At 46.8% G+C, this 288,358-nt stretch overlaps 1 protein-coding gene and 1 long non-coding RNA gene across 2 annotated transcripts; both read right to left on the bottom strand.

The window, feature by feature from the left end:
• Window positions 1-121,068: 121,068 nt before the first annotated feature.
• Window positions 121,069-133,380, bottom strand: LOC149447901 (uncharacterized). The gene is made up of 2 exons (XR_016305812.1): window positions 132,171-133,380; window positions 121,069-121,281 (listed from the first exon to the last, which is right to left on the bottom strand). It is a non-coding gene; the product is annotated as an uncharacterized LOC149447901 (long non-coding RNA).
• Window positions 133,381-140,741: 7,361 nt separating this feature from the next.
• Window positions 140,742-249,582, bottom strand: RIMKLB (ribosomal modification protein rimK like family member B). Its single transcript, XM_089651887.1, has 7 exons — window positions 249,416-249,582; window positions 208,631-208,707; window positions 167,021-167,237; window positions 149,660-149,890; window positions 149,347-149,433; window positions 144,771-144,974; window positions 140,742-141,241 (listed from the first exon to the last, which is right to left on the bottom strand). Exons 3-7 carry the CDS (start codon window positions 167,187-167,189, stop codon window positions 140,742-140,744), a joined length of 1,191 nt encoding a protein of 396 aa, XP_089508013.1. The 5' UTR covers window positions 167,190-167,237; window positions 208,631-208,707; window positions 249,416-249,582.
• Window positions 249,583-288,358: the final 38,776 nt, after the last annotated feature.

Below are 288,358 nucleotides of genomic sequence, written 5' to 3'. Positions count from 1 at the left end.
AAAGTGTTAGGAAAATTACTGTGATTATCATGATGGCTGCTCAAATGATTACAGCGGAGCTCCACCCAAAAGGGGAAGTTCCGCTTTAAAGATTGGTCCCCTGCTCCCCATTAAGGATTGGCACCTTTGGGGAGCGGGTACCCGAAATTGACAGGTACCCGCTCCCACTTTCGCTGCGATCGCCTAGGCGATCTAAAGCAGAAGTTGTCCTCCCCCCCTCCCTCCCCGAAGTCTTATGGGACACGTGACAGGTCCCAGAAGACTACGGGGCCATTCAGGAAGTGCAGCGCTACTCGCGCATGCGCAGTGGGCACCCTGCTGTGTAGCCGCAAGCTGTCACAGCCGGGTGCCCACACTGAAGATGCCGGCACCTGGAACACAGGACGGCCGGTGAAATGTGCTGCGCGGGAGGACACCGCTGGATCTTGGGACAGGTAAGTGGCTGTTTTTTAAAAGTCAGCAGTTACAGTTTTTGTAGCTGCTGACTTTCATTGTTTTTTACAGTGTAAGTGGAACTCCGCTTTAAGACATTTACATTTTTTTGTTTGTATATATGTTTGTATATATTTGTAAATATGTTAAATATTGCTCTTTACACCCATTTAGGAAGCTGTTAGCGTTGTACATTTATTTTATTTATATTTAAATTTTATATTAATATTTTATTTATATTTAGGTTTTATATTAATATTGTATTGTTATTATTATATTATTTTATTTATATTTTTATATTAATATTTTATTATTATTATTATTATATTATTTTAGTGTTTCATTTAGATTTAGATTTTATTTTATGTATATTTAGATTTTATAATAATACAGTATTTTATTTATATTATGTAATGTTAGTCTTATTTTATTTATATTGATAGTTTATATTCATATTTTTTTTTATATTATTTTAACTTATGGTTTAATTTTATTTCTATGTATAGTTTTCATTTATTATTATACATGATTTGTATATATTTTATTATTATTTTTTTTATATTTTTTATTAAATTTTCTTTTAGGATTTGTATATATTTATATTTTATTTATATTGTTTTATTTTATTATATAGAATTTATTCGCTGGAATGGCCTTGTGATCAATGTGCCAATATATAATGTTAGATTGTGGTCTGTGCAGTACGATGCGTGTTGGAACACACTTGTGTTGTAATTTAAGTCACATTAAAAAACCGCCATTACCAAGACTCCACCAGAGCCACCTGCCCGGCCAGATAACAACTGCTTTCTACACGGTATCTCAAAGGTAATCTATTATCGGAGGAGATAAGTGACAGTTTGTTGCACAAACATTTTGGTATCTGCCTGCCACGGATGATGGCAGAAATGACATTATAACTGACTAGTTCTCTGTTTTGAAGGGAATGTATAATAAATGTATTTCTTTCCATTAAAGCGGTATTAAACCCAAAACCAAACAATGGATTACGTTGAAGCTTACCAATCATTAGATGTGGTGGCTGCATTAGTTTTCTCTTTTGTTTTCACTCTGTTTTCACCTGGTGATCTGGCCAGCAACACGCCTCCTGTATTAGTGTGCCTCCACTCTGCTTGAATGAGCACAGGAGGCACAGCAGACAGTAGCATTGTCAGTCTGGGGGGGGGGGGGGGCGGGCGTTAGCAGATTTCAATACACTAAAAGAACTGAAGCAAAATTCTTTTTGGGATGAAAGGATAAGTTCACCTTTGGGAACATGTTACATGTTCCACCCGATTTTAGGGTGGAACATGTAACATGTTCCCATAGCTGCAGCCAGATCACAGACAGGGGAGGACTGACAACTCATGGGGCCCCCGGGCAATAGGGGGATCATGGGCAGGGGCGGACTGACCATTTGGAAACTCGGGCACTGCCCGAGGGCCCGGGGTCAGTAGGGGGCCCCATGAGATGCCCCTGGTACCTTTTTCATAGGCTTTTTTGAGTTTGGGCAAGGACACAGGGGCCCCATGATCCCCTATTGTCCGGGGGCCCCATGAGTTGTCAGTCCGCCACTGATCATGGGGCCCCTTTGTCCTCGCCCACACTCAAACCACATCCAAAAAAGCCTAAGAAAAGGTACCAGGGGCATCTCATGGGGCCCCTTACTGACCCCGGGCCCTCGGGCACTGGCCGAGTTTACAAATGGTCAGTCCGCCCCTGATCACAGATCATGCCACTGCATGGCCCCAAGGGTGTGCATGAGCAGCTAGAGTGGGAGGACATACTGTGTGTATAAAGTGATCTTTTACTATTCAGGTCTATCCACAGCAAAGGCTATTCACCCTATAGCAGTAAAATACCTGAAAATCTGCATCTTTTCTGTAAGTGATTGATGAGCGATTTTCATTTTACTGCTCTCATCGGTTAGACTCACCTGGCGCACACTTTAACTGGAAAATTTGAATCTGAAATATATATTTTGGAAGGAGCTTCTATCGTAACATCAAAACGGGGAAGAACTGAAAGAAAGACAAAGTTATTAGAGGCAAGGCAGTACTCAGAAATTGCCTATTCAGCTACTGGGGTTCAACTTGGTAAACGTTTTAAAGGCTAGAACCTGCACTCCTTGACCAGTAATGTTTCTAATATGTGTATTTCCTATGATCTTCGGCTCCATCTAGTGGCCATAATGTCCAATAATCCTGATTGAGGTATTTCCAGGAAATACTTCATTTTTCCACTAGATGGAGCTGACACTCATAGAAAATATATATATTAGACACATTACAGGGATGATTTGTGATGTGTGAACAGCGAGTGTGCCCTTTAAATCTCTAAGATCGGGCAGTTATCTGAGCGGTTCTTGGCTAATGGCCAACAGTACTGCTGTTGAAGAGCCACCCCTTCCTTCTCTGCCACCAATCCTCTTCCTTCTTCCTGCCCAGGGGCGGATGGACCATTTGGAAACTTGGGCACTGCCCGAGGGCCCGGGGTCAGTAGGGGGCCCCATGAGATGCCCCTGGTACCTTTTTCATAGGCTTTTTTGAGTTTGGGCAAGGACACAGGGGCCCCATGATCCCCTATTGCCCCATGAGTTGTCAGTCCGCCCCTGATCCTGCCCCAGCAATCCTGTTGTGAGTACACTGGTGAACTTTTCTGCAGTAGTCACTCCAGTCAAATAAACGGGCAAGGACACAGGGGCCCCATGACCCCCTATGTCTGCATTACTACAGCACCACAGGGTGAACCTAGCCTGGAACTAAAAAATTTGGAGGGCATTTTGGGGCCTCAAGAAATGCAATACCTCCTGGCTTCCATCAATTGGATTTGCACCCAGGTGGAAACCTCACTGCATATCACAGCTCCAGTCACCTCACCACATGTATTTGCATGGTAAAATAGAAAAGGAAGCCAGGCAAACTCCAACACCAGCGCTTACATAGGGTAGACCTCTACAGCAGTGGGGTGGCAGGCGAAGGGATGTAAATCGGTCAGTACAGTGGGGGGGGGGGGGGGCGGCTAATGGGAGACAATTATACTATTCTTTGAATAGGCAAGGCGTCCATATGTCTAAAATCACTCAGTGGAAAGGTTGTTACCCCTCCGTGTCTACTCAAGAGACATGCTATGTCCCCCCATATCCACTCAATGGAAAAGCCATGCAGAACAGAACGGCTATGCCCCAGTATTTACTCATCGGAAAGACTATACCACCCATATCCACTCAATGGAAAAGATATGCTATGCACCTATTAGTGAGGCTATAGCCACTGATCCACTCAACGGAAAGGCTGTACCTCAGTAATTATTCAATGGAAAGGCTATGCCATCCATATCCACTCAATGGAAAAGCTATACTATGCACCTATTAGAAAGGCTATACCCACGTATCCACTCAATGGAAAGGCTATGGCCCCATGTTTACGCAACAGGAAGGCTACACCACCCATATACACTCAATGGAAAGACTTTACCTCCTGTGTGCACCTATTAGAAAGGCTATACCCACGTATCCACTCAATGGAAAGGCTATGCCACAGTATTTACTCAGTAGAAAGGCTGTGTCACCAATATCCACTCAATGTAAAGGCTTTGCCCCCTTTATGCACCTATTATAAAGGCTATACCCACATATCCAATCAATGGAAAGGCTATGCCACAGTATTTACTCAACAGAAAGGCTGTGCCACCAATATCCACTCAATGGAAAGGATTTGCCCCCTGTATGCACTTATTAGAAAGGCTATACTCACGTATCCACTCAACGGAAAGGCTATGGCCCCATGTTTACGCAACAGAAAGTCTACACTACCCATATACACTCAATGGAAGGGCTATGCCCCTTTATCCGCCTCATTGCAAAAACTATGCCCCCGTATTTTCTCAAGGGAAGGACTATGCCATCTATTTCCACTCAATGGAAAGGCTATACTTACTATATCCACCTAACAGAAAGGCTATACCCACATATCTGATCAATGGAAAGATTATGCCCCTGTATTTACTAAATGGAAAGGCTATACCACCCATGTCCACTCAATGGAAAGGATATGCCACCCATGTCCACTCAATGGAAAGGATATGCCACCCATATCCACTCAATGGAAAGGCTATGCCCCTATGTTCACCTAATGGAAAGACTATGTCTCGTATTTAGTCAATGAAAAAGCTATGCCACCTATATCCTCTATACCTCTTGTATTCACTCATTGGAGAGTCTATGTTCCTCAGAGCTTCACATTTCACTTTTGATTGGAATGTACTTTGAGTTCCTGCATAGTCACTAACTACACAGAAGTAATGAATTTGCATGCAGGCAGTTTGAAGCACAGACACTTACCCTTCTCTTCAACAGTGAAGGTCCATTTTGGGGAATTCTCCACACTGATGGTGTAGCTTCCCAGAATGGGGTCAGATGTTAGGTTGAAGCTCAGGTCTGCGATGCAATTTTTGGTTTGGACTTGGAACCACTGAGCGATTCGGTTATTTTTGGGATCCTGAACAATAAAAGGTAAGAAAACCAAAGAACAGCCAATGACATCGCCGTGCTTGACAAGTAGAACTTTTGTGGAACAAAGTGACAAAATTAACTTTAAGTGTCATTAACAGGTAACTATAACTGAAAATATAGAAAGATCTCCATGGCCAATGGCCTCTTCATCTCCAATCATTCTCCACATAATCTCTAAATCCTCACTCTATAGTCTAGATCAGGGGTCTCCACACTTTCTAAACAAAATGATCAGTTTACTGTCCTTTAGACTTTAGGTGGCCAGACTGTGCCCAGTGGGAGTGAACAATGTCCCATCTTTTGTATTAGGGGGAGGAATAGTTCCCCATCATTGGTGTAATTTGGAGAAATAGTGCCTCCTCATTGGTGTCAGTAGGAGGAAAATTGCCTGATTGTTGGTGTCAGTGAAAGGAATTATGTCCCATTGTTGGTGTCAATAGGAATAATAGTGTCCTATGGATGATGTTAGTGGCAGGAATTATGCCCCATTGTTGATGTCAGTAGCAGGAAACCATGTCTCAAGGGCCAGATAAAGGCAAGTAACGGGCCACATCTGAGATTCCCAAAGCAACTTTTAGTAACTGTGAAGTTGAAAAAGTCACACTGCATTGACAGTCTTTACACTGTAGAATTGGACGGTTCAGCTCAGCACACAATATTGTATTACACTGTAAGGTTACCTGAAGATGGCTTCTGCTGGAACCAGTCTGAAATATCCTACTGAAGGGGATCCTTGGAAAGTTCTACAGCACCAGACATTGTCCCTCATGCTGTTTCTACTCACCAGGAACCTTTCCCTACCCTATATACCTTTCCATAATCTGCCACTCGCTCAAATACACACCCAAATGATGTGAGTTTCCCTATTAAAAGGTTCCCTAGTCAAGATGGCTTCAGAAATCTCCCAGGAATTGAATATCCAAACAAATACATGCCTTCCCAGAGAGGACTAACAAAGTCTACAAGGGGACACTTCCTTTATCCCTCTCCTCTTCCCCTGTCACACAGGGCCATCAACAGATGGGAAGAATATCTGCACCTGCCTACACACAGATATTTGCTGAGGCTCCAGTAGTGGTTGCAAATCAAACCATTCACAACTGTGATAGGGGCCTGTAAAAGAGTGCAAGTTCAAATTTGCCCAGAGATGCGTCTGGAGGACACCTGAGCCCATCTCTACCAAGGAAAGGCTTTCTTCTGAATGCAGTAGACATACGACATCATCTCAGCCTAGGCAAAGTCACAACCAATCACTGCCTGTGAACACAGTTTTCCATACCATCCAAAAAGGTAAAGCTCTCACGTGCAAAGAAAAAGCCATATCTGAACATGATTCACAAACGCCGCCATCTTCTCCGAGTCAAAATTCTTTTAAAATGGTCTGTTGCAAAGTGGAAAACTGTTCTGGTATTCTTTTTGGCAACCAAGGGTGCAGTGTCCACTGGACTAAATAGAAGAGGAACCTTCCAGCATGTTTTCAGCACTCGTATTGTATGGGGGGTGCATTAGTGTGCATGAATAGGCAGTTGGCACATCTAGAACGGCATGATCAATGCTGAAAGCTATATCCAGTTTTTAGAGCAGCATATGCTCCCATCCAGACCATGCTTTTTTCAGGGAAAGCCTTGCATATTTCAGCAGGTCAATGCTAAACCAAAAACTGCATCTATGACAACAGCATGGTTTCATAAAAGAAGATTCTAGGGGCCTACCTGGCCTGTCCAGACCAATTTTGGTGCATCTTCAAATGAAAAATACAACAAAGAAGACTCAGGATTGTTGAGCAGTTAGAATCCTATATCAGGAAAAAAATAGGCAACATTCCTCTCCCAAAACTCAGCAGCTAGTCTCTTCAGTTCCCAGACATTTCCAGTGTTGATAAAAGAAGAGGGGATGCTACACTGTGCTAAACATGGCCCTGTCCCAACCTTTTGGAATTGGGGTTGTACTTTGGCCTGTCCCAACTTTTTGGAATTTTGGGTTGTACTTTGCCCTGTCCCAACTTTTTGGAATTGGGGCTGTACTTTGCCCTGTCCCAACTTTTTGGAATTGGGGCTGTACTTTGCCCTGTCCCAACTTTTTGGAATTGGGGTTTTACTTTGCCCTGTCCCAACTTTTTGGAATTGGGGTTGTTCTTTGCCCTGTCCCAACTTTTTGGAATCGGGGTTGTACTTTGCCCTGTCCCAACTTTTTGAATCGGGGTTGTACTTTGCCCTGTCCCAACTTTTTGGAATCGGGGTTGTACTTTGCCCTGTCCCAACTTTTTGGAATCGGGCTTGTACTTTGCCCTGTCCCAACTTTTTAGAATTGGGGTTGTACTTTGCCCTGTCCCAACTTTTTAGAATTGGGGTTGGACTTTGACCTGTCCCAACTTTTTGGAATTGGGGCAGTACTTTGCCCTGTCCCAACTTTTTGGAATTGGGGTTGTACTTTGCCCTGCCCCAATATTTTGGAATTGGGGTTGTACTTTGCCCTGTCCCAACTTTTTGGAATTGGGGTTGTACTTTGCCCTGTCCCAACTTTTGGAATTGGGATTGTACTTTTCCCTGTCCCAACTTTTTGGAATTGGGGTTGTACTTTGCCCTGTCCCAACTTTTTGGAATTGGGGTTGTAGTTTGCCCTGTCCCAACTTTTGGAATTGGGATTGTACTTTGCCTTGTCCCAACTTTTGGAATTGGGGTTGTACTTTGCCCTGTCCCAACTTTTTGGAATTGGGGTTCTACTTTGCCCTGCCCCAATATTTTGGAATTGGGGTTGTACTTTGCCCTGCCCCAATATTTTGGAATTGGGGTTGTACTTTGCCCTGCCCCAATATTTTGGAATTGGGGTTGTACTTTGCCGTCCCAACTTTTTTGAGACATGTTGCTGCCATCAATTTAAAATGTACCTTATTTTCTTCTTAAAATGGTAAATTTTCTCACTTTAAACATTTGATGTGTTTTCTATTTTCTATTGTGAATAAAATATGGGTTAATGAGATTTGCAAATCATAGCATTCTGTTTTTATGTAGATTCTTCCAATATTTTTGGAATCTGGGGGGGGGGTGTAAATGGTGACATGCCAACTTGGAGTGATACAGAAACATCTACTTTAAATATAAAATTCTGATCTAATTCCATCGTGTCTAACGTCTCTGTTAGTTCACCGCTCAAACGTTACCAGAGCCCGACTGCCAGCACTCACCATCAGTTCCACTACGGAATACTGCAAGGAAAGAGAACATTCAATTAGAGGAAACAAATGGTGTAATTACATATCTCATCTCTTATGTATAGAACGCAGAGTACAGTGCGGGAACACCGCTGTGCAGTCTCCTGTATATAATGAATCACAATTATATCTAGGAGAACAAAAAATGTGTAGGTCTCTCACATGGAGATTTCCTATTGGCTCATTTGTTTTCTCTATCAAAGAGACCAGCGTGCCCACGCTCCAGGGGGTGGAGGAGAACATTCGTTCCATAAGTCAATGAAGAAGGTTTTTGAAGGAACAAATTTCCAAATCACATAAAATCTATTCTCAGGCATCATATCTGTTCTCGGGCATCACATCTGTTCTCGGGCATCACATCTGTTCTCGGGCATCAGATCTGTTCTCGGGCATCAGATCTGTTCTCGGGCATCAGATCTGTTCTCAGGCATCAGATCTGTTCTCGGGCATCATATCTGTTCTCAGGTTTGGAACAGGCAGGTTTGTCCATTGGAACAGGTGAGACAGAGCTACAACTGCAGCTCCAAACTGATAGCTCAGAAAACCTGGTGTTCAGGCTAGAAGGTCTCTGAAAACCTGCTGCAATGTCCAGTCCACAGAAAAAGTCATCACAACAGTGAAGTCAGCGCCATTGTGCAAACTGTTGGCGCTGTATAAATCCTGTATAAAAAAAATATGAATAATGTGGCTAAATGGTTAGCACTTCCGCCTGGCAGTACTGGGGCCGTTGGTTCGAATCCCAGCCATAGCACCACCTGCCTGGAGTTTGCATGTTCTCCCTGTGCCTGTGTGGGATTTCTCCAGTTTCCTCCTAAACGCCAAAGACATGCTGGTTGTTAATTGGCTGGCTCCTGCCTAAATTGTCCCTAGTATGTGTATGTATGAATGTGAGTTAGGGACCTTAGATTGTACACCCCTTGAGGGTTAGGGACTGATGTGAATGTACAATATATATGTAAAGTGCTGCGTAAATTGACGGCACTTTATAAGTACCTGAAATAAATAAAAAACAGTTATCTTTTATTAAACATCGTGAGATACAGCCAAAACCTTATCCAACGTGTTTCTGCCGATGAATGTTCCTGAAGGGCCGAAACGCGTTGGATTTTTATTTAGTTGTATCTTACATTTGATAAAAGATAACCATTTATGATGACTTCATTGCTGTTCCGGCCTTTTCCTTGGATTGAGGATTGTCCATTGCCCAGGTGTCCATAAATCGGCCTTGTCTGGAATGAATCAAGGTTTAGGCCAATTTCCTCATCTCTAATTAGGATGTACATGCTTTCCTTCCTAGGGAACATAGTACCTTGACCCAGTGCATTTAACACAAATTTACTTCACGTCCAGGAAAGTTTTGTAAGTTTTACACACGTTAAAATCAGCATTTTTTTTGTTAGAAAATGACTTAGAACCCCCCAACATTATATGTGTTCTGGAAGCAGAGGCCGTGCAGAATAAAATGGTGGCAGCTGCAGTTTGTTAATATTGTAACTGTTTATCAAACACAAATTTTCAGGGGAAAAAAAAAAAAACACTAAAATTTATTTTAGTACACACATACACAATATACCGTAATACCCAATTTATGCAAAAATATAAAAGATATAGATATAAAAATGACAAGACTCAAAATTGCATGCGCCCCTAAAACGGTGAAATACTATGGATACTTTAAAACTTATAGGAGCTATCAGATTGGAGTTAACCATGAATTCTGGTCCTAAAATGATTTCTCTCACTCCGATGTGTACGGCGATACTTCATATGTGTGGTGCAATAGTTGTTTCCATGTGTGGGACCTATGCAGGCATTTGCATTCGCTTGTATGCGCATGAATTGGAGTTGATCTGAAGTCTGTACTTATAAGTTGGGGATGATCTGAAGTCTGTAGTTATGAATTGGAGTTGATCTGAAGTCTGTAGTTATGAATTGGAGTTGATCTGAAGTCTGTAGTTATGAATTGGAGTTGATCTGAAGTCTGTAGTTATGAATTGGAGTTGATCTGAAGTCTGTAGTTATGAATTGTAGTTGATATGAAGTCTGTAGTTGTGAATTGGAGTTGATCTGAAGTCTGTAGTTGTGAATTGGAGTTGATCTGAAGTCTGTAGTTGTGAATTGGAGTTGATCTGAAGTCTGTAGTTATGAATTGGAGTTGATCTGAAGTCTGTAGTTGTGAATTGGAGTTGATCTGAAGTCTGTACTTATAAATTGGGGATGATCTGAAGTCTGTACTTATACATTGGGGATGATCTGAAGTCTGTAGTTATGAATTGGAGTTGATCTGAAGTCTGTACTTATAAATTGGGGATGATCTGAAGTCTGTACTTATACATTGGGGATGATCTGAAGTCTGTAGTTATGAATTGGAGTTGATCTGAAGTCTGTAGTTATGAATTGGAGTTGATCTGAAGTCTGTAGTTATGTATTAGGGATGATCTGAAGTCTGTAGTTATACATTGGGGATGATCTGAAGTCTGTAGTTATACATTGGGGATGATCTGAAGTCTGTAGTTATGAATTGTAGTTGATATGAAGTCTGTAGTTATGAATTGTAGTTGATTTGAAGTCTGTAGTTGTGCATTGGGGATGATCTGAAGTCTGTAGTTGTGTATTTGGGATGATCTGAAGTCTGTAGTTATGCATTGGGGATGATCTGAAGTCTGTAGTTATGCATTGGAGTTGATCTGAAGCCTGTAGCTGTGCATTGGGGATGATCTGAAGTCTGTAGTTATGAATTGCAGTTGATCTGAAGTCTGTAGTTATGAATTGGAGTTGATCTGAAGTCTGTAGTTATGAATTGGAGTTGATCTGAAGTCTGTAGTTATGAATTGGAGTTGATCTGAAGTCTGTAGTTATGAATTGGAGTTGATCTGAAGTCTGTAGTTATGAATTGGGGATGATCTGAAGTCTGTAATTATGAATAGATGTTGATCTGAAGTCTGTAGTTGTGAATTGGAGTTGATCTGAAGTCTGTAGTTATGAATTGGAGTTGATCTGAAGTCTGTAGTTATACATTGGAGTTGATCTGAAGTCTGTAGTTATGAACTGGAGTTGATCTGAAGTCTGAGGTTTGTGTATTGGAGGTTTGAAGTGCATGCATCGGGGCACATCAGAGGTCTAAAGTGCATGCACTACGTCTGAACACATTTTGTGTGTGTACCGGTTAATCAATTTTTGCACTTATAATTGTACTGATAATGGCAAGTTGAACGGATTTGTTAATATAAAATAATGAATGAATTTAACTTACCATAGCATGACAACTATGAGTGCAAAAATTGAAGAAAAAACTAAAACTACAACATGCTGTTACCCATTTTCTAATACTCGTGACCATGACACTTAGGGGGCTATTTATAAAACATTCATTGCATGAGTGTCAGAGGCATTGATGAAAGCTGAACGATATGTCCCGTATTTTTTCTAAGAGAATAATGCCTGTTTAATAGGCTCCATCTAGTGGCCACAATGTGAAATAGTTTTCTGAAATACCTCAATGAAAAGACTCTACTGCATTTTGGACACTAGATGGAGCTGGCGATACAGGCATTAATCTCTTCATCACTCCTGTGATGTTCCTGCAATGAATGACTTTTTAACAGGTCCCTTAGTGTGGAAAAGGTTGCTAATCCCTGTTCGAACACTTCTTCTCTTCTAAATGTGTTTTTGTTCTTTGTATGTGTCCCCATTGTCTGTGTCCCCTGTTCCAACAGGAAGTGAGGGATAGTTGCCCCAGTGAGGACAATCTAGCATAGGTTCTAGCCCTTCCCTGCTATATTCAAGCAAAAAGAATGCCTTTTGACTGAAGTTGGGCTATCAAAATAAGAAGTGGAATGGGCTGGTACCCTAAAGCAAAGTCTAGATAAGGAGCTAAAGTACTGAGTAACTAGGTTATGCTCACTCTGTGAATTTCAGGGCTTAAAGTGATCCTAAACCCAGGACCCTGCATTCACTATATCCGCTCTCCCCAGACCCCACATTCACTATATCCGCTCTCCCCGGACCCTGCATTCACTATATCCGCTCTCCCTGGACCCTGCATTCATTATATCCGCTCTCCCCGGACCCTGCATTCATTATATCCGCTCTCCCCGGACCCTGCATTCACTATATCCGCTCTCCCCAGACCCCGCATTCACTATATCCGCTCTCCCCGGACCCTGCATTCATTATATCCGCTCTCCCCGGACCCTGCATTCACTATATCCGTTCTCCCCGGACCCTGCATTCACTATATCTGGTCTCCCCGAACCCTGCATTCACTATATCCGGTCTCCCTGGACCCTGCATTCACTATATCCGGTCTCCCCGGACCCTGCATACACTATATCCGGTCTCCCCGGACCCTGCATTCACTATATCTGGTCTCCATGGACCCTGCATTCACTATATCCGGTCTCCCCGGACCCTGCATTCACTATATCCTGTGTCCCAGGACCCTGCATTCACTATATCTGGTCTCCCAGGACCCCGCATTCACTATATCCGGTCTCCCCGGACCCTGTGTTCACTATATCCAGTCTTCCCGGACCCTGCATTCACTATATCCAGTCTCCCCGGACCCTGCATTCACTATATCTGGTCTCCCCGGATCCTGCATTCACTATATCCGGTCTCCCCGGACCCTGCATTCACTATATCTGGTCTCCCCGGACCCTGAATTCACCATATCTGGCCTCCCATGACCCTGCATTCACTATATCTGGTCTCCCCGGACCCTGCATTCACTATATCTGGTCTCCCCAGACCCTGAATTCATCATATCTGGTCTCCCATGACCCTGCATTCACTATATCTGGTCTTCCATGACCCTGCATTCACTATATGCACTCTCCCCGGACCCTGCATTCACTATATCTGGTCTCCCCAGACCCTGCATTCACTATATCCTGTGTCCCAGGACCCTGCATTCACTATATCTGGTCTCCCTAGACCCAGAATTCATCATATCTGGTCTCCCATGACCCTGCATTCACTATATCCGGTCTCCCCGGACCCTGCATTCACTATATCCGGTCTTCCCGGACCCTGCATTCACTATATCCGGTCTCTCCGGACCCTGCATTCACTATATCCGGTCTCCCCGGACCCTGCATTCACTATATCTGGTCTCCCCGGACCCTGAATTCACCATATCTGGCCTCCCATGACCCTGCATTCACTATATCTGGTCTCCCCGGACCCTGCATTCACTATATCCTATGTCACAGGACCCTGCATTCACTATATCTGGTCTCCCCAGACCCTGAATTCATCATATCTGGTCTCCCATGACCCTGCATTCACTATATCTGATGACCCTGCATTCACTATATCCGGTCTCCCCGGACCCTGCATTCACTATATCCGGTCTCCCTGGACCCTGCATTCACTATATCCGGTCTCCCCGGACCCTGCATTCACTATATCTGGTCTCCCCAGACCCTGCATTCACTATATCTGGTCTCCCCTGACCCTGCATTCACTATATCTGGTCTCCCCAGACCCTGTATTCACTATATCCTGTGTCCCAGGACCCTGCATTCACTATATCTGGTCTCCCTAGACCCAGAATTCATCATATCTGGTCTCCCATGACCCCACATTCACTATATCTGCTCTCCCCGGACCCTGCATTCACTATATCCGGTCTCCCCGGACCCTGCATTCACTATATCCGGTCTCCCCGGACCCTGCATTCACTATATCCAGTCTCCCCGGACCCTGCATTCACTATATCCGGTCTCCCCAGACCCTGCATTCACTATATCTGGTCTCCCCGGACCCTGAATTCACCATATCTGGTCTCCCATGACCCTGCATTCACTATATCTGGTCTCCCCGGACCCTGCATTCACTATATCCTGTGTCACAGGACCCTGCATTCACTATATCTGGTCTCCCCAGACCCTGAATTCATCATATCTGGTCTCCCATGACCCTGCATTCACTATATCTGGTCTTCCATGACCCTGCATTCACTATATGTACTCTCCCCGGACCATGCATTCACTATATCTGATCTCCCCGGACCCTGCATTCACTATAGCGGGTCTCCCCGGACCCTGCATTCACTATATGTACTCTCCCTGGACCCTGCATTCACTATATCTGATCTCCCCGGACCATGCATTCACTATATCTGGTCTCCCCGGACCCTGCATTCACTATATCTGGTCTCCCACAGTACACACAACATGGAAATGCAATTATTTTAGTAATTATTTTAGTAAATATAAACTGCTAAATACCTTTTTCTAACTAGCAGTATATAGCAGTCATCTGACCTTTATCAGTGTCCGGCCGAGCACTGGTTAAAGCTTGTAGGGGGAGTTTTCATTCTCTTCTGACTCTCCTATGAGGCTGCATGACCCCTAACCCTCTGTCTGGACAGTGCTGATTGCCCCTATGCTGACCACATTCACTCTCTCACTCTCCCCCCCCCCCCAAAAAAAAAAAACTCTCTAGCAATACACACCAAACTGAGCATGTGCAGAGTGACTCCTAGAGCTCTTTACTATCAGCAGATGGATTGGGGACAGTAGAAGAAGGGGAGGAGCAGAGAAGACAGGATCAAACAGCCTTTTTTTACACAGTGCAGAGGATTAACCCCTTAGGTTCCACAGTGAGTATAACAAGCATGTTTTGCTGCATCTACAGACTGATTGTGCTGTTGTGGGTTTAGTAACACTTTAAATTTAAGTTCTGACTACAGTGTGCCTTTCAATGTTAATGTATTACCAATTTCTTCCCGCACAGAAAGTTCTCATTTAAGGTCACAATGCGAATGCCAACTGCAAAGAAAGACAAAAAGATAAGACTGCATGCCTGTGTACAGTATATTTGTTCTAATATTTTATGACTTATCTTGGTAATAAAGGGTAAAAAGCAGTGATGTTCCTGGACCCAAAGCAATCGAAAACTCATCAGCATTTATGTATAGCTAAAGCCAAAACAGCTTTTTTATGCCACCTGGGACAGGAAGTGAATGAGAATATCCCAGAGAGGACACTGGAGAGATTTCCCTTTACTTCCTGTCCAGGGAACAATGACGTGAAAGGAAATCTCTCGAAAATGAAGGCAATCCCCTGATAAACAAGCTTTCATTGGAACAAGTGTCTCCATAACTGTTCTGGTTACAACACAAAAAGTTGGATTTTCGCGCACTTGTTGAGTCAAAGGTCACCAGAATAACCAAGGACTGAAGGTGAGGTGGAATCTGTCTAATGGGGTTATATGAGGTGGAATCTGTCTAATGGGGTTATATGAGGTGGAATCTGTCTAATGGGGTTATAGAAATTCAAAAACGTGACAGAAGTAATGGTTCTTCCCAAATCTAAAAACTAAGTTTTAGTTTCTTGGACACCCTATTCCAAAACTATGGGTTCTATATGGTCTATAACTCCCACCTCAAGCTTCAACTTATCTAGAAAGGCTTCCCACAAGAAGGTTCTTGGAGGGTGTCTATAGGAATCTACAACCATTCTGTCCCCCAAAAAAACAGTTGTGAGGTCACAATCAGCATTTCAAATCATCCCTAAAGTGTTCAGTAGGGTTGAAGTTAGGGCTCTGTGCAGACCACTCAGGTTTTTCCACGCCAAATTGGTTGAACCATGTCTTTGTGGAGCTGGCTTCATGTGCATTGTCATGTTCAGTAGGGTTGAGGTCAGGGTGTGGATGGGGCCAACTCGCCCTACACGTGGGGGTACCTTTTCTCATGTACGTGCTTATTAATGCCCAAGACGTTCATGTGAGAGTCAACATTAAGGCAGAACCTTGGATTAGAGATAAGCCGTACACTGCAGCTGTTTGACCTACAGAGTCTCTCTCCGTGAACCGTGCCATCTGGTGTCATTACTCACCTTTACTCCGTGAATGTTGTATTTAGGAGGGACACCACCAAGTCTATGCCCTCTCCACCAGTCCAACGTATCTCTGTCACATCACTCCCAGTGACACAATGGGGTACCGCCGTACCGCATGGACCTCATATGTCACATTATTAACTCCTTCTCTCTCCCATACCATATGGTAAGTTTGCTGGGGTCTCCGTACCATGGGTTTGGTCCCGGTTACTGCTCAGGTTAAATAACCACTAGGGAGGGAGTCAGAACACTGACCTTCTCACTATCGGAGGACCTGCCACCTACACCAGGTACTGCTGCTTACCAGCTGCTTTACACATTCCCACCAGTTCATGGTTACCTGTGGCAGCTACTCTCCTCTATCCTTCCTGCCAAGTTAAACATTTGTAGTGGCCTCCCTCTTTGACTCCATGTGTATAACATTCTTTTTTGGTGGAACCTCACTCCTTTCCAAAGCATTCCCCAGCCTGGCCTTCCCCCTTTTATGTGTACCATGGGGTGGAGGGATGGACCCAGAGCAAAAACCCAGGAAAACACTTGATACAGCATTAACCCCATACCTGCCTAGGCAGCCCAGAACTGCTAACTAACAACTCCCATTTGTAGGCACCTGCCTACAAGGGCTCTCTGAAGGCCACTCCAGTTCCCTCACACCATACTCATTAAACCATGTCTTTATTGAACTGGCTTTGTGTACATAGTCGTGTTCACTGTGAGTGAGGTTCTTTGTGAAGGCCACCAGAGTTTTTCCACACCAATCTACTCAAACCATCTTTAGGAGCTGGCTTTATGTATATTATCATGTTGGATGGGAAGACCTGGTCTATAATTGGCCTTTCAGTTCATCCCAAAGATGTTCTATAGGGTTGAAGTCAGGGCTCTGTGCAGGCCACTTGAGCTCCTCCACATCAAACTCATCAAACCATGTCTTTTTGGAGCTGGCTTTCTGTACATTATCATGTTCAGCCTGCGTGAGGTGCAGATCTCTGTGAAGGCCACTTGAGTTTTTTCACACCAAACTGATCAAACCATATCTTTATGGAGCTGGCTTTGTGTACATTATCATAATGTATGAGAATACCTGGCTTATAAATGGCCTTTCAGTTCATCCCAAAGGTGTACCATTGGGTTGAAGTCAGAGCTCTGTGAAAGCCATTTGAGTTCCTCCCAGGGGCGGACTGACCATTCAAGCACTTGGCACTGCCCGAGGGCCTGGGGTCAGTAGGGGGCCCCATGAGATGCCCCTGGTACCTTTCATTGGCTTTTTCATAGGCTTTTTTGAGTGTGGGCGAGGACACAGGGGCCTCATGATCCCCTATTGCCCGGGGACCCCATGAGTTGTCAGTCCGCCCCTGGTTCCTCCACATCAAACTCATCAAACCATGTCTTTATAGAGCTGGCTTTGTGAAGATGGGCAGTCATGATGGAACAAATAGGATTGATGGTCAACTGTCCACAAACATTTAGCCACTTAGTGTAGTTAAATGAAAACACATGTGATTGGGAATTATGGAAGTGTATATGATCTATACCCTGTGGGAAAGTAGTGCGTGTGATCCGGGCGGGACTCTTGAAGAATTCCAAGATACTTAAGTGCAACAACTCTAAAGAGACTGAAGATTTTTGAAAGCAATAGATAAGGACAGCAGAGGACTCATCTGAGAGTAGTGGTTATATACAACCATTATACTCAGATGTGTCCTCTGCTGTCCTTATCTAAAATGGAACACAGGAGACACTTTCAATTTTAACCAAAAGACAAAAATAAAACAATAAAATAAAAAACCCTTTGCATCCTTGCAACCCTAAAGCTATTTAATTTGGCTTTTTTGAAAACGAAGACAACGAAGCCATCTGGGAAAAAACTAAGCTCTCCGACACTTTCTATCTTGTCCACTTCCCACAGTCCCATTCCAAGCCTCACCCATGTCTCTAGGCTTGTATTGAGGTTTGTCTGTCTGGACCACGACTCCATTTGCTATCCCCTGGATGAGGACTTGTTTAGTTTCTGTAAAAGAGATGTCTCCCCTCGCCTCGACTTTGATTGTTGCCACTTCGGGGTTGTCTTGGCTGGGAGGTGGAACCTGGGTAGGGTGGAAAGAAAGACCTTAAAAAAAGTTCTAATCACTGCCCATCAAATGCGTTGCATATACTGTATGTTGTAAAATTTGTTACATGTACACTAGACCCATTTAGAGATATGCAAGACTAGACATTTGCTTTGTTACAAATCAAAATTCGGCACAATTTTTGTTATTTGGAGATTTTGATGTATCTGAATTTTCGAATCACAATAGTAATGAATTTCAACGAATCCCTCTGGTGCTATAGAGTCATCTGTGTTCAAAGGGGACATTGTGTTTGGTGTCCGGAAGAACTCAGTCCATCAATTTCTGGTGAGAGGACTCTGCTTAGATCCTTAAAGAATACAATTTAGTGTCCCCAAATTGCTACTAAGAGGTGCTGGTGCAGGGGCGGACTGACAACTCATGGGACCCCCGGCAATAGGGGATCATGGGGCCCCTGTGTCCTTGCCCAAACTCAAAAAAGCCTATGAAAAAGGTACCAGGGGCATCTCATGTGGCCCACGGGCAGTGCCCGAATTTCCAAATGGTCAGTCTGCCCCTGTGCTGGTGTACCCCACAGTCACCCTGCTCCTATCCAAGTTTAGCTTCTTTTGTGGCATTTGGTCAGATGACATCTGAGAGCCACAAAAAAGCGAAAAATGTCCCCTTTGCCGTAAGCACAGGTCTGAACAGGGAGCAGGTAGCTGACCACGCAGGGGCGGACTGACAACTCATGGGGCCCCGGGGCAATAGGGGATCATGGGCCCCGTGTCCTTGCCCACACTCAAAGCACACCCAAAAAAGCCTATAAAAAAGGTACCAGGGGCATTTCATGGGGCCCCCTACTGACCACGGGCCCTCGGGCAGTGCCCGAGAGCTCGAATGGTCAGTCCGCCCGTGACCAAGTTCAGTGTGTGAATAGCATAGCATCTTTATTCAGGATCACCAGTCCAACGTGTCTTACTACTACTGGTCCAAGGGGCAAATGCTCCTCAGCTCCATCTAATTGCCATAATCCAATATGCTCCATCTACATTTGCAAGAAAAAGTATGTGAACCCCTTGGGATTACATGGAGTTTTGCATGAATTGGGCATAAAATGTGCTCTGAACGTCATCTAAGTCACAACAATAGAAGAACACAGTCTGCTGAACATAATACTACACAAACATTAGATGCTGCCATGGTTTGATTGCACATAACATGTAAACATTCACAGTGCAGGGAGGAAAAAGTATATGAACCTTTGGACTTAATAACTGGTTGACCCTCCTTTGGCAGCAATAACCTCAACCAAACATTTCCTGTAGTTGCAGATCAGACCTGCACAACAATCTGGAGTCATTTTGGACCACTCCTCTTCACAAAACTGTTTCAGTGTAGCAATATTCTTGGGATGTCTGGTGTGAATCGCTCTCTTAAGGTCATGCCACAGCATTTCAATGGGGTTGAGGTCAGGACTCTGACTGGGCCACTCCAGAAGACGTATTCTGTGCTGTTGCAGCCATTGTTTTGTTGAATTACTTGTATGCTTTGGGTCATTGTCCTGTTGCATCACCCATCCTCTGCGGAGCTTCAGTTGGCGGACAGATGGTCGTACGTTTTCCTGCAAAATGTCTGGATAAACTCTGGAATTCATTTTCCCATCAATGACAACAATCCGTCCAGGCCCTGAGGCAACAAAGCAGCCCCAAACCATGATGCTCCCTCCGCCATGTTTCACAGTGGGGATGAGGTTTTGATGTTGGTGTGCTGTGGCTTTTTTTCTCCACACATAATGTTGTGTGTTCTTCCCAAACAACTCAATCTTGGTTTCATCTGTCCACAGTATATTTTGCCAGTAGTGCTGTGGAACATCCAGGTGCTCTTTTGCAAACTTCAAACGTGCTGCAATATTCTTTTTGGACAGCAATGGCTTCCTCCGTGGTGTCCTCCCATGTACTCCATTCTTGTTTAATGTTTTCCTTATTGTAGATGTGTCAACAAAAATGTTAGCATGTGCCAGAGATTTCTGTAGGTCTTTAGCTGACACTCTGGGATTCTTCTTTACCTCATGCAGCATTCTGCACTGTGTTCTTGCAGTCATTTTCACAGGATGACCACGCCTAGGGAGAGTAACAACAGTGCTAAACTTTCTCCATTTGTAGACAGTCTGTCTTACCGTGGACACATGAACATCAAGGCTTTTGGAGATACTTTTGTAACCCTTTCCAGTTTCATGCAAGTCAACAATTCTTGATCGTAGGTCTTCTGAGAGCTCTTTTCTGCGAGGCATGGTTCACATCAGACAGTGCTTCTTGAAACCAGTAAACCCAAAACAGGTGTGTGTTTAAGGGCAGGACAGCTGTCAGCAACACATCCAATATCATCACACTGATTGGAGTCAAGGTTGGCTCATTCCTGGCTCCAATTAGCTCTGGGAGAAGTCATTAAGCTAGGGCCTCACATACTTTTTCCTCCCTGCACTGTGAATGTTTACATGTTATGTGCAATTAAACCATGGCAGCATCTAATGTTTGTGTAGTATTATGTTCAGCAGACTGTGTTCTCTATTGTTGTGACTTAGATGACGTTCAGAGCACATTTTATGACCTATTCATGCAAAACTCCACGTAATCCCAAGGGGTTCACATACTTTTTCTTGCAACTGTAATGGCCATAATCCAATAGTTTCCCCATTCACATTGTTTTTTTTAAATGAATAATATTCAGTCTGCAGAGAATTTAGCCTGAGAACCTTCGATCTTGCCCAGTTAGCAGAGAAAAAAAATGTACATGCAAACAGCTATGCAAAATCTTTTACATTTTTACAGTTTTTATGTGTGAGAAGGGCTCTTTATCTTGATAGATCTGTGCACTGTGCATCTGATTGGACAATATACTTTGGTCTGACATAGAAGGGTGGTTTTCGGATTTTATTGCTTACATTGAGATCAGGCCAGGTCTAGGACCTGCAAGAGGCTCCTATGTTCAGAGGATGTTGAATTGGTTCCCTTGTGACAGCACTGATCTCTTTATTTCATATGCTTTATTAATAGTATCCTTTAAAGCAGAGGTCTCCGATCTATTCAGTATGAGGGCCACATTGCATGCTTTACAAATATTTGCAGGCCAACAAAATCCATACAAAATACATCAGGGTCCCCATCAGAGTCATCCCTTACATAAGGGTCTCCATCAGAGTCACCCCTTACATCAAGGCCCCCATCAGAGTCCCCAATATATCAGGGTCCCCATCAGAGCCCCCCCTTACATCAGGGTCCCCTTCAAAGTCACCCTCTACATTAGGCTTCTCATCAGAATCCTCTTTAAATCAGGGTCCCCATCAGAGTCATCCCTTACATAAGGGTACCCATCAGAGTCACCCCTTACATCAGGGTCCCCATCAGAGTCATCCCTTACATAAGGGTCTCCATCAGAGTCACCCCTTACATAAAGGCCCCCATCAGAGTCCCCCTTACATCAGGGTCCCCATTAGAGTCCCCCCTTACATAAGGATCCCCATCAGAGTCACCCCTTACATCAGGATCCCCTTCAAAGTCACCCCTTACATCAGGATCCTCATCAGAGTCACCCCTTAAATCAAGCTTCCCATCAGAGTCACCCCTAAATCAGGGTCCCCTTCAGAGTCACCCCTTACATCAGGCTTCTCACCAGAATCCCCCCCTTAAATTGGGGTCCCCATCAGAGTCACCTTTTACATCAGAGTTCCCATCAGTCACCTCTTACATCAGGGTCCGCATTAGAGTCCCCCCTTACATAAGGGTCCTCTTCAGAGCCCCCATTACATCAGGCTTTCCATCAGAATCCCCCCTTACCTCAAGGTCCCCATCAGAATCCCCTTACATCAGGGTCCCCATCAGAAATGGAGACCATAGAGAGCCTCTGCTGATCTTAAAGTAATTCTAAAGGCTTGAATTAAAAACAAACAAACAAAAAAAACCCCAAACATGTCATACTTACCTGCTGTGTACATGGGGTTTTGCACAGAGTAGCCTGGATCCTCCTCTTCTTGGGTCCCCCGCCAGCTCCTGGTCCCTCCCTCCTGTTGGGTGCCCCCACAGCAAGAAGCCTGCTGTGGGGGCACCCAAACGTGCACTCCCCAGCCGCTTCTCTATGTGTCCATTCACACATGGAGTCGTAGCTCTGCCCTACCCCCTATTTCTTCTCATTGGCTGTGATTGACAGCAGGGGGAGCCAATGACTTCTGCTGCTGTCTCAGCCAATGAGGAGAGGGAGTCTTGGGCCAGCCGAGATTCCAGTGCACATCGCTGGATTGAGAGGGGGGCTTAGGTGAGTATTAGGGGGGGCTGCACAGAGAAGGTTTTTTACCTTCCTGCATAGAATACATGAAGGTAAAAAAAACCTTGAACCTTTACAACCACTTTATTGCTCAATCAGTATACTTTGAGGATATGCCACTGACCCTAGCTGGGGGCCAGATGTGGCCCAGGGGCCATAGTTCGCAAACCCCTGCTTTAAAGGTAAAAAGTTACAAAATGTATTCCATCATCTTAGTTGGTCCACGTTGAAACAACGCCCTCACCATGAATGTGCAGCAAGCAATGGGCAGCTTTGAACACCCGAATTTAGGATACAAGTCAAGGGATCCTCTGGAAGACACCAAGGTCACAGTTATAGTGTACGTGGGATTGCCGACAGCACCATCCAGCACAAGGCAAACCGTTTCATTGGAAGGGTAGTGCAACTGGGCCGGGACAAGGACCATGTGGTTACTGAAAGACAGGAATGTACAAAAAAAGAGGAAAAAATGTAAATCGATCAAATATTCCGAAGTCAGTGGTTTCCTTATCAATTTTCAACTCTGATTTTAAAGCAGAACTCCGGGCTGAATCATACTCTCAGCTATGTATATCCCCCATATACATCACACTTTAGTGAATTGCAAAAGCAAGGTGCACAGGGACAGGGAAGTTTATAAAGTATGGTATACTGAACTCTACTTTCAAGAAAAAAAATGATATGATATACTTTACAAGTCATATTGTAATTTCATGCTATTAAATGTTACCTTTCCTTTTCAAGCTGCAGTACTTTTCTGTAAAATTCAATGCAATATGGCAACCTGGAGCTGTGCCGAACATCTCCAGAAATGTCATTTCCCTCGTGTGATTGGCTCACTAATGTTCCCAGAAGTCTGCACTAAGATATAAGTCAGATTTTAGGCATCCCCTGCAATAGGAATTTCAGTTTTGGTGAGACCCTCCACAAAGGTTAAATGCATCCAAAGGGATGCAGACACTGCAGCTTTCCATAGAACACCGAACATCTCCAGAAATGTCATTTCCTTCTTGTGTGATTGGCTCACTAATGTTCCCAGAAGTCTGCACTAAGATACATGTCAGATTTTAGGCATCCCCTGCAATAGGAATCTCAGTTTTGGTGAGACCCTCCACAAAGGTTAAATGCTTCCAAAGGGATGCAGACACTGTAGCTTTCCATAGAACATGGAACATCTCCAGAAAAGTAATTTCCCTCTTGTGTGATTGGCTCACTAATGTTCCCAGAAGTCTGCACTAAGATATAAGTCAGATTTTAGGCATCCCCTGCAATAGGAATTTCAGTTTTGGTGAGACCCTCCACAAAGGTTAAATGCTTCCAAAGGGATGCACATTCCAGTTTTCCATAGAACACCAGGTAATAACGAAAAAGACCCTGCAATGTACATAGATCACCCAGAAGGAAATGTTTTTTTCTTCTCAACAAACAGGGAGTTACTCTTTAAAAATGAATACCAGATATGGTTTGTTTTGCATAGTTACATTGGCCCAGCTTGGAGCAATGCAAGTATACATATACCATCCTTGTTGTCACGTACCTTGGTTGGAGGCCGAGTTGACGAGAGGGCTTCCCTTGTGGCTCTGGTCCGAGCACCCCCTGAATGTGGTGACAGAGGTACAAGGCTCAAAGAAGCACGGGTGCCGGTAGCTTGATAGCAGGTGACTGCCACGGTCAGGGACGTAGTCAAGGTGAGCCAGGGTCATACACTGTGAGACAACGGCGTGGTCAGGAGGCAGGCTGGGGTCGGTACTAGAGACGCAGGCAGAGCGAAGTCCAATAGCAAGCCAAAGTCTGCACCAGGCAATTTGGCAAAGAATAGTCTAAGGCAGTGGTTCTTAACCTGGGTTCGATCGAACCCCAGGGGTTCAGTGAGTCAGTCTCGCGGGTTCGGCAGAGGTGAAGACCCACACCCGACTCATATGATTCGTGCAGTAAATATTCATTATTATGTTTTTGTTTTTGTGTGAAAATCATGTTTTAATGGTTTTGTTCTTTGTTCTTAATGGTTTTGTTCATTTTGTGCACCTATGTATAAATATATACCTAAATATATACCTATGTTTTGAATTTGAAAAATCACATTTTATTTTTCCAATTAAGAAGGGTTCGGTGAATGCGCATATGAAACTGGTGGGGGTCAGTACCTCCAACAAGGTTAAGAACCACTGGTCTAAGGCAAGCCGAGGTCAGAATCCACAGAGCAAGGTCAAGAACATGCCGGGTCAGCATCAGAAGATCAGCCGGTACAAACACGGATCACAGGAAGCTGAAGAAAATCCAGCAATGAGTGCACAGTAGAGTCTCCTTTAAATAGGCAGCTTGGCGCCAATGCGTGAGGACGTGCACGCCGATGCGCATATGGAGGTAGCTCATATGGAGGTAGCTAATAGGTGGTGAGGCGACAAGGGCACCCCAGAGGCATAAGGAGCTTTTAGTTGGCAGCTCAGACATGAGGACCCTACTCTGTCCCTCCTCCACCGAAACCTTTCCCGATGCTAGATACAATGTCCCCCACCAGCGGGTTCCTGTCCCTGACCTAGCCACTTTGCAAATGCACACCAACTACAGTGGGACAGTGCTATTTTATTAGCATTGCCCTCACTAAAGATGGCCACAGAGGTCAGCTCAGCACAGTCCAATTGGGTGGCTGCTTCCCTGATGACGTCTACGGAGGCCTCGGAGGAACAAGTGTTCCTCTTATCCTGTCTGCATGGCATATGCCATAACAGCGCCACCTGTGCAGGGAGACTGAACTACACCTGCCGACAAGCCTTTGGTTTTGAAGGTGGTGGAGCACTGGGTTTTTCTCCTGGGAGAAAGCACATAGTTGGTTTTATTTGGACTGTATTTCAGAAACCTTTCCCTATGCTAGATACACTGCCCCCCACCAGCGGGTTCCTGTCCCTAACTTAGACACTTGTCAAATGCACACCAACTGCAGTGGGACAGTACTATTTTATTAGCATTGCCCTCACTAAAGATGGCCACAGAGGTCAGCTCAGTAGAGTCCAATTGGGTGGCTGCTTCCCTGATGACGCCTACAGAGGCCTCAGAGGAACAAGTGCTCCTCTTATCCTGTCTGCATTGCATATGCCATAACAGCGCCACCTGTGCAGGGAGGCTGAACTACACCTGCCTACAAGCCTTTGGTTTTGAAGGTGGTGGAGCACTGGGTTTTTCTTCTGGGAGAAAGCATATAGTTGGTTTTATTTGGACTGTATTTCAGAAACCTTTCCCTATGCTAGATACACTGTCCCCCACCTGCGGGTTCCTGTCCCTGACCTAGCCACTTAGCAAATGCACACCAACTGCAGTGGGACAATGCTATTTTATTAGCATTGCCCTCACTAAAGATGGCCACAGAGGTCAGCTCAGTAGAGTCCAATTGGGTGGCTGCTTCCCTGATGACGCCTACGGAGGCCTCAGAGGAACAAGTGTTCCTCTTATCCTCTCTGCATGGCATATGCCATAACAGCGCCACCTGTGCAGGGAGGCTGAACTACACCTGCCTACAAGCCTTTGGTTTTGAAGGTGGTGGAGCACTGGGTTTTTCTCCTGGGAGAAAGCACCTAGTTGGTTTTATTTGTACTGTATTTCAGAAACATCACATTAGAGCAGGAATGTTAGCTGAAGGATCCGTTCGCCCCAGTTTCGTTCACTACTAAGTTATTACAAGAACTAGACCTGAAGAAAAAGAAATTGTTGTTGAACGTTATCTATTAGGGGTCATGTTGAAATGGTTATCTACTGACAACATAAACGAAGCACAGCAGTTTATACAAGTGTTATCTGTACGTTCACCGCGGGTTGTGCAATGTTTGTAAACATTTCGTTCCTCATAATTATAACTGTATGCTGAGCCATTTCATCAATGTCCGTGTTCCTCCACCTTGAAGATCGCTCCTCACAGCTGGGCTTAGGCAGGAATCCAGATCATTCATCTTACATTTTTGTAAATAGGCTGATATGAAAAGCACAGCAAAGCAAATTTGGCTTGTGATACATAAAAAAACAATTCCTTATAGTCCAACTGAACTTTAAAAAAGCTAAATGTATTTCAGTTGCAACCAAAAAAAAAGGTTTTAAAAGTCTTCCATGTAGCCCTCCTTAGAATGCAAACTCCTCAATGCCGGAGAGGTGACATTTCTATGCTCCAGCTTGGAGCAGCGCCAGCACGCCATGCACACTAATCCTTAGAATGCAGCCACATCAGAGGAGTCTCTCCCCTTACAGCAAGCTGCAGAGAAAGACCCTTGCTCCATGTATGGAAGCAGTGGTCTCTCTGCAGAGATCCAACATGAAAAATCAAAGCTTAAGTTCCTCAATCTGTTGAGAGCCTGAGCTTTGTTCTCTAATACAGGCTTTCCTCCACTTCCTGTCTCAGACATACAACCAGAAGTGAGAGGAAACTTCTCTAAAGGCACCACTGGAAGATTTCCCTTCATCTCCTGTTGTGGTGAGTGTGACGGCAGCAGTCTCAGATCCCACCGCTGCCACCAGAAGGTGCAAGCTGCAGAGAAGGACCCTTGCTCCATGTATGGAAGCAGTGGTCTCTCTGCAGAGGTCCAACATGAAAAATCAAAGCTTAAGTTCTCCAATCTGTTGAGAGCCTGAGCTTTGTTCTCTTTCCGCTCTAATACAGGTTTTCCTCCACTTCATGTCTCAGACATACAACCAGAAGTGACAGGAAACCTCTCTAAAGGCCCCACTGGAAGATTTCCCTTCATCTCCTGTTGTAGTGAGTGTGACGGCAGCAGTCTCAGCTCCCACCACTGCCACCAGAAGGTGCAAGCTGCAGAAAAGGACCCTTGCTCCATGTATGGAAGCAGTGGTCTCTCTGCAGAGATCCAACATGAAAAATCAAAGCTTAAGTTCCTCAATCTGTTGAGAGCCTGAGCTTTGTTCTCTCTTCGCTCTAATAGAGAGGCTTTCCTTCAATTCCTGTCTCAGACGTACAACCAGAAGTGAGAGGAAACTTCTCTAAAGACCCCACTGGAAGATTTCCCTTCATCTCCTGTTGTGGTGAGTGTGACAGCAGCAGTCTCAGATCCCACCACTGCCACCAGAAGGCGCAAGCTGCAGAAAAGGACCCTTGCTCCATGTATGGAAGCAGTGGTCTCTCTGCAGAGATCCAACATGAAAAGTCAAAGCTTAAGTTCCTCAATCTGTTGAGAGCCTGAGCTTTGTTCTCTCTCCGCTCTAATAGAGAGGCTGTCCTTCAACTCCTGTCTCAGACGTACAACCAGAAGTGAGAGGAAACTTCTCTAAAGACCCCACTGGAAGATTTCCCTTCATCTCCTGTTGTGGTGAGTGTGATGGCAGCAGTCTCAGATCCCACCGCTGCCACCAGAAGGTGCAAGCTGCAGAAAAGGGCCCTTGCTCCATGTTTGGAAGCAGTGGTCCCTCTGCAGAGGTCCAACATGAAAAATCAAAGCTTAAGTTCTCCAATTTATTGAGAGCCTGAGCTTTGTTCTCTCTCCGCTCTAATACAGGTTTTCCTCCACTTCCTGTCTCAGACGTACAACCAGAAGTGAGAGGAAACTTCTCTAAAGGACCCACTGGAAGATTTCCCTTCATCTCCTGTTGTGGTGAGTGTGACGGCAGCAGTCCCAGATCCCACCGCTGCCACCAGAAGGTGCAAGCTGCAGAGAAGGACCCTTGCTCCATGTATGGAAGCAGTGGTCTCTCTGCAGAGGTCCAACTTGAAAAATCAAAGCTTAAGTTCTCCAATTTATTGAGAACCTGAGCTTTGTTCTCTGTCCGCTCTAATACAGGTTTTCCTCCACTTCCTGTCTCGGACGTACAACCAGAAGTGAGAGGAAACTTCTCTAAAGACCCCACTGGAAGATTTCCCTTCATCTCCTGTTGTGGTGAATGTGACGGCAGCAGTCTCAGATCCCACCGTTGCCATCAGAAGGTGCTGATTGCAATCCAAGCCTCGCACTTCACAGATATTTTTCAGCTCACAGACAACAATCTCCTAGATTGTAAGCTCCAAGGATCAGGGCCCTCCTAACCCTCTTGTATTGAACTGTATTGTTGCTGCATTGTCTCCCGTTATATTGTAAAGTGCTGAGCAAACTGTTGGCGATATATAAATCCTGTATAATAATAATAAAAAAAACGGAGACTGCGAGTGATCGATGCTGGGATCCGTTAACTTTGTCACTGTCCTTTATACAGTGGCTGCCACTGTATACCTTAAAGAAGAATTCCAGGAAATGTATTTCCTATACAGTGGAGCTGTGCCTGCACTTCATGGGTCAACTGTTCGTTTTTGTCTAGGGGTGAAGAGAGTGGAGATTTACTTACCTAATCTGCCAATCCTCCGAGTGAAAACCAGTCCCTGCCGCTTCTTCCCCCCCCCTGCATACTAGTGGTCTTGTGAATGGACTGTTCCTGACGTCATCACGCCCATAAACTGACTCTAGACGTGAGGTCAACTGGAACAGTCCATCACTGGTTGTGGCGGTTTTCCGGAGGATCAAAGGATCGGGTAAGTATAGACTTATGGTGCACCCCTGGACAAAACACGCACTTTTCATGGCATCTCCTGTAGTAATTCTGTGCTATAACAAAGGTCTGTGACACTCACTGCCACACCTAGACTGGATTGTACAGAGATTGCTATGGTTGGTTTCTTAAAAGAGGGAAGGATTTTTTTTTTTTATCGGAACTCTTAGAGACTCAGCTTCAGTGACAAAATGTTTATTGTTATTGTCACAGTCCAGGATTAGGCTTGGAGATCAGTAGCTATAGCAGTAGAGAGGCTCCAACCGACCAGCTGGATAAGTACAGAAGCAGGTCACCCTGGCAGATGACAGGTGCGGGGTCTAAGTACTAACCCATATTCACCAGAGCTCCTGATGGTGGAGATGGGTTTTGCTGCATGTTAGTACCAGGTCATGTTTCTCAGGATCGCCCCACCAGGAGTTGAGCAAGCCAGGGTCCAGTAGCAGATAAAGAAGGTAGGGATCAAGCAGAAGCATTGTCAGTAGACAAGCCAAAGGTCAGTAATAGGTGGTTGCAGGTTGGGATCCAGCAGAAGCGTAGTTGAGGAACAAGCCAAAGGTCATAACGAGTGGTAGTGAAGACATGGACAGCAGCGGGAGTGACAAGAGCTAGATATTAGCTGGGGAGAGAGCACAATAATCTGGCAAAAATGAAGTGCAAAAGCGTGGCTAAAATCGGAAGTTTGTGGGAGGAGCAAAGAGTTCAAGGTTCAGGAGAAACAAGTTTCAAAGAAAGATTTTTCAAAGAATTGTCCAGCATCCCAGGTGCCTCAGCAAGACAAGACACAGCAGAGGTTGTAGGTTCAGTCCCGGGTCCTGCAAGTTCTTTTCTTATACAATTGGGCAATCACTTGTTATTAATGTCATTGTAGATTATCAGGATTTATGGATTATGAATAAATCTTTTGTTTTGGCAGTTAATAAAAACACAAGGCCAGGATGTGTTTAGAACCCTCAATAATTATTAAGATACAGTTGCAAGAAAAAGTATGTGAACCCCTTGGGATTACGTGGAGTTTTGCATGAATTGGGCATAAAATGTGCTCTGAACGTCATCTAAGTCACAACAATAGAAGAACACAGTCTGCTGAACATAATACTACACAAACATTTGATGTTGCCATGGTTTAATTGCACATAACATGTAAACATTCACAGTGCAGGGAGGAAAAAGTATGTGAACCTTTGGACTTAATAACTGGTTGAATCTCCTTTGGCAGCAATAACCTCAACCAAACATTTCCAGTAGTTGCAGATCAGACCTGCACAACGATCTGGAGTAATTTTGGACCACTCCTCTTCACAAAACTGTTTCAGTGTAGCAATATTCTTGGGATGTCTGGTGTGAATCGCTCTCTTAAGGTCATGCCACAACATTTCAATCGGGTTGAGGTCAGGACTCTGACTGGGACACTCCAGAAGGCGTATTCTGTGCTGTTGCAGCCATTGTTTTGTTGAATTACTTGTATGCTTTGGGTCATTGTCCTGTTGCATCACCCATCCTCTGCGGAGCTTCAGTTGGCGGACAGATGGTCGTACGTTTTCCTGCAAAATGTCTTGATAAACTCTGGAATTCATTTTCCCATCAATGACAACAATCCGTCCAGGCCCTGAGGCAGCAAAGCAGCCCCAAACCATGATGCTCTCTCTGCCATGTTTTACAGTGGGGATGAGGTTTTGATGTTGGTGTGCTGTGCCTTTTTTTCTCCACACATAGTGTTGTGTGTTCTTCCCAAACAACTCAATCTTGGTTTCATCTGTCCACAGTATATTTTGCCAGTAGTGCTGTGGAACATCCAGGTGCTCTTTTGCAAACTTCAAACGTGCTGCAATATTCTTTTTGGACAGCAATGGCTTCCTCCGTGGTGTCCTCCCATGTACTCCATTCTTGTTTAATGTTTTCCTTATTGTAGATGTGTCAACAAAAATGTTAGCATGTGCCAGAGATTTCTGTAGGTCTTTAGCTGACACTCTGGGATTCTTCTTTACCTCATGCAGCATTCTGCGCTGTGCTCTTGCAGTCATTTTTACAGGACGACCACGCCTAGGGAGAGTAGCAACAGTGCTAAACTTTCTCCATTTGTAGACAGTCTGTCTTACCGTGGACACATGAACATCAAGGCTTTTGGAGATACTTTTGTAACCCTTTCCAGCTTCATGCAAGTCAACATTTCTTGATCGTAGGCCTTCTGAGAGCTCTTTTCTGCGAGGCATGGTTCACATCAGACAGTGCTTCTTGAACCAGTAAACCCAAAACAGGTGTGTGTTTTTTAAGGGCAGAACAGCTGTCAGCAACACATCCAATATCATCACACTGATTGGAGTCAAGGTTGGTTCACTCCTGGCTCCAATTAGCTCTGGGAGAAGTCATTAAGCTAGGGCCTCACATACTTTTTCCTCCCTGCACTGTGAATGTTTACATGTTATGTGCAATTAAACCATGGCAACATCTAATGTTTGTGTAGTATTATGTTCAGCAGACTGTGTTCTTCTATTGTTGTGACTTAGATGACGTTCAGAGCACATTTTATGCCCAATTCATGCAAAACTCCATGTAATCCCAAGGGGTTCACATACTTTTTCTTGCAACTGTAGATTACAGCTTGTTTAGAACTCTGCTAGAAGTCTTATAACATGTCAACTTTCAATATGAAATACACTAAAAGTGGAATCAGGTCGGTATTCACTTACATTGTTGGTATTGTGGATGACACACCAGGGAATATAGACAGGTAGAACAGGCACAAAGGGTACCAAGTGGGTAGGTAGTGCTCCACCTTCACCTTCATTGACTTTCCCATCATTCTCCACCGAGTCCTTCTCTCTCCTTCCATCGATCTTCCTGGCCGGATTTTCTGACGCCACTCTGCCCGCGGTCCAATTTATGTCCTTCTGCCCCTGCTCTCCTCACCATCCGTCCGTTCCATTATAATTTGGGAACCAATAATATTTCGCACACTTCGCTTCTATTGTTACCGGAAGAACAATTGGCTGTCATCTGTTGGGCAGATGATCAAAACACACCACTGACTGCATGATTTAAACCCTAAATGAAAGATTTATTTGGCTAAAGCACCGTGTGTCATAATCAAATGGCACTTTTTTACTTGAAAAAAATATAGTTTCACCGTTTTTTCTATCTGTTGTTATTATTTCAGGTACTTATATAGAGCTGTCAATGTACGCAGCGCTTTACATATATATTGTACATTAACATCAGTCCCTAACCCTCAAGGGGTGTTCAATCTAAGGTCCCTAACCCTCAAGGGGCGTACAATCTAAGGTCCCTAACTCACATTCATACACATACTAGGGACAATTTAGACAGGAGCTAATTAACCTACCAGCATGTCTTTGGAGTGTGTTGTAGGAAACTGGAGCACCCGGAGGAAACCCACACAGGCACAGGGAGAACATGCAAACTCCAGGCAGGTGATGCAATTGTCCAATTACTACTTGTGGTCCCTTGAAAAAGGGGGGTGGCTACTCTTAAGAGCTGTAATTCCTAAACCCTTCCTCCAATTTGGATGTACATACCCTCAAATTAAACCTGAGAGTGTGCACTTTCAGCCCATATCCATTATAGAACTATAGCTTGAATATGTTTTGGTCAATACCTGAAAAAACACAAATTGTGCCTGTGTCCAAATATATACAGTATGGACCTAAATGTATATATATTATATATTCACATCAGTCCCTAACCCTCAAGGGGCGTACAATCTGAAGTCTCTACTCATATTTATATATACACATACTAGGGACAATTTAGACAGGATCCAATTAACTACCAGCATGTCTTTGGAGGAAACTGGAGTACCCGGAGGAAACCCACCCATACTCCAGGCAGTTGGTGCCGTGGTTGTGATTCGAACCAACGACCCTAGTGCTGCCAGGGGGAAGTGCTAACCATTTAGCCACTGTGCTGCCCTTTGTTATATTGTAATGCTGCTGATCTCCTGTAGCCTCTTTGTAGCCACTTACAAGTACAAGTGATAGCTGCGTGGCATTTTTTGTTAGGGCTGTGCCTGCTTAATGTTTGTTGAAAGAGCAATTTGTAGTTTCCATTGACCAGGTGACCACACGGGAGCATGTTTGAAAGATAGGGACAGGACGTTGTCACCTTATAACAGGAAGGGCCTCAACAAGGATCCTAATGGCAGGATCTCCAGGTAATATTTTAATCAAAAGCTGCAGATTTCAAACTATTGAAAATAATTTTGAAATCGCATTAATATGTTAAAGATGATCTATTGTAGTGACTGGATTTACATCTACGTTAACCCCTTCCTGCACTGTTTTGTGCCAGGAGCACGCACAGTCGTGCGCCCCTAGAACTGTGCTCTTGCTGTCACTGACAGCTCCCAGTCATTCAGCAATGGTTTGGAACTGGTAGGATGGGCTCCTGATCATGTGATCACTGTGACCGCCTCTCCCATGAAAGTTCTTAAAGGGCCAGCAGGAAAAGGGTAGAATTATTTAGATGATGTAGATTAGGGTTGCCACCTCATCCCTTTAAATCCGAACACATATTCATTACACAGGTTCTGGGGCTGAGTAAGGTGGTACCGTATCTGCAATTAATCAGAACCTGTGCAATTAATATGCGTTCAGATTTAAAGGGATGAGGTGGCAACCCTAATGTAGATTTAATCTCATAACGAAAATCTTATATAAGCTTTGCTGTGTTACTCTAAAATCAAAAGTCATTTTAAATATTTTTAAACCTGCAGCTTTCATTTGAAACCATGCCTGGTGATCCTTCTATAAAAGGTCTTGTTTAGGAATTTCCTGTTATAAAGGTGACAACGCTCTTTCCTTGCCCCTCAGTTGCTCTCCTGCGTTGTCACCCTGTTACCTGAAATTCCAAAAACAACCTCCTGCGCTTAAATGGAATCCTATCCTTCAAAAGCTGCCGACACCAAACTTATACCCAAGTAAGTGGATGATCAATTAAAAATAAAAAGCGTAGCGCTAATAATACTAACAATTACGTGTTAAAATGCACAAACTCTATATACATCCCCTACATATATATATCCAAGGTGATAAATCAATACATAAATAATAAAATAGTTGTGTTATACGTGAATTCCCTCACGGGGAATATTTAGTGAAAAAAGTGACAAACACACTCCTATTTGCACATTGTGAAACAATATGTATACTGGTGCACAAAATTAGTGAACAAATAATCAATTCAAAAAGTCCAAAATGATATAATAATAGTAATACGATAATTTGTGGTGATCCTCACACTTCACTCTTCATGCAAGAATATATAATGTGCCGTATACCTGGTACACACGTGCCAATCCTTTACCAGCCAAAATACCCCCTCACCTCCTTCATTAGACCCCACAGGGTCAACACTCAACAGGGTGAGGTGGGCATGGCGCAACGCATCGGTAAGTGGGGAGGAGCTTCCGGTGACGTCATTTCCGGCGTGGGGGCCATATTGGATCTCCCTGTTGAGTACACCCATGCAGTACACCCATAGCATGTGGTAAAAAGCTGGAAAACTCGTGGGCAAATGTGAGTGTAATACTGATTGTCGTTTTAAATTTGATGCGATAAAAACCGGTTGCACTATGGAGGGTCTCTGCTTGTGTCTTATCATGATCCTGTGAGGAGCTGGCTGTTAGTCTGTTGGAGGCTGGAGACATGAGGGGAAGGCCTGAGAGGGACCCATTCTGATAGGATCACTTGATCCTCAAAGCGTGTTGACCCTGTGGGGTCTAATGAAGGAGGTGAGGGGGTATTTTGGCTGGTAAAGGATTGGCACGTGTGTACCACGTATACGGCACATTATATATTCTTGCATGAAGAGTGAAGTGTGAGGATCACCACAAATTATCGTATTACTATTATTATATCATTTTGGAGTTTTTGAATTGATTATTTGTTCACTAATTTTGTGCACCAGTATACATATTTTTTCACAATGTGCAAATAGGAGTGTGTTTGTCACTTTTTTCGCTAAATATTCCCCGTGAGGGAATTCACGTATAACACAACTATTTTATTATTTATGTATTGATTTATCACCTTGGATATATATATGTAGGGGATGTATATAGAGTTTGTGCATTTTAACACGTAATTGTTAGTATTATTAGCGCTACACTGTGACTTGAGCTGTCAAGGGAGAATGTAAGTGGCTGTTTCAACAAACTTTACGCAGTCATGGTCCAATGTTGTCACCATCAGGAAATCTGCGCTGAAAAATGCCAGGCAGACATTGGTGTAGAGCAGCGGTCTTCAAACTGCGGCCTGTGGGCCAGATGCACCCCTTTGCTTGCCTTTATGAGGAACCATTCTTCCCACTGACACCTATGATGGGGCACAATTCTGCGCAAACTGTTGGCGCTATATAAATCCTGTATAATAATAATAATAATTCCTCCCACTGACATCAACGATGGGGCACTATCCCTCCCACTGACACCAACGATGGGGCACTATTCCTCCCACTGATACCAACGATGGGGCACTATTCCCCCCACTGACACCAATGATGGGACACTATTCCTCCCACTGATACCAATGATGGGGCACTATTCCTCCCACTGACACCAATGAGGGGGCACTATTCCTCCCACTGACACCAATGATGGGGCACTATTCCTCCCACTGACACCAATGATGGGGCACTATTCCTCCCACTGATACCAATGATGGGGCACTATTCCTCCCACTGATACCAATGATGGGGCACTATTCCTCTCACTGATACCAATGATGGGGCACTATTCCTCCCACTGATACCAATGATGGGGCACTATTCCCCCCGCTGATACCAATGATGGGGCACTATTCCTCCCGCTGACACCAATGATGGGACACTATTCCTCCCGCTGACACCAATGATGGGGCACTATTCCTCCCACTGACACCAATGATGGGGCACTATTCCTCCCACTGACACCAATGATGGGGCACTATTCCTCCCACTGACACCAATGATGGGGCACTATTCCTCCCACTGATACCAATGATGAGGCACTATTCCTCCCACTGATACCAATGATGGGGCACTATTCCTCTCACTGATACCAATGATGGGGCACTATTCCTCCCACTGATACCAATGATGGGGCACTAATCCTCCCACTGACACCAATGATGGGGCACTATTCCTCCCACTGACACCAATGATGGGGCACTATTCCTCCCACTGATACCAATGATGGGGCACTATTCCTCCCACTAATACCAATGATGGGGCACTATTCCTCCCACTGATACCAATGATGGGGCACTATTCCTCCCACTGATACCAATGATGGGGCACTATTCCCCCCACTAATACCAATGATGGGGCACTATTCCTCCCACTGACACCAATGATGGGGCACTATTCCTCCCACTGACACCAATGATGGGGCACTATTCCTCCCACTGACACCAATGATGGGGCACTATTCCTCCCACTGACACCAATGATGAGGCACTATTCCTCCCACTGGTACCAATGATGGGGCACTATTCTGACCCTTTTCTTAGAAAGTTTGAAAACCCTAGCTGTAGAGCATTTAAACATAAAGTAGCTGCAAAGAGGCTGCAGGAGATCAGCAGCACTGATTATTAAAAAAAAAAAAAAAAAAGTGATACAAATGGAAAACAGTATTTTCTAAAGGAAAAAAAGGCAGTTGTCAATGATATGCAATGCTTTAGCAAACTAAATGTAATGGAATTTGGATTTACACCTAAAGAGAAGTTCCAGTTAGAACATTTCCTTCAATCTTTTCTGCAGTAGCTGGACGTGTCATTGACATTAATACCGTCATTATTATCTAATTTATTACAAGGACTAGTTAAATTGTTAAACAATGGCTCCCATTATTACTCAATGTCATGGTGTCCCCGGGTCACACTGAGCGCCTGCAGCCTGCATCAAATCAACTGAGCAAATAGCACAGCTAAGTATTGCCAGCACCATAGGGACCGGGTAACAGGACAGTCAGCACCCCACATAGGTATGGGGGGATCCACACACAACAGATGAAAGTCTGAGGAAGCAAAATACACAGCCCAAAAAAATGAAAAGAACACTTTGAAAACCCATCAGATCTCAATGGGGAGGAATCTCCTGCTGGATCTCTATACTGACATGGACGGGGTAACATGTTAGGAATGTAAGGATGCCCCATCGTTTGATGGAAATGAAAATGATCGACCTACAGAGGACTGAATTCAAAGACACCCCGAAAATCAAAGTGAAAAAATGATGCAGCAGGCGCGTCCATTTTGCTGAAATGTCATTGCAGCAACTCAGAATGGTCCTCAGTAGTTTGTGTGGCCCCCACGTGCTTGTATGCATGCCTGACAACGTCGGGGGAGGCTCCTAATGAGACCACGGATGGTGTCCTGGGGGATTTCCTCTCAGATCTGGACCAGGGCGTCACTGAGCTCCTGGACAGTCTGAGGTGCAACCTGGCGGCGTCGGATGGACCGAAACATGATATCCCAGAGGTGTTCTATTGGATTTAGGTCAGGTGAGCGTGGGGGCCATTCAATGGTATCAATTCCTTCATCCTCCAGGAACTGCCTGCATACTCTCGCCACATGAGGCCGGGCATTATCGTGCACCAGGAGGAACCCAGGACCCACTACACCAGTGTAGGGTCTGACAATGGGTCCAAGGATATAATCCCGATACCTAATGGCAGTCAGGGTGCCATTGTCTAGCCTGTAGAGGTCTGTGCGTCCCTCCATGGATATGCCTCCCCAACCATCACTGACCCACCACCAAAACGGTCATGCTGAACCATGTTACAGGCAGGATAACATTCTCCACGGCTTCTCCAGACCCTTTCATGTCTGTCACATGTGCTCAGGGTGAACCTGTTCTCATCTGTGAAAAGCACAGGGCACCAGTGGTGGACCTGCCAATTCTGGTGTTCAATGGCAAATGCCAATCCAGCTCTATGGTGCTGGGCACAGGGCCCACTAGAGGACGTCGGGCCCTCAGGCTACCCTCATGAAGTCTGTTTCTGATTGGTCAGAGACATTCACACCAGTGGCCTGCTGGAGGTCATTTTGTAGGGCTCTGGCAGGGCTCATCCTGTTCCTCCTTGCACAAAGGAGCAGATACCGGTCCTGCTGATGGGTTAAAGACCTTCTATGGCCCTGTCCAGCTCTCCTAGAGGAACTGCCTGTCTTCTGGAATCTCCTCCATGCTCTTGAGACTGTGCTGGGAGACACAGCAAACCTTCTGGCAATGACACGTATTGATGTGCCATCCTGGAGGAGTTGGTCTGCCTCTGCAACCACTGTAGGGTCCAGGTATCTCCTCATGCTACCAGTAATGACACTGACCCTAGCCAAATGCAAAACTAGTGAAAAACAGTCAGAAAAGATGAGTAGGGAAAAAAATGTCAGTGACCTCCACCTGTAAAACCATTCCTGTTTTGGGGGTCATGTCATTGTTGCCCATCTAGTGCACCTATTGTTAATTTCATTAACTCCAAAGTAACTGAAGCTGATTAACAACCCCCTCTGCTACTTACCTGACCAGATCAATATCCCAGGAGTTTCATTGAATTCATCATTAGGTGTTCCTTTCATTTTTTTGAGCTGTGTATTTAAAGCAGTATTAAACCCAAAAGCAAACGTTTATTATATTGCAGCTCAACAATCCTTAGATGTGATGTTGCTTTTCAGCAGAACAAGCTCTGAAGAATATATTTTTAAAAAATATATTTTTTTAAATATATTTTTTTAAATATATTCTACAGATTTTTTTAACATATAAAAAAGTAATTTTAACATATATTTTTACATATACCGTATTTGTAAATTCATTCCAAAAATGTAGATTTGTACTTTTACAGACATACAGTATATTTGAAATGTATTTTTAAAAATATTTTTCATATATTTTGTAATAAAAATACATTTCAACATGCAGTATATATATATATATATATATATATTGAAATATATTGATTATGGCCAAAATTGTAGTATTTCAAATATATGGCAATATATTTGGGAAGAATATTTTTCAAATACATTTCAAATATATTTTTCTCCCATGTGGAATAATACACACATTACACATTAATTAGGCACACATTTACCCCTTAATTACCTGAGATGTTAACCCCTTCCTAGCCAGTGTCATTAGTACAGTGACAGTGTATTATCACTGTATTAGTGTCACTGGTGATATCAGTTATTCAGTTCTCCCCAGTGTCAGTTAGTGTCAGATTGCCATCCGTACTAGCACAGTCCCACTAAAAGTCACTGATCACCGCCATTAGTAGTATGAAAAAAATCCCAGTACATATACCATCGTTTTATAGATTTCACACAAACCTATCAATATACATATAAAGCTTTCTTCACACCTATGCTTTTGGATTTTGATCCGTTTTATTATGTTTTTTTGCATTGTGCTTTGCATTTTTACAAGTGCGTTTCTGCGCTTTTCGCTTTTTTTTTTGTAAAGTGGACTTTTTTTGTTGCTGGGCAGAAAAAAAAATGCAGCAAAAACACACTAAAAAAAACACATTGCGTTTCTGCGCTTTTTGCTTTTTTTTTGTAAAGTGGACTTTTTTTGTTGCTGGGCAGAAAAAAAAATGCAGCAAAAACACACTACATACATTTCTGTAGCTTCTCCATTGAACTCTATTGTAGCAAAAACGCTGGTTTATTTTTTTTGCATTTAAAAAAGTCCCTGACCCTTACTAAAAACACAGCAGCTCAAAAAAGCATAGATACAGGGGCAAACTGACCATTTGGAAACTCGGGCACTGCCCGAGGGCCCGGGGTCAGTAGGGGGCCCCATGAGATGCCCCTGGTACCTTTTTCATAGGCTTTTTTGAGTTTGGGCAAGGACACAGGGGCCCCATGATCCCCTATTGCCCCGGGGCCCCATGAGTTGTCAGTCCGCCCCTGCATAGATGTGAACATGTCCCACAGGGAAACCATGTTAAATGGACTGTAGTGCATTTCTGCAAAAAGCACTAAAAAACGCATTGGTGTGAACCAGGGGTAACACTCTCCTCCCCCACAAGGCTGACTTTGCCTACACAAAGTGTATCAATATACACTTATTGGGATTTTTTTGTTTAAACAAAGACATGTCACAGAATACATTTTGGCCTAAATTTATGTTTGATTTTTTTTATTGCATATGTTTTATAGCAGAAAGTAAAAAAAAAATATATTTTTTTAAGTGTTCGATCTTTTTCCATTTGTTAAGCAAAAAGCTAAAAAAACCCAGTGGTGGTCAAATACCACCAAAAGAAAGTTCTATTTGTGAGAAACAATTGAAGCAAATTTTGTTTGGGTACAGCGTCACATGACCGCAATCGCCAGTTAAAGTAGCGCAGTGCTAAAGAGCAAAAAATGGCCTGGTCGTGTAGGGGGTATAACCTGGTGCTGAGATTATTGTCCAGTGAGCTGACATATACTTTGAGGACTTCGAGAAGCTGCAGAAATCTGCTTTGTAAATGCTCTGCTGAATGGGATCCTCCTCGGTCCGCCACTTGCAGTTGAGACTGGATGCTGACTTTATTTATTTAGTATTTAATGTGTTGGTAAATATTTGTCCTCTGCAGGAAACGTTATGAAATCCATCTGCTCTCAATAGAACACACGGTCATTCCTCACCCTTCTATAGTGTATCCTTCATAGGGGACGGCACTTCAGACCGAGGAAAAGATGGAGCTTACCTGTACATAACCGCAGTCCTGTGACCAAACCCCTTCAACGGGAACCCTGCAGGCCTTCTGTATTGTGCAAGGATACAACATACAGGTACACATTATACAACTAAATGGTTAGCACTTCCACCTGGCAGTACTCGGGTCATTGGTTCAAATCCCAACCGGCACCACCTGCCTGGAGTTTGCATGTTCTCCCTGTGCCTGCGTGGGTTCCCTCCTGGTGCTCCGGTTTCCTTCCACACACCAAAGACATGCTGGAAGGTTTATTGGATCCTGTATAAATTGTCCCTAGTATGTGTATGTATGAATGTGAGTTAGGGACCTTAGATTGTACACCCCTTGAGGGTTAGGGACTGATGTGAATATATAATATATATTTGGACACAGGCACAATTTTAGTTTTTTTCAGGTATTTACCAAAACATATTCCAGCTATAGTTATATAATGGATATGTGCTGAAAGTGCGCACTCTCAGGTGTAATTTGAGGGTATGTACATCCAAATTGGAGGAAGGGTTTAGGAATTACAGCTCTTAAGAGTAGCCACCCCCCTTTTTCAAGGGACCACAAGTAGTAATTGGACAATAGAATCAAAAGCTGTTTCATGGCCAGGTGTGGGCTACTTCTTCGTTATTTCTTCACCAATTAAGCAGGTAAAAGGTCTGGAGTTGGTTCTAAGTGTGGGATTTGTATTTGGAATCTATTGCTGTGAACTTATATCATGCATTCAAAGGAGCGGTCCATGCAACAGGACATTGTAAGGCTTCAAAAACAAAACAAATCCATCAGAGAGATAGCAGGAGCATTAGGAGTGGCCAGATCAGCAGTTTGGTACATTCTGAGGAAAGAAGAACGCACTGGTGAGCTCAGCAACATAAAAAGGCATGGACGTCCATGGAAGACAACAGTGGTGGACAATCGCAGGATCCTCTCTATGGTAAAGAACAGGGGCGGACTGACAACTCATGGGGCCCCCGGGCAATAGGGAATCATGGGGCTCATGTGTCCTTGCCCAAACTCAAAAAAGCCTATGAAAAAGGTACCAGAGGCATCTCATGGGGCCCCCTACTGACCCGAGTTTCCAAATGGACAGTCTGCCCCTTTTAAAGAATAACCCATTCACAACATCCAGACAAGTGAAGGACACTCTCCAAGAGGTGGGCGTATCATTGTCAAAGTCTACAATCAAGAGAAGACTTCACGAGAGCAAATACAGAGGGTTCACCACAAGGTGCAAACCATTCATAAGCCTGAAGAGTAGAGAAGCCAGATTAGACTATGCCAAAAAACATCTAAAAAAGCCAGACAAGTTCTGGAAAAGCATTCTTTGGCGGATGAAACGAAGATTAATCTGTACCAGAATGATGGGAAGAAAAAAGTGTGGAGAAGGCTTGAAACAGCTCATGATCCAAAGCACACAACATCATCTGTAAAACATGGTGGAGGCAGTGTGATGGCATGGGCATGCATGGCTTCCAGTGGCATTGGGTCATTGGTGTTTATTGATGATGTGACAGAAGACAGAAGCAGCCGGATGAATTCTGTCGTGTTTACAGATATACTGTCAGCCCAGAATCAGCCAAATGCAGCAACGTTGATTGGCCGGCGCTTCGCAGTACAGATGGACAATGATCCAAAACACACTGCAAAAGCAACCCAGGAGCTTTTGAAGGAAAAGAAGTGGAATATTCTGCAATGGCCGAGTCAGTCACCTGATCTCAACCCAATTGGACATTTCACTTGCTGAAGGCAAAACTAAAGGCAGAAAGACCCACAAACAAAGAACAACTGAAGACAGCTGCAGATAGAGCCTGGCAAAGCATCAGGAAGGAGGAAACCCAGTCTTTGGTCATGTCCATGAGTTCCAGACTTCAGGCAAAGCATCAGAAAGGAGGAAACCCAGCCTTTGGTCATGTCCATGGGTTCCAGACTTCAGGCAAAGCATCAGGAAGGAGCAGGTGCGGATTGACAACTCATGGGGCCCAGGGCAATAGGGGATCATGGGGCCCCAGTGTTCTTGCTCAAACTCAAAAAAGCCTATGAAAAAGGTACCAGGGGCATCTCATGGAGCCCCCTACTGACCCTGGGCCCTCGGGAAGTGCCCGAGTTTCCAAATGGTCAGTCCGCCCCTGGGAAGGAGGAAACCCAGTCTTTGGTCATGTCCATGGGTTCCACACTTCAGGCAAAAGCATCAGAAAGGAGGAAACCCAACCTTTGGTCATGTCCATGGGTTCCAGACTTCAGGCAAAGCATCAGGAAGGAGGAAACCCAGTCTTTGGTCATGTCCATGGGTTCCAGACTTCAGGCAGTCATTGCCAGTAAAGGATTCTCAACAAAATATTAAAAATGAACATTTTATTTGTGATTATATTTAGAGATGAGCGAATCGAAGTATCCGAAGTGGAATTCGAGTCGAATATCGGAAAAATTTCGATTCGTGCCGAATCCGAAAAACAGCCTAATTCGGACGCGCGAATCGAAATTTTTCCGAAAATGGCGGCTGACATGTGCGGCGACGGAGCGGGGATGTCGGGGAAGGCGCGCAGACAAGGCGCGCTGCCCCATAATGCATTCCTCAACGACATGTGATCGCATCAGCCAATCAGCAGCCAGCCAGCCAGCACTGTGTAATGGTCGAGGTATATATAGCGGCCATTTTGGAAATCTTCATTTGCCTGCAGTCATTGAACAGAGGCAGACCGCTCTGTACTAGGGACAGGGACAGAGTTAGGGCCACAGAAACGAGAATTGGGGACAGAGAGAAGTTACTTAGGGACAGAGAACCATTACTCAGGGACACAGACTTGTTAATGAGGGCCACAGAATCGTTATTTAGGGACAAAGAAACGCTAGTTAGGGCCACAGAATTCATACTCAGGGACAGACAGAATTGTTACTCAGTGCCAGAGAATTGTTACTTAGGGCCACAGAAACGTTATTAGGGCCACAGAATTTTTACTCAGGGACAGACAGAATTGTTACTGAGTGCCAGAGAATTGTTACTCAGGGACAGACAGAATTGTTACTGAGTGCCAGAGAATTCTTAGGGCCACAGAATTCATTCTCAGGGACAGACAGAATTGTTACTCAGGGACAGACAGAATTGTTACTGAGTGCCAGAGAATTGTTACTCAGGGACAGACAGAATTGTTACTGAGTGCCAGAGAATTGTTACTCAGGGACAGACAGAATTGTTACTGAGTGCCAGAGAATTGTTACTCAGGGACAGACAGAATTGTTACTGAGTGCCAGAGAATTGTTACTCAGGGACAGACAGAATTGTTACTGAGTGCCAGAGAATTGTTACTCAGGGACAGACAGAATTGTTACTGAGTGCCAGAGAATTGTTACTCAGGGACAGACAGAATTGTTACTGAGTGCCAGAGAATTGTTACTCGCACAGACACAAAATTGTTACTTGCACAGACACAGAATTGTTACTCGCACAGACACAGAATTGTTACTCAGGGCCACAGAATTCATACTCAGGGACAGACAGAATTGTTACTGAGTGCCAGAGAATTGTTACTCAGGGACAGACAGAATTGTTACTGAGTGCCAGAGAATTGTTACTCAGGGACAGACAGAATTGTTACTGAGTGCCAGAGAATTGTTACTCGCACAGACACAAAATTGTTACTTGCACAGACACAGAATTGTTACTCGCACAGACACAGAATTGTTACTCAGGGCCACAGAATTCATACTCAGGGACAGACAGAATTGTTACTGAGTGCCAGAGAATTGTTACTCAGGGACAGACAGAATTGTTACTGAGTGCCAGAGAATTGTTACTCAGGGACAGACAGAATTGTTACTGAGTGCCAGAGAATTGTTACTCGCACAGACACAAAATTGTTACTTGCACAGACACAGAATTGTTACTCGCACAGACACAGAATTGTTACTCAGGGCCACAGAATTCATACTCAGGGATAGACAGAATTGTTACTGAGTGCCAGAGAATTGTTACTCAGGGACAGACAGAATTGTTACTGAGTGCCAGAGAATTGTTACTCAGGGACAGACAGAATTGTTACTGAGTGCCAGAGAATTGTTACTCGCACAGACACAAAATTGTTACTTGCACAGACACAGAATTGTTACTCGCACAGACACAGAATTGTTACTCAGGGCCACAGAATTCATACTCAGGGACAGACAGAATTGTTACTGAGTGCCAGAGAATTGTTACTCAGGGACAGACAGAATTGTTACTGAGTGCCAGAGAATTGTTACTCAGGGACAGACAGAATTGTTACTGAGTGCCAGAGATTTGTTACTCGCACAGACACAAAATTGTTACTTGCACAGACACAGAATTGTTACTCGCACAGACACAGAATTGTTACTCAGGGCCACAGAATTCATACTCAGGGACAGACAGAATTGTTACTGAGTGCCAGAGAATTGTTACTCAGGGACAGACAGAATTGTTACTGAGTGCCAGAGAATTGTTACTCAGGGACAGACAGAATTGTTACTGAGTGCCAGAGAATTGTTACTCAGGGACAGACAGAATTGTTACTGAGTGCCAGAGAATTGTTACTCAGGGACAGACAGAATTGTTACTGAGTGCCAGAGAATTGTTACTCGCACAGACACAAAATTGTTACTTGCACAGACACAGAATTGTTACTCGCACAGACACAGAATTGTTACTCAGGGCCACAGAATTCATACTCAGGGATAGACAGAATTGTTACTGAGTGCCAGAGAATTGTTACTCAGGGACAGACAGAATTGTTACTGAGTGCCAGAGAATTGTTACTCAGGGACAGACAGAATTGTTACTGAGTGCCAGAGAATTGTTACTCGCACAGACACAAAATTGTTACTTGCACAGACACAGAATTGTTACTCGCACAGACACAGAATTGTTACTCAGGGCCACAGAATTCATACTCAGGGATAGACAGAATTGTTACTGAGTGCCAGAGAATTGTTACTCAGGGACAGACAGAATTGTTACTGAGTGCCAGAGAATTGTTACTCAGGGACAGACAGAATTGTTACTGAGTGCCAGAGAATTGTTACTCGCACAGACACAAAATTGTTACTTGCACAGACACAGAATTGTTACTCGCACAGACACAGAATTGTTACTCAGGGCCACAGAATTCATACTCAGGGACAGACAGAATTGTTACTGAGTGCCAGAGAATTGTTACTCAGGGACAGACAGAATTGTTACTGAGTGCCAGAGAATTGTTACTCAGGGACAGACAGAATTGTTACTGAGTGCCAGAGAATTGTTACTCGCACAGACACAAAATTGTTACTTGCACAGACACAGAATTGTTACTCGCACAGACACAGAATTGTTACTCAGGGCCACAGAATTCATACTCAGGGACAGACAGAATTGTTACTGAGTGCCAGAGAATTGTTACTCAGGGACAGACAGAATTGTTACTGAGTGCCAGAGAATTGTTACTCGCACAGACACAAAATTGTTACTTGCACAGACACAGAATTGTTACTCGCACAGACACAGAATTGTTACTCAGGGCCACAGAATTCATACTCAGGGACAGACAGAATTGTTACTGAGTGCCAGAGAATTGTTACTCAGGGACAGACAGAATTGTTACTGAGTGCCAGAGAATTGTTACTCGCACAGACACAAAATTGTTACTTGCACAGACACAGAATTGTTACTCGCACAGACACAGAATTGTTACTCGCACAGACACATAATTGTTACTCAGGGCCACAGAATTCATACTCAGGGACAGACAGAATTGTTACTGAGTGCCAGAGAATTGTTACTCAGGGACACCTAATCGTTGAATTAAATAGTATGTCAGACAACATGCAGAGGAGTGGCAGAGGAGGCAATGTTTTAGGAGCGAGCAGACGTGGCAGCAGAGGAAGGGGTCGAGGCAGCAGTATTCGCAGCCAGAGGCCAGTGCTCCCGGTGTCATCCAGCGGTCGTGTCTCCACCGACAACCCTGCCGTCATTGATTGGTTGGCTCGGTCGTCTTCCTCTTCCCAGGTCACCTCTGACACCTACAGCCAACGGTCGGTGGGTACGTCAGACACAACCGTTAGTTGGCATGGCCCGGGACCAAGCCCACTGAAATCACGTGTCCTCTACCTGCCCCTGTCCTTTGCTGTTCCCTCACCAAGCGAAGTATCGCATGCTGTGGGCTCAGCCCCACTGTACAGTGAGGAAGAGCTAACAGAGGGCGGTCAGGAACGGGGGGAGACATCGGCCTTTTCAGCAGCCAAGCGAACAAGTACTGGCGAGGAGAGTGGCTCGGTAGCCGGTCTAGAGACAGGTCTGTCTCCTGACCCAGACGCAGCCGAGGGGGCTAGTAGTGAGGCGGAGACCCTACTTGATGATGAGGAGGTTGATCGCACTTGGCAGCCTCGTCGTCATCAGGCAATTTCTTCCGCATCATCAGGAGAAGAGGGTGGCAGCTTGGCAGCGAGCAAAACAGTCGGTGGGTTGCCCAGGAGACAGCAGCAGGGTCGCATCAGTGTCAGTGGAGCCAAACGTCCACGGAGTAGAGCACCAGCTCCACTGCAGCCTACCACCACGGCCAGTAGTGGTGCCGTTGCGCACGGAGGAAGTAGCAGTCAGCCAGTGAAGAGTAGCGGGGGCAAAGTTTCCTACTCGGTGGTGTGGCAATTTTTCCTCAAGCCGCCCGAGGAAGTAAACGTAGCCGTATGTCGACTATGTGGCCAGAAATGCAAGCGTGGCCAGGGGGCCCATGTTGGGACTACAGCGTTGCGTCAGCATATGCAGCGTCACCATTCGGTGGCCTGGGAAAACCGTGATAAACATACGGCGGTTCTGCCTGCCCCAGCCCCCGCTCCATCACCCGCTCCGTTACTTGCTCCGTCACCCGACGTCGTCAATCGCCCTCTATCAGCCAGTCAAGGCTCCAACACCTCTGCTGAGGGGAGTTGTCGCTCATTGGCATCTTCCGCTCGTTCAGATGCTCCTTCTCCTGCTACTCCTCTTCTCGGATTCCGTCAACAGTCTTTCTTGGAATCCGTATCCAAGAGACAACAGTTTGCGAGCACGCACCCGACGGTGCAAAAGCTGAACGTCCTCCTGTCCAAGTTGCTGGTGCTGCAGTCCCTCCCTTTCCAACTGGTGGACTCAGCACCTTTCCGAGAAATGATGGCTTGTGCCGCGCCGCGGTGGAGAGTGCCAAGCCGTCATTTCTTTGCCCAAAAGGCAGTGCCAGCCCTGCATTCACATGTAGAAGAGATGGTGGGCCAGTCTTTGAGCATGTCGGTCTCTGCCAAAGTGCACGGCAGCGCCGACGTGTGGAGCTGTAACTACGGTCAGGGACAGTACATGTCATTTACGGCCCACTGGGTGAACGTGGTGCCGGCACAGCCGCACCAGCAACTTGGACAGGTCACGACGCTTTTGCCTCCACGTTTGCACGTCCTTGGTCCAGCAAGCATGTCCGCCTCTACCACCTCTTTTTCCGCCGTGTCCTCAGCCGCCACCCCCGTGCCAAGTCCCATTACCCGACCGGCATATCACATGTGCAGGGCGCAACGGTGTCACGCTGTGCTGCACCTGGTATGCCTTGGCGAACGTAGTCACACAGGGGAGGAACTGCTGAGTGTAATGAACAGAGAAATCGACAGATGGCTGTCTCCGCGCAAACTAAAAATCGGAACCATGTTGACTGACAACGGAAAGAACATGGTGTCTGCTCTGCGTCAAGGAAGGTTGTGCCATGCGCCATGCATGGCTCACGTGTTCAATCTGGTTGTCAAGCGGTTCCTAAAATCCACCATCCCACTGCAAGACATCCTTAAAATGTCACGTAAACTGTGCATGCATTTCAGCCATTCCTACACCGCAAAGAACACCCTCATTGAGCTGCAGCGGCAGAACGGAATTCCACAGCATCGCCTGATCTGCGACGTTGCAACAAGGTGGAATTCAACACTACACATGTTAGACCGCCTTTACGAACAGCGAAAGGCCATCACCGATTTCCTGATGTTACAAGCGGATAAAGGTACTCCCCTGTGTAACTTAGATGTCAGCCATTGGCAGCTCATGCGTGACACCTGCCGCTTGCTCAGGCCCTTTGAGGAGGCCACGCTATTCGTGAGTCGGCAGGACTATGGGATGAACGACGTCATTCCTCTGTTGCACGTCCTGGAACAAATGCTGTTAACAATGGCTGGTCAGGGTGCGGTAGACGTGGCGCACAGATCTCAACGCCACATGACCCCTGTGGGGGCAGGACAGGAAGAAGAGGAGGAGGTAGAGGAGGACATTTGTGCTCAGGAATTATTGAGTGAAATGGGTGGTTTTTCCACTCAGCGGACAGGAGTGGAGGAGCAGGAGCATCTGGTAGAGGAGGAGGAGGAGGAGACAGAGGACCCAGACGCACCGTGGCAGTATGCTGTGGAGATGGAGGCAGGGAGTCCCTCGCATTCCTTGGCACAAATGGCCCATAGCATGCTCGGTTGCTTGCGTAGCGACAGCCGAATAATAACCATCAGACAGAGGGATGACTTTTGGCTGTCCACCTTGTTGGACCCTCGCTACCGGTCCAAAATGGTGGCCTTTTTCACACCTGCTGAGAGGGAGGCCAAAATTACGTACTATAAAAACCACCTATGTAGTCAGTTGGTCTCTGCCTTTGTGCGCCAACGTCCATCCTCAGACACTGTGGGCCCTGTGCGCTCGCGTTCCGCTGGCATGGCAGCAGGGGAGGGGTGGGGTGGTAGGAGCAGTGGCAGCTCCACCAGCAGTGGCTGCCTCAGTCTGCAGTCGATGATGAGTAGCTTTCTTCACCAGCGCAGTGAGGAAACTACTAACCAGCCGCAGCAGCAGCAGCAGCATCAGGTGGACCTGGAGCAGGAGCTCAAACAACAGGCTTGGGCCTACTTGGACAGCACCCTGCCAACCGAGGTAGACAATCCCCTTGACTACTGGGCAACGAAACTTGACCTTTGGCCCCAACTAGCTGAATTTGCCCTTGAAAGGCTGTCATGCCCGGCCAGTAGCGTGGCATCGGAGCGCGTGTTTAGTGCGGCAGGAGGTATTGTAACTCCGCGGAGGACACGACTGTCCACCCAAAGTGTGGAGAGACTCACGTTTGTGAAAATGAATCAGGCGTGGATTAGTCTGGATTTCAAACCACCAGTTCCTGACACAACTGACTAAATCCGCCATGAATCATGCCTCAAACATGTGCCACTTTCAGGTCTCCTCACACTGCTGGTGTGTTTAATTTTTTGACATAGGGTGCTGGCAGATTACGGGCCTCCTATAGCTGCTGCCAGGCCCCTAATCTGCCATGGGCCCCTATATACCGCCTCCTCATGCTGCTGCCAAGTCCAGAGTCTGTCATGGGTCCCTGTATGGCCTCCCATTGCTGCTGTCTCCATCGCCACACTCTGCTGCCATGTGCCACTTTCAGGTCTCTTCACACTGCTGGTGTGTTAAATTTTTTGACATAGGGTGCAGGCAGATTACGGGCCTCACATAGCTGCTGCCAGGCCCCTAATCTGCCATGGGCCCCTATATACCGCCTCCTCATGCTGCTGCCAAGTCTAGAGTCTGTCATGGGTCCCTGTACGGCCTCCCATTGCTGCTGTCTCCATCGCCACACTCTGCTGCCATGTGCCACTTTCAGGTCTCCTCACACTGCTGGTGTGTAGAATTTTTTGACATAGGGTGCTGGCAGATTATGGGCCTCCTATAGCTGCTGCCAGGCCCCTAATCTGCCATAGGCCCCTATATACCGCCTCCTCATGCTGCTGCCAGGTCCAGAGTCTCTCATGGGTCCCTGTACGGCCTCCCATTGCTGCTGTCTCCATCGCCACACTCTGCCATGTGCCACTTTCAGGTCTCCTCACACACTGCTGGTGTGTAGAATTTTTTGACATAGGGTGCTGGCAGATTATGGGCCTCCTATAGCTGCTGCCAGGCCCCTAATCTGCCATAGGCCCCTATATACCGCTTCCTCATGCTGCTGCCAGGTCCAGAGTCTCTCATGGGTCCCTGTACGGCCTCCCATTGCTGCTGTCTCCATCGCCACACTCTGCTGCCATGTGCCACTTTCAGGTCTCTTCACACTGCTGGTGTGTTAAATTTTTTGACATAGGGTGCAGGCAGATTACGGGCCTCACATAGCTGCTGCCAGGCCCCTAATCTGCCATGGGCCCCTATATACCGCCTCCTCATGCTGCTGCCAAGTCCAGAGTCTGTCATGGGTCCCTGTATGGCCTCCCATTGCTGCTGTCTCCATCGCCACACTCTGCTGCCATGTGCCACTTTCAGGTCTCTTCACACTGCTGGTGTGTTAAATTTTTTGACATAGGGTGCAGGCAGATTACGGGCCTCACATAGCTGCTGCCAGGCCCCTAATCTGCCATGGGCCCCTATATACCCGCCTCCTCATGCTGCTGCCAAGTCTAGAGTCTGTCATGGGTCCCTGTACGGCCTCCCATTGCTGCTGTCTCCATCGCCACACTCTGCTGCCATGTGCCACTTTCAGGTCTCCTCACACTGCTGGTGTGTAGAATTTTTTGACATAGGGTGCTGGCAGATTATGGGCCTCCTATAGCTGCTGCCAGGCCCCTAATCTGCCATGGGCCCCTATATACCGCCTCCTCATGCTGCTGCCAAGTCTAGAGTCTCTCATGGGTCCCTGTACGGCCTCCCATTGCTGCTGTCTCCATCGCCACACTCTGCTGCCATGTGCCACTTTCAGGTCTCTTCACACTGCTGGTGTGTTAAATTTTTTGACATAGGGTGCAGGCAGATTACGGGCCTCACATAGCTGCTGCCAGGCCCCTAATCTGCCATGGGCCCCTATATACCGCCTCCTCATGCTGCTGCCAAGTCTAGAGTCTCTCATGGGTCCCTGTACGGCCTCCCATTGCTGCTGTCTCCATCGCCACACTCTGCTGCCATGTGCCACTTTCAGGTCTCTTCACACTGCTGGTGTGTTAAATTTTTTGACATAGGGTGCAGGCAGATTACGGGCCTCACATAGCTGCTGCCAGGCCCCTAATCTGCCATGGGCCCCTATATACCGCCTCCTCATGCTGCTGCCAAGTCCAGAGTCTGTCATGGGTCCCTGTATGGCCTCCCATTGCTGCTGTCTCCATCGCCACACTCTGCTGCCATGTGCCACTTTCAGGTCTCTTCACACTGCTGGTGTGTTAAATTTTTTGACATAGGGTGCAGGCAGATTACGGGCCTCACATAGCTGCTGCCAGGCCCCTAATCTGCCATGGGCCCCTATATACCGCCTCCTCATGCTGCTGCCAAGTCTAGAGTCTGTCATGGGTCCCTGTACGGCCTCCCATTGCTGCTGTCTCCATCGCCACACTCTGCTGCCATGTGCCACTTTCAGGTCTCCTCACACTGCTGGTGTGTAGAATTTTTTGACATAGGGTGCTGGCAGATTATGGGCCTCCTATAGCTGCTGCCAGGCCCCTAATCTGCCATGGGCCCCTATATACCGCCTCCTCATGCTGCTGCCAAGTCTAGAGTCTCTCATGGGTCCCTGTACGGCCTCCCATTGCTGCTGTCTCCATCGCCACACTCTGCTGCCATGTGCCACTTTCAGGTCTCTTCACACTGCTGGTGTGTTAAATTTTTTGACATAGGGTGCAGGCAGATTACGGGCCTCACATAGCTGCTGCCAGGCCCCTAATCTGCCATGGGCCCCTATATACCGCCTCCTCATGCTGCTGCCAAGTCTAGAGTCTGTCATGGGTCCCTGTACGGCCTCCCATTGCTGCTGTCTCCATCGCCACACTCTGCTGCCATGTGCCACTTTCAGGTCTCTTCACACTGCTGGTGTGTTAAATTTTTTGACATAGGGTGCAGGCAGATTACGGGCCTCACATAGCTGCTGCCAGGCCCCTAATCTGCCATGGGCCCCTATATACCGCCTCCTCATGCTGCTGCCAAGTCCAGAGTCTGTCATGGGTCCCTGTATGGCCTCCCATTGCTGCTGTCTCCATCGCCACACTCTGCTGCCATGTGCCACTTTCAGGTCTCTTCACACTGCTGGTGTGTTAAATTTTTTGACATAGGGTGCAGGCAGATTACGGGCCTCACATAGCTGCTGCCAGGCCCCTAATCTGCCATGGGCCCCTATATACCGCCTCCTCATGCTGCTGCCAAGTCTAGAGTCTGTCATGGGTCCCTGTACGGCCTCCCATTGCTGCTGTCTCCATCGCCACACTCTGCTGCCATGTGCCACTTTCAGGTCTCCTCACACTGCTGGTGTGTAGAATTTTTTGACATAGGGTGCTGGCAGATTATGGGCCTCCTATAGCTGCTGCCAGGCCCCTAATCTGCCATAGGCCCCTATATACCGCCTCCTCATGCTGCTGCCAGGTCCAGAGTCTCTCATGGGTCCCTGTACGGCCTCCCATTGCTGCTGTCTCCATCGCCACACTCTGCCATGTGCCACTTTCAGGTCTCCTCACACACTGCTGGTGTGTTAAATTTTTTGACATAGGGTGCAGGCAGATTACGGGCCTCACATAGCTGCTGCCAGGCCCCTAATCTGCCATGGGCCCCTATATACCGCCTCCTCATGCTGCTGCCAAGTCTAGAGTCTCTCATGGGTCCCTGTACGGCCTCCCATTGCTGCTGTCTCCATCGCCACACTCTGCTGCCATGTGCCACTTTCAGGTCTCTTCACACTGCTGGTGTGTTAAATTTTTTGACATAGGGTGCAGGCAGATTACGGGCCTCACATAGCTGCTGCCAGGCCCCTAATCTGCCATGGGCCCCTATATACCGCCTCCTCATGCTGCTGCCAAGTCCAGAGTCTGTCATGGGTCCCTGTATGGCCTCCCATTGCTGCTGTCTCCATCGCCACACTCTGCTGCCATGTGCCACTTTCAGGTCTCTTCACACTGCTGGTGTGTTAAATTTTTTGACATAGGGTGCAGGCAGATTACGGGCCTCACATAGCTGCTGCCAGGCCCCTAATCTGCCATGGGCCCCTATATACCCGCCTCCTCATGCTGCTGCCAAGTCTAGAGTCTCTCATGGGTCCCTGTACGGCCTCCCATTGCTGCTGTCTCCATCGCCACACTCTGCTGCCATGTGCCACTTTCAGGTCTCTTCACACTGCTGGTGTGTTAAATTTTTTGACATAGGGTGCAGGCAGATTACGGGCCTCACATAGCTGCTGCCAGGCCCCTAATCTGCCATGGGCCCCTATATACCGCCTCCTCATGCTGCTGCCAAGTCTAGAGTCTCTCATGGGTCCCTGTACGGCCTCCCATTGCTGCTGTCTCCATCGCCACACTCTGCTGCCATGTGCCACTTTCAGGTCTCTTCACACTGCTGGTGTGTTAAATTTTTTGACATAGGGTGCAGGCAGATTACGGGCCTCACATAGCTGCTGCCAGGCCCCTAATCTGCCATGGGCCCCTATATACCGCCTCCTCATGCTGCTGCCAAGTCCAGAGTCTGTCATGGGTCCCTGTATGGCCTCCCATTGCTGCTGTCTCCATCGCCACACTCTGCTGCCATGTGCCACTTTCAGGTCTCTTCACACTGCTGGTGTGTTAAATTTTTTGACATAGGGTGCAGGCAGATTACGGGCCTCACATAGCTGCTGCCAGGCCCCTAATCTGCCATGGGCCCCTATATACCGCCTCCTCATGCTGCTGCCAAGTCTAGAGTCTGTCATGGGTCCCTGTACGGCCTCCCATTGCTGCTGTCTCCATCGCCACACTCTGCTGCCATGTGCCACTTTCAGGTCTCCTCACACTGCTGGTGTGTAGAATTTTTGACATAGGGTGCTGGCAGATTATGGGCCTCCTATAGCTGCTGCCAGGCCCCTAATCTGCCATAGGCCCCTATATACCGCCTCCTCATGCTGCTGCCAGGTCCAGAGTCTCTCATGGGTCCCTGTACGGCCTCCCATTGCTGCTGTCTCCATCGCCACACTCTGCCATGTGCCACTTTCAGGTCTCCTCACACACTGCTGGTGTGTAGAATTTTTTGACATAGGGTGCTGGCAGATTATGGGCCTCCTATAGCTGCTGCCAGGCCCCTAATCTGCCATAGGCCCCTATATACCGCTTCCTCATGCTGCTGCCAGGTCCAGAGTCTCTCATGGGTCCCTGTACGGCCTCCCATTGCTGCTGTCTCCATCGCCACACTCTGCCATGTGCCACTTTCAGGTCTCCTCACACACTGCTGGTGTGTTAAATTTTTTGACATAGGGTGCAGGCAGATTACGGGCCTCACATAGCTGCTGCCAGGCCCCTAATCTGCCATGGGCCCCTATATACCGCCTCCTCATGCTGCTGCCAAGTCTAGAGTCTCTCATGGGTCCCTGTACGGCCTCCCATTGCTGCTGTCTCCATCGCCACACTCTGCTGCCATGTGCCACTTTCAGGTCTCTTCACACTGCTGGTGTGTTAAATTTTTTGACATAGGGTGCAGGCAGATTACGGGCCTCACATAGCTGCTGCCAGGCCCCTAATCTGCCATGGGCCCCTATATACCGCCTCCTCATGCTGCTGCCAAGTCCAGAGTCTGTCATGGGTCCCCTGTATGGCCTCCCATTGCTGCTGTCTCCATCGCCACACTCTGCTGCCATGTGCCACTTTCAGGTCTCTTCACACTGCTGGTGTGTTAAATTTTTTGACATAGGGTGCAGGCAGATTACGGGCCTCACATAGCTGCTGCCAGGCCCCTAATCTGCCATGGGCCCCTATATACCGCCTCCTCATGCTGCTGCCAAGTCTAGAGTCTCTCATGGGTCCCTGTACGGCCTCCCATTGCTGCTGTCTCCATCGCCACACTCTGCTGCCATGTGCCACTTTCAGGTCTCTTCACACTGCTGGTGTGTTAAATTTTTTGACATAGGGTGCAGGCAGATTACGGGCCTCACATAGCTGCTGCCAGACATGTAATCTGCCATGGGCCCCCGTACCGACTCCTCATGCTGTGACGTTGCAACAAGGTGGAATTCAACCCTACATATGTTAGACCGCCTTTACGAACAGCTAAAGGCCATCACAGATTTCCTGATGTTAAAAGCGGATAAAGGTACTCCCTGTGTAACTTAGATGTCAGCCATTGGCAGCTCATGTGTGACACCTGCGCTTGCTCAGGCCCTTTGAGGAGGCCACGCTATTCGTGAGTCGGCAGGACTATGGGATGAATGAGGTCAAATCGGCCATGGGCCCCCGTACCGCCTGTTCACGCTGATGCTGGTCCCACAGTGTGACCTGGGTCCCTGTACGGCCTTCCATTGCTTCCACTCTGCCATGTGCCACTTTGAAATCTCCTCACACTCCTGCGGTTGTCCATTTTGTCATAGGTTGCTGGCAGATTACAGGCCTTCCATAGGTGCCACCAAGCCCCATATCGGCCATGGGCCCCCGTACCGCCTGGTCACGCTGCTGCTGGGCCCATAGTGTGACCTGGGTCCCTGTACCGCCTCCCATTGCTCCCACTCTGCCATGTGCCACTTTCAGGTCTCCTCACGCTCCTGCTGGTTTCCATTTTGTCATAGGTTGCTGTATGGCCTCCCATTGCTGCTGCCTCCACCGCCACACTGTGGCTCCAAACACTGGTTTTGGCCCCGTGACTGGCCAAAGGAGTGAAGTGTGCAGTGATTCTAAGATCGACGGCACTCATCTGCATGTCATACTGACAGACAGTATTATTTCTCTTCCCCAGCAGACTCCAAGGGCATTTAAATTAAAGGTACAGTGTTCTGCACTAATATTAAGTCTCTCTGAAGCCTAGAAACACCCTTTTTTAAGTTAAATTCACAGCGAATTTATTCGACTCGAATCGAATATTGTCCACGAATTCGCCGAATCAGTCGAATCGAATTTTTCATTTCTTCGCTCATCTCTAATTATATTCATTTGTCCAATTACATTTGAGCCCCTGAAGATGGAGGGACTGTGTATAAAAATGGTTGCAGCTCCTAAAATTTGTACTTGATATTTATGTTCAACCCCTTGAATTAAAGCTGAATGTCTGCACTTCAAATTCATTTGGATTGCTTCGTTTGAATTTATTCTGGTGGCATACAGAGCCAAACGTATGATAATTGTGCCTGTGTCCAAATATATATGGACCTAACTGTATATATATATATATATATATGTATAAATATATATATATATATATATATATATATATATATATATATATACAGTCAGGTCCATAAATATTGGGACATCGACACAATTCTAACATTTTTGGCTCTATACACCACCACAATGGATTTGAAATGAAACAAACAAGATGTGCTTTAACTGCAGACTGGCAGCTTTAATTTGAGGGTATTTACATCCAAATCAGGTGAACGGTGTAGGAATTACAACAGTTTGCATATGTGCCTCCCACTTATTAAGGAGCCAAAAGTAATGGGACAGAATAATAATCATAAATCAAACTTTCACTTTTTAATACTTGGTTACAAATCCTTTGCAGTCAATTACAGCCTGAAGTGTGGAACGCATAGACATCACCAGACGCTGGGTGTCATCCCTGGTGATGCTCTGCCAGGCCTCCACTGCAACTGTCTTCAGTTCCTGCTTGTTCTTGGGGCATTTTCCCTTCAGTTTTGTCTTCAGAAAGTGAGATGCATGCTCCATCGGATTCAGGTCAGGTGATGGACTTGGCCATTGCAGAACATTCCACTTTTTTCCCTTAAAAACCTCTTTGTTTGCTTTTGCAGTCTGCTTTGGGTCATTGTCCATCTGCACTGTGAAGCGTCCAATGAGTTGTGAAGCATTTGGCTGAATATGAGCAGATAATATTGCCCGAAACACTTCACAATTCATCCGGCTGCTGTTGTCAGCAGTCACATCATCAATAAATACAAGAGAAGCAGTTCCATTGGCAGCCATACATGCCCACGCCATGACACTACCACCACCATGCTTCACTGATGAGGTGGTATGCTTAGGATCATGAGCAGTTCCTTTTCCTTCTCCATACTCTTCTCTTCCCATCACTCGGGTACAAGTTGATCTCGGTCTCATCTGTCCATAGGATGTTGTTCCAGAACTGTGAAGGCTTTTTTACATGTCGTTTGGCAAACTCTAATCTGGCCTTCCTGTTTTTGAGGCTCACCAATGGTTTACATCTTGTGGTGAACCCTCTGTATTCACTCTGGTGAAGTCTTCTCTTGATTGTTGACTTTGACACACATACACCTACCTCCTGGAGAGTGTTCTTGATCTGGCCAACTGTTGTGAAGGGTGTTTTCTTCACCAGGGAAAGAATTCTACGGTCATCCACCACAGTTGTTTTCCGTGGTCTTCCGGGTCTTTTGGTGTTGCTGAGCTCACCGGTGCGTTCCTTCTTTTTAAGAATGTTCCAAACAGTTGTTTTGGCCACGCCTAATGTTTTTGCTATCTCTCTGATGGGTTTGTTTTGTTTTTTCAGCCTAATGATGGCTTGCTTCACTGATAGTGACAGCTCTTTGGATCTCATCTTGAGAGTTGACAGCAACAGATTCCAAATGCAAATAGGACACTTGAAATGAACTCTGGACCTTTAATCTGCTCATTGTAATTGGGATAATGAGGAAATAACACACACCTGGCCATGAAACGGCTGAGAAGCCAATTGTCCCATTACTTTTGGTCCCTTAATAAGTGGGAGGCACATATGCAAACTGTTGTAATTCCTACACCGTTCACCTGATTTGGATGTAAATACCCTCAACTTAAAGCTGACAGTCTGCAGTTAAAGCACATCTTGTTTGTTTCATTTCAAATCCATTGTGGTGGTGTATAGAGCCAAAAATGTTAGAATTGTGTCGATGTCCCAATATTTATGGACCTGACTGTATATATATATACACACACATATATACACTCACCAGCAACTTTATTAGGTACACCTTGCTAGTGTCAGGAAAATCTCCCCCACACCATGACACCACCAGCAGCCTGAACCGTTGATACAAGGCAGGATGGATCCATGCTTTCATGTTGTTTGCACCAAATTCTGACCCTGCCATCTGAATGTCACAGTAACCAGTCTGCCCATTCTCCTCTGACTTCAGCAAGGCATTTTCCCCCACACACCTTCCGCTCACTGGATATTTTCTCTTTTTCGGACCATTCTCTGTAAACCCTAGAGATGGTTGTGTGTGAAAATCCCAGTAGATCAGTAATTTTTGAAATACTCAGAGCAGCCCGTCTGGCACCAACAACCATGCTATGTTCAAAGTCACTTAAATCCCCTTTCTTCCCCATTCTGATGCTCGGTTTGTACTTCAGCAAGTCGTCTTCACCACATCTAGATGCCTAAATGCATTGAGTTGCTGCCATGTGATTGGCTGATAATCAATGTTATCAAGGAATTGAACAGGTGTAACTAATAAAGTTAATAAATAAATTGTAATAAACAAAGTAAATGTACAAAAATACAACGTTTTTATATATTCATAAATGTACTTAAAGTGGTTCTTAGCACTAAAGCAGAACTATACTCACGTCAGCTCTAGCGATATGGAGTCCCCAAACTCCTTGCCCAGCTACTGACATCTTCTGGCTTTACACCACGGCATCTGATGCTTTGCATTGCACTTGGTGATGTAAGGCTTGGATGCAGCTGCTCGGCCATGGAAACCCATTCAATGAAGCTCTCTACTCACTGTTGTTGGGCTCATCTGAAGGCCACACCAAGTTTGGAGGTCTTTAGCTATTGACACTGCAGACAGTTGGTGACTTCTGCGCACTGTGCGCTTCAGCATGCGCTGACCCCGCCCTGTCATGTGACGTGGCCTACCACTTGGTGGCTGTTGTTCCCAGTTGCTTCCACTTTGTTATAATCCCACTAACAGTTGAACGTGGAATATTTAGTAGCCAGGAAATGTCACGGATGGACTTATTGCACAGGTGACCACCTATCACAGGACCAAGCTTGGAGTCACTGAGCTCCTGAGAGCGACCCATTCTTTCACCAATGTTTGTAGAAGCAGTCTGCATGCCTAGGGGCTGGATTGTATACACCTGTGTCAATGGAGGGGATTGGAGCACCTGAATCACATGATTTGGAGGGCGGGGCCAATACTTTTGACAATATAGTGTAGATAGATAGACAGACAGAATAAAAGGGTTATTGGATAGATAAAACTGAATAATTAGATAGATTATTGAATAGATTATAAACATTGTTTGATAGATCAAACAAAAGAATCAAATCCAATAGAATAGAATTTATAGAAAGATGTAAAAAATTATTGGATAGATAAAATTGGATGGATAGATAGATAGATAGATAGATAATAGATAGATAGATGATAAATAGATAGATAGATAGATAGATAGATAGATAGATAGATAGATAGATAGATAGAGAGAGAGATGATAAACAGATAGATAGATAGATAGATAATAGATAGATAGATAGATAATAGATAGATAGATAGATGATAGATAGATAGATAGATAGATAGATAGATAGATAGATAGATAGATAGATGATAGATAGATAGATAGATAGATAGATAGATAGATAGATAGATAGATGATAAACAGATAGATAGATAGATAGATAGATAGATAGATAGATGATAAACAGATAGATAGATAGATAGATAGATAGATAGATAGATAGATAGTTAGATAGATAGATAGATAATAGATAGATGATAAATAGATAGATAGATAGATAGATAGATAGATAGATAGATAGATAGATGATAGATAGATAGATAGATAGATAGATAGATAGATAGATAGATAGATAGATAGATAGATAGATAGATAGATAGATAGATAGATAGATTTTTTCAATATTGATTAGTTGATTTTTGTTCATGTTCCACCGAACTAAAGCAAAAGATGAAGAGCCCAGCAGGGGGAGCAGCAGCACCAGACTCATGCAGTAGGAGTCAAATGACATTTAATTCCATTTTTGCTTCTGGCAAGTTGCCTTCCTGCAGCTCTAATGGGATGATTGGAGGGGGGGCGCTCTGATGAGTGACTACAGATGGGGCCTATACTTTGCGAATATTCACCCGGTCAGTGAGCCATTGTCAGCAAACTCCACTCAGCTCAGCCCTGTTCACACCAATGTGTTCTTGGATAGGCTTCTTTCCATGCACATTTATGTTTCCGGCTTCAAAATGCTGAAAGATGCATTTAGGATGAGCATCATTTTGTGCAAAAAATGGTTGCATTATTAAAGAATAACGAAAGGATTTCTTTTTTTTTTTTTTTAGATAGATTGGAGATGGATTAGACCCCCTGTCAGGTTTTTATTGCTGTCTGTTTCCCTGTTAGGAATATTCATCCTGTCTTATTTGTTCTCTTTGCTGTTATCACTGAGAGTGAATGTGAGATATAATCCAAAATGTTGGGTTCTCACCAGGGGCAGACTGACAACTCATGGGGCCCCCGGGCAATAGGGGATCATGGGGCCCCTGTGTCCTTGCCCAAACTCAAAAAAGCCTATGAAAAAGGTACCAGGGGCATCTCATGGGGCCCCCTACTGACCCCGGGCCCTCGGGCAGTGCCCGAGTTTCCAAATGGTCAGTCCGCCCCTGGTTGTCACAGGAACATAAATCTTTCAATGGGGACACTAGTTCTGGTGACCCCAATGACAACTAGGGATTTCCTCTCACTTCCTCTTCTGACTATGGGACAGGAAGTGAAGGAAAATCTCCCCAATGGGGACACAGAGGTCTTTTAGTTGCTGTCAGAACTTTTAGTGAGATAGGTCCTATGAGATTAAAGTGGGACCCCCCCCCCCACCACCACCACCATTACCACCTCCACCACCTTTCCTTCAGTTATTAACTGCCCATGGTAAATAAATATTTTTAGGGAATGTTTTTGCTTTTTTAAAAAAATAACATCAGCAGTGCCAAGCTTTTTCTTTCCCGTTCAGACATCAAGCCAGATCTGGCAGATGTGTCATACAAGATCTGGGGTGGTTGGTTACTAAACAATAAAAAGCCATTCCAGATCATGTACCTGCGCATGCGTCATACTTTATCTTGCGCATGCGCCACACGAGATCTAAAGCAGGCTTGATATTGAACAACAGCGCATGCGTGGGATCAGACTACAAGGCTCTGATGAAATAGCCTTCCCAGGGTGCACCTGTGAGCCCAGTGCATACATCACCAGTGCCTATTAAACACAGGAGGTGCCTGTGACTATTATCAAACAGGAAGTGGGAGGGGTTTACGTCACCAGCTTTTGACAAACTTACAAGGTAGGCGCTTCTGCCCTCTTGCTGTTGTCACACTGGAAGTAGGAGGAGATATCATTTGGGGGTTTATTTTTTAAAAATGTGCTGGGTGAATCCCTTAGCATTCTCGCTGCCATCACAAATAATTCATGTAATGTGTCTATATGTGTATTTCCCTTGATTGTCAGCTCCATCTAGTGGCCATAATGTGGTATTTTCCTGATTGCAGTATTTCAGCAAAATATTGCATTATGGCCACTAGATGGAGCTGACGATCACAGATTACAGGGATTATTTGTGATGACTGTGTTAGTTGGGTCTCTGCCACTCCCACAAGCAGGGGCGGACTGACAATTCATGGGGCCCCCGGGCAATAGGGGATCATGGGGCCCCTGTGCCCTTGCCCACACTCAAAGCACACCCAAAAAAGCCTATAAAAAGGTACCAGGGGCATCTCATGGGGCCCCCTACTGATCATGGGCCCTCGGGCAGTGCCCAAGTGCTTGAATGATCAGTCCGCCCCTGCCCACAAGGCCATAATGAAGTCACCTGGCTTTTTTCCGCTCAATTATTTACTCATTTTGCCTTTTCAATAATCCATTACGGGAGGGTGACACCATCATTTGTTTTGCAATACATTTAACATTTGGAAAAAAAAATTTGCAGTAAGTTTACCCTACCGATCCCATCTGGAATATTAGATTGGATAGAGTTGGCCTTTAAATGCCTCCTTCTTCATGGAGGGAATTGAGTGGCTTTGCCTCATTCAGAGCAGATTCTTTATAGCCGCATTTCCTGAAATCTCCGGCTGAAAATAGCAATGATAAAAGGATTGCATTAGTCTCCTCGATAAAACAGGAACCTTTTAAAATGTGAAGATCGACCTGTGCACATTAGCCGTATCATCTTCTGCAGAGGCTTCTGGCGTCACTGGGCTCTGCGCTGTCAGGACGGGAGAGGAAAACTCGATTTCTTTCCAATATTTACATGTAACTCTGTGTTGTAAAGGATGTGGAAACATTGACATGGATTGGATCGTTCATGATACTAGAGGTTCCCCCCGTCAGAAATTACTCTGAATTAAACCAGTCAAGGTTCAGAATTAAACACTGAGATGCATACATGGAGCTCAGCTCACTGGTTTAGTTTGGTTTTCCATCCAGATAATGTTGCATATCAGCCTCTCCCTCCCAAACACCCCCACCCCTCCCTTTTGTCTTTAATCTGGAGATCCTGGAACACAACCGCTGGGGATGTGACAACACCTGCTGGGGATGCTGAAAACGCACTTGCTAAAAATGCTGAAATACGCCTGCTGGGGATGAAGGAACACTCCTGCTTTGAATGCTGAATTACACCAGCTGGTGGTGCAGGAACACACTTTCTGAGAATGCTGGAACACACCTACCGGAGATGCTGGAACACACCTACCGGAGATGCTGGAACACACCTACTGAAGATGCTGGAGCACACCTACCAAAGATGCTGGAACACACCTACCGAAGATGCTGGAGCACACCTACCGAAGATGCTGGAACACACCTATTGGAGATGCTGGAACACACCTATTGGAGATGCTGGAACACACCTGCTGAGGAAGTAACTGCATATTAGAACACACCTGCTGGGGATTAAGGAACACTCCTGCTGTGAATGCTGAATCACACAAGCTGGTGGTGCAGGAACACACTTTCTGAGAATGCTGGAACACACCTACTGCAGATGGTGGAACACACCTACTGAAGATGCTGGAACACACCTACTGAAGATGCTGGAACACACCTACTGAAGATGCTGGCATACACCTACTGAAGATGCTGGCACACACCTACTGAAGATGCTGGAGCACACCTACTGGAGATGCTGGCACACACCTACTGAAGATGCTGGCACACACCTACTGAAGATGCTGGAACACACCTGCTGGGGATGAAGGAACACACCCACTAAGGATGCTGGAACACACCTGCTGGGGATGAAGGAACACACCTGCTGTGAATGCTGGTGGTGCAGGAACACACTTTCTGAGAATGCTAGAATACACCTACTGCAGATGTTGGAACACACCTACTGGAGATGTTACCTACTGGAGATGCTGGAACACACCTACTGGAGATGCTGGAACACACCTATTGGAGATGCTGGAACACACCTACTGGAGATGCTGGAACACACCTACTGGAGATGCTTTAACACACCTATTGGAGATGCTGGAACACACCTGCTGAGGAAGTAACTGCATATTAGAACACACCTGTGGGGATTAAGGAACACTCCTGCTATGAATGCTGAATCACACAAGCTGGTGGTGCAGGAACACACTTTCTGAGAATGCTAGAATACACCTACTGGAGATGCTGGAACACACCTATTGGAGATGCTGGAACACACCTACTGGAGATGCTGGAACACACCTACTGGAGATGCTTTAACACACCTATTGGAGATGCTGGAACACACCTGCTGAGGAAGTAACTGCATATTAGAACACACCTGTGGGGATTAAGGAACACTCCTGCTATGAATGCTGAATCACACAAGCTGGTGGTGCAGGAACACACTTTCTGAGAATGCTAGAATACACCTACTGCAGATGCTGTAACACACCTACTGGAGATGTTACCTACTGGAGATGCTGGAATACACCTATTGGAGATGCTGGAATACACCTACCTGAGATGCTGGAACACACCTACCGGAGATGCTGGAGCATACCTACCGAAGATGCTGGAACACACCTATTGGAGATGCTGGAACACACCTGCTGAGGAAGTAACTGCATATTAAAACACACCTGCTGGGGATTAAGGAACACTCCTGCTATGAATGCTGAATCACACCTACTGGAGATGCTGTAACACACCTACTGGAGATGCTGGAACACACCTACTGATAATTCCGGAACACACCTACTGATGATGCTTGAACACACCTATTGGAGATGCTGGAACACTCCTGCTATGAATGCTGAATCACACTAGCTGGTGGTGCAGGAATACACTTTCTGAAAATGCTGGAACACACCAGCTGATAATGTTGGAACACACCTACTGGAGATGCTGGAACACACCAGCTGAGGAAGTAACTGCTGAAGAAACTGCATGTTACTGGATATACTGAAACACACCTTCTGGAGATGAAGAAACTTTCCTGCTGGTAATGCTGAATTACACCAGCTGGTTATGCAGTGTAGCGCACCTCTAGATAGCCAAGGGGAGCTAGTTACTAATTTTTATATAGAGGCTGAGTATCAGCTTGGGGACATAGTTATCAGGGTCAAATTCTGGTCAGGGCTGAGATGCTCTGCAGGTCAGTTCCTTGATACCTCCTGCTGCTCTAGAATCTTGGAGAAGATTCTAGAAGCAGTGGGTGGGGGGTGAGGAGGAGCTAGCCTGCACACTTTGGCCAATAACCAAGCAGGAGGCTTGGCATGGGGCCAGGGCAGCCTTTAAGTGTGACCGAGCCTGCTCAGCAGCAGGAGAGTTCGGGTGGAAGATGTGAGAGCAGAAGCTGGAGTGTGGAGCCTGGGAGGAGGCTCAGGGAAGGTGCCTGTCCTCCAGGAAAGATCGAGACAGGAGGAAAGCTGGACCTCACCGGCCCCCTGAGAGAGGACCACCTGAGGAGCTAGGGAAGGAGCCAGCCCAGCAGAAGGCCTGAAGGCGGCTACCAACCTGCAGCTTGTACCTCTGCACCCTATGGACTGGAGTAGGGGAGATGGCATTTGGGTGGGAAACCTCACTAGCCCCAGCTAGACTGTGCTTTTAAAGTATTAGACTCTAGATCCCCTTGTCCAGGGACTCCTACACAAGGCGAGGCTCCAAGAAGAGAAGAGAACCCTTCTGAGCACTTGTAAATAGCTTCAGGAAGTTTTCCTCAGTTAAACAGTTCCTCGAGCACCCTATGTATCCCTCATCCGCATCCAAGTTCAAATCCTCTAATAAAATCCCACCCCCAAAAACAAGTTCAATGACTGTTTACTGTCTCTGGAGCACAAGTCTGGAAGGAAATGCGTGGTTCCTGGCTGTGCAGAACTATAGGGGACCCAAATCTCTAGCGAATTCTAAGGGGGTAGTGCTACAGCAAAAACACGCTTGCCGAGAATGCTGGAACACACCAGCTGAAGATGCTGGAATACACCTGCTGGGGATTAAGTGGCTTTTTAGGAATGGAAGAACACACCTCCTGGGGAAGCTGGAAGACACCTGCTGGGGAAGCTGGAAGACACCTGCTGGGGAAGCTGCAACACACCTGCTGGGGAAGCTGGAAGACACCTGCTGGGGAAGCTGGAAGACACCTGCTGGGGAAGCTGCAACACACCTGCTGGGGAAGCTGGAACACACCTGCTGGGGAAGCTGGAACACACCTGCTGAGGATGCTTGAACACACCTGCGTGGGATGCAGAAATACATTTGCTGGTGATGCTGGAACACAGCTGCTGTAGATGCTGGAACAGTTCCAATGGGAATGCTTGAACACACCTGCTGAGGATGAAGTAACCTATTATTGATGATAGAACACACCTACTAGCCAAGCTGGAACACGCCTCCTAGGAATTATGAAACACACCTGCTGGGGATGCAGAAATACCCTTGTTGGTGATGCTGAAACACACCTGCTGTAGATGCTGGAATACACCTGCTGAAAATGCTGAAACACATATTCTGGGGATCCGCTGGAAATGCTGAAACACATCTTGCTGGAACACATCTTCTGGGGATATGCTGGTGATGCTGGAACACATCTGCTGTGAATGCTGAAATATCCTGACTGGTGAAGCAGAGACATACCTGATGAAGTACTGGAACACACCGGTGGGGGATAGAGAAACACACCTGCTGTGGCTGCTGGAACACACCTTCTGAAAATGCTGGAATACACCTGCTGAGGATGAAGTAACCTGCTAGGGATGTGTAACACACCTGCTGGTGATGCAGGAACACTGGTGATGCAGGAACACACTTGCTGAGAATGCAGGGACACACCCACTGGAGATGTTGGAACACACCTGCTTAGGATGAAGTAAACTTCTAAGGATATTAGAACATACCTGCTGGGGATGCTGGGACACACCTGCTGGGGATGCTGGGACACACCTGCTGATGATACAGAAATGCACTTGGTGATGCAGGAACACGCCTGCTGTAGATAATGGAACACATCCGATGAGAATGCTGGAACACACCTGTAAAAAATACTAGAACTCGACTTCTAGGGAAAAGGCAAAACACCTCCTAAAAATGCTGAAAAACACATCTTCTGGGGATCCTGGTGTACATCCATAGATAAAGGAAACCGCCAGCTGAGGATGCTGGAACACACCCACTGGGGATAAAGGAACATACTGTGCCTGCTGTGGATGCTGGGACACGCCCACTGAGGATGAAGTAGACTTCTAGGGATGCTGGGACACGCCCACTGAGGAGGAAGTAGACTTCTAGGGATGCTGGAACTTGCCCACTGAGGAGGAAGTAGACTTCTAGGGATGCTGGAACACATCTGCTGAGGATGAAATAGACTTCTAGGGATGCTGGAACACATCTGCTGAGGATGAAATAGACTTCTAGGGATGCTGGAACACATCTGCTGAGGATGAAATAGACTTCTAGGGATGCTGGAACACGCCTGCTGAGGATGAAGTAGACTTCTAGGGATGCTGGAACACGCCTGCTGAGGATGAAGTAGACTTCTAGGGATGCCGGAACACGCCTGCTGAGGATGAAGTAGACTTCTAAGGATGCTGGAACACACCTGCTGAGGATGAAGTAGACTTCTAAGGATGCCCGGAACACGCCTGCTGAGGATGAAGTAGACTGCTAGGGATGCTGGAACACGCCCGCTGAAGATGAAGTAGACTTCTAAGGATGCTGGAACACTCCCGCCTAGGCTGAAGTAGACTTCTAAGGATGCTGGAACACGCCTGCTGAGGATGAAGTAGACTTCTAAGGATGCTGGAACACGCCTGCTGAGGATGAAGTAGACTTCTAGGGATGCCGGAACACGCCTGCTGAGGATGAAGTAGACTTCTAAGGATGCTGGAACACACCTGCTGAGGATGAAGTAGACTTCTAAGGATGCCCGGAACACGCCTGCTGAGGATGAAGTAGACTGCTAGGGATGCTGGAACACGCCCGCTGAAGATGAAGTAGACTTCTAAGGATGCCGGAACACTCCCGCCTAGGCTGAAGTAGACTTCTAAGGATGCTGGAACACGCCTGCTGAGGATGAAGTAGACTTCTAAGGATGCTGGAACACGCCTGCTGAGGATGAAGTAGACTTCTAAGGATGCTGGAACACGCCTGCTGAGGATGAAGTAGACTTCTAGGGATGCTGGAACACGCCTGCTGAGGATGAAGTAGACTTCTAAGGAAGCTGGAACACGCCTGCTGAGGATGAAGTAGACTTCTGGGGATGCTGGAACACGCCTGCTGAGGATGAAGTAGACTTCTAAGGATGCTGGAACACGCCTGCAGAGGATGAAGTAGACTTCTAAGGATGCTGGAACACGCCTGCAGAGGATGAAGTAGACTTCTAGGGATGCTGGAACACACCTGCAGAGGATGAAGTAGACTTCTAAGGATGCTGGAACACGCCTGCAGAGGATGAAGTACACTTCTAGGGATGCTGGAACACACCTGCAGAGGATGAAGTACACTTCTAGGGATGCTGGAACACACCTGCAGAGGATGAAGTAGACTTCTAAGGATGCCGGAACACGCCTGCTGAGGATGAAGTAGACCAATGGCCCGTCATTCGTAAGCGACTTTAAAATAGATAATACATACATTAAAATAAAAAAATAAATCAAATAAATAATGAATAAAACATGTAAATAATAAAATAGGTAAATAATAAATTAACCAAATAAATAATACATCAAATAAATGAAAGACAAGTAAGCTCCCAATAAAAATAATTAAAAAAATAGCAGCAGGTGTAAATGAGATCGTACAATCGGATTGTATAGTGTAGGGCCAAATTTCAAATCTCACACCCTTAGGAATCACCTTGAACTTGTGGTAGCGGGGAATCCGAACCTCATGTGTTTTACGTGGATCTACTTCCCGGACTGAGATGGCAGCTAAGAGATGACGCAGACAAGGTCCTGGTGCCTGTGCAGCTCTTGGCTGTGTTCACAAACGTCTGACACAGATCAGCCCCTGCTGCAGCCTCTCCCACTGTGCAACAAATTTACAATGTTGCAGTCTGGAAGAGGGGAGACTGAGGAAATGCTTCCTCTTGCCTGCAGCAGACCGATGACATCATCTCAGCCTAGATAGACTGAAGATCCATGATGGCTTTACAATGATAAAAGGGTGGAGTGTTCCAGAATAATCCTAATGTCGATTTATATTGTTACATCAGGAATTTGTTTAAAGCTATCGAAAAGTTCGCTTTAAATGTGAACGTGTTGTCAGCTGTTAGGATGGAAGTGGAAATGGCCGTTTTCAGCTGTCAGGGGTGAGGTGGCATTTTTGAGGGGGAGGTAGAAGTCTGAAATTCCTGTAGGAAAATTTGCTGCACAGCATAGGCGGCAGGACCACTCATGTCCAGTAGGTGGCGCCGAGTCAGCTCCATTCTTTTGTCTGCATCTGGTTAGGGAGGTATTTGGGCACATTGTACTATGAGTGTGCACATTGGACAAACATCCACCCCCCACAGACAATCCTCTATGTGTGCTTCACACAGGGCGGTGTGCAGAGATGACTGCCGGATGCAAAAAATGCACAACTGCCAAATCTACAGCACAGTCCCAGCAGATTGTAGAATTCCTGAGCGGCAGCTTCTGTCTGAGGTCTCTCACACAGGCTTTCTGTATATTTCTGACAAATTTCCTTTCCTCCGGCAGTCGTTCGCTATAATCCGAAATATCAGATTTCTGGAAGAACACTTTAAATCAAGAAGAGGCGACAGGCCATTTTTTTTAATTGATCGTCTGTAGTGTGATCAATGGGGGGGGGGGGGGATTTGTAGCCACGCATGTTTATTACATGTCATATATTGGCACAATATCACCGGGATTGTATTGTTTTACTTGTTAGAATACCGTCCAATCAAAAGTCCTCTGACCCAGAACTGTCGTTGATGCATCGCTCCTGCCACTGCGGCTCTGCATGGGGTGCCTGCAGGAGGTTTCCTATGTGAACGCAGGCTATGGGGGGGGGATCACACAGGAGTGAGGGGGGAACCGCATGTGATTTGGACCGTAATCGCATTCCTGTTCAAATCACATGCTAATCTTTGCGGTGCAATTTGTGCCTATTAACGCAAATCACACCAAAAAGTATTGGTTAAGGTATCAGGAGTATTTTCTGGAGTACCAGTACTAATAAAAAATATTATTATACAGGATTTATATTATACAGGATTTATATTATACAGGATTTATATTATACAGGATTTATATTATTATACAGGATTTATATTATACAGGATTTATATTATTATACAGGATTTATATTATACAGGATTTATATTATTATACAGGATTTATTGCACCAACAGTTTGCTCAGCGCTTTACAATATAATAGGAGACAATACAGCATCAATACAGTTCAATACAAGAGGGATAGGAGGGTCCTGATCCTGGGAGCTTACAATCTAGGAGGGAGGGGCTAGTGGTACAAAAGGTAGAAACTGTGGGGGATGGACTGGTTGGAAGAGTGGAAGATTCCAGTATTAGCTGAGGGCAGGATAAGCTTCCCTGAAGAGATAGGTTTTCAGAGATCGCCTAAAAGTGCGTCTACAAATGGCGGCATAGATACTGAAATTTTTTTTTTTATTAATAATGGTGGCGATCAATGACTTTTAGCGGGACTGCGGCGGGCATTCTGACACTGGGGGGGGGGGACTGACTAACTGCCACTGACATCCCCAGTGACACCAATACAGTGATCAGTGCTAAAAAAAAAAAGCACTGACACTGTACTAATGGCACTGGGCAGGAAGGGGTTAACATGTGGGGCAATCAAAGGGTTAACTGTGTGCTGGTTGTGTTTTACTAGGGGGCGGTGTCTGTGTGCTTCACTGTAAGCACACTGCTCGGGATGGCTGTTCTGTGCGCAGCCATCCAGAGCAGTGTGCCCGAGCCGACAGGGAGGACTGTTAGTAAACAAAGCAACCCTCCTCCCCGTCGGAGATGCTCAGTAATCATAGGGTGCCAGCGGGGAATCACCGTCTGATTGACAGCCGCGGCCACGTATATGTACGCGCGTGCATGCCCCCTACCCGGAAATACAAAATCACGTATCTATACGTGATTTTGCGCACCCCTGACGCCCTGTAGCAGTACTTCTTCTATAAGGCAGTCGGGATGCGGTTAACCTCATTTTTGCAAAACATGTGCCGCAACCTTGCTACACATTCAAGCGAAAGGGGAAGAGGTGCAAACACCCCACAACTGTGCGCAGTGCATGTGATTTCAGCACATTGGGTTAAAACAGGCAGTGAGCAGTTGCATCGCTTCCTCATCACCTGTCGGTAGCCTCTGAAGTGCGTTCTGAACGTGGATCGGGCTTCAGAGGACAGGGAGAGCATGTCTAAATCACTTTTCAGAGGGGTGGCATGGTCTGCTGCACGTCTGAACGAACACAAAGGCAGACGCAAGCCCGTTGATTGCTACATCGGGTAAACTTTGCCACAGTTGCAAGGCTTTGCTTCATCATTATTATTATTATTATTATTATACAGGATTTATGGTGCCAACAGTTTGCTCAGCGCTTTACAATATAACGGGAGACAATACAGCAACAATACAGTTCAATACCAGAGGGATAGGAGGGCCCTGATCCTGGGAGCTTACAATCTAAGAGGGAGGGGCTAGTGGTACAAAAGGTAATAACTGTGGGGGATGGACTGGTAGGAGGAGTAGAAGATTCCATTATTAGCCGAGGGCAGGATAGGCTTCCCTGAAGAGAGAGGTTTTCAGAGATCACCTAAACGTGGGCAGAGTAGGCGATAGTCTGATAGATTGGGGTAGAGAGTTCCAGAGGATGGGGGAAGCTCTGGAGACGTCCTGGAGACGAGCCTGGGAGGAGAAGATGAGGGAGATAGAGAGTAGGAGGTCTTGCGAGGAGCGGAGAGTACGGTTTGGGTGATATTTAGAGACAAGATTGGTGATGTAATTTGGGGCAGAGTTATAAATGGCTTTATATGTTATTGTTAATGTTTTGAATTTTATCCGTTGGGCAATGGGAAGCCAGTGGAGGGATTGGCAGAGAGGGATGGAGGACACTGAGTGGAGGCCAGTGGAGGGATTGGTGGAGGACACTGAGTGGAGGCCAGTGGAGGGATTGGCAGAGAGCGGCGGAGGACACTGAGTGGAGGCCAGTGGAGGGATTGGCAGAGAGGTGGAGGACACTGAGTGGAGGCCAGTGGAGGGATTGGCAGAGAGGGATAGAGGACACTGAGTGGAGGCCAGTGGAGGGATTGGTGGAGGACACTGAGTGGAGGCCAGTGGAGGGATTGGCAGAGAGCGGCGGAGGACACTGAGTGGAGGCCAGTGGAGGGATTGGCAGAGAGGTGGAGGACACTGAGTGGAGGCCAGTGGAGGGATTGGCAGAGAGGGATGGAGGACACTGAGTGGAGGCCAGTGGAGGGATTGGCAGAGAGGGGTGGAGGACACTGAGTGGAGGTCAGTGAAGGGATTGGCAGAGAGGGGTGGAGGACACTGAGTGGAGGTCAGTGAAGGGATTGGCAGAGAGGGGTGGAGGACACTGAGTGGAGGTCAGTGGAGGTCAGTGGAGGGATTGGCAGAGAGGGATGGAGGACACTGAGTGGAGGTCAGTGGAGGGATTGGCAGAGAGGGGTGGAGGACACTGAGTGGAGGTCAGTGAAGGGATTGGCAGAGAGGGGTGGAGGACACTGAGTGGAGGTCAGTGGAGGGATTGGCAGAGAGGGATGGAGGACACTGAGTGGAGGTCAGTGGAGGGATTGGCAGAGAAGGGTGGAGGACACTGAGTGGAGGTCAGTGGAGGGATTGGCAGAGAGGGGTGGAGGACACTGAGTGGAGGTCAGTGAAGGGATTGGCAGAGAGGGGTGGAGGACACTGAGTGGAGGTCAGTGGAGGTCAGTGGAGGGATTGGCAGAGAGGGATGGAGGACACTGAGTGGAGGTCAGTGGAGGGATTGGCAGAGAGGGGTGGAGGACACTGAGTGGAGGTCAGTGGAGGGATTGGCAGAGAGGGGTGGAGGACACTGAGTGGAGGTCAGTGGAGGGATTGGCAGAGAGGGATGGCAGATATGGAACGGTTAGTAAGGTGGATGAGTCTGGCAGCAGCATTCATGAAAGACTGAAGAGGGGATAGCCTGCGATGAGGACGGCCAATGAGGAGGGAGTTACAATAGTCAAGGCGAGAAAGATGCTCAGTATTGGCACCGGCATAGACATTGATTGGTATCGGTGCATTGCTAATATCATTATAAGAATATATAGTATATTATGTATGTTAAAGATCACAATTGTATTACTATATTATATTATTCTAATTTATATTTAATAATTTACTATAATAATCTTAATAATAGTAATAATCATACAATAATTGTTTTAGAATGTATTTTACATGACATATAATATATAGTAAAATAAAATAGTATATAAAAATATTATCCTCATTAACATCACATTATAATAATATTTTATAACAATTGTATTATAACGTAATTTATATAATCAATAATATAATATATATTACATAATACCTTATGTATATATAATTGATTTGAATCCCAGCCATGGCACCACCTGCCTGGAGTTTGCATGTTCTCCCTGTGCCTGCGTGGGTTTCCTCCGGGTACTCCGGTTTCCTCCCACACTCCAAAGACATGCTGGTAGGTGAATTGTCTCCTGTCTATATTGTCCCTAGTATGTGTATGTATGAATGTGAGTTAGGGACCTTAGATTGTACGCCCCTCGGGGGCGGGGACTGATGTGAATGTACAATATATATGTAAAGCGCGGAGTAAACTGACGGCGCTATATAAGTACCTGAAATAAATAAAGAAACCAACTTAACTCCCAAAAGAGAGCTTGTGCTATATATACCCCAGATTAGGACCCCTGAGGATGGAGAGTGGGGGAAGGGTCCCGTAAATATGTCGCATTTACCAGGCCCTTCCTTTCTCGAATGAACACAAAGTGTGATCAGTACCGATCTCTCACTGTGTTCATTCATAAACCAAAGCCTAGTAAACTGTGTTTCTTTTTGGAAGGGCCCTGTCAGGTTGGCTGTATGGGGCCCCGTGGTTTCTAACAACAGCCCTGCTGGTGGCTTCCAGGTTCATTCATTGGAGGGGAGATCATCGAATAGATGTTCATTGATCTCCCTCTGCTCAACCCCCGCCATGTCCTTCCCAGGCCTGACATTGGGGGGGGGGGGGGATATGGAAGTGACCGGGTGTCTTTACAGCGAACCTAATCGCTTCCACTGGAGAGCTGACAGTCGTCTCACACTGTAGAAGCCGGGATTGGGGGATCGGGTTTTTTAAAGTCCTGGTTTAGAAGCAGCTGTGGTGGCCCCTGGGGGGGGGGGACAGTGTACAGATCTGGGAAGAGCTGGTGACCCGTTCAGGTTTTTCTTGCTCCGAGGCAGGGGCAGATTGACTATTTGGAAACTCGGGCACTGCCCGGGGTCAGTAGGGGGCCCCATGAGATGCCCCTGGTACCTTTTTCATAGGCTTTTTTGAGTTTGGGCAAGGACACAGGGGCCCCATGATCCCCTATTGCCCGGGGGCCCCATGAGTTGTCAGTCGGCCCCTGCTCCGAGGTCGGGGCGGTGATCTCGGGTCATCAGAGGAGGGATCCAATCCAGGAGAACAGGTTTGGTATCTAGAACGACCTCAGAGACCTAAATGGGAGCCCCCGGGATGTAGAGTGAAAGGACGAGGGCCCCGGGGTGTGGGGCCACATTGGGTATATTATCTGCCATTGTGATGAACTGAGAGCACAGAGACTGAGCACACCGGACATGGCATCCATTATATGGAACTACAAGTCCCAGCATTCCCACAGTTCACAGCCAATACAGAACTACAAGTCCCAGCAATCCCACAGTTCACAGCCAATACAGAACTACAAGTCCCAGCAATCCCACAGTTCACAGCCAATACGGAACTACAAGTCCCAGCAATCCCACAGTTCGCAGACAATACGGAACTACAAGTCCCAGCATTCCAACAGTTCGCAGACAATACAGAACTACAAGTCCCAGCAATCCCACAGTTCACAGCCAATACGGAACTACAAGTCCCAGCAATCCCACAGTTCGCAGACAATACGGAACTACAAGTCCCAGCAATCCCACAGTTCGCAGACAATACGGAACTACAAGTCCCAGCATTCCAACAGTTCGCAGACAATACAGAACTACAAGTCCCAGCAATCCCACAGTTCGCAGACAATACGGAACTACAAGTCCCAGCATTCCCACAGTTCGCAGACAATACGGAAACACAAGTCCCAGCAATCCCACAGTTCACAGCCAATACGGAACTACAAGTCCCAGCAATCCCACAGTTCGCAGACAATACGGAAATACAAGTCCCAGCAATCCCACAGTTCGCAGCCATTATGGAACTACAAGTCCCAGCGGTCCTACAGTTCACAGCCAATATGGAACTACAAGTCCCAGCAGTCCCAAGGCACAGAGCTAATCTGGAACTACTAATTCTGGCAGTCCTACTGTTCAAAGCTAATATGGAACTACAAATCCCAGCAGTCCCAGTGTCCAACTAGCAGCATGTAGCCAGTTTAGAACTACAAGGCCCAGCAGTCCAGAAAGCAGCACACATGGAACTATAACTCCCAGCAGTCCTGATGCACACTGCCAATGCAGAACTACAAGTCCCAGCAGAGGAGAGATTTCCTCTCACTTCCTGTTGTGTCTCTGGGACAGGAAGTGAAGGGAAATCTCCCGGATCACCATCACACCCCAGATATTTCCACCCTTTTATACTCTATCCAATGCTAAAATAAAACATTTGGCTGTACATGTCCTTTAACTCCTCCCCTCTAGTCTCACACAGTTGTAGCGGCTCCTCCCCTGGACTGCACGGCTTCCTTTGATATCACTGCACACTGTGAGCTTCTCACAATGTGCATCAGAAGCTGCAGTAGTCAGATAGAGCTCCGCCTCATCTCCTGTCTGGAAGACATCCAGCATCATCTAGCAGTTTTCTCCCCAGCCTGACTGTCCCTAGTCTGCCCCTTTCATTCATTGGACTTCAGTTCTTTCAATGATGGAGGCTCTGCAGGGGCGTAGATAAGGAAGCGGGGAGTCAGGGGGGTTCAAACCCCGCCCCAGAGCATCAGTCAATGTCACAGCAGTTAGACTAGTGTAGCCTATCAGCTGCAGGAGCCGCACTGCGACTGGGAAACCCCGTATCTCCTCCACATTGCTGGATACCGCATCGGCCCGCATTGTATGGACTCTGCATAGGAACGCCCACTCACCCACACCCGCCCACCAAGGCATTTAGATATTTGCATAACTCCTCCCAAGTGTCTGTCCACTGCTGTATCAGGACTGAGGGCTCTTGAGAGCAGTATTGAGGCAGGGGGCTGTGATGTTTTCAGAAAGCTATGTACAGCACCCTGCCTGCCCCTCCCACCAGCCATGATCTGCCTGCATTGCATAGAGAAGCACAAAGACCCAGTGATGACATCTTTGGACTTAAAGAAAGTTATGTACAGCACATTGCTGGCCCCTCCCACCAGCCATCTGCCTGCATTGCATAGAGAAGCACACAGACCCAGTGATGACATCTTTGGACTTAAAGGAAGTTATGTACAGCACACTGCCGACCCCTCCCACCAGCCATCATCTGCCTGCACTGCGTAGAAAAGCAGAGAGACCCAGTGATGACATCATAAGGTTTAAAGGAAGTTATCTACAGCACACCGCCAGCCCCTCCCACCAGCCATCATCTGCCTGCACTGCATTGAGAAGCACACAGACCCAGTGATGACATCATAAGGTTTAAAGGAAGTTATCTACAGCACACCGCCAGCCCCTCCCACCAGCCATCATCTGCCTGCACTGCATTGAGAAGCACACAGACCCAGTGATGACATCATTAGGTTTAAAGGAAGTTATCTACAGCACACTGCTGGCCCCTTTCACCAGCCATAATCTTCCTGCACTGCATAGAGAAGCACACAGACCAAGTGATGACATCATAAGGTTTAAAGGAAGTTATCTACAGCATACTGCCGGCCCCTCCCACCAGACATCATCTGCCCGCACTGCATTGAGAAGCACACAGACCCAGTGATGACATCATTAGGTTTAAAGGAAGTTATCTACAGCATACTGCCGGCCCCTTTCACCAGCGATGATCTGCCTGCACTGCATAGAGAAACACACAGACCCAGTGATGACATCTTTGGACTTGAAGGAAGTTATGTACAGCACACTGCCAAACCCTCTCACCAGCCATAATCTGCCTGCACTGAATAGAGAAGCACAGAGACCCAATGATGACATCTTTGGGTTTAAAATAAGGTGTATAATTAAAAGGTTTTATATTTTTTTTAAAAATCATTATGATGGTGATGACAGTGAGGGGAGGAACCAGGGAAGGCAAATATATAAGCAGGTTAAACATCAACACTGAGTGTATGCGAGGCACCATAACAAAGAAACGGACTAGTATTCCCTAACAGGGACTGTTGACTAGTGACAGGTACTCTTTAATACCCGGCAATGTTCCGGATCAGAACACACACATCTTCAGCCTTGGAGGGGCTCAGTGAAGAATGCGGGACATTCCGCTGGAACTGTAATCTGCAGACGATGAGATAGCTCAGCTATGTGGTGGGATATCACAGGAAGAGGACTGTCTGCAGCATTGAGGACTGAGGAACAAACAAGGTCTGTCCTTCCACAGAGTACACATTGCGTGGGGGGCGGTAATTATTAGATAGCAGCTAGTTCCCACAAGCTGGTTTAATAGGACAAGGAGCAGCATGCAAGGTTCTGGACCCGACCACCTTCCAGCATGCCAGGTTCTGGACCCGACCACCTTCCAGCGTGCAAGGTTCCGGACCCAACCACCTCCAGCATGCCAGGTTCCGGACCCGACCACCTTCCAGCGTGCCAGGTTCCGGACCCGACCACCTTCCAGCGTGCAATGTTCTGGACCCGACCACCTTCCAGCGTGCAAGGTTCTGGGCCCGTCCACCTTCCAGCGTGCAAGGTTCTGGACCCGACCACCTTCCAGCGTGCAAGGTTCCGGACCCGACCACCTTCCAGCGTGCAAGGTTCTGGACCCGACCACCTTCCAGCGTGCAATGTTCTGGAGCCGACCACCTTCCAGCGTGCAAGGTTCCGGACCCGACCACCTTCCAGCGTGCAATGTTCTGGAGCCGACCACCTTCCAGCGTGCAAGGTTCCGGACCCGACCACCTTCCAGCGTGCAATGTTCTGGAGCCGACCACCTTCCAGCGTGCAAGGTTCCGGACCCGACCACCTTCCAGCGTGCAAGGTTCTGGACCCGACCACCTTCCAGCGTGCAAGGTTCCGGACCCGACCACCTTCCAGCGTGCAAGGTTCTGGGCCCAACCACCTTCCAGCGTGCAATGTTCCGGAGCCGACCACCTTCCAGCGTGAAAGGTTCCGGACCCGACCACCTTCCAGCGTGCAAGGTTCCGGACCCGACCACCTTCCAGCGTGCAAGGTTCCGGACCCGACCACCTTCCAGCGTGCAAGGTTCCGGACCCGACCACCTTCCAGCGTGCAAGGTTCCGGACCCGACCACCTTCCAGCGTGCAAGGTTCCGGACCCGACCACCTTCCAGCGTGCAAGGTTCTGGACCCGACCACCTTCCAGCGTGCAAAGTTTTTGACCCGACCACCTTCCAGCATGCAAGGTTCTGGACCCAACCACCTTCCAGCATGCAAGGTTCTGGACCCAACGAACTTCCAGCATGCAAGGTTCTTGACCCAACCACCTTCCAGCATGCAAGGTTCTGGACCCAATCATCTTCCAGCATGCAAGGTTCTGGACCCAACCACCTTCCAGCATGCAAGGTTCTGGACCCAACCATCTTCCAGCATGCAAGGTTCTGGACCCAACCACCTTCCTTGACTCCACATCTGTTCAGTAATCAATTTGTACATCAATGTCCACATCAGCTAGCGAGTCGGTACTCCTTGCACCTGTAAGAAAAGAAGTTTCACCTCCCTCCACATATAGAAAAGGATTCCTTACAGTAAGAGCTATAAAATGTGAAACAGTCCTCCACTGGAACAGGTTCTCTTCATTAAAAGTCCTGGATGTGTTCCTAAATGCAAAAACAAACTGTATACAGAAAACCTTGAAAATGATGAGTTCAGGTGTTTCCAGTGAAGGGTACTGTGAATACTGCAGCATACAAAGACATTTTTGGCAATTTCCAGCCTTGTGGGGACAGTTTGGTGAAGATCTTTTACTGTTCCAATGGGACTGTGTCCCTGATCCCAAAAACAGCTCCATAAAGACATGGTTTGGTGAGGAGGAACTTGAGCGTCCTTCATGAAGCCCTGACCTCAACCCTACTGAACACCTTTGGGATGAATTTCAATGCCAATCGTAAGCCAGGTCTTCTGCTCCAACATTACTAACCTGACCTCACAAGTCTTCTTTTGGCTGAATGGGTAAACATTGCCACAAACACACTCCAAGATCTTGTGGGACCCCCATGGCTTTGGAATGGGATATTGAGCAAGGTGTGATGGCCAGGTGACCATAAATGACAATTTAGTGTAAATATTTGCGTTCTTCCAACCTTGTGGGGACAGTTTGGTGAAGGTCCTTTTCTGTTCCAGCATGACTGCACCCCTGTGTACAAAGCCAGGTTCATAAAGACATGGTTTGATGAGTTTGGTTGGTGGGGAGGAACAAAAGTGGCCTACACAGAGTCCTGACCCCAACCTTACTGAACACCTTTGGGATGAATTGCAGTGCTCATTCTGAGCCAGATCTTCTGATACAACATCAGTACCTGACCTCAAAGGTGTTCTTTTGGCTGAATGGGTCCACAAACACACTCTTGTGGGAAGCCTTCCTAGAAGAGAGGGGGCTGTTATAGATACGAAGAAGGCAAGGAGTGAGGGAAAGCATACACTTCATATTAATGTCTATGGCCTTGGAATGGGATATTGGACAAGGTGTGACAGTCAGGTGACCACATCATTTGACAATTTAGTGTAGATAAATATGTTCTTCCAACCTTGTGGTAACAGTTTGGTGAAGGCCCTGTTCTGTTCCAGCTTGACCTTTCCTTTGTTCACAAAGCCAGCCCCATAAAGTATAGGTTTGGTGATTTTGGTGTGGAGGAACTTGAACGTCCATCATGGCATCCAGGCACTATTCCTCCCACTGATACCAATGATGGGGCACTATTCCTCCCACTGATACCAATGATGGGGCAATATTCCTCCCACTGATACCAATGATGGGGCACTATTCCTCCCACTGACACCAATGATGGGGCACTATTCCTCCCACTGATACCAATGACGGGACACTATTCCTCCCACTGACACCAATGACGGGACACTATTCCTCCCACTGACACCAATGACGGGACACTATTCCTCCCACTGATACCAATGATGGGGCACTATTCCTCCCACTGATACCAATGATGGGGCACTATTCCTCCCACTGACACCAATGATGGGGCACTATTCCTCCCACTGACACCAATGATGGGGCGCTATTGCTCCCACTAATACCAATGATGGGGCACTATTCCTCCCACTGATACCAATGATGGGGCACTATTCCTCCCACTGATACCAATGATGGGGCACTATTCCTCCCACTGACACCAATGATGGGACACTATTCCTCCCACTGACACCAATGATGGGACACTATTCCTCCCACTGACACCAATGATGGGGCGCTATTCCTCCCACTGACACCAATGATGGGGCGCTATTCCTCCCAATGATACCAATGATGGGACACTATTCCTCCCACTGACACCAATGATGGGACACTATTCCTCCCACTGATACCAATGATGGGGCACTATTCCTCCCACTGACACCAATGATGGGACACTATTCCTCCCACTGACACCAATGATGGGGCGCTATTCCTCCCAATGATACCAATGATGGGACACTATTCCTCCCACTGACACCAATGATGGGGCACTATTCCTCCCACTGATACCAATGATGGGGCACTATTCCTCCCACTGATACCAATGATGGGGCACTATTCCTCCCACTAATACCAATGATGGGGCACTATTCCTCCCACTGACACCAATGATGGGGCGCTATTCCTCCCACTGATACCAATGATGGGGCACTATTCCTCCCACTGATACCAATGATGGGGCACTATTCCCCCCACTGACACCAATGATGGGGCACTATTCCTCCCACTGATACCAATGATGGGGCAGTATTCCTCCCACTGACACCAATGATGGGGCACTATTCCTCCCACTGACACCAATGATGGGGCACTATTCCTCCCACTAATACCAATGATGGGGCACTATTCCTCCCACTGATACCAATGATGGGGCATTATTCCTCCCACTGACACCAATGATGGGGCACTATTCCTCCCACTGACACCAATGATGGGGCACTATTCCTCCCACTGACACCAATGATGGGGCACTATTCCTCCCCCTAATACCAATGATGGGACACTATTCCTCCCACTGACACCAATGATGGGGCACTATTCCTCCCCCTAATACCAATGATGGGGCACTATTCCTCCCACTGACACCAATGATGGGGCACTATTCCTCCCACTGATACCAATGATGGGGCACTATTCCTCCCACTGACACCAATGATGGGGCACTATTCCTCCCACTGATACCAATGATGGGGCACTATTCCTCCCACTGATACCAATGATGGGGCACTATTCCTCCCTCTGATACCAATGATGGGGCACTATTCCTCCCACTGACACCAATGATGGGGCACTATTCCTCCCACTGACACCAATGATGGGGCACTATTCCTCCCAGTGACACCAATGATGGGGCACTATTCCTCCCAGTGACACCAATGATGGGACACTATTCCTCCCACTGACACCAATGATGGGGCACTATTCCTCCCACTGACACCAATGATGGGGCACTATTCCTCCCACTGATACCAATGATGGGGCACTATTCCTCCCAGTGACACCAATGATGGGACACTATTCCTCCCACTGACACCAATGGTGGGGCACTATTCCTCCCACTGACACCAATGATGGGGCACTATTCCTCCCAGTGACACCAATGATGGGACACTATTCCTCCCACTGACACCAATGATGGGGCACTATTCCTCCCACTGACACCAATGATGGGGCACTATTCCTCCCACTGATACCAATGATGGGGCACTATTCCTCCCACTGACAACAATGATGGGGCACTATTTCCCCCAGTGACACCAATGATGGGGCACTATTCCTCCCCCCACTGACACCAATGATGGGGCACTATTCCTCCCCCCACTGACACCAATGATGGGGCACTATTCCTCCCACTGACACCAATGATGGGGCACTATTCCTCCCACTGATACCAATGATGGGGCACTATTTCTCCCACTGACACCACACCAATGATGGGGCACTATTCCTCCCACTGATACCAATGATGGGGCACTATTCCTCCCACTGACACCAATGATGGGGCACTATTCCTCCCACTGATACCAATGATGGGGCACTATTCCTCCCACTGACACCAATGATGGGGCACTATTCCTCCCACTGACATCAATGATGGGGCACTATTCCTCCCACTGACACCAATGATGGGACACTATTCCCCCCACTGATATCAATGATGGGACACTATTCCTCCCCCCACTGACACCAATGATGGGGCACTATTCCTCCCCCCACTGACACCAATGATGGGGCACTATTCCTCCCACTGATACCAATGATGGGGCACTATTCCTCCCACTGACACCAATGATGGGGCACTATTCCTCCCACTGATACCAATGATGGGGCACTATTCCTTCCCCCACTGACACCAATGATGGGACACTATTCCCCCCACTGATATCAATGATGGGACACTATTCCTCCCCCCACTGACACCAATGATGGGGCACTATTCCTCCCCCCACTGACACCAATGATGGGACACTATTCCTCCCCCCACTGACACCAATGATGGGGCACTATTCCTCCCCCCACTGACACCAATGATGGGACACTATTCCTCCCACTGATACCAATGATGGGGCACTATTCCTCCCACTGACACCAATGATGGGGCACTATTCCTCCCACTGATACCAATGATGGGGCACTATTCCTCCCACTGATACCAATGATGGGGTACTATTCCTCCCACTGACACCAATGATGGGGCACTATTCCTCCCACTGATACCAATGATGGGGCACTATTCCTCCCTCTGACACCAATGATGGGGCACTATTCCCCCCACTGATACCAATGATGGGGCACTATTCCTCCCACTGACACCAATGATGGGGCACTATTCCTCCCACTGACACCAATGATGGGGCACTATTCCTCCCACTGACACCAATGATGGGGCACTATTCCTCCCACTGACACCAATGATGGGGCACTATTCTTCCCACTGACACCAATGATGGGACACTATTCCTCCCACTAATACCAATGATGGGGCACTATTCCTCCCACTGACACCAATGACTGGACACCATTCCTCCTTCCACTGACTACTCCCATTTTCTCTGGGACAATTTCTACTCCCACTGGCCACTCTGGCCCTCCTAAAGTCCTAAAGGGGGGGGTGTTAATAACAGGTGGATGAGCCATGGTTTTAGTGCTCAAAATCGCCCAGCAACAATCCTAACATATATCTGGATGGGATGATGCTTTGCAATGCGACCATGCCAACTTTACTGCAGCTCGTGAGGTTGACAGGTGTCACACTCCACCATGCAAGTCAATGGGGCCGTGCCGCAACTGCAAGCCAATCACGTAAGCTCCTGGGTGCTGCAAGTTAGTTCCATTCAGAAAGAAAAAATGAAGGCAGGCGTTCAGGAGGCAGAATGAAGATATTCTCCAGTTATAATCCTGTCTGTGACCCCCACTGGGGAGATTTTTTTTCCTCACTTCCTGTTGCTGTGACACCTGTGACGGGTTCAGGGTTCATTGGTGTCCGCTGTGGGGGGGGGGGGGGGCCTTTAATTAAAGACGGCTGCAGAGTGTGAAAATACTGAACAGGAAACCGCATCATGTGATGAGGAAGAGGTTGTGTCCTCGAACCACATTAGCCAGTTGGTCATCCAGGGTTCCATCGTATGGACTCAGATGTTGTTTGGATCATACATCTTGTTCAGTTTGACATGCCTGTGTTATTATGTCCATTGTGAGTATGAGACCTATTTTGTTTCTTCAATAAATTATTCTAAACGATCATGCACTAGGTCGGTGCGCCCCTTTTCTGCTTCTCCATTTGTATCCGAAGATGACTTGTGTGCCTGACAAAGCCAACACATTGCAGCTCGCTGTCCATACACAGTTCAGGAGGACTCGGGTCATTGGTTCAAATCTCAACCATGGCACCACCTGCCTGGAGTTTGCATGTTCTCCCTGTGCCTGTGTGGGTTTCCTCCGGGTACTCCAGTTTCCTCCCACCCTCCAAAGACCTGCTGGTAGGATAATTAGCTCCTGTCTAAATTGTCCCTAGTATGTGTATGTATGAATGTGAGTTAGGGACCTTAGATTGTACGCCCCTCGGGGGCGGGGACTGATGTGATGTACAATATATATGTAAAGTGCGGAGTACAATGATGGAGATATATAAGTACCTGAAATAAATAAATTCATTCATTTTACAGAAAATTTCTATTCTAGCGCCTCTATTATACTGATCCCTATTATAGTGCCTCTATTATACTGATCCCTATTATAGTGCCTCTATTATACTGATCCCTATTATTGTGCCTCCATTATACTGATCCCTATTATAGTGCCTCCATTATACTGATCCCTATTATAGTGCCTCTATTATACTGATCCCTATTATAGCGCCTCTATTATACTGATCCCTATTATAGTGCCTCTATTATACTGATCCCTATTATTGTGCCTCCATTATACTGATCCCTATTATAGTGCCTCCATTATACTGATCCCTATTATAGTGCCTCTATTATACTGATCCCTATTATAGTGCCTCCATTATACTGATCCCTATTATAGCTCCTGTATTATACTGATCCCTATTATAGTGCTTCTATTATATTGATCCCTATTATAGCACCTCTATTATACTGATCCCTATTATAGTGCCTCTATTATACTGATCCCTATTATAGTGCCTCTGTTATACTGATCCCTATTATAGTGCCTTTATTATACTGATCCCTATTATAGCTCCTCTATTATACTGATCCCTATTATAGCACCTTCATTATACTGATCCCTATTATAGCGCCTTCGTTATACTGATCCCTATTATAGCGCCTCTGTTACACTGATCCCTATTATAGCGCCTCCGTTATACTGATCCCTATTATAGCGCCTCTATTATACTGATCCCTATTATAGCGCCTCCGTTATACTGATCCCTATTATAGCGCCTCCGTTATACTGATCCCTATTATAGCGCCTCCGTTATACTGATCCCTATTATAGCGCCTCCGTTATACTGATCCCTATTATAGCGCCTCCGTTATACTGATCCCTATTATAGCGCCTCCGTTATACTGATCCCTATTATAGCGCCTCCGTTATACTGATCCCTATTATAGCGCCTCCGTTATACTGATCCCTATTATAGCGCCTCTATTATACTGATCCCTATTATAGTGCCTCCATTATACTGATCCCTATTATTGTTCCTCCATTATACTGATCCCTATTATAGTGCCTCCATTATACTGATCCCTATTATTGTGCCTCCATTATACTGATCCCTATTATTGTGCCTCCATTATACTGATCCCTATTATAGCGCCTCCATTATACTGATCCCTATTATAGCGCCTTCATTATACTGATCCCTATTATAGCGCCTCTATTATACTGATCCCTATTATAGCACCTTCATTATACTGATCCCTATTATTGTGCCTCCATTATACTGATCCCTATTATTGTGCCTCCATTATACTGATCCCTATTATAGCGCCTCCATTATACTGATCCCTATTATAGCGCCTTCATTATACTGATCCCTATTATAGCGCCTCTATTATACTGTTCCCTATTATAGCACCTTCATTATACTGATCCCTATTATAGCGCCTCCATTATACTGATCCCTATTATAGCGCCTCTATTATACTGATCCCTATTATAGCGCCTCTATTATACTGATCCCTATTATAGCACCTCCATTATACTGATCCCTATTATAGCTCCTCTATTATACTGATCCCTATTATAGCACCTCCATTATACTGATCCCTATTATAGCGCCTCCATTATACTGATCCCTATTATAGCTCCTCTATTATACTGATCCCTATTATAGTGCCTCCATTATACTGATCCCTATTATAGTGCCTCCATTATACTGATCCCTATTATAGCGCCTCCATTATACTGATCCCTATTATAGCTCCTCTATTATACTGATCCCTATTATAGCGCCTCCATTATACTGATCCCTATTATAGCGCCTCCATTATACTGATCCCTATTATAGTGCCTCCGTTATACTGATCCCTATTATAGTGCCTCCATTATACTGATCCCTATTATAGCGCCTCCATTATACTGATCCCTATTATATTGCCTGCGTTATACTGATCCCTATTACAGTGCCTCCGTTATACTGATCCCTATTATAGTGCCTCCGTTATACTGATCCCTATTATAGTGCCTCCATTATACTGATCCCTATTATAGCGCCTCCATTATACTGATCCCTATTATATTGCCTGCGTTATACTGATCCCTATTACAGTGCCTCCGTTATACTGATCCCTATTATAGCGCCTCCATTATACTGATCCCTATTACAGTGCTGCTCATCATTATAGCATTAGTAAGTACCTCCCAAATGCCTCCATATGTCCCCCCAGAGCCATCCTGTCACCCCAATGCTACCAATAGCCCCCCCCATGTCCCTATTATGTCTCTCCAGTGCCATCATGTTCCACCATGCCTCTTACATTGGTGGTCCCAGGGGATGACTCTGATGGGGGACCTGATTTAAGGAGTATTCTGATGTAAAAGTGGACTTTGATGTAAGGGGAGGCTACAATGGAGAGTCTGATAGGGACCGTAAAACTCTGATGGGGAACCTGATGTAAAGAGGATTCTTTGGGGCGTCTGATGTAAGGCAGGGGCTCCGATGAGTTTAATGGAGACTCTTGTGTTAGGGGGACTTCAGTGGGGACCCTGGTGTAAGAGGGACCCTGATGTAAGAGTGGACTTTGATTTAAGAGGGGATTTTGATAGGGACCCTGATGTGAAGCGGATGCAGACGACCTAATGCAAGTGGGGAACCCAGATGGGGACTAAATGTAAAGGGGAACTCTGATGAGAATCCTGATGTAAGGAGGGGCTTTGATGGGGACATTAATGCAAGAGGGATCTCTCATGGGGACTTGATGTAAGGGGGACCCTGATGGCAGAACGACTCTGATGGGGACCCGACTGTAAGGGGGGACTTTGAAGGGGGGGCTTTGATAAGGTTTCTGATGTAAGGGGGAACTCTGATGAGGATCCTGATGTAAGGAGGGGCTTTGATGGGGACATTAATGCAAGAGGGATCTCTTATGGGAACTTGATGTAAGGGGGACCCTGATGGCAGAGCGACTCTGATTGGGACCCTACTGTAAGGGGGGACTTTGAAAGGGGGGTGGGGCTCTGATAAGGTCTCTGATGTAAGGGGGAACTCTGAGGAGGATCCTGATGTAAGGAGGGGCTTTGATGGGGACGTTAATGCAAGAGGAATCTGTTATGGGGACTTGATGTAAGGGGGACCCTGATGGCAGAACGACTCTGATAGGGACCCGACTGTAAGGGGGGACTTTGAAGGGGGGCTTTGATAAGGTCTCTGATGTAAGGGGGAACTCTGATGAGGATCCTGATGTAAGGAGGGGCTTTGATGGGGACATTAATGCAAGAGGGATCTCTCATGGGGACTTGATGTAAGGGGGACCCTGATGGCAGAATGACTCTGATGTGGACCCGACTGTAAGGGAGGACTTTGGAGGGGGGGCTCTGATAAGGTCTCTGATGTAAGGGGGCACTCTGAGGAGGATCCTGATATAAGGAGGGGCTTTGATGGGGATGTTAATGCAAGAGGGATCTCTCATGGGGACTTGATGTAAGGGGGACTCTGATGGCAGAGCGACTCTGATGGGGACCCTACTGTAAGGGGGAACTTTGAAGGGGGGGGGCTCTGATAAGGTATCCGATGTAAAGGGGAACTCTGATGAGGGGGCACTGATAAGGACTCTGATGTATTTAGGAGACCCCCTATCTAGAGACTCTGTTACTGTCCCTGGCTTAGCCATATGAAGATTTTCTCAGCCATGGCAGGTCCCATCTTTCTATCTGGAGGTTCCCTTTAACCTCATGTCAGAGTCCCTCCCCCCTCTGGAGGACTCCCAGGAGGAGCTCCTCTGGGTGAGGTGGGGTTGTACCGTCTCTGCCTGGCTCCTCCCTGTCCTCAGAGCTCCGGCATCATCCAATGAGCACACCGGCAACATAAGGCAAGGCCAATCCCCTGACAACGTCCGTCCCCACAGACCGCTCTCTGCTGATGTGGAACCCATGCTGAGCGGACGCCGATACCTTCCTATGAGGACGCAGGACGCACTGACATTTGCGCACTGCGTTGCAGCTCATGGTTCAACATGCATTGTGTTAGGTCAGCCAATGACATTGAATTGTCTGCCAATGAACCCCACCACTCTCCAAATCTAACATGACCCTGTGTATAACACGGAGCAGACAACCCCCTACTGCATTGTAGTGTGCGCTGGGGTCCAACTATAGAGAAATGCACTGCTCTGCACTAACATACTGAAAACCCCTCGCCTGTTCAGAGCACAGGGGTCAGTAGGATGTAGGGCAGTGTACAGGGGTCAGTAGTATGTAGGGCAGTGTACAGGGGTCAGTAGTATGTAGGGCAGTGTACAGGGGTCAGTAGTATGTAGGGCAGTGTACGGGGGTCAGTAGTATGTAGGGCAGTGTACAGGGGTCAGTAGTATGTAGGGCAGTGTACGGGGGTCAGTAGTATGTAGGGCAGTGTACGGGGGTCAGTAGTATGTAGGGCAGTGTACAGGGGTCAGTAGTATGTAGAGCAGTGTACAGGGGTCAGTAGGATGTAGAGCAGTGTACAGGGGTCAGTAGGATGTAGAGCAGTGTACAGGGGTGAGTAGTATGTAGAGCAGTGTACAGGGGTCAGTAGTATGTAGAGCAGTGTACAGGGGTCAGTAGGATGTAGAGCAGTGTACAGGGGTGAGTAGTATGTAGGGCAGTGTACAGGGGTCAGTAGTATGTAGGGCAGTGTACAGGGGTCAGTAGTATGTAGGGCAGTGTACAGGGGTCAGTAGTATGTAGGGCAGTGTACAGGGCTCAGTAGTATGTAGAGCAGTGTACAGGGGTCACTAGTATGTAGAGCATTGTACAGGGGTCAGTAGTATGTAGAGCAGTGTACAGGGGTCAGTAGTATGTAGGGCAGTGTACAGGGGTCAGTAGTATGTAGGGCAGTGTACAGGGGTCAGTAGTATGTAGGGCAGTGTACAGGGGTCAGTAGTATGTAGGGCAGTGTACAGAGGTCAGTAGCATGTAGAGCAGTGTACAGGGGCCAGTAGTATGTAGGGCAGTGTACAGGGGTGAGTAGCATGTAGAGCAGTGTACAGGGGCCAGTAGCATGTAGAGCAGTGTACAGGGGTCAGTAGCATGTAGGGCAGTGTACAGGGGTCAGTAGCATGTAGGGCAGTGTACAGAGGTCAGTAGCATGTAGGGCAGTGTACAGAGGTCAGTAGTATGTAGGGCAGTGTACAGGGGTCAGTAGTATGTAGGGCAGTGTACAGAGGTCAGTAGTATGTAGGGCAGTGTACAGGGGTCAGTAGTATGTAGGGCAGTGTACAGGGGTCAGTAGTATGTAGGGCAGTGTACAGGGGTCAGTAGTATGTAGGGCAGTGTACAGGGGTCAGTAGTATGTAGAGCAGTGTACAGGGGTCAGTAGTATGTAGAGCAGTGTAAAGGGGTCAGTAGTATGTAGAGCAGTGTACAGGGGTGAGTAGTATGTAGGGCAGTGTACAGGGGTCAGTAGTATGTAGAGCAGTGTACATGGGTGAGTAGTATGTAGGGCAGTGTACAGAGGTCAGTAGTATGTAGGGCAGTGTACAGGGGTCAGTAGTATGTAGGGCAGTGTACAGAGGTCAGTAGTTTGTAGGGCAGTGTACAGGGGTCAGTAGTATGTAGGGCAGTGTACAGAGGTCAGTAGTATGTAGGGCAGTGTACAGGGGTGAGTAGTATGTAGGGCAGTGTACAGAGGTCAGTAGTATGTAGAGCAGTGTACAGGGGTGAGTAGTATGTAGGGCAGTGTACAGAGGTCAGTAGTATGTAGGGCAGTGTACAGGGGTCAGTAGTATGTAGGGCAGTGTACAGGGGTGAGTAGTATGTAGAGCAGTGTACAAAGGTCAGTAGTATGTAGAGCAGTGTACAGGGGTGAGTAGTATGTAGGGCAGTGTACAGAGGTCAGTAGTATGTAGGGCAGTGTACAGAGGTCAGTAGTTTGTAGGGCAGTGTACAGGGGTCAGTAGTATGTAGGGCAGTGTACAGAGGTCAGTAGTATGTAGGGCAGTGTACAGGGGTCAGTAGTATGTAGGGCAGTGTACAGGGGTCAGTAGTATGTAGGACAGTGTACAGAGGTCAGTAGTATGTAGGGCAGTGTACAGGGGTCAGTAGCATGTAGAGCAGTGTACAGGGGTCAGTAGGATGTAGAGCAGTGTACAGGGGTCAGTAGCATGTAGGGCAGTGTACAGGGGTCAGTAGTATGTAGAGCAGTGTACAGGGGTCAGTAGGATGTAGAGCAGTGTACAGGGGTCAGTTGTATGTAGGGCAGTGTACAGGGGTCAGTAGTATGTAGAGCAGTGTACAGGGGTCAGTAGTATGTAGAGCAGTGTACAGGGGTCAGTAGTATGTAGGGCAGTGTAAAGGGGTCAGTAGTATGTAGGGCAGTGTACAGGGGTGAGTAGTATGTAGGGCAGTGTACAGAGGTCAGTAGTATGTAGGGCAGTGTACAGAGGTCAGTAGTATGTAGGGCAGTGTACAGGGGTCAGTAGTATGTAGGGCAGTGTACAGAGGTCAGTAGTATGTAGGGCAGTGTACAGGGGTGAGTAGTATGTAGGGCAGTGTACAGAGGTCAGTAGTATGTAGAGCAGTGTACAGGGGTGAGTAGTATGTAGGGCAGTGTACAGAGGTCAGTAGTATGTAGGGCAGTGTACAGGGGTCAGTAGTATGTAGGGCAGTGTACAGGGGTGAGTAGTATGTAGAGCAGTGTACAAAGGTCAGTAGTATGTAGAGCAGTGTACAGGGGTGAGTAGTATGTAGGGCAGTGTACAGAGGTCAGTAGTATGTAGGGCAGTGTACAGAGGTCAGTAGTTTGTAGGGCAGTGTACAGGGGTCAGTAGTATGTAGGGCAGTGTACAGAGGTCAGTAGTATGTAGGGCAGTGTACAGGGGTCAGTAGTATGTAGGGCAGTGTACAGGGGTCAGTAGTATGTAGGACAGTGTACAGAGGTCAGTAGTATGTAGGGCAGTGTACAGGGGTCAGTAGCATGTAGAGCAGTGTACAGGGGTCAGTAGGATGTAGAGCAGTGTACAGGGGTCAGTAGTATGTAGGGCAGTGTACAGGGGTCAGTAGTATGTAGAGCAGTGTAAAGGGGTCAGTAGTATGTAGGGCAGTGTACAGGGGTCAGTAGTATGTAGAGCAGTGTACAGGGGTCAGTAGGATGTAGAGCAGTGTACAGGGGTCAGTTGTATGTAGGGCAGTGTACAGGGGTCAGTAGGATGTAGAGCAGTGTACAGGGGTCAGTTGTATGTAGGGCAGTGTACAGGGGTCAGTAGTATGTAGAGCAGTGTACAGGGGTCAGTAGTATGTAGAGCAGTGTACAGGGGTCAGTAGTATGTAGAGCAGTGTAAAGGGGTCAGTAGTATGTAGGGCAGTGTACAGGGGTCAGTAGTATGTAGAGCAGTGTACAGGGGTCAGTAGGATGTAGAGCAGTGTACAGGGGTCAGTTGTATGTAGGGCAGTGTACAGGGGTCAGTAGTATGTAGAGCAGTGTACAGGGGTCAGTAGTATGTAGAGCAGTGTAAAGGGGTCAGTAGTATGTAGGGCAGTGTACAGGGGTGAGTAGTATGTAGGGCAGTGTACAGAGGTCAGTAGTATGTAGGGCAGTGTACAGAGGTCAGTAGTATGTAGGGCAGTGTACAGGGGTCAGTAGTATGTAGGGCAGTGTACAGAGGTCAGTAGTATGTAGGGCAGTGTACAGGGGTCAGTAGTATGTAGGGCAGTGTACAGAGGTCAGTAGTATGTAGAGCAGTGTACTGAGGTCAGTAGTATGTAGGGCAGTGTACAGGGGTCAGTAGTATGTAGAGCAGTGTACAGGGTCAGTAGTATGTAGGGCAGTGTACAGGGGTCAGTAGTATGTAGGGCAGTGTACAGAGGTCAGTAGTATGTAGGGCAGTGTACAGGGGTCAGTAGTATGTAGGGCAGTGTACAGGGGTCAGTAGTATGTAGGACAGTGTACAGAGGTCAGTAGTATGTAGGGCAGTGTACAGGGGTCAGTAGTATGTAGAGCAGTGTACAGAGGTCAGTAGCATGTAGAGCAGTGTACAGGGGTCAGTAGCATGTAGAGCAGTGTACAGGGGTCAGTAGTATGTAGGGCAGTGTACAGGGGTCAGTAGGATGTAGAGCAGTGTACAGGGGTCAGTAGTATGTAGGGCAGTGTACAGGGGTCAGTAGGATGTAGAGCAGTGTACAGGGGTCAGTAGTATGTAGAGCAGTGTACAGGGGTCAGTAGTATGTAGGGCAGTGTACAGGGGTCAGTAGTATGTAGGGCAGTGTACAGGGGTCAGTTGTATGTAGAGCAGTGTACAGGGGTCAGTAGGATGTAGAGCAGTGTACAGGGGTCAGTTGTATGTAGGGCAGTGTACAGGGGTCAGTAGTATGTAGAGCAGTGTACAGGGGTCAGTAGGATGTAGAGCAGTGTACAGGGGTCAGTAGTATGTAGGGCAGTGTACAGGGGTCAGTAGCATGTAGAGCAGTGTACAGGGGTCAGTAGTATGTAGGGCAGTGTACAGGGGTCAGTAGTATGTAGGGCAGTGTACAGGGGTCAGTAGTATGTAGGGCAGTGTACAGAGGTCAGTAGTATGTAGGGCAGTGTACAGGGGTCAGTAGTATGTAGGGCAGTGTACAGGGGTCAGTAGTATGTAGGGCAGTGTACAGAGGTCAGTAGTATGTAGGGCAGTGTACAGGGGTCAGTAGCATGTAGAGCAGTGTACAGGGGTGAGTAGTATGTAGGGCAGTGTACAGAGGTCAGTAGTATGTAGGGCAGTGTACAGGGGTGAGTAGTATGTAGAGCAGTGTACAGGGGTCAGTAGTATGTAGAGCAGTGTACAGAGGTCAGTAGTATGTAGAGCAGTGTACAGGGGTCAGTAGTATGTAGAGCAGTGTACAGGGGTCAGTAGTATGTAGAGCAGTGTACAGGGGTCAGTAGTATGTAGAGCAGTGTACAGGGGTCAGTAGTATGTAGAGCAGTGTACAGGGGTCAGTAGTATGTAGAGCAGTGTACAGGGGTCAGTAGTATGTAGAGCAGTGTACAGAGGTCAGTAGTATGTAGGGCAGTGTACAGAGGTCAGTAGTATGTAGAGCAGTGTACAGGGGTGAGTAGTATGTAGAGCAGTGTACAGAGTATAATAGGGATCAGTATATTAGAGGCACTATAATAGAATTTTTTTGTAAAATGAATGAATTTATTTATTTCAGGTAATTATATAGCGCCGTCAATTTACGCCGCACTTTATATATATATTGTACATTCACATCAGTCCCGCCCCCGAGGAGCGTACAATCTAAGGTCCCTAACTCACATTCATACATACACATACTAGGGACAATTTAGACAGGAGCCAATTAATCTACCAGGATGTCTTTGGAGTGTGGGAGGGAACCAGAGTACCTGGAGGCAGGGGTGTCCCTAGGGTTGGTGTCACCCGGTGCGATAACACTTGGTGACACCCCCTCCGACGATCCCCGCAGGATGGATCGGATCTGCAGATTGAGCATAATGGATGGGACTCCGATCCATTATCCTCCCCAATCCGCAGATCCGGTCCATCCTGCGGGGATCGTTGGCTTTCTTTACAACTTACCTTTTCGTGGAGCGGGTCCGGTGTCACCCCGTATAGGTTGCATGCTGATGATCCCCACAGGATGGTTTGGATCTGCAGATTGAGCATAAAGGATCGGACTCCGATCCATTATCCTCCCCAATCCGCAGATCCGATCCATCCTGCGGGGATCGTCAGCTTGCTTTCCAACTTACCTTTTCGTGGAGTGGGTCCAGGGTCACCCCGTGCGGTAGGTGTCACACGGTGCGGAGCACACCCCACACACCTGCCTCAGGATGCCACTGCCCAGAGGAAACCCACGCAGACACAGGGAGAACATGCAAACTCCAGGCAGGTGGTGCTGTGGTTGGGATTTGAATCAACGACCCGAGTACTGCCAGGTGAAAATGCTAACCATTTAGCCACTGTGCTGCCCAATTTGAATCAATGATCAAGACACCAATGCCCAGGGGAAACACATGCACGGGGCGGACTGACAACTCATGGGGCCCCCGGGCAATAGGGGATCAAGGGGCCCCTATGTCCTTGCCCAAACTCAAAAAAGCCTAAGAAAAAGGTACTAGGGGCATCTCATGGGGCCCCTTACTGACCCTGGGCCATCGGGCAGTGCCCGAGTCTCCAAATGGTCACTCCGCCCCTGCCCATGCAGACACAGGGAGAACATGCAAACTCCAGGCAGGTGGTGCCATGGCTGGGAATCAAACCGATGACCCGAGTACTGCCAGGAAGAAGTGCCAGGAAGAAGTGCTGCCCAATTTGAATCAATGATGGGAAAATCGTGCAAGAAATACAGACAAAAAAGAAACGAGCGTGAGCTGCGACCTGAAAAGAAAAGAAAATTCTTGGCCACAAAAATTCTTTTCGGTAACAACACAAAGGGGAAATCGAAGGCTTGGTTGGTCGAATTTCTAAATCAGCGCTGGCACCATCAGGTTACAAAATGCATGAAATTTCCGAAAAATTTGTTCAGACATTCGACCCATGTATGGCCTGCATTAGGCGCATGTAAATACATTGCTCCCCCGGTAATATTATTATGTAGAAATTCGTTTTTTTTCTCTTTCTTGGAAGGTCTGGTGTAGCCGCGTGAAGAATGTAACGCCTGAGGACGCTTCTCCGGTGACGGGCGGAAAGCTGCGAGTGACTTCACAGAAAGGGAAGCTGGCCGGTCGCGCTGCGCCTGATCCTTCATGTTTGGTGTCGGGGAAGGAGGCGTCTGGCTGGAAGCAGATTTGCTGTGATCCGATTAGATCAGAGGAGATTACTGCGCTGAGATAACCGGCCGGCAGCTGCAAATCACTTCCTATGTGTGTCTAGATAAAGAATCTGAGGTTAGCTTTAGGGCAGACGAGAGCGCCGCGTGTTTTATAGGCCAATGACAAAGGCAACGGCGCTGGTGGCTGCAGCAGGGGGGCGGAGCTGGGAACTCAGGAGGACAGTTGGGTCGGATGAGCCCCGGGAGGTCGGAGAATCCTGAATCAGTTCATTCCGGCCCTGGGATAGGAGGCTGTAAGTATGCAGCAAGGTAGGGGTTAACTCGCTCATGGGATTGGACCACGCCAGGGGCGGACTGACCATTCAAGCACTCGGGCACTGCCTGAGGGCCCGGGGTCAGTAGGGGGCCCCATGTAATGCCCCTGGTACCTTTTTTAGGATTTTTTGGGTGTGCTTTGAGTGTGGACAAGGACCAGGGGCGGACTGACCATTTGGAAACTCGGGCACTGCCCGAGGGCCCGGGGTCAGTAGGGGGCCCCATGTAATGCCCCTGGTACCTTTTTAGGATTTTTTGGGTGTGCTTTGAGTGTGGACAAGGACCAGGGGCGGACTGACCATTTGGAAACTCGGGCACTGCCCGAGGGCCCAGGGTCAGTAGGGGGCCCCATGAGATGCCCCTGGTACCTTTATCATAGGCTTTTTTGAGTTTGGGCAAGTACACAGGGGCCCTATGATCCCCTATTGCCCGGGACCCCAAGAGTTGTCAGTCCGCCCCTGGCAAGGACACGGGGCCCCATGATTCGTTATCGCCCGGGGCCCCATGAGTTGTCAGTCCGCCCCTGGCAAGGACACGGGGCCCCATGATTCGTTATTGCCCGGGGGCCCCATGAGTTGTCAGTCCGCCCCTGGCAAGGACATGGGGCCCTATGATCCCCTATTGCCCGGGGGCCCCATGAGTTGTAAGTCCGCCCCTGGCAAGGACACGGGGCCCCGTGATTCCTTATTGCCAGGGGGCCCCATGAGTTGTCAGTCCACCCTTGGACCACGCACGTTAAAATCTGATTGTAGAATCTCCTTTGAGCTGTATTTCATCATTTCGCAAACGCACGCAAAAGCATGCGATTTCGCGTCCATTCACGAAACGCCCAGAAAAGGCGTGTCACGACGACGGTACCATTGATGGTTCATGGCACCTGAAATTCAACAAGCAGATTTCTGGGCATTTCAAAACAGGACAGACGCACCAAATCGCATCGCAAAAAAAGGGACGTGAGGTACTTTGGCGCATTTGCCACATGTAGGGTGCCCGTTGAAGTGAATGGGCTGTCCTATATGTATAGCCCAAAGCAGGGGCAGACTGACCATTTGGAAACTCAGGCACTGCCTGAGGGCCCAGGGTCAGTAGGGGGCCCCATGAGATGCCCCTGGTACCTTTTTCATAGGCTTTTTTGAGTATGGGCAAGGACACAGGGGCCCCATGATCCCCTATTACTGGGGAGCCCCAGGAGTTGTCAGTCCGCCCCTGGCCCGAAGATGCACTCTTAGACTACGTTCACACTAGCTTTGTAGGCAGGCAATGAACAGGCGTTTGGGAAGCGTTTTTAACGCTCCTCAAATGCCTGTGAAAATTCTGCACATGGCAGCACCACAGTGCTGTTCACACTGAAGCGTTAGCATTGCGGCAAAATTGACGCCTCATGTCAGGAGGAGTTGAAGCCTCCCATTCAAGTCTATGGTGACGCTCCTCAAACGCCTGGCAGGCGTTTGCCAGGCGTTTACGGAGTGTTAATGCCATTAACCACTTCCCCATGTACATAAACGGCCGTACTGGAGCAGTGCCGAAGTGGCTGTTTATAAATGGCCCCCGCATTCACTGCCGATGCGCGCACCGATCACTGTACGGGACCTCTGTGTGAGGTCCCGATCATGTGATCCCGGATTGGCCAATCAGTGATCACATGAATAGTAGAAAGCAAAATGTCACTTCCTGGCATCATTGCTTACTACGTGTGAAATCTGTGAATGATCACAGAGGTCACATGGTACAGGGCCATTCACAACAGTCTTGTACCGTGTGACAAGCTGTGACCAATCACAGCTCACACAGTACTTCTCAATGGCTGCAAGAATGCAGCCAGAGAGAAGGAGAAATGATTGCTTTTACAGCCTTTATGGGCCTGTGTGCTGGTTGTGTTTTACTAGGGGGTGGTGTCTGTGTGCTTCACTGTAAGCACACTGCTCGGGATGGCTGTTCTGTGCACAGCCATCCAGAGCAGTGTGCCCGAGCCAACAGGTTGGACTGTTAGTAAACAAAGCAACCCTCCTCCCCGTCGGAGATGCTCAGTAATCATAGGGTGCCAGCGGGGAATCACCGTCTGATTGACAGCCGCGGCCACGTATATGTACACGAGTGCATGCCCCCTACCTGGAAATACAAAATCACGTATCTATATGTGATTTTGCGCACCCCTGATGTCCTGTAGCAGTACTTCTGCTATAAGGCAGTCAGGATGCGGTTAACCTCATTTTTGCAAAACATGTGCCGCAACCTTTTTGACAAACACACCACAAATTGCTACACATTCAAGCGAATGGGGAAGAGGCGCAAACACCCCACAACTGTGCGCAGTGCATGTGATTTCAGCGCATTGGGTTAAAACAGGCAGTGAGCAGTTGCATCGCTTCCTCATCGCCTGTCGGTAGCCTCTGAAGTGCGTTCTGAACGTGGATCGGGCTTCAGAGGACAGGGAGAGCATGTCTAAATCACTTTTCAGAGGCGTGGCATGGTCTGCCGCACGTCTGAACGAACACAAAGACAGATGCAAGCCCGTTGATTGCTACATCGGGTAAACTTTGCCACAGTTGCAAAGCTTTGCTTCATTATTATTATTATTATACAGGTTTTATAGGGCACCAACAGTTTGCTCAGCGCTTTACATTATAAAGGGAGACAATACAGCAACAATACAGTTCAATACAAGAGGGTTAGGAGGGCCCTGATCCTGGGAGCTTACAATCTAGGAGGGAGGGGCTGGTGGTACAAAAGGTAATAACTGTGGGGGATGGACTGGTAGAAGGAATAGAAGATTCCATTATTAGCTGAGGGCAGGATAGGCTTCCCTGAAGAGATAGGTTTTCAGAGATCGCCTAAATGTGGGCAGAGTAGGTGATAGTCTGATAGATTGGGGTAGAGAGTTCCAGAGAATGGGGGAAGCTCTGGAGAAGTCCTGGAGATGAGCATGGAAGGAGGAGACAAGGGAGCTAGAGAGAAGGAGGTCGAGCGAGGAGCGGAGAGGACGGTTTGGGTGATATTTGGAGACAAGATCGGTGATGTAATTTGGGGGCGGAGTTATATATGGCTTTATATGTTATCTACAGTCAGGTCCATAAATATTGGGACATCGACACAATTCTAACATTTTTGGCTCTATACACCAACAGAATGGATTTGAAATGAAAAGAACAAGATGTGCTTTAACTGCAGACTGTCAGCTTTAATTTGAGGGTATTTACATCCAAATCAGGTGAACAGTGTAGGAATTACAACAGTTTGCATATGTGCCTCCCACTTGTTAAGGGACCAAAAGTAATGGGACAATTGGCTTCTCAGCTGTTCCATGGCCAGGTGTGTGTTATTCCCTCATTATCCCAATTACAATGAGCAGATAAAAGGTCCAGAGTTCATTTCAAGTGTGCTATTTGCATTTGGAATCTGTTGCTGTCAACTCTCAAGATGAGATCCAAAGTGCTGTCACCATCAGTGAAGCAAGCCATCATTAGGCTGAAAAAACAAAACAAACCCATCAGAGAGATAGCAAAAACATTAGGCGTGGCCAAAAGAACTGTTTTGAACATTTTTAAAAAGAAGGAACGCACCGGTGAGCTCAGCAACACCCAAAGACCCGGAAGACCACAGAAAACAACTGTGGTGGATGACCAAAGAATTCTTTCCCTGGTGAAGAAAACACCCTTCACAACAGTTGGCCAGATCAAGAACACTCTCCAGGAGGTAGGTGTATGTGTGTCAAAGTCAACAATCAAGAGAAGACGTCACCAGAGTGAATACAGAAGGTTCACCACAAGATGGAAACCATTGGTGAGCCTCAAAAACAGGAAGGCCAGATTAGAGTTTGCCAAACGACATCTAAAAAAGCCTTCACAGTTCTGGAACAACATCCTATGGACAGATGAGACCAACATCAACTTGTACCAGAGTGATGGGAGGAGAAGAGTATGGAGAAGGAAAGTAACTGCTCATGATCCTAAGCATACCACCTCATCAGTGAAGCATGGTGGTGGTAGTGTCATGGCGTGGGCATGTATGGCTGCCAATGGAACTGCTTCTCTTGTATTTATTGATGATGTGACTGCTGACAAAAGCAGCCGGATGAATTCTGAAGTGTTTCAGGCAATATTATCGGCTCATATTCAGCCAAATGCTTCACAACTCATTGGACGCCGCTTCACAGTGCAGATGGACAATGACCCAAAGCAGACTGCAAAAGCAACCAAAGAGTTTTTTAAGGGAAAGAAGTGGAATGTTCTGCAATGGCCAAGTCAATCACCTGACCTGAATCCGATTGAGCATTTCACTTGCTGAAGACAAAACTGAAGGGAAAATGCCCCAAGAACAAGCAGGAACTGAAGACAGTTGCAGTAGAGGCCTGGCAGAGCATCACCAGGGATGAAACCCAGCGTCTGGTGATGTCTATGCGTTCCAGACTTCAGGCTGTAATTGACTGCAAAGGATTTGCAACCAAGTATTAAAAAGTGAAAGTTTGATTTATGATTATTATTCTGTCCCATTACTTTTGGCTCCTTAATAAGTGGGAGGCACATATGCAAACTGTTGTAATTCCTACACCGTTCACCTGATTTGGATGTAAATACCCTCAAATTAAAGCTGACAGTCTGCAGTTAAAGCACATCTTGTTCGTTTCATTTCAAATCCATTGTGGTGGTGTATAGAGCCAAAAATGTTAGAATTGTGTCGATGTCCCAGTATTTATGGACCTGACTGTATATGCTTCTTCATGTAAACCCCCTGCTCTGGTGTCTATTGCACCTCAAGGGGGGGGCTTAGGGACACCCACAACACACGGCCCTCACCAGGGTAGTGCTACACTAATAAAGAGGCCGGTGAGTGTATATACTGTATATCCATAGTCTAAATATATATAGTAGGATGTTCTAAGGCCTGACATTTGCTATCCTGTCTGCTGCCTGACCCCTTGCTGTCTCCCAGCTCCTGAGGGAGCATAACATTCAGGGCCGGAATGACCATTTGAGCACTTGGGCACTGCCCGAGGGCCCTGGCTCAGTAGGGGGCCCCATGAGATGCCCCTGGTACCTTTCACTGGCTTTTTCATAGGCTTTTTTGGATTTGGGAGAGGACACAGGGGCCCCATGATCCCCTATTGCCCGGGGGCCCCATGAGTTGTCAGTCTGCTCCTGATAACATTATTATAAACCACGTCTGGTCAGGTTTCATCGTGGTATCATGGATCCCGTGACTGCCCTGCGTGCAGAGAAATGCTTCTGTAACCCATTCCCCAGTTCCTCTCTCTGCACGATGCAAAGTCCCTTTATCACATAGACACCACTAACATCCAATGTGACCCGTTCCAGCCACCCCGGGGTCACCCTGAATGGCTGACATGCCTTTATCTAATGATAGGAACCTGAAGAACAAGGGCTCTCTGCTGTACGGTACATTGATGCACACTCAGTAGCTGGGAGAGAGCATGTAGCTTCAAACATGCTTGGGAAAAGCATAGATCTATACTCAGACAAAAAAAAAAAAACACAACCAAAACACCCATACAAAACAAACACCCCCCCCAAAAAAAAACCCAAACAAACAAAAAAAAAACACAACAAAAACACCCAAAAAAAACCAAACCCCCCCCCCCCAAAAAAAAAAAACACAACAAAAACACCCATACAAAACAAACACCCCCCCCAAAAAAAACAAAAAAAAACCACAACAAAAACACCCAAAAAAAACCAAACCCCCCCCCAAAAAAAAAAAACAACAAAAACACCCATACAAAACAAACACCCCCCCCCCAAAAACACAAAAAAAAACACAACAAAAACACCCAAAAAATACCAAACACAGCCCCCTAAAAAACACACATCAAAAACACCCATAAAAAACAAACACCCCCCCCCAAAAAAAAACACAAAACACCCAAAAAAAAAACAAACACCACCCCCCAAAAAAACCACAACAAAAACACCCATACAAAAAAAACACCCCTCCCAAAAAAACCACAACAAAAAAACCCCAAAAAAACCAAATACACCCCCCGCAAAAAAACCACAACAAAAACACCCAAAAAAACCCAAACACACCCCCCCCAAAAAAAAAACACAACAAAAACACCCATAAAAAAACAACCCCCCCCAAAAAAAATAGCAAACACAATAAAAACACCCATAAAAAACAACCCCCGCAAAAAAAAACAAACAACAAAAACACCCCAAAAAAACCAAACACCCCCCCCAAAAAAAACAACAAAATCACCCAAAAAAACACCCCCCAAACAATAACACAACAAAAACACCCGCGTTTGCATTTTTTAGCGTTGTTTTTAATAACAAAAAACATTTGGGGGGGTTAAAAAAACTTCCAAAAATGCCAGTTTGCAGTGTTCTACTGCGTTTTGACGCGTTTTTCAGCATTAAAGCGTTTTTACAGCTACAACACTCCTCTAGAAACCCACTAGTCCTCGTTTTTTTTTCAGCCAAAAAGCGTTGTGCATGGACACATGGGAGAACATGTTGGGGGGGGTTACTGGGTGTAGAAAAAAATGTCAAAAGCCAAGAACAGCCGCTGTAAGAATGTCCCGTGTGCGTGAGAACTTACGTCCTAAGCAGCTGCACATGCTCACTTTTGCTTTGACGTACCGGAAACATCCCGGTATGGGAGAGAGACTTACTCCGCTTCCCAGGTTTTTGATTTCTGCCTAATCCTGATAACTGGTCTTGTTTGATCACTTCCCCTCCCCCCCAGGGGCGGACTGACCATTTGGAAACTCGGGCCCGGGGTCAGTAGGGGGCCCCATGAGATGCCCCTGGTATCTTTTTCATAGGCTTTTTTGTGTTTGGGCAAGGACACACAGGTCCCATGATCCCCTATTGCCCGGGGGCCCAATGAGTTGTCAGTCCGCCCCTGCTCCCCCCTATAGCAGAAACACTGCTACAAGGCGGCACAGGTGCGCAAAATTATGTATATATATATGTGATTTTGCATTTCCGGGTACGGCCTCGGCAGTCATTCACCGGGTCCCAGCCTGTGATTCCTCACCATCCCCCCCCCCCCCCCACCCCGAGTATCTCCAATGGAAGAGAGACCTGTGTATAAACAACACAGAACTCTCCCCTGTCAGCTCCTGCACACTGCTTTGTATGGCTCTGCATAGAAGATAGAGAACAAAAACAAAAAGCGCACCAGCCTTGCGCATTACCTCAGTAAAAAGGTGTAAATTTATTGAAATAAGAAGTATAGTCACAAACGTGGCAGTATATGAGACATAAAAAATCCAAGAAAGGAACACTGGAGTGTGAGACACGAGCGAATTCCCCCGAGAGTGAAACCGATGCGTTTCGAAGGGAGATCCCTTCTTCCTCCAGTGTTCCTACCTTGGAGGGTCAGATACGACCGAATGGATAGATAGATCAGGGGCGGACTGACCATTGGGAAACTTGGGCACTCCTCGAGGGCCTGGGGTCAGTAGGGGGCCCCATGAGATGCCCCCGCTACCTTTTTCAGTCTTTTTTGAGTGTGGGCAAGGACACAGGGGCCCCATGATCCCCTATTGCCCGGGGGCCCCATGAGTTGTCAGTTCGCCCCTGAGATATGTGATTTTGCGCACCCGTGCCACCCTGTAGCCGTATTTCTGCATGACCGCGCAATTGTCAAAGTAACGCATAAAATGGTCTGGTCAGGAAGGGGGGGGGGGTAAATCATCAGGAGGGCGAGGGGTTAAAAAATGTAGAATTATTAATTATAAATATTATATAGGTATTGTAGTTATGTAGGGATCATAGGCAGACTGACAACTCATGGGGCCCCCAGCCAACAGGGGATCATGGGGCCCCTGTGTCCTTGCCCAAACGCAAAAAAGCCTATGAAAACGTACCAGGGGCATCTCATGGGGCCCCCTACTGACCCCGGGCCCTCCGAATTTCCAAATGGAAAGGAATCCAAGAGAACTCCGGCATTGGTGACTATAGAAAGGTGGGTTTCACGCGATATTAAAATGTTATTGGTGGAATCGGCTCCATCCTTCTCATTGGCCGGCTGCAGCGAAGTCGTTCTGGATATTCAGCGCCTGTTCTGGACCTCTCAGGACAATATTTGGCTTCCTGTACAGATGTCTGCGTTTTCCTTTGGCGCGTTCTCACAATGAATAGGCCAGTCTCTTTGCCATACGCCGTTCTCTTCTACCATTCCCCCCCCCCCCCTCTCCTGTGATCCCCCCCCCCCCCATTGCTGTGTCTCTCTGCGCCCCCGGGTCTCCTCTCTGCATCCTCCTGCTGTGTTTTTACTGCACTTCTAATCATATTTTCAGAAGAGATCCCATGACCTTCACAAAAATGCTTCTGTAACTCATTCCCCAGTTCCTCTGTCAGCGGGACGTAAAGCCCTTTACCACACAGACACCACGAACGTCCAATGTGGCAAATTCCAGCCAGTCGGAGAAGATCTTCAGCGGCCAAGGAGACACGGGTTTTTTTTTTCCCTCCAGCAATTAAACGTGAACTCCAGGCAGATATAAAGACCCAACTTGATGCAGCTCTGTATTCACTAATACATCATCGCATGTGCAGATTAACCCCTCGCCCTCCAGAGGATTTACCCCCCTTCCTGGCCGGGCCATTTTTTTGCGTTACGGCGCTGCGTTACTGTAACTGACAATTGCGTAATCATGCAACGCTGCACTCTAATGAAATTTACGTCCTTTATTTCTCACAAATAGAGCTTTCTTTAGGTGGTAATTGATCGCCTGTGCGTTTTTTACTTTTTGTGCTATAAACAAAAAAAGACCAACAAGTTTGAGAAAAAAAAAATATTTTTGACTTTTTGCTATTAACCTCCCTGGCGGTATTCCCGAGTGTAGCTCGGGGTAGAGTTTTAGTACCAAAAGCGGTAACCCCCCCCGAGCTACACTCGGGCTTACCATGCGGCGCTGCATAGGGAGTCCCTGCAGCACTTACCTTGTCCTTCGCTCCCACGATGTGTCCCCTGAAGCGTCCCCGGCCATCTCCTCCGGCCGATGCCGGCATCCGGCTTCTGTGTTCCGGTCCCCGTGACGTCGGGACGTACGGGCGGCGGCGGCGGGAAATTTGAAAATTTTAAAAAATGTCATTTTTTTCAAAACACATTTTTCACAGTAAAACATCGGTGTTTCAACCCATTTCACATACATTTTGTCCCGAGTGCTTTGTCCGGCGCCCTGCCTACATTTTGTCTGTCTTTCTGCCTGGAAACTTAGAAAAATCCATGGCGTCCAAAAAATGTCCCTTTAGGTCAAAAGCGGTTTTAGACCGGCTAGAGAACAGCGATAGTAAATCAGAACCACTTGCAGAATTGAGTGATAATGATTTGTGGGGGAAATTCCTCATCAGACACTGAAAACGATTTTGCGACTTTGCTCAGCGATGTGCGAACTTGGCGCTCTATTTCACATTTCAGTGTTTTCGGTTTGATTATATTATTGAATTAAATGTATTATTATTATATTATTATTTTTTATGATTATTTATTAAATTATAATTTATGATTTCGTGTTTCAAATTTTATCATCCCCGGGATGTTTACTAGACTCTTGTTCAGACAGATTTCAGTGAGTTATTCCTAAAAATTACAGCCTACAATAAAAAAACTACATATTTCCATGCAAAATAATGGTACCGCTTTCAGCACCAAAAATCTGAAATAATCATACCGCCAGGGAGGTTAACCAATTCAATACCGTGTGATTTTACCCCCTTCCTGCCCAGGCCAGTTTTCAGGTTTCAGCGCTCTCACACTTTGAATGACAATTGCGCGGTCATACAACATTGTACCCAAACTAAAATGTTATCTTTTTCTTCACACAACTAGAGCTTTCTTTTGGTGGTATTTAATCACCGCTGGGGTTTTTATTTTTTGCTAAATGACAAAAAAAGACCAAAAAGTTTGAAAAAAAAACAGGTTTTTCTTTGTTTCTGTTATAAAAGTTTGCAAATAAATAATTGTTCTTCATAAATTTAGGCCGAGATGTATTCTGCTACATGTCTTTGGTGAAAATAACCCAAATTAGGATGTATTATTTAGTTTGTAGGAAAGTTATAGAGTTCACAAACTATGGGATAGATCTGAATATTGATCAATCCTGAAGTACTGACGGCCAATCTAATTTCTGGAGGTCCAAGAATGTCAGGACAGTACAGATATCCCCCAAATGACCCCTTTTTGCAAAGTAGACAGTCCGACGTACTTCATAAGAGGCATGGCAAGTTTTTTGAAGTTGTATTTTTTGTCATAATTTTTCGGAAAATTAAAAAATTTAAAAAATAATTTTCACTATTTTTTTTTTACATACTGTCACCAGTGCAGTACAGCGTCATCATGTAACTGGCATGGCGGTGATCAGGGACACTGACTGGTGACAGTATGAAAAAAATATATATATATATACATTTTTTTATTTCTTTTTATTTTTTTTATTATTTTTTATTACATTTATTTTTATTTTTTTTCATATTTTACTATGACCAAAGTAGTACAATGTTACCATAGTGACATTGTACTACTTTGGGGAAGTGATCAGTATTTTTTTTTTTTTTTACACAATTTGCTCATAGCAAAGAATTACTTTGCTATAAGCAAGCATTTACCTGAATGACATCGATTCATTCAGGGTTTTTTTTTTTTTTTTTTGTGCTTAGCTGTGATTTGGCCACAGCTAATCACATGACATGTGCATGTGATCGCTGTGACCATTCACAGCTAGGCAGTAGTATACAATGGATTGCATGAATGAAGCCATCCATTGTATACAACTGTCATGTGACCTGCTGTGATTGGTCACAGCAGGTCACATGGTACCGGCAACGGGGCCGATACTCAGATCTGTCATCGGCCGTGTCCGAGGTGTACGGCCGGTGACAGATCGCACCGCTGCGCGGCTCTGCAACCGCGCATGTGCGGGAGGACGCCAAATGGCGTACACCCCGGAAAGGTAATGCATTTTTGCAGCCGCCAAACGGCTATAGGCCACCACCGGCATCTTCAGTGTGGGCACCCGGCTGTGACAGCTTGCGGCTTCACAGATGGGTGCCCACTGCGCATGCGTCAGAAGCGCTGCTCTTTGTGAATGGCTCCGTAGTCTTCTGGAACCTGTCACGTTTCCCACAAGACTACGGGGAGGGAGGACACCTTCCATTTCCAATTGCCTGGGCAATCGCAGTGGAAGTGGGATTGGGTACCTGTCAAATTCAGGTAACCCCTCCCCCAAGGTGCCAATCCTTAATGGGGAGCCGGGGACAAAGGCTTAAAGCGGAACTTCCCCTTTTGGGTGGAGCTCTGCTTTAATTTAGTGTCTTTGCTAAACAAAATCCCAATATGTATAAATTAGCTGGTTTACGTGAAATTTACTATAGCGCTTGCAAATGGTGGTATATATACTGGGATTTTTTAATTTTTTTTACTAGTAATGGCAGGGATCAGCGACTTATAGTGGAACTGCAGGACTGTGGCGGGCATTCTGACACTGGGGGGAACTGACTTGGTGTCACTGACATCTCAGGTGACACCAATACAGTGATCAGTGACTTGTAGCAGGACTGCGGCGGGCATTCTGACACTGGGGGGGAACTGACTTGGTGTCACTGACATCTCAGGTGACACCAATACAGTGATCGGTGCTAATAAAAAGCACTGACACTGTACTAATGGTGCTGGGCAGGAAAGGTTTAACATCTGGGGCGATCAAAGGGTTAACTGTGTGCTGTTTTGCATACTGGGCTGTTTGTGCTTCACTGAAAGCAAACTGATTTGCATGGCTGTGCTCTGCAGAGCCATGCAAAGCAGTGTGCAGGAGCTGACAGGGGAGAGAACTGTTTTGTTCTCCCCCCGTTGGAGATGCTCAGCAATCACCGGGCACAGGAGTCAGGACCTAGTGATTGACAGCTGTGGCCGCCCATGCGCATGCCCCTACCCGGAAATGCTAAATCACGTATATATATGTGATTTTGCACACATGTGCCACCCTGTAGCAGAACTTCTGCTTTAGGGTGGATGGGAAGCAGTTAAAATCAAGTAGTAGTGAAGGTACCTCTAAATCAGACCTGATCTATGTACAGCAGGGCTGGAGTGTGAGAGGAAGAAGCAGCACAAGATGCCAATCAGTTCGTGAGCTGACAAGAAGCATGCCGATAGGTGAAGGGGTATGTAGATGAGGAGAAAGGAGCACTCGATGTCCAAAGTGATGATATTACACTTGACAGGAAGTTGTCATTTATTGAGAGTCACATATACACAGATCAAGCTCATGCATTTCAAGGGGAATGTCAGCGCCCTTCTTCATAAGAACATAAATATCAGCAATGTACAGTCAGTGTTTGTTTTGGAGGTAAATTACAAAATATAAAAAAAAGAGCAGAGTGACAGAGAGATGAGCTCATCACTGTGCTGCTTCTCCTTTCACTGTTCAGTCACAGGCTGGGCTCAGAGGAAGTTGAATATTGCAGCAAAAGCTGTTTTTTTTTTGGGGTGGGGATTCTTGTTCTTGTTTTGGCTGGAATTCTGCGGACACAGTGCCTGGCAAGTGTACAGGACTTCTAAACCCAATCAGTGAAATCCTATGGAAGATTTAGCATGGTAATACTTTTCAAAAGTTGTTTTTTAAATTTTTTTTGTAAATCTGCAGATTTCATTAAAATAATCTCTGGTGATCCTGCCATTAGGATTTTGGTTCAGGCACTTCCTGTTACAGGGTACCAACGCTCTATCTCCCAATTGTGCTCCTCCATTGTCATCCTGTCACCAGGGGCGGACTGACAACTCATGGGGCCCCCGGGCAATAGGGGATCATGGGGCCCCTGTGTCCTTGACCAAACTCAAAAAAGACTATGAAAAAGGTAGCAGGGGCATCTCATGGGGCCCCCTACTGACCCCGGGCCCTCGGGCAATGCCCGAGTTTCCAAATGGTCAGTCCACTCCTGCCTGTCACATAAGCTCCTCACGGAGACCACAAGCGGTCATACCATTGCACAGGCATGGTCCTTTGCCACTTTTAGAAAACCCATGGGGGCCAGGAAAGGTGCATTAATCTACAGAGTGAAGAAAAGAAGGGTGCAGCCAAGATGAGCTCCAGGGGACAGGTGTTGGGCTGTGAACTTAAAGGGAAACTTTCTGCAGTTTAATACCTGAAGAGCAAACCACCCATGGACCCACAAGAATGCTCAAACAGCCCTCCAGCTATCCCCTCCCGGATGTGGGATAGCCAAAAAGTGTCCCGGATGTGGGATAGCCAGAAAGGGGCATGCAACTTCATGCAGGTTTTTTTCCAATGGACTTTGGTTTCTGAATTTTTAGCCCTGTGGGCTATCTGATGGTCAGGCTCTGAGGGAACCTACTGCAGAAATAGCTGAAGAAGTACAGGATTCATCTGACCTCTCCTTGGACATTTAGGTAGGAATGCGCTGTGGTCTCCCATGAAATCCTTGCTGGTGGTACCACGTTTGGTTCCAAAAAGATTTCCATCGAAGGCCATGGGCATCAGACACTTTTTGGCTATCCCACATCCGGGAGGGACAGCTGCAGCATACAGCAGCCCTTAATATTGAATGGCTGTACACGTGTATACACCACGCTTGTGTAAACTTGTGCATGGACATATATTCCAGAACTCACAAAAGCCACTTTTTAGGATTTACACCCGTGTGGGTGTTTAACCAAGCATGGCATACACCTGAGCACAGCCAGTGTATAGCCATTCATTTCTTCCGGTGACGGTGTACTGCAGTTGTAGCTCCACGACACGGAAACGTCCACAATTTACGTAAGATGCCTCAAACTGCCCATGTGCACGAGGTCTAATAAGCCGTCACAACTAAAACACGAGGCTCCAGACATTTGCTCTACCTGCTCAATTAAGAAGGCATCTACCTATTCTGTCACCGTTTGGAAGGTAAAGTTCACTACCAACACAGGTCGGAGTGTAGAGCATGGTGGATCAAACTGGGATTGGCAAAAGGTTTTAAATTGTTGGTCACTTTCTAGGTTCCCTCGAGTCTGACCATCACATAGCCCTAAAGGTATGCACGTCTTCTACGTGTCTAGTGGATTCCCTGTAAAGACTGGTCACTGGAAGATATACAGTGGGTAGAGACCACCATTTTACAAGCAGCACACTCTCAGGTGGGGCTCAGGAATCTTCAGGGTGCATCCAATTTGCATAGAGGAAGACCTCGAAAAGCAGGTGTAATGGAAAGGAAAGGTCTTCGCAGCTATAGGTGAATAACCCAAAGCTGGAGACAGCAGACTGATCCTCCAAATGCAGGTTAATGCGTAACGCATCAACAAGGCCCAAAACAGCCTCTGGTCATTCCAAAGGCGATGGCAGGAGATGGCAGTGCCTCCAGTCTATACAGAGATAGATTGCGGTGGCTTTGGTCTTAGGCAAATCAGAGGTGAACTCTGCAGGGGAAAGTGCAGGGGCACACACAAGATGCCAGCAAAGCACAAGGGCAGCTGAAGTCATCCAATGGATCCCTATGCCAATTTGCACAAAGCCTTTCCAGGTGCACCTTACTCTAACAGCTCCTTATAAATAGGGGCGGAATTTAAGCTTGTTGCAATAGACACAAGGACACATTGGACACCTTCAGCTGCCATTGTGCTTTGCTGGGTTTTTGGTGCCTCCCTGCACCTTTAAGGAGGCATGGGCTGCCTTGAGGCATACCTGACCTTTATTTATCCATTGTGTTGAAAAGAAGATGTCCTGGAAGCCGCACATTGTTGCAAGCCCAGTGCAAGAGTGTAACAGCCTCAGCCCGGGCTCCAACCAGGCCACGTCTTCCAATGCATTTCACTCCAACCTCAGGGCTTAGTCATATTACCGCCGGAGATTAGATCCCCACGACTAAGCTCTGGGAGAATGAAACGCATTGGGGGGGGGGGCATGTCCTGATTGGAGCCGGACTGAGGCAAAGATGTGCTGCTTACAGGACATTTTCTTCCCCACACATTGATGTTTGGATCTGGGATAAGTTCACAGATTAGGTTCCGTCAGAGCCTGAGCAGCACCCACAATTTTGCTCTTGCTTTATTTATCCATTGCTGTATACTGTATGCTCCAACATGGGGGCTCTGAATAATTGGTGTTAGGACCACACTATACAGAGGAGCCTTGACGAGGCCGTGTGGCTTCCATACGCTCAGCATAAATGAGTACACCCCAGAAAACCTTTCCTTTCCTTTCAGAATCAACATTTTCTATGGGACACTATACTACAAAATCCTCCCGCAAATGCCGGCCATTGATTGCAAACAAGATTTGATCATTTGCACGCAGAAAAAAGTATTTTTCCTAACAAATTAATTCAAGACCATGTTGCAAAAATGAATACACCCCAATGAAAGTCTTAGGGGCAAAGCTCATTTTTAGACAACAAAATCCTAATTAACAAGAATTCAACTCCAGGTGAGTCTAATTATTCATTAAACAGATGTCCAGCACACAGGTGATTATAAAAGGGCGTTACTTAACAAAACCCCTCCTATTTCATGCTGTCAGCAATGGCACCACATGGAAGAGAAATGTCACAAGGTCTGAGAAAGATAATCATTTATTTACACAAGAAAGGTGAAGGCTACAAGAACAGCAAAGCTTTACTTATCAGTCAGAATATTGTAGCAAAAGTGATACAAAATTTTTACAAAGATGGAACTGCAAACATCTCACAGACACGTCCAGGCCGTCCACGGAAGTAACATCTCAACAGGAGCGTCTTCTGATGAGAAGGGTTGAAGAAAATCACCATGCAAGTTCACTGCAGTTAGCTAAAGAAGTAGAAGGCTAAACTGGGGTGTTTGTTTCCCGTGACGCAATACGGCATACACTGCAGAGGAATGGCATGCATGGGTGTCGTCCATGAAGGAAGCCTCTTCTAAAGCTCATGCACAAAACAGCCTGCCTAGAATTTGCCAGGGCCCATGCTGAAAAAGAAGAGTACTCAGACTCTGTACTCTGGAGTGATGAGACCAATATAAATGTTTTTGGAACTGGTGGTTTCAAAACTGTATGGTGACGCAAAGGTGAGGAGTACAAAGAAAATGCATGGTGCCTACTGTGAAACATGGTGGTGGCAGTGTCCTTCATGAGTGCTGCTGGTATTGGGGAGCTGCATTTCATTGATGGTATCATGAATTCACAGATTTGCTGCTCTATATTGATAGGGAAGATGCTTCCATCACTCCGTGCTCTCGGTCGTCGTGCACTTTTCTAACATGACAATGATCCAAAACACACATCTAAGGCCACTATTGCATTTCTGAAGAACAGGGTGAAAGTGGCAAAGTATGTCTCCTGATCTGAACCCAATCCAACATCTATGGGGAATTCTGAAGAGACAAGCTGAGCATCACTCTTCATCCAGCCCCCAGGCTCTAAAAGAGGTCGTTCCTGTGGAATGGAAAAAGATCGATGTTGCAATATGTCACCAGCTTGTTCATTCCATGCCTTGGAGACTTGGTGCTGTCTTTACAAATCATGGAGGTCATACACAATACTAGATGTACGAGTTTTTGTTGTGGGGTGGATTCATTTTTGCATCAACTAATTTGAGAAAACTGAAGATTTTGTAATCTACTATTATTTTTCGCTCCATAAGACGCACCTGACCATAAGACGCGCCTAGGTTTTAGAGGAGAAAAACAAGAAAAAAAATATTCTGAACCAATAGATTGCAGACACAGTACAGGGGATGACCAGAGACTGCGGACATAGTACAGGAGATGACCAGAGACTGCGGACATAGTACAGGAGATGACCAGAGACTGCGGACACAGTACAGGGGATGACCAGAGACTGCGGACACGGTACAGGGGATGACCAGAGACTGCGGACACAGTACAGGAGATGACCAGAGACTGCGGACAGTACAGGGGATGACCAGAGACTGCGGACATAGTACAGGAGATGACCAGAGACTGCGGACAGTACAGGGGATGACCAGAGACTGTGGACATAGTACAGGAGATGACCAGAGACTGCAGACAGTACAGGAGATGACCAGAGACTGCGGACAGTACAGGAGATGACCAGAGACTGCGAACATAGTACAGGGGATGACCAGAGACTGCGGACATAGTACAGATGACCAGAGACTGCAGACATAGTGCAGGGAATGACCAGAGAATGCAGACCTTTGGGGAGGGAGAGGGAACGGGTACCTGAATTTGACAGGAGTTGTCCTTCCGTCTTCTTCCTGCGGTGGCTTCTGTGACAGCCGGGTGCCCACTGTGCATGCGCGAGGAGTGCTGCGCTTTGTGAATGGCCGGGAGCCTTCTGGGACCTGTCATGTGTCCCAGAAGACACCGGACCATTCACAAAGCGCAGCGCTTCTCGCGCATGCGCAGTGGGCACCCGGCTGTCACAGAAGCCGCTGCGGGAAGACTGCAGCTCTGGAGCGAGGAACAGGTAAGGTCCTGCAGGAGAGAAGAGCTGAGCGGCTGGCCCGATATTCTGACATGGTGGCCGCAGAAATACCGGACCGGCCACTTTACATTCGCTCCATAAAACACACTGACATTTTCCCCCCTTTTTTTGGGGGAAAAAAGTGCATCTTATGGAGCAAAAAATACGGTAAGTTATATTATTAACCTTACTTTCTAAACAAATGTTCTATAAAACTCAGTTTTGTCCAAATTTTGGAAATTGTCCTTGTGTCCATTGAGATATTGATTAAAATCTTACTTTTCAAAAAAGGGTGTACTCATTTATGCTGAGATCTGTATATTTGCAAATGCTGTGCAACTAAAAACATTTTTTTTTTTTTAAACAAATTGTTGGACAGTGTAACTTTGTCTGCTGGCTAGCTGGTAGGTGTGCTGGGAAAAATATTATTTTGCTTGTTCAGTGGAAAGCCCTTCCAAGCTAGTTATTTATTTGGGGCGGTTGCCATTTTTGTTTTGCTATGATCTTTGGATTCCAGAGTGCAGGTGTGGGAGCTCTGAGGGTGCAGAACAACCCCCTCCCCCCCTCAGAAACGTTTGGAGAGTATGGGCTGTTTTCACCCATGTAAGCAGAGATTTAGGTTCCACGTGGTACCTCACAAAGCAGTGGGATAATACTTCCTCTATGAAGAACGGTAGGAAAGAGAGCAAGGAGTACGAACACTTCACTCCACACAATGGTGCAAAAAGTGTGGCAGCCTGATCAGCCTATGGAGACTTCAAAAAAGAGAGCAAGCAGTGAGGCAATGCCATGGCCCTGGACAGTGCTTCATGGCTACCTTTTACCAGTACACAATCTCTGGCTGAAGGTCACTTCCATGCTAGCCTAACAGCGCCCAGTCCAGCAAGGTCCAAGTATGGAATTACAATGGTGCATGAACTGGGTGCATGGATGTTGCTATTATACTCTTGCTGTGTGTCACATGCGCCCCTTTGCCTTTAGGCTCTGGGGCTCCCTCCAGGCATACCTGCCCTTAATCTATCCATTCCTATATGTGCTCCTACTATGGATGCTCTGGAAATGTAGAGTTAGGACTGCAGTATATACAGAGGACCCTTGGCATGGGCACTGCGGCTTATGGATATAGTTGACTGTGTGCAAAACAAAACCCTGTTTTTAATGTAAACGGACAGGGCCAATTTGGTTGTTTTGAAGGCTGGGAGGTAAGTGTGCTTGGAAATCCTTTGTTTGTGATGCGCATTGTCCTTCCATGTCCACATTGCTCCAAAGGCTAGCTATTGGGTGTAAGCTCCAAGGAGCAGAGCCCTCCTATCCCTCTTGTATTGAACTGTATTGTCTCCCGTTATATTGTAAAGTGCTGAGCAAACTGTTGGCGCCATATAAATCCTGTATTGTAATAATAATAATAGGTTGGGGTGGTTGCCATGTTTTTGTCCAAATATGGCACTACAAAGTCAAAGGCCAGTCTGGATAGCTGTTTGAGACCAGCTCAAGCAGTGATGAAGCGAAGACTCTCAAAGAGAGTTTTTAGAGTCTGGTCAAACACGGAGGCATTGTCATGGCTCTGCCCCTGAAATATGAGGCTTCTAACTTTATGCTATGTCTGGAAAGTACCTTAAGCTGAACCTAGCGCCTGAAGGACACATTTCAGGCTAGTCTTGCATGTCCAGTCCAGCAGGTACAACAATCCAGAGTTGGCTGAGGAAAGGCCAAATGGATAGCTGCTATGTAGAGGTCAGCTCAAGCAGCAATGAAGTGAGGGATCTTCAATGAAGTCACTCATAATAGTTCCAAACACAAAATTGAAAAAGAAAAAAAGTTAGCAGAAATGGTTAAACGTTTCTCAGTAAAGGATAAAAAAAAAGTTCATCCTCCTGGGACACTAGCAAAAACTAAAGCATGCTGGGAGTAGGAAGGGGTTATCTTGGGCTGGTCTTTAGTTTTCTACTTTGCCAAAGCCCAATGCTGGAGACACCGTGATTGGGATGCCCAACATAACGGGGACACATAATGTATGAGGGCAATCTGATGGGTACACCAGATGTAAGGTAGCACTGGGATGGGGACATGATGTAAAGGGCCATGCTGATGGGGACATCTGACGAAAGGAAGCACTGGGATGAAGACACCTGATGTAAGGGGGCACTGGGATGAAGATGCCTAACATAAGGGGACAATGAGATAGGGACATGTGCCGCAAGGGGCCATGCTGGTGGGGACATCTGATGTAAGGGGGCACTGGGATGAAGATGCCTAACATAAGGGGACAATGAGATAGGGACATGTGACGTAAGGGGCCATGCTGATGGGGACATCTGACGTAAGGAAGCACTGGGATGAAGACGCCTAATGTAAGGGGGCACTGGGATGAAGATGCCTGATGTAAGGGGGCACTGGGAGGAAGACGCCTGATGTAAGGGGGCACTGGGATGAAGATGCCTAATGTAAGGGGGCACTGGGATGAAGATGCCTAATGTAAGGGGGCACTGGGAGGAAGATGCCTAATGTAAGGGGGCACTGGGATGAAGATGCCTAATGTAAGGGGGCACTGGGATGAAGATGCCTGATGTAAGGGGGCACTGGGAGGAAGACGCCTGATGTAAGGGGGCACTGGGATGAAGATGCCTAATGTAAGGGGGCACTGGGATGAAGATGCCTAATGTAAGGGGGCACTGGGAGGAAGACGCCTGATGTAAGGGGGCACTGGGATGAAAATGCCTGATCTAAGGGGGCGCCTGATGTAAGGGGGCACTGGGATGAAGATGCCTGATGTAAGGGAGCACTGGGATGAAGACGCCTGATGTAAGGGGGCACTGGGATGAAGACGCCTGATGTAAGGGGGCACTGGGATGAAGACGCCTGATGTAAGGGGGCACTGGGAGGAAGACGCCTGATGTAAGGGGGCACTGGGATGAAAATGCCTGATCTAAGGGGGCACTGGGATGAAAATGCCTGATCTAAGGGGGCACTGGGATGAAGATGCCTGATCTAAGGGGGCACTGGGATGAAGATGCCTGATGTAAGGGGGCACTGGGATGAAGACACCTGATGTAAGGGGGCACTGGGAGGAAGACGCCTGATGTAAGGGGGCACTGGGATGAAAATGCCTGATCTAAGGGGGCACTGGGATGAAAATGCCTGATCTAAGGGGGCGCCTGATGTAAGGGGGCACTGGGATGAAGATGCCTGATGTAAGGGGGCACTGGGATGAAGACGCCTGATGTAAGGGGGCACTGGGATGAAGACGCCTGATGTAAGGGGGCACTGGGATGAAGATGCCTAACGTAAGGGGACACTGGAATAGGGGACATGTGATGTAAAGTGGCACACCTGATGTAAGGGAGCATGCTGATGGGGATACCTGACATAAGTAGGCACTCTGATGAGAACATCTGATGTAAGAAGGCACTGTGATGGAGACACCTGATGTAAGGTGACACATGGAGGCACACTGATGGAATACCAGACATAAGGGAGTATGCTGTTGGGTTAGTTTGACATAAGAGGGAATCGGGATGGGGGATCTACTTCTTCATAGACATTCGACTATCAAATAGTAATAGTTGTAGCAGAAACATGAGATTTGGTCCTCTGCTGGCAGAAAATTTTACTAACTGGACCTCCTTGAATTTTAATCCAATATCCCGGCAGTACAGCCTCCCTTTGACTTTGTTTACATGTTTAGCCTTCCGGACAGTTTGGACAACCTGCAGTGATGAGACGGATCGGTGGTGGCAGACATCTGACATGAACCAGCATCCAGAAATATACATCTTTGCATACTTTCACAGGGAAGCAAGCTTTGTAAGGAGCAGAATTTTCCATGACACTCCATCCAGCTGGTGGTCTACATGATAAATGAAGGGAACGGGGCAAATCACCCAACTCCCATCCTTCATCAAACTGCTGGCTTGAAAACAAACTCTTATCTGATAACAGTCAAAAATAGCCATTCTAAAATGAGGGAATGTGTCTGAAAAATGTCATTTGTTTGTGCCTATAGGGCTATCCGTACACTACAGTTCCAGTATCAGAATACTAATACAGATCTCCCCCCTCAAAAACAAAACCATTAAAGTGACGCCCTCTTCAGATCCATCCTATATGGTATGTCAAGTTCATTCATACGGTGTAAAGTGTAACACTTTTAGCCATTTATAACCTCTTGCAGAGATGACACTGCTCCTTCAGTCAATGCCTTCGTCAGCTTCTCTCTCCATCAGGACGGCACAGTCTTTGTTTAGGTATCAATGTTCTACTTCCTGGTCTAAGAAGATGGCTCAGAAAAGATGACAATCATGAAAACCCGATTCCGGAGTTGAGAATTGTCTGACAGGGATCAACCCCTGATGAAGCCCCTCACCTTGTTGCAATCTGATCAGAGGAGACTGAGGAAATGCTTCCTCCTGCTTGCAGCAGTCTGATAACAGCATCACAGCCTAGGTACGGTCACTGGAGTGAAGTTCAAGTGTGATTTTTAAAGTAGAGCTTTTGTGAAAAAGGATATGTGGCAGTACATTGTCATAGATCGGGAATTTGTTCATGCAGTCTCCTAGATAGTAAGCTCGAAAGAGCAGGGCCCTCGAACCCCTCGTGTATTGTATTGTTTCTGTCTTGTCTCATGTTCTGTCCCCCATTATAATGTACAGCGCTGAGCAAACCCTTTGGCGCTATATACTGTATAATAATACAGTGATTTACTTAATACATTTCTGATCTACTCACCATCCATCCTTTGTACATACACTGACATCTGAGATTGTAAGCTCCAAGGATCAGGCCCTCCTAACCCTCTTGTATTGAACTGTATTGTCTCCCTTTATATTGTAAAGCGCGGAGCAAACTGTTGCCGCTATATAAATCCTGTATAATAATAATCAGAAACCTTCCCAAAGCCAGTCCAAAAAAAAAAAAAAAAAAGCCCTTTTTTTCCAGTGTGTGCATCAGCACTACACTGGGATCACACTGTGTTGGACAGTGGAAATCACAAAAAGAAGGGTACAGAGCTAATGAGTGGTTCTGTACCACATGATCACTGTGACCAATTATAGCATCACACAATGTAAACAATGACAGAAAGAAAGCTTCCTGACTGCAGCCAGCACCTAATGTAAGCCAGTACCCATTCAGCCCTCTACAGTCCATGTCAGCTCCATCCTGTCTCTGATCTGACCTGTATACTAATCCATCACCTCCCTTATCCTGCACATTTGTACATTAAAGACAAAACCTTTCCCTCCCAGTTTTGGACAGAATGGTTTACACTCCAAAGACATGGTGGTAGATTATTGAAAAAAAGAGGGGTGCTATTGCGCTTAGGAAAAAATTAGATGTATAAAAAAAAATACACTATAGACATAATACCTATATAGCAGCAGTCCTAATTGTAAACTCCTATACACAAAATCACAAATATTTCAAATGGACCGCACTAAAGTCATAAAATCAACTTAATCCAATGTACAAATTAAAGTGATAAACTAAATTCAAATAAAATATTGGTATTCAGTCCCAACATGTGAATTTTTAGTGCATTGGTGCTGTGTCTTTAACGGTGCACCGCCATACTGAAGTGACAAGTGTTCACACTGGAGCCCCACATAGGTGGTCATGAGATGACGGCGAGTTTACATCTATGTGGGGCACCAGTGTGAACACAGTGAAGCCCTTGAGATAGGTGGTCATGAGATGACGGTGGGATTACACCTATCTCAAGGGCTTCACACTGATGCCCCACATAGATGTAAACTCACCGTCATCTCATGACCACCTATCTCAAGTGCTTCACGGTGCTCACACTGGTGCCCCACATAGATGTAAACTCGTCATCTCATGACCACTTATCTCAAGTGCTTCACACTGGTGCCCCACATAGATGTAAACTCACCGTCATCTCATGACCACCTATCTTTAGGCAAGTCAAACGCACTCTTGGGACTATCCCCGTATGCAATATGGTATTGATAGCCGATAATCCTTCACCCTCTGAACCGTGGTTGCTGGTGGTAACCGATAACCCTCCACTAGGACTGCATCAATATTAGACAGCTCCTCTCCTCCACAGGCAGGATTTCATATTTTCAGCATAAAACAAAACCAGAAATTCCATAGTGTGACCCCATTATTAAAGTTCTATACGGTTTTAAACAACAAAAATGCCACTCACAAAAAAAAAAGTGCCTTTCCCGGCATTGGATGTATTCAGCCTTGTTAATTATGAATGGGGCGGCACAGTAGCTTAGTGGTTAGCACATCTGCCTTGCAGTAACTGGGTCATGGGTTCAATGCCCAACCATGACACCTCTTGCATGGAGTTTGTATGTTCTCCCTGTGTTCACATGGGTTTCCGCCCACACTCCAAAGACTTGCTGGTAGGTTAATTGGCTCCTGTCTGAATTTTCCTAGTTTCATCCCTGGCCATGTGGGATCTCCTGCATGATGGGGGTTGGAGAAAGACCTGGCAACCTACCCTGTAAAATAATTGCTAAGAGAATTCATGGAAAAAGTCACTTACGAGTGACAGTCCATGCAATCGCCAAGGGTCGGATACGACTGAATGGAGAGATAGAATTATGAATGGGAGTTAAGATGGTCGCCACGTTCCAGCATGCATTCCAAATACCGGAAATGTCAGCGGAAGTTGAGTCATAAGTCCTCAATGTGTTTCAGCCAATAGATCATCTTCAGGAAGTAATAACTGGCTCCTGTCTAAATTGGCCCTGGTATATGTATGAATGTAGACTGTACACCCCTTGAGGGTTAGGGAATGATGGGAATGTACAATATATATGTAAAGCGCGGAGTAAATTGATGGCGCTATACAAGTACCTGGAAAATTAATATGCACACAGGCATTCACAGGCTGAAGAAAAAAAAAACCCCAAACTACCAGCATGCTTAGGAGTGGCAGAAAAACGCTTGCTGTGTGTAAAAAGTACCTAAATGCACATTTCACGTTTGAGCGCTATTCAATGCCTATATTATTTTGGCTAATGAAATGAACTCCCAAGTGCTTGACATGCCTAAACGTGCTTACAAGTGGGTTTTTGTTTTCCTGCCAAATTGCTGCTGCCAGGAAGAGCATCTAGGAGAGATGGCCAAACGTCCAGCGTGCATGAGGCCTTACATGCTGGTCTTCATGTGTTTACCCACCTCCGCCATTGTATAAAACAGCCCGACGGTGGCAGGGCAGGGTCGGGTGGCCGTTTATAAACAGCCTGCTTGTGCGCGCTCCCTGGGAGCGCGCAGCACCGCGATCCGGTGCCCGCTGTGTCACAGTGGAACACCGATCGGACAGGACCTCTGTACGGGGTCCCGATGATGTGATCACTGATTGGCCAATCAGTGATAACATGCAGAATAGTAAGCAAGATGTCACTTTTGACATTGCTTACTACGTGTGAAATCTGTGAATGATCACAGAGGGCACATGGTACAAGGCTATTCACAACAGCCTTGTACCATGTGACCAATCACAGCTCACTCAGTTCTCAATGGCTGCAAGAATGCAGCCAGAGAGAAGGAGAAATTATTGCTTTTACATCCTTTATGGGTGTAAAAGCAATTGGTGTAAAAAAAAAAATCTTCATCACCCCCCACAAGTAGTAGTGTCACCATGGTGACACTGTACTGCTAGGGTAACCGTATGTAAAAAAAAAAATAAAGTAAAAGTTTAAAATTATAAATTTTGGTTCTAAATTAATTTGGGTTATTTTTTTTTTTACTAAAAAGACAACGGAATAAATTTCGGCCAAAATTTATGATGAAATACTATTTGCAACATTTTATAAGAAAAACTGTCAAACTTTTTGGACTTTCATTTACATAGCAAAAAAAAAAAAAAAATCCCAGTGGTGAATACCACCAAAATAAAGCTCTGTCTCAAAAAAAAAAATGCTAAAAAATTCATATGGGTACAGTGTTGCATGACCGCGCAATTGTCAAAGTGTGATAGCGCTGAAAACTGAAAATTGGCCTGGGCAGGAAGGGGGTAAAAGTGTCCGGACTGGAAGTGGTTAATACAGGTCATGTTTTACACATCCATAGTGAGCACTGGCACTGCACTTTTTTCAATCGTATGTTACTTTGAGCAAACATACATACATTTCAGAAAAAAGAAAACCGGTTGTTTTTAAGTTACACTTTATTGGTAAACCTGTTTCAAATACACATCAGAAACAGTTCAGTAAAAATCCCATTTAAATGTTTTTGCACCAATGGGGCACTCAGAACTATTACAAACATATCACCTTTTCTCCCTTGGCCTGAAAATCTGATCAAGACCAACATTGATAAAACCACGCTACACTTTGCTGCGTTCACATTCATCAGATGATTTCTTCAGGTTTTGCAGAAACATACAAATAAAAAAAAAAAAAAAAAAAAAAAGGCGTTTTGTTTTGTACATGTAGCTTGTTTCATTGCTTTTGGTGGATGTACATTGGTTTTCCACAGTCAAAACTTTATATCAGAGTTCATAAAGAAAAGATCACATTAAAAAAAAAAAAAAAAGGATTTTTACTTAACTGTGCAATACAGGGGGTGTGTATAGCCCCCAAAAATATGTAAACTGCAGCACTCCCAGGCCAGCTGACGGGTCATGTTTCAGTTTTTTAGACTCTATTCTTTTTTTTTTACGATCCAATTTGTCAAATCAATGAAATTGAATCAATGTCTGTGCCAGTGTTTAAACAAGCTCTCAGTATTGCTGATTGGACAGTTCAGATCGGAAACAAAAACCCAGCTGTGTGTGGTCAGGTTTGCTGAGGTTATGATCTGCCTCTACCTGATAGTAGGGAAAACCTGCAGCTAAGTTTATGAGAACACAGATGTTTTTCACTTCTGTTCCTTCTTTCTTGAAGCAAGCGTCAAGCCAAAAACGGTTTCTAGTTTTGGATAGAGTGAGAAAGGATTAGAACATCTGTTGAAGGTGAACTGTTATCAGGGACACCGTTAAGCAAGCCGTAGATTATGCCATTTTCTTTCATATAACCACAGGTTGCAGGAAAGAAAAAAACAAAACAAAAACAAACAAAAAAAAAACATCACTGGATTCCCCGTATCAACACAGCCAGTGTTAGAGGGGGGAATCCCTCCCACTGTGCTTTTGTATTCTGCCCTGCTGACAGAACACAATGATCACTGCTGGTGGCTGTAGCCGTTGGCAGTAATCGCACTCAAAAATCCGACAGGCTGGTTGTATAGATGTCGATCGATGAACTGGATTTTGGCCAGTCCCTGCTGATCCAGCCAAGATTCGATCCATCTATGGCCGGCTTTAGAGAGATCCAACAGGTCTTCTCTCCACATTCAAATAAAGAAAAGCATTTTTATTCTTTTGGTGTTGCTCTTGGAGAGTTCCCCTCACTTCCTGTATTATAAACCGCCAGCATGACAGGAAGTGAGGAGAAATCTCTTATCCCTGGTTCCTGCTGTCCGCGTTTTGCACGGGCACGAGAGCCCATTCATTTGAATGGACTCCAGTGCCCCAGGACACGCAGGGAAGAAGTCCCTGCGCTTCTAAAAACGCAGCCCGCAAGGGAACCTCAGTTCCCAGCGCGATTGCAATTTCCAGTGCGGACCATTCGAATTAATGAACCCCGTTCCTGCTGTCCGCATTTTGCGCGGGCACAAGAGCCCATTCATTTGAATGGGCTCCAGTGCCCCGGGACACGCAGGGAAAAAGTCCCTGCACTTCTTCTGAAAACGCAGCCCGCACGGAACCTCGATTCCTAGTGCGGACCATTCGAATTAATGAACCCCGTTCCTGCTGTCCACGTTTTGCGAAGGGCACGAGAGCCCATTCATTTGAATGGAATTCTGTGCCACGCAGCAAAGAAGTCCCTGCACTTCTAAAAACGCAGCCCGCACGGAACCTTGATTCCCAGTGCGACTGCGATTTCCAGTGCGGACCATTCAGATTAATGAACCCCGTTCCTGCTCTCCAACGTTTTGCGCGGGCACGAGAGCCCATTCATTTGAATGGAACCCCATGCCCCCGGACACGCAGGGAAGAAGTCCCTGCACTTCTGAAAACACAGCCCGCACAGAACCTCGATTCCCAGTGCGATTGCGATTTCCAGTGTGTGCGGCGTGCCATTAGAATTAATGACACCTGCCCGCGGTTCCACATTCCTCTGTGCGGGTGGTGCGGCTGCACGGATCCGCAGCGGCACCACCTGCGCGTATGTGAACCTTGACTTACGGAGCCCCAGAGAACAGTGAAAACCCATCGGGGAACCACAACTTCAGACTATCCAGAAGACCAATGAAAACATTTGGCTGACCATATACTTTAAAGGAAGAAGGAAGTTATGGGGGAGATGTACTAAAACCAGCGCACACAGAATCATGTGCAGCTGTGCATAGAAACCAATCAGCTTCCAGATTTTATTGGCAAAGCCTAATTGAACGAGATGAATTTGGAAGCCGATTGGCTCCCATGCGCAGCTGCACCAGTTTCTGTGTGCGCCGGTTTTAGTAAATCTCCCCCTTTGCCTAGAACATTTTACAGCTACAACATGCTGCTGTTTTGACCCAGCTGTCAACATAGTTTTTCACTTTGGAAAGTTGAAAAAACAAAAAAACATGCATTCTGGTTTTTACGCCATCTGCTCTAGTTTCTAGAGAGAATTGAAAACTATTAACACGTCTATTGAGCTGTTTTTTTGCACACTGCTGCACATATACAGTGTGAACAGGGAACACGGACCAAACGTTTTCTATGTGCCTTGTACACACCATACATGAATAGTGGGGTGCAGAAAAATGCAGCTTAAGGACGTGGCAGGAGCAAGACATTAGGAAACGGCAAAACCCTTCACTTCATGGAGCTCTGAATAAAACTGCAGCTGTGTACCGTCTTCTTTGTCCTGCTTTTTGTTGCAGGGTAAAAACATCCGTGTGCACACAAACCTAGATGGCCTCATGGACCGGAGGAGAGCAACGCTGGTGTAGATGTCAATTGTGTGCAGTAGAGCAGAGACTCGACTAAAACCAAATGGTAAACTCGGTAAGCAAGTGTAATGAATACCACCATAAATATGAAGTCCTGAGGCAAGACCACTGGTATGCCAACTCCTTTGTGTTCAATCACTTTTGCTTTGATAACCTTGGAACAGGATGCTGTATTCTGACAGTGAAGGAATCCCGCTGCCAGGATACAATGTACCAGCGGGGAGGATTCCTCCTTCTATTGCACATGTGGCTGGGGGAATCCATTCATTCAGCCTGCTGGCTGATCAAAACCAAGCAAACCATCTATGCCAGGGATTACAATTACAAGTCCTGAGCTACTAGCCAGGCCTTAGAGTTACTCGCCACCAACAAACATGTACACAAACACGTACATACACCCAAACATGGACACATGCAGACACATGTACATACATACACAGACGCGTACATACACAGACACGTACACAGACACATGTACTTACGTACACAGACACGTACACAGACACATGTACTTACATACACACACGTACACAGACACATGTACTTACATACACACACGTACACAGACACATGTACTTACATGCACACACGTACACAGACACACATGTACACAGACACATGTACATACACACACACACATGTACTTACATACACACATGTACACAGACACATGTACACAGACATGTACTTACATACACACACGTACACAGACACACATGTACTTACATACACACATGTACCATTGTACATGCATACAGAGACACAAACACATGTACCACCACCCCCCCCCCCCCCCCCCAATAAAAAGTTGCAGTACCTCGTTGTTCACTCACAGAGCAGGGTACTGCACTCTAGGGGGAGGCAGAGAGCACAGCATACACTCCTTCCTTTGCTTTCACTGAGCTCAGCTATTGAGCACTCTGACGGCTCCCAGTGACAATGACAGATCCGGCCTGAGCTCCGAGCCTGCTCAGCAAGACGGCCCTGGGGGAAACACTCGCCCCCACCATAATTTCCACTCACCATTGGCGAGCAGGCGAGTTGAAATTTCAAGCCCTGATCTAGGGCCAGCCGCACCCTTGGTAGAGGATCTTCCCTTTTCAATGCAAGTGTTATCCGTTTGTTTTACCTTGGTGTTGAAGAATAAGGCGATACCTCCATCTTGCTCCCCCGGCATCCAGTGCTGCTCTTTGCTCTCGAATGTGGGCAGGCCCTCAGCATACTGTATGATGAAAGACAGTATGATGTCAGAGAGCTGCAACCAGTCTAACAGCAAAAGGCTTTGGAGACAGGTTGCACAGAGGGTGCCTGTGAGAGGGAGGAATAAAGTATATCACCTTATCCTTCAGCTCCTTGACAACAAGCAGTTATTCCTTGTGGGGGGGGGGGGGGGGGGGGGGACTACACAAAAGGGAAAGATTTTTTTTTTTTTTTTTTTTTTAAATCAGGGTTTAGTGTTAATGAAAAAAAAAACAAAAAAAAAAAAACAAAAAAAAAAAAAAAAAAAACACATTTCCAATGCAGTGGGGCTGTGCTTTGTCTAGGTGTGAGGCAAAAGCTGTATACTCACCCGATCCTCCACTCCAGCAGAAAACAGTGCTCCCCCACGATCCAGAGGTGAACTGTTCCTAACGCCCAGAGCAGGTCTATGGGCGTGATGTCAGGAACAGTCCCCAACACAAGACCGCTAGACCATGAGGGGGGCAGGAGCCACAGGGACCGGTCTGGTGCAGGGAGGATCGGAAAAATAGGCAATTATACATCCATTCTCCAATCCCCTAAACAAAAATGAGCAGTTGAACCATGCAGTGCAGGTACAGCCCCACTACATAGAAATAGTTTTTCACCTGAAGCTTAATGTTAATAAAACCTTTTCTTTACATAATACAGTTTTTGAAAATGCTGTGATGTGCGCAGTGCGGCTTTTCCTAACGTGTGGTGTTGCTATAGTGTATGTACATTGCAGCACACAGTAGCTGTACATTGGGGGTGCAATGCACCACAGCACACGTTCAGGGCACGGTCATAATCTGACAACACACATGGTGTGAACCAGCTGGTACAGCAGAGTCTGTGACCCACATGTACTGCTAGCATGCAGAGTTAAAATGGCCTGACATTGCCAACACCATTTTTTTTTTTTTTGTTTGGGCAGTGTTTGGTTAAAACCACTACAGATTCTTATATGTATATACAATAGTTATCCAAACCGGTTTATCAATAGTAGCCAAATTATTAAATATGAAGACCCAAAATAAAACTTAAGGAATCCATTGGTGCAGAGTGACAACACAATATGGTTTTGTGTTGTTGGGATCTCACGTGTCTCAGTGAGAAGACAACAGAATCTGATTCCTACTTGCAAAGACAAAGTTTTTTTTTTTTTTTTCTTTTCTTTTTTTGGGGTGACTTCACTTTTATTTCCAAGCCAATTTCAAAGCTTTTTTTTTTTTTTTTTACATTAATTACATTACAGGCTTAAACTCTGGTGGTTGTGAACTTGCTTACAGAGCTTACCACTCAATCCAATGCCATATCCTTTGCTCTTTAATTTTTTCAAAATGTTATATGCTCCATATAAGAAAAAAAAAAGGAGCAAAAAAAATTAGAACTGAGCAAAGGGGAAAAAAAAAAAAAAAAAAAAAAAAAAAGTAAACTCAAACTGCTTTGAGCCAAAACACCCAGCGACACACCGCCCCTGCATTGGCACAGCTAAGCAAAAGAAGTTCATCACTCTAATTATTATCATGAATATGTCAAATGGTTAAGTGTAATGAGCTTGTGTGTTTCATATTCAACCTTCGAGGGTAAAAATCACTACAGGAATTATCCATCCCTCTACAGATTTCTCTTACTTCAGGCTAAGATGTCCCCCCAAACAGGTACAAGCTGCCCCTTGACAACCATTTCCACTGTACACCTACCAGTGCTGCAGGCTGTAACTACCTGTCCCTGATAACAGGTAGCTGAAGCGTAACAAGCATGATGGGTGAACCATGGAAGTAGGCGGGTGGGCGGATCTGTTTCAAGAGACATCTTGACAGGAGGTGAGGGTTATTTGCAGGTGGGTGGAAAAGTTAATTTTGCTGGCCATCTCACCTAAAGTTCTGCCTCTTGACCCAAGTTGCACATTTGGGTGACCGAAACCAAAATCCCATAGTCTGGGGCACAGGGCTGCTGGAAGACAACAGCTACCCTGAATGCTGTAACTGAACATTCCATCAATGGATCTCATTTACCAAGGTGTTCCAAAATGGTTATCCATAGTAACCAGATCCCCTTTTTTTTCCTTTCTCCAAATTACTCAGCTCTCAGACATTGATAAAGGAGGTCCACAGGGCTGAAAACTAAATTAGTGGAATTACATCTGATATTTGGCGAGTTGTGTTCCTCCAAAGCTTGATTTTAAGTCCTTGGAGAATCTGTATACTTAGCCCACTCAGAAAGAAAGGTCACCTCCATCCAAAATTGGGTTTCCTTGATTTCAAAGACTCCAGATGATAGAATTTTCCACCAGGAATATATCTCTGCCACTCTTACCCAACCCTAGGGTTCCTCCACAGGTTGCTAGGGGTTCCTTGAGCTGGGGCTGATGGACCACCTATTGGATGGTACCTAAAGAGTTCATGGACCAGCACCACTTAGCAAAGCCAGCAGCATGACACTAAACTTTTTATCTGTCTTTAGGGTGGCATACAAAGAACCACTTTAAAGGGCACATTCTTCCTACTGACCCCTGATGAATTGGCTTTAGTCAGGGCTCCTTGAGGCCTAAAAAGGTAGAGAAAGGCTGCTCTCTAAGCCACCCATTTCTCAACCAGGGTCCATCCATGGTTGGCTAGGGGTTCCTTGAGCTGGGGCTGATGGAACACCTATTGGATGGTGCCTAAAGAGTTCAAGGACCAGCACCACTTAAAGCCAGCAGCATGACACTAAACTTTATCTGTCATTAAGGGTGGCATACAAAGAACCACTTTAAAGGGCACATTCTTCCTACTGACCAAATTAATTGGCTTTAGTCAGGGCTCCTTGAGGCCTAAAAGGTAGATAAAGGCTGCTCTCTAAGCCACCCATTTCTCAACCAGGGTCCATCCATGGTTGGCTAGGGGTTCCTTGAGCTGTGGCTAACCAACTTGCCATCTAATGGCACCTGCATAGATCCAGGTACAATGCCACTTGGAGCCAACAGCACAACTACAAGGGTGTCATTCTGGACACAACTGTGAGGGAGATTCTTCCTACCCATTACCACCAACGGAAAGGGCATTTTCCCAATGATCCCCTACAAACTAATCTTACCAAAGATTCCCCCAGCTCCTCTGGGGCAAACGGGTTGAGAAAGGCTGGGCCAAGGCCTTAAGAACCCCAAAGTGATGTGTTTGTTATATGTACTATATTAAAACTGAACAAAATATGAAATTATGCATGGCCCCACTTAAGTATTTACTTAAAATAAAATGTATTCTTACATCATTAAATGTAAATGAAGATGGTGAAAGTACATTCATTTTTTTTTTAACAGCTCTTTTAATCCCTGTTCAGCAGGGATGACTGATAAAGGACTAGTGCTAGGAGCCCATTAGACTTGGCTGCAGGGATTGGGGTGATACAGCCCTACCTAATAAGCAGGCTGAGTGTGGTTCTGACCAAGCTGGAGGACACAGACAGCTGCACTCGACAATGTCGTCTGAATCATAAGCTTGAATGAAGTGAATTAGAAACAAAGCATCATCTAATTAATGCAGATCAGTTGCTTGTCAGTGTAGCTTTAGGGAGAATCTTGGGATTATGACATTATCAATTGGCTTTGTAGCATCCTCTATGGTAACAATATAGCTGGGGAATCTGATGTCTCATCTATGGAGTATTTCCGATGTAAGAAACCAACATATGATTGAAGAATAGCAATAGTTTTGGATGAAGCTGGTCTTTAAAACCACAGCGAACCGTAACCAGCAGTTGCGTCTGGTTACTAAATCGAGATCTGAAGGGTTTTATGAATGAAGGGGAATATATTTTAACCAATTTAGTCCAATTTTTAGAAACCATTTCCTTTACAGTCATCCAAATGACAACACAGGGCCAATGGCAGAAACAAAGTATGGCCAGTTCAACATTTGGGTTCTCAGTCAGAGGTTAATAACTTGTCTACTTCATTAAATGATACATTCTCTCACATGTGCTTTTTGCAGTGAACTAAAAACTTGAGGCCTCACTGGAGCCTGTTCTAGTGCTTGATTATCACCAGCTGAAGGACACGGCGGTCAAGTGCAAGTATACATCTCAGCTCAACCTGTTCCAGCAGTTCCTGGTATGGGGCTGTCTACATCTTATCTCAACAAGGGAATCCTTAAATTAAAATGATCTTTGTACGGGGCCCTTTGCAGGCATTAGATAGTTACATCTGCCTGCATTTATTAAAATATTTAGTACAGAAAAAGAAAAGAAACAGCTTTTCAACATGGAGCATGTATGGCCCAATGATGGTCTTTAGGAAGTACATGGCCTATATAGGTAAACGTGGTGACATTTTTGCTTCATCAATGGGTAGGGCTGAGACTTGGCCAGCACCTTTATGGACCAAACCAATTTGGATCAGTAAGGGGGACAATATTGCTGAGTTCAGCAATACAAGAACAAAAGAGGGTGGCAATCTGGATGTAGCATATTTTTTTTTTTTATGCTACACCCAGATCAGCACCCTCTTTTATATTGTGTTGCTGCAGAGATTGCTTCAGTCTCCAAGGTGCTGCCATCAGCTTGTGGGCCATTTTTAAAGAACCGTTGGAACCTTTTTTTTATGCTACTCCTGCTTATAGACTATTAGTTGCTAGGTTTATCCACCCACATGCAACATCTCCATATAGGTTTACTTGTTATTGCTGAAAGTTCTTGATTTGAAGCAAAGAGAAAGCAAGGTTTGAATATTTAGTGGGAGCCATGGTACAGAAGCAGTAAGGGACTAAACATGGCTTCAGTGCCAGAGTAGGTCATGGGTTGGAAGGAACTGCACAGGTTTCTTGCTAGTTACTAGCTTTGCCTGCAAGCATGGAGAGCAAAAACAGCACTTTATCTTACATTCTCTTCACAGTACGAGTAAACTCTAGATTAGAGGACCGTTCTGCAGACCTTAATATCAAGAAATTGTGAAGACCTCTAAAAATTGGCTTGAACTAAAATGTTGCAACACAGAATGGGGAGGAAATATGGAAGGTCCCATAACCCTCCTCATCAAAATGAGGCCTTCTATAGCTATTATATGGTCACAGTGATCCAGGGCTGTTTCAGAGCTGGTTAGATAAATCAGCTTATGCTGTGAACCAGAATTCAGCTTTGGATCTCGGCTTAGGCTTTCCTAGCCCTCTTTAGGGGATTCTGCTGGAGGGTGCAGGCTGGAGACAAGATCACCCAGACTAAAGTAAGGGCACAGGAAGCATTTCTGTAACCGCACACCAAAATCAAGTCTTATATCATAGGAATGGTAGCAGCCTCAGCCCACGCCTTGCCCCTGGGGCTTAGTCATGGAAGTGACCAAGACTCCATGAGGAAGCCCCGGGGGGCATGCTCTACCCAGAGTGAGCTGGTACACTGCTTGGTATGGTGTGTGGTTACTGGAATGCTTCCTATGCCTGGCTTATGCTGTTCTGCTTGGAGAAGGTATAGCCGGGAGGGAAGATTTTCTGATGTCTGCATATTTACATTCTGGAAAGCTTTTCTGTAAGATTTTTAGGGTGTCTGTGGAAATTAATGCCCATTGTATTATGGTGTGTGGTTACTGAAATGCTTCCTATGCCTTTACAACTGGCTTATGCTGTTCTGCTTGGAGAAGGTATAGCCAGGAGGGAAGAAGGTCTGATCTCAGCATATTTACATTCTGGAAAGCTTTTCTGTAAGATTTTTAGGGTGTCTGTGGAAATTAATGCCCATTCAAACAAGAGCATTTGTGAAGTAAGGTACTGATGATGGACGAAGACACCTGGCTTGCAATCAACATTCCTATTCATCCAACTACTCAATAGGGTTGATGTCAGGGCTTTGTACAGACCACTCAAGCTCCTCCACACCAAACCACGTCTTTATGAAGCTGGCTTTGTTTACAAGGCGCAGACTTGCTAGAACAGAAAGGGACTTCACTAAACAGCTGCCACAAGCTTGAAAGGGCATAACTGTTTAAAATGGCTTTGTATGGTGTAGAATTTTTAGTACACTTTACCAGGAGCTCGAGGTGTCTACATATTTACAGCTATATACTAGGTATGATGGGTAGACACTGGGTAGGTCTGCCTCAGGAGCAAGTCAATAGGGACTTTCCTTGTAGTGTTTTTGCCAACACCCATAACGCAGAAGTGATGGGGGGCTGGGCAATGAAAAGATGCATTAGCCAGGATGGTCATTCTCATTTAAAATTAGGTCAGCAATGGCAGATCTATTTGTATCCCCACAGGTTCACTTTACAAAAGGCAGCTAAATTGTGATCTGTGCTGCAACCTTTTAAACGTTGAGCTGATTCCACATTTCTGTTATGGAGGTGTACCTCATATGACCTCTACCTTAAAGAGGATCTGTCACTTTTCTATTGCATTCATCAACCAGAGTCAATCAATGTTACGAGATGTGTAGGAAAAAAATGTCCTAAAGACAGAAACTATAGGCCAGACTCTCAGCCAAGATTCAAGAACCGTTTCTATGGAAACGATTGCACCCCCCAAAATAAAAGCTCATCTGGCATGGTATCAAAGATCGAGGTAGCCTACCATCACAGTGGTTGAACGATCATTGCAAAAATTGACAGATTATCTTTAAGTAACTGGAAGTCGGCCACAGATGGTTCAATTCCTGGCAGGTTCAGCAGGGACCAGCGGAGATTCAAACCATCTATAGACAGGCTGATTGCACCAAAATTTGATTGTTGTACGACTTTGGTACAACCAGCCCGTCAGATCTTTAAATGTCATTATTGCTCGATGCCATTACAGCCTCTAGCAGTAATCACTGTTCTCCTGGCAGGGATGGCTGCCCCCACTGGGAAAACACACAAGCTCAGTGGGAGGGATTCCCCCTTCAACACTGACTGTGCTAATGAAGGAACAGCACGATTTTCCTTCCTGCAACCTTAGGTTGCAGGAAAGAAAAATAGGAGAATAAAATGGCATCATCTGTGCCCGGCTTTAGATGTATACTTTCATCTGGTTCATCAGCTGGTGATAAAATTGGATATAGAACAGCTCCCTCATAGTCTGAATTGATATAATTGTCTTAGCTTTCTGGTACCTCATGAAGCTGTTAGCACAGACATCTTTCTCTGGTCTCATTTAGTAAGTCTACAATTTCCCCTCGTAGAATTGCAAACTCTTCTCTTGTTCCTCATCCAATGATAACTACAGGCCTCCTGTTGCCACCATCCAGTGATGTTAACAGACTCCTTGGCTCCTCTCTGCAGCCTCAGCCAACGGATCCTGCATCTGGACGGAACCCACACTAGTTCCTCCTAATGCCACGTTTTCTGCCTCCTTGTTCACTGGGGTCAGACCACCCACGACAAAGAACCACTGCTTCCATGTGGTCAGTTGTCCAGAGTGGAACTAGTAACATCACCCTCCAGGAGCTTGGTGGGAAGCTACAAACTCACAAGATAGATGCTAGAATTTAGAGAAAAACAAAAACAAAAAAACAAGCAAAAAAAGAAGTTTACAACCCTTTGATGACTCAGTCTTCAGAAATCATTACAAAACAAAATAAATGTAAAGGGATTAAAAAGACATTTACATAGCTGGACTACTTAAATCATGAAAATCTAAACCAACCACCACCAGTTACTTTACATTATATTTATTGCCGAGTAAAACAAACAAGGCGGTGTCAATAAAGAGTCCTAAGATGTGGCCAATGATCCCACAGAGATTAAAATGATCGCTTTTTAAAGCCCAGGGGACGAATTCAGTTTTGTTAGGAAAGGAGGGCATCATAAATCATGCATGTAATTTTTTTCAAAGGGTTGCAAATATTTATTTTTTCAAACAAAATCAACTAGGCAAGTTTTTTTTTTTGGGCCACGTCAATCATTTTCAAAATTTCACTTGCATGACCAAACGTTAACCAAGTCAACTTGATGTAACCAGAGTCAACTTGTAGGAGTTGAAACATTGGTGTCGACTTAAAAGTATCATTGCTGCAGATCAATAAAATGCATCCGAGTTTTTTTTTTTGTGTTCACTCAAAACCGACATTTAAGATGTTAGTATGACCTTAGAATTTATTTTATTGCAGCTTTCTGAAATTGGATCCTCTCCATACTGTGAGGGCCTTTATGTTCTGATGGTTGTGAAGGGTCAGGAGGTAAATGGAAATCTAAATACATAGAAATAGGTGCTGCTACCTCCCAATTTTGTAATGTGACTTTACCACCAGTGCTTGGGCAGAGGCAGCTTGGTATCTCTTTTGGGTGGTGGAAGACTTATCATTGGCCCAAAGGGTCATGGGAGAGACCTCTTTGTAGTCATTCATCTACATAAGCAAACAAAAAACAGCACTTCCGTGTATACTCGGCAGTCTTGTGTTCAGACGCACAACAAACAGCCACAAAAGTCAACGTGTTTCAGCCAAACTGGCCTTATTCATGACTATGGTCATAAATAAGGCCAGTTTGGCTGAAACACGTTGACTTTTGTGGCTGTCGTGTTTTACGCACCTATATACACAAGACTTCAGAGTATACACAAGTGTTGGCTTTTCTTTGCTTATGTAGATGGACGACTACAAAGAGGTCTCTCCCATGACCCCTTGGGCCAATAAATGAGAAGTCTTCCTACCACCCAAAAGATACCAATTGCACTGTCAGGGCATTATAATACACATAGTAAATGTATTCCAAATATGGGCGGTTATCTTTGCCCTTGAAGCCCCCTCATGAAATAAATGGCCACATGTAAGGCTTCGAGGATCACATCTAAAAATTACGGAGTGGGTTGGTTTAGTTTATATGAAATAAGTATGCAAAGCTTTTTTTTTTATTATACAAGCAAAATTGTAATAGGTTCTCCTTGAAGGAAGCTTTTTTTCCTACCAAGAGTGAAAGGGGGGGGGGGGTTCTGCAGTTTACAGCCTTCCTGTGCCACAGAGCTGAATATTATGAAGCTTGAGTTCTTATCTGAATCAGCCCAAGGTAAGGGAGTATCCTTCTGTAGATACTTCGAGAATTTGCTGCCTAAAAACCCATTTCTATAAATTACTGTCTCAGTAGGGCTGATGTCAAGGTAAGTCTCAAGATTCACAGAATCTTCAGCAATCCCGAAAGATGGAGCCGAAGGCTGCAACACAAAAAACGGATGGAATTATAGCCACTGCTATATAAATTAAGAGCTGTCTTTGCTGGTTCAAAGTTCTAGGTTTTCATTCATCTAGCACAGGTTTGAGAATGACAGATGAAATCTAATTTGTAGCGAGATGGAAACACTTCCAACTTTCTATAATTCTTCCTCCACTGTCCAATCACAAGACATCTTCGGCTTCTTAGTGGTGGGGCTGCAGTATATTCGTAACCAATGAGCGACGCTCAGAAAACTGCAAGATCACAAAAGCGAACTAAACCTAGATGAACAAAAAGGCTGTCCCACCAGAATACCCAACTCTACATCTGAGTACCAAACCTAATAAAGAAATTAGGCAGTAAAACATCACAGGCAGTAATCATTCCATACTTGACAATTTATTACATTCCAGCTTTTTATTTAAATTCGTGGCTGTTGGCTTAAATAAGACTTTTTTTAAAAAAAATGAAAAAACAAAAATGCACTGGAGGAGGAGTGGAGAAAAGGGAAGAACCTGATGCCCTCTGTAGTGTAATTTCTTAAAAAAAAAAAAAGTTAAATTAAAAAATTGATTATTTCCATCCAAAACTACACATCTGATGGCCTGGTGGATGGCAAGAATTAAAAATGGCCTCTTGTCACAATGCTTCCATTCACAGCTCTGTTCTTGATGCAAAAGTGCTTTTTAGTTTGCCTTGCTACACTGTGTGGGGCGGAGAAGTCAGATGAACTATGAACGATCAAAAAAATTAATTCGACTACCCCCCCCTTGTTTATCAAACAAGGACATCAGGCAAAGAGGCTTGAACTATGCAAGTCATTTATTTCTTGCCACTCACCAAAAAGGTTAGGTTTAGATGGGCATGGCTTTTCAACATCTTAATGAAAAGGGGCAGGAGAGGAGGTAGGAATGTAAGGAAAATTAGCTGCAGACCTCGAACTTTTGACTTTGGTCCTCCCTCCCCTATCCTCTATCTGTGCAAAAATGTCAAAACCTAAGACTTCAGCAGACTAGACAGGAGGCATTGAATGTAAGGACGTCTGCTGGAGGATTGCAAGGTCCCTTCTTGCATGAATGTAAACATTATGTAGTAACTGCCAATCTCAAAAACCGTATAGGCTGCTCACTGCTTTTTATAAAGTATTATTTATTGCAAAGCAGCACCAGACCCAAAAAGTTAAAATTCTAAAATGCTCAATCTTCCTGCTAGAGATGGCCATCATTCCAGAAGATACTATAGTGTATGGAAAGCAATGGCCCAAATGTGACCGCCATGTTAGAACCCATCATACAAGTTCTGGATCAATGGCACTGGGAAGTAACCGTACAACAGGAACGTCATTGAAAGTTTGTGTTATAGGTCTAGACACAAACCACTAGGCCCCCAACATATCATTGGAAGTCTTTACTGGCTTCTTAAAACATATTTGTTACTGTTAACATGCCCAAAATTCAGGCCTTTGCAGCAGTCCACCAAAAATCTGGTATTAAACCATGGGGAAATGGTAAAGTGGAAGATGGTACAGCCTGTCTTCAGTGGAGTAGGAAGCGTCTTCCTATCAAGAAATTGATCTTTGTTTGGACACTTTGTATATTGGGACTTTATTTTATTTTTGTTTTTTTATATATTTATTTTTTATTTTTGGGTAATCTCTTTGGGTCTTGATTTTTTCACTATAATTGTGGGTTTAAGTTTGATAAATGGGTCTGGTGCCTAGCAGTACAAGTAGAACCAGGAATGGTTTAAAAAAGTTGCCCTGCCTTATAGCTATATCCCCTCCTCCCTTTTTTCCCCCCACTCAGGCCCTCCATCCAGTGCAACATATATAAAAAAAAAAAAAAAAAAAAAAAAAAGAAAAGCAGCAATCCGGGTTTTTTTTTTGAAAAAAAGAAAACAAAAAATGTACACATTTCAAAAGGCAATAAAACCAGCATCATTTAACACTGCTATTAACGCTTTCACTGCAGGACGGCAGCAGTGACAGAGTTAAATGAAAGTGAGGGAGACGCGCGACTCCTTTTGCAGCCGGTGACACCGCGACTTGAGGTTGGACTAAAGCACAGTGTGCATCAGGAACATACTGGTGGTAAAAAGGCGTTACACACAAGTAAACCAATTAGCCTTGTGGGCACATATATACATATATATATATATAGAAAGGGATAGCGTAGGGGGCATCCGGGAACCTGAACTGAGCAGTACAGGAGTTTCGGCAAGGTAGAATAAGGCTGCTTTTGGTGCAGGCAAAGTGGGCTTTTTTTTTTTTTTATTTATGAGGTTGTCCAGTTTTTAGGCAACTCCCTCTTCTTCTACCACCCTTCCCAAGTTACTCATAAAAGTCTTGATGGGTAAAAGTCCCTAGGGAGAACAGGCCTCCAATGAAAGGGAGAACCCGATTTGTTGCTGAGAACCCCAACTATTCTCCTTTCAGATGTTAATCTTCTCCCAAGGGATCCAAACAAGTACAACTCAAGAGAAGAAGCAGCCGACTCATGAGCAGCAAAGGGTTCTTTAGGAAACAAGGGGAGGACGTAGCCAGAAAAAGGAGGGAAGTTTAGCTAAAAGCAGGCACCGATTGAAGCACAGATCCATAAAAATGTATACAGAGGTGGGAAAGGTCAAGAAGGGGTCTTAATCTGATCCATCTCCTAAGCCTTCGTATAGTAAACCAAAGATCTGAGACTCATTTGTCGCATGGTTGTCAGGAGATTTAAGTGGATTCACTTTGCACAGAAACTGAGCAATGGAAGGACCATAAGCAACTATTACTCCGTGTGAGACCTCTTGATCACTTGCCTGGGGCCAAGAGGCGAGTCAGATTAACACCCCTACTTCATCTCATCCACCTGACCATATGTTATTACCCTAGAATTCTCTTAAAATAGAGTCATATTGGGAACACAAAATTTTGATTTCTCAAGTACTGGCGATGCCACCAAGGGGCCATACACAAGTCGTATTCTGTGCGTTCTTAATGATGAACATACCAACTCTGGATAGGGTTCCATTAAACCTAAAAAAAGGGACACACCTTCCAAGACACACAAGTGACTTGAACTTCCATGTGGATGCCGGAGGGCGCCATTTTTGGATGGTTTAGTAACACACTGATGACACCTGGAGTGTCAAAAGCAACTCCGTGGAGGTGCAATGCAAGCACAAGAACAAATCCCATGTGTACAAGCCCCAGTGATGCCTTTAACTACCAGCCTCTCAGTAGGCTACTACTCCAGCTCACAAAAGGGCTACCTCAAATGATTAAATGACAAGTCCACTTTAAGAGCGAGCCATGTGGCATTAAAGAATCATGTGCAATTTTAACTGAACCACTTGCCGAATCCAAGAGAGGAACCATTGCAAGTCCTTGTCAAGCCAGTAAAAGCTAACAAAGTGATATTGATGCAAGCAGGTTCAGATAAATAAAAGGCTAAAGCTGCTGGGAAAATCACTGCGTTTGGGACCCACAATATGTAACATTCAAGCAGTAAACAGTCTGACTGGAATAGAGAAGACTGGCAATCGCCTTATATAGCAAGATCTGCATGTATATACACATAATACTGCTCAATGTTCTTTGTAATGGTACTGAATGAGGGAAAGGTCTAGAACAAGGGTAACCAACAACGGCACTCCAGCTGTGGTGACGCTACAAATCCCATAGTAAGACTGACAGCCACAGGTATCGCCTTCCCAGAGGGAGGATGGGATTTGTAGTTTCAAAACAGCTGAGTGCCGAGGCCGTCTACCCATGGTCTAGGGGGGAGACTTCCGACATCCTCGCCTAATCCTAGAGCCTCCACACACTCGGCAGGAATATCACTTTCACAGCTGCCGGGGGTTACCATCTTTCCCTGCACCTAGTACGCCGTTATTGTAACAATAGTCGAATACCTGTTCATGCACATGCAACTTGTAGAAGGGACACAGAACGAAGGACAGGCCACCCCGGCTCAGTGTGTCATCACTCCATACAAAGTGAGTCAGGAGGATAAAACATAGGATGGAAAATAACTTTCCAGCCACTTCTCCTACTGCTTCACTTGTTCTAAGTGCCCAGCGTTCCACAATACTGAAAAGCTCCCTTCTTCGAATGCCCGCGTCCTTGTTCCAGATTACAGTGAACATACCTTGCAATACAAGGAGAGTAAAAGACAGCAGGTCAGCTGGTGAAGCCCAACAAGGGGCACTGGTAACCTCTGGCCTCCATATGTTAAGGAAGTCCAAGTGGCAGACAAAGCATACTGAGACTTGGACAAAGTGGTCATAATAAACATTCAGAACAACGCGGACCAAGACCTGATAGGAGGATGCGTGATCAAATCTTTAATGAGCAAGCCTTGACAAAAAGCCAGTGTCATTCTTGAATCTCTGGGTTGCTGTTAGAAATAAAAAAAAGGTTTCAATGAAGAGAACGTTAAACTCTTTCCATTTAATGAGACTTTCATGGAAGGATCTAGGGCTGTGTAAAAACTGAACCCTTATCAGTCATTGCCATGCTGAGATGGAAAAGTAGTTTGCAGTTCTGCTATGGATACCCAACTGGTTCTATGGCAGCGCCTCACTTCATAACCAGTCATTGCTATTTCTGATAAGTGCTCAGAACACAACAGCCCTTCAGATCCTCTGCAGGCAGGGGCGAACTGATCATTTTGAAACTGGGGCACTGCCCGAGGGCCCGGGGTCAGTAGGAGGCCCCATGAGATGCCACTGGTACCTTTTTCATAGGCTTTTTTGAGTTTGGGCAAGGACACAGGGGCCCCATGAGATGCCACATGGTACCTTTTTCATAGGCTTTGAGTTTGGGCGAGGACACAGGGGCCCCATGATCCCCCATTGCCCGGGGGCCCCATGAGTTGTCAGTCCGCCCCTGTCTGCAGGTGAAGGTACTTGACACCCTCTTGAAAGCGGTTTAGGGGACTTGCAGTTCAAACGCCTAGTGCATTACCACCAAATTTTATTGTACAAAAAGTGCCAAAGACATACTCTCAAACATCAGAAGGTACAAAAACACTCAACTCCAGCTTAGGCGATGCCAAAACAGCCGCGGTTTGAAAGCGGACGACGTGTTTCGGAGGACATGTCCCCTTAGAGCTCATGTTTTTGGTACTTTTTATACAATAAAATTTGGTGGTGTCAATGAACTAGGCGTTTTTGCCCTCCTGTGTTGCTTGAAGTTTCCCTTCTTGGGGAGGGCCGCATCGGCTTCGACCCTGCACACACCATCGGATCTGGGACGAGGGAGAGCCGAGGCGCTACGTTCTTGTGGTCTGGCTTTCCCCTTTGTGATTAAGTGGAACGAGTTGAACGCTTCCTCCAAAGTCATCGCCAAACTATCCAATTACCACAGCAACGCTATCAGATCTTATCCCACATTATACCAAGTACCTTCATCTTAATTACAGCTTTCCTTAACAGCTGGAGAGCAAAACGTTTGCCCAACACTTCGCTAGCTTGAAACTCGCACAGGGAACAGGTCCCCTGATGAGCCACAAACATAACTTCAAATTTAAAATAGACCATGCTCTCTTGTCTACACTTGGTGTTGTGTAAAGGTGAAGTATATTTTAACTATCAAGGAGCTTGAAGGAAAAAAAAAAACGGAGGATTATATAAAGCTCTGAGGTTCCAACTATGACACCAACTCAACTCCCACCAGAACGAGCAGATGAGAGACCAACAGAAAGGTCGCTCCATCCATGTGCTCCACTGGTCTTGTCAAGAGAATGCATCATAGGGTGCTTGAGCTATACGAGAGACCCAAATGTAACTCAATCTTGAGAGAACGGGTTATAAAACTATTAAAAAAAAACAAAAAAAAAACAAAAAGTGCAGCAATGCTCAAAAGTTGCATCGCACGTCTTGTGAACACAAAAAACGGAGCACGCACACCTAGCGACACGACAAAGCCAAGGACTGGCTCTTCCAAAAGTGGAAACACTCAAGCCGCAGCAGATAAATTCATATACAACCTGAAAACGGTAGTTGTATGTGAGAACTGAAATAATCAGGCAAAACAAACGTATAGATCTGGCTCTGTCCCCCAGAGCTTGTTAAGGGTCTCAGAGAGCTGTTCTCATGCAGACAATAGCTTGTACTGCATTGCTGGCTCTATTACGGTTGTAACCCCACCTCTGATGGACTCTTCCACAGGTGGCTATGAGATTTAACAAGCCAGATGGGGGGGGCACACTAATTTTTGGGAGGACTTTACCTTTAATTTTGGTTCAACTATTTGTAGTAAAAATATGCCGATATACTTCCCCTTTAAACATCACGTCCAAGGTAATATGGAAGAAGTCTCCCAGCTCCCATCTTCCACACTCCCCAACTCATAGCTCAGTGGTGCAGCCTCATTTACAACAGGGATCCTGTATTAACCCCACCCCTCCCGCATCCCACCCACCCCTCAACACCAGCAGTAATGGCCCTTTCAATATTTACACGTGCTTGACCCAAACAGGCTCCCTTCCCCCCACCCCTCCCCCCCCAATCCCAACCCACTTTTCACATCCCCCCCCCCCCCCCATTCCCATCTATTCCACCAAAAGCTTGATTTCACTGGCGAGAAGCTGGTTCATGTTAAAGATGGATCCCTTGGTCAGAAGCTCCCTCTCCGTGGCAGTGTCAGGATCACTGTCCACAGAGCTCGAACTGGCGCTCATGCTGTCTCCGGCGTCATGATGATGAAGCAGTGGAGCGGGCACGTCAACTCCTGGGACGGAGGTCACCCCGGGGAGCTCCGGCTCACTGGTCTCGCTGGCGCTAGACACGACGGACAGGAGGGACATTCGTCTGGTCAGTCGGCTTGGCAGGAGGGAGATGGCGTAGTCGGCCACCATGGAGGCCACGTCCATGTTGCAGGCTTTGTCGAAGGCGATGAAACCCACGTTGGCATTTGCCTCGCACACGCAAAAGGAGCCGTCTTCTTTGGTGAGCAGGTCGATGCCGCACACGTCCATTCCCAAAATGTTGGAAACTTGGATGGCCAGCTGCTTCCCTTGCTCGCTAAGTGTACACATCATTCCGATCCCTCCTGTTAAATAAAAAGATGGTGGTGAGGGTGGCGGGGAAGATGGTAATCGAAGAGCAGCATGTACATGATGAAAAAAAAAAAAACACAGTTGAAAGGTATGAATTCCAAGGCCAGGGGAGGGCAAATTATTGCAAAAACAGGAGCAAGTCTACTCCAGGAACAAGGCGGCATTTCTCATAGTAAGTCTATGGGTGACATCACTTCCCAGCCGTTGTCCGCTTTCTCCTGCACACAAAGGATGCTGTTGGAGACCAGACTGGAGCAGCTGCATAATAGGCAAGTATAGCAATCTTTTCTTTACAGGGTTAGATAGATTAGGCCAAGAATGTGGGTGGGAGAAGGTTTGGAGTTAGTTTTTTGGTTTTGCCTTTACTTCCACTAAGCATTCAATAGGAGGGAGTGTGTCAGTGTATGGCAAATCAGACTGGGAGTCGGCCTTCTGACTCCACCGATGTCTTTGCACACTGTTCTGCCATTATTGTTAGTGGGTGGGACAGACCAAGAGCTCCGAGACTCCCGGGTGCTCCCACTGCAGCCATCTGCTGAAATTACGTCGCCGCTTGTAAAAATAGAACTACTGGAGGGATGTTGCATGACTGGTGGCCCGGGGAAGGAGCAAGAACAGCAGCCACCAGTCATACAAAACAGGAAAAAAAGGACACAAAGCCCTTCTACAGGATACAAGCAGCTATAACCATGGCAATAGCATTAGATGCCAACCTAACATTTGCTAAAGGTAAGACGACCTCAACTCTAAAATGTTTCTGCCTGGACTTTAGGTTCAGAGAAACAGCCTCTTTAACCTCCTTGGCGCCGGCACCTCCCGGCCCTTTAAGGGTTTCAGAAGCCCGGAGGCGGGGCAGGGTTTTAAGGTCATGTGACTGCCGTGATTCGCCGTCACATGATCGGGAAAGGTCCCGATTGAAAGATCAGGACCTTTCCGTGAGTACCGGACATGTGTGCTGGGAGCGCGCAGAGCGCACGCTGTCAGCACGTTTTTGTTAATTGCACGCAAATGTGCAGCCGCTCAGCGTCAAGACCCAGACGTCGGGAGGCTGCACATTTGCATGTGGCCGGCGCGAAGAGGTTAAAGAGCAACTCCAGTGTTTTTTTATTCTGAAGAGCGAACTATTTCACTCTGCACATGGACACAGACAATCTAATGGGAGTGATTTCATAATTACCAATCAGCTTCTACACCTGCAGGACTGAGAAAAGTGGCAGGCTCTGTATCCCTTTAGACCAGGGGTGGGCAAACTTTTTGACTTGAGGGCCGCAATGGGTTCATATATTGGACCCGGGGGCCGGACCAAGAGTAGATGAATGATGTGTATGTGTGAATTAATATATATTAAATTACCTTTGTTCCGCACGTTCCTCTCACCGTGTTCCTGCGCCATTCCGGTCTTCAGGGCGGACTGTGAGAGGAGCCTAGCTCCCCTCACGTTCGTCACGCTGCCCCGCCTACACACATCCTGACAGCCAATCACTGGCTATCAGGATGTGAGTGGCAGCGAGACTGGCCAATCATTGCATTTGAGCGCACTGAATGATTCAAATGTTTGCCTGCCCTGGCTGTTTTTTTTTGTATCACGCTCCGCGGGCCGGATTAAAAGGTCCGCCGGGCCGTAGTTTGCCCATTGCTGCTTTAGACACTATTCCCCTTTGGGAGTAGCTCACCAAAAATTTAAATTTTTGTTGCAGGGGATGTGAAAAATCTGACCTATGTTAGTGCAGACTTTTGGGAAAATCAGTGAGCCAATCACAAACAGGAAATTACATTTTTAGGGGGCATTCTGTACACACTCTGTGTACAGAATGCCTCCAGGTTACTATATTGCATTTTACAGAAATATACAACACTGCAGATGGCAAAGGAAAGGTAATTTTTATTAACAGTTACAATATGACTTGACTAGCAATTTTATAGGCAATTTTTCAAACGAAAGCGGAGTTAACCTTTAACCACTTGCCTACCAGGCACTTATACCCCCTTCCTTACCAGGCCAATTTTCAGCTTTCAGCGCTGCCGCACTTTGATTGACAATTGCGCGGTCATGCAACATTGTACCCATATGAAATTTTGATCATTTTTTTCTCACAAATAGAGCTTTCTTTTGGTGGTATTTAATCGCCACTGGGCGCTTTACTTTTTGCGCTATAAATTAAAAAAAGTGCAAAAAATTTGAAGAAAAAAAAAAAAAGTTTATTTCTTTTATAAAATTTTTCAAAGAGGTATTTTTTCTCCTTCACTGATTTGCGTTGATGAGGCGGCACTGATGGGCACTGATAGGCAGCACTAAAGGGCACTGATAGGCAGTACTAATGAGGTGGCACGGATAGGCGGCACTGATGGACAGCACTAATTAGGGGTCACGGATAGGCGGCACTGATAGGTGACACTGATGGGTACTGATAGACGGCACTGACTGGCATCACTTCTGGGCACTGACTGGCGGCACTGACTGGCACAACCCCTGGGCACTGACTGGCAGCACTGCTGGGCTGCACTGGTGGGCGGCACTGGTGGGTGGGCACAGGTGGGCACTTCTGGGCACAGGTAGGTGGCACTGCAGAGTGGCACAGGTGGGGGCACTGCTGGGCACAGGTGGGGGCACTGCTGGGAACGGGTGGGCGGGGCTAGTGGGCGCACTGCTGGGCGGAACTTGCGGGTGTCACTGCTGGGCACCGATCATCAGGGCACTGATCATCAGTGCCCTGATTATCGGTGCCGATCCCCGCTCTGACAACTGCCGGTTCTCGGCAGTACTTTCCTCACGATCTGACAGCGTGAGGAAAGTGCAGCCGAGAACCGGCACTTGCATTTCCCTGTGATCAGCGTGTCATTGGACACCGCTGATCACGTGGTAAAAGGCCGGTGGGATCGGCCTTTCACCACATCACGTGATCAGCTGTGTCCGTAGGACACAGCGATCACGGAGATCGCCGGGTGCGCGCCCCGAGAGCGCGTTCTGGGAGGACGTCATATGACGTCCACTCAGAACTGGCCGGCCGCGGTGAAGCCGTCATTCGGCTATGCGCGGTCGGCAAGAAGTTAATAAGTCAGCACCTCCAGTACCTGGATACCTTCAATGTCAGCACCTCCAATACCTGGAAACCTTCAATAATGTCAGCACCTCCATTACCTGCATACCTTCAATAATGTCAGCACCTCCTGTACCTGGATACCTTCAATAAGTCAGCACCTCCAGTACCTGAAAACCTTCAATAAGTCAGCACCTCCAATACCTGGATATCTTCAGACACAAGCTCAGTATACATTAATGTGTTAAGTCAATATGGCTCCAGTCCTGATCTGTAGCAGCCATGCCAGATAAGAGGCAAGCTTGGCTCAGGTTTACCTGTAAGTAAATGTGCAAAATGAGCCAGCCTCTTGTCAACCTGTGCTAAGAATGATGTCCAAATTCCACCTACTAGGAAGGATATTTGTCGCCTTAGGCAACATCCATTTAATGCAGCTAGCAGGCTGCTAAAGCAGTCTGTATGTGATCACGCTCGCTGTACTCACCTAGAGAGCAGTTGCTTTGCATTCTTCCATCTGTAGAACACCTCAGCATAGTGCCAATGACACGGCCACCCACAACGATGACTCGAACGTCCCGTCCATGAGACTCCTGTATATACTTCTGGAACAGATACGGTGCTTCGTGACGGATCAGATGGCTCAGGTCTGCCAGATGGTGCTTGTCCCGAGCCAGAAACACGGCTTTACCTGCAAAGTAATATAAAACAGATAGATTAAAAAAAAAGAAAACAACCTGATCCAACAGGTGATCAGCCCGCTGTAAAGTCGGTTAGAGCTGATTCACATACATGCGGTGCAGATTGAGGCTCAGGTTTCACAGCTGATACAGTAGTTCACAGGTTCACATCGGGTTCAGGACAGGATTAGCACAGGATCTTATCCTGTTCACACATGCGGTTTAGAAATGGTTCCCATAGCAGTCAGTCAATAGTCTGTAATCCGCACCTGAACCGGATCTCACTGCACAGAAAATCGGACAGGACTGACTCCGCACCGGCCATATGTGAACACAATAGGAAGCAATGTTTTGTCACGTCATGCAGATTGGATGCGGTTCAAACCGTATCCAATCTGCATATATGTGAATGGGCATTTATAAATGCATTTCCTGCAAACTTACATGTACTATATGCAAATCTATATGCAAAGGAAATATTTGGTTCAATTATGAATTCCACTATCATTTTAAAGCCTTAATAAAAGGGGACGTCGAGGTACCACTTAAATCATGTTTTCTATCAAATGTAATGAAGAATATTTTCTGAACACAGTCTGGCACTTTCCAGACACAAAAGCGTCCTCAGAATGGCAGAGTCTGAGCTCGTGGCATGATTGGCCCGTCCATAGCCAATCAGAGGAAGCTTTGTATTCATTCACAGAATACAAAGCTCCCAGTGAATGGCTGAGCAGAGCTCGGCACGACTTGATTTTGTTCCGGGAGTGGAACGGGAAATTCCTGTCCCACTGCCAGGACACAGTGCTGTATTTAGCCGAGGATACATGCAGTTTGTACAGCACAAGCAGTGGGCACATTCAGTAGTGAAGGTAATGGTTCTTGGCCCAAGCAAACTAGGCTTCACTAAAATATAGTGAGCACCATCTTACAAGACACCCATATAAGAGTCTGACTTGAAATGGGGATATGGAGCTCTGGATCACAGTTCATTTAGTTTTTGACTGCAGAAACCCCCTGAGGAGAGCCACAATCAGCATTCTGAGAACCATCTTGACTGAGCTGGGGGAGGGCATGTGTAATGGATTTAGATATTTTATGACCTGGATGGATAAAAATCGATTTAAAAAAAAAAAAAAAAAAGTTTTGTTTTGATTAACCTCCTTAGCAGTTTTCCCGAGTGTAGCTCGGTGTAAAATTTGAGTACCAAGAGCGGTAACCCCGAGCTACACTCGGGCTTACCATGCGGCGTTGCTCAGGGAGTCCCTGCAGCACTTACCTTGTCCTTCGCTCCCGCGATGTGTCCCCTGCAGCGTCCCCGGCCATCTCCTCCGGCCGATGCCGGCATCCGTGTTCCAGTCCCTGTGACGTCGGGACGTACGGGCGCCGGAACCGGCGGGAAATTTGAAATTTTTTAAAAATGTCATTTTTGCTGTTTCAATGCATTTCACATATATTTTGTCCCTAATGCTTTGTCCGGTGCCCTGCCTGCATTTTGACTGTTCTTTCTGCCTGGAAACGTAGAAACGTCCATGGCGTCCAAAAAGCGTCCCTTTACGTCAAAAGCGGTTTTAGACCGGCTAGAGAACAGCGATAGTAAATCAGAATCACTTGCAGAATTGAGTGATGATTCGTGGGGGAAATTCGTCAGACACTGCAAACGATTTTGCGACTGAGCTCAGCAATGTGCGAATTTGCCTCTATATTTCACATTTCAGTGTTTTTGGTTTGATTATATTATTGAATTAAATGTATTATATTAATTTTTATGATTATTAAATTATAATTTATGATTTCGGGTTTCAAGTTTCATCATATCCGGAATGTTTACTAGACTCTTGTTCTTACAGATTTCAGTGAGTTATTCCTAAAAATTACAGCCTACAATAAAAAAACTACATATTTCCATGCAAAAAAAAATGGTACCGCTTTCAGCACAAAAAAATCGGAAAGAATCATACCGCCAAAGAGGCTAAATTGTTTTTTTTTTCTTTTTTTAAATTAAAAATCGGATTTTTTTGATTATCAAATTTTAATAAAATGCATCTAAAAGATAGTTTTCTATTTAAGACACAAATAATTTAGTTTATTCAGCATGAAATGGATCTTAGCATGAGTCTGTATATTCTGCAATATTTACAATTTTTGGTAAACTCATTCAATGAATCCAAGCTCTGCAAGTGGAGATCACATGCGCTGCATTGATGCATTCACACAATTTCACAGCAACCAGGAGAAAAAACATGAAATAAAAATTTGAGTAGTTTTCCAGCTACGTGTGATTAACCTAAAATTGGTGCTGATATCGCTGTTCTACTAACCTGACAGCTTATTATTCTAAAAAGGAAACCTTCATTTGGTTTGCAAATAAATATTCTAACTACCAGCAAGAATGAGCATTTAAAGAGCACCTGTCATTTTAGATCCATTGTGGCAGGGCCTGTTAGTGGGCATCCACTCACCTGCTGCCGCCACGTCACTCATCTTGCGCCTCTGCTGCATCACCAGCCGTCCCATTAAAGTGAATGGGACTGTTGATGAGTCAACAGCGGGTCAGAGGAGCTGCCGCTGCGGGACAGATGACAGGTGCCCTTTAAAAATTAGGATTTAAATCGAGCCTTTTCACTAGCGATTTAAATTAAATCCACCCTGTTTATGACACCTTTAAAACTCCTCTTTTCTTTCACCAGAAGTCAGTCTGACAGCAGTGATCCTAAGCAAAAAATGTTAACTGCTTTCCCACATGTGGCAGCACAAAGCTGGGCTTTATATACACGTTAGTTTAGTGCTGGGAGTGCGCTCGAACCCCTCCGAGCCCTAGGACTGCTTTGTCAGACAGTTCCTGGTCACAGTGATGACTGGAAACCCGTAGAATGGAGAGTGACAGCCAATCAGTGAAACAAATTGGGAAGCTGCCCCTGCAACACCTCGTGGCGTTACAATTTTAAAAGACTAGTAATATGGGGTTAATTCAGCTATTTTAGCAGTCTTCTTGGAATGAAGATGAAAAAAAAAAAAATGGAATAGCTGAAATGCTCACCTTTCCTGGAAGAGAATGGCAGTGCGCTGGTCATATGACCAAAGCCTAGGCACTTTGTCACATGAGCTTTGATAAAAAGGTGCTCAACCAATCTAAGAAGGCTCCTTTCAGCAGGGATTACATGACCAAAAATGAATGCTGTAAAGCGATATCAAAGCAGTCTTTAACCACTTCCAGTCCGGACACTTTCACCCCCTTCCTGACCAGGGCAATTTTCAACCTTTAGCGCTATCACACTTTGCATGACAATTGCGCGGTCATGCAACACTGTACCCAAATGAATTTTTACCATTTTTTTGAGACAGATAAAGCTTTATTTTGGTGGTATTTATTCAGCGCTGGGATTTTTATTTTTTTTGCTATGTAAATGAAATGTCCAAAAATTTTGAAAAGTGTTTTTTTTTTTATAAAATCTTGCAAATTAATAATATTTCCTCATAAATCTTGGCCAAAATTTATTCCGTTATAATTTTAGTAAAAAAAAAAAATCCAAATTAGTTTATAACCAACAATTATAATTTTTAAACATTTTTATATTTATTTTTTTTTTACATACTGTCACCCTAGCAGTACAGTGTCACCATGGTGACACTGTACTACTTGTGGAGGGTGATTTTTTTTTTTTTACACCGATTGCTTTTACACCCATATAGGATGTAAAAGCAATCATTTCTCTTTCTCTCTGTCTGCATTCTTGCACTCATTGAGAAGTACTGAGTGAGCTGTGATTGGTCACAGCTTGTCACATGGTACAAGGCTTTTGTGAATAACCTTGTACCATGTGACCTCTGATCATTCACAGATTTCACACGTAGCAAGCAATGATGTCACAAGTGACATCTTGCTTACTACTTTGCATGTGATCACTGATTGGCCACAGAGGATTGGTACAGAGGTCCCGTCCGACGATCGGTGTTTCACTGTGTCCGGAGGACACAGTGGGCACCGGATCGCGATGCTGCGCACTCCCAGGGAGCGCGCACAAGCAGGGTGCGGGGAGGCAGTTTATAAACGGCCAACCGACCCTGCACTGCCACCATCCGGCCGTTTATATGCAACTGCCGATCATGGCATACTTACCTGCTCTGTGTAATAGTTTTGCACAGAGCAGCCCTGATCCTCCTCTTTTTGGGTCCCCCCCGCCAGCACTTCTGGCTCCTCCACCTTGATCAGTGCTCAACAGAACACTGCTTGCTATGTATGGGGGAACTGGTGCTTGCTTGCGCTCGAACCCCGCTCTATGCGTTCATAAAACAGAGCCGTGGGATTGGCCCTCTCTCACTAGCGGTGATTGACAGCAGAGGTCTATATACAGCCAGGAAACCAGAGGCTTTAAACACACTTACCTCTGTGACCCCGAGTGTTCTTCACCACCATGGGAAACTCCAATACTTCAGCCTCATCGATCATTTTGGAAAAGTTTTCATGGCCACCTTAAAATAAACAGTGTCATCAGTATAAATGTATCGAGACCACGGGTTCTATAAAAAGGTCCTTTTAGTGAAAATAAAAACAGTTTAAGATTTCAAAAGCAACAAAATTTATAATGAAGATGTTGTAACTTTTCACAAAAAAATTAAAAATTCTCTTTTCAAAAGAACAATGGTCCTTTAAAAATGAATGTGCATGAGCCACGTACCCACACCAGCATCCACTTACCATAGGAGAATGTATCAGGCAGGGGTACACCATGGCCAGCCAACTCCTGGAAAGTCCAGAACTTATTTATACAGTTGAGGATAGCCTGCGGTCGGTTCATTAGCCGGCAGCCCATCTTCTCCAGATGTCTTAGGACGGTGATGTCACTGTCGCTCTGCACCCAGGGGGTAGGCACACGGACGACCACAACCTGAGGGTAGGACGTAACGAACTCTCCATTCACACGCAGGCCTGCAAACAGAATTAAAAATAAAAAGGTTTGTGCCGAGACCAAAGCTTCCATTAAACACACCAAGCCTGTTCTCCAAGACTAGGGCAGGTTAAGAGGAGATGCAGAGATCCACAATATGATCACAACCTTGTGGAGCCGTCACCACCGCACCCTCAACCAGCTTTGCTGGACATAGCCTTCCAATGTCATTGGCATTAAAGCGGAACTATACTGCATCCGAGCAGCACGAATCAAAAACAATTCATTTTTAATATTCAAAGCAAACACCTCCATCCTGCCATGTCTCCATGCTTTATTTTATTGCGAAATTAATTTGAAACCACCCCCATTTACTAAATACAAGGCTTGCTCTTCTGACCAGCTTGGTCCAAGCTAACCATTTTAAAGTGAGAGAAAGCTGGAATTGGTACTAGTTCACTCTCTCCAGTGGGGAGGGGTTGTATATTGCATCACATAACAACTGCCTGTTGTAAAGCGATATTAAAGCTTTTTATTTTTTTTTTTTAAACATACTTGCCTGTTCTGTGCAGTTCTTTTGCACAGAGCAGCCCCGACCCCCCTTCCTCAAGTCCCCTGCCAGCGCTACTGGCTTCTCCCCTTTGACCAGTGCCCCCAACAGCAAGATGCTTGCTATGGGGGCACTGGTGCGTGCTCAGTCTGAGCCCTGCGTCTCCATAAGACAGACATGGCTCAGCCAATTCCCCCCCCCTCTCCTCATTGGCCTTGATTGACAGTAGGGGGAGGAGGGAGGGGAAGGGAGGGGGAGAGGGGGAGGGGAAGGGAGGGGGAGAGGGGGAGGGGAAGGGAGGGGGAGAGGGGGAGGGGAAGGGAGGGGGAGAGAGAAGGGGAAGGAAGGGGGAGAGAGAAGGGGAAGGGAGGGGGAGAGAGGAGGAGAGAAGAGGGAAGGGAGGGGGAGAGAGGAGGGGAAGGGAGGGGGAGAGAGGAGGGGAAGGGAGGGGGAGAGAGGAGGGGAAGGGAGGGGGAGAGAGGAGGGGAAGGGAGGGGGGGAAGGGAGGGGGGGAAGGGAGGGGGAGAGAGGAGGGGGAGAGAGGAGGGGAAGGGAGGGGGAGAGAGGAGGGGGAGAGAGGAGGGGAGAGGAGGGGGAGAGAGGAGGGGAAGGGAGGGGGAGAGAGGAGGGGAAGGGAGGGGGAGAGAGGAGGGGAAGGGAGGGGGAGAGAGGAGGGGAAGGGAGGGGGAGAGAGGAGGGGAAGGGAGGGGGAGAGAGGAGGGGAGGGGAAGGGAGGAAGGGAAGGGAAGGGAGAGGGAGAGGAAGGGAAGGGAGAGGGAGGAAGGGAAGGGAGGGAGAGGAAGGGAAGGGAGGGAGAGGAAGGGAAGGGAGGGAGAGGAAGGGAAGGGAGGGAGAGGAAGGGAAGGGAGGGAGAGGAAGGGAAGGGAGGGAGAGGAAGGGAGGGAGGGAGAGGAAGGGAAGGGAGGGAGAGGAAGGGAGGGAGAGGAAGGGAAGGGAGGGAGGGGAAGGGAGGGAGGGGAAGGGAGGGGGAGGGAGGGGAAGGGAGGGGGGAGGGGAAGGGAGGGGAGGGGGAGGGGAAGGGAGGGGAGGGGGAGGGGGAGGGGGAAGGGGAGGGGGAAGGGGAGGGGAGAGACCCAGTACAGCCGAGGCTCCTTTTCAGAACGCTGAATTGAGGGGGGCTCAGGCAAGTATTGGGGGAGCTGCATACAGTTTTGTTACCTTCGTGTATAGAATGCATGAAGGTAAAAAAAAAACCCCCACCTTTAACAACTACATTACCCTCTTGATCCTGCACTGGCATGCGGTTGAGGGGCACTTGCAGAGAAGCGCCATACACTCGAGGGGTATAATTCCTGATGTGGCCACAAAGAAAAGTACACCCCTGGCTGCTTCCTATGCCAAGAGGGTAGCGGTCTTCGGTGGAGTTTTACAGCCCACCCAACCTCACGTGAACGAGCTCATGGACAGAACCCTTCACCAGAAACACCTGAACTCAATCTGGAGAAGTGTCCTCATACGTTTGGCTGTATTGCTAGTGCAGGTTTTGGGGGGGGGGGGGGGAGTTAATGGTTCTTGAATATGTAAATCAACTAAACCTAGGAGGTTTTCAGATTTTCCACTGTAGGAAAACCCCTCGCTAAACATTTCCATGAGAAAGAAAACAACGGCTATTTCTTGCACCCATCCCGAGAGTTCTCATGTCTACGTTTCTAAACTGTACTACTTGAAAAATTCTGAAGCATATTTTGTGTTTATTTTTTCCACACAGAATTGCCAGTGAAAACAATTGTTAGAAAGCAAAGCGTTCAGCTACCCATAAAACCACGGGGCGATGACGAACCTACAAAACAATTCCTGTTTTGGGGAAATGGAGTTGACATGGGGCCCCCGAGGTCAGGCGTATGCGTGTGTACACACACACACAGGATTTTGCACTCACATGCCACAAGACTCTGATTAACTCTCTCGTTCATGGGAAATTCAAGAAGAAAGTGAATGCTAGGTCAGCGCGCAAACAGGAAACCGCCGGTCGGCCTCCTCATAGAATAGAGAACACACCGGCACGTAAGCCTCTGACACATCCATGCAGAAACGTGGCCCTGGCCTGGCCTAAACCTCCCATTGTTGTGGGCTCAGTGACCTCTGACTTTGTCTTCGGCTCCCATGTCCCCACTAAGCCCCTAGATTGTCGCTGTGCTACATGAATCCTCATTTGTCAGTGAGAAATAACCAAAGAATGTTTTTGTGAATCATTTCTACATCCTGAGTATTATCAGCAAGGGAAACAAGTGCGGTATTAACCCCTTCCTGCCCCAGCAACCCTTTACAAGTTTCTGAACTCCCAGGGGGGGGCAGGAAGGATCAGCAATCTTGCGATTATGGTGATTGGGTGTCACACGATTGGGATCCAGTCCCGCCAGCTACCGATTAGAGGCGATCCAGGGATGTCGGTCTTTGTGCTGGGAGCATGCTATCAATATAGAAACACTGTCTGCCCCGCAACACATGCGCAGCTAGTGGGCGTTCAGGTCCGCCTTTTTGCTGCCGCATGTTTTAAGTGGGCGGCTACAGGTTAAAAGCGCGACGCCAGACTGGGCTGGTGAATATTTCCTCCGCCCTCATCATAATATTGAAGAGGACCAACTTGAGTATCTAAATATGCATTTCATAATCAGCCTCCATTTCTATACAGCAGTGCTCAGACTGGGAGAGGGAGTGGCAGCACTCTGAGCCAATCCGGGCTCTACTGCTTTACACACGTTTACAGGAGATGGTGTAAGGATGACCTCATCCGTATCCCCGCTGATGACTTTGGTGGAAAGAAGTTGATGGACTCGTGTCAATGTATATAACCAGAGAATTCCTCCTTCAATAACGGACAGCTTCTGGCTTAAACGTGAAGTGTTTGTAAACCTCAGACTTGAAATATGAACAAAGCAAACCCCTCTATAGTGTGTACTTGTATCAATCAGGAGCACCAAGTGTCAATTCTGTCTGCAGACTCATTCCTCTGCTGACGACAAGTTTTCCTTCCTGACACCGACAAAAGGTGACCGGGAAGGACCTCCAGCACACAGCCTGTGATTGACAGTCCTGGCTCTGGTCCTGTGTGCTGTGTGAAGGGGGGGATGCCTTCCCTCCAATCAGCCCCCACTCCGCGCACTGCCGCGCTCTCCCTCCCCCCAATCCGCGCACTGCAGCGCTCTTCCTCCCCCCACTCTGCATTGCAACGCTCTTTGTCCCCCCTGCTCCGCTCTTCGTCCCCCCCCACTCTGCACCGCAACGCTCTTCGTCCCCCCCCACTCTGCACCGCAACGCTCTTCGTCCCCCCCCACACTCTGCACCGCAACGCTCTTCGTCCCCCCCACACTCTGCACCGCAACGCTCTTCGTCCCCCCCACACTCTGCACCGCAACGCTCTTCGTCCCCCCCACACTCTGCACCGCAACGCTCTTCGTCCCCCCCACACTCTGCACCGCAACGCTCTTCGTCCCCCCCACACTCTGCACCGCAACGCTCTTCGTCCCCCCCACTCTGCACCGCAACGCTCTTCGTCCCCCCCACTCTGCACCGCAACGCTCTTCGTCCCCCCCACTCTGCACCGCAACGCTCTTCGTCTCCCCCACTCTGCACCGCAACGCTCTTCGTCCCCCCCACTCTGCACCGCAACGCTCTTCGTCCCCCCCACTCTGCACCGCAACGCTCTTCGTCCCCCCCACTCTGCACCGCAACGCTCTTCGTCCCCCCCCACTCTGCACCGCAACGCTCTTCGTCCCCCCCCACTCTGCACCGCAACGCTCTTCGTCCCCCCCACTCTGCACCGCAACGCTCTTCGTCCCCCCCACTCTGCACCGCAACGCTCTTCGTCCCCCCCACTCTGCACCGCAACGCTCTTCGTCCCCCCCACTCTGCACCGCAACGCTCTTCGTCCCCCCACTCCGTTATTTGAAAGCTCATTCAAGCTGTATAAATTCGGGACTTTGTATTTGTTTATCTGCAGTCTACATCCATCCAAAGTATATAGGTGGATTTGTTTAAATCGCTGTATCCACTGTACCTGCAGTGTAGCATGCAGAGAGGTCACAAGCCTAACTAGGTAATTACACGATGGGTCAAACCAAACTACAGGAGTTTTTGCAATTGTATTTATTTTTTTGGGAGTTTAATCAGAAATGGATTGTCATTTTCCAACAAACGGGAATATACGAGTTGTTTAAAGCTGAATTTTAATCTGCGAATACTCTATTTTGATGAAAAAATGTAAACAGAACCTTTTCCGTTTCATTGCATACCTCATTTTAGATTCAGTGATCTCACTGGGTCTCTGTGTTTCTCTATGCAATGCAAGCAGATCATAGCTAGTAGAAGGGGCCAACATGGTGCCGTACATAGCTTCCTGAACACATCACAGCAGCAGCCTCAGTACTCCTCAGCCCTGAACCAAGCAGTGGGCTGGCTCCTGGAAGGAGTTACACCAAATATCAAAATGCACTGATGAGTGTCAGCCTTGAAGTGTGGGGGTTCCTAGGTAGGCTGTATGCAGACCACACAAAACTGAACCTCCATTACTGAAAGAACTAATTCCACCGAGTTCAATAACTAACCATACCCGGTGATAAGAACTCGACGTTTCAAAATCCTGAACCCGGGCAGCAGAGTCTGGAAATGCTGACGCCGCATCAAGTCTAGGGATTTGTCACCTCTCAGCATCCCAGAGGACAATGCAGTCACCCCAGTGACCTATTGCGCAGCATCCGCGCAGCACGAGGTCACCGTGCCCACGTTCTGACCAGGTCAGGCTGAGGTTTGCTCAGAGTCCTGGGGCCGGCAGTACAATGGAGCCCTGTATATAGCAGCACCCTGTGTATTAACACCGGCATTTGCATCATTTCATCACCACAGGTTTACTTTAAAGGAAAAAAAAAAGGTGAAGAATGACACAGCAAAGCGCAGCTTTCCGCTGCCTCGGCTACAAGGACGAGGCTCCTTCCAGCTTCCACGTCATTTGCACATTTATGGCTGCCGCAATGCAGCTTCTGGACAGCTTGCCGCTGACGGGAGCAGTGCTCAGAATGCTGATGGAGGAAAGCCTCGTCTGAGCAGTAGAGAAAAAAAAAAAAACAAAATTGATAAAAGGTGAAGGGAGATGGCTGGGATGTGCTGACACAGCCAAAACGGACACATCCAGAAGGTAATTAGACTGACTCTTCCCCTGAGACGCCACGCACCATGAGTCTGCTAACTCCTGTTCAGGCACCATCCAATCACCCGAGGCAATGCACTTGGGTGGTGGCTACAGGACCGCTTAAGCAGGCCACAGATTATTCGATTTTCGAGTGGAAGGAAAGAAAGAATTGCTGGAGTCTCCCATCAACAGTCGCTGTTGAAGGGGGAATCCCTCCTGCAGTGCTAGCGTGTTCTGCCGGCAGGAGGTAGGGAGCCTTCCAGGCTGACCGAAGCCAATGGGTACAGCTAGTGGCTATAGCCGCCGCCTGTAATCGGATGTAAATTTATACGACAAGCTGGTAGTACCAAAGTCGACTGAAGGACCGAGTTGAGTACAATTGGCCTGCCCATGGATGGATCGAATCTCAGTCAGTCCCTGCTGAACCGGCTGAGATTCAGTCCATCTATGGCCGGCTTTAGTCATGTGCCTATGCAGAGGAGAGGAGGGCCAAACGCTGTCAGTAGTGCCTCTCAAACCGTGGTGTAATGGTAATGAGATGGCTGCTGCCATCTTGTCTCCAGCATAGTATAATGAAGAGAGGCCATCAAGGGCGGCCGCCAAACCCCAAAGGGCGGCCGGACAACCCCCCCAAGGGCGGCCGGACAACCCCCCCAAGGGCGGCCGGACAACCCCCCCAAGGGCGGCCGGACAACCCCCCCAAGGGCGGCCGGACAACCCCCCCAAGGGCGGCCGGACAACCCCCCCAAGGGCGGCCGGACAACACCCCAAAGGCACTGCGGCCCTTCCTACGACAGTCATGTCTCTGCATAGGCCAGAAGCCAGAGCTGAGATGAGGCCTTCGACGTTGACTTTTGGCAAAGTCCCAATTTACATATTAGTATCAGAACGGTTTCGTTTACTAGACTCCCCAGCTGGGAGCGCTATATAAATTGGATGTAGTATCAGCTACATAGTATACAGCACTGTATACTGTTCGCAGAACAAAATCTGGTTGGGCGGAGTGTTGCTCAGCCACCCACAGGAATTGTTTGCATGTCTGAATGCATACAAGTCTTCCTGTGATTGGATAATCCCCGCCTCATCCAATCGAGGAAACCTTGCATGCAATCAGACATACAATTCCTGTGAATGGCTGAGCAGCGCTCTGCCTGACAATTTTGTTCCGGAAATGGGACAGAAGTCTCCATCCTGCTGCTGTAACACCGCACTGTATGTAGCTGATGGGACAGTTTATACAGCACTGACAGCAGGCCATTTCTGGGATCACAAATCTTAGGCCCCCTCTCACTGGTGAAAGATGACATACAGCTGCACACCACTGCAGGACCCGATCCAATGTCAGATTTGTGTCAAATTGACAGCGCCGAGGATAAGCAGCATCATTGACATGTTTCATACAAACAAGTGCCGATTCTCCTCTCGCTGGTTCCTCCTGCTGACCTCCATGGCATTATAGGACAGATTACTGACAAGATCAGCAGGAGGAACCACCGCAAGCTATAGGAGGTTCTAGAGAGATCTAAACATTGGAAGTGTCCAGCGTGTGTGTCAAAGGGAGTGGTGACGTTCACCCCTCCATCATGCGACAGCGCTGACGCACCGCACACTGGCAGGAGACCACATCCTCCCCCCATATCTCAATGCACAGGGTATGGTAGCTGGCTGTGACAGTGGTAGAAGAGAATCTGTGGGTATGCACTAGTTGGTGTATCCACATCCAGACTTCAAATTTAAAGTGGTTGTAAACCTCAGACATGAAATATGAACAAAGAGTACCCCTCTATAGCGTGTGATTGTCTCAATCAAGAGCACCAAGCGTCATTTGTCCGCTCTGCTATAAGCATACGTCAAATCTGACAAGTCTTCCTGACACCAAGAGAAAAATGGTGACGGGGGAGGGCACACGTGTGCGTCTTCCCTCCAATTGACTGTCAGAGCTCCCCTGAGTATCTTCAGGTCACCGCCCCCTGGTTTTCGGAGCTGAGAGATCCTGTGTAAATTCTGCACTTTGAATAGACAGAGGAACGAAGGCTGTAGATAAACCGGCACAACTTATGTAGGAGGATTCGTTTCATCGAGGGTATAAGGGCTTACAATCATTTTGAAAGGTAATAAACTGATGAAGAGCCATCCTGTAAAAGATTTTTTTTTTTTTCCTGTTGGGCGTGTGGCAACTCCAAGAGTGACTACAGGTATGAATTCACTGCCAGTCACTAGAGTGTCCGAGGGATGCAGAAGATGGCGCAGTTAAACACAGAGATCAGTGGGGGACACGTCATCAGACAACCAGAAGTGTCGGATACCGGTGGTGACTCTACAAGACCACGAAGACTGGAGTTGTTGGCTGGATCCATTCAGCTAGGCCAGCATTTCTATACCTCTTCAACACGGAGGAACCCTTGAAATAACTCCCCAGTATCAGGGAATCCCTGCTAAAAATGACTATATCTAACACCCATGATACATTAGTGTGAAGGTCAGTGGGAAGAATGTCCCCTTTATAGATGGCTAAAAGGATCAATGGTGTCAGTGGGAACCTGAGAGGAAGAAAGTGCTCATTGCTCAAGGAACCCCTAGGCCAGTGATGGCGAACCTTTCTGAGCCCGAGTGCCCAAAACTGCAACACAAAACCAACTTTTTTATTTCAAAGTGCAAACACTGCAATTAACCACTTGCCTACCGGGCACTTCTACCCCCTTCCTGCCCAGACCAATTTTCAGCTTTCAGTGCTGTTGCACTTGACAATGACAATTGTGCGGTCATGCAACACATTTTTTCACACAAATAGAGCTTTTTTTGGTGGTATTTAATCACCACTGGGTGTTTTATTTTTTGCACTATAAATGAAAAAAGAGCAAAAAATTAAAAACATAAAAGGTTTTCTTTGCTTCTATTATAAAATTTTGCAAACAGGTAATATTTCTTCTTTGATGTGCGTTGGTGAGGCTGCACTAATAGGCAGCACTGATGGGCATTGATGAGGCGGCACTGGTGGACATTGATGGAGGCACTGATGCACTGATATGTAGCAATGATGGGCACTGATAAGCGGCACTGACTGATAGCACCGACGGGCGGGACCGACGGGCGACACCGATGGGCGACACCGGGACCGCCGGGCGGCACCGGCGGGCGACACCACCGGGCGGCACCGCCGGGCGACACCGCCGGGCGGCACCGCCGGGCGACACCGCCGGGCAGCACCGACGGGCGACACCGCCGGGGCGACACCGCCGGGCAGCACCGACAGGCGACACCGCCGGGCAGCACCGACAGGCGACACCGCCGGGCAGCACCGACAGGCGACACTGCTGGGCACTGATGGATGACACTACAAGCAGTTAATCTCACCTCTGGCAGTGTCGGTGTGGCTTCCAACCCAGCAGCTCATTCCCATCCACGCTGAACACATTGCCCCTGGCCCCGGAGCAGTGTGGGAGCCTCTTCCTCTCTTCCACGCCCATCCCCGGCTACATCACCCCTGGTGCCAGATCCGCATAGGAGCCATTTCCTCTCGTCTACACCCACCCTGGCCCCAGAGACATGTGGGAGATGTAGTTTGATGGGGGTCCAGTGTGGACAAGATCTTGATGGCCGGTCAGTGTGCGTGGTCCGTGTGCGCTCATCTTCCTCTTCTTCCTGGCGTGCCCACTAAGATGCCATAGGTTTCGCCATCACTGCCCTAGAGGATCCCTAGGGCTCCATGGAACCCTGGCTGAGAAACCCTGTGCTAGCGGGTGGCACAGCCTCCATTTTCTCCTAGTGTCAGGGTTGGTTTACACAAACATTACAACTACACAGAGTAAACCGCTCACTAAAGATACTCTACAGTTTTACTTCAACACAGAATTTCCATGTGCAGTATTGAACACAACATGACCATAATCAGCTTCAAGGACATCTCTCCAAAAACAGCCGAAGTGAAAAACACTTGATATCGGAGTTCCAGCTTTAGTAAAGAGGCCAGCCATGTGACCATACAAGCAGGGTGGCCTTGAAACAAAAATTCTTTGCATTATATAACAAGTAAAGTGGTTACAAAGGAGCAGAACAAGTGCTAATGTCAGAAAATAGTGATGACGTTCTACAGATCTCGCCCTGAGACGGCTCCTCATTCTTCCATAGACGGATCAGCTGGTAGAACGTTTATGAGGATGGGGTGGGTATGGCCGTGGTACAGGGATGCTGCTTCTGCATTTTCCACTCAGTCATACAACTGGCTGCGTTTCAGAATGCAGAGTCTGGACTTAGACTAGGAAAGTGAAGAGGGAGAGAAGACAGGCAAAGGCGCCCAACATGCTGTGGTTGTAAAAACAACGCCAAGTTCCAGAATGTGTGGGATGCCAAGGTAAACGGCTGACCGGCACTGAAAACAAGACAGCGACTAGAGGGGGGGGCTGCTGGGCATCACATACTAAAAGTATCTGAATATACCACGCTGAAGGGGCCAGTTTTCTAATGGCCGCCCCTCTCCTCTAAGGGCCGGTTCACACCATAGATACACAACGTCCATGTGCATTTCAGCATGCGTGTTTCGGGGTTTTGTTTATTATTTATTTCAGGTAGTTATATAGCGCCAACAATTTACGCAGCGCTATATAGATTATATATATATATATATATATATATATATATATATATATATATATAGTACATTCACATCAGTCCCTAACCCTCAAGGGGCGTACAATCTAAGGTCCCTAACCCTCAAGGGGCGTACAATCTAAGGTCCCTCACCCTCAAGGTGCTTACAATCTAAGGACCCTCAAGGGGCGTACAATCTAAGGTCCCTCACCCTCAAGGGGCGTACAATCTAAGGTCCCTAACCCTCAAGGGGCGTACAATCTAAGGACCCTCAAGGGGCGTACAATCTAAGGTCCCTAACCCTCAAGGGGCGTACAATCTAAGGTCCCTAACTCACATTCATACATACACATACTAGGGCCAATTTAGACAGGAGCCAATTCACCTACCAGCATGTCTTTGCAGTGTGGGAGACAGGGGCGGACTGACAACTCATGGGGCCCCCGGGCAATAGGGGATCATGGGGCCCTTGTGTCCTCGCCCACACTCAAACCACACCCAAAAAAAGCCTATGAAAGGTACCAGGGGCATCTCATGGCCAGGAGGAAATGCTAACCATTTAGCCACTGTGCTGCATGATGCATTTTTTTCCTCTCTTTCTTCAATCTAAATAGGGACATGTGCGTTCCAGTGCGTTTTACTGCGTTCCAGTACAATTCTGTGCAGGAAAAATGCAGCCTGGTCTACTTTTTCTGCAACTGGAACTGCAATCGCTGACGTAATCTATGACATTGATAGCCATATAACCTACTTTGTGCGTTTTGGATTGTGGGGGGGGGGCATACAAAAAAAAACAAAAACAAATGTTGTGTGAACTGGCCCTAAAGGAACCATTGAAACAATTTTCAGGTCTCAGGGAACACCTACTAAAATTTATTGGGGGTCAGTTGAATTAAGGACCTTTACACTGGTGATTAGAGGACTTGAAGAGGGGAGACGTGCTAGAATATTAATCTGCATCTCTGGGACTGTTAGGACCATGTGGGACTGCAACTCAGGTGGCCATGTCCATGGACCTGCAGCACACATTTGTTAAAGGGGAGGCGAAGATATAAAGATTGCTTCCTGGAATCTCTTTAAACCCGTTTTCCACTAAAGTGCATGTATAGCAAGTTTTTTTTTGTTAGGAAAGGGTTAAAACTCTTGCTAGTTTATTTTCTGCTGTCTGCATCCAATTGGAGAAATTTGGCTTCCTGTCCCAGAGACACAAGAGGTTAAAGTGATATTAGATTGTAAGCTCCAAAGAGCAGGGCCCTCGATCCCCTCATGTTTTGCATTGTATTGGTATTGTTCTGTCACATGTTCTGTCCCCCTTTGTAATGTACAGCGCTGAGCGAACCATTGGCGCTTTATAAATACTGTATAATAATAATAATAATAATAAAGGGTCATCTTTTAAAATAAAGTCACTTACTTGCTCTGCATAGTGGTTTTACACAGAGCAGGCCAGATCCTCCTCTGCGCGGGTACCCAGCCAGCTCTCCTGGCTCCTCCCCCTTGACCGGTGTCCCCAATAGCAAACCGCTTGCTATGGGGGAACTTCTGCCTGCTTGCTCCAGCGCCCTACTCTATGTGTCCATAAAACAGAGTCGTGGCTCAGCCCTGCTCTCTCCTTATTGGCTCACTTGTGATTGACAGCAGTGGGAGCCAATGGGTCCCGTTTCTGTCTCAGCCTATGAGGAGAGGGAGTCCTGGGACTGTATATAAAGAGACAAAAAGAGGGCACACAGGCCTAGTGGATTACCTTTAAAAACAAAGTTTGATAAGTAAAATCCTCACAAGAGAAATAAAATCAAATGGAGAGCATGTCACAAGAAATGCAGTGTGGTTCAATAGCCCCTGAAGGTAGTCTGAAGGTAGTCTGAAGGTAGTCTGAAGGTAGTCTGAAGGTAGTCTGAAGGTAGTCTGAAGGTAGTCTGAAGGTAGTCTGAAGGTAGTCTGAAGGTAGTCTGAAGGTAGTCTGAAGGTAGTCTGAAGGTAGTCTGAAGGTAGTCTGTAGACCTCTGGATAGCTGACGTGTTTCGAGGTTGTACCTCTTCCACAGAGCCAATCAGCCGAGGCTTCTGTACACATTGCTGGATCAAGAGGGGGCTTCGGTATTGGGGGGGGGGGGGTAAAAAACATTCAGCCTGTAAAACCACTTTAAAAAGGAAATCTTCCAAATGAGGCGGAGTATTCCCCTCTTGCCCAGCTGTCCCCACTGAAAGATTTCTCCTCATCTTGTTCTGGAGGAAACTCTAAAATTTTGGATTTCCCGTCACTTTTATTTTTGGTCACCAGTACAAATAACGGGGCGATTCCCCCAACAGAGGCTCAGAACGGAAAAAAAAAAAAAATATATAAAAAGTGGCCGACCCTTCCACACTTTGTAGATTTTAAATTCCTATAGGTGACAGCAAGTGTCCCAAGGAGCTCAATCTGAATTCTCTGCTTTAAATCATGAAGTCTGTTACATCCCTTTCTGCCGTCCTTACATTACTGGTCACTCTGTATGACTACCTCAATGGCCAACAAGGTATAATGGAGGATGAGGCCAGCTACACCCCGTGGGTCCCAAAAAAGTGTAATTATCTAAAGTCCTAAATACACATTGGAATTTAGAGGTTCGCTGCCTCCCCGCCACTACCCTGCGCACTGGTCTATACATCTCCAGTTGGAAGGATCCTAAATGGGTTCTTCCTCTTGCAGACCCACCTATTCAACGTCATCCTTCGCCCACACCAAGCATGTCAGGGTAGTGACACGATCCAATGCAACACACATCAGAGGTAGTCTATTTCTGCCTTGGTTGCTTGGTGTGTTCCAGCCTACCCCTTACTGACCCACGTCTCCCACCATTTTGCATAACATCAAAAGTCAACAGAATGAAGGGGGAACCTTTGGTGGCGCCATCTCTAGGCTTGCATTTCCTGTTGCCGTCAAGAGTTCCTAAGGCTCGTTTCACATGGGCTTCAGCTTGTATGAGAGCAAAGTGAACAGCAAGCTTTACAAAGCATTTCGGCAAACTTTGTAGAAGTCCCATTCAGCTCCAGTTTGTATGTGCGGAACACAGATCCTAAGAGTAGTGCAGGCTATCACTATGAACAAGTTGTGGGGCAGCACAGTGGCTGAATGGTTAGCACTTCCCCCTGGCAGTACTCGGGTCGTCGGTTCGAATCCCAGCCACGGCACATCCTGCCTGGAGTTTGCATGTTCTCCCTGTGCCTGCGTGGGTTTCCTCCGGGGACTCCGGTTTCCTCCCACACTCCAAAGACATGCTGGTAGGTGAATTGGATCCTGTCTAAATTGTCCCTAGTATGTGTATGTATGAATGTGGGTGAGGGACCTTAGATTGTACGCCCCTTGAGGGTTAGGGACCTTAGCCTGTACGCCCCTTGAGGGTTAGGGACCTTAGCCTGTACGCCCCTTGAGGGTTAGGGACCTTAGCCTGTACGCCCCTTGAGGGTTAGGGACCTTAGCCTGTACGCCCCTTGAGGGTTAGGGACCTTAGCCTGTACGCCCCTTGAGGGTTAGGGACCTTAGATTGTACGCCCCTTGAGGGTTAGGGACCTTAGATTGTACGCCCCTTGAGGGTTAGGGACCTTAGCCTGTACGCCCCTTGAGGGTTAGGGACCTTAGCCTGTACGCCCCTTGAGGGTTAGGGACCTTAGCCTGTACGCCCCTTGAGGGTTAGGGACCTTAGCCTGTACGCCCCTTGAGGGTTAGGGACCTTAGCCTGTACGCCCCTTGAGGGTTAGGGACCTTAGCCTGTACGCCCCTTGAGGGTTAGGGACCTTAGCCTGTACGCCCCTTGAGGGTTAGGGACCTTAGCCTGTACGCCCCTTGAGGGTTAGGGACCTTAGATTGTACGCCCCTTGAGGGTTAGGGACCTTAGCCTGTACGCCCCTTGAGGGTTAGGGACCTTAGATTGTACGCCCCTTGAGGGTTAGGGACCTTAGATTGTACGCCCCTTGAGGGTTAGGGACCTTAGCCTGTACGCCCCTTGAGGGTTAGGGACCTTAGATTGTACGCCCCTTGAGGGTTAGGGACCTTAGCCTGTACGCCCCTTGAGGGTTAGGGACCTTAGCCTGTACGCCCCTTGAGGGTTAGGGACCTTAGCCTGTACGCCCCTTGAGGGTTAGGGACCTTAGCCTGTACGCCCCTTGAGGGTTAGGGACCTTAGCCTGTACGCCCCTTGAGGGTTAGGGACCTTAGCCTGTACGCCCCTTGAGGGTTAGGGACCTTAGCCTGTACGCCCCTTGAGGGTTAGGGACCTTAGATTGTACGCCCCTTGAGGGTTAGGGACCTTAGCCTGTACGCCCCTTGAGGGTTAGGGACCTTAGATTGTACGCCCCTTGAGGGTTAGGGACCTTAGCCTGTACGCCCCTTGAGGGTTAGGGACCTTAGATTGTACGCCCCTTGAGGGTTAGGGACCTTAGATTGTACGCCCCTTGAGGGTTAGGGACCTTAGCCTGTACGCCCCTTGAGGGTTAGGGACCTTAGATTGTACGCCCCTTGAGGGTTAGGGACCTTAGCCTGTACGCCCCTTGAGGGTTAGGGACCTTAGCCTGTACGCCCCTTGAGGGTTAGGGACCTTAGCCTGTACGCCCCTTGAGGGTTAGGGACCTTAGCCTGTACGCCCCTTGAGGGTTAGGGACCTTAGCCTGTACGCCCCTTGAGGGTTAGGGACCTTAGCCTGTACGCCCCTTGAGGGTTAGGGACCTTAGCCTGTACGCCCCTTGAGGGTTAGGGACCTTAGATTGTACGCCCCTTGAGGGTTAGGGACCTTAGATTGTACCCCCCGTGAGAGTTAGGGACCTTAGATTGTACGCCCCTTGAGGGTTAGGGACCTTAGATTGTACGCCCCTTGAGGGTTAGGGACTGATGTGAATGTACAATATATATGTAAAGCGCTGTGTAAATTGATGGCGCTTTATAAGTACCTGAAATAAATAAGTTGCTATCAGCCTTCAGCACTACTTGAAGTTTGTTGAAAGCCAGCTGAAGCCTGCTAGCAGCTTGTTTAAAGTGAGTCAGCACTCCCATTAAGATCTGTGTATAACATTTCCAAACAGGAGCTGAAAGTGGAAATTCACCTCTCAGTCAACATTGACTATTTTTAATCCTTATGTTGCTAGCATTGGTAAAAATAGGTAGGAAGCTATATTTGCTGTTTTGATACTTTTCTTTTTTTACATTTCCTCAGTTATTTCCTGGCTTCCAGACCTAGGCAAACAACATCATACATCCCAGATGCCTCCCGGAGAGGATGGCGTTTTCTCATGATCAGCACATCCTCCTGCCTGCATGCATGTAAATACTACATGAATCGCCTGCCCTTACTCAAGATGGCCACTGCCAATATCCTAGGTGGTGTTTTCAAAGTGATTTCTCAGCAAAATTAGGCATGGAGACTTGCTTTGAATATTATTATACAGTATTTATAAAGCGCCGATAGTTCGCTCAGCGCTGTACATTACAAAGGGGGACAGAACATGTGACAGAACAATACCAATACAATGCAAAACATGAGGGGATCGAGGGCCCGGCTCTTTCGAGCTTACAATCTAGGAGGGAGGGGATAGTGGTACAGGAGGAGATAGCTGTGGGGGATGGAGTGGTAGGAAGAGTGGAGGTGGTCGGCAGGTTAGCAGGGGGTGGGGTAGGCTTCCCTGAAGAGGTGGGTTTTCAGGGTGCACCTAAAGGAGAGGAGAGGTGATAATCTGATGGGTTGGGGCAGGGAGTTCCAGAGGATGGGTGACACCCTGGAGAAGTCCTGGAGGCAGGCATGGGAGGAGGAGACCAGGGAACTAGAGAGAAGGAGGTCTTGTGAGGAGCGGAGTGTGCGTGTTGGGTGGTATTTGGATATTAGGTCAGTGATGTAGTTTGGGGCAGTATGGTGGACAGCTTTGTACGTCAGTGTTAGGAATTTGAACCGTTGCGCAATCGGAAGCCAGTGGAGGGATTGGCAGAGGGGGGTGGCGGAGACGGAGCGGTTGGAAAGGTGAATGAGTCTGGCAGCCGTATTCAGGATGGACTGAAGCGGGGATAGCCAGCGGCGAGGCAGGCCAGTGAGGAGGGAGTTGCAGTAGTTGAGTCGTGATATGATGAGGGAGTGGATGAGCTGTTTAGTGGTTTCTGGGGTTAGGAACGTGCGGATTTTGGCGATGTTGCGGAGGTGGAGTCTGCACGAGTTTGTTAAAGATTGGACTTGGGGCTGGAAGGATAGGTTGGAGTCCAGAATGACACCGAGTACTCTGGCCTGCGGGGCAGGTTTGATGGTGGCGTTGTTGGATGTGATGGAGAAGTCAATGGGGGGTGGTGTCCGGGCTGGGGGGAAGACAAGAAACTCGGTTTTGGAGAGGTTCAGTTTAAGGAAGTGGAGTGACATCCAGTCTGATATGTCGCTCAGTAGGTGTGTGATTCGGGCGGAGACCGAGGGGGTGAGAGATAGATTTGTGTATCGTCGGCATAGAGATGGTAGTTGAAGCCATGAGAGTGTATGAGTTGGCCAAGGGAGGAGGTGTAGATGGAGAAGAGAAGGGGCCCGAGGACAGAGCCTTGAGGGACCCCAACAGAGAGGGGGAGTGAGGGGGAGGTGGTAGCATTATAGGTAACGCTGAAAGAGCATTGTGACAGGTAGGATGAGAGCCAGGAGAGAGCAGAATCTCTGAGGCCGAGGGAGTGTAGTTTTTTGAATTCGTGTTTTTGGTTTGTGGTGCTCGGGTGCAGTGTAGTCCCACTTGAAGGGCGCTCCAAAAGCTTATACAAAAGTTGCTTGAAGCTTGCCAAGTTTCATAAAAGCTTGCTGTTCAACACGGCTCTTATAGCTGGAAGCCAGTGTAATTCAGGCCTAAGATATTCAAACATTATTAGGGGGTCTTAACAAAAACTGTACAATTAACTCACCAAGGTTCCCTTGCTCAATGGTCAGGACCACTTCGTCCATAAGCAGGTATCTGAATTCCAGCTCTTCCTCACAGCATTTAGCTTTGAGGGCGCGCAGTATCTCCTGCTGAGGGTAGTCATCTTTTATCCTTCTGTCTGTCAGGAACCAGATACGACCGGAGCTGCACATCTTCACAGGCCCTGGTATGCAGAGACAGAGGTCGCCCTAGGACGTGCTCTGAAATAGAGAAAAAAAAGGTTTTTCATTAAAAAAAAAAAAAAAAAAAAAAAAAGCAGAACTGGAAAGCTAAAGGACACCCATCGAAAACAGAGAAAGTGCTTCCCACCCCACTCAGGGTGTTCGAGAAATGCTGGTGCTCAGCCTAGGCTCCTGTCCACCCACAGACCAAAAGTGAAGAAAGATGGCACACAAGTCCTTGCAAATATGTGAACAGCTTTGGACAACCATGCTGATGAATTTGTCTACAAAGAGGCCTTAAGCAGGCCATAGAGGTGTTTAAAATCTGACGATTCTGAACTAAATATCGGTCGGTCTAAAAGCCAACGTGACCACCAATTATTACGCAAATCAGCCGATAAAGTCTTGAAATTCGTAACCTTTAAAACAAAAAAAAAAAAAACGCTGTTTTGGATAATGACAATGTGTCAATAAAGCTGTGCTGCTTTAAAAGTTTAGGTCTGTTATTATTTATATGAAGTTTCATAGATTATAATGAACATTAAATCATTTGTGGGGTACTACAGCAAAGTGCAATATACAGAGGATACAAGTTCTTCTGTACATCACACACAAAGCTATTAACACAGGAAGACATGAAATGTTTTGTTTACATGCTAGAACTTTTGACATTTGTCCCGGAAAAGAAATTTCGTTCGCGCAAAACTTTTGTTTCCAGGTCACTGCACATGCGCACAAATTTGTCGCTGGAAATATTATTCGGTTTGACCAATCTGATGAAAATCAGTCGTTTTCCAAAAATTTTCCAACATGACCGATAATCTGAAAGAGCAAAAAACACGAAAAACGGACAAAATAACCCACACACGGTACGAATATCGGACGATTTTTCTGTCGGCCAAAAAAAATCGGCAGATTTACGCCCCATCTATGGCCTGCATTAGTCATTGCTAATAAAAGAGGAATTGGCTGTAAAAGACAGTGGCTTTATGGATTTTCATTTAGGTGTAAAAAAAAAAAAAAAAAACAAAACAAAAAAAAACAAAAACAAAAAAAAAAGGGTTCACAAAAGCTGTACAAAAATTAAATAAAAAAAAAAACAGAACCCTAAACCTGCAGTTGATCTGAAATAGGCAACCCCCTCCCCCCCCCCCCAAACAAACAAAAAAAAACTAAGGCTGATTTACACCATGCCAGCATCTGAAATTGCATAGGAACGCGCTGTGTGTTCCTGTGCGATTCAACCCGCATGTAAAAAACAAAACAAACAAAAAAACAAAACAAAACGCACTGCACTTGTGATTTGTAGTGGGTGTCAAAAATGTAATGACACCCCAAATTCAGGTTGCAAACGCAGAGCATTTGCCACACCTGCCTGCACTGGATCGCATACGTTTGTACCATGCGATCCGGTTAGTGCATTAAAAAAAAAAAAAAAAAAAAAAAAGAAGTGCATGCGCTACTTCTGGAGTGGAGCAATTATAGCCCATTCAAAATGAAAGGGCTTTAAAATCGCAGCACACAGCTTCATGTGAAATCGCAGAGGAATGCGCAGCACGTTGCTATACGATTTAGCTCCGGGCATGGTGTGAACCGGCCCTAAAAAAAAATGAACCAAAATTTGCTCTGGAACTGGAAGAAAAATAATTTCCCTCAGCCCAAAGACAAAAAGGAGACTCCCTGGATCAACAGCCTAAAGTGAAACCCTTCCAATCAGAGGGAGCAATTGTTGCAGAAAGTGTTTCCAACCTGCTGTGAAATCTGTGGGCAGCAGCCAATTAGTCTTTTCTACAGAGAAAAGGGAACAAATGATTCAGTGTGTATGGGCCGCTGACACCTCAGCCGAATCAGGATGATCACACTGTCACTGGTGTCTCACTGCCCATGATTCTCAGTCTTGGGGTAGCTATACCTGGCTCACCGCAATGATTAAAGCGGAGCTCCACCCAAAAGGGGAAGTTCCGATTTAAGGACTGCACCCCCGTTCCCCATTAAGGATTGGCACCTTTGGGGGGCGGGGGCGGGTGGGTGAGCAGGTACCCGCTCCCATTTCCAGTCCGATCGCCTAGGCCAGGCAACCTGCGGCTCTCCAGCTGTTGCAGGACTACAAGTTCCATTATGCCTCTGCAAGCCATAGCTGTAACTCAGTTTTGTAATGTTGCAATGCCTCATGGGAAATGTAGTTCCACAACAGCGAGAGAGCCGCAGGTTGCCTACCCCTGGCCTAGGCGATTAGAAACGGAAGGTGTCCTCCCTCCTTGTCTTTTGGGACACGTGACAGGTCCCAGAAGACTACAGGACCATTCAGGAAGCGCAGTACTACTCGCGCATGCGCAGTGGGTGCCCGGCTGTGAAGCCGCAATCTATCACAGCCGGGTGCCCACAATGAAGATGCCGGCCTCCTGGAATACAGGACGGCAGGTGAAACTGGCTGCAAGGGACACACCATGGGACCGAGAGACAGGTAAGTGGCTGTTTAAAAGTCAGCAGCTACAGTTTTTGTAGCTGATGACATTTTTTGACAGGTAAGTGGATCTCCGCTTTAAGTGAAGGTTGGGCATTTCCTGTGGTCTATACGAAAAATGTTCAAAAACTGGAAGTGCTTATTAATGCAGGAGGTGCTTCATCTTTTCTGAAAGCGTCTGTCATGAGAATAAGCTATGTGCCCAGTCTCAAATAGGCAAGTGGAATTTAACTGGCAGCACAGTGGCTAAAAGGTTAGCACTTCCGCCTGGCAGTACTCGGGTCATTGGTTTGAATCCCAACCATGGCATCACCTGCCTGGAGTTTGCATGTTCTCCCTGTGCGGGTTTCCTCTGGGTACTCCGGTTTCCTCGAACGACATGCTGGTAGGTGATTTGGCTCCTGTCTAAATTGTCCCGAGTAGGTGTATGTATGACTGAGTTAGGGACCTTAGATTGTACGCCCCTTGAGGGTTAGGGACTGATGTGAATGTACAATATATATGTAAAGTGCTGCGTAAATTGATGGCTCTATATAAGTACCTGAAATAAATAAAACTGTCTGCAAGCCATCTAAAAGATCTCCACCTTCAGCTTGGGTTCACATATATGCGGTGCAGTATATCGCATGTGATTCGCACCGCATTCCTGTGCAAATCACATGCGATCGGAGTCATTTTCTACGGCTCTAATTGCACCGCACCAAGAAAGGTGCCGGACCCTTTTTTTGGATCCGCACTAGAATCAGATCGCATGGATATTCACACCTATGTGATTCGATTCTGCACATCGCACCGATGTGTATGTAACTGAACATACACACCCGCAGCGGTTCGCATGAACGGGGTGCAATTCTGATAATACGCTGCGAATTCCGGACCGCATCAGCGTGAACCAGGGCTCAGCCGCCAGTGCCAGAAACATGATGGGATGGCTGAACTGCAAACGCAGTGTAAAAGCCTCACTATCATCTACAAGTCTGGTTTAACAGAAAAAAAAAAACAAAAAACAAAAAAAAAAAAAAAACTTTCAATTGTTCAACTGGCCACTCAAGAGCTTGGTGGATGAAACTTAAAATGAATGGATGGGAATTTCAGCTCTTATGCCCAACTTCTGACAGGTTAACTTTAATTGGTCCCCACACATCCAACAACGCCACCATCAAACCCGCCCCGCAGGCCAGAGTACTCGGTGTCATTCTGGACTCCAACCTATCCTTCCAGCCCCAAGTCCAATCACTAACAAACTCATGCAGACTCCACCTCCGCAACATCGCCAAAATCCGCACGTTCCTAACCCCAGAAACCACTAAACAGCTCACCCACTCCCTCATCATATCACGACTCGACTACTGCAACTCCCTCCTCACTGGCCTGCCTCGCCACAGGCTATCCCCGCTTCAGTCCATCCTGAATACGGCTGCCAGACTCATTCACCTTTCCAACCGCTCCGTCTCCGCCACCCCCCTCTGCCAATCCCTCCACTGGCTTCCGAGTGCCCAACGGATCAAATTCAAAATCCTAACATTGACGTACAAAGCTGTCCACCATACTGCCCCGAACTACATCACTGACCTAATATCCAAGTACCGCCCAACACGCACACTCCGCTCCTCACAAGACCTCCTCTCTAGTTCCCTGGTCTCCTCCTCCCATGCCCGCCTCCAGGACTTCTCCAGGGTGTCACCCATCCTCTGGAACTCCCTGCCCCAACCCATCAGATTATCACCTACTCTCCTCTCCTTTAGGCGCACCCTGAAAACCCACCTCTTCAGGGAAGCCTACCCCACCCCCTGCTAACTTGCCGACCTCCTCCACTCTTCCTACCACTCCATCCCCCACAGCTATCTCCTCCTGTGCCACCATCCCCTCCCTCCTAGATTGTAAGCTCCAAGGAGCAGGGCCCTCGATCCCCTCATGTTTTGCATTGTATTGGTATTGTTCTGTCACATGTTCTGTCCCCCTTTGTAATGTACAGCGCTGAGCGAACTATTGGCGCTTTATAAATACTGTATAATAATAATAATGGAATGGAGTACACAAGTTGTGAATCATGAGAGAATATTCCCCGCTATGTTGTGAACATGTGCAAATAATCTCTTCTACATACTACTGGCCTGCCTCCGTTCATAAATAGCCATCTGTTGCCAATGTGGGCCAAATGATTGTTGGTAGCTATTAATCTATTGAAAGTGTAGCAGCAGACTCGCGCCATTATAAACACACCCATGTGCGCCTAGACAAGAAAATTAGGTGGGGAGTAATGCGGGTACCATGAATGATCGCAGCAGGGGCATACTGAGGAACCCTCCCTCTCCAAACTCATTTGAAGAATAACTATTTTCATATACAAATGCACACTTAAAAGGATAAGTTCACCTTTGGAACATAATAAAAGTGAGCGCTCTTAGAACAAGCGGCTGAGCACATAAGGAAACCAAATAAAACCTTGTTATATATGTAAAAATGGTGCAGCGCTACGATTAATACGAAATGAAACCAATTAAAATGTCCTAAATGTTAAATAAATTGTAAAAGTGTGACAGTCTATGTAGTGTGAATGACATAGAATCTTCAATCCAGTGGTGGTGCTCCCAGTGGTAAAGTAAGAATTGCGCACTCACCAGAAGCGTAATAAAATTACATGGTGTATAGATCAACAAAGGCCCCCTTCATAGGTCTAAGTCCGAGCTGGAACATGAGATGATTCCCCCTCCAGGAATATGGATATGAGCCCTCGAGGGATGTGAATGGATCCAGCAAGCCAGAGGTCCCTTTAAGGGATAGGTGGGTATGGATACCGGTATACAGGTGCTTCCCTCTCTGGATGGATGGACTGGATCACGGCAAGGCTCTAAAAATGATAAAGCTCCTCACAGGAGACCAAGGAGAGTGCCCATAGTGTAGTAGTTCAAATAAATAATTTATTAGAACATTTAGCATTTAGGACATTTTAATTGGTTTCACTTCGTATTAATCATAGTGCTGCACCATTTTTACACCTTTGAAACATGTTACATGTTCCACCCGTTTTAAGGGTGGAACATGTAACATGTTCCCATAGCTGCAGCAGCGCCCGCTGCTCCCCACAGATAATATGGGTTGAAGTTTCCCCGTACTATCAGATTTGAAAACAGGGTGGCCGTTCAGGGCTCCACCCACATTGCCACGTGACTCACAGAGCTCTGATGGAGCGCCTACAAGTCCCAGCAGCCTTAGCGGCTGTGGACTTGTAGTTTTCAATGAACTACCACAGCGCTGTGGGGCGCCATGGTAGTTCATTGAAGCTTTTTGTCAGAATATCTGCTTGGCCGTACATCAAGCACTGCAAGCAGATATTCTGACAGGTCTGCAGGAGATCTGCATGGCATCAGTGATCTACTGATCGCTGGTGCAATGCTTTGAAGGCTCCTTTGGACAAAAATAATAAATGCACATTTTTTTGACCTGCAAAAGAAAAAAAAATAAAAACAAAATAAGATAAATTAATTTAAAAAGAGAATTTATTACTTTTCTACAAAAAGTAAGATCCAATGCCCACAGCCTCCTTAGTCGAAGTCCTCGCTCTCCAGTCCACATCTGCGTAGTCAACCCCACCAACTATTATTATACAGGATTTATATATTATTATTATTATTATACAGGATTTATATATTATTATTATTATTATACAGGATTTATATATTATTATTATTATTATTATTATACAGGATTTATATATTATTATTATTATTATTATTATTATTATTATTATTATACAGGATTTATATATTATTATTATTATTATTATTATACAGGATTTATATATTATTATACAGGATTTATATATTATTATTATTATACAGGATTTATATATTATTATTATTATACAGGATTTATATATTATTATTATTATTATTATTATTCAGGATTTATATATTATTATTATTATTATTATTATACAGGATTTATATATTATTATTATTATTATACAGGATTTATATATTATTATTATTATTATACAGGATTTATATATTATTATTATACAGGATTTATATATTATTATACAGGATTTATATATTATACAGGATTTATATATTATTATACAGGATTTATATAATATTATTATACAGGATTTATATAATATTATTATTATACAGGATTTATATAATATTATTATTATACAGGATTTATATATTATTATACAGGATTTATATATTATTATACAGGATTTATATATTATTATACAGGATTTATATATTATTATACAGGATTTATATGGCGCCAACAGTTTGCTCAGCGCTTTACAATATAACGGAAGACAATACAGCAACAATACAAGAGGGTTAGGAGGGCCCTGATCCTGGGAGCTTACAATCTAGGAGGGAGGGGCTAGGGCTCATCTGTGGCAGGGAGATGAGCTGCATAGACTACTATGGGGCTCTACTGTGCAGGCATGACCATTAGAGATGACATGTTCCGCTGGATGACAACCAGGAAGGCCATGGGCGTTGTATCTCAGCAAGTCTCACTACCCTGCCCACACCTGCACATTACAGCCCCGTGGGCTTCTACAGGGCTGTGTACCAAGACCAGAGACAAAGGGAGATGGTCTCTGAAGTCTATGGGACTGTAATGCGCAGGCGCAGCGAGACTTGCAACGCAAGATGTATACACTGGAGGCTGCAGCTGTCAGATTCAGGTAAATTTTCATATGTGGGGGGGAAAAAATGGGTTAAATTAGGTGAGGGGCAAATGGTATAAGTGCACTTTGTCCTAAAGCGCGTTCATTTTTTTTTTATAGACTTCTTTCAGCAGGATGGACAGGATTAAGGACATTCCACCTTTCTGGCTGGGGAAGCATTGGTTCTGGGGCAGCTTTTAGCTGGTCCAAGCCTGTGGTTTTCAATCTTCGTAGCCAGTGACTGGTATTGCAGTAACCATACACCCATAAGAAAAAAAAAACAACAAAAAAAACCTTATAAAATATGAGAAAAAGGTATCTGGTTTGTGAACTGATCAACGCATCATTTTTTAAAACACAAATCACCAGCGCCAAAAAAATCGTGAAATTATATGCCAAATAAATGCAGCTGCTCATTAGTGGAAACACCAAAAAATACATAAACATCAAAACAGCACAAATATGTAAAAATACATAAACACTGCAAAATTATCTGGTGAGTGCGGTGCAGTATTTGAGCGCTATCACGGTGGAAACACGGGTCAACGTTTTTTGTTTTTTTTTTGGAAAATTACTTTCAGGAATACAATTTGTTTTATTTTTACGTATTTAATTTTTTTTTTATTTTTCACTATTGATTTGGAGTGGGACTTCTCATTTTTTTTTGCCCCAAGTCCCACCCCAAATCAATATTGAAAAATAAAAAAAAAATTAAGAAATACATAAAAATAAAATAAATTGCATTCCCGAAAGTTTTTTTTTTTTTTTTTGGGGGAAAGGACTTTCAGGAATACAATTTATTTTATTTTTATGTATTTCTTAATTTTGTATTTTTCACTATTGATTTGGAGTGGGACTTGTATAAATACACACTGCAAAAAATGAGAAAAATTAATAAGTCTTACTCCAAATCAATAGTGAAAAATAAAAAAAATTAAATACATAAAAATAAAATAAATTGCATTCCTGAAAGTTTTTTTTTTTTTTTTTTTGGGGAAAAGGACTTTCAGGAATACAATGTTTTTTATTTATGTATTTCTTAATTTTGTATTTTTCACTATTGATTTGGAGTGGGACTTGTATAAATACACACTGCAAAAAAAAAATGAGAAAAATTTTAATAAGTCCCACTCCAAATCAATATTGAAAAATAAAAAAATTAAGAAATACATAAAAATAAAATTGTATTCCTGAAAGTCCTTTTCCCAAAAAAAACAAACAAACAAACTTTGACCCATGTTTCCACTGTGATAGCGCTCAAATACTACACCGCACTCACCAAATAATTTGTCAGTGTGTATTTATATATTTTTACATATTTGCGCTGTTTTGATGTTTTATGATAAATGCATCAGTCCACAAACCAGGTAGATACAGCACTAACCCAGTCATTGGTCAGGGAGGCGGAAAACGCTAGATCAGGCAAGCTAAAAATAAGCTCTGGGCAATGTAAAAATATACCCTGCGTACTGATGTAACTAATTGATCTTATTGCAGCAGTGCTTTAGCTTGACTTAAATGCAATGCGTGATATGCAAAAAAGCTGCTACTGGGGGAATCTATAAAATTTTGCCATAAAAATTAATTGTGGAACAGAATAAAAGCTGTAAAAAAAAAAAAAACACAAAAACAAAAAACCCACTTGTGTTGTATTATGTATTATGTATTCATTGGATACTACAGATCCCTTTAAAGGACGCATAAAGCTGTGTAACGATCGCAGTTGTCATGTCGCTCATATACAGCGCTGAAATCCAAGCTTCACGTGTTAGAAAAATGCTCAATTTTGCAGTAAATGATATTAGTTTTCCTCGCGACGCAGGCAGGCGGTGCTGACCCAGCTGTTCTACAGCCCCCAGCCGCAAAGAGATGCAAGACAGCAGACAATGGACTCAGTGTAATGGTAGAAGGCAGCCACATGCCCCCCCCCCCCCTTCCCCCCATCCATCCTGCCTGCTGAAACCTGGAATAAGCCACACAAAAGACATGCAGGGACTCTGCAGCATCCCCCCCCCCCCAAACAGCAACCACACCCCTACAGGACAGCCCACCCTTCATCAGGCAGGGCCGTAAAGTATTAATCACAGTGTAGAGGATGCTTAGAGGCAGCCACCCCCTGCCCTGGTGGATACAAAGGCTCTTGTGAAGGAGAGAAAGTGAAAAATAGGATCCCAGCCCTGGACACAATGCCGGCGGGATCACCTCCGCAGACAAAGCCCGGCCTCCCCGACATAAAGAAGGCAGACGGCCCCTTCCTGTCTCTCAACAGTCCCTGAAGCTGAAACACAATGCAGGCACAGCTCCCCACCCCCCTCCGCCATGTGCATTGACAAGGAGCCTGGAAACCTGATATAGCCCTTTGTAAGCAAGGCGGTGCCAGGGAGGGGGTTAACCTTGCCAGGCAGAATCGCAGCCACCCCCCACCTCCTACCAGCCCGTCCCCCCACCCCACACAGAAGAGTGCAGGAAAGGTTACAAAGATGATAAAGGGTTAAAGAAAAGATATTTAGCAGCCACGTTGTACATGCAGGTCCCATCCTCCATGCAGATGTAGTGTGCTCTTCAACCTCAACTCTAGGCTCTATTTAATCTATACCCCCCCCCCCCTTCCAACCACATCATCTCTGCCACAAAAAAAAAAAAAAAAAAGTTATCTATAAATACCTTAAAGGGTTATTCGAGCCCCAAGTCTATACTTCAGCTCCAAACAGAGAGATTAATCACCCCTCGGATTCTCCGGTATCTTAGCATCTCCAATCAATAGATCTTTGGTAATCTTCCCACCGGCCATCAGACATTCTAAGAGGGAATTTGCCCCCCCAGTTCTTGATGGACCCCTTCTGCCTGTACTATGCAGGATGCAGCAAGAGAGAGAAGACAACCCCAAATGCAGAGAGAAGAGTTAAACGGCAAAGATGGTGGTATGGTTGGATGGTGCCACTATAAATGGTGGAAGACCTCTACCATACTCAACGCAAGACTGAAATATCAGTTTATTTCAGGTACTTGTATGGCGCCATCAATTTACGCGCACGCACACTTAACCCTCGAGGGATGCACAATCTAAGGTCCCCAACTTACATCCATACATACACATACTAGGGCCATAAAGACATGGAGGAGCCAGTTTGGGGTGGAGGAACTTGACTGACCTTCACAGAGTCCTGACCTCAACCCCATAGAACACCTTTGGGATGAATTAGAGCGGAGACTGTGAGCCAGGCCTCCTCCCCCGACATCAGTGCCTGACCTCACAAATGTGCTTCTGGAAGAATGGTCCAACCTTCCCATAGACACCCTCCTAAACCTTGTGGACGGCCTTCCCAGAAGAGTTGTTATAGCTGCAAAGGGCGGGGCCAACTCAATATTGAACCCTACGGACTAAGACTGGGGGGCCATTAAAGTTCATGTACGTGGAAAGGCAGGCGGCCCAATACTTTTGGCAATCTAATTTATATATATATATATATATATATTCATTCTGGTGCGCTCCACAGCAAGAAACAGATAATGTTCAAAGGTATTTATAGGCGGTACTTATATAGCGCCGTCAATTTATGCAGCACTTTACATATATATTGTACATTCACATCCCTGACCCTCAAGGGGCGTACAATCTAAGGTCCCTAACCCTCAAGGGGTGTACAATCTAAGGTCCCTAACCCTCAAGGGGTGTACAATCTAAGGTCCCTAACCCTCAAGGGGCGTACAATCTAAGGTCCCTAACTCACATTCATACATACACATACTAGGGCCAATTTAGACAGGAGCCAATTCACCTACCAGCATGTCTTTGGAGTGTGGGAGGAAACCGGAGTAACCGGAGGAAACCCACACAGGCACAGGGGAGAACATGCAAACTCCAGGCAGGTGGTGGCATGGGTGGGATTCGAACCAACGACCCGAGTACTGCCAGGCGGATGTGCTAACCATTTAGTTTTGAGTGGTCTTGCAGTTCATGGCTGCTTTAATCCCCAAGAAGCAGCATTGAAGTGTTTATATAATGCTGTGTAAGAGGGCCCACCCTCTGTACACTACATCACAGGGCACCAATTCCTACAAAACCATCAAGGATCATGATGGTTTTTGGACAGTCAGAGCATCAGTCAACGGCTATCCACAGACTGTCTACAGAAGACAAAAGGAATTCATTCAGCACCATCTTTAGCAGTCCACAATGGGCAGGAAGGTGACACAGGAAGTCACTATGTTCTATGGAGTCACCTCACCAGGAGATCCAACCCCTGTAACCACTTGCCTACCGGGGACATAAACCCCCCCCCCTTCCTGTCCAGGCCAATTTTCAGCTTTTAGCACTGTCACACTTTGAATGACACTTGCACGGTCATGCAACACTGTACCCCTTCTGAAAATTTTTGCTTTTTTTTTTTCTTTTCGTGGTATGTACTCGCCACTGGGTGTTCTTTTTAATTTTTGCTCTTTGTTTATAGCGCAAAAAATAAAAGTTTTTAATTGTTTCTATTATAAAATTTTGCAAACAGGTAATTTTTTCTCTCGTTCACTGATGTGCGTTGATGAGGCTGCACCGATAGGCAGCACTGCTGGGCACGGATAATCAGTGCCCTGATGATAGGTGCCGATCCCTCCTGACAAATGCCGGTGATTGGCAGTACTATCCTCACACTGTGACAGCATAAGTAAAGTGCAGCCGATTATTACATTATTATACAGGATTTATGGCGCCAACAGTTTGCTCAGCGCTTTACAATACAACGGGAGACAATACAGTTACAATACAAGAGGGATTTGAGGGCCCTGATCCTGGGAGCTTACAATCTAGGAGGGAGGGGCTGGTGGTACAAAAGGTAGTAACTGTGGGGGATGGACTGGTTGGAAGAGTAGAAGATTCCATTATTAGCTGAGGGCAGGATAGGCTTCCCTGAAGAGAGGTTTTCAGAGATCACCTAAAAGTGAGCAGAGTAGGCGAAAGTCTGATAAATTGGGGTAGAGAGTTCCAGAGGATGGGGGAAGCTCTGGAGAAGTCCTGGATACGAGCATGGGAGGAGGAGACAAGGGAAAGAGTAGGAGGTCTTGTGAGGAGCGGAGAGTACAGTTTGGGTGATATTTAGAGACAAGATTGGTGATGTAATTTGGGGCAGAGTTATAAACGGCTTTATACGTTATTGTTTTGAATTTTATCCGTTGGGCAATGAGAAGCCAGTGGAGGGATTGGCAGAGAGGGATGGAGAACACCGAGTGGAGGCCAGTGGAGGGATTGGCAGAGAGGGATGGAGGACACTGAGTGGAGGCCAGTGGAGGGATTGGCAGAGAGGGATGGAGGACACTGAGTGGAGGCCAGTGGAGGGATTGGCAGAGAGGGATGGAGAACACTGAGTGGAAGCCAGTGGAGGGATTGGCAGAGAGGGGTGTAGGACACTGAGTGGAGGCCAGTGGAGGGATTGGCAGAGAGGGGTGGAGGACACTGAGTGGAGGCCAGTGGAGGGATTGGCAGAGAGGGATGGAGGACACTGAGTGGAGGCCAGTGGAGGGATTGGCAGAGAGGGATGGAGAACACTGAGTGAAAGCCAGTGGAGGGATTGGCAGAGAGGGGTGGAGGACACTGAGTGGAGGCCAGTGGAGGGATTGGCAGAGAGGGGTGGAGGACACTGAGTGGAGGCCAGTGGAGGGATTGGCAGAGAGGGCAACTGAATTTACCGGTGATTTGCTGTGTCATTGGACACTGCTGATCGCGTGGTAAAAGGCTGCTGTGATTGGCCTTTTACTACATCACGTGATCAACTGTGTCCGTAGGACACAGCGATCATGGAGATCGCCGAGTGCGCACCCCCATGGGCACACCGGAGGGCGTCAGGACTCCCTCCGAGAACTGTCCGGCTGCAGTCATTCGGCTATCAGCGGTCGGCAAGTGGTTAACCAGGTTTGGATTGGTAAAAGCCTACTGGCTGTAACAAACCGTACACTGGCTTTGGTGCTGGGCACACTGGGGGGAGAGACTTACTAAAACCGGAGCACTCAGAATCTGGTGTGGCTGTGCATGGGAGCCAATCAGCTTCTAACTTCAGCTTGTTCAATTAAGTTTTGACAAAAAAAAAAAAAAAAAACAAACCTGGAAGCTGATCCAACCTTAAAATCAGGTTCAGATTGGGAAAAACCAACTTGTAACAAACAGGGCACCGGCCTCTGGTGCTGGGCACACGGACCACCTAAAATCTGGAGTAGAATGGGTGTATCAAGGTTGGGTGGGCACAGTGCCTACATCCACAGGACGACAGGCATCAGATGCTTCTTATCTCCTTCTGCCAAGGACACTCTTCCCATTGTCTATGGGTAACCCAACCACGCTGCAAGAATGCCGTGTTTATAGTTCAGCATATTGCATTACTTTGTTGGCTGGGGGCCCTCGGCTTCATCGTAGCAGACAGAAACCAGATGACGGGCATTCAAGAATTTGGGAGAGGGTGTGCCACAGAAGAGGATTAAAGCTGAACTCCAGGCAAACTGCTATATACACATCAAATACATGTAACGAAAGTACTTGTCCATCTTTACATGGCTCTTGCCACCCAGCACAGCCCTTTACGACAGTTGCCCCCCCCCCCACCTGATTGTGATCTATATACACACACAGAATTGCCATGTGGTGCTTAGTGGCTGATAGGGAATTAGTCGCCCCTCCCAATAAAGTTTTTTTTTGTCCCATGAATCTTTTCTAAAGAAACCCGATGTCAGCAGTTAAAGGTAAAAAAAACAAAAAAAAAAAAAAACACCCTGGGCAACCTGACCACCTCCACCCTACTTGCATGTCATAACCCTCACCCCTTCCGGTAGTGTAGAATTATCGTATTTTTCACTCCATAAGATGCATTTTTCCCCCCCAAAAAATGGGGGTAATGTCTGTGTCTTATGGAATGAATATGGAACGGGCCGGCCCGGGACTCCCGCCGCTGTGTTAGAATACCAGGCCGGCCGCTCGGCTCTACTGTGCAGAAAACCTGCTCCTCTGTCCTACCTGCTCCTCGGTCCAGCGGTGTCCTACTTCCATTGGCTTCTCTCCCTGGCGCCAGATTCTTCAGTGTGGCAGCGCTCATGTGCCAAGCCAGGGGCAGACTGACCATTTGGAAACTCGGGCACCGCCCGAGGGCCCGGGGTCAGTAGGGGGCCCCATGAGATGCCCCTGGTACCTTTATCATAGGCTTTTTTGAGTTGGGGCAAGGACACAGGGCCCCCATGATCCCCTATTGCCCAGGGGCCATGAGTTGTCAGTCCGCCCCTGTGCCAAGCACATGCTGATTGGAGGAGAATGATAACAGAAGACCAATCTGCTGCTTCGTTCGCTGTCCAGTCACAGGCCGGAAGGACAAGACCTGTTATGTTGTCAGATGGGTGACACTGCTGTTGCTGATGACTGGTTGAAGTAGGCAGCAGGATTGCCAAGAGGCTGCCTGTCTGTCCCTATATAGGGTTTTAGAATGGTCAGCTTCTTGAGAGGCAATTCAGTTACCAAAGCTGAAAAAGAAAGATTCCATAGAGACAGCCCTTTTGGCATTTCTGATGCTGGTGATTTTGCTGCTAGCGACAGAGTCCCCCGTCTGACATCAGCCTTACTGAACCGCAACAGGGGAAGGAGGAGAAAAAAAAAAAAGGAAAAAAAGTGCTCTCGAGTGAGGGCTGTGTAAATCTCTGCATTGAAGAAATTGAAATCCTTTGGCAGGGCTCTTAGACAACCAAGCTAAACCGTAGTAATGCCCACAAATTGGGCTTCTATCAGGGAAGGAGCAGAAGAGATTTTCTTCACATTTTAACACCTTACCTGTATTGGCCTCCCCAACAAGTGTTTTTAGTCATTATTTATTTATTTTATTTCAGGTACTTATATAGCGCCGTCAATTTACGCAACAAAATGTATGACTCCGATCGCACCGCAGAAAAATCGCATGTGATTTGCACAGGAATGCAGTTCTTGTGTGAATCACGCTATTATACTGCACTGCATATATGTGAACCCAAGGTGGAGATCTTTTAGATGGCTTGCAGACAAATTTTATTTCAGGTACTTACATAGCGCCATCAATTTACACAGCGCTTTACATATATATTGTACATTCACATCAGTCCCTAACCCTCAAGGGGCGTACAATCTAAGGTCCCTAACCCTCAAGGGGCGTGCAAGCCAAGGTCCCTCACCCTCAAGGGGCGTGCAAGCTAAGGTCCCTCACCCTCAAGGGGCGTGCAAGCTAAGGTCCCTCACCCTCAAGGGGCGTGCAAGCTAAGGTCCCTCACCCTCAAGGGGCGTGCAAGCTAAGGTCCCTCACCCTCAAGGGGCGTGCAAGCTAAGGTCCCTCACCCTCAAGGGGCGTGCAAGCTAAGGTCCCTCACCCTCAAGGGGCGTGCAAGCTAAGGTCCCTCATCCTCAAGGGGCGTACAATCTAAGGTCCCTAACTCACATTCATACATACACATACTAGGGACAATTTAGACAGATCCAATTCACCGACCAGCATGTCTGTCATTAATGTATGTACCCATTTTTACTGCTTATGAGAATTCCCTCAAGTGGAACTACACTGCATCTGAGCACCACAAACTAATCAATTTATTTTTTAGTATTCAAAAGCAAAAATCTCCCATCCATCCATGTCTCCATGCTTTATTTTGTTGAAAAAAACAAAAAACTTAGAAAGCCCCCCTCCCCCGCATTTCTATCTGCAGCCATCTTAAAAGCAGATACTTCATGTAGCATTTACTTCCTGGAATCCATCTGCCCTTAGCTCAGGGATGCAGGCAGGAGAGTGTTTAGCTGAGAAAGCCCTTCATCACCTCCTAACCACTCCTGGGATGTATGGTATTTGCCTAGGCTATGAACCAGGGTGTAACAAAAAAAAAAAAAAAAAAAAGTTAAACACAAAGTTAATGTATTCCAATTTACTGAATGCTTGCAGAATGAAGATAACACTCAATATTGACTGAGAAGAGGGACGTTTGTCTTTAATGACAACTGCATTTTCGTCTACCTCACCTTTTAAGTCTAGCTTGGCAGGTACTCAGTCTACAAAGGATATGACCAAGCATGCTCTAGAACCGTCTGCAACCCTCGGTTCACACACACACACACACACACACACACACACACACACACACACACACACACACACACGACAACCAGGCTCATACAGTAAGCTTTTCTTCCCTTGGACTGTCAGATAAAGATTTCCTGTTTAAGCAGCAAAACAATGTATTGCTGTTTTCTCAGGTTAGCTTCATGAGAATTCTTGCTCATGCCTTGCGGCAGACAGGAGGCGAGAGTGCGGTGCCACCGAGGATTTACTCAGTCACAAGCAGTTTAGAACGGTGTCACATGATGCCTGCTGCACCAGAAACCTCATCTTCGCTGATCGCCGGAACACACCTACAGCTGGCAAACAGGCAGGAAGGAAATTATTCAGCGCTTTTGGCCAACTGTAAGCTAGAAGACACGAGAGACTAAAATTCTGAAGAGGGAAATACAATCCATACATACGGAACAGCAGAAGATCCAATTGACGAGTTTACAATCCAAAAACACATCCACACAGCGCCAAAATCTGTGGCTCGTGTGCATGCATCAAAGCCATAGTCCATCACCAATGCATTGGCCATTTGACACCCTGGCCTCAGGCACAAGAGGGCGCATTTAAGTGCAGAAAATATTTTACTAATAAAAAGGTGAAAGTTAATCGCTCACATGTAGCAGAGCACAGGTGTCAAACACAAGGCCCGAGGGCCATATCTGGCCCTCCAAGCCATTTCATGTGGCCCTCAGACCTCTCCTGCAGCTGTGGCACTTCCTCGTAGCTGTGGCACTTCCTCGTCTCCACCTTGTCTCAGTAGTCAACAGAAGAGGAGGACAGATCTCCTCCACCAGATCCTGCTCTTCTCCATGCAGCCACGGAGAGGCTCATTCCTGCAAACCCTCATCCTTGGTCTCAGCATTTGGCAGCAGAGAGGACAGAACTCCTCCTACATATCCTGCATGTCTCTGTGCAGCCGCAGCACCCCCTTGTCTACACCTTCCCTGCAGACTTCAGCAGCTGACTGCAGCCCTCCTTTGGTCCTCCTCCAGACCCTGCGCTTTCTGCATCCCAGCTCCACCTCCACCTTCTTCCTGGCAGCAGCACAAGGTAAGAGGGGTGCACTGTGATCTAAGAGGACGGGGTACTCTGGACATCTAGTCTTACAGATACAACCGGCCCTTTGAGGGCAACCATAATGCTGATGCGGCCCGTCAAGAAATTGAGCATGACACCCTTGTAGTAGAGTATTAAAAAAAATATACAGCATGAAACCAGGAGCCATCACAGGAACCCAGGCCGGGCATTAGTGATCTGGAGCAATGGAGAGCAGAACCGCCGGTGGCAGAGTGCTCAGAAGCACAGGAGCTGATCTGAAAGTGTGAGAACTGTTCATCATGGCAGACAACGGGGTTGTGGTTATGCATTTCAAGGCGGTAACACCATTTTCAAAGCTTACCCCATGTGGCAGGCACTTAGACTTCCAGCACCAGTTTCTTTCCAGTGAGGCCAGGACATCATCAAGAACCCACCACACTGGCCTTGACTCAAATGAGAATGTTGCAGAGAACAGCACCCTGTGACCAAAAAAAGTGGACTTTGCGCATCACGAGTGGCCAGAAGAAGTTGGTCTTTAGAGTCCATCCAAATGTAGTTTCAGGTGGAAGCTGGGTGGGTGAGCGACTTGCTAGCTTCCTATCTACACACCAACCTTGAAACGTTCCCACTCCTCCTGCTGTCTTTGGACACACGGAGCGTGCCAAAAAAAAAAAAAACCCAAGACAAAACACTACAAACATGATTTATTCGATCATTGAACTTAAAATTAACCCATTTGCGCCGGCGCCTCCCGGCCCTTTGAGGTTTCAGAAGGCGGGATTTTAGGGTCATGTGACCACCGTGATTCGCTGTCACGATTGGAAAAGATCCCGATTGTAAGGGGAGATGAGTCTCCGTGAGTCACGGTCATGTGTGCTGGGAGCGCGCGCTCAGCACATATGTATTTTCAGATGTATACAAATATGCAGCAGCTCAGCGGCAAGGCCCAGGCGCCAAGAGGCTGCATATTTGTGTGCGCTCGGCATCTAGGGGTTAATAAATCCTCGTTAAATTGTATGTGTAAGGGCATACCTCACCGTACAACTATTGTTGCTAGAACCTTTGTAGGCTATGTTTGCAGCAAAGTCTTGCAACAAAATCTATGCCCTGCTTCTTCTGCCTATGGGGTGGCTATGCTTCCAGGAAGGGTCTCCTTGAAGTCCTGCCAAGCCACCCTGATGTGTATGCTCCCGGCTGGGACTTTGAAGGTTTGGGTAGACTGCCCCCCACTCCCAATTTGGATGTTAGACAAGATGAGAACAGGCTGTACAAATTACGAGCAGCGAAATACAAGTTAGGGGCAAAATATGGCTGAATAGCCTGACAACTGTTAAAGGTAAGATGGAGCTAAAGGAGAAAAAGCTTTATACGGTGACAGTTTATGACTTCAAGGGGATCGAACCCTACCACACCCTACGTAGAACCAAGTTTGTTTTTCCCTAGAGTTTCGCTTTAAACCTCGAGATGCACTCAGGGAGCATAGTCCAACCCAGTGTTCCTCAACCTTTTTTCAGTCGAGGCCCCCTTCCAAAATTAGGGACAGCCCCGAGGCCCCCTTCCAAAATTAGGGACAGCCCCGAGGCCCCCTTCCAAAATTACGGACAGCCCCGAGGCCCCCTTCCAAAATTAGGGACAGCCCCGAGGCCCCCTTCCAAAATTAGGGACAGCCCCGAGGCCCCCTTCCAAAATTAGGGACAGCCCCGAGGCCCCCTTCCAAAATTAGGGACAGCCCCGAGGCCCCCTTCCAAAATTAGGGACAGCCCCGAGGCCCCCTTCCAAAATTACGGACGGCCCCGAGGCCCCCTTCCAAAATTACGGACGGCCCCGAGGCCCCCTTCCAAAATTACGGACGGCCCCGAGGCCCCCTTCCAAAATTACGGACGGCCCCGAGGCCCCCTTCCAAAATTAGGGACAGCCCCGAGGCCCCCTTCCAAAATTAGGGACAGCCCCGAGGCCCCCTTCCAAAATTAGGGACAGCCCCGAGGCCCCCTTCCAAAATTAGGGACAGCCCCGAGGCCCCCTTCCAAAATTACGGACAGCCCCCAGGCCCCCTTCCAAAATTACGGACAGCCCCGAGGCCCCCTTCCAAAATTAGGGACAGCCCCGAGGCCCCCTTCCAAAATTAGGGACAGCCCCGAGGCCCCCTTCCAAAATTAGGGACAGCCCCGAGGCCCCCTTCCAAAATTACGGACAGCCCCCAGGCCCCCTTCCAAAATTACGGACAGCCCCCAGGCCCCCTTCCAAAATTACGGACAGCCCCCAGGCCCCCTTCAAAATTACGGACAGCCCCGAGGCCCCCTTCCAAAATTACGGACAGCCCCGAGGCCCCCTTCCAAAATTAGGGACAGCCCCGAGGCCCCCTTCCAAAATTACGGACAGCCCCCAGGCCCCCTTCAAAATTACGGACAGCCCCGAGGCACCCTTCAAAACAACCAACATTAGAGGGGATTTATTCTTCCAAAACAAATACTCTTTCGCACACTGGTACTGACTAGTATTCCAGTGTTTCTCCTCTCCCTCAGCTTTTATCCATCACTGAGGTAATGGGACCCCAGCACTGATGGAGAGGGGCGGGGGAGGGTCAAACTAGGATGCTATGCATTCAGCATGACAGCCGGTACAGAAAGAAAAAAATAAACTTGGAGGAACATGTCTGCATGGTTGCTGCAGCTCCAGCTACGTCTGTATGCATATGCAGCTCCAAGTATAAACATGCATGTGAAGATATGATGTCATATTGATCTGAAGCCTTTTCATTAACAAATGTATGCTTTTAGGTTTAAAAGTGGGGAACGTTTATAATTAAAAAAAAAAAAAAAAAATTTATCTCGACAAACGTCCTTTGCTCAGGCACCTCCTGTGAAGGGGGTGACAGTTGTCCTCCAGTGTTACATTTATATTATAAATATAAGCAAGTCTAAAAAGGAGGGAATACACGATTCTAAAAATCGACCAATTTGTTATCTGACGACTGTGAGGCGGTCGTTCGTTGGTCGAAATCGTGGCCCACATTAACCAATCTAAAAAAAAGCGTTCGTTGGGCAATACGTAGTGTATGTCTTCCGTACAAGTGGAAGTGATGCAATGTGCGTGTGACCTTGTAGCCACGCCCTTCCGGCCAGAACGAGCGATATACACAACAGCAATGAGTATAACAACGATTATTATATTACCTATATACATAAAATATAATCTGCACAATTCTGGTTCCATTATCTCATTCGGCCAATCTACTTTTAACATTTGGATTTTTCGTTCGTGTTTATGAAGATTCCTTGGACAAACATCCGAGTCATCTTCTGTTTCCGCTCATGCGTGATAGATTTTGTATTCGTACGACCGTCTTACCACTGCATAGAAAATCTGTTGTTCGCATGCAAAATGACATTTTTCACTGTTCAATCGGATTTTTTCGTTCACAATACCGTTAGCGGGTAAAACATCCTGCTCATCAAGGAAGAGAAAATCGTTCGATCGGTGGTTCGGCAAAATTTTTCGTACGATTTTCTTATCGTGCGTATTACTCTGTACCCAGGATTTCGCATTACGCTTTTGCATAGCATGTATGACACGCATCCCCTATTTGCACGTCTATGCCTATCCGAATAACGTTTTTATTTTCAATGTTGATTTTCCACTGCATCCCAACCTTGAAAATAAAAAGAAATATCACTCCGATAGTCAGACATACATATAGGGGATGCGTATCAGTGTATACAAAACAAAAGACAAAACTCTGCACACACTGCATTGCCCCCCTGTTCCACATACCCCCTAAAAAGGAAATAAAACAGCGATTTGGGTCTATTGTCACCACTAGAAAACTAGTCCACACAAATGTCCAATGATGCTGGAGCAATGTGATAAAAGTTGTTGAAGAGCTGCAGATCAATACTCGAATACAAAATAGGATACATATACAGGGTGATTGAAAAGTAACTCCCTATTTTAAACTATTTATACATTTTTTATATGAAGTTTCTCAATTCTTTAATGTATGTTCCTTAATCTATGACAGGGGTAGGCAACCTGAGAGCCGCAGGACTACAAGTTCCATCATGCCTCTGCAAGTCATAGCTTTAACTGTCAGTTTAGTAATCTTTGCAATGCCTTGTGGGAAATGTAGTTCCACAACAGCTAGAGAGCCGCAGGTTGCCTACCCCTGATCTATGACAATAAAATCTGCGATACCATGAATGCCGAAAGGTATCTCACTATGCTGCAAGAAGAAATCTAGCCAGTTGTCAATACCTGGGAGAATATTGAAGACTTGATTTTTATGCACGATGGTGCTCCTCCACATTTTGCTATTGTTCGTGAAAGGCTGAATGAACATTTCCCTGGGAGATGGTTGGGTCGAGGTGATCCGCATGAGTGGCCAGCCAGAAGCCCTAATTTAACCACTTCCAGTCCGGACACTTTCACCCCCTTCCAGTCCGGACACTTTCCCCCCCCTTCCAGTCCGGACACTTTCCCCCCCCTTCCAGTCCGGACACTTTCCCCCCCCCTTCCAGTCCGGACACTTTCCCCCCCCCTTCCAGTCCGGACACTTTCCCCCCCCCTTCCAGTCCGGACACTTTCCCCCCCCCTTCCAGTCCGGACACTTTCCCCCCCCCTTCCAGTCCGGACACTTTCCCCCCCCCTTCCAGTCCGGACACTTTCCCCCCCCCTTCCAGTCCGGACACTTTCCCCCCCCCTTCCAGTCCGGACACTTTCCCCCCCCCTTCCAGTCCGGACACTTTCCCCCCCCCCTTCCAGTCCGGACACTTTCCCCCCCTTCCAGTCCGGACACTTTCCCCCCCTTCCAGTCCGGACACTTTCCCCCCCTTCCAGTCCGGACACTTTCCCCCCCTTCCAGTCCGGACACTTTCCCCCCCTTCCAGTCCGGACACTTTCCCCCCCCATTCCCGTCCGGACACTTCCCCCCCTTCCCGTCCAGGGCAATTTTCAGCTTTCAGTGCTATCACACTTTGAATGACAATTGCGCGGTCATGCAACACTGTACCCAAATGAATTTTTTACCATTTTTTTGAGACAGACAAAGCTTTATTTTGGTGGTATTTATTCACCGCTGGGATTTTTTCTTTTTTTTTGCTATGTAAATGAAAAAGTCCAAAAATTTAGAAAAAAGTTTTTTTAAATAAAATTTTGCAAATAAATAATTTCATCATAAATCTTTGCCAAAATTTATTCCGCTATCTTTTTAGTAAAAAAAAAAAAAAAAAATCCAAATTAGTTTATAACCAAAAATTATAATTTTTAAACATTTTTTGTTACATTTTTATATTATTTTTTATTTATTTATTTTTTTTACATACTGTCACCCTAGCAGTACAGTACTACTTGTGGGGGGTGATGATTTTTTTTTTTTTTAACACATTCCTTTAACACCCATATAGCATGTAAAAGCAATCATTTCTCTCTTTCTCTGTATGCATTCTTGCACTCATTGAGAAGTATTGAGTGAGCTGTGATTGGTCACAGCTTGTCACATGGTACAAGGCTGTTGTGAATAGCCTTGTACCATGTGACCTCTGATCATTCACAGATTTCACACGTAGTAAGCAATGATGTCACAAGTGACATCTTGCTTACTACTTTGCATGTGATCACCGATTGGCCAATCAGTGATCACATGATCGGGACCTCGTACAGGAGGTCCCGTCCGACGATCGGTGTTTCACTGTGTCCGGAGGACACAGCAGGCACCGGATCTCCGAGGGAGCGCGCACAAGCAGGGTGCGGGGAGGCCGTTTATAAACGGCCACCCGACCCTGCACTGCCACCGTCCGGCCGTTTATATGCAACGGCCGGTCGGGAAGTGGTTAACACCCTGAGACTTTTTTCTTTGGGGTTGGTTGAGGGAACAAGTCTCAGACTTTAGAAGAACTTGAAGGGCGACTACGAGAAGTTATTTCTGCCATCCCACGAGAGTTCCTGCGAAGATCAGTTGAGGCTTCAGAAGCTGCAGGCGAATGCTGGTGCACATATCGAATTTTAAATAAAACTCCATGTTATGCGTGTTCTTCTCATATTCATTTTTTGTAAAAATGATTAAAAAAATTATAAGATTTTTCTTAAATGAGTTACTTTTCAATCACCCTGTATAATAAAAAAAAAATAAATGAATGAATGAAAACAAAATGTTTATGTGGGAAAAAAAAAAAAAGACAATTGTTTATAATATCCAAGAGTAACTACTTTAGGATTGAGGCCGGTCACAAAGGGGCAGCAAGACATGCCCACCCTGAAGATGTCGCCTATCCATTCACTGCCATGATCTCTCTAACCTAGCTGCACGCACTGCAAAAAAATTCCCATAAGACGAGTAACTACCACCAATTATTCTGCCTTGAATCACACTTCAGACTACACAGCAACAATTAGAAAGCCGGGCTTACGGCATGTTAAAGCAGCCAGAAAGCTTAGCCACCAAAGCTCTCACTTATGTGTCAGTGTTTCGTGTCATTTTGCAGACACACCTCCCGCCCCGGGGCAGATGGGAACATGGAAAGGCAGTGCGTGGCGCAGCGTACAAAGGCGTCACACACATCAGTGAGCCTCAATTACAAAGACAACAAAACTACCGCCCAGCTTTGACTGAACGGGCACGTCACGACATCCACAGCAAATCCTCGTCAGCGTCACATGACTTCCTGTTATCAAAGAGCCCTACACGCTGCTGCTGGCAGCCGGCCCACCATTCAGTAGGTGTGTATAGAGTCCTGAACCATGCCGACTGGATTACGCTAAGACCTACGAGGATTGTAACGCCGGCAAACCTACAATGCAGGTTTAACCACACGGATTACTAGGCGCTAGCAAGCAGTAGCAACTCAAAGTGGAACTCCGGCCAAACAGCTAAATACACAGACGTATCTGCAGGACCATTTTATCTGCCAAATGATGCGTCACTCTGCCCAGCTGCCTTCTGATTCATATGTACCCAACAGAATTGTGGTGAAAGGAGGTGCAGCTATACCAGCTCTCCACCTCCAAGGTCCATGGTCAGCTCACCGGTCTAAGGCATTGTCTGCTAGCCAGCTAAAAAGGTCTCCACCTTCAGCCTGGGTTCACATATGATTCGTACAGGAACCGCACTCCTGTGCAAATCACATGCGATTCGTGTGCGGTGTGATCGGAGTCATACATTTTGTATCGCTCTAATTCCACCGCATCAAAAAAAGCGCAAGACCCTTTTTTGGGTCCGCGCTAGAATCAGATCGCATGGGTATTCACACCTGTGTGATCCGATTCTGCACATCGCACCGATTTCGGGGTGTTAACACAGAGCTTGAAATTTCCACTCGCCTGCTCGCCAATGGCGAGTGGAAATTATGGTGGGGGAGAGTGTGTCCCCCAGGGCTGTCCTTGCTGAGCAGGCTCGGAGCTCAGGCCGAATCTGTCAGTTGCATAGGAGCAGTCAGAGTGCTCAATAGCAAGCAAGGAGTGTTTGCTGTGCTCTCTGCCTCCCCCTAGAGTGCAGTTCCCGGCTCTGTGAGTGAACAACGAAGTACTGCAAGTTTTTATTGGGGGGGTGTACATGTGTTTGTGTGTCTGTGTACGCATGTACAATTGTACATGTGTCTGCGTGTATGTACATGTATGTGTGTGCATGTACGTACATGTGTCTATGTCTGTATGTACATGTGTGTATTTCTGTATATCTATGTGTATGCGTCTGTACGTGCCTGTGTATACACAACTATGTGTGTGTGCGTGTGTACATGTTTCTGTGTGTGTATATATGTACGTCTGTGTGTGTACAGGTGTCTTGTGTGTGTGCTTGTTAGTGACGAGTAACTAAAGGTCTGGCTAGTAACTCAGGACTGGAAATTTTAAGCCCTGTGTTAACATACACGCCCGCAGCGGTTCTCATGAATGGGGTGCGATTCTGATAATACACAGAAAATGCTGCAAATTCCAGACCGTATCAGTGTGAACCAGGGCTCAGCCGCCAGTGCCAGAAACCTGATGGGAAGGCTGAACTGCAATCGCAGTGTAAAAAGCCTGACAGGCGACCTCCCAACTCAACCTGAATTCTTGCAGAGTAGATTATAGACGAAGGCCGGCCATACATAGATCGAAATTCGACCGTTTTTTTCGTCTGAAAATCGGACCTAAGAATAACCGGCTGATTTTCACTCTGTTAGTGGGTCAATGGCACCGGCAAATTTTCATGGATCCTCCTCATTTCGGTGATCGGGCATATTGTAAAAATCGTGAAAAACTACAGATTTTCAGCTCAATGATGGTCAGTACGATCGTTTTTCCGAAAACAATATGCGCATGAGCCGTGACCTGGAAGGAACAGAAGTTTCACCTGTTATAAGGGGTGAACTTTATGACTCGGTCGGCCGATTATCAAAATCAATGAAGGCACCATCGGATAACCGAGCGAACGACGTTTTCGATTTTCGGATGAAACATCGTCTGGAATTCGAACCATGTATGACCTGCTTAACCACTTGCCGACCGCGCATAGCCGAATGACGGCTTCACCGCGGCCGGCCAGTTCTGAGTGGAAGTCATATGACGTCCTCCCAGAACGCGCTCTCCTGCGCGCCCCAGGGGGCGCGCACCCGGCGATCTCCGTGATCGCTGTGTCCTACGGACACAGCTGATCAAGAGATGTGGTGAAAGGCCGATCCCACCGGCCTTTTACCACGTGATCAGCGGTGTCCAATGACACGCTAATCACAGGAAAATGCAAGTGCCGGTTCTCGGCTGCACTTTCCTCACGCTGTCAGATCGTGAGGAAAGTACTGCCGAGAACCGGCAGTTGTCAGAGCGGGGATCGGCACCGATCATCAGGGCACTGATGATCAGTGCCCTGATGATCGGTGCCCAGCAGTGACCCCCGCAAGTTCCGATCAGCTGTGCGCCCACTAGCCCCGCCCACCCATTCCCAGCGGTGCCCCCACCTGTGCCCCCACCTGTGCCCAGCAGTGCCCCCACCTGTGCCCAGCAGTGCCCCCACCTGTGCCCAGCAGTGCCCCCACCTGTGCCCAGCAGTGCCCCCACCTGTGCCCAGCAGTGCCCCCACCTGTGCCCAGCAGTGCCCCCACCTGTGCCACTCTGCAGTGCCACCTACCTGTGCCCAGCAGTGCCACCTACATGTGCCCAGCAGTGCCACCCACCTGTGCCCACCCACCTGTGCCCACCAGCGCCACCCACCTGTGCCCACCAGTGCTGTCCACCAGTGCCACCCACCAGTGCTGCCAGTCAGTGCCACCAGTCAGTGCCCAGGGGTTGTGCCAGTCAGTGCCGCCAGTCAGTGCCCAGAAGTGATGCCAGTCAGTGCCATCTATCAGTACCCATCATCAGTGTCACCTATCAGTGCCGCCTATCAGTGCTGCATATCAGTGCCGCCTATCCGTGACCCCTAATTAGTGCTGTCTATCAGTGCCGCCTATCCGTGCCACCTCATTAGTACTGCCTATCAGTGCCCTTTAGTGCTGCCTATCAGTGCCCATCAGTGCCGCCTCATCAACGCAAATCAGTGAAGGAGAAAAAATACCTGTTTGAAAAATTTTATAAAAGAAACAAATAAACTTTTTTTTCAAATTTTTTGCACTTTTTTTAATTTATAGCGCAAAAAGTAAAGCGCCCAGTGGCGATTAAATACCACCAAAAGAAAGCTCTATTTGTGAGAAAAAAATGATCAAAATTTCATATGGGTACAATGTTGCATGACCGCGCAATTGTCAATCAAAGTGCGGCAGCGCTGAAAGCTGAAAATTGGCCTGGTAAGGAAGGGGGTATAAGTGCCTGGTAGGCGAGGGGTTAAGGAACCAGTAATTTTAGATTAAAAGTGGAATTCCACTCTCAGTTAACATGGACTACTTTTAATCATTCTGCTGTCAGCATTAGTAGATAGGAAAGTAAATCAATTTTTTTTTTTTTTTACATTTCTTCAGTTACTTCCTGGTTTCTAAGCCAAGTCAAACGAGGTCATACACTCGATTGTAAGCTCCCAGGATCAGGACCCTCCTATCCCTCTTGTATTGTTGCTGTATGGTCTCCCTTTATAGTGTAAAGCGCTGAGCAAACTGTTGGCCCTATATAAATCCTGTATAATTATTATTATATAGGATTTATATTACGCCAACAGTTTGCTCAGCGCTTTACATTACATTATAATGGGAGACAATATACCAGACAGTACAGTAACAATATGATTCAATACACGAGGGGTTCGAGGGCCCTGCTCCTTGGAGCTTACAATCTAGGAGGGAGGGGATAGTGGAACGGGAGGAAATAGCTGTGGGGGATGGAGTGGTGGGAAGAGTGGAGGAGTTCAGTAATTAGCTGAGGGCGGGGTAGGCTTCCCTGAAGAGGTGGGTTTTCAGGGTGCGCCTAAAAGTTGAGGAGAGTAGGTGATAGTCTGATGGATTGGGGTAGGGAGTTCCAGAGGATGGGGGAAGCTCTGGAGAAGTCCTGGGGACGGGCATGGGAGGAGGAGACCAGGGAACTAGAGAGTAGATGGTCTTGTGAGGCGCGGAGAGTACGTTTTGTGTGGTATTTGGATACCAGATCTGTGATGTAGTTTGGGGCAGTATTATGAACTGCTTTATACGTCAATGTTAGTATTTTGAGATTTATCCGTTGGGCAATCGGAAGCCAGTGGAGGGATTGGCAGAGAGGGGCGGAGGACACTGAGTGGAGGCCAGTGGAGGGATTGGCAGAGAGGGGTGGAGGACACTGAGTGGAGGCCAGTGGAGGGATTGGCAGAGAGGGGTGGAGGACACTGAGTGGAGGCCAGTGGAGGGATTGGCAGAGAGGGGTGGAGGACACTGAGTGGAGGCCAGTGGAGGGATTGGCAGAGAGGGGTGGAGGACACTGAGTGGAGGCCAGTGAAGGGATTGGCAGAGAGGGATGGCAGATACAGAACAGTTAGTAAGGTGGATGAGTCTGGCAGCAGCATTCAAGATAGACTGAAGCGGGGATAGCCTGCGGTGAGGTAAGCCGATGAGGAGGGAGTTACAGTAGTCAAGGCGTGATATGAGGTAGTGAATGAGTTGCTTAGTGGTTTCCGGGGTTAAGAATGGACGTATTTTGGAGATGTTGTGGAGGCGAAGTCTACAGTAATAATAAGTTGATTATTATACAGCATTTTTATAGCACCAACAGTTTGCTCAGCGCTGTACATTACAATGGGAGACAATACATGAGACATTACAACAACAATACAACGCGATATACAAGGGGTTTGAGGGCCCTGCTCCTTGGAGCTTACAATCTAGGAATAATACATCTAATAATAATACATCCCAACAGTCTTTAGGAGAGGAGGGAGGGTTCTCAGCCAGCCTATGCCTGAGCTAAAGGCAGGTGCATTCCAGGAACTAAATACATGAATCTGCCCTTACTCAAGATGGCCACTGCCATAAATGCTAAGGGGCCATTTTTCCACAATGATTTCTCAGCAAAATAAAGAACGGAGATATGGAGGGATGAGTTTGCTTTGAATATTAATCAATTTTATAGCATTTTTTGTTTGTGGTGCGCAGGTGCAGTGCCGTTTTACTTTAATTTTAATAAATGCAGAACCAGAGATTTTTTTTTTTGCCAGAAGTTCTGCAAAAGTAATCTCACTATATTTTTTGTTTACTTTTTTCCCCCAGGTGACAAGTATGTGCCCATATTTGTTGCTTGTCCCATTGAAGAGAGCATGGTCGACAGCAGGCGAGTGAGCCAAGAGCACCCCCTTACCCGCCATGACTTTCCAACCACTTGCCTAGCAAGAAGACCAGGAAGGCTCGGTGGCAGAACACGTCCTAGCAACCAAGGACGCTAGTCAGCAGAGGCTCGGCTTAAGCGTCTGTCCTCTCCAGCATCACATACTTGACTTTTCGCTCCGCCACCCGACTACATTTGGCTCCATGCAGCTTCTAATGCACACCAAGATGGCAGCGTGCAGTGAAATCAGAGTAAGCATTTTCAGTCCAGGAGAGGAGTCTGTACAAATGTGCAAGACTTAGAAAGGCTGAAGTTCCAGCTTTAGATGGAGTTGAAGTGCTACTAAACCCAGGACCCTGCATTCTCCAAATCTGGTCTCCACACAGAACACGCAAATACAATTACTATAGTAAAATGAAACTGCTAAATACCTTCCTTCATAAGCAATATATAGCTGGCCGAGCACTGGTGAAAGCTTGTAGGAGTTTTCATTCTAATCGGACTGTCCTGTGAGGCTGCACGACCCCGAACCCTGCATCTAGACAGCGCTGATTGGCCCTGTGCCGAACACATTCCTCCCCACCCCCCAAAAAAAAAAACAAAAAAAAAAAAACTTCTTACGATTCACAAAAGCATGCGCAGAGTGCCTCCTAGGGATCTGTACTTTCAGCAGATGGATTGGGGACAGTAGAAGGGGAGGATCAGAGAAGACAGGATCGATCAGGCTTTTTACACAATGTAGAGGATTAACCCCTTAGGTTCCACAGTGAGTATAACAAGCATGCTTTACTGCATCTACAGATTGATTGTACTGCTGTGGGTTTAGTAACACTGAGCTTTAAAAGCCAACACCCTGGCTCAATACCTTATCCTGGCGGATGGTCACATTTATTGGCTGAGCTCTAGAGAGGCTTAAAGTGGTTGTAAAGGCTCAAGGTGTTTACCTTCATGCATTCTATACATGAAAGTTTACAAAAAAAAAAAAAGCCTGTGTGCAGCAGTGCCCCCAGCCCCCTCAATTCTTACCTGAGCCTCATTGCAATCCAGCATTGTGCATGCCAGCCTCAGTTGTCCCGGGCCTCTCCCTTCTCATTGGCTGAGACAGCAAGCAGGAGCCATTGGCTCCCTCTGCTGTCGATCAGCCAATGAGGAGGGAAGGGGGCAGGGCAAAGACACGGCTCCGTGTGTGAATGGACACACGGAGCAGCAGGTGCCCCCATAGCAGGCTGCTTGCTGTGGGGGCACCCGACAGACAGGAGGAGCCAGGAGAGCCTGTGGTGGACCCGGGCTGCTCTGAGCAAAACCACTGCACACAGCAGGTAGTTATAGATGTGTTATTTCAAAAAAATAAAAGAAAAAATCTATATATAAAAATGAACCTTTAGGATCGCTGTAAACAAGCCACTGCAGAAAGGATTGGAAAAAAGTGAATGCCAAATGTTCTGCTTCCCAAACCAGAATCAAACACTTATCAGAAACAGCTGACAGCGCTCAAGGTCATGAACACACCATACTTGACACTGACCGCCAAATGTTACACGGCGATTGCAGTATCAATTCTAATTCAAGAGGACAAAGAATTGAAAGGTCCAACCTTATGAACCCAATAAAGGTCATTTGTTGCCCTCAAGGAAAGCTGGTTGGGCTTCTGAAAAGAAGAGCAGAAAGAGTGTTTAGCATGTTTTTTGTACAGGGTATGCCCCTTCTGGAGCCCCGGTACCCAACCCAGAGTGCTCCGGCACCTATTCAGGATCCCTTGAGGCCTCTGCTGATAGCATTCTGTGTTCCTTACCTGGGTACTCAGATCAGTGCAGGAAAAATGTTCTTTATAGACCGGCTTACAGCAGGTAAAATAGTTTAATTTGTTTCACACTTTTTTTTTTACCTCTGATCCTTTATAATGTATCCTGCTGAGAAGATCAGCAATTGTTAAAGGGACTACAGGGAACACAATTATAGAAGCAATGATCTGTTTAGGGGTTGCAGTCCACTAAATCACCGATCTCCAAACTGTAGCCCAGGGGCAGATGTAGCCCTTTGGGCGCCACTCCTCCCACTGACGCCAACGAGGGCGCGCCACTCCCCCCACTGACGCCAACGAGGGCGCGCCACTCCCCCCACTGACGCCAACGAGGGCGCGCCACTCCCCCCACTGACGCCAACGAGGGCGCGCCACTCCCCCCACTGACGCCAACGAGGGCGCGCCACTCCTCCCACTGACGCCAACGAGGGCGCGCCACTCCTCCCACTGACGCCAACGAGGGCGCGCCACTCCTCCCACTGACGCCAACGAGGGCGCGCCACTCCTCCCACTGACGCCAACGAGGGCGCGCCACTCCTCCCACTGACGCCAACGAGGGCGCGCCACTCCTCCCACTGACGCCAACGAGGGCGCGCCACTCCTCCCACTGACGCCAACGAGGGCGCGCCACTCCTCCCACTGACGCCAACGAGGGAGCGCCACTCCTCCCACTGACGCCAACGAGGGAGCGCCACTCCTCCCACTGACGCCAACGAGGGCGCGCCACTCCTCCCACTGACGCCAACGAGGGAGCACCACTCCTCCCACTGACACCAATGAGGGAGCACCACTCCCCCCACTGACACAGATTGGGTACTAACCCTTCCTCTAATGCCAAAGATGCATGGTTTACTCCCACTGGCCACAGTCCAGCCCCCTAAAGTCTGAAGGACAGTAAACTGGCCCTTTGTTTAGAAAGTCTAGGGACCTCTGCCCTGAATCGTGACCCCCCGCCCCCAGTCTCAACTCCTATAGCATGTTTTCATTCCTGAACCATCTCCTGTAGAAAGTCTGCAGTTTGATTATTCTGTAGCCATTTTCACAAACTTCTTCGGAAGGCCGTTCACACCAAAGGTGGTGTGGAAAACCCGCATTCTGTGTGCATTTCCCACACTGCACTCAAAAAGCACTGCAGTTGCGACATGCAGCAGGTGTCATTAGGTGACACCACAAAACGCAGTACATTTGCACGCACTGGATCGCATGGTGCAGAAGTAATGAGATCCACTTGAGTTTCCAAAACTTGTACATGCACTACTTTTGGTATGGTGCGGTTTCAGTCCATTAAAAAATGGGCTGAATTTGAACTGCAAAGAACCGCATATGAATTGCACAGCGTGCTCCTGTGCAACCCATGTGAGCCAGCCCCTAAAAGATTATTTCTCTCTTTCATAACATGAATTTTATATTCCATATTAACTTTTATATTTTCTTGTGTTGTAGCTCTGATGAAGGGGGGAGTGTCTTAAATCTCAAAATGCACTGGCCTTTTTCTGTTGATTTAGGAAATCTTAAGGCCCACTGCCATGCTGCACAAGTATTTGCACAGGCTGGCATTAAGCCCTGGTTCACACTGGTTTGACTTCAGGCGCGACCTGCGATTTCCAAAGCACACCTGAAGTGGCAGCTAAAGCATTTCTATAGCACTGGAAAGAAGAAAAAAGCAACCAAATGCCTGTGCTCCTGCGCTGGACAGTAGACGCCACAATGTCAAGACCCCCATGAGCAGGAAAGGAATGCAAGCCTTGCTGCCCTCAAGGGACCAGAGAAATCCAAAGAGAACTGTATATAGGAAATAAAAAAGAGGGAGCACGGGCCGAGTGCATTACCTTTAAAAATGAGATTTATAGTAAGTAAAATACTCACAAAAGTAAAAATAAAAAGGAAAGCATGTCACAAGGGATGCAGTGTGGTCCAATACCCCTGAAGGTGGTTTGGTGGGGGGGGACTGTAGATAGCTGGCTTCTGACGCGTTTCGAGGTTGTACCTCTTCCTCAAAGCCAGTTTATAAATATCATTTTTAAAGGTAATACACTAGGCCCCTGCACCCCTCTTTTTGTTTCATATACAGTTCTATAGCATGGTCTTAATCAGTGCGATCTGAAGTAACAATTTAAAAAAATTTCCTTCGCTATTTTTCTGATTTCACTGCGACTTGCATTGACTTCTGTTAAATGAAAGCACAAGTCATAGTGAAATTGGACGTACAAATCGCACTGATCTACAGCTACTTCAAGTGAAGAAGCGCAATTTCAAAGTTGCATTCAGTGTGAACCAGGGCTAATAGGTTATAAAAACACGAGAGATCTAGCGGTACAGATAAATAAAAAAATGTACCCTCTCAACATCTATTTTGCTTTCACTTTAAAACCAGACGCAGATCATCTCCACGACTGTATATACAAAAGTGGAAATATTTACACGTGATACACTGTCGTCACTTGTGCCAAGCAGGTCTCGGATATCTGAATGACTCAGTTGTGAAGTTGATTTACTCAGCAGGCTTTTCTGGGCATGGTGGCCAGATCACCTTCCGCTGTGCTGTAATTCAGTAGGTAGTGAACATATTATGACCTAAGGAACAATTTAAAGGGTCAGAGACGGGTGTACACTGCCTACTGCAGCTGACATTTCTACAACGCACACTGCAAATGAGCATCAGCATCAGGGATGAGCTTGGGTGTGTTCCAATCCTGGTGCAAACTCATGTCCTGCCAGGAAGTGGTAACCTGAACTCAGGGCCAGTGCAAGGATTTGTGTCTACACGGACCAAGGTGTATTTTGCTCTGTTTACAGCCGCGCAGATACCTCCCTTCATGTTGCATCCGTAATGAAAATTGATCTGTGCTCACAGGCAGCTGGTAAATGAGGCAAACAAAGCTCCATGCTGCACCCAGTAGGGGAGAGAGCGCAGCAATAGGGAATGGAAGATCGGTATTTTAAACAACCAAATCCCCAGTAAGTGGCTGGGGATTCGGATTTTTACCGCTCCCTTATGGCACCCTAAGCAGCCCTATGCTGGCACCGACAATGCCTGTACTGGGCCAATCTGCTGCTAGGGCATTAGGCACCCTGCAGCTGCAAGCATACAAGGGGCGTACATACGTGCGGCTGTGAGGAGAGGAATGCCTTGGCCATAGATGATTGGCCCAGTACACGTGATGACGTCCTGGCAGGCTAGAATCTGAACATGCCGAAGTTCATCCCTAATCAGCATACAAGCATAGTGCGACCAGGGGCAGACTGACCATTCGAGCACTGCCCGGGGTCAGTAGGGGGCCCCATGAAATGCCCCTGGTACCTTTTATAGACTTTTTTTTTTGAGTGTGGCCAAGGACATAGGGGCCCCATGAGTTGTCAGTCCGCCCCTGAGTGAGACTTCAGCTTTATACAAAATCTGCTAAGTCCTAAGGGTCCTTTCACACGGTGCAGACCCGTTCAGCGGTTCTGCTTGCCCAGCGGGGGATCTCTCCGCTGAGCAAGTGAATGACAGCTCTCTGTCTGCTCCGCTGCTCCAGAGCAGACACAGCAGCTTGCTCTCCTCAATGGGCGGTTGGATGAACAAATGGACAGCCTGTTCGTTTTCATCCGATCCAATGAACGGAAGGGGCATTATGTAATGTACAGTGCTGAACGAACTGTTGGCGCTTTATAAATACTGTATAATTATAATATTAGATCCCCATCCGTCCCTTTTTGGCAAATCAGATTGGATGTCAGCGGGTTTAACTGGACACATCCGTTTACACCCGCCGCTCCATAGAGGTTCCGATCGAGTCCGCCTGAAAAACGGGCAACGATCAGAACATTCGTGTGAAAGAGCCCTAAACCTGCTGGAAGAAGAGTGGCTGGACTAGAAAAAGAGGATAGGGAGGAGGGATCGCTGACTCGCTCACTCAGGATGGTCAGTACCAAATGGGACATGTCTGTCCTTGGCGTAGCTCTTGGACCCGGCTGACATGGCTGTATGGGCAGAGCCACACCAAACTCAAATCACATCTGAAATCCTGACAGGAGAAGCATCCTGCAATTCAGGCAATTGTATGCAATCACGCTTCTTGCTATACCCAATATATGGGCGCAAAAGGATAAAATGTTGAATGTCACTTTTAAATATGTATATAGGGGCATCAGTGTTCGCTCATATACGCAAATTCTGTTTCAGGCTTGGCAGTACTATTGCCCTAATGGCTCGTTCCTTTCAGTCTACCAGTTCGGTCTGAATCAAAGATGTAAAGCTAGACTTCAGATAATCGAGCCTGGCTGTGATTACATTAAACCATTGCCTTATAAACAGAGCAACTCATAAAGCACCTAAATACATTTTATTGGCTTCCTATATCCGCTTCAGAAGAGGGAAGGGTCATAATCCTGAACCAGCCCTGGTACTTTTGCTTTACTGAGTGCTGGCAATCTAATGGATAAAATATTCAAAGAGGAGAAAAAAAAAAAAAAAAACACCATCCTCAAATCACGGGTAAACCTACATTGCCCAACCAGCAAGCTGGGGGCAAGTCAGTGACGGCTGTGCTGCTTAAAGTGGAACTCTAAGTCAGGCTAGGTTCACATCTGTGCGGGTGGTGCGGCTGAGGATCCGCACGAAAATCCGTGCAACCGCACCACCCGCACAGATTAATGTCGACCTGCAGGCAGGTGCCATTAGTTTTAATGGCACGCCGCCCGCACTGGAAAACAACCGTACTGCGAACCGAGGTTCCCATGTGGGCTGCGGTTTCAGAAGTGCAGGGACTTCGCTGCGTGTCACGGGGCACGGGAGTCCATTAAAAAGAATGGGCTCTCGTGCCAACGCAAAACGCAGCCCGCACGGCCGCATGTATGTGAACCAGGGGTCAATATTGACAATATTTAATCCTTATGCGGCTAGCATTCATAAATAGATGAGGAGGGTATATTCTATTTCCTACATTTTTTTTTTTAACATTTCTTCTGGTTACGTTCTGGTTTCCATCCCAGGAATCTTCAGCAAAGCAAACCTGCCTGCGCTAAGGGAAGGTGGATTCCAGGAATAGCTGTATGAATCATCTGCCCTTACTTAAGATGGCCACTACCAGAAACAAATAGGAGGTGGTTTTCAGAGTGATTTCTATTAAAAAAACAAAAAAAACAAACAAAAAAGGGAGACATGGATGGATGGATGAGTTTGCTTTGAATATTAAATATATATTAAACAATGTTTTTGGTTTGTGATGCTCAGATGCAGCGTAGTTTCGTTTTACGTATGTATTCTGAACTCAAAGTCCTTTCTATTGCTTTCCTCCAAACGTTTTGCTGCTGTGATCTGACTTCCTGTTAGAGGGTGGTTATGTTTGTTCTCTATGATCCCACTGTACGTAGAAATGTAGTCACCCTCTACTGCTCGCTCCTGAGATGCACTATGGGTAATAGGATTTTGTAGTGTACTTTAGGGCAGTGCACACTAACGTAACTTAATGTTTACTGGTCAGAAATGAGGGAGAAAAAGAAGTTCAGGAGGTCATGGAGGATAGATATTACAAGGAGGCAGAACAAAAGTAGCAAGAATTAAAAATAGATTACAGGGCAATTAAGCAGTAGAGGAGTACAGATTTTGGAGAACATTAAAGCAATTCTAAAAGTTTTTTTTGTAAAATAACACATTTACCTACTGTGTGCAGTAGTTTTGCACAGATCAGCCTGGCTCCTCCTCTTCTCGGGTCCCCCGCAGGCTCTCCTGTGTCGGGTGCCCCCACAGCAAGCAGCTTGCTATGGGGGCACCCGCTGCTCCATGTGTCCTTTCACACACGGAGTCGCGACTTGGCCCCCTCTGCCCTCTCCTCATTGACATTGTCTCAGCCAATGAGGAAGCAGAGACCTGGGACAGCCAAGACAGTCATTCACATCGCTGGATTGTGATGAGGCTCAGGTATTGAGGGGGTTGGGGGCAATGCTGCACACAGGTTTACATTCACGCCTATAATTCATGAAGGTAAAAAACCTTCAGCCTTTACAACCACTTTAGGCGTCACTAACCTGCCTGTGTCATGAGTGACCAAATTGCAAATAGGAGTTTACTTGTTAGAGGTGTTTATTTTGCAGCTTCCCTGGAGTTTGGTTTTAATTAAGAACTAGCAGTTGGCAACAGTTATACTTGCCAGTGCAGGCACCACACCTTGTTCCTAAACTGACGTGAAGTAAACTTGCTGTCAGTTTTATTAAAAGGTAAAAATGACAGAACAAATACTGTCAAAACAATATGTGGACAGGTGGGGCGGTAACGTGCCGTCCTCCACCTTGTTCAATCAGAGCTCTTTGCATGAATTCAGAATATGCAAAGCATTCTCTCAAGGATGCCTGTCCTGTGTTCAGAACACAGCAGGGCAAACGCTCACCGCAAGATCCAGAATCTAGTGGAGATCACTGGAAGCTGCGCCTACTGCAAATATCTCCAGCTTGCAGGGTCATCGGCCACATAGTATATACATAGATACAGTTCGTTTAACCCTTTGAGGACCGTACGGTTTTGGACCGCCAAGAGAATCCATTTTTTTGTTTTTAAAGTTCGTACACTTCAGCTGCTGCAACTAAGCCATTTCATGAAATAATTGGCAAAAAGCTAGATCCATTTGTTGATAAGAACTAATATTTTGACTCAAACCAAAAAAAAAAAAAGTTTTAAGTTCTTAATCAGATGATACACGCAATTACAAACATGGGACAAATATGTCCCTTGGTCCTCAAGGGGTTAAGCCGGACCAATGTACCAACCTATAAAATATACTTGTATAGACAAATATGCAGTATTAAAAAAACTCCATCTACTGAATTAAAAATGGAAGGAAAAAACCTGCAAAAAAGACAAAAAACAAAAAAACTGTTTTATACTTGTCCTGTTATCCATTCACCAGATCTTCATTCTGTTGTGTAAGCAAAATGTTGACATTCATAACAAGCAAGTAGTTGAAAAGCTTGAAGGTTTTGTGGTTTTTTTTTACCTTTATGCAGGAACGTAAAAAAAACTTCAGTATGCAGCTCCCCATTGGCTCCCGTTGCTGTCAATAACAGCCAGAGAGGTGGGAGCAGGGGTGGGGCGAGACCTGCTCTGTGTCCAGAGTGCCAGAGGGGGACCCAAGAGGAGGATCAGAGTAAACCATTAGACAGCAGGTAAGTATACCAGGTTTTTTTTTTTTTCCTTTATAAAAAGGCCTTTAGTATCATGTTCAGGTGGCCTGGGTGCCCCCGTCGGATGAATATTCCATTCAGCCCCCTCACTGGACACAGGTGCCATTAAATTAAGCCACGTCTGGGATCGCAAGCGTCAGACGCACTCCCAAGCAGGGGCGGGCTGACAACTCATGGGGCCCCCGGGCAATAGGGGGATCATGGGGCACCTGTGTCCTTGCCCACATTCAAAAAAGCATATATACACACACACACACACACACACACACACACACATACACACATATATACACACATACACACATATATACACACATACACACACACACACACACATATATATACATATACACACACACACACACACATATATATACATATACACACACACATATATATATACATACATATACACACACACACATATATATACATACATATACATACACACACATACAGTCATGGCCGAAATTGTTGGCACCCTTGATATTTTTCCTGAAAATCAAGTATTTCACACAAAAAAGGTATTGCATTAACACATGTTTTGCTATACACATGTTTATTCCCTTTGTATGTATTGGAACAAATATAAAACAGAGGCAGAAAAGCAAATATGACATAATGTCACACAAAACCCCAAAAATGGGCTGGACAAAAGTATTGGCACCCTTAACTTAATATTTGGTTGCACACCCTTTGGAAAACATAACTGAAATCAGTCGCTTCCTATAACCATCAATAAGCTTCTGACACCTCTCACCCGGAATTTTGGACCACTCTTCCTTTGCAAACAGCTCCAGGTCTCTCTTATTGGAAGGACACCTTTTCCCAACAGCAATTTTAAGATCTCTCCACAGGTGTTCAATGGGATTTAGATCTGGGCTCATTGCTGGCCACTTCAGAACTCTCCAGCGCTTCTTTGCCATCCATTTCTGAGTGCTTTTTGACGTATGTTTGGGGTCATTGTCCTGCTGGAAGACCCAGGATCTTGGACGCAAACCCAGCTTTCTGACACTGGGCCCTACAGTGCGACCCAAAATCCTTTGGTAATCCTCAGATTTCATGATGCCTTGCACACAGTCAAGGCACCCAGTGCCAGAGGCAGCAAAACAACCCCAAAACATCATTGAACCTCCACCATATTTTACCGTAGGTACTGTGTTTTGTTCTTTGTAGGCCTCATTCCGTTTTCGGTAAACAGTAGAATGATGTGCTTTACCGAAAAGCTCTATCTTGGTCTCATCTGTCCACAAGACGTTTTCCCAGAAGGCTTTTGGCTTACTCAAGTACATTTTGGCAAACTGTAGTCTTGCTTTTTTATGTCTCTGTGTCAGCAGTGGGGTCCTCCTGGGTCTCCTGCCATAGCGTTTCATTTCATTTAAATGTCGACGGATAGTTCGCGCTGACACTGATGCTCCCTGAGCCTGCAGGACAGCTTGAATGTCTTTGGAACATGTTTGGGGCTGCTTATCCACCATCCGGACTATTCTGCGTTGCAATCTTTCATCAATTTTCCTCATCCGTCCACGACCAGGGAGATTAGCTACAGTGCCATGGGTTGCAAACTTCTTGATAATGTTGCGCACTGTGGACAAAGGCAAATCTAGTTCTCTGGAGATGGACTTGTAACCTTGAGATTGTTGATATTTTGCCACAATTTTGGTTCTCAGGTCCTCAGACAGTTCTCGTCTCCTCTTTCTGTTGTCCATGCTTAGTGTGGCACAGACAGACACACAATGCAAAGGTTAAGTGAACGTCTCTCCTTTTTATCTGCTTTCAGGTGTGATTTCTATATTGCCCACACCTGTTACTTGCCCCAGGTGAGTTTACAGGAGCATCACATGCTTGTAACATTCTTATTTATCCGCAGTTGTGAAAGGGTGCCAATACTTTTGTCCAGCCCATTTTTGGAGGTTTGTGTGACATTATGTCGAATTTGCTTTCTTTCCTCCCTTTTTTTGTTTTGTCCCAATACACACAAAGGGAATAAACATGTGTATAGCAAAACATGTGTTAATGCAATACGTTTCGTGAGAAATACATGATTTCCTGGAGAAATATCAAGGGTGCCAACAATTTCGGCCATGACTGTATATATACATATACATACACACACATATATATACATATACATACACACACACACACACACACACATATATATATACATATACATACACACACACACATATATATATACATATACATACACACACATATATATATACATATACATACACACACATATATATATACATATACATACACACACATATATATATACATATACATACACACACACACATATATATATACATATACACACACACATATATATATACATATACACACACACACATATATATACATATACACACACACACATATATATACATATACACACACACACACACATATATATATACATATACACACACACACACACATATATATATACATATACACACACACACATATATATATACATATACACACACACACACACACACACACACATATATATATACATATACACACACAATATATATATATTTATATATATATATATATATATATATATATATATATATATATATAGTGTGTGAACCCGGGCTCAGGGACTTTTTTTAAACGCAAAACGTTGTGTTTTTGGTTCTATAGACTTCAATGGAGATGCAGCAGAAAAGCACGTAGTGCGCTTTTAACATGTTTTAATCTGCCCAGAAACAAGTTTGGGGGGAAAAAAAAACAAAAAAAAAACCGCAAAATGCATCCAAAACATATGCGCAAAAACCAGGGCGGACTGACAACTCATGGGGCCCCCGGGCAATAGGCGATCATGGGGCCCGTGTCCTCGCCCACGCAAACCACACCCAAAAAAGCCTATGAAAGGTACCAAGGGTTTTTCATGGGGCCCCCTTCTGACCCCGGGCAGTGCCCAAGTGCTCGAATGGTCAGTCTGCCCCTGCTCCCAAGTGTTATGGATGTGAAAACTTATCACAGTTTTGCTCTGAAAAAATGAACTGTAAGCAGAAGGGAGAAGTCAAGTCTTTAGGTTTTGTTTTTGTTTTTTTATATACAAGCATCAATTGAGATTTTATTTGTGGTGCTCTTTTCAGATCTGCACGAAGTGAAAGCGGACCTCCACCCAAAAGGGGAAGTTCCGCTTTCAGCCTTAGTCCCCTGCTCCCCATTAACGATTGGCACCTTTGGGTACCCACTCCCACTGATCGGAAGCAGAAGTTGTCACCCCCCCCCCCCCCTTAGTCTTCTAGGACACATGACAGGTCCCAGAAGACTACGGGGCCATTCACAAAGCGCAACGCTTCTCAGGCATGCACAGTGGGCACCCGGCTGTGAAGCTGAAAGATTCCGGTGCCAGAGAGAGAAGACGGCTGGTGAAACCAGCGATGGTGAAGACACCGCTTGACAGGTAAGTGGCTGTATTTTAAAAAGGCAGCAGCTACAGTTTGTTTTGTTTAAGGTGGAACTCCGCTTTAAGCCTAAAAAGCACAAATGCCCCAACTACAGGATACTTACACTTCGCTGCGGATGGAGGGGTGACCTGGACTGTTGCGGAGACTTGGGAACACCGGTTTTTCTAAAAGCTATTAAACCTGCAGAAGACAAAAAAAAAAAAAAGGAGAATAATGAGCCAAAGTGCGACATTAGGGAGGGCCGATGCAACGTGAAGCGAATCGAGTCACAACATCCTGCATTACATAAATATTCCCACATTGCAGATGTTGGTAAACAACTCCTGTTACAATGTAGCAGCCTCACAAATACAGTGTTCACATAACAGGAAGCAGACTACGGACAGCTAAAAGTTACTTTTCAGCATTTTGCGCTCCCATCAATAGTCCTGCTGTTATCAACTTCCTGGTATCTTCAGATTACGGCCGACTCCACCACCGATCCGCGGCAATGGCCGGATTGGACGTTATTATGTCTCCTGCAAATGTCAAGTTTATACTCCCTAAGCAATCAGACTGGAGCACAGGACGAGCTTTTATCGCCCGAAAGAAAACATCCCCAAATATCTAACAGCTACAATAAAAGCCAATTATCACATACCCTTTTCCTCTGAATTACTGTTATTAACCCCTTGATGCCGATCGTACGCAAATACGCAGCCTTGACGCCGAACGGCCGCATATTTGCATGCATTTAAAAAAATACATATGTGCTGAGAGCGCGCGCCCTGCGCGCTCCTAGCACATGTGTCCGCTACTCCTGGAAAGGTCCCAATCTCCCCTTTCGATTGGGACCTTTTAAGATCATGTGACCGCCGTGACGGCAAATCACGGCAGTCACATGACCCTAAAACCCCACCTTCTGAAACTCTTAAAGGGCCAGGAGGCGCCGGCGCCAAGTGGTTAAAAATAAATCTGTCTGAAGGTGGATGCTCCAGCACCGTGAAGGTCAGTGGCAGGCATGGTCCACATCCATTGGAGGTGGTCAGTGGCAGACACCCCCACCCCCCACTTATTGAAGGTCAGTGGCGAATGTGCCCACCCCCATACACTGGAGGCAAGGGATGACGTGTCCCTTATGAACTGGTGATCAGTGGGAGAAGTGCACCCTTACACAGGTGGCCGTTAGTGAAGTGAAGAATGAAGAGTTACCCCATACTGACCAATCGTGACAGCCAAAGAGCCTGAACCAATGAGAGGCGAGTGTCAATGGGTTTAGTTATGCTTAAAGGCCAAGTTCACTTTTTTTTTTTTGTAATAGGAGGGCCCGTTCGCACTGAGACGCAGTGCAGGAAACTCGTGTTCCGTGTGCGTTTCACACGGTGTTCAAAACGCACAGCAATCGAGATCTGCAGCAGGTGTCAAAGTTCACTGGTTGACGCCGACAGTACGCAAATATGCGGCCTCTCAGTGTCTGGGCCTCGACGCCCCTTGCGTACCAAAAGTAAACAAACATGTGCAGAGAGCGCGCGCCCTGCACATCTACCGGCACTTCACGGAAAGATCCCGATCACTACTTTGATCATGTTACCGCCGATCAAGGTGGTCACATGACTCTAAACCCTGCAAAGGGCCAGGAGGTGGAGAAGGTTAAAGAGGAACTTCACCCTCTCAGTGACTATTTTTGAATCCTTATGCCTCTAGCATTAGTAAATAGATAGGAAGGTATATTACATTTACTGGTTTTAAATGTGGTTTACATTTCTTCAGTTACTTCTTGGTTTCCATGACATCATACACCCCAGGAATCTTCAGGAGGGGAGGCGTTCTCAGCTAAATAGCGGTTTTTGTTTGTGGCGCTCAGATGACACCCCTAGAGCGGGTCACAAACGCAGTGTGCGCACCTGCACTGGATTGCATGCAGGTGATCTGGTTGCTGTGCGTTTTATGTAGTACATTCACTACTTTAGTGCGGTCCTGCATGATTTCAGTCCATTCATTTCCATGGGCTGAAATCCTCCCCGCCCCAACCGCACCCCCTTTAGCTGCAGGGGTGCACACGTGTTGCGGCGGGAGTTATACGCCCTGTCATGGCAGGTGGGTGTAGCACCTCCAAGCATGACCCAATGAGGCCACACCACGCGCCCTGCATCCTTGTGCAGTACAGCAAACAAGGTGTTAAAGCCGGCTGCGTTGCTTTCTCCCCACCTGCTTTAACCCATTGGACCCCACAGTTGCAGGGCGCATGCAGAGTGGTCCCATTTAGTTGAAAGGGTCGCGATTGGCCCACTAAAAGCAGCAGGGGGGGGTTCATTCCTGCTGCAGCATGTATACACCTTTAGCTGCTGTCTCAGCAGCTGTGGGTAGGGATCGGAGGTGGTAAAACCGCAATTAAGCCACAGGGTTTTATCACCCACCCAACTTTGTGTCAACAAGTCCTAAGGGTGCCGCTGCCGAATGCAACTAAGGGCTCATTCACAAGTGCAGCAGGCATGGCTGCTCCTCTAAAAAGTGATCCAAGTGTGTTTGACAGGTGGTGAGGAGGTGATATGTTGCCTCTTCACCACCCGATTTAAACCCATGATTGCCGTGCAATGCACACGATTGCGATACAGTAGAGCAATTAAAGGTTTAAAATCAGGTGTGAGGAGGAGACACTGCCCAGTAATCTGACTTCCCCTCGTTGTTCAGGTACGTCTCCACCTCCTTAACCCCTTCACACCGGCGCCTCCCGGCCCTTTAAGGGTTTCAGAAGCCGGGAGGTGGGGCGGGGTTTAGGGTCATGTGACCGCCATAACATGATCGGGAAAGGTCCCTATCGAAAGAGGAGATCGGGACCTTTCCGTGAGAACCAGACCTGTGTGCTGGGAATGCGCAGGGCGCGCGCTCTCAGCACGTTTTTTATTTTTAAAAGAATGCAAATGTGCGGCTGCTCGGCGTCTAGGCCCAGACGCCGGGAGGCCGCACATTTGTGTTTGGCCGGCGTGAAGAGGTTCAGATGGCCTACCCCTGCTTTATATAGTTTCCTCTGAGAAATACCTAGCGTTTCTGCCACTCCCTCTGCTCTCCCATTTCAAACAGACAATGCTAGGCATGAGAGCAGAGCCTCCTCAGAGCGGTCAGTTTTCTGGCTGTGCTGGGAGAACAGCCTGCGTGTCCTCCAATGTTCAGACTTGTGCTGACACGCTCTCCCCCTCGCGACCATTCACTGGGAAGATCAGTGTACCGCTGCTTCATCGCCACCAGCTCTCCAAGCCTCTTACACAGCCGAGAGCAGAGGGTATGTGATCACTGTAAACTGAATGGGTTGTTTTACAAGGTGAGGTTCGCTACTATTAATATACTTTAAAAAAACAAAAAAACAAAAAAAAAAAACTTTTAAAGACTGATTGGTAGCTCAGCATACATTTGGGAGTCATTCACACATGCAGCCAAGGGGCAGTAAAACCAGACAGCTGAGCCGAGGTTTTATCACCCGACTGGCCACCTGAACAGTAAACAGCCCGTTCAAAGTGAAAATGTAGCGCCAACAACCACGGCTGTACACATGCTGCGGCACAGCTTTAAGCGTGTTATTGTTGGCGGGTGGTGAAACTGAACACAACTAATGCAGGTCTACAGGTCGGAGCCTCCCTCTGACGTCATCGCGCTGCCGGCCATCTTGGAACCGGTTCTTTTGAATGCTGTACAGCACTCTCTAGTTTGTAAGTAGGATTTGATTTCGCACAAATAAAAGGATTGTCAAACTTGCTGCACTACGAGGCGCATGTTTTGCCTGATATTATTTGGCATCGTTTTGGAGTTGACATTTTGATTCAAGAGGCCTGGGACGTCCCTGACTGGGGCATGGCATGGAGAACTGGATGATATTCTATCTTGCAATGCTGGTTGAGACCCCCTATAATTAGGGGTCTCTGCTTCTGGTAAGCCTCCATTTACTTGGCGGTGAAGCACACATTGGCAAATATTTGGAGAATTAGAATCTACGACATCAATATTATATTCAGAGTATTGAGATACGGCTTCATTATTGTTCTTGGAACTTCATATTCATACGGACTATACTGTGTGTTCGCATGGACTATACGTCACTGTTCATCAGTTTTCTGCCGATTTAATCGCTTTCTTTTGTGTATATGTGATTTTATAGTGATATGTACGATAAGTGAATTTCCTGTTATAGGTCACTTCTTATTTGATTTATTTTTCACTGATTCAATCGCTTTTCATAGGTATGAGGGACTTCCTATTGAATATGTTTGCCAAGTGAAGTTTATATTATACGAAGCGCAATATTTTATTTAACAAGGTCTATAGGTCCGTGCCAGAGCCGCAACACAATTAGGTGATGAGGAGACAACATAGTACCTGGCAAACGCCTCGTAACCCCCCTGGCGGTATTCCCGAGTGTAGCTCGGGGTAAAGTTTCAGTACCACAAGGGGTAACTCCGAGCTACACTCGGGCTTACCATGCGGGCTGCTCCAGGATCTGTTCTTCTCTTACCTTGTCCTTCGCTCCCGTGATGTCCCTCCTGCAGTGTCCCCTGTAATGTCCTCCGGCCAATGCCGGCATCTGGGTTCCGTTCCCTGCGACGTCGGGACGTACGGGGGACGGAACTGGCGGGAAATTTGAAAATGACAAAAAGTGACATTCACTAAAATCACATAGTATAACATTCCTGTATCAAACCATTTCACATACATTTTGTCCCGAGTGCTTTGTCCGGCGCCCTGCCTGCATTTTTACTGTTCTTTCTGCCTGTAAACTGAGAAACGTCCATGGCGTCCAAAAAGCGTCCCTTTAGGTCAAAAGCGGTTTTAGACCGGCTAGAGAACAGCGATAGTAAATCAGAACCACTTGCAGAATTGAGTGATAATGATTCGTGGGGGAAATTCCTCATCAGACACTGAAAACGATTCTGCGACTTTGCTCAGCGATGTGCGAACTTGGCGCTATATTTCACATTTCAGTGTTTTTGGTTTGATTATATTATTGAATTAAATGTATTATTATTATATTTTTATGATTTATTAAATTATAATTTATGATTTCAGGTTTCAAATTTTATCCTACCCGGGATGTTTACTAGACTCTTGTTCGGACAGATTTCAGTTTGTTATTCCTAAGAATTACAGCCTACAATAAAAAAAAATACATATTTCCATGCAAAAAAATGTATTTCAAATTCTAGGGTTTTTGGTTTGATTATATTATTGAATTAAATTTTTTAATGTTTATTAAATTATAATTTCGGGTTTCAAATTTTAACATACCCGGGATGTTTACTAGACTCTTGTTTGGACAGATTTCAGTGAATTATTCCTAAGAATTAAAGGCCTACAATAAAAAAAAATACATTTCCATGCAAAAAAAAGGTACCGCTTTGAGCACAGAAATATGGACATAATCAGACCGCTAGGGAGGTTAATGTTGGGGGATATTTACATTTCTTTGCTCCGGCTTGTGGTCGGTTGCTTGCCTTCCTTGGGCACACAATGTCAGGCTATCGGGGAGGCCGGTTGTACAAGGATGGTGGAAAATGATAATACAGCCTCTTCCCCAACCCCATAGTTGACAAGCATTTAACTATTACTGAGGGGCCCCCACTGCCAGAGTACGTATTTGTGTTTCTCGACAAGCATTTAACTTTTGGACATAGACCGCTAGAGAGGTTAATAAGCCATTTGAGCATGGATCCCTTTTGAGGGGCAGCAGCGCCTGTCACTTGCAAAAAAGCCCCCACGACACCTCTGTGCCATGATGCGACCCAGGTGTACAAGTGCGGGAGTGATGTCACCGTGGCCCAACCAACCAAAAGGCCTAAGAGATCGAACCTGGAAAGAAGACGAGAAGATGGAAGGTCCCATAACCGCTGACACCACACTGGCTAGGGAGGTTAATAAGCCATTTGAGCACGGATCCCTTTAGAGGATCAGCAGCGCCTGTCACTTGCAAAAAAGCCCCCACGACACCTCTGTGCCATGATGCGACCCAGGTGTACAAGTGCGGGAGTGATGTCACCGTGGCCCAACCAACCAAAAGGCCTAAGAGATCGAACCTGGAAAGAAGACGAGAAGATGGAAGGTCCCATAACCGCTGACACCACACTGGCTAGGGAGGTTAATAAGCCATTTGAGCATGAATCCCTTTAGAGGAGCAGCAGCGCCTGTCACTTGCAAAAAAGCCCCCACGACACCTCTGTGCCATGATGCGACCCAGGTGTACAAGTGCGGGAGTGATGTCACCGTGACCCAACCAACCAAAAGGCCTAAGAGATCGAACCTGGAAAGAAGACGAGAAGATGGAAGGTCCCATAACCGCTGACACCACACTGGCTTGGCAGTCAAGTTTTCCATGCGAATATGTTGTGCATACTACTACATGATATAAAGCTCCCCGGGGGCCAATTTTAATTTTTAATCCAAAGGCTTAATTCGGAATTAAATAAAAAAAAAAAAAGTTAAAATGTCTGCTTTTTGTAACATCTGTGTGCGCACATTACCCCAGCTGAACACATCAAAAGGATAAGGATGGGATGACAACCAGGCAGGTGCTGACAAGTTGTTAGTAAATTCAGGAGCCAGCAGGCCTTTTCGGAAGCAAGGACACATTCTGACTACAGGAAGAAAACACAAATAAAAACGCGTCAAACTACCAATATCACAAGGATAGGTGGATGGTACAGAAACCTAACCCTATGCTGGGAGCGGGGCACAGAAGATCGAACAGTTCAATCGCACAAAATGAAAAGCTTCTATAAAGCTGCTCGGGGAAAGCTGGCAAACCCTTCAATAAATCTCTAAATTGATAGCACAAATCTACATATTGCCCGTGCCAGCCAAAAGGGTTTCATAATCAGAATCTTGGCGCGTGCGATCGTACAATTGTTACCGAAGTGTACAGTGTTACTGATGTAGAATGTGAAAGACTTGTGCTGACACGCTCTCCCCCTCACGACCATTCACTGGGAAGATCAGTGTACCGCTGCTTCACCTCCACCAGCTCTCTAAGCCTCTTACACAGCCGAGAGCAGAGGGGATGTGATCACTAAACTGAATGGGTTGCTTTACAAGGTGAGGGTTCGCTACAATAATATACTTTAAAAAGTTTTTTTTTTTTTTTTAAAGACCGATTGGTAGCTCAGCATACATTTGGGAGTCATTCACACATGCAGCCAAGGGGCAGTAAAACCAGACAGCTGAGGTTTTATCACCCGACTGGCCACCTGAACAGTAAACAGCTGTTCAAAGTGAAAATGTAGCGCCAACAACCACGGCTGTACACATGCTGCGGCAGAGCTTTAAGTGTGTTATTGCTGGCGGGCGGTGAAACTGAACACAACTAATGCAGGTCTACAGGTCAGAGGCTCCCCCTGACGTCATCGCGCTGCCGGCCATCTTGGAACCGGTTCTTTTGAATGCTGTACAGCACTCTAGAGTTTGTAAGTAGGATTAGATTTTAAAAAAAAAAAAACAATTTTGCTGTAAAGACTGATTGGTAGCTCAGCATACATTTGGGAGTCATTCACACATGCAGCCAAGGGGCAGTAAAACCAGACAGCTGAGGTTTTATCACCCGACTGGCCACCTGAACAGTAAACACAGCCCGTTCAATGTGAAAATGTAGCGCCAACAACCACGGCTGTACACATGCTGCGGCAGAGCGAATGAGCCGCACTCCCAAGCTAGGCGGAAGTAGTGAACGTCGAACGGCCGTCAAAGAAAACACACCGCGAGGACACGCACTGGCCAACGGGCGGCCGTCCGATTGCCGGATTTGAGGGAGGTGATCGGTCATCCCAGCTCAGCCCAGTGTGAGTGTCATCATTCACAGTGCCCATTTGGAGGAAAGATGACCCTGATGGTGATACCTGGTAGCGGTTTCTGGTGACCTTTTCTGTGGAGCTGGGATGGTGATTCGTATGGTAACCTGACCCGAGATCTGATGACCTCTCTATAACCTGATGACGCAGAATTTATTATTGTGCATTTTAAACGCACATCTGGTGAGTGCGTTTTTTTATCCATTCGTTTGGCTTGCACCTGTTGTCACTCCCGGATCAGGACGTCCACACACTTGGAATTGTGATCTTTGCTTGATCCACACAATTATATTGAACTAATTATATCACGATTAATCACCTTAAGGCGATACCACTTATCCACATTTATTTGAAAGAGCTTTAAGTGCGTTATTGTTGGCGGGTGGTGGAACCGTTGAACACAACTAATGCAGGTCTATAGGTCTGACGTCATCGTGCTGCCAGCCATCTTGGAAGAGGTTCTTTTGAATGCTGTACAGCACTCTATAGTTGGACAATCCTTTTATTTTGTGCAAAATCAAATCCTACTTACAAACTTACTGCACTATGAGAGGCGTGTCTTTTCTTTGATAATATCTGGCATCCTTTTTTATTTCACATTTTGATTCAAGAGGCCTGGGACGTCCCTGACTGGGGCATGGCATGGAGAACTGGATCCTAACTTGCAATGCTGGTTGAGACCCCCTATAATTAAGGGGTCTCTGCTTCTGGCAAGCCTCCATTTACTTTGTGGCGGAGCACATATTGGGCGAATATTTGGAGAATTAGAATCCACATCAATATTATTATTCAGGGTATTGAGAGACGGCTTCATTATTGGTTGTGGAACTTTATATCCATACGGACCGTATAATGCCCGTGCCAGCCAAAAGGGTTTCATAATCGGAATCTTGGCGCGTGCGATCGTACCATCGTTACTGAAGTGTACAATGTTATTGATGTAGAATGTGAAACGCTGCATTAAAGCCCAACTCCAGGCAGATCTAAAAAGACACATTAATGGAGTTCTGCACTCATTTTTTCCTGAGGTCAAGCAGCACAAGTACCTGAATGTGACCCGGTACCAGCATCTCGCAGGTCCTGTACAGGAAAGCTCTTACATGGAGGAGAGAAATCGCACAAGGAACCCCCACCGGTGCTGTCCACTCAACCCCAGTATGGCCCTATAGTAAGGCGCTTGCTATGGGGGCAAAAGATTGTAAGCTCCCAGGATCAGGCCCTCCTATCCCTCTTGTATTGAACTGTATTGTCTCCCGTTATATTGTTGGCGCTATATAATAAAGTGCGGGCAGCTCCAGAGCCAGGCTTTGTGCATCCATAGACACACAACTCTGCCCCACCCTCTGCTCCTGCCTCACAGAATTTGACAACAGCAAGAGCCAATGACTTCCACTACTGCCACTGGCTGCGAGAGGCCAGCACTGCTGCACATGGGCACAGTACTGGATTGATACAGGACTCTGGTAAGTATTTAGGGAGAACAGCTAGTGGATATTCTCTTTTAATGTTTTACCTGCATCAAATTAAGAGAATGAGTTTAGGAGAAAAAAAAAAAAAAAAAAAAAACACACCAAACAAGTCACTTACCTAAGTGAATGCTGCCTCTGCCGACTCTAAGGCTACGTTCACACTAGCTTTGTCAGCAGGCGTCAGACAGGCTTTTGGGAAGCATTTTTAACCCTTCTCAAACGCCTATGAAAATTCTGCACACAGTGCTGTTCACACTGAAGCGTTAGCGTCGCGGCAAAACGGACGCCTCGTGTTGAGTCAGGAGGAGTTGAAGCCTCCCATTCAAGTCTATGGTGCCGCTTTGCAAAACACCCGGCAGGTGTTTGCGGTGCGGTTGTGGAGCGTTAATACCATTTAACTTCGTTATAGGCGTTTGTGGTACGGTTTTAACGTTTGGCAACCGCCTATCAACCACCTCAAAAACAGAGCATAGGGCGTTTTGGGAGCATTAACCACTTGCCGCCCTGCCACTGTAGAAATACGGCGGCAGGGCGGCACGGGCAGGCAAAACCACATTTTAAAACGTGTGTTTTGTAAACAGGTAGGGGGCGCGCGCGAAGCGCGCCGCCGCCCTACCTGTCCCGCTGATCACAGCCGCGGATGTCAGTCGCCAGGTCACAGCCGGTCGTTACCGGCTATCTCCCGGCGATAGGCGGCAATCGCTGAGAGAGCACAGCTGCAGTAGCTGTGCTTTCTGTCAGTTCCCTGTCAGCTCGAGGACAAGCTGATCGGGACAGAAGAGTTTCACTCTCCCAATCAGCCTTGTCCCCTGCAGTACACACCCCGCCCCCTAGTAAAACACTCCCCTCACACAGATAACCCTTCCCTGCAAAATAAACTTAACCCCTTCCTCCCCAGTGCCATTAGTACAGTGTCTGTTTTTTTTTTTTTTTGCACCGATCACTGTATTGGTGTCACTGGAGATGTCAGTGACCACAAGTCAGTAACCCCCCCCGTGTCAGAATGTCCGCCGCAGTCGCTGATCGCCGCCATAAGTCGCTGATCGCCGCCATTATTAGTATATATAAAAAAAATAAAAAAAAAAAGCTAAAAATCCTAGTATCTTTCCCGCCATTTGTAAACGCTATAACTTTCACGTAAACCATTTACACGTATTGGGGATTTTCTAGCAAAGACATGTCGCAGAATGCATTTTGGCAGAAATTTATGACTAAATTTGATAAAAAAAATTTTTTACTGGACATGCTTTATAGCAAAAAGTCCAAAATATTGGGTTTTTTTCCTCAAAATTGTCAGCCTTTTTTTATAGCGCACAAAATAAAAACCGCACAGGCGATCAAATACCACCGAAAGAAAGCTCAATTTGTGGGGAAAAAAAAAGGATGTAAATTTTATTTATGTACCATATTGCATGACCGTGCAATTGTCCGTTAAACTAGCGCAGTGCTGTATAGCAAAAAATGGCGTAAATTGCAGCATCTATACCATAGTTTGTAGACGCTATAACTTCCACACAAAGCAATCAATATACACTTATTGGGATTTTTTTTACCAAAAACATGTAGCAGAGTACATTTTGGCCTAAATTGATAACCAACTTTGAGTTTACTATATATTTTTTATAGCTGAAAGTAAAAAATATTGTTTTTCTTCAAAATTTTTGGCCTTTTCTTGTTTATAGCGTGAAAAATAAAAAAGCGCACGGGTGATCAAATACCACCGAAAAAAGCCCTATTTGTGTGGAAAAAAAGGACGTAAATTTTGTTTGGGTGCAGCATTGCATGACCGCGCAATTATCAGTTGAATTAGTGCAGCGCCGAGTAGCAAAAAGAGGCGTGGTCATTAAGGGGGGTAAATCCTCTGGAGGTCAAGTGGTTAAAAACGCTTCCCAAACACCTAACGCCAGTCAAAGCTATAGGGGTGTTTGGCAAGAGTTACAAAAAGTCAAGTGTGAACGAGCCCCAAGACTGAGAAATCAAAGCCAGCTGATCATTCAGTTCTCTGTCGTCAGGCTGCATAAAGCTGGTGACTCTCAGTAGCAGGCAGTGGAGGGGGCAGGGGCGGCTGGCTTAGGCTCTCAGCAGCATGCCAAGCTAGATGCCGGTCCAGGCACCTGGGTGAAACCCAACCATATGGTCGGGATCCTTCCCCAGCCTGGACTGGCCTTGTGAGACTTCATCCGACAGCAGACTTCAGCCCGCTGTCTGCTGAAAATGTGACACAGATGTGCAGAACAAAACTGCACTCCTGTGATCCAGCGGGGAAGTACAGCAAAACAAGCTTTGGAAATACTTCAAGGTAAAAAAAAACCTTTTGGCGCTGGAATAACTTTTAATTTCCATTTTTGTTACATTAAAACTACAAAAAAGGAGACCATGGAAACCTTCTGCAGTGTGGAGGCTGCCTGCCCAGGAACCAGATCATTTACATCAACATCATTACTTTATGACAGCAAAATCAATAAGATGACCTTGAGTCCAATGCGATTTTTGTGCTGTTGGCAGAGCTGTGTAGTTCTCAGAATGGCTGGACAGAAATGCAGAACCGCAATTAGCAAAATGGGATCCCCTCACCATTCTTCATCCTAGGGGTCTACAATCCCCACACTTGATATAAAAAATTGTCTCTTACCTACAAAAAGCAACCATTTCTCACCTCAGGAACCACAACTCTTGAATCTCCTTCAATTATCCTGCGATGTACGTATACCATCTTCTCAGGATACACGACTGCAGATACCGCCACCAGAGATGTATATACGCTTCAGTTACCTACGTCGTGCACAGTAAACGTACACCTTCCCGGATGACACCACTCCTTTAATCTCTGAGGCTTCTACTCCAATCCTTCCTAAACCAAGCCAACCCTACAAGGCTTAGTTGTGTCACCTCCAGCTCACATTTTTGAGAACTCAGTTGGGCAGGGCTACTTTTACTTTCCTGTAAAGGAATACAAGTTGCTTCTAACAAGATCTCTCCATATTGTAATGTATGTACGCATTGCACATTCAAAGTTCTGCTTTCAGGTTCGGGGATTGACAGTGGTGGAAGGACCACAAGGCTGGCCCAAAGTGCGCTTCCGAACACAGTCCCCCAGTGCCAAAAGAGGCACCTGGACCACCACGTAGCAGTGACTCCAGTACATAAATGTAGATCTGGACTGGGCTGGGCAGTTAGCTTTAAAAGGGGTTACGTCACCGAAAAACTGATTTTGTAGATAAAGTGTGCTTATAGATAAAATCAGACCATGCAGCTCTCACTAAAAGGTAAATAATGCCCTTGGTATACAGTGAAGGAAATGTGCATTTGCACCCCTGCTGATTTTGAATGTTTGCCCACTTACAAAGAAATGATCGGCCTTAAAAAAAAAAAAAAAAAAAATTATAAATATATATATATATATATATATATATATATATATATATATATATATATATATATATATATATATATATATATATATATAATGTTCAGTGTATTGTAACAGACAGAATAGCAACAACAAATTCAGCAGAAATGCATGTCTAACAAATGACTGATCTGCATGTTCATGAAGGAAATAAGTATTTGATCCCCTTCACAAAACATGACTTAGTACTTGGTGGCCAATCCCTTGTTGGCAATCACAGAGGTCAGACGTTTCCTGGAGTTGGCCCCCAGGTTCGCACACATCTCAGGAGGGATTTTGGCCCACTCCTCTTGGCAGATCCTCTCCAAGTCATTAAGGTTTGGAGGCTGACGTTTGGCAACTTGAACTTTCAGCTCCCTCCACAGATTCTCAATCGGATGAAGGTCTGGAGACTGGCTAGGCCACTCCAGGATCTTAATATGCTTCTTCTTGAGCCACTCCTTTGTTGCCTTGGCCGTGTGTTTTGGGTCATTGTCATGCTGGAACACCCATCCACGACCCATTTTCAATGCCCTGGCTGAGGAAAGAAGGTTCTCACCCAAGATTTGATGGTACATTGCCCCGTCCATCGTCCCTTTGATGCGGTGCAGTTGTCCTGTTCCCTTAGCAGAGAAACAACCCCAAAGCAGAATGTTTCTACCACCATGTTTCACAGTTGGGATGGTGTTCTTGGGGTCATAGGCAGCATTCTTCCTCCTCCAAACACGGCGAGTTGAGTTGATGCCAAAGAGCTCGATTTTGGTCTCATCTGACCACAACACTTCCAACCAGTCCTCCTCTGCATCATTCAGATGTTCAGTGGCAGACTTCAGACGGCCTGGACATGGGCTTTCCTGAGCAGAGGGACCTTGCGGGCACTGCAGGATTTCAGTCCTTGTCGGCGTAGTGTGGTACCAATTGTTTTCTTGGTGACTGTGGTCTCAGCTGCCTGGAGATCATTGACAAGATCCTCACGTGTAGTTCTGGGATGATTCCTCACTGTTCTCATGATCATTGACACTCCACGAGGTGAGATCTTGCATGGTGCACCAGACCTAGGGAGACTGACACTTGTTTTGTGTTTTTTCCATTTGCGAATGATTGCACCAACTGTTGTCACCTTCTCACCAAGCTGCTTGGTGGTAGTTTGGTAGCCCAGTCCAGCCTTGTGTAGGTCTACAATCTTCTCCCTGACATCCTTGGACAGCTCTTTGGTCTTTGCCATGGTGGAGAGTTTGGAGTCTGATTGTTTGATTGCTCCTGTGGACAGGTGTCTTTTATACAGGTAACAAAATGAGATTAGCAGCACTCCCTTTAAGAGACTGCTTCTAATCTCAGCTTTTTACATGTATGAAAGACACCTGGTAGCCAGAAATCCTGCTGAATGATAGGGGATCAAATACGTATTTCCCTCATGAACATGCAGATCCGTCATCATTTGTTAGACATGCATCCCTTTTGAATTTTTTGTTGCTATTTTGTCTGTTACAGTACACCTAACATTCGATTTGTACACTGAGTGGGCAAATATTCAAAATCAGCAGGGGATCAAATACTTAATTCCTTCACTGTAGGTCATTTACATACCCTCCCAATGCCAGACCAAAAAACCTCACAAAAACTGCATCATCCCATCCTACCCTGTTGCTAAGACACTCCCTGCCGATTCAAACCCCCTTTGCATGCACTCTTCTTCTCCAATAGCTCTGAGCTCAGTGATGGAAGAGATTGTGGACCACACATGTGCAGGGGGGTTTGAGAGTTCGCACCTATGATGGAAGGGAGAGCAGTAGTGACTGGCAGTGTCTTAGCAACATCCTAGCAACAATGTAGGATGGGATGTCGTAGTTTCAGTCAGGCTTCAGGAGGTACCGTATTTGCCGGCGTATAAGACGACCCCCCTACTTTTCCTGCTAAAATGTAGTGTTTGGGCTATACTCGCCGTATAAGACTACCCCTCTTCCAATGCACACCAGTGGGAGGAATAGTGCCCCATCATTGGTATCAGTGGGAGGAATAGTGCCCCATCATTGGTATCAGTGGGAGGAATAGTGCCCCATCATTGGTATCAGTGGGAGGAATAGTGCCCCATCATTGGTGTCAGTGGGGGGAATAGTGCCCCATCATTGGTGTCAGTGGGAGGAATAGTGCCCCATCATTGGTGTCAGTGGGAGGAATAGTGCCCCATCATTGGTGTCAGTGGGAGGAATAGTGCCCCATCATTGGTGTCAGTGGGAGGAATAGTGCCCCATCATTGGTATCAGTGGGAGGAATGGTGCCCCATCATTGGTGTCAGTGGGAGGAATGGTGCCCCATCATTGGTGTCAGTAGGAGGAATGGTGCCCCATCATTGGTGTCAGTGGGGGGTGGAATAGTGCCCCATCATTGGTGTCAGTGGGGGGTGGAATAGTGCCCCATCATTGGTGTCAGTGGGGGGTGGAATAGTGCCCCATCATTGGTGTCAGTGGGGGGTGGAATAGTGCCCCATCATTGGTGTCAGTGGGGGGTGGAATAGTGCCCCATCATTGGTGTCAGTGGGGGGTGGAATAGTGCCCCATCATTGGTGTCAGTGGGGGGTGGAATAGTGCCCCATCATTGGTGTCAGTGGGGGGTGGAATAGTGCCCCATCATTGGTGTCAGTGGGGGGTGGAATAGTGCCCCATCATTGGTGTCAGTGGGGGGTGGAATAGTGCCCCATCATTGGTGTCAGTGGGGGGTGGAATAGTGCCCCATCATTGGTGTCAGTGGGGGGTGGAATAGTGCCCCATCATTGGTGTCAGTGGGGGGTGGAATAGTGCCCCATCATTGGTATCAGTGGAGGAATAGTGCTCCATCATTGGTGTCAGTGGGAGGAACAGTGCCCCATCATTGGTGTCAGTGGGAGGAATAGTGCCCCATCATTGGTGTCAGTGGGGGGTGGAATAGTGCCCCATCATTGGTGTCAGTGGGGGGTGGAATAGTGCCCCATCATTGGTGTCAGTGGGGGGTGGAATAGTGCCCCATCATTGGTGTCAGTGGGGGGTGGAATAGTGCCCCATCATTGGTGTCAGTGGGGGGTGGAATAGTGCCCCATCATTGGTGTCAGTGGGGGGTGCAATAGTGCCCCATCATTGGTGTCAGTGGGGGGTGCAATAGTGCCCCATCATTGGTGTCAGTGGGGGGTGGAATAGTGCCCCATCATTGGTGTCAGTGGGGGGTGGAATAGTGCCCCATCATTGGTGTCAGTGGGGGGTGGAATAGTGCCCCATCATTGGTATCAGTGGGAGGAATAGTGCCCCATCATTGGTATCAGTGGGAGGAATAGTGCCCCATCATTGGTGTCAGTGGAAGGAATAGTGCCCCATCATTGGTGTCAGTGGGAGGAATAGTGCCCCATCATTGGTATCAGTGACACCAATGATGGGGCACTATTCCTCCCACTGAGACTTGCTGACCCTGTTCTCGTATGGTGCTGCTGCAGCCAGCATATGTGGTTGCAGCAGCACCTCTACACAGAACACTTACCTGCTGCTCCGGCACTCAATTTTCGCGGGGCCGCTCGGCTCCGCCCCCTCGCCGGTGATTGGCCGCCTGTGTGCCTTTCCTGAGCTACAGTTCTGGCGGCCAATCACCGGTGAGGAGGCGGAGCCGAGCAGCCGCACGAACATCCAGTGGCCGAACTGAAGGAGACGCCGCGCTTCCTGGACCGGATCGTCGTGGGACTGGATCCAGGTAAGAGACATCAGCCCCTGCAAACCCCTGTACTTAATGCCGCAGCCCCCCTAAATATGTGTACCGGCGTATAAGACGACCCCCGACTTTTAAGATTTCCAAGGGTCAAAAAGTCGTCTTATACGCCGGCAAATACGGTACATAAATGGTCAACATCCATTGCAAGGGCATTATCCAACTTTAGTAAAGCTGCACAATTTGTTTTCGTTTGCAGATGCCCCTTACACACATAGGCAGTTCTTGGTAACCCTTTATATGTAGAAAACAGACTAAGACATGTTCATTAAAGAAACGCGTTACCCAATTAGTAGGGGACATTACATGGCGTTACCCCCCATTATTCATTACAGCCTTCCTGGTACAGAGGCCATAAAATCAGAGGTTTATGTAAGCGGCAATGCAGGACCATCTGGCTGGTCTGTTTACACAGGCTGGAAATCAAAGATAAGCTGAACTGGGCATATAGTTACCAGAAAAGGCTTCATAGATAGGGAGGGCGCCCTTTCGTTTTGCATAATTTATTTACATGCACCGATTTTCTAAGAGCTAAAATTGCCTCCATGTTTTATGGACATTTTCCAAGTACAGCTGAGCTTGTACATTACACCGAGAAAAGGAGAACTCGGAGGATTATTAATCAACTGGAGGCCCCGGCGGCCAGGCACCTCCTGAAAGTGGAGGCCCCGGCGGCCAGGCACCTCCTGAAAGTGGAGGCCCCGGCGGCCAGGCACCTCCTGAAAGTGGAGGCCCCGGCGGCCAGGCACCTCCTGAAAGTGGAGGCCCCGGCGGCCAGGCACCTCCTGAAAGTGGAGGCCCCGGCGGCCAGGCACCTCCTGAAAGTGGAGGCCCCGGCGGCCAGGCACCTCCTGAAAGTGGAGGCCCCGGCGGCCAGGCACCTCCTGAAAGTGGAGGCCCCGGCGGCCAGGCACCTCCTGAAAGTGGAGGCCCCGGCGGCCAGGCACCTCCTGAAAGTGGAGGCCCCGGCGGCCAGGCACCTCCTGAAAGTGGAGGCCCCGGCGGCCAGGCACCTCCTGAAAGTGGAGGCCCCGGCGGCTAGGCACCTCCTGAAAGTGGAGGCCCCGGCGGCTAGGCACCTCCTGAAAGTGGAGGCCCCGGCGGCTAGGCACCTCCTGAAAGTGGAGGCCCCGGCGGCTAGGCACCTCCTGAAAGTGGAGGCCCCGGCGGCTAGGCACCTCCTGAAAGTGGAGGCCCCGGCGGCTAGGCACCTCCTGAAAGTGGAGGCCCCGGCGGCTAGGCACCTCCTGGAACTTATCTTGCAGGAATCGGGAAATTTAAAAGCCAAAACTATACTTTCTTAACCACAAGCCTACAGGGCACTTATACCCCCCTCCTGCCCAGGCCAGCATTCAGCGCTGTCGCACTTTGAATGTCAATTACGCAGTCATGCAACACTGTATCCATACGAAATTTTTATCATTTTTTTGTGACAGATAGAGCTTTATTTTGGTGGTATTTAATCATCTCGGGGTTATTTTTTCTTAAACCAAAAACCACTGAAAATTTTGAAAAAAAAAAAAAAGGTTTAGTTTTTGTTATAAAATTTTGTAAATAAGTGATTTTTCTCCTTCACTGATGTGCGCTAATGAGGCTTCTCTGATGGGCACTGATAGGCTGCACTGATGGACACTGATAGGCTGCACTGAGGAGGCACTGGCAGGTGGCACTGATGGGCATAGACAAGCGGCACTGACAGGCAGCTCAGATGGGCAATGATATGTGGCATTGATGTGCACTGGTAGGCACTGATGAGCACTGACAGGTGGCACTGCTGGGGCTACGCTGATCATCAGTGCCCTGATGATCAGTGTACATTTCTCCACCGCAGAAAGCCGATTACCGGCTCTCCTCTGTCAGCGTGACAGCTCGAGAGGAGAGAAATGCCAATAACCGGCATTTCCCTGTTTACATGTGATCAGCTGTGATTGGACACAGCTGATCACATGACCAAGCTGACATCTTCGGCTCTTTCCGTGGATCGGTTATTCGCTGTGTCCAAGGGCCGATCTGCGCACTCCGAGCCGCGCATGCGCGGTGAGAATGGGAGGACGTCATATGACGTACTCCCAGAACGAGAGAACCACCTGGCGCCCGTCATTGGACTACATGGCAGACGGGAGGTGGTTAAAACCACCCCACACCCCCAAGACTGGTCATCTATAAATGTTTGCAGCAACCATAAAGCTAGGAATACACATGAAAAATCTAACAGATTCCTCTAACCTCCCTAAACAGCATGGGTGGAGGAAACTCAGCGGTCATCCATTGCATTCAAGCAGCCACACCACCTGTGGCAGCATCTGATTGGATGCAGTCACGGGTCGCCCAACAATTTACCATCCAGCTCCTTTAATGTTGCAAACGAAGTTTGCCAAGCCAGGCGGTGCCAATGAGCTGCACATGACTCAAATTTCATACATTTGGAATTGGCCAAAAACAAACCTTAGATAGCCAGTTACTGTTTGCCCAACAATTTTCCAGCCAGTGCCTTAAGGCTAGGATCACACCTACGCAGGTTGCGGTCGACCCGTATTTGCGCCTGCGTTGATGGCGTTTAGCATTTTTTTCCTCTTCATATTTCTTGTTTCTAGGCAGATTTAAAAATGCAAAAAACGCATTAAAAACACTACATTCTTTTTTGCAACGTTTCCATTGAAGTCTATTGAACCAAAAACGCAACTTTTTCGCGTAAAAAACAAAAAAAAAAAAAAACCTCAGACCCTTTCCAAAAAAATGCACCGGATGAAAACGCGGACATGTGAACCTGTCCCATAGGAAATCATGTTAAATGGACTGCATGGTGTTTCTGCCAAACGCTGCGTAAAACGCTTAGGTGAGAACCCGGGGTAAACTAGACTGCCTTCCAAATTCAGAGGAGCTGCGCATATTACATGTTAGAGGACCATCAGTTCAGCCTCATCTTCAGGGATCTCTATAAATTTGCACATTCCACACACACAAGTTCATGTCAATAGAGAAGAGAGGATCAGAGGGAAGGATACTGTGTGGTTGATTTCCTAACACTGGAGTGCGCAAAACCTGGTGCAGCTCAACATAGAAACCAATCAGCTTCCAGGTTTTATTGTCACAGCTTACTTGACCAAGTTGAAGTTAGAAGCTGATTGGTTACAATCAGGGGTGGGCTGACCATTTGGAAACTGGCACTGCCCGAGGGCCTGGGGTCAGTAGGGGGCCCCATGAGATGCCCCTGGTACCTTTTTCATAGGCTTTTTTGAGTTTGGGCAAAGACACAGGGGCCCCATGATCTCCTATTGCCTGGGGGCCCCATAAGTTGTCAGTCCGCCCCTGGTTACAATGCACAGCTGCACTGGATGGGGAGTGATCCAGTTTTAGTAAGGGCTCGTTCACACTCGACTGTTTTTCCAACTCTTGTCGAACGCCCCTATAGCATTTGACAAGCGTTGGTCCGGCGTTTGCGGAGAGTTTAACGCGTTGCATGCGCAGTTTAGCGGCGGTTGCAAATCATTCAAAAACTCCCCACAAACGCCTATAATGAAGTTTGAATGGTGTTAATGCTCCGCAAACGCTGGGCATTTGAGGAGCGGCACCATAGACTTGAATAGGAGGCTTCAACTCCCGACTCAGAGGCGTCAGTTTTGCCGCGACGCTAACGCTCCCGTGTGAACAGCACCATGTGCTGCAATGTGCAGAATTTTCACAGGCGTTTGGGAAGCGGTAAAAAAGTTTCCCAAATGCCTGTCCGCCGCTTGCAAACGAGGCTAGTGTGAACGTAGCCTAAATCTACCCCAGTTAGTACACAGACCTATTTGGAGGCAGTGGGGGTCTAAACCATCGGGTCCCCCAGCAGTAGCCAGAAGAATTACAGGCATCCAGCCATAAACACTGAATGCAAATCGAAAAAGGAAAAAAAAACACACGGGCGCACCGACCTAGTGCATGATCGTTTAAAATATTTATTGAAAGAACAAGGTAAGTATTATACTCACAATGAAGATAAAAACACAAACATATCACACCCAACAGGATAATGAATCCAAGCAGCATCTGAGTCCAGACGATGGAACCCTGGATGACCAACTGGCTAACGCGTTTCAAGGCTCTGAGGAAGAGGTTGTAGCCTTGAAACGCGTTAACCAGTTGGTCATCCAGGGTTCCATCATCTGGACTCATTTCATGATGGAATAACCTTTGGATGGTAATATATTTTCCTCAAAAAGCGTTTTATTCAAAAAAATCCGATTTAAAAATCAAAAAAAAAAATGCCATTTAAATCACAAAAAAAAAAAAATGCCATTTAAATCAAAAAAAAAAGCCATTTAAATAAAAAAAAAAAAGCCATTTAAATCAAAAAAAAAAAAGCCATTTAAATAAAAAAAAAAATAGCCATTTAAATCAAAAAAAAAAATAGCCATTTAAATCAAAAAAAAAATGCCATTTAAATCAAAAAAAAAAAGCCATTTAAATCAAAAAAAAAAAGCCATTTAAATCAAAAAAAAAAAAAAAGCCATTTAAATCAAAAAAAAATGCCATTTAAATCAAAAAAAAATGCCATTTAAATCAAAAAAAAATGCCATTTAAATCAAAAAAAAAAATGCCATTTAAATCAAAAAAAAAATGCCATTTAAATCAAAAAAAAAAATGCCATTTAAATCAAAAAAAAAATGCCATTTAAATCAAAAAAAAAAAAGCCATTTAAATCAAAAAAAAAAATAGCCATTTAAATCAAAAAAAAAATGCCATTTAAATCAAAAAAAAAAAGCCATTTAAATCAAAAAAAAAAAGCCATTTAAATCAAAAAAAAAAAAGCCATTTAAATCAAAAAAAAAAAAGCCATTTAAATCAAAAAAAAAAAAAGCCATTTAAATCAAAAAAAAATGCCATTTAAATAAAAAAAAAATGCCATTTAAATCAAAAAAAAATGCCATTTAAATCAAAAAAAAATGCCATTTAAATAAAAAAAAAATGCCATTTAAATAAAAAAAAAAATGCCATTTAAATAAAAAAAAAATCCATTTAAATCAAAAAAAAAATCCATTTAAATAAAAAAAAAATCCGATTTTTTTTTTTAAAAAATCATTTATTTTTATCCACCCTGGTTGGATCCAGCTATAAACACAAGACCATCCAATCCAGTTCCCTGTCTACCTCAGTCTGCACCGCAGCCAATTCGATGAAAAGGTTTGCCCTCCAGCTGTCACTTTGTAAAGCAGGGTGGACACCAAGCCATGGAGCAGCAGTGACCAAGGAGCAGCAAGGTGTACATACAAATGAGGACATGTCAGCACAGATTAAAGGCTTCTCCCAGGATGCCACACCTTGCACTTTGCTTGTTTTATGACTTAGTGGCCTTTACGTAGTAAAGTGCAGTAATCTATCTCCGTTCCTATTTCATCATCGGACCCCAGCACACTCGAGCCTGATCATCGTGGACCACAATTCTTCCACCCCCATGAAGCCCCCCCCCTGCAGAAGAGCCTTGTGGCCCCCTTGCTGGGATAGCAGAGCAGATCTATGGCATGCTGACATTACAGCGCTCAATGGCACCCATCCTATCAAAAGGCCGTTAATGCCCTGCCAACTGCCAGCTATTAGCAAAATCGATGAGCAGTATCTCCAGGACATTCATGTGACCTACATCTTCTCTCCGTCCATCAAAGCCACGCCGTACTTCCTTCAGATATCAAAAATACAAGTATGTAAATACGCTGGAAAGGGTCTCTGAGCAAACGCTGAAGGCACTCTCGCTTCAGTTTATTTTAACCCTTGTGCTACCTTAGGGCTCCATGTACACGGGGCATTCGGAAAACTTCTGGAACGGTGGAAACTGACTGCTGGAAAACGCAGGTTAAAAAAACGTCGGTTTAGCCGCGTTTATGTTTAGAAGCGTTTTTAAAAGATAACCTCAGGAGACCTTCCCAAATGCACTGAAAAATAGTAAAAAATTAACTATTTCAGACATTGGCGGCACAGTGGCTAGCATGTCTGCCTTGCGGTAAATGGGTCATGGGTTCGATTTCCGACCATGGCGCCTCCTGCATGGAGTTTGCATGGTTTTCCTCCGGGTACTCCGGTTTCCTCCCACACTCCAAAGACATGCTGGTAGGTTAATTGGCTCCTGTCTAAATTGTCTTAGTTTCATCCCTGGCCATGCGGGATCTCCTGTATGGTGGGGGTTGGGGAAAGACCTGGCAACCTACCCTGTAAATAATTGCTAAGAAAATTCATGGAAAAAGTCGCTTACGAGTGACGGTCCATGCAATCGCCAAGGGTCGGATACGACTGAACGGATAGATTTCAGTCATTGAGCGGAATAGAGAGAGCAGAAGCAGAGAGAGCAGTATGTGTTGAGATGACCGGTCTTTTCTGGTTGTAGTCACTATGGATCCCATCATGAGCATAATGCGGCGCGTTCCACCATTGTTTCCTTCACGCGAAACCTGGAGCTGACTGCGCTGGTGTCCCGGGTCCATTTGAATACATGGAAAACGCTTTGCATGCATTTCTGATGATGAAAAAAGGCTCCGGACAGCATCTGGACATGGAACAGTTACAAAAAAAAAAAAAGTTTCTAAACGCGATTAACCGCGTTTACAAGTGCTTGAAATGCTGGTAAAATCTACTCCTGAACGCAAGTTTGGTGCGTTCAAAAAACCGAATGTAAACTCAACTGCCTGTAAAGGATGATGTGTACACGGACACATAGGGAAACATTAGGGGGAGTTCAGGGGCTGCTGAAAAAAAACACAGAACATCTCCTGAACGTCAGTTTATCAGCTGCAGTGTACATGAGCCCTTATTTCTAATACTGAAATACTGGGGGGGGAGACGTGACCTGCATAGGACAGCCTCTCATCACCAAACGTCCTGAATGTGGAACTTCACTCTCAACACCATTTATAATCCTTGCTAGTATCAGTAAATATACTTTCCTGTTTTAAACGTTTTTTTATTTTTACATTTCTTCAGTTACTTCCTTGTTTCTTGCCTAGGAAACTGATGCAATACATCCCAGGAGTCTTCTGGAGAGGGGGTTCCCAAAGCACACCCTCCTGCTTGTATGCCTTAACTAAGGGCAGATGGATTCCAGGAAGTCAATGCTACAGGAAGCACCTGCCCTTATTCAAGATGGCCAGAAATACTAGGGCAGTGTTTTTCAAAGCGATTTCTCAGCGACAAATCATGGAGACATGGATGGCTAGGCGAGGTTGCACTGAATATTAAAAATGAAATAAATAGCATCTTTGCTTGACGGCGCTCAGATGCTTTAACTAAATATGAGAGATAATGTCATTAATACTGAGCTAAAGCAACAGATAATTTCACTGGTATTTGTACACAGGATTTCTATTTGTTCCCCCAGCATTTTTTTGTGTATTTGAATTCGCGTTTACTGACGGTTTAACGCGTTTGCGGTTTTAGTGGGTTTTCTGACCAAAACAGGTTTTTTTGGGGGCAAAAACAGTCCACAAAAAACAAAACCAAAAAAAACCCCACAAAAAAAAAAAAAAAAAAAAAAACACCACAAAACAAAAACCAGTTTACAGCATTTTACAGCTAAAAAACTCCTCTAGAAACACTAGTTCTGGGTTTTTTCCCTGCCAAAAAAAACGTTGATTCCCGTCTATGTGCACATGGACACACAGGATAACATGCTGGCTGTAGAGAGAGAGAAAAAAAAATGTCAAAAGCCAAACACAGCCGCTGTAAAAACGTCCTGCATGTATGAGGACTTACAGGTCCCGTAACCTGTAACTGGACAGTGTAAGGAGAAGCAGCTTCTCTCTGCCCTCTCCTATCAGCATGTTCTAGAGCACATGAGCGTCGCAGCACAACAGACTGGCTCCTTGTGCTGCTTCTTCTCCCAGTCTGAGCTTTGCTGTAGAAAAACGCAACCGAATGCCTGTGCTCCTGCGCCGGACAGTGGACTCTACAACGTCAACACCCCCACATGCGTAGGAAAGGAACGCAAGCCTTGCTGCCCTCAACGGATCAGGGAAATCTAAAGAGAACTGTATATAGGAAACAAAAAGAGGGCGCACGGGCCGAGTGCATTACCTTTAACAATGAGATTTATAAAAAGTAAAATACTCGAGACATAAAATCAAATGGAAAGCATGCTACAAATCATGCAATGTGGTCCAAAACCCCCAAAGTGGTCTGGTGGGGGGGGCTGTAGACCACTAGATAGCTGGTGGCTGACGCGTTTCGAGGTTGTACCTCCTCCTCAGAGCCAGTCAGGGAAAAAGGTTTCTGCGTCATTTTAGAAATTGGACTGGAATTCAGCTCTAAAAGGAAGAAATGCAGAATACAAAGTGAAGGGGATTTTGACTGGAAGAACCTATTTACATGCAGTTTTTTCCCTGGCATAATCTCTGCTTTCCTACTTCACCATTTGCTGGAGGATTATTGGGATGGCAAGTCCTCATATTACCAAAATGTTTTAAAATTTAACCACTTGCTGTCCGCCTGCTGTTTATAAACGGCAGGGCGGTGGCACTCCAGGGGCGGGTTGCCGTTCATAAACGGAACCCGCCATTTCTAGCTGTGCGCGCGCAGCACCGCGATCCGGTGCCCGCTGTGTCCTCCGGACACAGTGGAACACCGATCGGACGGGACCTCTGTACGAGGTCCCGATCATGTGATCACTGATTGGCCAATCAGTGATCACATGCAAAGTAGTAAGCAAGATGTCACTTGTGACATCATCGCTTACTACGTGTGAAATCTGTGAATGATCACAGAGGTCACATGGTACAAGGCTATTCACAACAGCCTGTACCATGTGACAAGCTGTGACCAATCACAGCTCACACAGTATTTCTCAATGGCTGCAAGAATGCAGACAGAGCAAAAGAGAAATGATTGCTTTTACATCCTATATGGGTGTAAAAGCAATGACTGTAAAAAAAAAAAAAAAAAAAAAAAAAAAAAAAAAAAAAAAATCACCCCCCCCCCCACAAGTGGTACAGTGTCACCATGGTGACACTGTACTGCTCGGGTGACAGTATGTAAAAAACAAATATAAAAAATAAAATAAAAATGTTAAAAAAAATTTTTGGTTATAAACTAATTTGGCTTATTTTTTTTTGTTACCAAAAATATAACGGAATACATTTTGGCCAAGATTTATGATGAAAGATTATTTGCAAAATTTTATAAGAAAAACACTTTCAAAATTTTTTGACTTTCATTTACATTTTTTTTTTTTTCTAAAAAGATAATGGAATAAATTTTGGCAAAGATTTATGATGAAATATTATTTATTTGCAAAATTTTTTTTAAAAAAACCCACTTTTTTTCTAAATTTTTGGACTTTTTCATTTACATAGCAAAAACAATAAAAATCCCAGCGGTGAATAAATGCCACCAAAACAAAGCTTTATCTGTCTCAAAAAATGGTAAAAAATTCATATGGGTACAGTGTTGCATGACCGCGCAATTGTCATTCAAAGTGTGATAGCGCTGAAAGCTGAAAATTGCCCTGGTCAGGAAGGGGGGGAAAGTGTCCGGACTGGAAGGGGGGGAAAGTGTCCGGACTGGAAGGGGGGGAAAGTGTCCGGACAGGAAGGGGGGGAAAGTGTCCGGACAGGAAATGGTTAAAGTGGTTGTAAGCCTCCAGACCAAGAACTCAGTGATCAAAGAGCGTGGATCGCTCAGTTCTAGGTCTTCAGCTCTATGCTGTGGCTCTCCAGCAATCACTGGAGGGCATGGGAGCGGCTCGATCAGGCTCTCAGCAGCTGCCGGTCCGAAATCTACGGGGAACCTGACATTAAAGTCGGGATCCCTCCAAAGTCTGGACTAGCCGAGTGACGATGTGTTTTACCCTGCTATTATGGGTCACAGGAGTGCAGAACAAAGTGCATGCCTGGACCCAAGGGAGAAGAAAAGCCAAAACAGCTTTGACCCTACATCATATATACAGATGACAGAGGAAGCACAATAAGGCCTCCTGCTCAGGGAGTTCACCAGCATATACCAGATTCCAGCGCCATCAGCAGCTGAAATGACAGATGTGAATAGCGGCAGCCGCTCAGCCTGTATAATGTACTAAAAGGACGACAGCAGCCGCCACTGTTTGCATGTAACTGCACACCACAGGCTTACCTGCCGCTAGGGACAGCTGCCCAAACATGGACCCACCTGACTACAGGGTGGGTAAAAATAGATTTAAAAAAAACAAACAAAATAGAAAAAAAAAATATTTTTTTTTTTATTCAAATCGGATTTGATTTTTATCAATTTATTTGAAAAAAATGCTTGTGGAGTGAAACTTTATCTAAAGACCGTTTTCTATTTCAGATACATTAATAATTTAGTTTATTCGGCATGAAAGGGATCTTCGTTATGCAGCATGAGGCGGTATATTCTGCAATGTTTACATTTTTGGTAAACTCATTCAATGAATCCAAGGTCTGCAAGCTGAGATCGCATGCGCTGCATTGATGTGTTCACACAATTGCACAGCAACCAGGAGAAAACACATGAAAGAATCAGAGTCGTTCTCCAGCCAAGTGTGATTAACCCCTTGACGCCGGCGCCTTCTGGCCCTTTAAGGGTTCCAGAAGCCGGGAGGTGGGTCGGGGTTTAGGGTCATGTGACCGCCGTAACGCACAGTCACATGATCAGGAAAGGTCCTGATCGAAAGAGGAGATCGGGACCTTTCCATGAGTACCGGACATGTGTGCAGGGCACGCGCTCTCAGCACATATCTCCTTTTTTAATAGAACACAAATGTGCAGCCGCTCGGCGTCTAGGTTTAGGCGCCCGCACATGTGTGTGCGTCCGGCGTGAAGAGGTTAACCTGTTAACCTAAAATCAGTTCTGATATCACCGTTTTACTAACCTGACAGCTTATTCTAAAAAGGAAACCTTCATTTGGTTTGCAAATATTAAAGATTTTACCTACCAGCAAGAATGAGTCCGAATTCCTTACATTTAAAGAGCACCTGTCATTTTAGATCCATCGTGGCAGCGCCTGTTAGTGGGCATCCACTCACCTGCTGCCGCCACCTCCCTCACCTTGTGTCACTGCCGCATCACCAGCCGTCCCATTAAAGTGAATGGGACTGTTGAGGAGTCAACAGCAGGTCAGAGGAGCCGCCGCTGCGGGACAGAGATGACAGGTGCTCATTAAAAATTAGGATTTAAATTGAGCCTTTTCACTAGCAAAGTAAATCAAATCCACCCTCTGTGTCTACATTCAGATTTGGACATCCACCCTCTAACTCAGCGGTTCTCAACCTGGGGGTCGAACGACCATTTCCCAGGGGTCGCCTAAGACCATCGGAAAACATATTTCCGATGGTCTTAGGAACCGAGACACCGCTGCTCTGTCTCGTGATCTGTGGGCGGGATGATATGCTGCCCCTGTAACCTGGCCACACCTCCGGGATCACTCAACAGCTGCGCCTCCTCGCCGCTGATTGGCCACCGGAACTGTAGCTCAGGAGAGGCACACAGGCGGCCAATCACCGGCGAGGAGGTGGAGCTTGGAGAGGAGGAGCCGAGCGGCAGAGCGCGCAGATCGAAGAAGATCGAGGGAGCTGCAGGACCGAGTGAAGAGGAGAGGCGCCAGAGAAGGAAGACAGCTGACAGGTAAGTGCAAATTTTGCTTCTGCAGGCTGTAGATGGGAGAGGGAGAGAGCGAGCCCAGGCTGGAGCAGGGGTCAGCAAGGTAAGTATCATTGGTGTCAGTGGGAGGAATAGTGCCCCATCATTTGTGTCACTAATACCAACGATGGGGCACTATTCCTCCCCCCACTGACACCAACGATGGGGCACTATTCCTCCCCCCACTGACACCAACGATGGGGCACTATTCCTCCCCCCACTGACACCAACGATGGGGCACTATTCCTCCCCCCACTGACACCAACGATGGGGCACTATTCCTCCCCCCACTGACACCAACGATGGGGCACTATTCCTCCCCCCACTGACACCAACGATGGGGCACTATTCCTCCCCCCACTGACACCAACGATGGGGCACTATTCCTCCCCCCACTGACACCAACGATGGGGCACTATTCCTCCCCCCACTGACACCAACGATGGGGCACTATTCCTCCCCCCACTGACACCAACGATGGGGCACTATTCCTCCCACTGATACCAATGATGGGGCACTATTCCTCCCACTGATACCAATGATGGGACACTATTCCTCCCACTGATACCAATGATGGGGCACTATTCCTCCCACTGACACCAACGATGGGGCACTATTCCTCCCCCCACTGACACCAACGATGGGGCACTATTCCTCCCCCCACTGACACCAACGATGGGGCACTATTCCTCCCCCCACTGACACCAACGATGGGGCACTATTCCTCCCACTGATACCAATGATGGGGCACTATTCCTCCCACTGATACCAATGATGGGACACTATTCCTCCCACTGCAAAATTACAGTTCTGAAGTAGCAACGAAAATAATTTTATGGTTGGGGGTCACCACAACATGAGGAACTGTATTAAGGGGTCGCGGCGTTAGAAAGGTTGAGAACCACTGATCTAACTGCAGCTAGCCACTTGTGGTCAGCTCCATCCAAACAGTGATGGCTGCTGTCAGCCTATCATCTCCTAGATTGTAAGCTCCCAGGATCAGGGCCCTCCTATCCCTCTTGTATTGAACTGTATTGTTGCTGTATTGTCTCCCGTTATATTGTAAAGTGCTGAGCAAACTGTTGGCGCCATAAATCCTGTATAATATAAACTCTGTATAATAATAATATAAATTCCGTATAATATAAATCCTGTATAATAATAATAACCTCATACACGATGAGCGGCCGCCTCTATTCATAAGCACCTGTCACTGCATCTACAAAAATCCAGTGATTCTTGCTGTTGGAATCTAGTGCATGCTGGGAAATGCCCATGTGTAGGACTAAATATATACAAGTGATAGCAGCTGTATTAAATACCACAAACCATTAGGTGGCGTCCCAATACTACACCCATTGTATATTGGTTTGGGGGGGGACTAGATTTATATTTATTTCAGGTACTTATTTAGCGCCATCAATTTTACTCCGCACTTCACATATATATTGTACATCAGGGGCGGACTGACAACTCATGGGGCCCCCCGGGCAATAGGGGATCATGGGGCCCCTGTGTCCTTGCCCAAACTCAAAAAACCTATGAAGAAGAAAAAAAAAAAAAACAACAGGTACCAGGGGCATCTCATGGGGCCCCCTACTGACCCTGGGCCCTTGAGTTTCCAAATGGTCAGTCCGCCTCTGTTGTACATTCACATCAGTCCCTGACCCTCAAGGGGCGTACAATCTAAGGTCCCTAACTCACATTCATACATACACATACTAGGGACAATTTAGACAGGATCCAATTAACCTACCAGCATGTCTTTGGAGTGTGGGAGGGAACCGGAGTACCCGGAGGAAATCCACGCAGGCACAGGGAGAACATGCAAACTCCAGGCAAGTGGTGCCGTGGATGGGATTCGAACCAACGACCCGAGTACCGCCAGGCGGAAGTGCTAACCATTTAGCCTCTGTATATTTATAAAGAGTAAAATCGTTCCTAGTTCCTATAGGTTTCTGTCCGTGGTACTCCATCTCCCTCCCCGCCACAATCCACGTTGCTTTGGTTGCTCTAATCCTTCTGCCGTCCGACAACTGTATTCAAATTCTCATGTGGCAGAGACCCCGGGGCACAGCCGTATAATTAGCCAAGGGCGGCTGCCATAGTAAAAACAGGATTTCGCATTAAAATACTGCCGGTTTCGGCATCCAAAGCAGAAACTGAGAGTCTTGGTTAAACTCACCCAGCGTTCATACAAGTCTCCAGCTTGCTGAGCAGTAACAGCCATCCGCAGAACGACGGCTGATTAGTAATAGTAGCCGTGTGTGACACCGCCGCCATGGAGTCACTGAAATAGAATGAGATCACACCTTATCTGAGGAAGCCCCGGTCACCAGGCGTGACACAGCACAGGAAACCTGGATATTTTACTGAATGGTTTAGCAAAGAACAAATACTGAGAAGCTGAAGGTAAATCACTGATGGAATGAATTCAATATTCACCGTATTGGCCACATATACGCAGCACATGTATGCTACAGGAGCTCTGCCCATGTACACAGACACACCGTCGCCCCCTGTTGATAAGAACTGTACATGATAGGGGTTACATTTCATTATATGTAATTAAAAAGAAGTCCATTAACTACAATCAGGTTTGTTTTCATTGGGACCGGGTGATGTGTGGGGTCCAGAACACATACAATCCTCCTGTGATAATCAAAAATATGGAAAAAAAAATGCCGGACAAGAATTTGTACCTGGCAGAATTTAGATTGTAAGCTCCACGAGTCGGGACCTCCTATTCCTTCTGTACTGAAATATATTGTAATTGTACGGTCTCCCGTATATTGTAAAGTGCTGCGCAAACTGTTGGCGATATATAAATCCTGAAGAATAATCATTTTTTTTTTTTTATTTTAGGCACAGTGAGACCAAACTATCCTGTTAAAAAGTAACAAATTTATTAGCCATTAACCCCTTCCCACCGGCGCCTCCCAGCCCTTTAAGAGTTTCAGAAGCCGAAAGGCGGGGCGGGGTATAGGGATCATGTGACCCGAGTCATCACGGCGGTCACATGATCGGGAAAGGTCCCAATCGAAAGAGCAGACCTGGACCTTTCCGTGAGTACCAGACACAGGGGTGTATTTACCACAAGGCATTTGCCTAGGGCGGCATATTTCAGGGGGGCAGCACTGGGGATGGGAGAAGGGATGGGAGAAGGGATGGGAGAAGGGATGGGAGAAGGGATGGGAGAAGGGATGGGAGAAGGGATGGGAGAAGGGATGGGAGAAGGGATGGGAGAAGGGATGGGAGAAGGGATGGGAGAAGGGATGGGAGAAGGGATGGGAGAAGGGACACACGTGTCATGGGGACCTGGTGGGTTCCGAGAGAGGCTGCGGGTTTCATGACGGTGTATGCACAGCCTGACTCATTCCTTGGGATGTCTGGAGCTGTGAAGGTGAGTGTCTCTCTCTCTCTCCCCATGGGGGATAGTGGCTGGTGTATGGGGGGAAGTGGTAGTGGAAGGCTCGGGTTGAGGGTAGGGGTATTCATGGTCTATGTCAGGCTCCTCCTGGGGAAGGGGCGCCAATTTTTGTGTTGCCCAGGGCACCACAAAACCTATATACATTACTGACCGGACATGTGAGCTAGGAGCGCGCGCTCTCAGCACATATGTTGTTAAATGCATGCAAATGTGCGGCCGCTCAGTGTCTAGGCCCACACACCGGGAGGCCACACATTTGTGTGCGGCCGGCATGAAGAGGTTAAAATCATAACCGACAGAACAAGAAATCCAGAACCCCCCCCCAACAAGGAGGGAAAGTTCCTGCATTGTGGCATTGCCCTTTACATCTTATGTGGTACATATAACTTTTTTTTTTTTTTTTTTTTTTTAAAAAGAAGATGCCAGGAACTATTTCCCTTTTTGTTGGGGGTTCTGGATTTCTTGTTTTATTCTTTCTGTTATGATATTAATGTCTAAAGGGCAGCACAGCGGCTAAATGGTTAGCACTTCCGCCTGGCAGTACTAGGGTCGTTGGTTCGAATCCCAGCCACGGCACCACCTGCCTGGAGGGTATATGTTCTCCCTGTGCTTGCATGGGTTTCCTCCAGGTACTCAGATTTCCTCCCACCAGGGGCGGACTGACCATTCAGGTACTCGGGCACTGCCCGAGGGTCAGTAGGGGGCCCCATGAGATGCCCCTGGTACCTTTCATAGGCTTTTTTTGGGTGTGGTTTGAGTGTGGGCAAGGACACAGGGGCCCCATGATCCCCTATTGCCCGGGGGCCCCATGAGTTGCCAGTCCGCCCGTCTCCCACACTGCAAAGACATGCTGGTAGGTTAATTGTCTCCTGTCTAAATTGTCCCTAGTATGTGTATGTATGAATGTGAGTTAGGGACCTTAGATTGTACGCCCCTTGAGGGTTAGGGACCTTAGATTGTACGCCCCTTGAGGGTTAGGGACCTTAGATTGTACACCCCTTGAGGGTTAGGGACCTTAGATTGTACGCCCCTTGAGGGTCAGGGACTGATGTGAATGTACAATATATATGTAAAGCGCGGAGTAAATTGACAGCACTATATATAAAATAAAAAATTTTAATAAAATTGTTTGTAACATGATAGTTTGGTGTCTCACTGTGCCTAAAAAATATGCCAGGTTGGCCGTACATTTCTTCTCTGGCAATATTTTCTATATTTTTGGGATGTGGCACTAGGAAGCTTATTATTTTGTAGAAACACAAATACGTACTCTGGCAGTGGGGGCCCCTCAGTAAAAGAGTTCAATGCTTGTTGACTATGGGGTAGGGGAAGAGGCTGTATTACCATTTTCCACCATCCCTGTACAACCGGCCTCCCCGATAGCCCAACATTGTGTGCCCAAGGAAGGCAAGCAACCGACCACAAGCCGGAGCCAAGAAATGTAAATATCCCCCAACATTAACCTCCCTAGCGGTCTGATTATGTCCATATTTCTGTGCTCAAAGCGGTACATTTTTTTGCATGGAAATATGTAGTTTTTTTTTTATTGTAGGCCTGTAATTCTTAGGAATAACTCACTGAAATCTGTCCGAACAAGAGTCTAGAAAACATCCCGGGTATGTTAAAATTTGAAACACGAAATCATAAATTATAATATAATAATCATAAATAATAATATAATAATAAATGTAATCCAATAATATAATCAAACCAAAAACACTGAAATGTGAAACAGAGCGCCAAGTTCGCACATTGCTGAGCAAAGTCGCAGAATCGTTTTCAGTGTCTGATGAGGAATTTCCCCCACGAATCATTATCACTCAATTCTGCAAGTGGTTCTGATTTACTATCGCTGTTCTCTAGCCGGTCTAAAACCGCTTTTGACCTAAAGGGACACTTTTTGGACGCCATGGACGTTTCTCAGTTTCCAGGCAGAAAGAACAGAAAAAATGCAGGCAGGGCGCCGGACAAAGCACTCGGGACAAAATGTATGTGAAATGGTTTGATACAGGAATGTTATACTATGTGATTTTAGTGTATTTAGTGAATGTCACTTTTTGTCATTCAAATTTCCCGCCGTTCCGTCCCCCGTACGTCCCGACGCTCTCAGGGAACGGAACCCAGAAGACAGATGCCGGCATCCGCTGGAGGACATTACAGGGGACACTGCAGGGGGGACATCACGGGAGTGCAGGACAAGGTATGGGAAGAACAGATCCTGAAGTAGCGCCGCACGGTAAGCCCGAGTGTAGCTCGGGGGGGTTACCGCTTGTGGTACTGAAACTTTACCCCGAGCTACACTCGGGAATACCGCCAGGGGAGTTAATGTGGAACTTTAGACAGAAATGTAAGCCCTGCTAGATCACTTCATGCTGGCTCCTTTTGCAGGTACAGCTACATAAAATATACCGGCTCACCCTGCTCTGCACATGCTCAGTTGCTCTCTATTTTTAGGCAGTGTGCCAAAAGTCAGAGCCACTAGAAGCCGATCTGCTGACAGCCTAAAGATTTACTGCTGCGCAGGGGCTCTGGGCTTCAGCAAAATGGCCGCCTCCAGCAAGAAACAGGAGCAATGGTGGAGGCAATTTACAGCCCACAGTAATTTTGATATCTTATTAATGTGAAATATATGTTCCTTGTTCAACAATAGATTTATCAAGTTATTATGGGTAAAGTTCTACGTTAAGCATTTAACCCTTGCAGTAAGGGGTGGGGCACCACTTCAAGCGCAGTTCTTTTTTGTAATTTCCAGAGTTGGTCTTTATGCTGTAACAACCAAAGTAAAGTTCATGGTTTGTTTGATGGACAATCTGGCACAAATCTCTCCACCCCAAACTACCAACCAACATTTCAGCATGCACTCAATATCTGGGGCACCTGCTGCAGTCCCAGTATATATATATGGGCGGACTGACCATTTGGAAACTCGGGCACTGCCCGGGGTCAGTAGGGGGCCCCATGAGATGCCCCTGGTACCTTTTTCATAGGCTTTTTTGAGTATGGGCAAGGACACAGGGGCCCCATGATCCCCTATTGCCCGGGGGCCCCATGAGTTGTCAGTCCGTGTATGTATGTGTGTGTGTATATGTATATATATATTATTTTTTTTTTATTACACATACACACACGTGTAGGCACTATATCTTTTGAGCAAACCAATCAATATACACCTATAGGGATTTTTTTTTTTTTAAATCAAAGACATGTAGTGGAATACATTATGGCTAAAATGTATAAAGAGATTTGATTTTTTTTTTTTTTTTTACTGGATATGCTTTATGGCAGAATGTAAAAAATGTCTTTCATTTATATTTAAAAAAAAAAAAAAAACCCAAATACCACCAAAACAAAGCTCTATTTGTGTGAAAAAATATATTAAATTTCCATATGGGTAGTGTTGCATGACTGAGCAATTGCCAGTTAAAATAGGGCAGTGCGGTACAGCAAAAAATGGCCTGATCATGAAGGGGGGGGGGGGGGGGGTGTAACACCTTCTGGAGCTGAAGTGGTTAAATATTACCAAGATCACTCCTCACACAGATCCCAATGATCCATTTATACAAGCCCTTCCAATTTCTATGATCTGATTGGAGTTTATGTGCCCCCCTCTCCCAGCACGTTGAGACTTCTGTACAACGTAACATAATTGGAAGCCGATTGTACAATCTAAAAAAGTAACCAAATGTACAATCTACCTCTACAACGTAACCTCATTGGAAGCCGGCCGTACAACCTACAACATAACCTCATTGGAAGCCGGCTGTACAACCTACAACGCAACCTCATTGGAAGCCGGGCGTACAACCCACAACGCAACATCATTGGAAGCCGGCCGTACAACCCACAACGCAACCTCATTGGAAGCCGGCCGTACAACCCACAACGCAACATCATTGGAAGCCGGCCGTACAACCCACAACATAGCCTCATTGGAAGCCGGGCGTACAACCCACAACGCAATATCATTGGAAGCCGGCCGTACAACCCACAACATAGCCTCATTGGAAGCCGGCCGTACAACCCACAACGCAATATCATTGGAAGCCGGCCGTACAACCCACAACGCAACCTCATTGGAAGCTGGCCGTACAACCCACAACGCAACCTCATTGGAAGCCGGCCGTACAACCCACAACGCAACATCATTGGAAGCCGACTGTACAACCCACAACGCAACATCATTGGAAGCCGGCCGTACAACCCACAACGCAACCTCATTGGAAGCCGGCCGTACAACCCACAACGCAACATCATTGGAAGCCGACTGTACAACCCACAACGCAACCTCATTGGAAGCCGGCCGTTCAACCCACAACGCAACCTCATTGGAAGCCAGCCGTTCAACCCACAACGCAACCTCATTGGAAGCCGGCCGTACAACCCACAACGCAACATCATTGGAAGCCGACTGTACAACCCACAACGCAACCTCATTGGAAGCCGGCCGTTCAACCCACAACGCAACCTCATTGGAAGCCGGCCGTTCAACCCACAACGCAACCTCATTGGAAGCCGACTGTACAACCCACAACGCAACCTCATTGGAAGCCGGCCGTTCAACCCACAACGCAACATCATTGGAAGGCGGCCGTACAACCCACAACGCAACATCATTGGAAGGCGGCCGTACAATCCACAACGCAACCTCATTGGCAGCCGGCCGTACAACCCACAACGCAACCCCATTGGAAGCCAGCCGTACAACCCACAACGCAACCTCATTTGAAGCTGACTGTACAATCTACAAAGCAACCTCATTGGAAGCCGGCCGTTCAACCCACAACACAACCTCATTGGAAGCCGGCCGTACAATCCACAACGCAACCTCATTGGAAGCCGACTGTACAACCTACAACGCAACCTCATTGGAAGCCGACTGTACAACCCACAACGTAACCTCATTGGAAGCCGACTGTACAACCTACAACGCAACCTCATTGGAAGCCGACTGTACAACCTACAACGCAACCTCATTGGAAGCCGACTGTACAACCTACAACGCAACCTCATTGGAAGCCGACTGTGCAACCCACAACGCAACCTCATTGGAAGCCGACTGTACAACCTACAATGTAACATAATTGGAAGCCAACTGTACAATCTACAACGTAAGCTCATTGGACACCAACTGTACAATCTACAATGTAATATAATTGGAAGCCAACTGTATAATCTACAATGTAACATAGAGGCTGACTGTACAACCTACAATGTAACCTCATTGGAAGCTGACTGTACAATCTACAATGTAACAGAGGCCGACTGTACAATCTACAACGTAACCTCATTGTACAGTTGACTTCTAAATGTTACATTGTACAGTCAGCTTCCAATGAGGTTACATTGTAGATTGTACAGTTGACTTCTAAATGTTACACTGTAGATTGTACAGTCAGCTTCCAATCTACAATGTAACCTCATTGGAACCCGACTGTACAATCTACAATGTAACAGAGGCCGACTGTACAATCTACAACGTAACCTCATTGGAAGCCAATTGTACAACGTAACATTAACAGGAAGCCAATTGTACAATCAAATTGTAACATGTGGCCTGCCTCAAAACACTCAGCATACTAACCCCTCAAAGCACTTCTGTCACCCCCATCCACGTCTTCACCTTTCCAGCACCCTTAACCTCAAAGAAAGCCCAGCAATCCCCCCCCTCTGAAGACTAAAGCAGAAGAAAGCCTCCCTCCAGCGTCATTGTACAGACACGGCGCACATCCTCCTTCCTCTCCCTTAGCCAGCCTCCCGCTCACCCACACAATACCGCCGAGCCTGTACCATGCTGTCATATGGTGCTGCAGCTGCCCCCATCTCTCCCCATACATAATGTAAAACAGACCTCCCTGCGCCCCTATCCCCGGCCCTTTGCCTGGATCAGGGGGCTTTGCGTATGCAGAAAGAATTTGGATCTGGAGGATCGAGTATACACTCCGTATGCTCCAGCTGCACTGACAAGCGTTCCAGCCCGGAGTGCGTTTCCTACTTGGAACGGAGCTCTGGACCCCGGGGGAGAATGGAACTCATCACACATACAGACGGACATACAAGGAATATTTTCTTAGATTACCACCAAGCTGGCATCCCTGGACTCCCCGCCCGCATTAGAAGATCACAATGTAGCACATGGATGTGCACAACCAAACCACCGACTGATGCAAATTGTACGTTGGTTGGGGAATCTAAATTCATACGACGCTAGTGGGAGAGACGGCAAATCGATGTATATGGCCAGCTACGTGTAGGGGGGTGCGGGGATGCCGGGTTTATAGTAATAGGGGGATACAGAGATTAAAGGCTGACGGAGGGAATACAAGTTACTCAGATTACTCAGATATCCGATGAGGATAATAAATCACATTGACGGTGACACAGCAACTGCAATTTACAATCAGACGCAGGCAGATGGGAGGGAAGCGAGGACGTCGCTTTTCATGATGGGAGGCCATTTACACACATGCTGCCGACTTCCACATTGGTGGTGGAGGTTGGGGGGGGGGGTAGATATAGGGGCGGCCTTTTACACCTGAAACACATGCTGACGGGCAGAAACACAGACGTCAATTTAGACTTGACAGGACTGCTGAACAAACGGACGGCAATTTTCATACCAATCGGAGGGAAGGAGGGCCCCCAATTTACACATCGGAGGCTAGATGAGGTACCAGCCGACATCTAGATGTGACTCCAGCCCCACATACGTGTTATATGACACACAGATGGCGGTTTTTTTTCTTCCAACGACTGAGGCCAGAGGAAGAGCATGCAGATGGAGGGATACAGGGATGCCAATTGATACAATGTTACAACAATGTGACAGCCAGGCGGTCTATAGACATGTGGGGAGGACGGGGGTGCCGGGATCCATGGGAGGCAAGGACACATGTATAGAGATGCGGGCAGCGGGGGTCCTGTTATAGATACCAATGGGGGACCCAACGAGATTCACACTGAGAGAAAACATTCACCGGCAGATACAGAGGCCCCTATATTGCTATAGGCAACAAAGGGGCGTCTATACTACCGGAGGATACATGGACAGTAATCGGCAATACTGGTGTGCCTCTACCAAGCATACACCCGGTGCACAAAATGGTATGGATAGGCAACATCGGTGTGCACCAATGGAGGACACAGGGGTACAAATCTATAGTAACGGAATATGGGGGGGTATCTATACTACCGGAGGATACGTGGACAGTAATCGGCAATACTGGCGTGCCTCTACCAACCAAGCATACACCCGGTGCACATAATGGTATGGATAGGCAACATCGGTGTGCACCAATGGAGGACACAGGGGTACAAATCTATAGTAACAGGGAATATGGGGGGGTATCTATACTACCGGAGGATACATGGACAGTAATCGACAATACTGGTGTGCCTCTACCAACCAAGCATACACCCGGTGCACATATTGGTATGGATAGGCAACACTGGTGTGCACCAATGGAGGACACAGGGGTACAAATCTATAGTAACGGAATATGGGGGTGTCTATACTACCGGAGGATACATGGACCGTAATCGGCAATACTGGTGTGCCTCTACCAACCAAGCATACACCCGGTGCACATATTGGTATGGATAGGCAACACTGGGTGTTCACCAATGGGGACACGAGTACAAATCTATAGACAGAGGGAATATGGGGGTGTCTATACTACCGGAGGATACAGGGGGGTTCTATACTGATAATAGGCAACACATGGCGTCTATACTCAGAAGATACAAAGGTGCCCGCAGTCATACTACCAATACATGGGTGTGGATATTGATGGAGGATACAGGGGTACATACCTATAGTAACAGGGAATATGGGGGTGCCTATACTACCGGAGAATACATGGACAGTAATCGGCAATACTGGTGTGCCTCTACCAACCAAGCATACACCCGGTGCACATATTGGTATGGATAGGCAACACTGGTGTGCACCAATGGAGGACACAGGGGTACAAATCTATAGTAAGAGGGAATACGGGGGTGTCTATACTACCGGAGGATACAGGGGGGTTCTATACTGATAATAGGCAACACATGGCGTCTATACTCATAGAAGATACAAAGGTGCCCGCAGTCATACTACCAATACATGGGTGTGGATATTGATGGAGGATACAGGGGTGTCCATGCTGAACAGGCAAGACTAGGGTGCCCACACTAACAGAACACCGGGGTGCCCATACAGACACCAATAGGCAATAGAGGGGGTGCCTATATTGATAATCGGTAATAAATGGGGTATCCATGCTAATAGGCAATACAGGGGTGCCTATCGTGATGGAAGATACTGAGGAGCTATAGAGACACCAATACCCAGCAGATGGAAGACAACACATGGGTGAGTATATGGACAGACCAGGCAATACTGGCGTACACATGCCAAGGAAAGCTACGGGGTGCCTAGACTGATGCTGATAGGCAATACGGGGGTGACTAGACTGATGGAGGGTACAGAGGTACCCATATGGATAGAAACAAGTAAAACAGGGGGTGCACATACTAATGGAGAGCACAGGGCTTTGTATATAGGTCACAAATAGGCAATATAGGGGGCCCATACTACTGGAGGATACAGGGGAGTCTGTACCAAATGCCTATATATGGGGGCACCCATCCCAACCACTCCGAACACAGGGGACGCCCATCCCAACCAGCCCCCCCCCCCCAATAACTGGGGCGCCCATCCCAACCAGCCCCCCCCAATAACTGGGGCGCCCATCCCAACCAGCCCCCCCCAATAACTGGGGCGCCCATCCCAACCAGCCCCCCCCCAATAACTGGGGCGCCCATCCCAACCAGCCCCCCCCCCCCAATAACTGGGGCGCCCATCCCAAACACCTCCCTCAATAACTGGGGCACCCAGTTATTACACCCCCCCCCCCAATAACTGGGGCACCCATCCCAACCACCCCCCCAATAACTGAGGCACCCATCCCAACCACCCCTGAATATTGGAGAGAGTCAAACACCCATGAGTACAGAAGTGTCCATGTCAAACACCCCTGAATATGGGGGTGTCTATACCGAACGCCCCTGAATACTAGGGAGCCCCTATACCAAATACCAGGGAACCCACAGCAAAGACTGGGGTGTCTACACTAAGATATTGGGGTGTCCATATTAGTAATCAGACATATTGGGGTGTCCATGCTGAGGGAAGATATTGGGGTGTCCATAGCCCCCTTTATGTACATTTGGGGTGCAGTTCCCTCTGGGGGTCTCCATATTGTGTATACAGGGGACCATGCTGTGATGGGGGGATGGGTGGTGTCCATACAATGACGAGGTCCCCCTGTCTGGTATGGGGGTGCCCCTTTCTCTGCGGACTCTCCGGTACGATAAGAGGATGACCCCCCCCTCCCGGTACACTCGGGGATCGGACACACATGACACGGACATGTTGATGTCCAGCCGCCCCCCCTCCTCTCCCCACACTCCATCCTCCCGCCATCCCGGTACTCACCCCGCCGTCTCTGCGCCGTGTGAAGGCCGGAGCACACAATCGGTCAGTGAGGCAGAAGGCAGTGATCCGGGCGGACTCCCCCGCCGGGCTCTCCCTCTCTCACACACACTCACACGGTTCCCTCAGCTCCTCACAGACACGTCCGCACTCCACCTCACACACAACCAGACTGAGCCGCCGCCAGCACGCGCTTCTCGCCACGCCCATCCGCCTCCAAACCGCCGGAGTCCCCCTATTGGGCGAGACGAGGGTAGGGCTCCACCCATTGGCTGGGACCGTCTGGCGGGAAAGGTGGAGAAAGACGAGGGGCGGTGTCGGGGGTGTCTGGGCGGGGGCTAGAAGAGTGACGGAGGGGGTGCGGTTGCATAGCGCGCGCTGATCGGCCTGCTGCGTCTGTAGGGGGCGGGGCGAAGGGAGGGAGGCCGACCCTTAGAGAGGGATTTCCAATGACGACGAGCATAGGCGGACACTGGGCGGTGGGTGGAGCGGCTGAGGTGGAAGGAAGGAGGGGGAGGAGGTGGTAAACATGGAAACCTCGTGTAGGCTACTGTGTATTAATACAATGAGAGCTGAGAGGGGCCCCTCACCAGTACAGGAGGGGCCCAGACTGTCCCCCCTATGGGTAGTGAAAGGGGCCCCTCACCACTGCATTACAGGAGGGGCCCAGACTGTCCTCTCTATGGGTAGTGAAAAGGGCCCCTCACCAGTACAGGAGGGCCCCAGACTGTCCCCCCTATGAGTAGTGAAAGGGGCCCCTCACCAGTACAGGAGGACCCCAGACTGTCCCCCCTATGAGTAGTGAAAGGGGCCCCTCACCAGTACAGGAGGGACCCAGACCCGTCCCCCCTATGGGTAGTGAAAGGGGCCCCTCACCACTGCATTACAGGAGGGGCCCAGACTGTCCTCTCTGTGGGTAGTGAAAGGGGCCCCTCGCCAGTACAGGAGGGACCCAGACTGTCCCCCCTATGGGTAGTGAAAGGGGCCCCTCACCAGTGCATTAGGGACCCAGACTGTCCCCTCTATGGACGGTAAAAGGGGCCCCTCACCAGTAGAGGAAGGGGCCCAGTCTGTCTTTTCTGTAGATAGTGAAGGTGGCCCCTCTGCATGATGGTAACCCTCACCATTACAGGAGAGGCCCATACTGTCCCCTCTATGGGCGGTGAAAGGGGCTCCTCACCAGTACAGGAGGGGCCAAGATTGGCCCCCCTATGGGTAATGAATGGGGTAACTCACCAGTACAGGAGGGGCCCAGACTGTCCTCTCTATGGGTAGTGAAAGGGACCCCTCACCAGTGCAGGAGGGGCCCAGACTGTCCCCTCTATGGATAGTGAGAGGGGCCCCTCACCAGTACAAGAGGGGCCCAGACTGTCCCATCTATGAATAGTGAAAGGGGCCGCTCACCAGTACAGGAGGGGCCTAGACTGTCTTCTATGGTTAGTGAAAGGGGCCCCACACCAGTACAGGAAGGGGTCCATACTGTCTTCTCTATGGATAGTGAAAGGGGCCCCACACCAGTACAGGAAGGGGTCCATACTGTATTCTCTATGGATAGTGAAAGGGGCCCCACACCAGTAAAGGAAGGGGTCCATCCCATATTCTCTATGGATAGTGAAAGGGGCCCCACACCAGTACAAGAAGGGGTCTATACTGTCTTTTCTATGGATAGTGAAAGGGGCCCCTCACCAGTACCGGAAGGGGCCCATATTGTCTTTTCAATAGGGAGTGAAGGTGACCCTTCTGCGGTACAGGAAGGGGCCCATACTGTCCCCTCTACAGGTAGTGAAGGTGGCTCCTTTGCAGTACAGTAAGGGGCCCATACTGTCTCTTCAATGGATAGTTAAGGTGGCCCCTCACTGTACAGGAAGGGCCCATACTGTCTCCTCTATAGGTAGTGTAAGGGGCTTCTCACCAGTACAGAAAGTGGCCCATATTGTCTCCTTTATGGGTGGTGAAGGTGGTCCCTCTTTGGTTCAAGACTGGGCCCATACTGTCTTCTCTATAGGTAGTGAAGGTGGCCCCTCTTCGGTACAGGAAGTGGCCCATACTGTCTCCTCTATGTATATTGAAGGTGGCCCCTCAGCAGTACAGGAAGAGGCCAGTACTGTCCATTGTATGCTCATTGAGGGTGACCCTCTACTAGTATGGAAAAGGGCCCATACTGTCTGCTCTATTAATACTGAAGCAGGCCTATCTTGGATACGGGAAGCGGCTCATTACCATCTTGTCTGTGGGTAGAGAAGGTGACCCCTCAGCAGTCTTCTCTATGGATCGTGTATTGAGATGTGTAGATGGCCCTTCTATAAGTACAGGACGGGGCCCATAGACATTAGAAGACACCAGGTATTGGGCTAACATACCAAGCCTGGGACCTTTATTGAATACTTCAAATAGAACAACCCTGGAGGGGTCACCATTGACCAGCACCAACCGATCTCTACAGGCCCATGTGTGAGTAACCACTGATGGTGCTTGGTGTAGTGCCATCTACCAAAGATGTGTGAAGGAGGTGCTATATTGCCTATACAGCCAACTGACCCCAATGTCTCTTTCCAGCTTTAGCCCCCATTTCTCCTGAAAGATCTGATTTGTGTCTCTACACTCAGATTTCCATAGGATTGCATTGTGGCTGTTAACATCAACGCCCAGAATATGTCCAGGAGCTTCTTTGAGGCATGGCCACTCATTTTTGGCTTCCATCGAGTTCAGTGGAAGGGGCCAGAGAAACATGCATTTTTCATGCCTCACAACTGTCTCCTCCTCCTAGTAACTGGCTCTCTATTGACTAATACAAAAATGCTCGAGTGTGAATCCAGGCTTACAGTCCAATTGTACGGCAAACCATGGACATTGCAAGACGACGGAAAGACTGGAACGAGAACGTTTGGAGACATTTTTTGAGCAGTTTGTACGCCAAGAAGACACCCACTCCCCTCCAAACATTCAGAAAGGTCCTGCAGGACAGCTACGTGACAGATGAGTGGCTCTGCCCTCTACAGTGCCCCAGACAGAAATGTCCCTAAGTTTTGCCCAGTTTGAGCACAGAGCAGAGGAGCCACCCTACCCTCAACTCCAGTTATCCGTGTGCTGAGCAGATGCCCCCCAATCTGGAATTCCCAAAAATTGCTTTGGCCAACATGGGCATTAATTCCCCCCTTTCTTTCAATCTAAACTTTGCAAAATAATTGGTATAGCTGGTTGGCAGACTTAGAAGGCTTCACCTACTCCTCCACAATCCAAACTTCTAAATATGTGTTTTGACCAGCCTGAGCCTAGAGCAAACACATCATCCAATCACAACTTCCAAAGGTAATTCATTTATTTTGGTGAAGGCTGGCTATATGCTATCAGATTTTTTTCATTCAGCCTGCAGACCTCATGAGAGAAAAAATCCAACAGGTTCCTCCAGCTACGCTGTAACAGTGTGGATGGACGAATCCTTCTTGCTGGACTATCGTATTCAGACAGCTGCTGCAGCCTCTGTTTGGGTATTTTGATAGCTGCCATCCAGGGGTGGACTGACAACTCATGGGGCCCCCGGGCAATAGGGGATCATGGGGCCTCTGTGTCCTCGCCCACACTCAAACTACACCCAAAAAAGCCTATGAAAGGTACCAGGGGCATCTCATGGGGCCCCCTACTGACCCCGGGTACTCGGGCAGTGCCCGAGTTCTCGAATGGTGAGTCTGCCCCTGCTGCCATCTGATTAGCCAATATTTTCCACCCAGCCGATTGGGGGCTGATTGAGCCACCCATGGAATAAGTTTTGGCTGGTTCACCAATTGAATAAAATTTGCATGGTGTATGGCCAGCTTAGCCACATCAGTGCCGGGCACTTCCTGCCCACGGTAATTTTCAGCTTTCAGAGCAGTCGCACTTTGAATGACAATTGCGCGGTCATGTAACACTGTACCCATATGACATTTTTATCGTTTTTTTGAGAGAGATAGAGCTTTCTTTTGGTGGTATTTAACCACCACTGGGCTTTTTTTTTTGTGCTAAACAAACAAAAAAATACCAAAAATTTTGAAAAAAAAAAGTTTTTCTTAGTTTCAATCATAAAATTTTGCGGTCACAGAGCGTTCCTGATTACCCCCCAGGGAACGTGCAGGGGACAGGGATCTGGGAAGAAATCCATAGCTCTCCTCCCAGTAGTGGACGACCGCTCTGTAGCCGATTTTTGGCTATAGCATGGTTGTCAAGCAGTTAAGAAAAATTCCAAGTATGGTCTTTTTTACATAGTTACATTGGTCCAGCTTGGACCAATGTAAATATGTATTTACCATACCTGTGAAATCCCTCCAGAACAGCCTTTCTCAAACTTTTTAACACAAAGGAACCCTTGAAACACCTTTCCGGTCTAAGGGAACCCCTGCTAAAAAAAATACTGTATCTACAACTAGTGTGATGGTCAGTGGGAAGAATGCTCCTTACATTTGTGGTCATTGGGAAGAATTACCCCCTTACAGATAGCTACAGAGATGTCAGTGGAAACTTATCTGAGAAGCAGAAATTGCTCAGTGCTCCAGGAACCCCTAGCAACCTCTGGAGGAACCTTAGGCTTACATGGAACCCTGGTTGAGAAACCCTAATCTAGAAACTATAAATCAGTGTAGCAGACATCACTAACCCAGTGATCTGCACTAGCTTCCAGGTTCCGTGCTGAGCGACTGACTGCTGCATTGTGAACCCAGAAGGTCGGCCACGTGGCTCAGGCGCCATTCAGAGAATGCTTAACATCTTCTCAATGAATGCAAGACATTCTTTCATTGGAAGAGGTAAGGCGATGATGTCACGTCCCATGATTCAATTATACAGGGATCTGGGTTATGGGTGGAGGAACGCAACCATGTAACATGGTTGGAAAGGTGGCGTATGCCTTTAAGAAACAGGTTATTGACCAGATTTTTGCTTCTTTAAGGTAGCTGCCATTGAGTTCACAGGCCTTCCTAAAAAATAAATTGAAAACCATAGGTAGGGAAAGATAGGTTATTGGTAAGGCCAGTCTTCTAAGGTTAATGTCAATGAGTTCATGGCCCTTCCTAAAATAAATTGAAATTAATAGGAGAAAAAAGAAAGAGACTATTTGGCAGGTTGCTGGCTTGTATGGCCAATGTCGTTGGGTTCAAAGCCTTCCAAAAATACATTGAAATATATCCCATGGAGCTTACGACGACACTTCAGTTTACTTTGTAGAACATTTTGTAAGTGTTTTTTCTTGTTTTATGAGGTGATAATCCTGCTAAATATAATTCCTAAAAACTCTGGATGATGTGCGATGGATTATTAAATCAATTTTCATTTGCTTCATTAATTACTTTGTAATTGATATCCGTTCCCATGTTTATACAGTTCCAACGCGTTCTTACGCAAATAGTGGGAGGAAACCTGGACACCTTGAGGGAATCCTACACCAAGAGATCAACATGCACACTCTACGAAGTTAGTAGAGGAGAGTTTCATAAACTGTTTACTGTGGCTGCATCCTTGAATTTCCTTTCAGGTCTCAGGAAACCCCCCCAAAAAATTATTATATCTCCAGCTTATTGTATATTAGTATGATGAATATGTTGCAGATATAATAAAGGATATAAATACACTGTGTTACTGTTTAATAATCATGAAATTAAAGAAATAATAAAGACCACCACAAAAGGATTAAAGACAATAAAAACTAGGTTTTTCCCTGACATTGGTGGTCGGGGTAAAAGGGACTTTGTTACATTGGTGGACAGTGCAGTGCTCCCATACAATGGTTGTCGGTGTTACGTTGATTTTCAGTGTTGAACGCCCAGCTACGAAGGTGGTCAGTGTAAAAGTGCCTCCTTATTTTGGGGTTCAGTGGACAACGGAGTCCTTACATTGGTGGTCAGTGAAGAAGGACCTTCTTATATTAGTGGTTAGTGGAGAAGGGCCTACCCCACATTAGTGGAAAGTGGAGAAGGGCCTACTACACAATAGTGGTCAGTGTAAAAGGATCCCTTCTACATTGTAGTCAGTGGAATAGTTCTCCCTGGACTGGTTGTCAGTGCCTAAGGGCCCTATTACATTGGCTCTCAGTGTAGAAGGGCCTGTTTTCATTAGTTGTCTGTGTTGAAGGCACCTTCTTATGCTAATGCTTAGTGGAAAAAGCCTCCTTATATTGGCAGTCATTGGAAAAAGGACTTCCTACACTCGTGGCCATTGTAGAATGGTCCCTTTACATTGGTGGTCATGAAAGATAGGCACTCCTACATTGGTGGTCTAGGGAAAGTGCAACATTATATTGATTGTTGGTGTTGAAGGACCCCCTTACACTGGTAGTCACTAGAAAAATTACCCCTTATATTGATGGACAGTGTATAAGGGTCCCTTACATTAGTGGTCTGTGGAAACGTGCCTGTGTATATTGATGGTCATTGCAGAAGGACCCATTACATTGGTGGCAACTGGAAATGTGCTTCCTTATTCTGTATATGGATTTTATGTTTATTGATTGCAAGACTTTTAATAGAGAAAAGTTGGAAATGTGCCTCCTTATATTGGTGTTCCATATAGAAGGGTCCACCTATATTGGTGGTCCATAGAAAGTGCATCCTTACATTGATTGTCAGTGTTGAAGGGCCCCCTTACAGTGGTGGTCAGTGGAAAAATTACCCCTTATGTTGGTGGTCATTGGAGAAAGGACCCCTGGGTTCTCACTGGAAATGTGCCTTTGTATATTGGTGTATAATGTAGCAGGGCCCCTAACATTGATGGTCAGTGTAGAAGGGGCCCTTACATTGGTGGTCACTGGAAATGTGCCTTTGTATATCGGTGTTTAATGTAGAAGGACCCCCTTACATTGGTGGTTATGGTAAAAGGGCACCCTGAAAATGATTGCTCATGGAAAGTGCCCCTTATTCTGATATCAGTGTTGTTGAAGGGCCTCTAAACACTGGTGGTCAGTGTAAAACGACCTCTTATGTTGATGATCATTGAAGAAAGGCCCCCTTACGTTGGTGGTCCATGGAAAGTGGTTTTGGTCGAAGGACAAGCTTACAATGGTTGTCTATGGAAAAAGCCCCTTATATTGGATGTAAGTGTTGAAGGGCCCCCTTACACTGGTGGTCAGTGGAAAATAACCCTTCAAATGGGCAGCACAGTGGCTAAATGGTTAGCACTTCCACCTGGCAGTACTAGGGTCGTTGGTTCGAATCCCAACCACGGCACCACCTGCCTGGAGTTTGCATGTTCTTCCTGTGCCTGCGTGGGTTTCCTCCGGGTACTCCGGTTTCCTCCAACTCTCTAAAGACATGTTGGTAGGTGAATTGGTTCCTGTCTGAATTGGCCCTAGTATGTGTATGTATGGGTGTGAGTTGGGGACCTTGGATTGTGCGCCCCTTGAGGGTTAGGGACCTTAGATTGTACGCCTCTTGAGGGTTAGGGACCTTAGATTGTACGCCCCTTGAGGGTTAGGGACCTTAGATTGCACGCCCCTTGAGGGTTAGGGACTGATGTGAATGTACAGTATATATGTAGAGTGCTGCCTAAAATTGACAGCACTATATAAGTACCTGAAATAAATAAATTGATGGTCACTGGAGAAAGCACTGCTTACATTGGTGGTTAGTGGAAAAGTGACTCTTTGTATTGGTGGTCATTGGAGAAAGGACACATTACATTGATAGGCAGGGAAAACTTGCCTCCATATATTACTGGTCAGTGTAGAAGGGCCGTTTACATTGGTGGTCATGGCAAATGCGCCTCCTCATATTGGTGCTCAATGTAGAATAACCCCCTTACAATCTAAATCCCACCAAATTATGAGTCAAAGAAAAAAGTACAGATTCCTCTCTAAATCATGGCCAATTTTACCTCATGGGAGGGAAAGAATTCCTTTCATCTCCAACACTTTCAGATATGATTAGCTTAGAATTTCTAGGCCCTCACTGCTCATCCGTCGTCATGTTCAGTCACATGACCCGAACTGGGATGGTAAAGAATTGCAATTTCTAAGATATAATAATAACTAAACTTCTTCCTCCATACTAAAACAATTTCCCTTTTTTATCTTTTTTTTAACTCTTTTTATTGATCTCAAACAAATGTAAAAGAAATTACAAGCTTGCAAAAACCCCAGTGTCTGTTCTATTTAGAGTGCAAAGGTTGTATATACTGAACATTCAGCATAATGAAATAAAAGGATATAAACGGTAACAGTCACAGTTAATTATTATTACGTACATTATGTGTACTTTCATTTTGAAAAAATATAAGAAGGGTAACATGGTCTTGGTATTTGGACCAGATCAACTGAATGATTTCCATTTTATTGCCTTTTATTTAGTTCCCTGCCCTTGTTATTCATCCAAAAATTCCATCTGCTTTTGTGGCTGCCCCTTGGCATTGAGCTTTTCTGCTTTGCATATACAACGTACTGTACACCAATCAGACATAAGATTATGAAGACCCACCTAGTATTAAGTAGGTCCCCTTTTTGCCATTAAAACAGCCCTGACCCATCTAGGCAAGGACTCCATTAGACCTCTGAAGGTATGCTGTGGTACCTGACATCAAGCTGTTAGTAGCAGATCTCTAAAGTCCTGTAAGTTGTGTGGTGGAATCTCCATGGATCGGACTTGTTTTTTTAGCACATCCCACAGATGCTCAATGGACTGAGGTCTGGAGAAATAGAAGGCCATGTTAACACCTCAAACTCGATGTTATGTTCCTCAAACCATTCTTGAACCATTTTTGCAGTGTTGCAGGGTGCATTATGCTGTCAAAAAGAGGCCTCTGCCATCAGGAATACTGTTTCCATGAAGGGGTGTACTTGGTCACCAACAATGTTTAGGGAGGTGGTACTGTCAAAGTAGCATCCACATGAATGGCAGGATCCAAGATTTCCCAGCAGAACATTGCCCAAAGAATCACACTGTCTCCACCGGATTGTCTTCTTCCCATACTGCACCCTGGTGTCATCTCTTCCCCAGGAAAGCGAGGCACATGCACTCAGCCATTTACATGATGTAAAAGAAAACTTTATTCACTGGCCTCCTTCCAGTGCTTCTGGTCTAGTTCTGATGCTCACATTCAGGGCTTTTTTTAGAAACCACAGGGCCCCATGCACCCAACATGACCCCCCCCCCCCAAAAAAAAAAACACAGTTTACTAAGTTTCAGTTACGAATGAACACAGTGAGTGATCAGTACCGATCACTCATTGTGTTCATTCAGGAAAGGAAGGGGTTGGTAAATATGACATATTCAACATACCCTTCCCTCACTTTCCATCCTGAAGGATCCTATTGTGTGCTTTCAGCTGCCGGTGGGAATGAGAGGAGGGAAGTCGGCAGCACTATGGGGGTGGGGGCACACAGGGGGGCCTGGGCAGCAGGGGGAAATGTATGGTGCACATTGAGGGTGATAGGTGTGGTGGGGGGCAATTACTAGAATTGATTGGTACCGATCACACACTGTGATTATTCATAACTGAAGCATAGTAAACTGTTGGGGTGCTGTTAGGTTGGCTTTATGGGGCCCAGTGATTTCCAACAGCAGCCCTGGTCTGATGATGGCTCTCATTCAGGTATCTCAGCCAGTCCTTCCATAAACAGAGGTGGCTTTTTTATAGGGCCTTTTAACTTAACTTTCATTCCAAGGGGTAAATTTACTGTCATGCAATCGGAAGATCTTTGTCATTGAGTCTATGTCATTAATGTGTTAATGTTTGTTAAATGGATCCCTGCTAGGAGAGTCCTCACAAAGGGGTTATCTTCTTTATTGCACTATTGTTATGCAGGGCTGGGAGGTGAAAGTTGTTCTCTTACCAGTGGTACCATTTTTGCACTGCACCATTTCTAACACTAAAGCTGGCCTTTCCTGGCTCACACTCTGGCCAATTCTTGCTGAATTGGCCAAAATTCAAACAGTTGATGTCCCTGCTGCCCACAAGGAAGAAAAATATATTTGAAATATATTTTTAAAATATTCTTCCCAAATACACTGCCATATATTTGAAATGCTAAAACTTTGGCCATATTCCATATATTTAAAAAAAAAATAATAATATATATATATATATATATATATATATATATATATATATACTGTATGTTGAAATGTGTTTTTGTACAAAATACATGAAAAATATTTTTAAAAATACATTTCAAATATACTGTATGTCTTTAAAAATACAAATCTACATTTCTGGAATGCATTTACAAATTTTTGCAAACATATATGTTAAAATTACTTTTTTTATATGTAAAAAAAAAAATCTGACGAATATATTTCAAAATATATATATTTTTAAAAATATATTTTTTAAAAATATATTCTTCAGATTTTTTTTAACATATAACAAAGTTATTTTAACATATATGTTTGCAAAAATTTGTAAATGCATTCCAGAAATGTAGATTTGTATTTTTAAAGATGTACAGTATATTTAAAATGTATTTTTAAAAATATGTTTCATATATTTTGTAATAAAAATGCATTACAACATGCAGTATATATATATATATATACTGTATGTATGTATATATATATATATATATATATATATTTATTTATTTTTTTTATTGACATATATTGAAGTTGGCCAACATTTCAGCATTTCAAATATATGGCAATATATTTAGGAAGAATATTTTTAAAATATATTTCAAGTATATTTTTCTTCCATATGGGTGGCACTTTCCGGCTCATCAACAATTGTTTTATGGAGAAAATTGTAGGCCGAACAGTGACTTCATCCAATCAGATGCAGTCACTGTTTGGGTATTCAAGCAGCCATGTGTGCTGTGGCTGTCAGAATACAGCAGCCAGCAGTGGAGATGTCTCTCTCTATACTGTTTAGCATGAATGGGGGGGGGGGGGGTTTCAAGAAAACCAAGTGTGTATGGCTAGCACAGTGGCTTAGTGGTTAGGACTTCTGACTTGCAGGACTGGAGTGCTTGGTTTGAATCCGGGCAGGGACATTGTATGGTGTTTGCATGTTCTCCCTGTGCTTCTGTGGTTTTTTTTTCAAGGAACTCTGGTTTTCTGTGATCATGTATAGTCTGGGGTGCCGCTCCAGATAAACATCTGGTGACTCTAGGATCAGTAGATACTGCTTCAGCCAGGCGCCATCCAGGCCACAGGCTGACACGTTTTGTTCCACGCACAGGGATTAGTCATGGAGGGTTCTGGTTTCCTCCCACACGCCAAAAAGATGCAGGTTGGTTAATTGGCACCAGTATACAGTATGTAAATGTAAGAAAGGGACCTTGATTGTATGCTCCTTGAGGGCAAGGACTGATTTGAACGTAAAGTTGGGTACATCTAGAAGCTAGTTGGTGGAGGCCAGAAGGTGCTGATCTGCATATTTACAAAATCATGCAGGATACGGTTGGTACAATTTACAATAAGCATCGGGTATGTGGGGGGGTAAAGGGGGGAAAGGGGAAAAAAGGGGTCACAGGCCCGAAGCTTTATTGAAGGGACAAAGACACGCAAGGGGGAGTAGGGGGAAGGGGAGATCTTCAGACGTCCTCTTCCTCCTTAAAGTCCATCAAGGTATAGTCCCTGAGCAGACTGAGGATCAGTCTGCGGCAGTCCTCAATGGACATCCTCTCCCGCTGGTGGATGAGACGCTTCCTGGCGCACCATAAAGCGTCCTTAAAACAACACAGCACCCGCCAGGCGCTGTCAATGTCCTCCAGAGTAAAAGTTCCACAGAAAAGTCCGTTCAACACCCCAAAGTGTGTGATGGCTGTCTGTGGCACAAAGTCCTTGAGTTCGGGTTCCAGGGCCCTCAACAGGTCCTGAGCAAAAGAGCACTCCCAGAAAACGTGCTGAGCCGTTTCCTCGTGGATAATGCAGAAGGGGCAGTGCCTGTATCTGCTCAGGTTCCTGGCATGCATAAATGTCCTGAGAGGCAACCCCCCTTGGATTGCCATCCATGCCAGGTCCATGTGCAAGAGACTGATGCCAATCTGGAGGGAGTAGAAAGTCCAGGACTCATCCTTTTTTTGCAAAGAAGTTAGGAAGTTGTCCTCAGAGCAGGGGCGGTCTGACAACTTATGGGGCCCCCGGGCAATAAGGGATCATGGGGCCCCTGTGTTCTTGCCCACACTCAAACCACACCCAAAAAGCCTATGAAAGGTACCAGGGGCTTCTCATGGAGCTCCCAACTGACCCCGGGCCCACGGGCAGTGCCCGAGTTCCCGAATGGGCAGTCCGCCCCTGCCTCAGAGTTACTGTTTCAAGTCACGTGGGCATCCCATATACCCCTATACCCTATCCAAGTAGCTTTCCCCTGAATGAAAAAAAAAACCCAACCCATGGACTGGTTACTGACTCCAAAAGAAAATAGGAAAATGTGTGTTGCCTGACCATTCAGGGATAAGGGGGACCTAAAACCAGTGGCTCTCAAGGGGGCAAATAAGATCATACTTGTATTTCAGCTTTAAAAGAAAACCAATGCAGTCTCCACAATTAAAGTTTTGCAAGCTGCAACAGATGTGCCTGCATGGGTTTCCTCCAGTTTCCTCCCACATGCTGGTAGGTAATTGGCTCCTGACTGAATTGTCCCTAGTATGTGTATGTATGAATGTGATTTAGAAACCTTAGACTGTAAGTTTCTTGAGGGCAGGGTCTGATGTAAACGTACAATATACAGTATACCGTATGTAAAGTACTGCGTACATTGACAATGCCATATAAGTATCTGTAATAAATAATTACATTTTGTTTTTTGGGTTTAGACACACTTTATAAAACATGGAGCAGTCTTATCTCTGACTCAGTAAGTATTGGTTTGCAGAAATTCACTTTTCCAGCTACAACCTCCACGTGTCGGATGGTTTTAATGGTTTTATACAATGCAGTGTCTACGCCGCTGCAACCGAACACGTTGAGTGTGTCACTAAACACCCGCCATACATGAACAATACATGCCAAACTCAACGTCTCCACTTGGGAAGACGCTGTCCCACCCGATGCTGGGTGTGAGGCTTGTACTATGTCCCTGGCTTTTTACAGAGCCCACAGCGCTGCACCCAGGCAATAAAAGGATTACTGCAGCATCCAAGATTGTAAAAGAAATTAAGTGGGGGGGTTTTTTAATAGTAGAACTCATAATATAAAACAAATGATCCAATCAAAGTAAAAAAAAAGTCTAATGTAGGTATAGAACAATAGTAATGCAAATAGAAATCTATGAAACAGATTGATATGTAGTTTCGAAAGAAGGATTTTAGGAATACTGCTACTAAGAATACACCGATCAACCATAACACTAAGATCACTGACAGGTAAGGTGGATAGAAATGTCTCACTGTTGACCATGGTGACCCATCTGCCATACTGGGAATATAATTTATAAACCAGCAAGTGCTGGCACTTCAGAGATGTGAGCAAGAAATTTGCCTTACTATGAATCACATACCATGAGACATCTACTTAACCATGAGTAGCCCAAGGGATCTTCAGAGGGTCAGATCATTCATATTTGAACAATAAGACCCCCCTTTGGCCCCATGAATAGTCAGCTACAGAACTTAATAACACTAGCAGCTCCTAAAAAAACTTGACTTGTTAGTACATGAGCAGTTTCAGTTTCAGTCTGCATGTTTGAAGCCTATGTAAACATTAAAAATGAATTTCCGACATCCATCCATAGATGATCTTCAATCTGAAGAAGTATGATGGCGGCATGGGACCTGGCATGCAGCAATAGAGAAGAAGATGGCGGCATGGGACCTGGCATGCAGCAATAGAGAAGAAGATGGCGGCATGGGACCTGGCTTGCAGCAATAGAGAAGAAGATGGCGGCATGGGACCTGGCATGCAGCAATAAAGAAGAAGATTGCGGCATGGGACCTGGCATGCAGCAATAGAGAAGAAGATGGCGGCATGGGACCTGGCATGCAGCAACAGAGAAGAGGATGGTGGCATGGGACCCAGCATGCAGCAGTAGAGTGGTGGATCACAGCAGGACAACGCTTGATTCGAAGGACTCTGGCCTGACTCCTGCCAATGACGTGTCGTTTGCTCAGGCAATTTCTTGAGTTATCCATGTCAGATGTCTCGGGAAGCATCAGCTTACAGACAGCGACTGGAGTAGGGCAAACCTGGGGTATGTCTTTGGGAGCCGTCTGCACGAACCCAGAAGAAGTTGTATGACTTCTGAAAAGTAGATGGCGGTATGGGACCCACTCCCTACTTCCATTCTTGCTTAGGCTAAAATGTATGGGACCCACTCCCTACTTCCATTCTGGCTTAGGCTAAAATGTATGGGACCCACTCCCTACTTCCATTCTGGCTTAGGCTAAAATGCATGGGACCCACTCCCTATTTACATTCTTGCTTAGGCTAAAATGTATGGGACCCACTCCCTACTTCCATTCTTGCCTAGGCTAAAATGTATGGGACCCACTCCCTACTTCCATTCTTGCTTAGGCTAAAATGCATGGGACCCACTCCCTACTTCCATTCTTGCTTAGGCTAAAATGTATGGGACCCACTCCCTACTTCCATTCTTGCTTAGGCTAAAATGTATGGGACCCACTCCCTACTTCCATTCTTGCTTAGGCTAAAATGTATGGGACCCACTCCCTACTTCCATTCTTGCTTAGGCTAAAATGTATGGGACCAACTCCCTACTTCCATTCTTGCTTAGGCTAAAATGTATGGGACCCACTCCCTACATCCTTTCTTGCTTAGGCTAAAATGCATGGGACCCACTCCCTACTTCCATTCTTGCTTAGGCTAAAATGCATGGGACCCACTCCCTACTTCCATTCTTGCCTAGGCTAAAATGATGTGTCCTTTGCTCCAGCAACCTCCTGAGATATCCATACCAAATGTCCCAGGAGGCATCAAATTACAGACAGCGGATGGAGGGCACACCTAGTGACTCATCATCAGTGGCCAGATGCAGGAAGAGGCAGCAGGCAGCAGTCTCAATGACCTCTGAAAAGTAGATGGTGGCATAGATCCCAGCATGCGGCGGTGGAGTGACGGTTCACAGCAGGACAATGCTGAATTCAATAGGGAATGGCCCACTCCCTACCTCAATTCTTGTCTAGGCTAAAATGACATGTCTTTTGCTCCAGCATTCTCCTGAGATACCCATGTCAGATGTCCCAGGAGGCATCAGCTTACAGACAGTGGCTGGAGGAGGGCAGGCATGGTGGTGCATCATCAGAGGTCAGCTGCTGGAACTCAGAAGAGGTAGCAGAAAGAATATGGAGGCATAGCACCTGGCATGTGGTGGTGAAGTGGTGGATCACAGCAGAATAACGCTGGATTCACTGGGCATGTGAGTATGATATTTGAAGATAAGCCAACAAAATAGGTAAGAGGGGGTAAAGCAAAATTAACCCGTGGGGGGGAGGTTGAAGTTCCTCTTTAAGTTTCTACACTGGAGTACTCCCCACTGGGCCTTTGATGGTTTGGGATTCCAAAGCTCCTGAAGCTTTTCTTTCCACTAAATATATAAGTTTACACCAGGGGTTTCCAAACTTTCTAAACAAGGGGCCAGTTTACCTCACACTTTAGGGGGGGATTTACACTGACCAGTGGGAATAGAAAAATCCCCAGTGTTACTTGGGGGTTAACAATGTCTGGTGGTTAGTGACAGTAAAAAGATGACACAGCACCTGTGGTCATAAGGAGATGGTATAGTACCCCATCGTTGGTGTTAGTGGAAGGAATAGCACCCCATCGTTGGTGTCAGTGGAAAGAATAGTGCCCCATCATTGGTGTCAGTGGAATGAATAGTGTCCCGATGTTGGTGTTATTGAGAGGAATAGTGCCCCGTCATCAATATAAGTGGCAAGAATAGTGCCCCATCCTTGGTGTCGGAAAGCATAGTGCCCCATTGTTGGTATAAGTGGAAAGAATAGTGCCCTATTGTTGGTGTCAATGGAAGGACTAGTGGCCCATCGCTGGTATCAGTGGGAGGAGTAGAGCCCCATTGTTGGTGTCAGTGGAGGGAATAGTGTCCCATCGCTGGTGTCAGCGGGCAGAATGTGCCCCGTCAGTGGAGGGAATAGTGTCCCATCGCTGGTGTCAGTGGTCAGAATGTGCCCCATCGTTGGTGTCAGTGGAGGGAATAGTGTCCCACTGTTGTTATCAGTGGAGAGAATAGTGCCCTGTCAGTTTCAGTGGGATAGTGTCTTATCTTTGGTGTCAGTGGGAGAAATTATACCCCGCTGTCAGTGTCAGTAAAGGGATTAGTGCCTTATTGTTGGTGACATTGGGAGGAATAGTGTCCCGTCGTTGGTGTCAGTGGGAATAATAGTACTCCACTGTTGGTGTCAGTGAAAGAAAAGACATTTACTGTTGGTGTCAGTGGGAGGAAAATTTACCCAAGTGCCAGATAAAGGCAAGCAAAGGGCAGCAGTTTGGAGACCGCTGGTCTATGCTAAAACCACACAAAATATAATATACTATCAAATAAAGTATACACAAAATAAACCACAACCTTTAAATACATTTTCTATATAGAGACCCTAAATACCCACCTGCTCACCCACCCATAAAAAACTCCCACAAAATACAAAGAACAATAAATACAATAAGCTGCCCTAAATACGCAGACAGTGAAATCAGTCATTTTGTTCTGAAAAACTCCTCCTTCACCTACAGATGGATTGGAGTGCGCAGATTGCGGCGCTTTGTTTGAGGAAGGATGTAGATGGAGCCATACAAAGCCTCCCGTCGTATAATGTATAACTTTCCTGCCAAGCCTAGGTATAAACAGCTGCCGGCGTTGGGGCTGATGGAGTGTGGACACACAATGGAAGTGAAGGGGTTATCTGGTTTATGTCGAGGTGGGACGCCGGACACAATGAAGATCACACTACCACAAGGTCACCTCCACATCATTGTGAACTTTCTACGAGCTAAAACCATATAGGCAATGAAAAGTACATTGCCGTTGGAAGGGCCCATTGACATCAGCCTGGTCCGCTGCGATGCGCTAAACATGTGCATTTTATCAGATCAATGTGTGGTACATTAGGACAGCCCATTCAAATGCATGGGCTGCCCAATGGACCAAAAATTGTGCCCAATGGACCAAAAAGTTTGCCCAATGGACCAAAAAGTTTGCCCAATGGGCCAAAAATTGTGCAAGCACACTGCAACGCAATGCATGTTAGCGCATCGCTGCATGTTCATCGTTAAGGTGTGTTGAAGTGCTAGTCACAATGAATGCCATCGCATTGCACAATGTAATGCACTTTGCAGGATCACGCCCAATTCCACAATTTGAGAGTGTCAATGGGTACCAGTGGGACGACCCTAATGAGGCCTTTAAATTGCTGTGTAAAGTGGACAAACATGGGATACACATGACAGCCAATCAAAAGCCCTACACAAGGCCTGATGACTTTTAATAAAAGGATGCTTACTTGTCCAGGGATCCAGCGCTGTCCTCACCCGGGCCGGTTCTTCACTGGTTTTCGGGTCCCCAACGCAGGCATGTTTACTGTGGGAAGCTGGCTGTGACTCCTTGCCCTTCACAGCTAGCTACCCACTGCACATGTGCAAGCAGTGCTGTGCTCTCTGAATAGTCCTGCAGCCTCCTGGGATCTCTGACGTGTCCCAAGAGGTTGTGGGGGGGGGGGTAGAAATGTTCGTAACTAGAAACCCGCTTACATCCCCCAAAAAAATTCCAAATATAATGGGGGCCGGGGAGGCAGGAGTAAGAAAAGCAGAGCTTCCCCTTTTGGGTGAAATTCTACTTTAATGCACACTAGCAAACACTTTGATGCACTTGGTGGCCCTAAATGGGATTAGGTTTTATGAGGGGGGCTAGGGAGCAATGTGGGAGGTTGGGGGGGCACTTTGGGACACTGTAGAGATTGGGGGCACCATGGAGAGCTGGAGGCTCTTCAGCAGGATAGGGGGGACACTGTTAGAGGTGTGGGGCACTATGGAGGGCTGGTGGCTCTTCCACAGACTAGGGGGACACTGTGGGAAGCTGGGTGGAACTGTGAGAAATTGAGGGACACTGTGGGACATAGTTGAAGGTGGGGGGCACTATGGAGGGCTGGTGGCTCTTCAGAAGACTGGGGAGCACTGTGGGAGCTTGGGGGCACTATGGAGGCTGAGAGTTTTCAGGGTATCTGGGGTACTGTGGGCCAACCATGGGAGGCTGGGGGGCACCATGGGAGCTGGGAAGTCCTGTGTGGGGAAGGGGGTGGGGATTGTGGAGGGGGTTAGTGTACTCTGTGGCTGACTTTGTGGCCATGTAGGGGATGAGGTTTCTGGAGGGGGCTATGGAGCACTATGGGAGGGGGGGCACCATGGGGGGCTGGAAACTCCTCTGAAGGCTTGGGGACATGATGGGGGGCTGGGTGGCACTGTGGGACGTTGAGGGGCAACATGGGATACTGTTAAAGGTGGACAGTAAGGCAATATAGAGGCCTGGTGGCTCTGCAGCAGGCTGGGGGGCCCTATGCGAGGTTGGAAGACACTGTGAAGGCTGAGTGCTCTGACAGGGTCTGTGGACACTGTGTACCACTATGGGAGGTTGGGGACACCATGAAGGGCTGAAGACTCCTTTGCAGGCTGGGGGGCTGGGTGGCACTGCGAGAGTTTGAAGGGCACTGTTGGGGGTGGGGTGGGGGCACAATGGAAGACTGGTGGCTCTGTAGCAGGCTGAGGGCCCTATGGAAGGTTTGGGGATACTGTGAGGGCTGAATGCTGTCATGGGGCCTGGGAGCACTGTGGGCCACTATGGGAGGTTGGGGGCACCATGGAGGGTTGAAGACTCCTCTGCAGACTGGAGGGATGGACAGCACTGTTGGAGGTTAAGGGGCACTGTTAGGCACTATTGGAGGTGGAGGGGGCATAATGGAGGACTGGTGGGTCTGCACCAGGCTGGGGGCCCTATGGAAGGTTTGGGGACACTGTGGAGGCTGAGGGATCTCATCAGGCCTGGGGGCATTGTGGGCCACTATGGGAGGCTGGGGAAGCACCTTAGTAGCTGGGAGGCACTGTGGATGGTTAAGAGATCTACTGCTGGCTGGAGGCCCAGCAGAGGAGAGGCCGCTGTCCGGCAGTGGGCCACAGCCCGGTGGTTGAGCGCCACTGAGCTAGAGAATCCTCCTCTGGGTGCCTCTGAAACTAGCTCTACTGAGCCCCACCAGGAACCCTACCCAACAAGAGGACTTCAGCAGCCAACAAGCAAGTTGCACAGGGACCTGGCCACTGCTGGGGCTCAGTCCTCAAGTCACATCCTTGTAAAACAGTGAAACTAGTTTCAGAGAGGCTCACAAAGGTAAAAGGCAGGCAACTGCAGGGAGTGCAGACAGGATTTTGACTTTTAACTCTTTAAAATGTGTGTATGACAAAACAAAGTAGATCCAGACAATAGGAAGTCACATCAATGGGGGGGTTTGACTTTGTTAATAGATCTACTGAACCCTCCTTAGTATCTGAAAAGCTACAATGTTTCACTCATTGCTGTCCCCATTTATAGCCAGGAGCTCCAAAGCTTCCTGAGTCACCTCCTCCAGCTATGTCATTAGACTATGAATGAGCGTCTCTACTCCTTCTTGTGCTTTCCCCCTGCAGCCTAATCACCCCCCCCCCAGTGCCTGAAACATGTTGCAGCAGTATGCAGCCTGACTGGCTCCATGTACACTGCAGCGATAAACTCACGTTTAGGAGCTTTTCTGCATTTCTTTCAGCAGCCCCTGAACTCCCTCTAATGTTCTCCTATGTGTCCATGAACACATCGTCGTTTACATGCAGTTGAGTTTACAGTTGTTTTTTTGAACGCACCAAACTTGCGTTCAGGAGTAGATTTTATCAGCGTTTCAAACGCCAAATGCTTGTAAACGCAGCTAACCGCGTTTATAAGCGTTTGCGTTTGAAACATTTTTTAACTCTTCTAATTCCAGATGCTGTCCAGAGCCTTTTTTTCAATCATCAAAAATGCATGCAAAGCGTTTTCCCAGTACTCAGATGGACCCGGTCAGAGGCGGACTGACCATTTGGAAACTCAGGCACTGCCCGAGGGCCCGAGGCCAGTAGGGGGCCCCATGAGATGCCCCTGGTACCTTTTCCATAGGCTTTTTTTGAGTTTGGGCAAGGACACAGGGGCCCCATGATCCCCTATTGCCCGGGGGCCCCATGAGTTGTCAGTCCACCCCTGGACCATGTACCATGGTAAACTCACATTCAGGAGCTTTTCTGCGTTTCTTTCAGCAGCCCCTGAACTCTCCCTAATGTTCTCCTATGTGTCCATGTACACATCTTCATTTACAGGCAGTTGAGTTTACAGTCGTTTTTTTGAACGCACCAAACTTGCGTTCAGAAGTAGATTTTATCAGCGTTTCAAACGCCAAACGTTTGTCAACGCGGCTAACCGCATTTATAAGCGTTTGCGTTTGGAAATTTTTTTTAACTCTTCCATTTCCAGATGCTGTCCAGAGCCTTTTTTTCAATCATCAAAAATGCATGCAAAGCGTTTTCCCGGTACTCAGATGGACCCAGTCAGGGGCGGACTGACCATTTGGATACTCGGGCACTGCCTGAGGGCCTGGGGTCAGTAGGGGGCCCCATGAGATGCCCCTGGTACCTTTTTCATAGGCTTTTTTGAGTTTGGGAAAGGACACAGGGGCCCCATGATCCCCTATTGCCAGGTGGTCCCATGAGTTGTCAGTCCACCACTGGACCCGGTACACCATACTTTGAGGTTTCGTATGAAAGAAAATATGTCAGACGCTGCTGCAATAATTTCTGCACAGAAATGAGCCGGAACACATCCAAACACCACAAAAAAAAAAAAAGAGTGAATCTCCACACACACTGCTCTCTCTGCTTCTGCTGTCTCTATTTCTCCCAAAATGTCTGAAATAGTTAGTTTTTTCCTGTTTTTCAGTGCATTCTGGGCATTCTGGAAGGTCTCCTGAGGTTATCTTCTAAACGCAAACGCTCATAAACGCGGTATGCAAATGCGGCTAAACAGATGTTTTTAACCTACGTTTTCCAGCAGTCAGTTTCCATCGTTCAGAAGTGTCCCGTGTACATGGAGCCTTAGAGTGCTGGTGCTCTCATTCTCATGTGGTGTGCTGAGGATTATGGAAACTGTAAAATAAAAACAGATTTTGAATCCTTTCACTAGTGGGCCCAATCACACTATAGTCGGCTGCTCTGGGGGCATTAAATGCACACGTATTAAGAAGCATTGCCATTCATTTCAATGCACCAGAGTGGACCTTAAATTGTGCATGCGGCATTTTTGGCAGCATTCACATTAGTACTGCACTGCAATGAATGCAAGGTGCATTGGGGTGTAGTAGAAAGATGACCTCAGGGGTGGACTGACAATTCATGGGGCCCCCGGGCAATCATGGGGCCCCTGTGTCCTCACCCACACTCAAACCACACCCAAAAAAGCCTATGAAAGGTACCAGGGACATCTCATGGGGACCCGTACTGACCCCGGGCCCTTGGGCAGTGACCGAGTGCTCGAATGGTCAGTCCGCCACTGGGCATTGCTTTTATCTGGTATCAGTGGGAGGAATAGTGCCCCATTATTGGTGTTAGTGGGAGGAATAGTGCCCCATCATTGGTATCAGTGGGAGGAATAGTGCCCCATCATTGGTATCAGTGGGAGGAATAGAGCCCATCATTGGTGTCAGTGGGGGGAATAGCGCCCCATCATTGGTATCAGTGGGAGGAATAGTGTCCCATCATTGGTGTCAGTGGGAGGAATAGTGCCCCATCATTGGTATCAGTGGGAGGAATAGTGCCCCATCATTGGTATCAGTGGGAGGAATAGTGCCCCATCATTGGTGTCAGTGGGAGGAATAGTGTCCCATCATTGGTGTCAGTGGGAGGAATAGTGCCCCATCATTGGTATCAGTGGGAGGAATAGTGCCCCATCATTGGTGTCAGTGGGAGGATTAGTGCCCCATCATTGGTATCAGTGGGAGGAATAGTGCCCCATCATTGGTATCAGTGGGAGGAATAGTGCCCCATCATTGGTGTCAGTGGGAGGAATAGTGCCCCATCATTGTTATTAGTGGAAGGAACAGTACCCCATCATTGGTATCAGTGGGAGGAATAGTGCCCCTTCATTGGTGTCAGTGGGAGGAATAGTGCCCTATCATTGGTATCAGTGGGAGGAATAGTGCCCCTTAATTGGTGTCAGTGGGAGGAATAGTGCCCCATCATTGGTGTCAGTGGGAGGAATAGTGCCCCATCATTGGTATCACTGGGATGAATAGTGCCCCATCATTGGTGTCAGTCGGAAGAATAGTGTCCCATCATTGGAATCAGTGGGAGGAATAGTGCCCCATTTTGGTATCACTGGGATGAATAGTGCCCCATCATTGGTGTCAGTGGGAGGAATAGTGCCCCATCATTGGTGTCAGTGGGAGGAATAGTGCCCCATCATTGGTATCAGTGGGAGGAATAGTGCCCCATCTATGGTGTCAGTGGGAGGAATAGTGTCCCATCATTGGTGCTAGTGTGAGGAATAGTGCCCCATCATTGTTGTCAGTGGGAGGAATAGTGCCCCATCATTGGTGTTAGTGGGAGGAATAGGGCCCTATCATTGGTATCAGTGGGAGGAATAGTGCCCCATCATTGGTGTCAGTGGGAGGAATAGTGTCCCATCATTGGTGTCAGTGGGAGGAATAGTGCCCCATCATTGGTATCACTGGGATGAATAGTGCCCCATCATTGGTGTCAGTGGGAGGAATAGTGCCCCATCATTGGTGTCAGTGGGAGGAATAGTGCCCCATCTATGGTGTCAGTGGGAGGAATAGTGTCCCATCATTGGTGTTAGTGGGAGGAATAGTGCCCCATCATTGGTGTCAGTGGGAGGAATAGTGCCCCATCATTGGTATCACTGGGATGAATAGTGCCCCATCATTGGTGTCAGTGGGAGGAATAGTGCCCCATCATTGGTGTTAGTGGGAGGAATAGTGCCCCATCATTGGTGTCAGTGGGAGGAATAGTGCTCCATCATTGGTGTCAGTGGGGGGAATAGTGCCCCATCATTGGTGTCAGTGGGAGGAATAGTGTTCCATCATTGGTGTCAGTGGGAGGAATAGTGCCCCATCATTGGTATCAATGGGAGGAATAGTGCCCCATCATTGGTATCAGCGGGAGGAATAGTGCCCCATCATTGGTGTCAGTGGGAGGAATAGTGCCCCATCATTGGTATCAGTGGGAGGAATAGTGCCCCATCTATGGTTTCAGTGGGAGGAATAGTGTCCCATCATTGGTGCTAGTGGGAGGAATAGTGCCCCATCATTGGTGTCAGTGGGAGGAATAGTGCCCCATCATTGGTGTTAGTGGGAGGAATAGTGCCCCATCATTGGTGTCAGTGGGAGGAATAGTGTCCCATCATTGGTATCAGTGGGAGGAATAGTGCCCTATCATTGGTATCAGTGGGAGGAATAGTGCCCCATCATTGGTGTCAGTGGGAGGAATAGTGCCCCATCATTGGTATCACTGGGATGAATAGTGCTCCATCATTGGTGTCAGTGGGAGGAATAGTGCCCCATCTATGGTGTCAGTGGGAGGAATAGTGTCCCATCATTGGTGTTAGTGGGAGGAATAGTGCCCCATCATTGGTATCACTGGGATGAATAGTGCCCCATCATTGGTATCAGTGGGAGGAATAGTGCCCCATCATTGGTGTTAGTGGGAGGAATAGTGCCCCATCATTGGTGTCAGTGGGAGGAATAGTGCCCCATCATTGGTGTTAGTGGGAGGAATAGTGCCCCATCATTGGTGTCAGTGGGAGGAATAGTGCCCCATCATTGGTGTCAGTGGGAGGAATAGTGCCCCATCATTGGTATCAGTGGGAGGAATAGTGCTCCATCATTGGTGTCAGTGGGGGGAATAGTGCCCCATCATTGGTGTCAGTGGGAGGAATAGTGTCCCATCATTGGTATCAGTGGTAGGAATAGTGCCCCATCATTGGTATCACTGGGAGGAATAGTGCCCCATCATTGGTATTAGTGGGAGGAATAGTGCCCCATCATTGGTGTCAGTGGGGGGAATAGTGCCCCATCATTGGTATCAGTGGTAGAAATAGTGCCCCATCATTGGTATCAGTGGGAGGAATAGTGTCCCTTCATTGGTATCAGTGGAAGGAATAGTGCTCCATCATTGGTGTCAGTGGGGGGAATAGTGCCCCATCATTGGTGTCAGTGGGAGGAATAGTGCCCCATCATTGGTGTCAGTGGGAGGAATATTGCCCCATCATTGGTGTCAGTTGGTAGAATATTGCCCCATCATTGGTGTCAGTAAGAGGAATAGTGCCCCATCATTGGTGTCAGTGGGAGGAATAGTGCCCCATCATTGGTGTCAGTGGGAGGAATAGTGCCCCATCATTGGTATCAGTGGGAGGAATAGTGCCCCATCTATGGTGTCAGTGGGAGGAATAGTGTCCCATCATTGGTGCTAGTGGGAGGAATAGTGCCCCATCATTGGTGTCAGTGGGAGGAATAGTGCCCCATCATTGGTGTTAGTGGGAGGAATAGTGCCCCATCATTGGTGTCAGTGGGAGGAATAGTGTCCCATCATTGGTATCAGTGGGAGGAATAGTGCCCCATCATTGGTATCAGTGGGAGGAATAGTGCCCCATCATTGGTATCAGTGGGGGGAATAGTGTCCCATCATTGGTGTCAGTGGCAGGAATAGTGCCCTATCATTGGTATCAGTGGGAGGAATAGTGCCCTATCATTGGTATCAGTGGGAGGAATAGTGTCCCATCATTGGTGTCAGTGGGAGGAATAGTGCCCCATCATTGGTGTCAGTGGGAGGAATAGTGTCCCATCATTGGTGTCAGTGGGAGGAATAGTGCCCCATCATTGGTGTCAGTGGGAGGAATAGTGCCCCATCATTGGTGTCAGTGGGAGGAATAGTGCCCCATCATTGGTGTCAGTGGGAGGAATAGTGGCCCATCATTGGTGTCAGTGGGAGGAATAGTGTCCCATCATTGGTGTCAGTGGGAGGAATAGTGCCCCATCATTGGTATCACTGGGATGAATAGTGCCCCATCATTGGTGTCAGTGGGAGGAATAGTGCCCCATCATTGGTGTCAGTGGGAGGAATAGTGCCCCATCTATGGTGTCAGTGGGAGGAATAGTGTCCCATCATTGGTGTTAGTGGGAGGAATAGTGCCCCATCATTGGTGTCAGTGGGAGGAATAGTGCCCCATCATTGGTATCACTGGGATGAATAGTGCCCCATCATTGGTGTCAGTGGGAGGAATAGTGCCCCATCATTGGTGTTAGTGGGAGGAATAGTGCCCCATCATTGGTGTCAGTGGGAGGAATAGTGCTCCATCATTGGTGTCAGTGGGGGGAATAGTGCCCCATCATTGGTGTCAGTGGGAGGAATAGTGTTCCATCATTGGTGTCAGTGGGAGGAATAGTGCCCCATCATTGGTATCAATGGGAGGAATAGTGCCCCATCATTGGTATCAGCGGGAGGAATAGTGCCCCATCATTGGTGTCAGTGGGAGGAATAGTGCCCCATCATTGGTATCAGTGGGAGGAATAGTGCCCCATCTATGGTTTCAGTGGGAGGAATAGTGTCCCATCATTGGTGCTAGTGGGAGGAATAGTGCCCCATCATTGGTGTCAGTGGGAGGAATAGTGCCCCATCATTGGTGTTAGTGGGAGGAATAGTGCCCCATCATTGGTGTCAGTGGGAGGAATAGTGTCCCATCATTGGTATCAGTGGGAGGAATAGTGCCCTATCATTGGTATCAGTGGGAGGAATAGTGCCCCATCATTGGTGTCAGTGGGAGGAATAGTGCCCCATCATTGGTATCACTGGGATGAATAGTGCTCCATCATTGGTGTCAGTGGGAGGAATAGTGCCCCATCTATGGTGTCAGTGGGAGGAATAGTGTCCCATCATTGGTGTTAGTGGGAGGAATAGTGCCCCATCATTGGTATCACTGGGATGAATAGTGCCCCATCATTGGTATCAGTGGGAGGAATAGTGCCCCATCATTGGTGTTAGTGGGAGGAATAGTGCCCCATCATTGGTGTCAGTGGGAGGAATAGTGCCCCATCATTGGTGTTAGTGGGAGGAATAGTGCCCCATCATTGGTGTCAGTGGGAGGAATAGTGCCCCATCATTGGTGTCAGTGGGAGGAATAGTGCCCCATCATTGGTATCAGTGGGAGGAATAGTGCTCCATCATTGGTGTCAGTGGGGGGAATAGTGCCCCATCATTGGTGTCAGTGGGAGGAATAGTGTCCCATCATTGGTATCAGTGGTAGGAATAGTGCCCCATCATTGGTATCACTGGGAGGAATAGTGCCCCATCATTGGTATTAGTGGGAGGAATAGTGCCCCATCATTGGTGTCAGTGGGGGGAATAGTGCCCCATCATTGGTATCAGTGGGAGGAATAGTGCCCCTTCATTGGTATCAGTGGAAGGAATAGTGCTCCATCATTGGTGTCAGTGGGGGGAATAGTGCCCCATCATTGGTGTCAGTGGGAGGAATAGTGCCCCATCATTGGTGTCAGTGGGAGGAATATTGCCCCATCATTGGTGTCAGTTGGTAGAATATTGCCCCATCATTGGTGTCAGTAAGAGGAATAGTGCCCCATCATTGGTGTCAGTGGGAGGAATAGTGCCCCATCATTGGTGTCAGTGGGAGGAATAGTGCCCCATCATTGGTATCAGTGGGAGGAATAGTGCCCCATCTATGGTGTCAGTGGGAGGAATAGTGTCCCATCATTGGTGCTAGTGGGAGGAATAGTGCCCCATCATTGGTGTCAGTGGGAGGAATAGTGCCCCATCATTGGTGTTAGTGGGAGGAATAGTGCCCCATCATTGGTATCAGTGGGAGGAATAGTGCCCCATCATTGGTGTCAGTGGGATGAATAGTGCCCCATCATTGGTATCAGTGGGAGGAATAGTGCCCCATCATTGGTGTCAGTGGGAGGAATAGTGCCCATCATTGGTGTCAGTGGGAGGAATAGTGCCCCATCTATGGTATCGGTAAGAGGAATAGTGCCCCATCATTGGTGTCAGTGGGAGGAATAGTGCCCCATCATTGGTGTCAGTGGGGGGAATAGTGCCCCATCACTGGTGTCAGTGGGAGGAATAGTGTCCCATCATTGGTGTCAGTGGGAGGAATAGTGGCCCATCATTGGTGTCAGTGGGAGGAATAGTGGCCCATCATTGGTGTCAGTGATTGTAATAGGCCACATTTTGAAGACATTTTGAAGCTTTATGGAATTGAAGGTCCAATATCACAGCTACAAAGGAAGAAAAGAAATACATATCTTCCATTAGATCCTCCTTGCTGATGGCATTCATTTTGTGATTGTCATTCCAGTGGAATTCCTAATGTATTATGATTGAGTAATTCAAGCGTTCCATATTTCACCGCCTGACACCGCGGCACTAAATCATCTCTGTGGAGGCTCGCCTAGCAATGTCCATGAAAAGAGAACGCTGACGCCCCGATATGAATGTTTCCGAGGTTTGCCAGGTCTTTGGGTTGCACAGAAGACTACAGGCAGCTCCACATGTCTGGATAAATCTGATTCGTTCTGTAATGTGAAGGGTTAATAAACCAAAAGCAGCTTTCTCAATGCTTGGCGGTTGCTGGGGAGTTAAAGTGGAACTCCGGGCATTTGGAATCCAGGCCAACTGTTGCTGACAAGGCGTTCCGCCCCGGGTAGCAAGTCATCAGCTATTCCTATGTGAAAGAGATGCTAGAATTAATGTGCAGCGGCTGCAGAAGCGCATGTAGACGGGAAGTAACTGCAAATGGGCTGCGAAAGATCAGCAGTGCTGCAATGAAAAATGAAAAAAAAGGAAACAAGTCTTTTAGTATTTTTTTTTTTTTAATGACAATTGTACTTGATACACTTTAGAAAAATAAATGCCATTATGTAGTTCACATGTACTTTATTTCTGTAATTTACTTACCCCCTGATTTGGTTGTTGAACCTCTTGCTGCCCACGTAACACATATGGCTGTGTGGGTTGTAACACCGACACGCCACACATATGTGTCCATGGGCGTCAGAGCTGCACAGTCATGTGACTACTGCAACAGCCAATCACAGTGGTTATGTGATTAGCCAGTCCTTTCCACCCCTCAACCTGGATGTAAAGAGCCTGTTAAAGAGATGCAGGGGCTGGGTGGGAAGGGGTCCCAGCAAAATGAGTCAGCAGAGATAAAGGGAGGACAATGGGCTGAAGAAGAGGAGAGGGTGTTTGGGGTGGGGGAGGAGTCTAATCTACATAGAGAAAGGTGAGGAGGATTGACTACTAATTTAACTAAAACAATAAAAAAAAATCAAGAACAATTTCAGGCAAAAAAAAAAAAGAGTACCAACCAATGGTTTTCCAATGTGGCATTGGAAAACCATTGGTTGGTACTCTTTTTTTTGCCTGAAATTGTTTTTTTTTTTGATTGTTTTAGTTTAAACTGCAATTTTGCTAAAATCAGGAAATTCATTTCATGTCATCATAATCCTCTATAATCCACTGCAGACAGATTTCACAGAGCACCTCACAGAGTCACTGGGAGTGGATTTCCTGAAAGCTGCACTTCTTTTTACCCCTGGCCCTGTGGCTCCTGTGGTGCAGGAATCACACCTGTACCTGCACCACCTGGGGGGGGGGGGGGGCTCTGTCGTGAAAGAAGGGGGGGGACTGAAGAATCTGATATTATAAGGTGGGACACAGAGGACTCTGGTGTGGAAGGAGGGACTAAGGCCTCTAATGTGAAGGGAAAGAGGGAAAACTGGGGACTCTAATGTAAGTGGGGGACTCAAGTGTGAAAGGGGTGGACTGAGGACACTGATCTGAATGGGGAACTCTGATGTAAGTGGGGGACACTGATGTGAAAGGGAGGGGATTAAGGACTCTGATGTGAAGGTGGGGGGCTGAGAATTCTCATGTGGGGCTGGTTGAGGGGGCTCTGTTGTGAAAGAAGGTAAGGAAACTGAGATGTGATAAGGTGGGACACAGAGGACTTTGATGTGGAAGGGGGGACTAAGGCCTCTGATGTGAAGGGAAAGAGGAAAGATCGAGAACGCTTATGTGAATGGGGAACTCTGATGTAAGTGGGGGACTCTGGTGAGAAAGGGAGGGCTCTGAAGACTCTAATGTGGAAGGGAAGAGAGAAGACCTCTGATGTAAGTGGGGGACACTGATGTGAAAAGCGGGGGGGGGGGGGGGCTTCTAATGTGACCCCATTCTTGATTGGGGCACGTTGAGATTTTGAAGTACTTACATTTAAAGGGTCACATGACTAAAAAAGGTTTAGAAATGCTGGCATAGAGAACCACAGAGACCTAGTGATGATGTCACTGGGTCTAAAATATTGTATGTAACGGAAAGGCTTTGTCTAACATGTAATTAGCGTGTTGATGAAAGGGGGGGGGCACAGAAGGCAAAATATACATAGAAAAAACTCTCATGTGTAATTTTCAGTTTTTTCTTCTGTGGTTTGTACACGCAATTATGACTCCAAAATGAAATCTTAGGGCCCAAAACAAGAGCGGGGCCAACACCAACCCCATGGCAGATCTCTGTCCCAAGCTGTCCTGCAGTGTCTGTTCCATTTGGTAACCATCCAGCCTCAGACACGGACATGGGGGGGGCGGTAATTGGGCGCGGGCTTTACTTCTAATGTGAATTTCGGTTTTATTTTCCCATCTTCATAAAACATTCAGAGGCGTGATGAAAGGTTCCTGTATGTGGATCGGCTTTTACTGGATGAATACACAGTGCAGGAACACAAAGCACTGCAAACAATCATCCAAGAAAAGTCCGGCGATCACCGAGTCCTGATCACAACCTCACATGTCCTGGCGGCTGCCTCCTCGCAGATCCCTGCAGTTCCCCGCAAATCCCCACAGATTCCCACAGATCCCCGCAGATCCCCGCAGAACCCCACAGATCCCTGCAGATTCCCACAGATCCACGCAGATCACCGCAGATCCCTACAGATCCCCGCAGAACCCCGCAGATTCCCACCGATCCCTGCAGATTCCCACAGATCCCTGCAGATCCCTACAGATCCCCGCAGAACCCCACAGATCCCTGCAGATCCCTACAGATCCCTGCAGATTCCCACAGATCCGTGTGACAGAAGGAAAGAAAAGAATAAAAATAACATTTATCTGAAAGTTTTCCTTCCCGTCACCAACAGCTGTCTGTACTGTCTGCCCTTTACATCCAGAAGGTACAGATGTGGAGATGAGTTGTCTGCGGATCGATGGCTTTAGCTCTGGATTTGTCTCTCTATGATCTCCCATCTGTTTCCTGTCTTTAGCTCTCACCCTCTTCCACCATTCTATGGAGGGATCTCCTTGTAGATCTGTCTACCTGGCTTATTACCTCCACTATTTACCAATCCCATCTGCTTCCTCCTCTCCCAACCTCCTTTCCCATCACTTTACACTTGTGTTCTTCTCTCCTGCCCCCCTACTTCTCTCCTCTCCTCATCTATCTACTAATCCCAGTTATGTATCTCTTTTCCTCTCCTTCATTCTTTACCTTTATTACCTCCCCTTCATCTATCTGTCTTCCCCTTCACCCCTCTGCTCCTCCCTCTCTCCTTTCCTCTCCTTACTTCTCCTCTCATCTCCTCCCTTCTCCTTTCCATCTATCTGCCTGTTCTCTTCTCCTATCCTCTCCTTTCTATCTGCCCTTCTCCTTCCCTTCCCTTTGCTTCTCTTCTATCATCTCCTCTCTTTCTATCTGCCCTTCTTTTCCTATCATCTCCTTTCTATCTATGCGTCCTTCCCCTTCACCCCCCTTCTCTCCTTTCCTCTCCCTGCTCCTTTCCTCTCCTCTCTTTCTCCTTTCCATCTATCTGCCCTTCCTTTCCCTCCTCTCTTCTTTTCCTTCCCTTCTCTTATTTCATCTCCTTTCTATCTATCTGCCCTTCTCTTCTCCTATCATCTCTTTTCTATCTATGTATCCTTCCCCTTCACCCTCCTTCTCTCTTCTCCTCTCCCTGCTCCTTTCCTCTCCTTCCTTCTCCCCTCATCTCCTCCCTTTTCCTTTCCGTCTATCTGCCCCTCTCCTTCACCTCCCTTCTCTCCTCTCTCCTTCCCCCTCTCCATTCTTCTCCTTTCTATCGATCTGCCCTTCTCCTTCACGTCCCTTCTCTCTTCTCCCCTCTCCTTTCTTCTCCTCTCATCTACTCCCTTCTTTCTATCTATCTGTCCTTCTCTTTCACCTTCGTTCTCTCTTTTTTTTTCCTCTCCTCCTTGTTCCTCCCCTTTCTTCTCATCTCCTCCCCTCTCTTTTTGCCCCCTTTTCTATCCTAAATACTTTTCACATCATATTACTCTTTTGCTGACTCCTGTCTCCTTTTTTACATCTTCAACTTTACTACACACCTATCCCATCTATTTCTCCCTTTTTCTCTCCTCATCTCCTTAACTTTCCCATTCTCCTCTCTCTTCCCTGATCATTTCCTCTCTACTCCTTTTTCTACTCCCTCTATCTGTTCTCCCCTTTCTCCTCTCCTTCCATCTCCTTATTGATCCTCTCCTTACTTCTCTTCTTTTTTATTTTCTCCTCTCATGTCTCTCCTACTCTTTTTTCTCTTCTCCTTTATTTTATTGTCTCTTCTTCCCTCTCCTCAGCTTTCCTCTCCCCTGAACTATCTCCTCACCCCCCCTATATATTTCTTTATCCTCTCTCCTCAATCCCTCTCCTCAGTGCTATCTGTCTTACCTTCTCTCCTCTCCTCTCTTTTCCTTTCCTCTCCTTCCCTTTTTTCTCTCCTTAGCTATGTCCTCCCCTCATATATTAATTAATTTTCCATTCCTCCTCACCTCACTTCTCCTGTTCTCCATTTTCAGTTTTTCTCTCCCCTCTCCTTCCCTCTCCTTTCATCTACCCTCTCCTCTACTTCCTACTCATCTCATTCCTTTCCCTCTCCCCTTTCCTTCACTCTCCTCTCCCCTGTCCTTCACTCTCCCCTGTCCTTCACTCTCCACTCCCATTCTTCACTCTCCTCTCCCCTGTCCTTCACTCTCCTCTCCCGTCCTTCACTCTCCTCTCCCCTTTCCTTCACTCTCCTCTCCCCTGTCCTTCACTCTCCTCTCCCCTTTCCTTCACTCTCCTCTCCCCTTTCCTTCACTTTCCTTTCCCCTTTCCGTCACTCTCCTTTCCCCTGTCTTTCACTCTCCTCTCCCGTCATTTACTCTCCTCTCCCCTGTCCTTCACTCTCCTCTCCCCTGTCCTTCACTCTCCTCTCCCGTCCTTCACTCTCCTCCCCTCTGTCCTTCACTCTCCTCTCCCCTGTCCTTCACTCTCCTCTCCCCTGTCCTTCACTCTCCTCTCCCGTCCTTCACTCTCCTCTCCCGTCCTTCACTCTCCTCTCCCCTGTCCTCACTCTCCTCTCCTTCACTCTCCTCCCCCTGTCCTTCACTCTCCTCTCCTGTCCTTCACTCTCCTCTCCCCTGTTCTTCACTCTCCTCTCCCGTACTTCACTCTCCTCTCCTTTGTCCTTCACTCTCCTCTCCCCCGTTCTTTACTCTCCTCTCCCGCCCTTCACTCTCCTCTCCCCTGTCCTTCACTCTCCTCTCCTCTGTCCTTCACTCTCCTCTCCCGTCCTTCACTCTCCTCTCCTCTGTCCTTCACTCTCCTCTCCCCTGTCCTTCACTCTCCTCTCCTGTCCTTCACTCTCCTCTCCCCTGTCCTTCACTCTCCTCTCCCGTCCTTCACTCTCCTCTCCCGTCCTTCACTCTCCTCTCCCGTCCTTCACTCTCCTCTCCTCTGTCCTTCACTCTCCTCTCCCCTGTCCTTCACTCTCCTCTCCCCTGTCCTTCACTCTCCTCTCCCGTCCTTCACTCTCCTCTCCCCTGTCCTTCACTCTCCTCTCCCGTCCTTCACTCTCCTCTCCCCTGTCCTTCACTCTCCTCTCCCCTGTCCTTCACTCTCCTCTCCCCTGTCCTTCACTCTCCCCTCCCCTGTCCTTCACTCTCCCCTCCCCTGTCCTTCACTCTCCTCTCCCCTGTCCTTCACTCTCCTCTCTCCTGTCCTTCACTCTCCTCTCCCCTGTCCTTCACTCTCCTCTCCTCTGTCCTTCACTCTCCTCTCCTCTGTCCTTCACTCTCCTCTCCTCTGTCCTTCACTCACCTCTCCTCTGTCCTTCACTCTCCTCTCCCCTGTCCTTCACTCTCCTCTCCTGTCCTTCACTCTCCTCTCCCCTCTCCTTCACTCTCCTCTCCTTCACTCTCCTCTCCCCTGTCCTTCACTCTCCTCTCCTGTCCTTCACTCTCCTCTCCCCTGTTCTTCACTCTCCTGTCCCGTCTTTCACTCTCCTCTCCCGTCCTTCGCTCTCCTCTCCTCTGTCCTTCACTCTCCTCTCCCCTGTCCTTCACTCTCCTCTCCCGTCCTTCACTCTCCTCTCCCGTCCTTCACTCTCCTCTCCCGTCCTTCACTCTCCTCTCCCCTGTCCTTCACTCTCCTCTCCTGTCCTTCACTCTCCTCTCCTCTGTCCTTCACTCTCCTCTCCTCTGTCCTTCACTCTCCTCTCCCCTGTCCTTCACTCTCCTCTCCTGTCCTCCACTCTTCTCTCCCGTCCTTCACTCTCCTCTCCTCTGTCCTTCACTCTCCTCTCCCCTGTCCTTCACTCTCCTCTCCTCTCCCCTGTCCTTCACTCTTCTCTCCCGTCCTTCACTCTCCTCTCCTCTGTCCTTCACTCTCCTCTCCCCTGTCCTTCACTCTCCTCTCCCCTGTCCTTCACTCTCCTCTCCTATCCTTCACTCTCCTCTCCTCTGTCCTTCACTCTCCTCTCCTATCCTTCACTCTCCTCTCCTCTGTCCTTCACTCTCCTCTCCTCTGTCCTTCACTCTCCTCTCCCGTCCTTCACTCTCCTCTCCCGTCCTTCACTCTCCTCTCCTGTCCTTCACTCTCCTCTTACCTGCCTCCTCTCCAATATACTTATTCCTTTTTATTTCCTTTCCTCACTTCTCCTGTTCTCGGTTCTTTTCCATTTTCCTCTCCTTCACTCTACTCCTCTCTCTCTTTCCCTTTCCTTTCTCCTCTTCTTCCTACTCTTCTCCTTCCTTCCCCTTTATCCTTTCCTTCTCTTTTCTGATCTCCCTTTTCCTCTCTTCTTTTCTATCCTCTCCCCTCCTCCACTTGCTTCTCTCCTCACTTCTCCTCTGCTGCCCTCCCTTCTCCTCTCCTCTCCTCCCCTCCTATCTACCAATCCATCCCACAATCTCTTCCTTGTATCACCCATTATAACAGATTTTTCCAGCACTTTGAAATCTTTTCAGCCAGCCAGTCACTGGATCAGCCACAGAGCGCGACATACAACTAGAACTCTTTTCTAATGCCTCTCCTCCTCTTCTCTCTCCTCCCTTTGCTTCTCCTCTCCCCTCTCTACTTCACTTCTCTTCTGTCTCCTCTTTTCCTTTGCTTCTCCTCTTCCCTCTCTTCTCTCCTTATTTCTCCTCTCATTTCTAGCACTTTGAAACCTTTCAGCCAACCGCAATCTCTGGATCGGCCACAGAGTGTGATCTACATAACTAGAATTCTCTTCTAATTCCTACTCTTCTCCTCTGTCTGTCCTTTTCTCTGATACCCCCTTTCCTCCCTTCTCCCTTTTTCTCTCCTCTCTCTGCTCCCCTCTTCCTTCTCCCCTCTTCTCTATTATCTCCTCTCCTGCCCTCTCTTCTCTTTGCTTCTCTTCCCCTCCTCTCCCATTTCTTTACATCATCTCTCCTCTCCTTTTTTGTTTTCTCTTCCGTTTGCTTCTCCTTTCCCCTTTCTCCTCTCCTACCCCCCTTCTCTCCCCTCTCTTTACTTCAGCTCTCCTCTCCAACTCTGTCCTCTCTTCCCTTTGCTTCTCCTCTTCCCCTCCTCTCCCATTCCTTTACATCATCTCTCCTCTCCTTTTTTGTTTTCTCTTCCATTTGCTTCTCCTTTCCCCTTTCTCCTCTCCTCTCCTCCCCCCCTTATCTCCCCTCTCTTTACTTCAGCTCTCCTCTCCAACTCTGTCTTCTCTTCCCTTTGTTTCTCCTCTTCCCCTCCTCTCCCCTTTCTTTACATCATCTCTCCTCTCTTTCTTTTTTTGTTTTCTCTTCCCTTTGCTTCTCCTTTCCCCTTTCTCCTCTCCTCCCCACCCCCTCCTCTCCCCTCTCTTTACTTCAGCTCTCCTCTCCAATTCTGTCCTCTCTTCCCTTTGCTTCTCCTCCTCCTCTCTCCTTTCCTCATCCCTCCTCTCCCCACTCTTTACTTCACCTCTCCTCTCTTCTCTTTGCTTCTCCTCTCCCCCTCCACTTGCCTCCCCTTTCTTCATCTCTCCTCTCTTCCTTTTGCTTCTCCTCTCCCCTCTCTTTACTTCTCTTCTCCTCTCCCCTCTCTTTACTTCTCTTCTCCTCTCCTCTCCCTGTCCTCTCCCTTTCCTTTCTTCTCCTCTCCTCTCCCTCTCCTTTTCTGTCCTCTTTTCCCCTAGCTTCTCCTCCCCCCTCTCTCCTTTCCTTCCCCCTCCTCTCCCCTCTCTCTACTTCACCCCTCCTCTCCTTCTCTGTCCTCTCTTCCCTTTTGCTTCTCCTTTCCCTCTCTCCTCTCCCCCTCCCTCTTCTCTCCTTAGTTCACCTCTCCATCTATCTTCCAATCCATCCCACACACTCCTCCTCCTCCTTTCAGCCATTACAACAGATTTTTCCAGCACTTCGTAGCCTTTCCAGCCAACCACCATCTGTGGATCAGCCGCAGAGCGCGCCGTTCACAACCAGAACACACGGCGTCTGAAACGGCCGCACCGCCCTATTACATCGCACCGTACGGCATGCTCGTCCGCAGACTCGATGGACCACTCGGGCTTTTGTTCTGCCGTCACCCTTCTATGTTTCTATGTCCGCCCATCTGCCTGTCCTACGTCTGTCCCTGTTCTCCGCATGCGGAGTCCCATTCCCTCTATGCACATTGCATCCTTGTGTCTGCTGATTTCTCTATGCAGTCTGTCTCCCCCCCCCTCCTGTGTCTGTGTCCCCCCTCCCTCCTGCCTCCCCCTCCCTCCCTCCTGCCTCCCCCTCCCTCCCTCCTGCCTCCCCCCTCCCTCCCTCCTGCCTGCGTCTCCCCCTCCTCCCTCATATGCTGCAAAGTGTCAGCTGCTTTACACTCAAACTGGCTGGAACTGGCCGTGCGTGCCGCGTGCGTGTGCGCGCCGATTCCCCTTTGTGTACTGCGATGGCGCACAAAAAAGTGCAGAACTAATGAAGAATTCACACGGGCACGGGGGGGGGGGGGGGGCGGGGGGGGTTGTTTTTTTTCTTTCCTGTTTGCAGACAGCTTAAAACAATGATGCAATGTGCAGCCGGAGACAAATTTTTTTTTTCCGACATCGTTTTTTTTTTTTTCTTCATTTATTTCAGGTACTTATATAGCGCCGTCAATGTACTCCGCGCTTTACATATATATTGTACATTCACATCAGTCCCTGACCCTCAAGGGGCGTACAATCTAAGGTCCCTAACAGGGGCGGACTGACAACTCATGGGGCCCCCGGGCAATAGGGGATCATGGGGCCCCTGTGTCCTTGCCCAAACTCAAAAAAGCCTATGAAAAAGGTACCAGGGGCATCTCATGGGGCCCCCTACTGACCCCGGGCCCTTAAGCAGTGCCCGAGTTTCCAAATGGTCAGTCCGACCCTGGTCCCTAACCCTCAAGGGGTGTACAATCTAAGGTCCCTAACCCTCAAGGGGTGTACAATCTAAGGTCCCTAACCCTCAAGGGGTGTACAATCTAAGGTCTCTCACCCTCAAGGGGCGTACAATCTAAGGTCCCTCACCCTTAAGGGGCGTACAATCTAAGGTCCCTAACCCTCAAGGGGTGTACAATCTAAGGTCCCTCACCCTTAAGGGGCGTACAATCTAAGGTCCCTAACCCTCAAGGGGCGTACAATCTAAGGTCCCTAACCCTCAAGGGGCGTACAATCTAAGGTCCCTAACCCTCAAGGGGCGTACAATCTAAGGTCCCTCACCCTCAAGGGGCGTACAATCTAAGGTCCCTAACACTCAAGGGGCGTACAGTCTAAGGTCCCTAACCCTCAAGGGGCGTACAATCTAAGGTCCCTCACCCTCAAGGGGCGTACAGTCTAAGGTCCCTCACCCTCAAGGGGCGTACAATCTAAGGTCCTTCACCCTCAAGGGGCGTACAGTCTAAGGTCCCTAACCCTCAAGGGGCGTACAATCTAAGGTCCCTAACCTTCAAGGGGCGTACAATCTAAGGTCCCTCACCCTCAAGGGGCGTACAATCTAAGGTCCCTAACCCTCAAGGGGCGTACAATCTAAGGTCCCTCACCCTCAAGGGGCGTACAATCTAAGGTCCCTGACCCTCAAGGGGCAAACAGTCTAAGGTCCCTAACCCTCAAGGGGCGTACAGTCTAAGGTCCCTCACCCTCAAGGGGCGTACAATCTAAGGTCCCTAACCCTCAAGGGGCGTACAATCTAAGGTCCCTCACCCTCAAGGGGTGTACAATCTAAGGTCCCTAACCCTCAAGGGGCGTACAGTCTAAGGTCCCTCACCCTCAAGGGGCGTACAAGCTAAGGTCCCTAACCCTCAAGGGGCGTACAATCTAAGGTCCCTCACACTCAAGAGGCGTACAATCTAAGGTCCCTCACCCTCAAGGGGCGTACAATCTAAGGTCCCTCACCCTCAAGGGGCGTACAATCTAAAGCCCCTCACCCTCAAGGGGCGTACAATCTAAGGTCCCTAACCCTCAAGGGGCGTACAATCTAAGGTCCCTAACCCTCTAGAGGCGTACAATCTAAGGTCCCTCACCCTCAAGGGGCGTACAATCTAAAGCCCCTCACCCTCAAGGGGCGTACAATCTAAGGTCCCTAACCCTCAAGGGGCGTACAATCTAAGGTCCCTCACCCTCAAGGGGCGTACAATCTAAAGCCCCTCACCCCAGGTTCACACTGAAACGTTTTCGCAGCGTTTTGCAGAAACACAGTACAGTCCATGTAACATGATTTCCTATGGGGCATTTTCACACCTCTGCGTTTTCACCCGGTGCGTTTTTTGGAAAGGGTCAGGGACTTTTTTGAAGGGCCTGTTTACACTATAGAAATGCAGTCCAGATGCGTTACGGATGATTTTTTGTATGTGCGTTTTTGGTGCGTTTTTGATGCGTTCCACTTCTTTTTTTACCCTCTCTTTTTCTTCAGTTTAAACAGGGACATGTGCATTGCGGTGTGTTTTTGATGCGTTTTACCGCGTTCCAGTACAGTTATCCTTCCTTCAGCTAATAGTGGAATCTTCTACTCTTCCAACCAGTCCATCCCCCACAGTTACTACCTTTTGTACCACTAGCCCCTCCCTCCTAGATTGTAAGCTCCCAGGATCAGGGCCCTCCTATCCCTCTTGTATTGAACTGTATTGTTGCTGTATTGTCTCCCGTTATATTGTAAAGTGATGAGCAAACTGTTGGCGCCATAAATCCTGTATAATAATAATATAATAAGTTCTGTGCTACTTTTTTTTCTGCACCCGGAACGCACTGGAACTGCAAGCACTGATATGACATTGACTATGACATTGACAACCATAGAACCTACTTTCTGTGCGTTTTGGATGCAGAAGAAACGCAACTGAAACGCATGGAGTGTGAACTGGCCAGTGTGTTTTTTATGCATTCCAGTTAATTTTTTCCTTTCTTCTTCTTCAATTTAAATAGGGATATGTGCGTTTTTGGTGTATTCCGGTGCGTTTTTGATGCATTTTACCGCGTTCCAGTGCAGTTCTGTGCAGAAAAAAGGCAGCCTGTTCTACTTTTTTTTTCTGCAACCGGAACGCACTGGAACTGCAAGCGCTGATGTGAACTATGACATTGACCACCATAGAACCTACTTTATGTGCGGTTTGGATGCAGAAGAAAAGCAAATGAAATGCATGGAGTGTGAACTGGACCTTAGGGCCGGTTCACACTATAGAAATGCAGTCCAGATGTGTTCCAAATGCATTTTTGTATGCCCTTATTTGGTGCTTT

The sequence above is a fragment of the Staurois parvus genome, unplaced genomic scaffold (assembly GCF_062004578.1).
Source record: "Staurois parvus isolate SC_StPar_1 unplaced genomic scaffold, SC_StPar_1.0 ptg000667l, whole genome shotgun sequence".
NCBI classification, from domain to species: Eukaryota; Metazoa; Chordata; class Amphibia; order Anura; family Ranidae; genus Staurois; species Staurois parvus.
The sequence above is the reverse complement of the archived record's forward strand: the minus strand, read 5'-3'. Positions and strand labels throughout refer to the sequence as shown.

Excerpts from the sequence above, each read along its gene's own strand:
- RIMKLB (XM_089651887.1), bottom strand. The coding sequence starts at position 167,189 with ATGTGCAGCTCCGGTCGTATCTGGTTCCTGACAGACAGAAGGATAAAA. Across the intron at positions 149,891-167,020 it reads CATTGAGCAAGGGAACCTTG|GCCTGCGTGTGAATGGAGAG; the intron begins GTGAGTTAATTG and ends TTCTGTTTGCAG. Across the intron at positions 144,975-149,346 it reads GAACACTCGGGGTCACAGAG|GTAAAGCCGTGTTTCTGGCT; the intron begins GTAAGTGTGTTT and ends ATTACTTTGCAG.